Source organism: Cyanistes caeruleus, chromosome Z (assembly GCF_971803275.1).
Source record: "Cyanistes caeruleus chromosome Z, bCyaCae1.hap1.1, whole genome shotgun sequence".
Lineage (NCBI taxonomy): Eukaryota > Metazoa > Chordata > Aves > Passeriformes > Paridae > Cyanistes > Cyanistes caeruleus.
The window spans coordinates 67,295,361-67,583,718 of NC_141732.1; the positions used below are offsets into that span (position 1 = coordinate 67,295,361).

The 288,358-nt window shown below is 38.9% G+C and overlaps 4 protein-coding genes and 2 long non-coding RNA genes across 16 annotated transcripts; 3 read left to right on the top strand and 3 right to left on the bottom strand.

Moving 5' to 3' along the window:
• Nucleotides 1-17,777: 17,777 nt before the first annotated feature.
• On the bottom strand, nucleotides 17,778-38,642 carry ZBTB35 (zinc finger and BTB domain containing 35). Of its 4 annotated transcripts, none has more exons than XM_086869982.1 (8): nucleotides 34,620-34,757; nucleotides 30,896-31,034; nucleotides 28,328-28,429; nucleotides 27,205-27,349; nucleotides 25,060-25,423; nucleotides 24,735-24,957; nucleotides 21,785-21,915; nucleotides 17,778-19,451 (listed from the first exon to the last, which is right to left on the bottom strand). In XM_086869982.1, exons 2-8 carry the CDS (start codon nucleotides 31,017-31,019, stop codon nucleotides 18,789-18,791), a joined length of 1,752 nt encoding a protein of 583 aa, XP_086726108.1. In that variant the 5' UTR covers nucleotides 31,020-31,034; nucleotides 34,620-34,757; the 3' UTR covers nucleotides 17,778-18,788. The 4 variants fall into 4 exon arrangements, with proteins under 4 accessions (XP_086726108.1, XP_023800424.1, XP_086726107.1 ...); XM_023944656.2 differs by lacking the exon at nucleotides 34,620-34,757 and adding an exon at nucleotides 33,791-34,023; XM_086869981.1 differs by having other exon boundaries at nucleotides 24,735-25,423; nucleotides 34,620-38,642.
• Nucleotides 38,643-46,019: 7,377 nt separating this feature from the next.
• Nucleotides 46,020-53,526, top strand: SELENOP (selenoprotein P). Its single transcript, XM_023944632.2, has 5 exons — nucleotides 46,020-46,109; nucleotides 47,577-47,780; nucleotides 48,969-49,181; nucleotides 50,772-50,889; nucleotides 51,758-53,526. Exons 2-5 carry the CDS (start codon nucleotides 47,590-47,592, stop codon nucleotides 52,412-52,414), a joined length of 1,179 nt encoding a protein of 392 aa, XP_023800400.1. The 5' UTR covers nucleotides 46,020-46,109; nucleotides 47,577-47,589; the 3' UTR covers nucleotides 52,415-53,526.
• CCDC152 (coiled-coil domain containing 152) lies at nucleotides 52,818-68,180 on the bottom strand. 4 transcript variants are annotated; one of them, XM_023944635.2, is made up of 9 exons: nucleotides 67,997-68,180; nucleotides 66,038-66,130; nucleotides 64,892-64,997; nucleotides 58,666-58,734; nucleotides 57,625-57,689; nucleotides 56,072-56,174; nucleotides 55,287-55,414; nucleotides 54,273-54,359; nucleotides 52,818-53,709 (listed from the first exon to the last, which is right to left on the bottom strand). In XM_023944635.2, exons 2-9 carry the CDS (start codon nucleotides 66,122-66,124, stop codon nucleotides 53,587-53,589), a joined length of 768 nt encoding a protein of 255 aa, XP_023800403.1. In that variant the 5' UTR covers nucleotides 66,125-66,130; nucleotides 67,997-68,180; the 3' UTR covers nucleotides 52,818-53,586. The 4 variants fall into 4 exon arrangements, with proteins under 4 accessions (XP_023800403.1, XP_086726109.1, XP_023800401.1 ...); XM_086869983.1 differs by having other exon boundaries at nucleotides 66,656-68,135; XM_023944633.2 differs by having other exon boundaries at nucleotides 57,625-57,704; nucleotides 67,997-68,131.
• On the top strand, nucleotides 68,174-72,074 carry LOC111941492 (uncharacterized). The gene is made up of 3 exons (XR_002870048.2): nucleotides 68,174-68,234; nucleotides 68,372-68,514; nucleotides 70,402-72,074. It is a non-coding gene; the product is annotated as an uncharacterized LOC111941492 (long non-coding RNA).
• A 5,697-nt stretch (nucleotides 72,075-77,771) lies between these two features.
• On the bottom strand, nucleotides 77,772-197,355 carry GHR (growth hormone receptor). 5 transcript variants are annotated; one of them, XM_086867049.1, is made up of 11 exons: nucleotides 196,775-196,990; nucleotides 194,373-194,467; nucleotides 155,314-155,398; nucleotides 142,107-142,186; nucleotides 92,050-92,179; nucleotides 90,859-91,019; nucleotides 89,687-89,865; nucleotides 86,116-86,287; nucleotides 83,648-83,738; nucleotides 80,818-80,887; nucleotides 77,772-80,559 (listed from the first exon to the last, which is right to left on the bottom strand). In XM_086867049.1, exons 4-11 carry the CDS (start codon nucleotides 142,174-142,176, stop codon nucleotides 79,597-79,599), a joined length of 1,836 nt encoding a protein of 611 aa, XP_086723175.1. In that variant the 5' UTR covers nucleotides 142,177-142,186; nucleotides 155,314-155,398; nucleotides 194,373-194,467; nucleotides 196,775-196,990; the 3' UTR covers nucleotides 77,772-79,596. The 5 variants fall into 5 exon arrangements, with proteins under 5 accessions (XP_086723175.1, XP_086723176.1, XP_086723174.1 ...); XM_086867050.1 differs by lacking the exon at nucleotides 196,775-196,990 and adding an exon at nucleotides 195,972-196,348; XM_086867048.1 differs by lacking the exon at nucleotides 194,373-194,467 and having other exon boundaries at nucleotides 196,775-197,355.
• A 9,658-nt stretch (nucleotides 197,356-207,013) lies between these two features.
• LOC111941454 (uncharacterized) lies at nucleotides 207,014-224,417 on the top strand. The gene is made up of 5 exons (XR_002870026.2): nucleotides 207,014-209,567; nucleotides 212,341-212,438; nucleotides 218,898-219,056; nucleotides 220,864-221,041; nucleotides 222,956-224,417. It is a non-coding gene; the product is annotated as an uncharacterized LOC111941454 (long non-coding RNA).
• Nucleotides 224,418-288,358: the final 63,941 nt, after the last annotated feature.

The window sequence follows — 288,358 nt, forward strand, 5'->3', positions numbered from 1 at the left end:
CCCATGCTCTGGGACACTGCTCCCTGCCTTTAGACATGTTGAAGAAATTTTGCAAGTCACTTTACCTCTCTGTGCTGCAGCCACTTTGCTGACAGACAAAACTGCCCCAGGGTGAGGCAGAAAACCTGTGTTTCCCTCAGAGTCTGTGTCTCTCTGAACCAGGTATGCTTCTTACTGTGTGTGCAGCAAACTTAATAGCTGATGCAGTTTGTAACTGGAATGGAGGGAGAATTTATTACTTCTATAATGCCTTTGTTACTCATTTTGGCTCACTCATGTTTGAAGAAAAGGGCCATTTTCATGGTTGACAGAAACTTAAAATAATACATAATCGTATTATTCTCTGGATCTAAATAGAATGAAACCCCTGACAAATAAATATATGTGTACATATAGTTAATGGCCAAATCCTGATATTCTTATCAGGAAAGAAACCGAATGACGAATGAGAAAATTCTTCAGTATCCTCCCACCAAACCACTCTTTCTTAGCACCAAATGTTCCCCACAATTTTATTACTTTATTACTTGGAAGAAAATAATCTGTGTGGAAGGACACACCATCTCTGCGCAAACTGAAAAACCCAACCCCACACCTTACATTCTGTTTTTCCTCCATTTGGGAAAAGGATGATTTCTTTCAGGATTGCCTGAATTCTGGCCCACAAGTTTTCTGTTTTAACCCGTTTCACATCACAATCGTAGAAGTATTCTAGGTAATAAAAAACTCTTTATATGAAACTCGGCTGCATTTCATAATTTTAATGGTGCAAGTGGACACCATTAGTCCACTTCTGGATGGCAGAAGCCACTTGTCTGCTGTACAGTGCCACAGCAGTGGCAGAATTCTGGCCCCATTCTGCTCTTTGATCTTGAGAACAGCAGCACAGGTTGTCCATATGAAAAGGATGGAAACCTCCATAAGCAGTGTCAGGCGTGCCATGTACAAACTGTAAACTATCACTTTAACAAGTGTCTTTAGTTGGGCAGTGACATCCTCACCACCAAAGAATATCTGTAACTTATGGCTATAACCTCCAGAGTGCCAATTCTGCTCCTGCAAAAGAAGAAACACAGAACTACCACCATCTTCTCCAAAAATTATCAGTGCCCTTGCAGTTAATTGGCTGTACAGAAAAGGCTGACTGTGTAAGAAGGGTTTCCTTCAAACAGACTTGTGTAGACAAGCCCCTCCTGAACACATTCCATCAAGGCACAGAAGGCAGCTAGCCCAGTCCATGTGGATCACAGAGACAAACCATATGGAAATGCCAGAACCTTGTGGGGACAGAGGAGTCCAGAGAAAGGCAAAACTGCATTGAGGCATCAGCACATGGCTCTTCTTGAATTTGTTCCTGCAGAATTTCTCCTGGGCTCAACATGCTGTTTTCTAGAGCACAGCCTATCGTTAATCTCCCTTTCAGGCTTGACATGTAACTGTCAATCCTGCAAACTCCTGGCACTTGGCCAGCTGGCTAAGTTTTCCCTGGCTTTTGAGATGAGCTATTTCAGTATTCCTGGTGTTAGCACTATATATACCATCTATTTATGGTCTACATTCCTTCCTGTAATCAAACCCAGTAAAATCTATCCTGATATACAAAAGGGCACTGACTGTAAAAGAAAACAATTCTAAGAGAGAAGGGAAAAACAAGGAGATCAGGAATGATCCAAACACAATGAAGGACCAACAACTTTTTTTTCCTCCAGTCTGGCTGACCAGTGACCAAAAGAACTTCACAAGAATTTATATGAGTAAATATTCATTTAAAAAATCAAAATAAGCAAGCAAAAGAAAACCAAAACCAAACCACTGTAAAAAGCAACAGAAGACAGAGTGAAGAATGTATCAATCCTTTAAAACTTGTGCCAGTCTAACACTGCTGTTTAACCTTGTTTTTCAAACTGACATTCTCCTCCTATTCTAAAAAGTGCTAAGTACCCTCAGGCTTCAGCTGCAGGCTCAGTTTAAACCTTGCATCACAACTCTAAGGAAGTTCACAATGATGTGAAAAGAACTAAACCAAGAAAGAGTTCACCAGGTATACAGACTTTGGTTCCTAAAATCCCATCTTGACAGATAGATAAAAAGTGACCTGGTTTTAAGAAGCTTTGAATGGAGCACATGAAAGCACAGAGGCAGCCAGACCAGTGCTCCAAGCACTGTGTTTTGCAGCTTGGTCTCTTTCATTAAACCTGTCTTTCAGAGAGGCAAAAATCCACTCAGCTTTGAGTGCTTAAACTGCTGCAGCTCCTATTAGAGTGAATGTGAAGGGTCTCCTACCACTCAAATTGTCAGAATACCAAGTGGTTTTAATGAGGATGTCACTGGATATTGTAACTCATTCACAAGAGTTCCCTTTTCAGCCCCTCTGCTGTCTAGTCTGAGAACATGAGGATTTTTAAGGCATTTCCCTAGGGTAGGGGATTAGTTCAATTTTTTTAAATTCCCTTGAAGAACAGCATGTCTCCTGCTTAGTAGATTATATGCACCATGCACCAGCTCTGGAACAAAACCGAATTTGAAGTAGAAGGGATTTTTTTTAACTCATCTGCTAGAAAAGTATCAACCCCAGTCTTTTTAATCACAGTTTTGAATATTCAGTTGTTGCAAGAAAATACCAACAACATAGTATACTCCTGTGTATAGAAGACCTATCTTTCACAATAAAGTAAAGCCCAGCAAAACAGTCCTGCAAGACCTGTAGCACAGACCACAGGTGACACAAAATCTCTGCTGTGCAGACAGGCACCACAGGGAAAGGAATAGCTCAGCTTCTGTGTTTATGTTCAAGTAATATTGGGTGCATGACTGCTGTGGCCAAAGGAAGTCAACATTTGCTCAAGGTTTGTCCTGAGCACATTCTTTTTATTTACATGAGATAAAGTCTCAGTCTTATTTCTGTGAATGCCAGAAAACAGAATGGCTATATCAAATACACCCCAGAGCTTCATATGAATTGTTCTAAAACTTCCCAAATCCCAACTCTTCAAAACACAAAATACAGCATGGTTACAGGCTGAACACAGACCTGTATGTTCCCAGCTCAGGTAGGAGGAAATACTAACAGGGCACTGACCATGGAGAACCTCCAGAAACTACTTGCTGTCTCTGTCCAGGCCCACACACCACTCATTTCCACACATCCCAGAATTACCACAGTGAGCTGGCACAGCATTCAGTTTGCCAGTTATTGTTGATGAAAACTAGACATGAAGAACATCATTCTTATCACCTTCCTGCTGTGCCTGGGAATGCTTTGATAATGGACACGGGAATGATCCTGGGCTGGCGGGTGGGCAGAGCACCACTGCCAGTTCTGTGCTGCTGCACTGGACAGGCTGGAGCTACAGTGTGAGCTGGAGCTGAAGGGACTGTGCCCTGTGGATGGTGGGAGCATGTGCCCCTCAAAGCGTCAGTGACTGTGCACAGCAGGTACACCTCTGGAGGGATTATGGCCCTTGCAGGCCACACTGGAGCAGATGCACTTCCAAGGACTACTTGAGTGAATCTGTGCTGCTGCAGCAGGCGCAGCCCTGAGGAGACTGTGGCTCACAGACATGGCTCCACTTGAAGCAGGTACAGCCCTAAGGCACTGCAGACTATGCACTATATTAAATCCAGCCTTGAGCAGGGGCACAGGGAGCATTTCATTGCACTATCAAACCATGACACATTGGACTCGATCATCTTAAGGGTCTTTACCAATATAAATAATTCTATTGTTCTTAGCCTAAGACATGGCATTGTTTTTCAGCACAGGGAACATTAACATATGCAGCAACCCTGGCTGAAACGGAACATAAACTCTTTCAAGGCTTCTGTGCAAAACCTCACTTACTGGCCACAGCACCAAGAATGGAAGCAGGAAGAGACAACGAAGTTGTAATATACTCATGTACAATGAAAAGCCTGGTGTATATGCTGTACAAAAAAAACCAAACCAAAACAAACAAACAAAACCCACGAAAAACCCAAGAAAATCTAGTATAAAAAGGAAAAAAAACAGCCAAAAATACCCTTCTATACTGGAACATACTAACTCTAGCCTGAAACTTAATTCTACAGCTGTAACTCGGAACAAAAGACAGGGAATTCTGCAGCCTATTTAGAAATTTAAGAAGCCTGAGCCCTTCACACCAAAGCAGAAAGAATACAGGTGGATGCTTACCCAAGTGTCCCCTAATCTCAGCAGAAAGACTGAAACCTTCATCTTTTGGAATGACCCCACGGTTAAAGACAGTTACTTAGATCCTGATGGAACATAATCTCTCAAGACTTTTACCTGAGCAGCCCACTGACAGATCTGCTGGCTGAGCACTATTCAGCACATTGTCACTGTAGGACAAAACTACAGATCTAAGCAACTCCCCTCATTTATTTAGTCAGACTTCCTTCTTGCCAAAACCAGAGATGACAGATAGAGGAAAAACACACTGGTGTGCCCTGCTTTGTGTTCCACCCCTAAAAGATCTCTCCATGATGTTCAACAGCTAGCCCTCCTGCATGCAGGATTGTTTCAGCCTGACCCACAGACACCCACCCGGAGGGACGCGCAGGCTGGGCCAGCACAGGCACACACTCACCTGCTCAGGGAGTCCTGCAGGGACACTGGCAGGCACTTCATGTGACACGGCTGTCAGGGCACAGCACAGACTCACCTTCCCACCTCTCCAGGGGTTATCTGCCGACAGGCTGGAATAAGCTCTTGGCGAGATGAAGGAAAGCCGCGCAGAGCCCTCAGCACTCAGAGCTTACATAACCCCGCCAACACAGGTTGGGTGCAGCCCAGCTGGTGGAGTGTCACATCAAATCCACCCTCCACAATGTACAGGGTATACGGAAAAGAAAATCGACATAACACAGACGATACTAAGCGAATACATTAAGACTTGTTAAACTAAAATGGGAGGAGGGGGTGCAGGAGAGTAACTCCTTTCATCCTTTCACAGCACTGCTAATAAAACAGCTAGAAAGAGAATTAAAATCATTGAGTCTTTGAATTGTGAAGAAATTAGCATTAAAAACAAAGACAAAAAAAAGAATTTATTAGTAGAACCCATTGATTTCCCAAGTCTTTGAAATACATGGGAGGAACTGATTTGAAATCTGACTGTATTTTGAAACTAAATTTACCCTTTCAAAACTTTAGCCTGGCCAGTCTATTTTATTTCCTTCTTTGAGGTATAATGCAGATGAGGTAAATTTGCCTTAGAATTGGTCTTCCAAGATAAAATCTGTTTGCATTAAGTATGTATTCTGAGTAAACAGAGATGAAACAAAATCTTTATTAGCCTTTTAAATAACAGAAAAAAATATGCCTAATTCACTAAAAATTAGTTTGACTCCCTTTTTAGTGAGAATAAAATAAATTCTCCAGATAAAGCAAGCTATTATCCAAGAAGTAAGAAACAGGCAATACTTAGAGTCCTGCTGAAATCACTGAAGAAATCAATCTTCACTTACATCAAAAAAATGATTGCATATTTAGGCAGATATGCATTGCTAAGAAGATGGCCTACAGTAAAATCACCCTGTGATTTTCAAGGAACAGAAACCTAAAATGTGTTCCCATACAAGAAAACCAGAAAATGTTCTGGTTTATATTGTCTATTACAGTTTTCTTTCACTACTTCCTATTTATTTACTAGACTTGGGCCTTAGTGAATTTAGTTGCATCACTCTGTATGCACTACTCAAACATACTGAGTACTAAAAGCATTTTAAGGTAATTTTTCAGTGTAACTGGGCAGAAACAGTTGGTATTATTCTCCAGGGACCTACCTGAAAACATATAAATCCTGCCCTGCATTTCCAAATATACTTTATACTGTCTGGAGCTTCCAATTTTTCAGAGCAATCTCCAAGACCCTTGAGATTTGCCCTGAACGAGTATTAAGAAAACACTGCATTACAGTAATTATATTCCTCACTAATAGAAGACAGAGATATAGAAATATAATACCCACATAAAAGTGGCAGGAGAGCAGCATCATGAAGGCTGTCTGCATGGTTTTTAAAATGCTGAAGAATTATTCCCTGAAAGTGTTGCAACTTCTCTGGCCCAGCCAGTTTTAAATGCCTCAAAGTGACAAAGTCCTGCTTTGAGGACTTCTAGAGCTTTTAGAGATAAAAAAAAAAAATCTAGATGGAAAGACAGGTTTTTGTATTTCTTATCTCATTGGCTATTAGACTGGAAATGTCTAGAAAACAGCAGAAAACAACACAGAAACAGAAAACAATCCTAGACATAGTTTTCTAGTAATGTAAAGAGTGTGCCACCTTCTGAAATGGAATGGGTCCCCTTTCCATGCAGACCACATGACCTTCACACCAGCTCTTACCTCTGGAACTCTATTTGGACACCACATGCTGAAAATCCTCTGCAGTGCACTGCTACCAGATTTTCCATCCGTATGACCTCTCCAAGCTTTGCAGGCACAGAGCCACAGAGCCACAGGGGAATCTGCACAAGCTCCCCAGTGTTGCTGAAGCTTTGATTAACCTCTGGAAACTGGTTAATGCATAGCAAATCTTCAAGATGCCACAAGGAGCTTAGCAGGAAAAAATCTGATCTTATTTGGCAACCTACAGGTCATAAATCACTAATCTCTGTGTATCAAAGACATCTTGTCCACTAGGGATTCCTCTTCCACTGGACTGAGAACAGAAGTGAGATTAGGATAGGTATTTTTTAAATTGGGATCTAAAGAAACACAGGCAGCAAGAAACACTCAACACAGCCTACTGCAAATTGAAATCTTCTATCAGCTTCATCATCCCAAGTGAGGGAAATTAACCTAAACAAGATGAAACACAACTAGATTTTACTCTTCTTTTGTAACTTTGGCCTCAGTATTGCAGCTTAGTGCTTCACATGCATCCTAGGCTTCTTTTACAAGCCTTTTTAATTTTTTTAATTTTTTTTTTTTTTCCTTTTAAACTGACCTGGTTTTGGAGCACTGAAAAATTCATAATGCTGAAACTGAATTTCCAAATGCAGCAGTGTGCTGAGAAAGGTGCCAGCACTCTTAGGCAACTGACCTCTCCTGCTGCAAGGATCAGCAGAGCAGACAGTATTTGAGGGCAAGCACAGATCAATACCCTGAGAAACTGCAGAAGAACACTGCAGAGCTCCAAGCAATACAGACCTTGCTACTGATCCACTGAAAGACAGTCATGTGAAAAAAGCTGCTACATCTCAAATCCTAAAACCCATGCTGCTTTTCATATCACATTTAAACAGTAAAACCTTTTCTCAATTGAATTAACATTAAAGTTAATAAATTTTGCTAGCATTTAATTTCATTAGCTAATCTTACAGATATTTGTTGAGTATCTGTCCTAGGACTCAGACTATTGCTATTATTATTATTACTATTATTATTATTACTATTGCTGCTCTCAGTACTATTATTACTGTGAAAATGAAGGGTTATGTGAACTATGTTTCTTTAGAAAGAACAGAGCAAATGTGAATAAAAAAGATCACACTGATCTTTTGATACTGCTGATACTTCGTAAAAATGTACAAGTAACAGATTCAATGTTCAAGCTTACGGAAGAGATTTTGACAAATCTGCAGAAATGGAAATGAAGACTAAGTCCATGGTATTACATGAAACTCTAATATTACATATAACTCTATGGTATTACACAGATGATAATTACATTTCATGATTTCAGGGAGCACAGGTTCACTAAGGAAACAGAAAGCAAATATATGCAGAAGTACAGCATATATAAATTTTAGAACATCTTTAAGCTGTAATCTTTCCTGCAAGCATCCACTCCCATGATGCAGTTCTGTGGACAGCCACCACACATGCAACACAATCCAAAATCCCAAGTTTATTTGAAAGTCTGTAGACTTTCAAATAAGAGACTCCAGTTCCTCACCTTGCCTCTATCTTTTCCTTAAAGAAATCTGCAGGAGAATTTCAGATTAGAATCCAGAAATACATCTGAGACTGGAGGTATGCAGACAACTTTATAAGCTCTTCCTATTAGACTGAAGTTCTGAAATAGCAATCTATTTTTAAAAAGACAACAATTTAATGCTGCTAGAATTTCATTTACTTACTAATCTATCCTGGATTTGCTTAATGCTGCACCCCTTTCCAGCAGCCTTCTTTCAGCTCCAGGAAAAGCAGCTGCCTGAGTGCAGCAGAACTCAATGAAAAGGGAAAACCTCTAGCTTCATTTTACTTTGTAAATGAGGGATGGGGAGGAGGGAAGACAATGGGACAACAATCAGTGGAATTAGTTCATAACTTGTGTTTAAGACAAAAGAGAAAGAAAAGAGAAAGAAAATGGATAGAGTCAAAATATTAGAAGAGTCTATACTACCTTAATGGTGCGAGTTGCTTGAGCATAACATTTTTTTCCATTTATCACTGTAATTAAACTATAAAACCTCTTGAGTGGGCGATTGTTTAGACACTTAAGAATGAAACTGCTGTTTAAGTAGTATGTACATGAAATTATTTGCCAGCAGGAAAACATACTGAGAAAAGAAAAAGGCTTTAAAACCATAATGCTTTCGTTTACTACAAACGACAGCACAGAGTGTCACTAGTGGTTCATGTGATTGTGCATTTAAAAACATAAAGTTATAAGACCTGCTAAGGTTTCTAGGATAGCTTTTGTGAGTCGAGAAAAATGGGAACAAGAGACAGAGAGGAACAGTCTGTTCAGTCTTCCCAAACCCAGCGGGTTAACACCAGGAGGCCAGCAAGATAAAACAAGAAATGCTCATGTAGCTCTGAAATCTGAACAAAGCAATCCAGACAGTCACATTCTCTCAGGACCAGCTCTGACTTGTCAGGTGCTGGCCAGGTTGGACAGGATGTCAACTGCTGTCAGGCAGACAGTCAAAGCCTGTGGCAGTAAAAGGCCAAGCTCTCATGTTCTGGCTGCATCACCCCAAGCTCAAAGGCATGAGAGCAATACTTCTTGAGAAAGTGCGCTCTTCCATCCTCCTGAAAACTAAAAAAATGCATCACAAGGAACTGCAACATCAAGACCAGAATCTTTTTACTCTTCACAGTACTTTACAAATGACATTATATCATTTTAGCACTACAGTGTAATAACAGGAAACAGGTGAGGAAATGACATTGTTGCATGTTGTAATGGCTGTATTTTCAGGTAAAAGGTGATCAATTTGTTTGATCTCCTATATCCTCAATCTAGTAAATCAGTTCCATTAAGAGTCTGCTCAGGAAGCAGGCTCATGATAACTCTGAAGAGGTGTATTTGAAGAAATTCTCCAGCAAACAGAGTAGACACAACACTCTCCTAGTATAATATTACCTGGTGATGTACCAGAGCTAGAATTGCTTTGCTGGCACGAAGATTTTGAGCCTGCAGCTTAAAGATTAACTGATTTTTCTGGTTCCTCCAAAGTCTCTGAGTGAACCTTCATTGACAATGTTTACTCTGATGTTTCTCCACAGGAGCAGCATTTCTCAGTGCCACAGCACTAGCTGTGTTAGAAAAATAAAGAAAATGCACATCTCTTGCATCCTCTTCATATAATTAGTACTTAACCCAGTTAATCACACCATTTAATCTGATGACTCCATGCAGAGCTCAACAGGACTGGAAAGAGATTATTCTCATAGCCTCTAAAGCACAGGGCTGGCATAATTTGGTTAACAGGGCTAAAGTACTTCATACATTTCTCTCATTTTTAAACCTAGGGACACCCCTAACCACTCTACAGGCAAAGATACAGTTATTTACCATTCTACTATTTAACACTGTAGAGTTATTTATTCAACACAAAAAACCAGAAAACCATTAATTTGAAAGCCCACTCCCAAGTCAGAGCCAGCATCAAGCCTATGTCCTGCACCTCTTGCACTCTCGATATAGAATTCCACAATTTTTCATATGTGATACAGAACTGAACATACACACCATTTGTGTACATTGCTGGATTCAAAGCCAAGCAAAAAGACAACCACTCTTTGCCGTGCTCTGTTCTTCTTCAGGAAGAGTAAATTAGATGTGAATATAGATTTACTGTTCACTCTAGACAGTGTGACAGTTCCTGCTTTTAACTCCTGATAATGAAACTCCTAATATTCCTTTAAGATGTTTCATGTATTTTTCCTTTGTAACAAAAAAAAATGCAGAAAAATAATTTTTTTGTACATTTCTTTTATGTACAATTCATTGTACATAAAAGCCAACAGCTTTAGTGAAATTCTTACTGTATACCCAAGACAATCATACACAGATGATCACAAAGTTGAAACTGAGCCTTAAAGACTGCTGGAACACAATTGCTATCCTGATGGATGCAATGGAAACAACGGAATCTCATTTCTGATGAGGAGGGGATCTGTTCACCTTTTCTATTTGAGTATCAACAATGGAATTTCTCATCATTCTCCTCATCAAAGGAGTCTTAACAATATATTTACTAATTTTGGAAGTTCTTATTACAGCACTAAATGTAAGACAGAGTTCTGAGCTTTAAAAGGTTTTGCAATACTACTGAATCAGATGAAAAAGAATTTATACAGGGACTTCTCATATGTCTTGATGAAGCTGAGTTGTCTTCCTTCAGCCCACATGGGAATTCCAATGCTTAAAAGAGTTTTCATACAATTATTGCTTCAAAGTAATTTAGACTGTCTTTTAATTCTGATTTCTAACTTAGTAATTAAAAAAAAAATACTGCTAATAGAAGCATTTTTCATCCTTCCTCAGTGGTTTTACTAGGTGACCTATTGTTTGCACTCCAAGAATCAGCCAAAACACAGACATCTTTTGAGCATGTCTGTATCACTTCTGTACTGAAATGCATTTATCAATCCTTCTATCGGCAGAATGTCTTACAAAGATGAAAACTATAACAGCAGATGCAGACCTTGACTGTACAAATTGTAGACATAGAACATGAGTGCAAATAATCTTTAAAACTCCAGAGGCCTTGGCAGACATGTCCTGTTCAAAGCCCTGAAATCCTTTATTAAAAATGCTATATTTTCTGTTGGGAGGATTAGTGGAGACCAAAACTAAAAGTGAACCCTTCACGCTAAAGCCGCCAAACTTCACAAAGCACTTCTGAATGATAAAATTTCTGGGGAACTGTATTGCAACTAATTGTCATTGCAGTGTCTGAAGCAGGTACATCTGGATAAGAACAAGTTCTGTATGCTTTTAAGCAAAACAAAAACAACAGAACCCAGGTCAAAAGAGCTTCTGAAAAACAGCCTCATGACTGGAGCACTTATGCAGACCTTAACAATGTAATTGAATCCCTGTCCTAAACCCAGAAGAAGGAATTCAGATGCAGTCTTTCAATGTAATGTCACTGCTCAACTATCCTATAAGCATTGAAAACCATTGAAGCAGATTCATAGAACACTGAGGAGAGGGCAATTCTGTGATGCAGATCCATGTAGAAATTTACATATAAAAGTACCACACCCTCACGTGAAGGAAAGTTAAGAAGTAATTTCTCAACATCAGGCTTATAGGCACAACTCTATGTAAGACACTTGAATAAAGTAATGTAATATTTAGCAAGAATTAAGCCTCAGTTTCAATGTGTTTGTTAAGTACACAAGTTTGAGCAACTCCAGTATATATTCCCATAAATATACATAAATATACTTTGCTTAATGTCTATATTTTCATTACGCTTAGGGATACAAGTATTTCTTAACGTCAGTCTTCTATTTTTCTACCAAACATGTTCTCAGATGGTCATTGGATCATGGGTCACCAAAGATCAGCAAAGAGGATGATATAATCCCCATCTGGAAAAAAGGCCAAACGCAGCTCTTACTGATGCTCCTGCTTTTTGATTCTTAAGGGAAACCTGCATTTTATTTTTTTCTACTTAGCAATCAGTTGTCTTAGATACTTAGTTATCAGATGTTTCAAGTGATATCAAGCAGCCAAAAGGGGGTTGTGATACAGAAGCATGAGGGATTAAAAAAAAAAAAAGGCCAAAAGAACAAGAACAAAGACACTGAAATAAAATACTTCTGAAAATCATTACTTCTGCAAAAAGTTGTCAATCTTAATTACAAAGAATTGCTGTCAAGAGAAATCGCCAAATGGAGCTGATTACACTTCAAATTAAGATAAAAATTAGCCATTCATATTCTACAGAAGAGCTGACACATTGCACTGGCACTACTTCTGAACTACTTTCCTCTGATGTTTTTTCAAAATCTGATCCTTGCAGAATGTGAGCATTTTCAAGCTGTCATGGATGTTCCCAGTCTCCAGGTGCAGCCCCAGCCTCTGGGTAACACCTGCAGAAATGCAGTTCCAGTTACAAACACAAGCCCTTAATGATGAGAGTTCAGCTGCCCTCTGCCCTTGCTGCAGCAGCACAGGAAAAGGAAGCCCAGGCTGAAGGTGCTCCCTTCCAAGCAGAGGGATACAACACGTACAGCCACAGAGGTCTGCAATGTCTGCGCTCAGCATGGTGCTGCAGCTGTGCAATGCTGAACATCCCTGGAAAACTGAAATCCTGTGCTCCTTGTATGCTTTTTGGCATCTTAAACAACCCTGCACACTGCTGAGAGTAAGTAAAGCAAGACTTTCCTATTACATGCTGATGGGAATGTGCCACTGGGAATTAAACATGACTACTCAGTGATCAGCTCTCCTTTGGTGCCGTTATGCCATTCTTGGGCAAAGAAGTGGAACTTTTAGGCGCAGAGCCTCAGGCTCAGTCCATCACTATTATTTTTGGACTTGGGCACAAGCTGAAACAACTCTTCAACCTGAGTTCTGGAAAACAAAGCTCCTAAATGAGGATTCTGTGGAAACTGTAACCAAAGAGAAAACCCCAAACTTACATTACTCTGTTGTGTGTAAAAATTAAACAGAATATGAGAAGCACTGTTACATTCTCCTTCTGTAATTATGAGCCTAGTTTCATGCTGTTCCTTTCAGCCCACAATTATCTCAATGGCCTGGCAGGGCAAAGAAGACAACTGGCAGTACAACCAACCCCTGTGGGACAAAGAAAAATGGATTTTTTTCAATAGTGCTATCCAAAAAAAATGCCCTATCTGCAGGCCTGGTTTAGAGGACAGTCCTTTCATTTTACACAAACACAGCCTCTCAAAGAGGCCACCTTGCACATAATGAACTGAGACATCTCACCTTGACTTTGCGAGAACTTTGTCAAACACTGAAGTTAATCAGCACATTTCAGCACGCTACAGGAAATGCAGTGTAAGTAATAATATAATAATAGCAAAATAATAAAATGTAGTAATTGCAAAATAACAAAAGAGGGATCAAGTAACATCAGCAGTAGCTGTCCTAATTGTTCAAAGACAGATGAGTTTTCAAGCACGCTCTAATTGCCTTGCAAATAATATGTTTTCTAAGTTCCTTCCAGATGAAACACACTGTTATTTTGCAATTAGAGCTTTAAAAGTCATGATAGTAATCAGCATGCATTGCTGTACAGTGTAATAACCAGATTATTTTAATGAAGAACTAAAGAGTTCTTATACTTCTGATACAATCTCTAAAACATAAATGACATAATAATTCAGATTGAGAACCATTATTTATTATAAGCACCTGAAAAACATGGGGCTGGGACACTGAGGCAAGTCATACACTGCCCTTACAACACGAAATTGCTCCATGGTATAACACTGTTTTTTTGAGAAGATCAGAGGTGTATTGGCTGGACTCTGGGCATTATTTCCAGAGAAGTGAATGGAGAACATTTAATCCAGCTGTTATCAAGCTGCTCAGAATTGACGACCTAATTTGGAAACTGGATTACACTGCACGCACAGATTAATGCACTGCTGTGCAGCTGCATGGATTTATGACTGCCATGACAACCAGCAGAAAATGTATCCCAGTAATCCTCCCTGCATGAAGCAGACCTGTCTCCATGCAGCATTAACAAGATTTATCACTAGAACAGTCATACTTTCAATGATTTCATTGCAGATATCCAGATGGGTATAATCTCTAGCTCTCTACATCTTAAAATACCAATTCACAACCAGAAGAGATGCTCATATGATGCACTATTGCTGAAAGTAACGGAAAATCCTTAGACACTATCTGAAATATATAATTACTTAGAAAATATTAGTGGTTTCTAAATAATTTTCCAGGGTACTGAGTAAGTTTGTGTTTATTTTACTAACACAAGAAAGTGAGTATTACCCTATACTTTCCACACTAGGCATTGTCATGCTTCAAGCAAGCGATAAACTGATTTCTAATTTGGAGATACCGTCCTCGGTAACTTCTTTTCCTTGCAATGAGAAGGTTGGTTCCTTGGTTTCATGCTTCCAGAGAGAAAGTCAGAAAATTGGACTGTATTTTCAGTTCCATTTCTGCTTGCTTGCAGAATTATTTAGTCTGTGTAACCACAGAAAACACTGGAAAAAGAAAAATTAAAAAGCGGGAAAATATAATCCATTTAGGTACTTCACAGGAAGAGTTAGAGGCTGAGCTAAATAAGATTTGCCAAGTGTCATAAGAGAGAGCTGTCTATGCATGAAGGACTACTTTTTTCCAAACACACAGAAGAGCCATGCTGGAGATTTTCTCAGTGCTAGCCAAGAATTTCAAAGGTTGAAATTTATTTCCCAACTCAATGTAAACCTCAGGAAAAGAAGCAAACATGCCCACTTTCTAAGGCTTTGGAACAACAGTGGAAGCTAAAAGTGGCCATGAACAAATTTTGTGATGTTCCAGCTCTAAGGAGCTAATCCCATTACTTGGTTCAAAATCATGTGCTGTCTTTTGTTGTGTTCTTCCACCCCAGTGTAACTTGGCCTCTAAAAAAGAACAACAACTCCAAATTCTCCCAAAAGGAGCAACTTCTGAACGTATGTCTTACAAGCGTCTCTGCCACATATACAGATAAAGTACTACAGCTGCCACAATGCTGCATTTCCTTGGGTCAGTACCTTGTGGAATGAGAACTTGCAGCGGTCCCACTCCAGAGCATTTTCTCTGTGAAGTCCAGAGAATCTTGCCATGAAGTTCCCTCCAGGAACCAAAGAAAAATCCTTTTTAGCAAAGGGCCAACAAATCAGTTTATTGCAATGTGGCTGCAGTATGAAAAACCCAGTTATCTTCCAGTGCAATTCAAAACAAAATGCCTTCAAAACAGAATCAGTACATTTGAATGTGTTATAATGAATTATTTGTATTTGAAATTATGCAGATCCTGTGTTAGTTCACAAAATAGCTGTTTTTCCATCTGGCAAAGCTAAGGACTCCACAACTGGACATTTTTTTAAACACCCCAGAGCCACAATTTTTAAAACAACACTCTGAAAAGATGCCTAACAGGCAACTGTAAGAACAGGTGAACTGGCATGTTCAGGTATTTTACTTCCTAATTGCCAAATACACTATCTAGGACCAATTGAAATCCTGAAGTTCTCACTTCTATTTGTTGGATAAGGTACTATTTAGAAAACAACCATTACTGAATGAAAGGCACTAGATTATAAAATTAAAATGTTCAGGAAAAATAAATAAACTCAACGAAATTATTTGCTCATTTCCATTCATGAGATTGCTCAGGCCCTGTGACTGCTGCAGATCTGACAAAATATTTTAAAAGAAATTACTTAGTGCAAGAAAAAACATGTAATTTTAGGACCCTTTTTGATAAAATTGTATTTCTTAAATTCAGGTGGTATACACATGAGCAAATACTCTTCCGTCTCTTGTTAACAAGCACCAGTTTTTAATTTTCCTGAACTGGGACCACCTAAACAGGCTGGAACACCTGTGCACCCCTGATGTCAACAAATCTTGGTGTACATGAACTGAGCAGCCAGACTACATCCTTAAAGGAGCAGGCCTCGAAAAGTCAGGTTTGTTCTGACGGGGACTGTTCCTCTTGCTATGAACTTCAAACACCGACTGCACTGTCCAAGGAATTAACAACCCAACCCAGAAAACACTGCAGCATGTCCCTGCTCCTCCCACTGAGTTTGCCGTGTATTTAGTAGGTCAAACACGGGATGAGATTTCTTTGTATCAAAACGTCTTTTGCGTTAGGCTCCAGTTAGCCCCAGGTGTGAGAGGGTCTCAGATAAAACACGCCTGAAGTAATCGGCTTTTAAGTAACAGCTGGAATCCGAGGGGCTCACACCGAGTACTGCCTCGTGTTGCTCCGAGGGGTTTGAAGACGTCTGGGCATTATGAAGATGCGGGATGCTGCATCAGTCATCTCCTGGGGAAAAACCGCAGCTTCCTCAGGGTTGGAGGGGACCTCAGGAGAATATCCAGCCCAAGCCCCTGCCAAGGCAAGATCACCTGGAGCAGGTGACACTGCAAGGCGTTCAGGTGGGTTTGGAGTGCCTCCGCCATTCCCCTTCGCCAGACTCCGTCTCTAGGCAAACCAACACAAAGGGTAGAACGGCAGCGACGGGCTATTACTGAAACTACCAAAACACATCCGGCGGCATTTCGGCAGAGGTCGGCGGGGAGGCTCATCCGTCGGCCCGCAGCCCCCGGCCCTTGTCTGAGCTCCCTGCCCGGCCGCGGCGGGCCGGCCCTCGCCGGGATCCAGCGGCTCCGCGGCTCCTGCCCAGCGCCGCCATTTGCTGCTGGCGGCGGCCGCGCCATTTCCCCGCCTGCCGGCCGGGAGCTCCCGGTGCCCCGCCACCTTCCCTCCGCCTGCACGGCCCGCTGCTCCGGGAACCGGCACGAAGGACGCAACTGGCAGGAGTCCGGACTGCAGTCATTTGGAACGGAAGTTACAAGGGACGGGGAACGGCCCACTGTAGCAGAATTATTTCTTGAGGCGAGCCTTCCTCCATGTCCCTCAGGGTGAGGAGGGGACACCATGCTCCCTCCCAGCCTCACTGGGAATTAGGATAGACTCCGCTGGGCACAACTGCAGAGCATCGTTCCTTTCCTACAAATCCATATGAACTACTGTTGAAAAGGGGAGAGCAAACACAGAACCAAAAAATAGCCCAGCTCTGCTTACCAACCACAGCCTTGCTGCCGATACCATGGAATTACTCAATTTACATTCGACTTAAAATCTACACAAAAACTAGTTGCTCAGATGCACAGTCATATTGTTCCTTTAATTCTACCGAGACAAACGTAGTCCATATGCATTTATACATAAAAAATTTTAGAGCTTGGCTGCTAAAAAAACAGGCCTGTCCTCTACACGTTATCGGAAGACAAGCTGCTTATCAAAAACCAGATATAAATAGCTAAAATTTACTCATGATTAACATTGGGCCACATCCTTTCCCTTGCACAGAATCTCATCAGATTACTTGCATCTCAGAAAACACAAAATATAATTAAAAAAGAATGCAAGTTACATTAATCAAATTTTTTAATTGAGATCCATGTTTCTTTTGGAACAGTATCTCATAGGCGATGGTGAAATAATTTTGCATGTAACTAAATAAAAGCCCAAATCCCAAGAAACAGTTCTGCATTTGAATATTGAATAGAAAAGTCTGATTTTAACAAAGACCTATAGTATTACCAAGAACAGTAGGGACTGTCCTTGTAAAAATTCTTCCCTTCATTTAAGGATTGGAAAATAGTTTCTTCAGGAGTTTGGAGCACCTCTAACCTCCAGCAGTAATTAAGACATCCTTAATATCCTTGACTGTAGACAAGCATTTTCTAAACTAATCTAACTTTACAGTAAAAAGCTATGACTCATATTAAGAGTGAGACTGATCCTTAACACTGGAACTTGGCACTTAATTGCCAGTCACTCAGTTGTTCCTAACATATTGGATGAAACAAATAATGCAACATTTAATGGTTGGTATTGTTTTATTTTCTAATATTGATTAAAGTATTTACACTTCTACTTTTCAATCCACAGTTTAGCACTCATACCTATGGCTTTTACTTTTATGTTTAGCACAGCTTTTTGCCAAGTGTCAGAATTTCATTAAAAAAACCCCCAAGAACCTGATATCATATAGACATGTCTCTATGTTTATGTTTAAACATATTCATTTTCAAAAATGATTATTTATAAAAGAAAAGCCTGCTTGTAGCTTTCTTCCAAATCCTGTTTATCACAGACTCTACCAAGCTTTTTCTATTTTTAAGTGTCCCTTTTAGGGTGTCCTGCTGCCTCCAAGTGAAGTCTTTTCCCTCCCTCAGCCCCCCACCTCTAACTTTAATGCAAAAAGAAAATCAGTAACCGGCAATTTCAAGCGAAAATATAAAGCACTATAACATTACCTACATTGCCTTTTACAGAACTAGGCTCTCAAAAACTCTATAAACTTTGTGGAAATTTAACCACTCAGTGTTGAAAAGGCACAGGACTTTTGTGCTCAGAGACCTCCAGCAACAGTGCTTTTAGCCCAGCCTGAAAGTTAAGATCTGAAAATTCACAGGTATGTAATTGCCACTTACAGCAGAACCCCTCAGATTTTACTGATTCTCCTGCCACAGACATCCTGCAAATTTATACAAGACTTTGCTTCTACTGCAAGAGGAAAAGAGGTGAAATTAATTTTACATATGCCCAGGAATGCTTTAACAATGATACAAGCTATTCATTGCTAAAAATCTCACAAAGTTGTCCGTGTCAGTGGTAGTTTCTGTTCCATGGCACTACATGAATGGGGAAGTATTTTTCACATATGAGAGAAGTTTAATTGTACATGAAGAAAGCTAATTTTGGTCCACTTGTCCAGCTTCCTATGAACAGCATATTGGAAATGTGACCAGTGACAGTTCAAAAACCAATGTAAAAGTTAACAAAAATAATTTGGTATTTCATTCTTAAAACTGCAGTGTCATTTGTCCTAGTCATCCACTTTTGCATTTTGTGTGTCCACTAATTGTTGTGTTTTTAAGTCTTCAGCTTGCTCATGATGTTCCTTATCTGCATCATCTGCTTGATTAGGATCCTTTTCTTCTGTTTCTCCTTGATCAACACTTTGGTATTCTACTTGTTCAAGGTCTGTTCCATCTATAAGTTCTGCCTGTACTTCTTCCATCTGTATTTGATTTACATGCTCAACATGCAACTGCTCCACATGAACTTCAGCACCTTGTTCAGTCTGAATGTGTTCAACTTCCAAGTAACTAATCTGCACCTGTTCCTGTAGTTCCTCCATCTGTGTGCCTTTCACTTGATTGTCCTGTATGAGATCCTGGTGCATCTGTTCCACAGTTACCTGTGCAGGATCCACTTGTACCTGAATTACTGGTAGGACATGCACTTGCTCAACTTGTTCTATTATTGTCATTGATGTTACTGGTTCAGCTTCCATAGCTTCCACTGGAAGAACCTCTTCTGTCACTAACAGTTCTGAAATATTGTGCATTTCTTTGAGATGCCTTCTCAGCTCACTGCCTTGCATAAACCACAAATCACATAAGGTACAGTGGTTGGGTTTGTCACCAGTGTGTATTACCAAGTGGTCTTTGAACTGATCCCAGCTGTTAAACACGCTGTTACAAACCTGAAACAAAAGATACAGCATGTTAAAAAGTTCCAACAGAAATGTCACAAAATACACTGCCTATCTGAGATTATGGCTTCACATTGCAAAGCTTCTTGCTACTTGGATTCAAAAAACATACATGTTAGAGATAAAAGCTGAGATGAAAGCTTCAAATGAACAGCAGACTTGATATTTAATTATTCTTTTTTTAAGAATGGTGAGCTATTTTGAGATGTGCTTACATGAGATACCTGCAAAAACCACAAGTCAGTAGAGCATTGAAAGTTTTCTTATCTGAAATTCATGTACAGTATCATACACCGATCAATTCATGTCTGGCACTAGTGTTTTGGGTGGAAAGATATTTATGCATTAATAAGGTGCAATGAAAGTGTAATACAAACTGTTGTTTTACTGACGTTCTAGATGCAGTACCACTAAAAGTACAACTTCTTCTTAACAGCTTTCACTTGCTCATGACGTTGTGAGGCTTAACAGGCTAGGCTGAACACTTCCATTTTATGATTTTAAAAATACCCCCTTGAGTGATTTCAGGACCTAAAACTTTTAAAACTACATCCCTCTCATTCTTTTCCAGCCAAAAGTACTGCCTCAACAGCAGACATGCTGTTTTCAGAAAGCACAGAGCTCCCTTCAGTTGGCAGTGTAGGTAAATAGCTGGGAAACAACACACAGAGACTGCAGAAATAAATGAGGTGCAGGGTAGAAGAGACAGAAGAGTGGGGTAGAATCAGGCTTGGAGTAAAAAAACACACAGGGCTCAGGAGTCTTTTGTCCATGCAAGTGTGTTTGGCTGTAGAAAGCAACAAGAACACACATTTCAACACCCCTTCATTGTTGGCCAACAGTTTTGAAACAGGACGTTCTGTCTCTTCATAATTTTAAGCAACAGCACAGAAAGATGATGGAGGGAGTATCTGACAGAATTAACTCAAGAGCAGGTCTGTCTAATTGAGACAAACATATCCATTTTGCTGCTGAAGTCTGCTAAAATGGGTTGTAATACTATTGCCACACTCCTCCCCCGCCCCAGGCTCGCACTTCAGAAAGAGATTGCACACACAGTTTTAAAAATACTAATATTTTAAGTAATCAAAATTACTTAGTCATACATACAGGTAATGACTATCAGCAGTGGCCAGGCACATATTTACTTCTTGCCACACAGAATGTAATTCAGTATGCAAGGCATACACTGAAGAGCACCAAAAGGACTAATCAAAAAAGGACATTTTTTTCTCCTCTTTGTTCAGTGAACAAAGATTTATTTGTTCAAATTCAATTCTAAAGAGAAAACCTAAAAATTTATCCAATAATTGCTGCATTTTCTGCAGGCTGAATGGACACAAATCCACATTCACAACATCTCGGGCAGGATAAGGAAGTTTAGAAAACGAGTTATGACTTGAATCAGCTCTTTAAAATTGAAGTGAGATTTATCTCAATAGCTTTTCAAATGTCAGTTACATATATTGACCAAGTACCTTAGCAATCTCTACAGCATTTGTTTGGCTTAAAAAAATACTACAGATTGCCACCATAAATTTGAATTACTTTCCTGACAAAATCCATATGCTTGGTATCAAACAGAAAATAATAAAACAAGAAATTAAATAGTAATTTTTATTTTGGACTTTAATTTGGGCTTCACTTTTAATGAAGCGTGCTTAGAAGTGGGAAAGGCCTAGGTGAGTGTATCAAGAACCTCGAAAAGGAAACAGAAAGACCAGTAAAATGCAGCCTACCTAGAAGAATCTTTATGACTATAAGTAGCATAAGGCTCCACATCAGTAATTCCATATTTTAAATTGAGATACTTAAATGTGAAAATTTATCTGCACATAGTGGTTGAATGTGATCCAAAGACCTCACTACCGTCTACAACTTCCTTATTAGAAGAGGAAGAGCAGGCACTGATCTCTTCTTTGTGGTGAAGATGACAGGACCAGTGATAGGATGCGAGGGAATGGCCTGAAGTTGTGTCAAGGGAGGTTTAGGCTGGATATCAAAAAAAGGTTTTTTTCACCCAGAGGGTGTTTGGGCACTGCAACAGCTCCCCAGGGCTGTGGTCACAGCAGCAGCCTGAGAGAGCTCAAGAAGTGTTTGGACAATGCTCTAAGGGACATGGTGTGACTCTTGGGGTGTCCTGGAGTTGGACTCAATCCTTGTGGGTCCCTTCCAACTCTGTATATTCTGTGATTCAGAATTATTTTACTGAAATAGCTCTTAGAGACATAAGCCCACTCTCATTGCCTCTCCTATTCAGTACTCCCGTGCTCCTTGAAGGAGGGAGGTACCTAAACTCAGACCCACCTACTTCCATTACCCACCTGACATTCATAAAGCTTCTTTCTTCCCTTTTTAGCGCCAGCTCCTGACTGACAGGCTGTCAGGTGACATTTGAGCGTGCTATTCCGAGCAAAACGTTCATGGCAGTTGGGACATTCAAAGGGTTTTTCACCTGTTAAAACAGATACAAGGATTTGTAAGTGTACAAGACCACCCAGTCTTCTTTCAGGTCTCTCTTCTTCCCCTCTTTCTCTTATCTAGGTTGATAAATAGGCTGTAAAGATGTGGCCAACTGGATTATTCTGCAGAAAAAGAGATGAAAATTCGGCATAAAAGGGCAGAAAAATGATGCAGAGTCATAACTCTCATTCAGAAGAAAACGAATGTAACAATTACCAGGAGCTTTTAAAGCATTTGTGGAAATTATATTACTATTCTGGGAAAATATTTTAAAGAAATAGAAGCTATTTCACACTTTTTTCCACACTTAATTAGCTTTTCAAAAGAAATTCACAAGTAGCTTAAGTGTCACACACTCAAAAGTTATAGAAAGATGTTAAATGGTGGGAACTTTCCCCCAATGCTTACAAAATACTACATTTTCAGAGAGTGTTGTCCAGGAAAGGCAGAGGACGCTAAACTGCCTTCAGTCTTGCAGGTCAAAAAACATGGACTTCGCCCAAGCAACCAGTGGGTTTGGAAATAGATGATCTTCAATGTCCCTACCAATGCAAACCATTCTGTGATTTTACAGAGTGTGCATGGATGATGAAAGAGCTCCTGGACAAACTCAAACACAAAAAGGAAGTCCATGGGATCTGATGAGATGCATCTGCTGGTTCTGAGAGAGCTGGTGAAGGAAATTGTTAAGCAACTGTACATAAAATTTGAGGTGAGGCAGTCTGGTGAAGTTCAAGATGACTGGAAAAGCAGAAGCATAACCCTTTCAAAACAAGGACATAAGGAAGACCTCGGAACTACAGGCAAGTCAGTCTCATCTCCATGCCCTAAAAATCACGGAGCAGATTCTCCTGATAGCTATGCTGTGAAGACAGGCTGAGACCATTGGGGTTTTTCAGCCTGGAGAAGAAAAGGCTTCCGGGAGGTCTAAGAGCACCTTCCAGTGCCTAAAGGTGGTCTACAGGAAGGCCAGAGAGGGACTTTTTACAAGGGAATGTAGTGATAATGACAATGAATGGCCTTAAGTTGAAACAGAGTAAGTTTAGGTTAGGTATTGGGAAGAAAATATTTTCTCAAAGGGTAGTGATGCACTGGAACAAGTTTCTCAGAGAAGCTGTGGTTGTCCCATCCTTGACAAGTGTACATGGCCAGGCCGGATGTGGCTTGCAGCAACCTGGTCTAGTGGAAGGTACCCTGTCCATGGTCCCAGAGGGTCAAACTAAATTATGTTTAAGATCTCTTCCAACCCAAGCCATTTTATTATCCTATTACTACACTACTGCTATTTGAATGTACTTGCTGGTATAGAGATTGAACAACAACAGGATAAAATAATTTTAGCACATTTTCTCACATGACTTTCAAGTTCAGTTTAGCATTCAATCAGTGGTATACAGAGCTCAGAATTTAAAAAGCCTATAATAGAACAGGAGCTTTTTCATTCTTTTAGGAGACCACAGTTAAATGATGATATCTGTTCTGATTTTAAGCTTAAATCAGAATTGTAATTTTAACATTCAAAATGCTAAACTGAAAGTAATTAGATTCCATATATTATACTCACTAGATCAATATATATTTAGTATTTTGTACCTCTTGTGGCGTGCTAGCTTTCTTTTAATTGAAAATCCTATTTTGCAAGAGTGACCAACATATTATGTATTTTGGATTACTCTGGTTATCTGCCACAATTTTTTTCTGAATAGATTTTTGTTAACTAGCATTTACTTGAATTGCTTATAATGGAGAAACACTCCTTGCTTTACAAGGGATAAGGACTTCCCAAAGCTTGTTTATAAAAGGAGCTTTTAAGAGGCTATTGGGAATAGACTGGACACTGCCATATATCAGTACTCAGCAGTCCCATACACAGATACATTCTAATTAAATTAAGAAATTCTAATTAAAATCTTTAACAATGATAAGCTGCAAAAGAAATAGAGCTTATACCCTCCATTAAACTTTTACTTGTGACTCATGACTGGCATATTAAACAAAAACATCTGGAAGATCAAGACCACATATATTTTACATTCAGTTCTCAGTGTCCAGTCAGCAGACTTTTCAGCAGGATGAAGAAGTAATCTCCCATACTAAAGAGAAGGAGAAGCACAAATCACTTTGTACTCAAAAGATGTTACCCACATTTCAAAGAGGCAGACTTCACAGTAAAAAAAGTGTACTATAATGACTAGAGATGTTTTGCCAGTTTTAGTAGTTTTGCTTAATTAACCAAGAAAATTCAAATCATAGATGAGATGAGACAAGAGCAAGGATAAAACCTTCCAAACAAGATGGTATAAGACATAAATCTTTGAGGGTATTTTATGTCTAATAGGCACTTGCTCAGAAGTTCTCTTACATAAAGAAACTCTCTAGACTGTATTCCATGAAGAAGATTGTGATCCAAATAATATTTCAACAGAAATATTTACTAGAAAATTTTGAAAATAGAAGTAGTTCCTCAGTTATTTCTGAAGAAGGGAACATGCCTTAAGGAAATAGTTTGAAAAAAAAAATCTTTAATAGACTTGACAGAAAAGTTTCCTTACTACTTTCTGGTTTTAGGTGACTTTTTTTAATTAAATCAATCCCCCAAAGGTTTACATCAATGGAAAAGAAAGAAACATGAACAAACAAAAACACGAACAAAAAGATACACCACCATTTTAGTTATAACTAGAAGCCAAGTATTTCTAGCACTCAGGACTCATTTATTTTCTTCAGCATATGATCTATTTCCCCAAAACATGCAAAGGCCCAAAATACTAGAATGAAGGCCACAAGCACAGGACTGTAGCGTGTTCTTACCTGTGTGCTTCCGAAGGTGCTCTTTAAAATGCCCAAAGTGATCAAACTGCTTGTCACAGTACTGGCATACATGTATTTTCTTGCCAGGTCTTTGCTTCTTGCTGGCACCACCTTCATCAAGGTGGTAACAGGTGAGGTGCTGTTTCAAAGCACTCTCTCGTAGGTATCTTTTATTGCATATGTCACATTTGTAATTCTCAGTAGAGTGTGTTTTCATGTGTTCCTTAAAATGGTAAAACAATTTAAATGAACGGTTACATTTCTCACAGTGGAATAAATTGTTCATGTGTGACAGCTGAAGTTCCACAATTTCAATACCTTCTACCTGTTTGCACGAGGAGTCAGTTGCACTATCACCTTCTTCTTGGATCTGGCATTTTCTCTCTCCCTGACGATACTTGCTGGTGATATCTGCCAAAAGAGCCAAAGCAGATTCATCTGATGTACCTGTTGTCTGTATGTACTTTATGGACTGCTCTGCAGAAGCTACTTCTTCAAGAGTTTCAATGCTGTCATCTTCCACTTTCATCGTCCCTTCAGCAATCTCGACCTCAATTTCAACAGGCTCTGATTCTACAGATGGCAGTGTTTCTGTGATAACATTAGAGGTTTCAGCAATCTTCCTCTTTTTTGGTTTATTTTTACCTTGTGCTTCATTTGATTCTAAGGGTGATGAATTTTCTTTGTTCCTGAAAAACATTTGCATAAATATGGTTAAGATCAATTAACAATGACATAACAGCTCCTGCCTAGTAATGAGGTTCTGCATCCAACACTCCCCTAGCTGTTTCTCAAAGCTGAATGACGACCACATTATCTGTGTGCACATCAGAAGCTAATTTGTCCTTAATCAACACTCCTTAGTGCAGTAAAATAACATTGTTAAAGCTGATAAAATATTTTTAAGTATTTAAAATAAAGAGCTCTGCTTGAATAATACAAAGAATCTATCAAGAAGAAAAGCAAGTTAACTTAATGACTTATCTAAAAATTTGCAAAATTCTTTACTTGGAAGAAAAACTCTTCTAAAATAATTAATTCTTTGGCCTGCCTACTCAGAAATAAGGTTCAAGTCCCTCCTATGCCATTTACCTCTTAAGCTCTGGAGTGTGTGCAACTGCAAGCAGGACTCTGAGCTTGTCAGAAAACACTTTAGCTGTGACTTCACATGATTGTTATACACACAAGGGTTACCATATCCCATAATTCAGGCAGGCACATTGCTAACAGCTGACATAAAAAAGCCACCAGGATATGAAAGGAGTATTCTAGTTTAATTTTCTAGGCTTAAACACTAGCCTCAGCTCTGTGCTGTTCTCCTTGAATAACACACACACAACCCCCCCTCCTCCAAATGTCAGGGCTCACACATCATCTCAAACACAGATACAGCTGAGTGGTTCAATGCTTTCAAGTCATCCACATCACTACTGTGCTGCAAGTTTTACTACTGATCACCAGTTTCAAAAATAAGTGTCTATCTTCCCATCAAACAGACTGACTGGAGTAAGCTGTGCTTTTCACCCTGCTCTGCACCATGATGCATCCTTTCATGTAATGCACTCCCTATCACTTCCAGGCCTTCTAGTAACAAGACACAAGACCTCCAGTGTCTCTAAGTCATTGCCAGATGTGTTACTAATGATGTAATGCAGGCCACAGCTTATAAATGGCACCTTGGTCTGCTCACACACAAGAAAACAGCGTAGCTAAACCCAGTTTCATATAGCTGGGATTTCTGATGTCTACAAGATGAGAGGTACATTGCAAAGGAGCTCCTGGATCATGTACCAAATGCAACCAGTGTAGCACGCAGAAGGAATGAAAACATGAGAGCACTTTATGGAAGTGAAATGGAAGAAAGGGGATAAAAAACAGCATGATGGGACTGACACCCATTTTTTTCAAGTTAGACTTTGGCAATGGATTACAGATCCTGGTACTGGCTGACAGGTGCTGCAGCAACATTTGATTGAGTATTGAACCCAAATAAAACTGACTTTAATAGTTACATTCATTCAAGAAGTTTGAGAGGTTAATTTTGCAGTAAGAGATTTTAAGATCACTGATTATTCTCTCAGAAGCAGAAAGCTGCACGAAATCAAAACACCAGCACAAACTTGCTAATGTTGTGTGATTACCAGAGACCCTGTCACTGTACAGCCAGCTGTCAGTCAGGTGAGGGCCATCAGACAGCACAGAGACTAACTATTAGTTAACACACAGTTCTACAACATCAGCAACATTTACAAGCCATGTCACTTGTCATCGAGTTGAATGTGACATTCTTGTTTTACCCTGTGTAATTCTAACATGTATGTTATAGTAGAAAAATATATGGTTCTATACAAGTTAAGGAGGTTCTGGCATAAGGAACAGCACTGAAGAATACTGGCAGCCACCTCTTGCAAAAGCCTCATTCAGACTCTCACCTTCAGTGTTGGGAAGAAAAAGAGGCTTATGTGCTTACCTGATTTCAAGGGCTTTGATTGCTTCTAGCATCTGTAGATACTCTGCAGCTTTCCAAACATCATTTGCTTCTTCCTCACCTTGTACCATTAGTTTTGCTGTATAGGTGAACTCAATTAGGTGACGAAATGCCATGTTACTTACACCTGCATACAGGCAAGAGAAACAAGTTACCTCCAACAGTTCCACAGCCTCATCTTCCCAGTGAATCTTGCATGCACGTCATTTTGATCACAGTACTGTAGCCACCAGTTTCATACGATTACACCCTTAAATGGCTCCACTGAATGGTCTGGATTGGAAGAGACCTTTATAATCACCTAGTTCCAACCTCACTCATGTTGGAATAAAAAAATCTGCTAGAGAACCGTGTGAGTATGGAACAACTGTGGAGTTTTGCCATGACAAGGATAAAAGGAATTATAAGATGGACAAAAAGCTGTTCCAAAAATATATACATTTGAACAAAAAAATGCTATTCCTGGAGGCTGAAATGCTGCTCCAAGAATTTAATTTCCTCCCTGCCTATCACATAAGTATTGCTCCGTGTCTGCCTTGCTTTTACATCCCAGCCAAGGCATCTGCCATTGGCCATCACTGACAGCCTTTTTAGCTGACCAGAATGGCTTTTCTCTGGGAAAGCTTTTGTCCAGTTCTGCTAGTCCTAAAAACATATACATGTCTGCCTGACCTTCACTAGCCATATATTAGGCGAAAGAAGGGGAAAAAAAATAATGAAAAAGCACCACATAATCTCACATTTTCCCTCCCAATATATTTAATACTGTTCTAATTTTGATTTTTCTTCAGGGAGGTTTTCTTTCCAGTGATGGTAGGTATCTCAGAACAACTCATGAATGAAGATCTAGAAAGTTAACTGCAATGACCAAGCATGTTCAAGTGTTCAAGGCCAGGCTGGATATGGCCTTGATCAACCTGGTCTAGTGGGAGGCATCACTTCCCATGGCAGGTGAGACTGGGCCTAGATGATCTTAACATTCTATTACTCTAACCCTAAACAGTCTATGATTCTATGCACTGGCCTGTCTGTACTAAGGATGCTACAATAATATCCAGCTTGACAACACAACTCTGAATGCTTTTATTTGCACAAGTCAGATTACCTTCAATCTCCACCAAAGGTTCCTGAGTGAAATCTTGGAAGAATTTGTGGAAGAACTGGCTACAGGCAGCAAGAACTGCCTTATGAGCTTTGAAATGGTGACCTGCAAAGGAAGACAAAAAGGTTGGTTTAGGGTGGTACCTTCCCCCCTCCATAGTGCAGAATAAATGCAGAAAAAAAGACCACCCAGCGCAAACACAAACATCTATTCCAGCAGCATATACTGACTGCTGCTTCTTTGTAACTCAGGACTCTACTGCAGCTGGCTCGTCCCTTCTCACACAGAACCTTGCTGACATTGCTGACCTTGCTAAAGCCTCACTCACATGTTTCTCTTTTCAGATGCTTAAGCAATGAATTATGGGAAATTTCTATCCTAACATTTTTCTGTATGTCTTGGGCTCAGCTCTGTATGTTTCAAGTTTTTGTTGCTCCTACAGACTGATGTATGTTATCACCACTGCCAGCATAAACACCACAGAACAAGTATTTCTGCTCTATTCTTTCTTCTATTGTTATAGAATATCTATGTGGAGTTAAGCCTGGCCAGGGACCTGAACTAGCCGACTATTGCCTCTGAAGAGCCACCCATCTATCTGAAGTCATGGGAATCTTTCATTCAAGTTAACAGCAATCTAAAAGTCTTTCCCAAGATACCCCTCTGTTGTTATGTGTCAATTACAGACTGGGTAATGTTGCTTCCTGTGTGGCTAGGCTACTAGAATGTTCATCCCCTAAGGTTATATATTGTTGTGCCTTCCCCTGTTCTTGTCTTTGGTTGGTCACCCCCACAGAGCTCTCTCTCCCTGGTTATTTTTGTTTGGCCTTTTGGGCAAACCCTATTTTCTTTTATTCCTCATTAAAGTGTTCCTGGTGCCAACCATCACTCCTGCTCCTATTTATTTTCTCTCCACCCTCTGCTCTGAAATCAGGGGACCTAAAGGTTTGTTGCAGCCACCCTCACTGCTACATATCTATATTCTATTTTTTTCCAGTGTTTTAGGTTGCAATGTAAGATGTTACCCAAAGTTCCATCTGTTAAAAACAGGTGGGGCAGTGTTCTTTATCTCTTCCATCCTCCCTCCAGAAGGATTTCTTCTGTTAATGGGCCATTGAGTCTCACTGCATGACTGATAAAATTACATCATCCCATTGCCAGATGCTCCACCCAGGGGGAGGAGCCAAGCATTCCTACCTGGATGTAATCTGAAACCTGGAACAACATAGGCAGTTTTTCTCCACTGGCTTCCCAAAGGAAACACTGGATCCATCTACACCACCACTGCATCTTCAGAGGAAAACTACAGCATTTCTACAGGATCACTGCTTCAACAGAACCACGTCTGTCACTCCAGGAGCACTGCAGCCACCATGGTGCTACCAACACCCTGACCAACAGGGTGTCAGGTTGTATTCTGACTCTGTCAGTGTTTTTTTTGTGCTAATGCATTTTTATATTAATTTTCCTAGTAAATAACTGCTATTACTATTCCCATATATCAAGGGGCCTGAGAGCCCCTTAATTTCAAAATTATAATAATTTGGAGGCAGCGAGTTTACATTTTCCATTTCAAGCGAGGCTCCTGCCTTCCTTAGCAGACACCTGTCTTTCAAACCAATACAGAGAATCTGTATTTCTTCTCCCCATTGGAGGCATGAACATTCATAAGGCTTAATGGTATAGGGATAAAAGAAGCAACATGGATTAGAACTACTCAGCTACACACAAAACCAGCTCTGAGCCCAACACATGGATTTGGTAATGACAGAGCAGGAAAAAATATTTCAAGTGCTGTCAGTGAAACTGTGGCTGTGCCTGAAGAATATTTTTTTTCTTCATTTGCTTACCTCCTTCTAATCTAGACTCTCTAGTATCCTTTTTCTTCAAGTGAGTTGCTGCTATCCATTTAAAGATCAGGAGGTACTAATTTAGCTAAGTCTGTCCTAGTGGACACCGCCTATATTCTGTATACCTGTAGTGTTGATCCATTCTAAGAAGTGTTTGGAATATGAAGGAGACTTAACTGATCTATCACATACCACCTTTTCTAAGGAGATAATAAGCACTTGTATGTTCATTATCCTTTTTAAACAGTTCTTATGCCCTTAGAACACATATAAAAAGTGTGTGCTGCTACCCTCTTTAAAGTATACATTAAAATAGTAGACAGATACCAGAGAAGCTGCTGTGAGAAGTAAATATTAATTTAAGGTGTGGGTTTTTTGTATTTAAATACAAAGTATTTGTGAAAGTTCTCTGCATGCAGTCAAAAAGATCAAGTCAGAGAAAAATATTTTAACAATGTTTTGGGAATCCCTAGGACATTAAATATACCACAGGAGTTTTGAAGAGGGCTTCTATCTGAAAATGTTTTAGTCTCTTGGTTTGGGAAGCAGAAGCAAAATTATTAATCACTACAATGAAACTTTGCAAGTAACTTGCACACAGGTACAGAACCACGAATTTGTTCACAGCCCAATTTGACACCTGACCATGAAAAATCCGACAGCATCCCAGCACAGCTTTCAGAATTCTCTGACTATCAACTGGTTGCACGCCTGTACATACCATCGACGATCAGAGTGATATCTGTAAACTGGTCCTGCTCACGTTGTTCATTCAGTCTATCCAAAATAACTTTATAGTGTTCAGGAAATTCCTGGATACATTCCATCGTTTCCTCAGCTTCCATGGCAGAAGCACTGGTCTGCAAAACAAATGGGATATGACAGTAAGAATACTGTGCCACTCAGTAAATACTGTGCTCAGTCAGGAAATTATACAAAAGTGAACTAAATAGCACTTTGCCAGACTATAAAACCAATGGAAAAACTGTCTTGCCAACAGATTTTTTACCCAATGTTAGCTGACAGGTAGGAAATGGTACCATTAATGACATGGAATATTGTCTTATTTGGACACATGAAGAAACACCAAAATGGGTTTCCTTATCCTACAGATTCAGGAAGGACCCACCACCCTCAAAGTAAATACTGCAGGGAAGCAACATCCCCACAGCTATTTATTCAACGCTGCAGCAGCATAATCTCAGAATCTTCATATAGTTACTTCTTGCAATCCCATCAATCCACTTGGTTAACAGACAGTTCTTAAAACGTTTATATTTAAGTGACATTTTGGAGCTCACGAACACAAGATGTTTACTTCCTTTAAATATGGATCTAATAGAGCAGCAGTTTTCCACTTCTGAGTGCATCACAATTGCCAGGGATTTCATTTACTGTCAAGCTTATTCATCCATCCTACTTACAGTTCTTCCTCTGTAAAGTGAAATATTCTCTGCCAGCCTTGTGAGAAAGACATATAGTGGTTGTAATCTGATATCCCTTCCTCCCTTACTAACACAATAAACATAGCTGACTGGGGGTGGATCCTGCAGAGGATCTTGGACCTGGAGAGGTTTAGCACAACTTGGTACCTGTGGATGAGATGCAGACAGTAGTCTGCTGCTTATGCAGAAGAACCTCAGGAGAGCATCCAAGTGCTTCAATTAAAGCACTTTACAAATTACCTCCTGGAAAAATTACTTTAGATCCATGCAGCAACACTCATCTTCAACTCCCACACTAACATGGCTTACACTTAGAATGCTGCAGAAAAAAAAAATTACAGAGTTCCTGTTTACACCAGAAAACACACTCCCTTCTTGTCTTTTCTTCTCAGAAAAAAAGTCACCCATGAAGAAGTCATTTTGCCAAGAGAATGAAATACGTAGAGCAGAAGCACCTACTTAGGGAAATCCAGCCCTGCCTGCTATTGCTACGCTGCCAACCACAGAAATGTTGTCCACAAAAGTTTGATTCGTTACCTAGTGTGCAATAAGCCAGTAACTACACACTCCAGGTGACACTGAATATTTATTTCAGAGTTGTGCAAGCCTGGGTGCCCAGTGGAATTCCACAAATCAAGTACCCAACTATAAAAATTTTTTACAAATTATACATTTTTAGCAAGAAAAAGGATTAGTATTCATTGGTTATAAGTAACCCATTATTATTCTCTCTTCTACTGCTTCATTATTTTCTTGCTTCCCATGCTGATTAGTCCACATTCAGTCTCTCTTATTTTGGATCAGCGGGTTTCTTGGGTTGGTCGTTGCAATCTTCCTCAGCCAGAATTACCTGTTACCCAGCTAGAGCTGATTCCAGCACAATTGCTGACTTTGCTTTATTTGTTTCTTCCTTATGTGGAGTTTCTGCTACATGTCCCTGTGGCCTCTAAATTCTGCATTCTCTGTGTCCACTGTCAGTGGTACACCCCTTTTCCCAGGCTTTGTTAGCCTGCCCTTAGTTCTGAGATCTTAAGTATGCCTTCATAAGCTTAAGAAGGCAATGCTACCAACAAGTAATTTGTTTTTCTAACACCTGGACATTACTTAGAGCTTGCTGGCTACTCTGTTTCATGGATTAAATCCTCCTTGTTTGAAGAGGCTTGACAGTACACAAAGATCAAGCATCAAAGCAAATTATTTCTTAAGAAAATTCTACATATTCCATATTCAGCACCAGAAACAACTGTTAGGGTCTTCAAGTGGGCAGAGGAGCCCAGCCTGCAGGGGAAGATGAGGTGGAAGGGAGTGGATGCTGCTGCTGTATTCTCTTCACCTCATCTGTAATGGTGGGTCTAAGACAGACAACCAGAAGTTCCCACCTTTCTTTCATCATCTGGTATTTCACATAAAGTCTCACATGGGAAGGTGTCAGCTACCTACTTCACAGTTTAATTCTTGCACATTTTTGACACAATTATAAAAGTCATCTCATAAAATTATAGTCATCTTATAGAGTCATCTTATAAAACGGCAGATGACTTGCAATTAAAAGCATAATTCCTAAAAAAAAAAAAAATTAACCTCCAACTTTCATGATTTTCACCTCCCATGACTTCTGCTTTACTTCCAAAACTGACTGTAGGATATCTTAAAAGAAATACCCCAAAACTCAAAATAATAGAGCAACCTTAGCTCAGCAAACACAAGATACTTTAAAAAGCTTTTTCCTTAGAACTCTTAAAAAACATAGTAAGAAACATACAACTTATGTTAGGCCGGTCATTAATTTACACAGAACTAGTAAAAATGTGATTTTACTGTCTAGCTAAATGCAGTTGCAGCGTCACTGAGTATTCTCATTTTAAAAACCCCAGTCATACCGCACAAAACCAGCACATGTTTAATAAGAGCGTGACTGCTTTGGCGGAAGGAGTGAAAAGTACAGTTGGGAAAACAAAGCAGCTGAGCAAGAAAAGACAGAAGTGATCCAAATTCCCACAGATGCGGGACAGACTGCTTCAGCTGCCTGTGCAATTTCCTTGAAAGACTCATTGAAATACTGTCTTAGCCTGATAAGTTTGTAACCCTAGACGCATTTCATGTGATGTTTGTATGATTCTAGCCGAGCTTTTTTTTATAAATCCACCTCAATGAAACCATGTTATTATTACTATTCTCCTGGGCTGCATCTGAACTCCGTGGACTTGAGGCACCAGATGTTTGTTTCCCGCACATGGATCCCAGTGGCAGACGGGGCAGTGCTGGGGCAGGTCGGGTGACCCGGAGGAGCTGACGCGGAGCGCCCACAACACCGCCATCTTGGGAAAGGGGGAGCCGCGGGCTGTGCAGTGCAGAAGCAGGAATTCCTCATGCACAGTGCCGCGTGTTTTCCTCAAAAACAACGCTCAGGCACGGCGCAGGCCTCGATCCCGCCCCACCCCTTGGCCCCGCAGCGCGGACGCAGGGCCGGTGCCGCTCCCCCCGGTACTGCGGGCACAGCGGCCGCCAGGCGGCGCCCCCGCCACCTCCGCCCCACCCGGGACTCCCGCCACCCGCGCGCGCTTCCCTCGGGCTGCGGCCCGCGCGCCCCGCGGCCACCCGCGGCCTCATTGGCGGCCGCCGGTGTCAGTCAGCGCGACCCCCGCCAATCGCGAGGCACGGGCAGCGCTCGCCCCGGGCGCAGAAGCCAATGAGAGGCCGCCGAGTGCCCGGAGCGGGCGAAGGCGGAAGGCCTGGCCCGCGCCCAGGGCTGGCCGCACACGGGGGATCGGAGCGCAGCGCGGGAGGCGCCGGCAGGCGCAGGGGTCCCGCGAGGCGCTCCGAGAGGGGACCTGACCGCTGCCGGCCCGAGCCTGGCGCTCGGCAGCGCCGCCGCCTCGTTAGTCCTTATTACGTCATCAAAGCGCGCATTAAATCGATCCCTTTTCAATTCCCGGCCGGGTCGCGGCCCGACGACGCGGCGCTCCAAGGAGTGGGGAGGCGGTTCCGCCGGGGACTCACCGGGAGCAGCTCCTCGCCGCGCCGCTTGCCTCTCCACCGCCGCCGCTTCCTGCTGCCCGGCACGCTGGAAAGCGGGGCTCACGCGGGCCAATCCCGACTCGCATTCCCGGCCTGCCCCGCGCTCACCTTCCACGCGACAGGGCGCGCGCGCGGTGGGGGCGGGGCCTGGCGGCCCGGGGCATGCTGGGAGTTGTAGTCCATTTGTGCAGTGTGACAGAGTGGGTCACGCTGGAGGTGACCACAGCGTGTCATCTGGTCTAGTCCCCCTGCTCAAACAGGATCATCCAGACCACATGGCACAGGATTGTCTCCAAACAGTTCTTCAGCATCTGTGAAGTTAGACTCCACAGCCCGTCTGGGTCATCTGTTCCAGTACTTGCTCACCCATGCTGTAAAGTTCTTTCCCATGTTCAGAGGAATTTCCTATGCATCAATTTCTGCCCCTTGCCTCTTGTCCTATTGCTCAGCACCACCGAGCAGAGCCTGGTCCCTCCTCTGGCCCCTCCCTGCAGCTGGTCCCCTCTCAGCTGTCTCCTCTCCAGGCTGAACAGCCCCAGCTCCCTCAGCCTTTTCTCAAAACAGAGATACTCCAGTCCCTTGATCATCTTTGTTCAACTCTGCTCTTCTTGCATACAAGGAATGCCTGTGTCTCCCCTTCTAGATGCATTCTGCAGTTGCATTGCAGTGCATTCCTTAGTCTGGCATGCCAGAACATTTTGGAAGGCAGGTGATGTTAGGGTCATATACACCTCCATAGGCAGGACTCATACCCACAGGATTCCCTTCATCCCGTGCCCCTTGACTCTGTAACACAGCCATTCCTCCAAGCAGTTCCATAACACTGTGTTACTTTATAATTCAGACTGAGCTGTGCCCAAAATGGGTATCATGAAGTGGTGTGAATAGCTGAAAAGTCAAAAGTGAAACACTGCCCAGCAAGGGTCACTCTGAGGTGCCCAGCTGTGCCCCTTCAGGTCCAGGTCCCCACAGCTGCAGAAGGACAGGCAGAGGCATCACCTTGCAGCTCTAACAGAGCTCCTGGACTGTTTGGCTAAGGCACCTTAGGATGAGACGACAAAATCATGGCACTGGCTGTAAACAGCCCCTCTGCCATCCTGTCTGAGTGCTGACAACATGAAACTTGCGTTTCTTTTCTACACTGGAGTCTTCAGGGGTCCTTTAGTCACTAGGTTTCATGGTCTGCCACCAGATGAAAATGTATTCATCCAAATAAACCAGTATAAGAATAATTTAACTTGTCAGAACAGACAGCATGATCATCCCTTTGACAGCCTCTGTGTTGAAGCTGACAAGAGAAGAGCAGCATCATGCAGTGGCTTTAATGAGTTTGCCCATGTTAAGTCCTGAAAATCGATTTGTTTATGAACTCTGTTCATTCTCCATGGTGCTTATTGCTCAATGGCCTTGTTAACATAACAGTACTATTGTTCTTGTCAGTAGGTCTGCTCAGTTATTTGCAACCTAGGAGTTGCCTGCCACACCCATTCTTGTTTTCTGGTTCACAGCAATACATAAGTAATGTTGATGCCTCTTGCATTTAAAAATATATAAAGGTTTGTTCTGAAAGTAGCAGAGATCTATTTTTTAGTGGAAGAACTTTATCTCCAATAGTTTATAATTCAAAAGAAATACGGCTAAAGCTACCACTGCAGCAGAGTACAACACAAGAATTAAAATTTTACATTCCAGCACCTTCTGCCTATCCGTGTTGGTGGTTTGCTTGTTTTTGATTAATGTATGGTTTATTCTGACCATTTAATTTTATTTTTTTTTCCATAGCACTTTCTACTTTTTCCCTATGGCTTCCTCCATCTAGTTTTAGTGTGAGGTTAGGCTGAAGGTTTTAAATGAGAAGTTTGTACTTGGTCCTAATAGCTTCTCAAATAAAAAATTACACTGACTAAGCTGTAACTCATGTTCTCCATTCCTCTCTGAGATGGCTGTGTTGTTTCCCAGTACTACCTCTAGGATTTCCAAGTGTTATGTTACAAAACAATGCAATTTAGTTATAGTAAGTCTAAAAACTACCTGGTTTACAGTGCATTTTATTTACATAAGGAAGAATATGTTAAGCAAACATCTAAAGGATCTTTATCAATAGGTCTAGTTCAACCTGTATTAGCCATTTATATGTCTAAAAATTACCTATGCTTTTCTCCTTTTAGAGAATCACCTCAATGACACTGGAGAGTCCTGTATTAATTAATATAACATTCTTCTGGACATAACATTTGTCTGAGTTTGGGAAAGTCACTGAAGTGTAGATGTTCTCATCTAGCTCCAGCCTCTCACAGCAGCTTTGAATAGGGCTGAGAGCATCTCTCCAGGCTGAGCATTGTGAGTCTCTCCCAGGGGGAGCTGTGAAGCAGCAAACAGACAAATACGAGTACTAAACTAATAGTAGAAAATTTTGAATCATATATTTTCCTTCTTTAATAAAGGAAACCCCTCTTTGTCTGAGTAAATCCAGGAATTAGCAAACTGGAAATGTGAAATTAAGAATTCAGAAGGCCTGCTTATGTGCAGCATTGAGTAACTATTGTCCAAAAGCAGGTGATTCAGATAATGAATGAAGGCCAAAAGGGACCATTAGCTCATTTAGTGTGAGGCCATCCACTTGGCAGCCTCTGACCTATATCCAGCTTGCTGGAAACTTCTGACTGGCTCCCAAAATGGTTTTGATAGCTGTTTAGTTTACTCATAGTACACCCAGATCTCCCACATCAAAAACAAATTATTCATCAGGTAGGTATAGAATACAGGCAGCTGCAATATGGCCTTTACTGGTCTCTTCTATTAGAAAAATTCTTACGAAATCAACTGGTCATTCCTGTAGTGTTATCAATCATTTGCAAGAAATCTTCTCTGTATCAGATGAGTCAGTACGTCTCCCTTGCACAGTGACTTGTTCTGTTCATGAGAAGACTTTACCATCACGCCTAGGGCAAGCCAGATGTGTGCTGTTATGCAAGAGGAAAACCTTTCTGTTGAGCCCCTTTGATAGGTATGCCGAGGGCAATAATATTAGTGTCTGTTTAAAAGGTTTTAAAGGAAAATAAACATGGATTGTGCTTCTGATGGAGAGCTGTTCTGTTAATTCTCCTTATTTCCTTATTATTTCCAGAGCAAAGGGAAGATATAAGGAGTTAAAGATAATCAAAATGGTAGTGGAACTATAAAATGCAATGCTTGAAAGCTGTAATGTGTAGAATTGTGGATTGATGTAAAAAAGTATTTAAATGTTACTCCTGTGACACAAATGTATCAGCCTGTTTCTTCGTTATCTTTCTATTTTCAGAGGAAATGTCCAGCTAGGACAGGATGTGCATTTATATCTATTCAGTATTATCTGCTGACGTACAAGCTCCATGCCAAGTCTTATCTACTGTTTACAAGTTCCATATTTTTGTGACCCCAGAAAGACCAGCTGACCAGTGAAATCAGGGAGATCAGTGTCTGCTGAACACTGCAAGCAACAGTAGTTGAATTCTAGTTCTTATCTAAATATTTTCTTCTATATAATTTTAAATATCTGGAGGAAGAAGCAAGTCCAGCAACTTACTGCTTCTCAGTTTCATAAACCATAGTGATTTGGATTCTTCAGGATTACAAGAAGCATGCCTAAAGAAATTAGATGTTAACTACTTAGTTATTTTTTTCTTTTAATTCCATAATATAGAATCATATATATAAATATAAAATGGGTTGTGTTGGAAGATCATTTCCTAGTACAAATTCAGCAGGCTTTGTCTGGAAAACCTCTTACAGAAAACCTCTGTTAAATATTTATCTGTGTTTATTGTTAAAATACATATACACTGTGCAATTTTTGTATGAGTATGCATTGTGCATGATGAGTAGAAATAACACACAGAGACATTATTATTACAGAGTTCATATATTTAGTTGGTACCTCTTCTGGACATGTGAAACCACATGTTTCACAGCCAAATCTTTAACCTCATTTGGAAAAGTATTTTTGTTTTGTGAGGTTTTTTGATGAGCAACAGTGGACACAGTGCATTAGGACTTGAAATACAATGGCTTTTCTCATTATCTTTCACAATCTATGAAAATCTACAGAGTCTGGAAGGGGTTAAAGCTAAATTGTAAGAAAAAGTTTTGACCCAGCCCACAACTGTACTTCCATGTATTATACATGTAGAAACATTTACAGATAATTTTAGATCACTCCTCTATCAGGTCAGATAATCTTCCTACAAAAATGTAGTTCTATGGATCATCCTATTGCTCTGTGAAATTATGTATGGCTGATAGGAGCATAAAATGTTCACTATAAACTTTACTCCAGAACCTGGAGACAATTAAGAGTCATTCCACATGCGATTAAGATAAGATTAAGAGCAATAAAAAGTTGGAAAGCTGGGCAACCTAGAATTCTTCCTGTTATCTAGAGGAATATTGCTTTCCCTTCAAGAATTTTTTTTTTTTCTTTCTGGCATCAAATGCTTCTTTCCTTCCATCAAATGCATCTTCTGTCTGTGCAAGATGATGTGTGCTCTGTGTCACATTGCCTGGGACTGTGCTGATTATGATGAGCACTCTGCAGCCTCACAGGTGGAGCAGCTACCAAAGCACACATGCTTCTGGAAGACCACCCAGCTTCTGTCTATGTTGTCACTTCAGTTCTTAAGGCCAGCCTCACACATGATCCGTGCTGTAATTCTCAAACAGTGCCTGAGCTGCTGATTGCATAATGATTTGCCTGAACAGCAGAGACCGAAGTCCTGTGTTGGCTTCAGGACAACTGAAATTCCTCACTGTCCTTTAGTTTTGTATTTTGTTACTAACGTAGGCAAGCACCTGTGTTAAAGGATTAACAGAAGTTAATAACAACATTTACAAGCAAGAAGCCTCTGCAAAAAGGGGAATACAATTAAAGAGGACTTATTGTTAATTATTAGTGCAGTCATGGGATCACTTCTGCATTTGGTTTTCTGGTCTGTCTGTCCTGAATGCCTGTTAGCTGAAGAGAATGTTCTGCCACTTTACTGCCATGATTCTTAAATCATTACATTTTTTTTTCACTTTGCAATCATACTTTGTTTCCTTTTTTTGAGCTTCTACAGGAAATCTAGCAAGGATTATGATGCAGGATCAGCAGAAAGAAACCCTGCTTTGCTGTGTTTTTTTCCCCTTTTCTGACAAGAAAAAGGTCTGAAAATATCAGCTTGCAGTTTAACAGGCTGGATAAAATGCTGATGGTCAAAAATGGGTGTGGGATGCAGACTCTGGGCTCATTGGGGGATACTACACCTCCTTAAATACAATCCTTATGACTGTCATATGCCTGATATGTAAATAATAATAAGTAAATAATACAAGGCATACATGAATAATATTATGAACGTCCTCCTGCTAAGAGGCAGTCATTAAAAAATTAAACAGAAGTCACGTAAAGATGAGGACTTACCAAAGTAAAATGCCAACGTGGGAGTCATCTCTGCTGTAGTTCTACGTGAGTCCTTACAAATGAGCATCCATGCAAACCCCCACTGGCTGGAGAGCTATTGAGGCATTATGATGACTGTTTCTTGATGGGACCAGGACTTAGTCACCTTTCAAGTTCCACAGGTTTAGCAAATGCTTTTGAAATGGGATGAGGAGACACAAAAGTGGGGGTTGCTGTTGCTGCCTTTAATTAGACATCATGATAAGAAGCCTGTCCAGTGTGAATTCTCAGATGAGCCAAGAAGCCCCTCCAAATTCATGTGAACTTAAGAAATTATGGTAATTTTGAAAAAACAACCAATGCTGCTTGAGTTTTTCAGGGCAGATTTTCCCATGTCTTTGGTATTTGTAGTGATATGTAGTAGTGTGATGGCTTGCGCAGGTGACTTCCAAATGCGTCCTCAGACAAAATGTCATCAAATCTTCTCTCACTTCTCTTTCTTTCAAATACATAGTTATTTCCTTTTCATTGCATTCTGCATCCTTTTTTCTGGAATACAGCTGCTGTTCTGCTACTCTAATTTTGCCTTTTCCAAAGATGGAATCCAAAGCTGTAAGGAGAACAGGAAGACTACCAGTGCCAAAGTACAGCTAATATGTTTGTCAGATATAATGTCTCTGGACTTTGCTGGTCCATTATCTATGTTATACAAAAACTATATTTTGTATTCAAAATTTTACTTCACCTTCATTGTTATTTTCAACAACTACATCTGTGGAAAGTGAAATATAGGACTAGTATCAGAAGATTGAGGACTTTTGTTTTACATATTTCATCCAAAATACATAAAAATAACTTTACATTAGTTAATAATTGTAATTTTCAGCAAAAATGCAAACTTTTCATGACATAGGAAAAGCTTGGAAATCTTCTGGAAGTGCTAAACGCACTAAAAGAGTATATAATAGAGTCACAGAATCATGGAAGGGTTTGGGTTGGAAGGGACCATAAAGATCATCTAGCCCACTTTCATTAAGTCAGGCTACCATCTAATTTAAACCTTCCCTCTTTCAGTTTAAAACCATTGCCCCTTGCCTTGTCACTACCCGCCTATGTAAAAAGTCCCCTTCTCTCTTTTTTCAGCCCCCTTTAGGTACTGAAAGACCTCAGTAAGGTGTCCCTGAGCCTTCTCTTCTTCACCCCAACTCTTTCAGCCTGTCTTTGCTGCTGAGGTGCTCCAGCCTGCTCAGTATCTTTGTGGCCTCCTCTGACCCTGCTACTTGAAAAGAAGGATCATCAGCAATCTACTGTCAATATCATGGATTTGAAGCCATCAGTATTTCAGTTTGTCAGACTCCATTCCGTGTAAGACAACCTCTATCTTACACTTTGATCATCTGAATCTGCCCATAAACGCTCCTAATGTCTCTTGCAGACCATAATGTTCACAGCCACTTCTGCATTATCAGGAAAAGAGAGCAGCACAGAGTCTCAAAAAGAAATTTAACCAAAAACACATAATCCATTTTTTTATCACAGTTCAAAAGTTCTTGAAAGAGAGTTTTTTTATGCACAAACATCTCTTATTCATTAGCTGGGACCAGTTTTCACTTTAGTTTTAATGTATTTCACAACAGATAAGCAAAGGACAGACTTGAACTTCTCGTCAGGTTCACTGTATATGGTCACTGAATCCTGTGTACTGGGCTGTCTTCACCTCCATTCTGCAGATAGGGTTCAGTGCAGTGAACTGTGCCTGCATAACCTGCTGTAAATCATTAACAACAGCTTGCTTGTACAGGTATTTCTGGTGAGAAGCGTTTAAATATAGTCACCTAGAATGAACAACTGCGAATTTAGCTGATGAATCATTTTCCACCACATCTCCTAAGGAGGTTTATTGTGTATGAAGAGTTTAATAGGAATTTTGTGTATTGCTGATGATACTTCTGAGGTTTTGATTAGTTACACTCTCTGGGAGGCCTGATCTTTTAATGTAAAGAGAAATGTCTGAATGCAGTGTAATAGAGAGGCTTGATTACATTTCTGTGTGTTCATTGGTCTAGATCCATTACCATTTTATATTTATAAAAACAGTGAACTGCATTGGAGAGCCTAAAGCTGCCTGCTGAATTCCTGGTGCAGCTCAATCATTCCCATAGAAGGAGGCTCATTGTGTGGGACACGAGATCTGTACAGATACCCTGCTTTGGGCACTGCATGACTACATTTGCTTCTGTGTTTACTATGCCAAGCACTAAGAGCCTCAGCAGAGTCACACCAAACTGAAGGAATTTTCAGTTTTCCTCTATGGATCACAGTATTATTATATTTTCCTCTATGGACACAGACAAGTATTACTTAATACACCAGTAAAAATACAAAAATGTGGAAGATTTCCTACAGCTGTGATCTTCTGAACCACCTCTTGGGTATCATCAGCAAATTTTTTCTTCCTTCAAATGATAAGAGAACTGGTTTTAAGCTCACTGCAGTGACTTGGAGAATTTGTGGACTGATAGAATTATTGCAGGATAAATGCAGAAAGTAAACAAAGCCTGTAAGGAATTCAGAATAGATGTAGGTGTTCAGCAACTAGGGTCTGATTGCATTTGTAATCTGTGTTGTGATTGGGTCTGAGGACATATCTGAAAATATTTCCCTTCCTAATTACAGTGTGCTACACATAGGTTCAAGCAGAGAAAGGTACTTCATTATTGTAATGGAATTTCCAAGCAAAAAACCCAATCATTTTGCAACTAGATCAGGGCTCCTTTAAGTCACATTTTGTTTATAAGTGGACAATTGCATGTATCAGCTATTTCTTTGTTCACTGAAAAAATCTTTAGGCCTGCATCAGAGGATGTTAGTTTTAGCTCCTTCCTTTGAATTCTGAGAAGTAAGCATTTAGTAACCTTATGCTGCAATTTACTTTACTTCAGTGTATCTTTTTGCTCTTCACTTAAGCGACCCATTTATTTTTTTTCCACAGCATTTATTCAAGTTTAAGGCCTCATAAACTAATGGAAATTTCTTTATAGAAGCATTAAGTAACTCTAACAGCCTACGGCTGTTGCAATATTTTCCACTATAAAGTATGAGTAACTACCCTGAGTTGACACAGTGTCAGAGAAGACAGAGAAGAGCCAGTAGAGAATTAAGATTTGCAAGTGGACTTTGAATTCTGTGTTTATGACATCCTTCAGTCACAAGGGCAAAACAGGCACTGAAGTCCTAAGGCCTCACAATAGGGTTCATGCTGAATCTGTGTTCTGCCCCCATCCTCATGTTATTTGCACATTACAAATCTCCTCAGCAGGTGTTACCAGAATTAATTTCTGGCAGCCATGACTCCTTGTCCTTTGGGATTGTGGCATTGTGTTGGGGTTTTGAATATATTTTTGATTTTTTTTCTTTCTCCAAGAAAAAGTTATATTACTAATCTAGATAACAGCAACAACAAATGATATTTCTATGCTGTCATGCTTTGAAAAGTTTGGAACATGTCAGAAAAGCTTATGTTCAATAAGAAAGGATGCTGTTACTTCTACCAGAGCTATTATCCTCCCCCAAAGAAGAAAGAAAGTGAACAGAAACAAGATGATCATTAAAAAAATTATTGTTTGAAACTGAGGGCTTGTCCAAATTAGAGTTCATAACTTGCCTCCTGCCGTGAGATTGGACCAGACTCAATAACTAAGAAAATATTTTCAGTGGAAAACAAAAATTAATATTTAAGGTGATTGTTTCTTTACAAGCTATAAACAAAGGGCTACAGAAGCCTATGAACAGAAAGGGGATTTATGTACAGAAATGGAACAGTCAGATTCTTAGACTGTTAATTTGACAATTATTAACAGCTTTATCCATGTTCATAAAAAAATCCTGTGGAAGTGGATTCTTTTTTTTTCCACTCTGAAACAATAATGCTTCAGATTGAAGTTTAAGCATATTTAGTTTATATATTTCTAAACCAAATTAATTAGATCTATCTTAACCCACAACCATATTATAATATTCCCTACCTTCCTTGCTTTAAGACAGAGGAACTTTTTTCCTCCATAAATATTAAGGCATAACAATGATCTTAGGTAGGGTGAATGTTAAAAAGGAAGATGCTTATGGCTTATCACTGTGAACATAGTTGAAATCATCTTAAGATGCTAAGGGTTAAAATAAATATAATAATTAATAATACTACCTATAGTATTTGTTGTTACAGTGCTTCTTATCTCTCAGTAAGGCAACTGAGGGTCTGCAGGTGTCTCTGCTTACTGTATGGGAGGAAATACTAACTTCTCCATAGTCACCACTGTCCATTTCCATCCTCAGTGTGTGCTTTCCACAGCAAGGAACTTGTTTTATATGATAGCTACTTCAGCTCAATTTACTCTGTCTGAGCTGAGTTCTTCAGTACTTGTGCACTGCATGTCTCAGCAGCACTCAGTGGTATTACATATAGTTTATAGGTTCAGCACTTGTTAATCAAACCTTGTCCACATCCTCTCTACAAAGAAAAGGAAAAGGAAATGAAGATGGAGTGTTGCTCTTCCTTTGAGAGTGTCTCCACCTGTGTTGCTATAATTGGCAAAAGAACAATTTCAGAGAGCAGCAGTCACCAGTGAGCTGCATTACTTTTATTAGCCCTATTAATAGAGCTGTATGTGCTTAATTTTTGTTGGCTGCCTCTGTGCTCATGCAAGAATTGGTGGATGTGGTGCACACCAAATACTTCCAGCCAAACTTACAGGATTTTATCAGTATTGAGAATCAACCCCAACAACTGAAACAGGCGGTGAGCAAATTGTCGATCAATCGGAACAGTAAAGGCCGCTATTGCAGATAGGAGAGTTTGGTACCAAGCCAGCAAAGAATATAAGATGTGTTTCCCCTAACATTATAAGGAATATGAGCACACTCCACTTCTTAAAAAAACTTCAGGTCTAGTATGAACTCTGTCTGTTTTCTGCATTGTGTCTTCCAAGACCACTGACTAGTGGAAAAGAAGTGCATAGGACTTCTACAGCATAAATCCCCAAGGTCAGCAGTTCCCTTTCCTGAATCCAGCCTAAAGCAAAATGCTTATCTGTGCAGAAGATGGCCTCAGGCCATAGATCTAAGCAGTATCAATCTCACCACCTTGAAATATGAGGGCACACCCTCATATTTTAAAACTTTTTAAACATTTATTTCCCCATACACATGTAACATGTACATTGAAGGAAATCAAAGCAAAGCAAGCTGCTGTTGAAGTAAAATGCATGGATAAACAATTCTCTCACCAAGGAAAGAAAGCAGGCAAACAGTTTAACATGGATGTCCACAGATACATCCGTGATCCTGGGGTTAAGAAAACCTAACAGTGAAATACAGAGGCTCAGGTACCTACTGCCAGCAGCTAGAGCTTCATGACTTTCATGTAGCTACATTGATTTAAATGGCTGAAGCTCTGGGCATTAACTTTCAAAAAAGTTGAAGAACTGGAAGGTTCTCCCGAGAAAACTTTGAAAGCAGAGTGATATAATCAAGAGCAGCTGGGCCAAAGGAGCTCAGTATGCACATGCCCTCAGACAGAGCACAACATTCTCTAAGGCAAATATCAGATAAAGCATATGAGACAAAACCTGCTAGCTCAGCGTTTTTGTAAATAGGGAAGTACCTTCCCCCCCTCACTGTGGTTACCACTGTGTTCAGAAAATAATGATTCCTTGGCCCATCCCCCTCCTCTGACTGTACCACTACCACCAGCTGACTGGGGTGACTGATAAACTGCATAAAAAGATATTTGAAGTCATGACAGTAAAAATACTTTGCTATTATGCACAATAAATGGTTTCCACTCGGGATTAGTTAATGGAGAAATATTTTGGGTAGTTTTGCTCAAGAGGTTTCGTTTGCTTGCAGGGACATTCAGAAAAAGTTCCCTGAACTTTGAACCGTATCTGCAAAGTGAGATAAACAAGAGCCATATAAATACCACAGCCCTTTTCCCCACACTGTTTCCTTCTGTGGCAGAGCCAGGTGCAGCTGCCAAGAAGGGGGAGGAGGAGGACAGGGTAAGTGTGCTGGGTTTGCTGTGAAAGAGCTTCATGACTTAAGATTTGGCAGAGTGTTTGCTTGTTTCTTTGGCTGAAAAGTCTGACTGTGGAAATTTCCATTGGAAACTAAGTGGAAAGTTGAAATATGAAGAGAAGTACGAGGCAGGCTCTCCTGCAACTCGCAGGGTGGACAGCTGTTGCGGGGTGCTGCACGCCAGTGCTGCAGAAGGCTGCTGTAAAGGCAAGGAAGGAGATCAGAATGTCATGAGAGTATCATGTGTTTATAATGGATATAAAGGCAGGAAAGAGTGGAAAAAGGCTGTGTTGGTATATACTGGACCACAGTTTAGTCTTCATAGTACTTTACCTAGAATGTAGGAAAGAAATGTCAGGGACAGCTGGCTTTCACGAATGCAGCAACAAATGACTCTTGTTTTAAAAGGTCAATTATTATTAATCTTTTAGGCTATGACAAGGTGGCTGAAATATATATTAACTGTCATAAATCAGAATTTATTATTTCCAAACTATTATGTGGTCACTGTCAGACTTTGATGTAAGTGGTGAAGTTATATAATCCCACAACCTAGGACATGTTGGGGAGCAGCTTTATAATTTTTTACATTTATAATTTTAAATATTTCTTGATAATGGGTGTTTAAGGCAAAATTGAGATGTTAATGGAATAAAATGAAAAGGTAACTATGGAATTTCTTGTATGCTTTGTCATAAACAGTAACTGGACTAAGAATGGATATGAGATTTTGTAAGATCTGAGGAATCCTGAATGAAATTCAGTTTTCATTTCAGGTTCTAGTGCCTGACTTCTTCATAGATTTTTTTTCATTGGGATCCAGATACTCCAGACTGACTTGCAAAAATTTTTAAGTCTTTTTCATTATTTTCTGCTATGTTCTGTAACACTTGCTGGGTACTGAAATCCACTATTGGTGCATGTACTTTTAAGATAGTGGAATTACTTTGGAATCTGGAGTGAACTGATCTAGATTCTTCCTGACATAAATAGGCTTACCACAGTTGATTTCAAAACACAAGAAAAAAGCCACTTTAAAGTCATTGAAGTGTTAAAAATGGTCAAAAAGAAATTACAAAGAGAAAAAAAAAAAAAACTTAGTCTGATTAGTAATGCTAAAAAAATTTCCAGCTATTCTGATTGTTTACTTTGTAGCTGTTCAAACACAATAACAAAAAAAACCCCAAAAACCTTCAAGTAGTACAAAGAAAAAAACCACCTACCTCTATTATAGAGGAACTTCCCTGGATAGCTAAAGAAATTGAGCAGTAAACAAAGTACTCAAATTTATTCTTACAGGGATTTGTGTTTTTTTGGCGTTTTTTTTTTGTTTTCTTTTATTTCTTTTTACACTGAATGGAGTCGATATGCTGCTGTGTTTTCTTACGGGAATTTCAGTCTGAATTTTGTCTAGGCATTGGCCTTACTTTGTTTATTTTCTCTCTTCTCAGGTAAAGCCCAGCCATGTGGGCAGGTGTGGGGCTAGTTCTGGCCCTCTGTGTCCTCCCAGGAGGAGGGACAGAGATCCAGAACTGCCAGGAGCCCCCAGAATGGCGTATTGGGGAGGAGGACCCAATGTGGAACTCCAGAGGCTCGGTGACAGTGGTGGCTCTCCTCCAGGCTAGCTGATCATTGTGCCTGCGGCAGGCTTCCAGGTAAGTGTGTCTCATCCCAGTTTTTGCTCTCCAGCTGAGAATACTATGTGTGCCCTGACACAGATGCACTCCATCAACTCTAGCTGCCCCAAATGCCACCATCACAGCTGGCATGTGTGACCCAGTGACCAGGCTCACTATCAGCAGAAGGGTTCTGTGCCAGTGGGTAAGATTCTTTATCTCTTGACCTATTCCTGACTGACAGATCATCTTCTCCAAATTACGTTTACAACATAATAGTATGATCAACTTTAATGACATTAATGAAACCCAAACCACAAGAACAGCAACAGAACCAACAGAAACAGCAACAGACGATTAATGTAGCAAGAATAGCCAAGGAACATCACGATTCTTTAACATGGTTAGATCATCTTAAATAGAGAGACGTGTAATCACTGATTTCTTATGTAAGATCTATGGGGGAAAAATTAATCAAAACTTGTGCTTTTAATGTGGCCTTTCAGCCTGTGTCCAGAGATCCTACATATATTTAAAAATTCCAGAAGTTAAGGTTAATACTGTCCTTTCAAAAAATTGATGAAGCATTCAAGGAAATCATTAGTGTTAGGTTTTCATCCAAGACCTGGGACAGTGATGCTCTATTTTCTAGAACTTAATCCTTGCAAATAAATAGCTAGCATGACAGTACCAATAGTAATAAAATCATTTTAAGCTGACCCAAATAGGAATTGAATAAAGGTTTTATTTTTGATTCATTTAGGGATTGCAAAATTATTTTGGTTTAAAAGTTCATAGTACCAGTTTTAGATTTGGATTTTAGTCACAGTGAGCACATCTTAGTTTTCCTCTCTAGGCTGCATGACTTACATATCATAATAAGCTTTGCAAGTTTATTAAGAATTGGACTTAAAAACATAGTGGTAAATATGTGCCTCTGTCAAAGTTAAAAGTGGGCTTTGTGTTTGGCTTTCAAGGTCATTGGTTTTGGTTCTTACATTTTAGAAAAAAAATTAAAAGAATCTTCCACATTCTAAACTATTTCCTGTAACTGAAAAATAGTTTTCTAGAGCAATTCCATAGGAAAGATACAAATGAAAAGGAAGAAACTCCACATCATACATCTGTAATAACAGCAAGATGGAGCATATTAACTCTTAGGTCAAATCTGTCAAATTTCATGATTCTCTAATGGTTTATGGTCTTGCTTCTTTACACTCCCATTAGTTTGGAGGACCTGCGGGTAAAGTTAGAGAATGAAGGATTGGTCAACATCTCGTATGTGGTTGTCAACCATCAGGGACCTCAATCCCAGAGGGAATTTCACCTACTTAAAGAACGTGTTTCAGACTACATTACTGTCTACCAGCAAGATGAGCAGCAAGAGGATGTCTGGACTACTTTAAATGGAAACAAGGATGACTTTCTCATCTATGACAGGTGTGTGCTTACAGACAAACATGGGAAAACATTCACATGTATTTTGAGTAATGATTTGTAAATCTCTGTATTATTTCATTGATGTGCAAATAACAAAGACATCATGCTCAGCTTTTAAGTTGAACTAGCACTATAGTGCTAGTATTTACTGGAAAAACAAAGCTACGAAAGCAAAGTTTGCTTTTGCATAAGTAATTTTGGAATATTTTTTTTTTCTTTATAATTAACATGGATTTAGATGATCATTAAATGAGTGTAAAATTTGGTAACATGTTCATGGTTTTAAAGTGTTTTTATTTTCAGATAACTTTATTACATTCATGCATGTCAAAGTTTTATCTTTTATTTCATGGAAACTTTTTGATGAGAGTTGTTGACAATGCCATATAGACATAAGGAAATAAGGAAAATTAGTCTTCCGGTCAAATTTAAAACTTCAGAAGAAAATTGCTTTTCAATATAAGACTTTGCCCCAGGTATATTTTGGAAGCACCAGTAGGTAATTAAAATCCCAGTTTTTCAATTTTGACGTGATGGTAGTGACTCTAATAGTTACTACTACTATTACTACTTGAAAAATCCTGCACTTCAAACATGTCTATCCTTGTTACTTTATATTACTGTTAGGAACATTCCAAGCTCATACTAAACCATAAATAAGCTTAATGAAGAGTTAGAAAGTTATTCTTTTTCTGTAATGTGATGAATTTAAATTAGACAAAGTTTGTGGGATGAAACTAACACTGGAATGAATGATCTTGTATGTTACAGCAGCAAGTATGCCCAAGTAAGGAAGGCTGGTGTCATACAACAGGCAAACAGAGCAAGGCTGTATTCTGTCTGGGAGCATTTGGAAGGTTGACCAGTTCTGTGCTGTCGATGCACAGGACGTGTGTACATGATGAACTGGTTTAATGGCCATGATCCATTATGGTTCTAGGAGTCTGTGTTGTTATTGTGCCTTAGGCATGAAAGCTTTGTCTGCTGCTGGTTCTAAACGTGCAGTCCACAGCGGGGAGCTAAGGCCAGGGGACTGTGTGTTGGCACTGAACTGCCATTGTGTACAGGTTCTGCATTTACTCCAGCTCCTTTGAGCAGATCAGTTGTGTAGTTAAGTGTGTATCAGAACACTCAAGTGCAGACATGGGGCAAGCAGGCACCATAACAATCCCCCCATGCACAATAAATCAGTAATGCTGATTTGCTGATTAACTGCACCACAGTGCCCATCCCAGTCAAAATACCTTAGGTTTCACAGAAACACGTGGTAAGGATGCAGCAATCACTATGCAAACAACCCATCTCATTATCCCAATGGGTCTGCAATGAGTTGCAGTTGCACTCTGCCAGCCTTAAGTGCCACTAAGGGAGAAGCAGTGCAGTTACCACATCAGCTGAAAATCATGCTTCACATACTGGCCAGTGCAGGTGAGCAGGCAAGAATTTGTATGGAAGACACTGGATTTGGCTGTGAACTGGAACAGAAACACTCCCCATGGAACTGGTACAGTGTTGGTGGATTGGTGCAAGTAAAATGAGGTATCATAAGAGGAGAGGTTTAATTGTAGGTATTTGTATTTCTCTCCTTAGATGCGGCCGTCTAGTGTACCATCTCGGTCTGCCCTACTCCTTCCTGCATTTTCAGTATGTGGAAGAATCTATTAAGATTGCATACTGCGAGAACAAGTGTGGAAACTGCTCCTACATGGTATATTTTTGTCTCATTCTGTCTATGGTAGAAAAGAAAACTGGATATGATTGGTATTTAAAAAATTATTTCAGTGATTAATCCAAAAAGATTTCAAATTTACGCATTTCATGTATCTCAGCAGATAGCTTCTAAACATTTTTCTAAGTGAATTAGATTTGATTTCTAATAGACTGACTGATTATCTGAATTCCTGCCCTCGATAGAAATGCAACTAACTGTCAGAAATGTAAATTCAGTCTTGGAGGGTAATTCAATTTGTAGAGCTATATAGAGGTAGTGAGCAGTTAAATACTCTAGTTCTGTAGGATGGGTAAGTACATAAAAACCAGTATTTTTTTAAAACCTGGGAATTAAACTCAAGCTGGTTTGCATTACTATTCAGTGTAGTTTGCATCTGAACACAGTTTACAAGAGTTATTTTAAAAAAGGTGATACAGTACAAGACAAACTATTGTTACTGCTGTAAAAGAAGCTTTTTTCTAATGCATCATTCAAGATCAGAAATGCTTTTAAGGATTATAATGAAATGTAAATACATAATCATAGAAGTTCAATGAGAATAATAATTTTTGATCCCATTGTGCAGTGTTCTGGCTAAATGTAGACCACATACAGGTCAGATGTGGGATCTAGGATAAGAATACTTGTTACTGGCAATTTCTGAAATTTTAATTGCTAAAAAGCCCTGTCTAGTTGACAGTAATGTGACAACAGAAGGCTATTTTTGATATGCTCATACATTCTTCAACAGAATAGAACAAATAATTTAAAAGTGCCTTTCATGCTCTGCAAAAATGTTAGTTATTTTACAGCTAGTTTAATTGAATACAGTGCCCTGTATTTAATGCCAGTGTCTGTTTTGCAGGAACCTGATATTGATGGTGTCTGTGAAAACATCACTAAAAAAGCAGGTGAAGAGCTGTCAGAGATAGAACCCAAGCCAACAGGTCAGCATTCCCATCCCAGCCTGCACAGACATGGACACCACCATCGCCACCACCACCACCACCATCACGTGGGCAGTCGTGATCCCGAACACGAGGACCACCAGGCTGCTTCTCAAACTGAGAGACATCATCCTCACAGCGGCTGGCGTCACAGGCTTTTTGGCCGTCACAGACATGATCAGATAGGTAGTCAGGAGCACGTAGACACTGCCCCTCCAGGAGAAATTGTGGAAATTGCACAAGATAGAAAACTACGAAAGAAGGGGAAAAACAGCTGCAAAAACCAGTTAACTTGAAATTGGGAGACAGGATCAGGCTCAGCCTCTAGTAGCTGATCCTGTCATTGTCGACACCTTTTGTTTGAAGAGCTAGGGAATTCTGTCACTTGACAGTGTCGTGGTACACTACCAAATTCTTGCAGGTGACATGGGCAACTGGCAGCAGAAGACATCACTGAGTCTTGACAGTGACGTCTGCTCTCTGCTGCCTGACATTCACCAGCAGGAGCAAGTGAAACTAGTGACACCTGACAGTGACAGGAAAAAGCGAGAAACTGATCCTGAAAAACAAACTAAGCACCTTCCAGAAACAAGGGAGTCCCACTAACTCAGTTCTTATTGTTGCAAGAGCAGAAAAATGAACAAATTAAGTGTTTTCATTGCCTCAGATTCAAAATTATACAGACAGGTATGGGGATTTAAAATATTGCAAAGTGTAATTTTAGAGCAGTGCTCTTAGAATAATAGAATACCTGTCAAATTCCATCAGAGAAAAGCTTCATGATTTAAAGGAATTTGGTTGACCCCTAGTTTGTTTTTCAGTTCCACTGGGAAGGTGTCTGCATTCTTGATTAATTTGTCTTTCTTGTTTCTCTTCTAATATTCTGCTTGCATTTGTGAGGACAGGAGCATAAACTATGACCTAGGGGCTCCTGTCTGATGTTTTGCAATCAAGAACAGAAGATAACCAAGACAGATATTTTAATCATTTTTTATTAAGATGATATATTCAGAAGTTGAGCTTTTTGGTTTTTTTCTAACCTGGGGATACAAATCATGTACAAGCAAAACTTACTCCTAAGCAATGTGACAGAATAATTCCACAACAAAAATGTAATATACAGACAGTAACTGCTTTATTTTCAAGTAACAGATAGATGTGCTTAACTTTTGTGGCTCTTAGATACAGTAAGAGGGTCCATTAACACATACTGCTACTGCCTGTAAAATCCTACTGAATCAATAAGCAAGAAGTAGTGTTAACAACTCACAGGCGGAATCAAAAAGAGGGTGGGATGAAACAAGTTTAATCTTGGTGTACTGTTGATCTTTGTTTATAACAGTGCTGAATTTGATAAATCTGTATTAATTAGTAACAAAATATACCACTTAAACTTGTATAACTTCTCTGTTTGTAGCCTAGCATTTCTAATGTTTGATTAACTGAATGGAAGTAAATCCAGTTTGAAGGATTCCTGGATGAAGAAAAGAATATTCATGAAAAGAAACCTGCTATGAAAGCATACACCATAATTAATGATGGTTTAATAGGGAAATTACTACTCCTACAAAACCTGAATCTTTTTATTGTGAATGCTGATTAGCAAGAGAGTAGTTCTGAATGTACACAGAATACATGCCTTTGGAATATTTGACAGGAGTGTTTTCAATAAAACATACTTTCTTCACATCTTGTTTTTATTTTGAGATGCACAGTTTGGAACACTGAAATACTTCACGTCATTTACTCAGAATCTCCTCCGTTTTAAGGGCAGGTCTTGGCCTTTATTAAGACGTTGCTCCAAGTCTCTTATGGTGTTTCGGAGAATTTCAATTTCCTTGTTTTTCTCTTCCTGGAGATGCTGCAGTTTCTGTAAAAGTGTAGGCAAAGGCTTCATTCTTAAACATCACATAAAATTACATACTGATAAATTTTGCTACTGTGTATAAGATATATTCTAATAAAAATATTTTCCTTGGTATTTTATATCACAAAATTACCAAAACTATTTCCCCAGAATCCTCTTTTTCTGCCATCCCAAAGTCTTGTGAGCCTACAAAAAGAAAAACCAAACCAAAAAACACCCCCGAAACAAACAAACAAAAAAGCCAACCAAAAAAAGCAGCATATGCAGAGTTTATATCAGTGTCACTGATGGCAACTCTAGTTTAAGTTTCCTGATTAACAATACCGTAGTAAGACCACCTCACGTGTGGCTTTTTGTTGTTGCTTGCCCTCAGCAGTACCCGTATGTCAAGAGCCATGACAGTTGGAGCTGATGATCTTAAAAGCCTTCTCCATCTTAATTAACAATTTTGTGAATCCAGTCCTGTATACGTGGGAGGGGTGTGCGGGAGAGAACAGAGAAACCCCAGGGAATTGGTGCTTCAAACACCCTGAAACAGTATCTGTGTGCTACATAAAAGCACCTACCCTTCGATAGATACTTTGTGGCAAGACTGAAGCATCCGAAAAGGACTTGGTGGTTTTATCCTGAGCTCTTGCCAATTTAGCGTTGAACTGAAAGGATCAGGCAAAGACAAAACGGTAAGAATGAACAGGAAAAAAAGGTAAAAAGCTGTTCTAAGTATGCCAAGTGTCATTTTCACTTTTTATTAGTTGCATTTTTTTACCTGAGAATTAGCAGCAGTAAGCCTTTCTACTAATTCTAGGAAAACAAAGCTACTTATGCTTATTTTAAAAAGAATGCAGCTACAAGCTATGTTTCTTCAAAAAAAGCCACAAAGTTTTGGAAAAGTAGTAGAAATATGATAAACTAAAACCATGTGTATAAAAAAAAAGACACTCCTGAAAAAAGAATAAAATTGAAGGAATCCCAGCAACATATCTACAGCAGGAGAAAATACAGAGAGTGCTAAAGACCTCCAAAACCATCATTCTTTTCTTATGTTCCAAAGATAGCTCAGCCTGAACACTCACATCTTATTTCTTTTTTGATGTGTGAACGATTTGAAGTATTTCCTTAATTCTTTCTGTTATGAGAGCAGTTTAAAACATGAGCAATGAAATACATGTTGAATGCTCTGTCTTAAATCTCTGCAGGATTAGAAATTTTCATTGGAATTTTATTTTAAAACATGTATATTCTCGCCATTCAGAAATTAAAAACAAGAAAGTTAAGCAGAAAACATTGTTGAATTTTTTAGTATCTCAAAATCTAAAAATTTTCTAAGTAATTTAATTTGGAACAAGAACAGAGCAACTTTCAGTCTCCCTATACCATATGTGGATCTTGACTCCTGAGCAGGAATGAGTTACCATTGTAGAAGGAAGCACCTGCCACTGATCCTCGTAAAGACAATAAATAATGAAGTTTTCTATATTCCATCATATTACTTTGTTAAGTACTAATCAACATTTTTTTCACTACATAGTTTTTTCTACCCAATGCCCAGTTCATCTTTAAGTCAGTTTTGTAATGCATACCTCTATCTGCAGTTTAATTATTTCATTCTGCTTCTCTTCATTTTGAATTTTCAGCTGCCTAGTTAGCTCTAATATTTCCAGTTCTTTTTTCTCTCTCTGTTCTCTATACTCCATTTCTTTTACTTCAACTAGCAACAGAGTAACACCAAATAATATGATTATAGAAGATGTTTAGATGAAAAATTAACATAGTTTTCCAAATATTAAAACTTTATTGAATATCATTTCACTGGAAGTCAATTCAAGCAAAAACCATACTGAAACTATATGAAAATCACACTGTCCTATCCCAGTCAGATGGTGTCTTTTTAAAAAGATGTATGGATGACCAAAAAGATCCTGCTTTTTAAGTTTGTCTCTAAAGAAGAAAATGAACACAGAAGTCAGTTTTTCCTCATTGCAGTATTATTTATTTGTGAATAATGTCCTTCTGTGCTGAACACAGATAGGACATTCTAACAGCAGTCTAACTTACAGTTCAAAGCAAAGTTCCAGCTGCCACTTAACCTAAAATTTCATTCCTTCAGATTTTTAGGCCCACATTCCCAGCATTTGTTCTAACTATTTGGGAATTTCTGCTCATCCTGTGTTGCTGTACTATTGCTTCATTACCACTTTCTGCTCTCTTCAGCAAAGATAAAATTCCATTAAACACTGCCCACTTCTAGTGTTCACATGTTTCTGCTAAGAAGTGGAACTGATATTTATCCTAGAAAAAATGTAGCATCTATAGATGACAGCATGTTTTATCCATTGCTAAAGTGTTCAGTCTTCAGAGAACTTACATTTTTTCCTTATATCACAATTCAACTGTGTTATTTCTAATTTGTGGTCTTCCTCTTTGTTTTTAATTTCTATCATGAGTTTCTCAATTTGATCTTTATACTCCTGTGAATGTAAAATATTTTATTAAGATCTTGCAGTTTTTATGCTCCTAACCTTCTGCAAAGCACAACCATCATGTAAAAATATACAGCACTCTATAATTCAGTACTTGTTTTATTCTCAATCTTGTAAATTTAAATTCCCAATTACTTCTTACACTGTCTGGCTGAAGTCCACAGATGAAAATCAGCAGATTTCATTGTATTAAAGCTATCTGTTAATATAAAATTAGAAACTGTAGTCCTTAGGAGGATAGGCAAATGGAGAGGTAATATTACTTTCCTGAGAACAGGATCTGAAAAATGATGCAGTTAGTTAAGGGACTACAGTTTCACCTTTGTGTACTTTTGATCAAGGAGTGCATGATTCAAGTGTGAGTTTTTTTAGTTTTGCTTAAACGAAGGATTCCAGAACTTCATGTTGGCAGCAGTAGACACATCAGTGATACCAGCAATAGCGATGCACTGACACTCAAAGTTTGAAGATGACAGTTATAAATTTACTCCAATAACTACTCCAGAATTATCACTAGCAGCCACTGTCGAGGCGCTCACTCCGAAGTTCTGGTCGCAGCCTTCTGACAAGGTTGCTACTCACCAGGGCAATACCTGAGGGCACTCACAAAGGTGATCATTGACTGGGGATGAGTATATGGAGACATAGTCTGCACCTTCAGAATGACACCAGGAGGTCCCACCATGCTCACATGTGTTTAATGGGTTCAATAATAGTTTACCATATCCTTTGGAAGGCATTTCTTATTTTTCATTCCAACAATCAAGATAAAAGCTCTACTGGTATAAATATTTAATTTTAACTCATAGTACAAAAACAGGCAAAGAAAATCAGCAGTGAGATTTCTGATCTTAAACAGACAATAGATCTGCACTCTTCACACAGAGAACTTTGAAAACAGAGATTATGACTAGCGCTGCTAGTTTTACCTTCTTTCCAAAAATGAGTGCCATAGATAAAAAGTAAAGAGATAATATATGGAATTTATTATGAGGTACAGATAAGAAATAGAGACCTATTATCTTTGGAGTATTCCTGAATAAACTGGACAAAATTCAGACCACCCCTGATTCTCTGTCAGCATAACCAGGCATCTTCAATGTGAAAACTGCATTTCCACACAAAAAATTATTTTAGTGCAAGGGATTAGAATGGTGAAGGTGAAGTTCAGTCTAAAGCTAAATACAGCTAAAAAACCCCCAAGTGCACCTCAGATTGAACCAAAATCCTCAGCACCAAGAAGTTTTAACTTCTCAGTTCTCCTAACACCTCACATGGATATTGTCATGAGAACAACCCTTTTCTTTTTACACAGGAAAATCATTGAGAGAAAAGCAACAATAAGACTATCAATAGCAAACCCTAAACAAAAAGATATGCAACATAATAGAGATACAATATTATTCCTCTACCTAAACAACGATAATTTGTGACATACCTCTTCACAAGTCTTTAATTTATCTTCCAAGATGTGAATGGTTCCCTTCAGTCTATCATTTTCATCTACATAAACAAAAACTATATGGTACACTAAAAAGTACATTTTGACAATTTCTTTAGGATGAAAGCACAATATGGAAATTGCTTGCATTTTTTGACTTGGCTGAACTTTGAGAAATTTTTTTGTGGCATAATCATCATTACAGAACCACATACTGTCATTCTTCATTTTTTAACAAGAAAAATAATAATTTAATCAGAATATTTGCCTGGTATTACTACTTAGAACTTTCTTTAGTCTTCTAATAAGGCAGTCAAGAAAATCTAGATGCAAAGTTCTTTGACTCAGAAAATAAAAGGTTATTATCATGGCCTTGGAACAATAGTTTCAAATTGAAAGATGAAAGTTTTTACGTACTTGTTTCCCAAAAACTAGAGAACAGTATGCAAACACAGAATTTAGAGAAAATAGATGGATTTTTTTTTTTATTATTAATATCAGTTTGAATATTAAAAACATGCATATACTGCCAATGTTAGAATTGGATATGCTAATATGCCTTGAATGCATATGATGGTGTACTGCTGAGCTGTAGTACAAAGATATAGCAAATATTTATATACTTTATTTTCAAGTAAAAAAGGTTAGTTATCAAGTATATGTGGATAACAGCACTGTATACTAAGGATTAAGACACTTTGGTTTAACAAAGTGATAAAAACTGTGCATAAACACTTGAATAGTCAACAGCTGAATGATACTTTCTCACCTTTTGTAAAATTGCCTGTGTTATACTAAAATGAATTTAAAGCCCAACTATTGATTAAAATAACCCTCCTGAGGCAGTTTCTAAGTAAGAAAATGGCAGTAGACATTTATTACTGCACGATTGATTTTAGATAATTTTATTTTTGTTTCTCTTTGCCTGCCAGTAAGTTTGTCTGAAAAAAATCAGTAAATATAAATGAAAAAATTAAATCCCTGCTCATTCAAAATGACAGTACAGCATTTATATAAAATAACATTTTTTGCCTTTACCTTTCACATTACACTGGTTTTCGATGGTTTGTGTTAGACCCTTTATCACATTCTGTAGAGTACTGCATTCTGAAAGAAATGAAACATCCAGTATTTTTGAATAGTGTCTTCACAAATTTTCATTTTGTTTACAAAATTTTCTCAAATATTTTATAATAATTTTGGTTAAATATTACCCTAAATCTTTTTTCTGACTGTAGAAATAAGTCATGCTATTATTACATGGTTACTGCTTAATACTAGCTTTTAGTTTGATGATTGATTAGAATCAATTTTATGAAGCGATACGAACAATTTCATAAAATTATTACATGTTTGTTTCTAGTCAGAAAATAAGCATATTTTTGTTTTCTGGGCAGTACTAGAAGTTTTCTCAATCAGCCTTCCAGCAGTTTGATGTATTTAATGAAACTGAAACTTACTTTCCTTACAGTATTTCCTTTTCAACAAGACCAAGGGTGTCCACTCATTGCAGTCTCTCACCCCTTTTGTACCCCTTTCTTGATGCATGTAACGTTCATCTTGTGGCTCAACAGAAGCTCTGAGAGATTCAGAATATGTGCTATGTCTCCACTATTTAATTTTATACAGGAGAATTACACATGCAAGTGCTTATCGGTTTGTGTACTTTCATAATTTTATTTCATCATTTTATTTCTTAAACTGTATTTTTAATATTCAAACACCGTATGAACTTCCTGTAATACAGGATTTGGTTTTATTAAATACGACTTTTATCCCTTACGTTCATTGTAAATTTATCAGTAAAGTCGCAAAACTGTCAAAGACTGAGAATAGTGGGGGCTCTACAACTGATGTTGATTAATTTTAAAACTTCACTTTCTCTTTCCTGAGTACCACCGCGTTTCTTAGATGGCTTTTAATTTCCATAACTCAGAAGTTTGCTAAATAACAGTTACTTGTCTCATCAGACTACAGCCCTTTTGAAGACTGTCTGTCGTGTAAAGACTACATTACAAATAATGGAGTGAGGAAGATGAGCTAAGATCACAGCTAACAGGTTCAGTTTTCAGCTTAGTCTTTTTGACCGTCAGTCTAATCGTCCATCAAGTTTGCTTTTCACGCAGCCGAGTACGTTAGCCAGATACCTTCTCCCGTTCCGTGCTTCCAAATAAAACAGTAGAGGGAGCACGAGCAGCGCAAATACATCGCCTGTCCCTCAGTTCCTGAGCCGGATCAAAAGCAACTGCGGAAAATTCCTGCTCAAAGTCGGAATGACGAGATCAGCACGCCCGTTTGAACCAGCTAGTTCTACTACAGATTTCGTCCCAGTTGAAAATGCATGGAAATAAACACAGATGCTTGAAATCCATGCAAAATTTGGAAAGACTTCTGAGTCAACACTAGCACAGCAGCTAGTTTTTAAAAAGTATCACAACTCTTCAAGTGTAAACCACTCTTTTGTACAGTCCCAAGAATATCTGCTCATCTTTCTTAGTTTTAAAGGACATATCTCAGCAAATCTCATATGTACTTAAAGTTGTGACTAGAAAAAATTCTTGGGAACCCACAAGTTTTACTAGCCTACATTAAGGAAAAGAAGCAGAATTTTGCTTAATGTTTGCAGCCTTGTGGCCACTGTCATAGCATCTGCTATAGATTCTGTGTAGTTCCTTCCCGTAAGGAATACTGCCTACACGCAGAAACACTGAACAGCTTAAGTGTTCATCTGCATTTATAACTGATTTTTTTATAGGGCAATTACATCAACCACTTCTTCCTTTTAATCCTTAGAAATGCTAAATAAACAAATACACAACCCCGAAGATGCTAAACAGAACCTCCTTAAGCATTTCAAAATGCTTAAAACAAAAATGTGGTTGCTTTCTTTCAGAAAACTATATTAGAATTTAATTCAGAACTGTTGCATCACAAGAGTCTATTTAGCTGCCATAGAAAAGGTTTAGGAGTAGAAAACAAAGATGACAGACTTGTATCTGTCTAAAATGGATCTGCAATTATGTACACAAAACAAAAATTGTTATTTAGAATCTCATCTTTTTTTAGCAAAGAATGTATCAAGAGAAAATAAAGTTAATTTATGACCTCTCAGAGAGTATATACATTGTCCAAGCTATCCACCTTATCTTGGATATAAGTGTTTCACTACCCGCTACCTCAATATTTAGATGTCCTCTTTCTTTCTTTGCATTTCTTCAGAATTTCCAATCCTTTTCTACCTTAAACAATTCTAGGAAAGACTTTTGACCAGGATATCAAGGAGTTCTCAGGTCCTCACCTGGAAATTTTTTGGGGATGTGAAATGCCTTTTTTTTTTTTTTTTCCCCTTAAAGCAAAATGTTCTTCAGTCAGGATAAAATTCTATGTCCTCCACCCCACTACCACTAGTAGCCACAAACCCTTCACAGCGTTTCCTTCCACAGCACTCTTTCTTCCTGTTCCTCTTCTGTAATTGGACCAACCCTTCAAAAGATACTTCAGGAATTGTGGCTGACTTGGGTTCTGGAAAACAGCTTGGGACATAAGGCTGGGAGAAAACTTTTTCCAAGCCACAACTGGCATTATGACTCTATAAAAGCCCTTCTCACAACTACAGTCTGTTCAGATAACGACTGCCAGAGTAAAGATTGAATCAATCAGTCAATTGAAATCAATGCTGTATTTGGTCCCTTGTGCCTCTCCAGAGCTGCACAGGACCCCTCTATAAGCTCATCAGTACTAAAGAGGGTCTAGCATCTCTTTTAATCCCAGAGTGCTTTGACCTTCCAAAAGGTTTTTATAAAAATTGAACTATTAGATGCAAAAGTTTTAGTACTCTGATTCTGAATACCACATATGCTATTACTTCTTTTGAAGGGTCATTGTGGAAGGTCAGTTTAATAAAGGTGCAAAGACTATTTCTATCAATTGCAAAAGGAAGAAGAAAAATGATTTAGAAATTATAGACTTACTAATTTATAATCACTACATCAGCCTTTCACATAATTTTGAAATACTCCTAATATCACCACCACTTTTCACAGGCTCTGCTCATCTCCAGTAACATGTTAACTGTTTACCTGAAGGTTCCTGTGACAGTCTCTGCCACTGATTATGCCAATTTTCTGCCCAAGATGTTTTTTTTTAAGTTCCGATTTATGAGCACCAATAATGAATACAGTTCAAAACCAGAAACTTAGAAGCATTTCATGCTCTGGTATTTGATAGGTTTACCTTCTTGTTAAGTGCATCAATTTAATAGTTTACCTTACTGGTAAGTACAGAATCAGAGAATGGGCCCTTACTGGGTCATCTGGCCCAACCTCCCTGCTCTGGCAGGGCCATCCCAGAGCACACTGCACAGGATGGCAACTAGATGGTTCTTGAATGGTACCAGTGGGGGAGAATCCACAGCCTCTCTGAGCTTAACCTAACAGAGCAGCCATGATAATTGTCCTTTATTTCTAAATACATTGTGTCCCCTTGGCATTTTATTCATATTTTACTTCATTATCATCAAATAGCTTTCAGAATCACCTCTTGGATGTCTTGCATTGTTCCAAGTTCCTGTTTTTCACTTGTTTTTGTCAATGTCACTAATATCTCTGCAATAACTCTTAATCATTGACCAGGACACTTGTCTTCCAGAAATTCTGCCTCCTATTTATATCTGCACTATCCCTGTGACTTCAATATTGTTGAGATTTGTTTTTTCCTGACTATCCCTGTTGCTGAAACATTAGTTCATATTTCAGGCTGATTGCTCTGGTATTTTCACTTGGACTTCCACCACCCACACTTCTTTCTCCATCCTGTGTTTCAAAAGAAGCTCCAGAGGCTGTTCTCTTCAGTTATATCAGCATAACTATCTCATCAAATAATTTCTCTCTTATCTCATGAAAGTGAGGCAATACTGTTTACAAAGCTCAGATCTCTCTTCTGACTTTGATCTGTTTTCAGTCTGTTCCTCTCTCTTCTTGGAATCATCCCAGATGCTCTGGTCTCCTGAGTTTTCTCTCTTACTTTCTCTGCTAGCTTTTATACCATAGATTCTATGGTAAGAATTATTTCTTGGTTTTGCTCACCTTTTCCCTTCCTTTTTTACAAGCTGTTTTATGTAAACCCACTCCTTTCTGGTTTTATCAATAAAGAAGCCTCTTCTGTTTCGGAGTGACTGTACAGCACTTTCTGACTTCTCTGCTTAATAAGGAAACAAGTGTTTCTGACTCAAACCAAAGTTCCATCCAGCTCACTATGCCACCTTCACAATACACACTACAAAATTATTCAGGAAAGATGAAAAAAAGCTATCATTAGTACATCCTTTCAACTTCCCAAACACAGAATGATGGGGGACAGTGAGAGATACTGTCTTTGTGTTTCAAAAATTTGCTGTTTTCTGTGATTTTTTTCCCAGCCTTTTTGGATTAATGTATACTTCTGTTATCCACAGGCTTCTGTGGAATTGATTTAACTTTATTTTGTAATGTGTGGAAAAGTTCCTCCTTTTGTTAGCTTTAAATCAATAAACATGCTTTATTTCCATATGGATTTTTATTACATTAGACAATGAATATTTTATTCTGTAATCACTTTCTCTATTTCATTCACAATTTTACAGCTATGAGTCACATCATCTCTATTCTTTGTCTTTGCTGAAAAGTTCCCAGTCAACTGAAGTATTCCTTCAGGTGTTCTAAAATTGTGAGTGAAGCTGTGAAAGCCCCATGTGCATCTTTCCCCACGCACTTTTCTGGGGGGTTTGGCTGGGCACAAGGCCATCTTAGAAAGAGTGTAGATGATGTAATTGAAGAAAAGCTGGCAGAAGATTCAGAAATAGCTGTCCCTCTTTCCCATGGTAAGGGAGCTGCTTGCAAACTCAGGCTTTAGCCCTTGGCCTATGCTGCAGTTTTGTGTCAGCCACACACTAGATCCTGGTCATGACCTAGGGAGTGATTTTCTGGCTTGATATCAGACCTGCCTCATCACTTGGAACCAAGTGGAGATCCTTGGGCCATGTCTGGCCTTTGTTACCATTTCTGAACTCCATTCTGACTCAGCCTCCTGAGTCACTCCCATCAGTACAGACTTGTTTGGCAATGTAGACTTTCGGCTGACCGTGGCAGTTCTTGCTGGGCCAGCCCTGCATGGGAACAGTGGGAGTGAGCCTTGCATGGTTAAGCCCCCTACGTCCATAGTCTTTGTTACAGGAGTGGTTCCTGATTCCTTATACCTTGCTCCTTACTAGCAATACCAAGCCTTGCCTCCTTCTCTGTTACCTTTTCTAGCTCTTCTATGTCTGTTTTGAGATGTGTGGACCAGAACATCAAACAAAAATCACAGACTTTACAGAGTCACAATGCTTATTTCTCTTTTTTTCTTCCGTAATTATGCTACCACTGTGTTTGATTCTTTGTCTACTAATATTTCAAGAGAATACAAATATTTTAAGAGAACTGCTTAGAGGATACCAAGATCTCTTTCCTGAAAAGCAGCCACCTAACATCAACCACTGTTTATACAAAATGCCTCCCATTTACGCTGCTACTGATCTTCATCACTCCTGTCATTCTGTATCATGATTTTTTTTGGTGTATCTGAAGATACACCAAATGATTATCATCATAAGCAAACTTCACTCAGTCAATAGCTCAATTTCAACACTCAGTTTCTGATTATGCTAAATTATCCAAGTCTAAGTGAATATAAATGAAACCCCACTGGCAATCTCCCTCCTGTGTGAAACTAATGTTGGTCCTACCCCACTTCCTAACTTTCAGCAGGCTGACTTCTCAGAGATGGAAGTCCTACAAAAAGATGCACCTTTCAGCTACTTTACAAACTACAAAAGAATAAGCAACCACAAATCCATGCTAAGCACTAGATACTGTTTCTCATTTCAAATACTCATCTAACACCAGTTCTAGAATAAAACAAATCTTAATTTTATAGTTTTCTCTGTATTTCCTCCTTTGTTTCATAACTTTTTAATTATGATTATAGACTTATAACTTTCATCTATAAATGGTAAATTAAATTTTATTAGCATCCACTGAACAGTCTAAATCCTCATAAAATTAATATGGATATGAATATTTACTATGAGATGGATTTCATTACATGATTCAAAATTAGGCATTACTGCTTTTCCCACAGTTTCCTAGATCCTTGACAGGTTATTTTTTATGGTGGAAAATAATGGAAATACCTCTCAGAACTTCTTGAATATATACAAAAATCATACCTTTCTAACAAAATAACTTACCCTCTTTTACTGATTCTTCCTTTGATTGGCTTAATGTTAGCAATCTGTTACATTTTTCCAGCTGATGAATCAGTAGGTTATTCACTTCATTAATTTCTGATATTTTCTAGAAAATTGGAGAAAGAATAATATTATATTAATATGTTTTCAGTTCTAAGTGAATAAAAAACTTAACAATTCCACAATACTGTAACTGCAGTCCAAGCCTGTACTATTTCCCATTCAGGAAATTCTTTTATAGAGAAGAATGAAGAAGACTTGAGATTCTTTGTATTCCAAGTTTACCCCACAGAACTAAGAATGCTGACTTACATCATGACTTATAAACTATTTTCCTCTCAGTTTTGTAGCCCAGAGTCTGGATCAATCATCTTGGACTGAGTTTCTTTCTACATCTTTGCATATGAGACTGTCAGTGCTCTTGCAGAGCAACAACTTGAACAGTATATAGGGAAATGAACTGGTATAGTAAGTTTATTCCAAGAGAAATGCTAAATTTATTTCAGGTACTTCTTTTATATTACCTCTAGTATGGATTTGCTGACCAGGAAATCAGCAGAAATCTAACCAACATCAATCTAAAAGGAAACACAGTACTGATTTTCCTCAGAGGGTCAATCTTTTAAGAAATGACACACATATAAGATAAAGGAAGCTCAATACATATGAAATGCAGGCAGGCACTCATGTTCCTGATAGGGCAGTGACATTTTTCTAGAACAAGGAACAATTTCTGAGAGGATACCCCAGCACTAGACCACCTGGTCTAGTGAGAGGTGTCCCTTCCTGCAGAAGGAGGTTTGGAACCAGGTGGGCTTGGAGGTCCCTTCCAGCCCAAACCATTCTGTGATTCTATGAAAGCAGTGTAAAATAGTTCATCTTCATCTTCCACACTCTTTCTGAGAAGCCAATTTGACCTCTGGATGATGGAAATTCTATCACAGAAACAAAGGCTTCTCAGACTTCACAGAATCCACTCCCATGACTCTAGGATACAGTCAGTACAAACAGTTTTCCACATGAAACTGGTATTACAAGGCATGACAGATGAGACAACTTAAAGAAATTTTCACTCAAAAAGATTTTGAAAATGTCACCAAATAATTATAGATTGCAGTCTCAACATTTTTTACCTTCTTCACTTACCTCTTCTATCTCTGAGAAGTCATCTAAAAGTTTATCCAGGTTCACTACACTGGTTTTCTTCATAGTTTGTTCATCACTGTGATTCATTTATTTCTGGAATATATAATCAAATGATCACTAGATATAAAAAATAGATCTATAAATGAATATATTTCTCATTCACACCATGTAAATTCTTAGGCAAAAATGTAAGAGGAACAAAGAAGACTCTTTTTTAAAATTAAAACTATTTTTGTGTTGAAGCTAAAATTCAGGCTATTTAAGATCGTACATTTCTAGGAAATACAATGAATGTCAGAAAGCCTAAACAATATCTTCCAAAGTGGTTGAATTTGGAAATTTTCTGCAATTAAAAAGTTAGCCTGGACCTACTTCTATAGAGAGAATAATGCACCAGGCACATATTAAGGCAGCATCTCTTATCTGTGTAAATGCTCTAATACTTGACTACTGAGGTTTAAAGGCACACATTTTCTTATAAACAAAAAGTGTTAAATCAGTAATAGGCACTGCAACACGTCATAAACCTTGCTGCAGAAGAAAAATACAATATTTTGATAGGCACCCATATAGTTCCAGATTTTTAACACAACCCCTAATTTTATAAATTCTACTTACAGAATCTTCAACATATATTTTCAAGATGGATCTGAAATACATGACATGAATGCTTCTAAAAATATTCAAACTGTCTCTCAACATCAAGTTCTGTGAGACAAAAATTCCAATACCAGTAAACCATGTGATCCAAACAAAATCACGACTTCTATGTGGTAATGTGTGAACAGCTTTTTTACAAATAACAAAGGAATTGCAACCAGGGAGATGAACCAGAAGTTAAAATGTGTTCACTAGCCAGAAACTGAATGAGTTTCCAGACAGAAATACTGGCAGTACAGTTAGGCACAAACAGGTAAATGCACAACACTAAGCAAAAACCAAAATTACATAAATGAATAATTTTCTCAGTCATTCAATATTTACAAGCTTTTATGTATAAATTCTTGAACAAAGCAGTAAGATATTGGTTCTGTGTGTTTAATACTTTTTTGCTTGAGCCCACTCTTTCCTCAATGAGACTAAGACTAAATCATAAGCCAAAGCTCAGTTTTTAAAATTAACAATTTTCAGAATATAGTAAACTTTGAAAAATTAATGCTTCTTAGTTAAATTAATGGGGGGTTTGTTATTTTTTAATTTATTAGTAATCTTAATGGCTTGTAACTTACTACAATGCAACGATTTGTTAAATTTGGGTTCAAAATAGTATTCAGGACACTCTAATTTTTAAAACAATTACATATCTTAATCTAAATGTACACTATGGGTGTCAATCCTTTGAGTTTTCCAATCCTTATCATGGGCAGTGTCTTATATTTGTCAATCACCACTTTTTTCATTATACTTTTAAAACTGTGTTGCACTCTCCACATTTTGACAGAGGATAGAATTCAGAGAGCTGCTGTGTTTTGCTGTTTTGTTTGCTTCCTTATTCTATGGCATCACTTGTTTTCTCGGAAGACAGGATGTGCTCAGCACTTGGCAACAGTACCACTGGGTACAAAACTCCTGCTGAACTGGAACAGTAAATTAATTTTGTATTATTAATGTTGTATTTTTTCCAGCAGGAAAACTCATCACTGTTATTTTTGTGCATATTCCTATTACACGTTATGTCTTCCAAAGGCATTTTTGTTAAACCTCCCACTCCTGATTTGAATGACGATATTTATGCCACTGGGAGAAAAATTAAAGATTTAAAATGTGGGTTTGGCTGCTGTAAAAGTGACACCTTCCTTTAATGCCTTTTTGAGCCCCTTGTTATCCATGCTTTCCCAGTATCACTTTTACAACTATTGTAGCTGATGATCCTATTTTGAAAACTAAATTTTCAATTTTTTGCTGCATATGGCAGTGAAACACATGTACAGAGAGAGAGAACGAGAGAGAGATATTAACTGAATGTAGGAATTATTCAGTAGCAGGCACGTCAGGCCTTCCTGTCCTTTCCTGTCCTTTGCCGACCCTCGCTTACGCCGCTGCCCCTCAGGCACTTGAGGGGAACCCGCGCACCCGCCAAGGCGGGAAACCCAATCCCGCCGGCGGAGCGTACCACTACCGGCCCTGAGGGGGGGCGGGCCCTGAGGGGGCGGGCCCCCCTCCCCCTCCCCCGTTGGTGGGCTCGGCCGACCCTCAGGTGCTCACAGCCTCCCCTCAGGTGCGATGAGAGTCCCTCCTAAGACTTGGATGTGTCCTCATTAGACAGGGACACCCGTTAATATATTTTATGGACCTAGGGTTTTATTGTTTTGTTTTGTTTCGTTTCGGAAACAGGCTGTATAATTCCATTCCTGGAGCCCGATCTGCATTTTAGTATGTACATTTTCACCCTTCTGGGAAGGGAGTAGCCAAGATTCACAAATGCTTGTGGTTGAGCAAAACGACAAAATTCAGTGGGTCTACAAAAGTGTGAAGTGGTATGTCAGTTCCTGACGAAGGGAAGGGAAGGTGCGGGAAGGGAAGGGAAGGTGCGGGAAGGGAAGGTTTGGGAAGGGAAGGTTTGGGAAGGTTTGGGAAGGTTTGGGAAGGGAAGGTTTGGGAAGGTTTGGGAAGGTTTGGGAAGGTTTGGGAAGGGAAGGTTTGGGAAGGGAAGGTTTGGGAAGGGAAGGTTTGGGAAGGTTTGGGAAGGGAAGGTTTGGGAAGGTTTGGGAAGGGAAGGTTTGGGAAGGTTTGGGAAGGTTTGGGAAGGTTTGGGAAGGTTTGGGAAGGGAAGGGAAGGGAAGGGAAGGGAAGGGAAGGGAAGGGAAGGGAAGGGAAGGGAAGGGAAGGGAAGGGAAGGGAAGGGAAGGGAAGGGAAGGGAAGGGGCTTCCAGGGTCTTGGATGGTCTTGATATCCCCTGCAGTCCATGCTCACTTCTTGGCTTCACTCCTGCACTTGCACTGTGCTGGGTTGTGCTCCAGAAACTGAAACAACAATGTTTGTCCTGGAAAAGTGCTGTCCTATCTTATTCTTTCTTAGACTGTGTTAGAACTAACAATCCTTGGCTATTACCAACATTTCTGTCTGTTATTACCAGCTTTCTTGGCTCCACAGCCATCCAGCTATCCGTGTTTGAGATGTACATTGAGACATACACCCTTGTCGTCTGAGATCCTAGCGTATAAATGGACTTCATGTCCAAAATGCTAAATACTCCGTAGCTTTCTCAGATGACCTGGTTTTGTCTGTAATGGTGAGGGAAGATGTTAACATCTGGAATACTTTTTGGTACTGTCCCCAGGAGCAGAAACTGTGTGCTGTGCAAATCAGAAGATGTGGGTGCATGCAGGACCCTTTTTACCTGCAAACACCCAGAGAAATAACAACCTACCAGTCATGGTCACAAATGCTGTTTTGCAGGCTGCTCTTTCATCAAAGCAGATGTGGATTTGTTGTGTCCACTGGGACACTGACTAGACAAATCAATGAAAATAATTTTCATGGGTAGAAGGTCTGCAGCTGAGATATGAGTGGGGAAAGGACACAGTGCCAAGTGTGTCATGGACAGATATTAATAGAGAAGGAGGTACCCAGGGAACTCAGTACATGCTACTCATGTTTTCTAGCTCACTTTCCCTGCACCACATACCAATTTTTAAAAAACCTGTTTCGCAGTTTCAGTTGTCCTTGTAAATTGCACAAAAGTTTCAGAAGTTTTTGTAGTTTCAAAAAATTATAATTAAAAATTTGTAATTGAAGTTAATAAAACTGTTGATCACAGCAATTAATTTTACTTTTAGATCTAGAAAAAAGTGCAGTCACTGTTGGTTACTGTAGAGAGAAAAACCCACCAAAATCTTGAGTAGTGAGCATTTTACTGCACAGTAAACCACAATATATTGCACAGACTGTTTTTTGTGTTGCTTAGCTGTAGTTTTATTGTACGGATTACATTCATAGGAAGACAGGACGTAAAGACTGACATCTATTTCTTATGATTAGACAAAAATGTTACCCAGTGTCCACATATTATATATGTAATAATGCTATGCTAAATGACCCATATATAAATACGTCATTTGACCTCTGGGACTCACCTCATAGTGATTACTATGAACATACTGGGTGAAAATGCAGAAAATAAACATTGAGGGAAAAATGTTTAAGATTTTGACACAGGAAGACATGGAATGAAGTCTATAAGCCAGGGATAGAACATTTAGCCTGTAAAAGGTTTAACAGTCAGTAAATATTCTTTTGTTTCAGCTTTTAAAATATTGCTGCTAAATTAAGCAGTTTAACATTGCAAATCACATCTCCGAAAGATGAGATTTTTATCTGTATTTCATTTAGAGTTCATTCTAATCTTTTTGTCCTTTTATAGGGTAGTAACTTCTCATGCAAGACGGTTCAAGAGTCTGGTGGTCACTGAAAAAATGTTTGACATCCCCTGTATTAGGCAGGAAAGCAGCAGGTAGCTGATGATGCACACTGCAACCTACAGAGAGTTTATAACACAAAGGGAAAACACTGATGCCTTTTATTGCCATTGCAAGCATTCCTGTAAAATAAACTGCTGCACCAAAGACTTGTGATAAGACATTGTTTCATATTCTGTTTCTCACAAACAGCATCATCTCTGTACATTTAAAATCTCATGGTTAGGCATGGACTTGAGCAGAGTTTTAATGATCTTTCTGCCATTTTGATGGTCTTCAATAGCCCTCTGTACAACCCAAGCCATCTCAAATGGATGTGTCAGATTCCTTCACAGGGTTAAGCTTTGCAAGATTCAATGCAGTTTACAAAATTATTAGTTTTGTCTTTTTCTGAAGAACACATGGAAGGAAGAGCATACCTGCTCTGGACTGTCAGAACACTCATCCCAGTGTTTAGCAGAGTATCACATTGACTTTAGTGTCAGATTACAGTAGAGCTTAATAAGATGGGAGTATAATTTGTACCCTCATGCATCTTGGACATCAGTGTAGTGTTTGACTGTTTTTTAACATCATCCTTTTGGTGAAAGGGTATGTTCTTCTGGTTTAGGAGATGAAAGCTGTCAGGTGTAGAAACACCCATTTCTGTTGCATTCTCCAAAATGTTTATATTTGTCCAAAGAATGAAAGCAGAAATATACAGAAAATACATAAAAATACATGTTTATTTGTATTTGGCTTGCATGGCCAAGTTGTGGTAACAGGGGAAGAGTGGGGAGAGCTACCTGAGTGGCTTCTTTGAGATACTGCCAGAAGCTTTCCCCATGTCTGGCAGAGCCAGTGCCAGCTGGTTCCAAGACAGACTCAGTGCTGGCCAAGGCAAATCCCATCAGGGACAGTAGAACCACCTCTGTGATACTGTATTTAAAAAAGAGAAAAAGTTACTGTGCAGTTGTAATGGTGCTCAGAGAAGGGAGAAGTGAGAATATGTGAGAGGAACAGCTCTGCAGAAACCAAGGTTAGTGAGAAGGAGGGGCAGGAGGTGCTTCAGGCACTGGAGCAGAGATTCCCCTGCAGCCCATGCTGAGATCCTGGTGAGGCAGCTGTGCCCCTGCAGCCCATGCAGGTCAATGCCAGAGCAGATGGATGCCCAAAGGGAGGCTGCGACCCTCCCTTTGGGTGGGAAATCCATGCTGGAACACGCTTTTGTCATGCTGTGGCAGGTTTGCTAGTAGGATTAGTGACCCTGTGAGGGACCCACGCTGGAGCCAGCTGTTCTTGAAGGACTGCACCCCATGGGAAAAGACCCATGCTGGAGCAGTTCATGAAGAACTGCAGCTCATGAGAAGGACTGACACTGGAGAAGCTGATGGAGAGCTGTCTCCTCAGGAGGGACCCCACACAGAAGCCGGGGAAGGACTCTTCATCCTGAGCAGCAGCAGGAACCTGTGGTAAAGTGACTATAACCCCCATTCCTGTCTCCTTGCATGGCTGGTGGGAAGGAAGTAGGGCTGGGAATGGAGGGAGGTGTGGGTGGAAAGTATTTTTAAGATTTCTTTTATTTCTTGTTATCCAGCCCTGTTTCTGATTTGTAATAAAGTCAATCTATTTGCCCCAAGTCAAGTCTGTTTTGCCTGTGATTATTGATGAGTGACCTCCCTCTGTTTTTATTTCAACTCATTAACCCTTTTTTATACTTTTTTCTCCCCTGTCCAGCTGGAGAGGGGAGTGGTAGAGCAGCTTTGGTAGGTACCTGCCCATCAAGCCAGAGTCAACCCACCACATTATTAAAGTACGGTAATATAGTAGAACACATTTAAATATAGACACATTTAAATATAGAACACAAATAAATATAGAAATAAATATATATATATATATATATGTGAGTGTGTGTGTGTATGTGTGTATGAGCAAATATACCTGCTAAAACAGTATCTGTAGCCATTAAAATCACCTCAGGGAAAAAAGTTGTTCATGTTTGTTACCTAAATATTGGGGTGGGATTCTTAAGGTGAAAAAAAAAAAATTCACTTACTTTCAGCATGTGTTTTAGCTGTTATTCAGAAACAGAACAGAAATTTCTGTTCACAAAGTATTTTTTTCCTCTGTTCTTGTGTCTTTTGCTTGTCAAAGGATGACCTAATCTTTGGTTTATAGCTTCAGTAGTTGAAAAACAAAATTGTTTAGCATTTGTGATTATGGTATGTATCAAAATAAATGTTTAATTTTTTTGTAACAAGAGACTGGTAAAGAGTAAATTTCTAATGTTCCTCATACGAATCCCATACCTTGCAATTTTAATGTTCTGTGTTGCAGTATGAACTAAAAAAACGAACAAAACAGTAAACACTAGGTAAATGGATGGAAAATATCTCCTAAAATGTGTATCATTCAGTGAATCTTTGAAACCCCACACAATCTTCTGTGTGAGCTGTACTACATGCTCACTGTAAAATGGCTTTGTTTTGCCTTGAGAAATAACTTCCCAAGTGGAGCTAGTGGAAAACTATCTCACCGTATCTTGCTGTCTGCAAGTCTTTGTCTGGAATAGCCTGCGTTCTTCTGCAGCGTAACTCATAATAAAATACTTAGCCATATGGAATTAAGGTAGCCTGTTCCACTGCTTTGTTGGGTAGACTGGTATGTACTGCTCACAAAATGGAAAAGCCCCTCTTATTATCATTAGAGTCTGAGACCTCTGCAGTCATTTAGCTGGTCAAAACAACGCTTTTGTTTTAAAAGTTTCAAGCAGGAGGGAAAGCTTTAATTTCTAGCACAGCTTGTTTTTCTTTTTCTGGCACAGATTTTTTTTCATAGGTCACAGAATCATAGAATGGCCTGGGTTGGAAGGGGCCTTAAAGGTTGAGTAGTTCCAGCCCCCTGGTGTAGGCAGTGATGCTTTTTGCTGGGTCAGGTTACTCACAACTCCATCCATCCTGGCCCTAAAGACTTGCAGGGGTGGGACATCCACAGCTTCTCTGGATATGTATATATCTATGGCAGAACAGAAATCAAATACCTAAATAATTTAACTACATTAAAACAAAAGTTTAATCTATGTGACAGGGAACAGACTGTCTATCTATATTCAGTTATTCTTGTGCCCTGAGTTCTTCAGTAGTCAAGTATTCTTCATTAGAGTGTATCAATGGCATCCCTTTGGAACCACTTCCAGAAAGAATGTAATTATGGAAAACCAGATTCTTGATTTGGCTGAAAATCTTGAAGTCATGAGTACAATTTTATTTTCAAAAGATTTTCAGTTTTCAAATTACTGTTTACTATTTATACTGCATGCATGTCAGCATTCCAATCATGTCAAAACTCTGTCCTGCAAGACATGGTGCAAGCTACAAAAACTCCCAGTCTTTTCTTGGAAGAATTTAACAGATATTCTATTAACTTTAAATAGGATATGACAAAGATGACTGATGAATCTAGTCATCAGAGATCAAGAATAATAGAGAAAGGAGAATGAACTCAAGAGAAGTAATTGTGTTGCTTCCTGGCTTTCTAAGTAATCTCACATGTATTCCTGTGGCTTCCCCTCGACATTGGATTTATCTTTCTGTTGAATGCTGATGGGTCAAACCATTATAATTTCAATTTTAAGCACAAATATAACAATTTTAAGCACAAATTATAACAATTATAATCTTACAATTTATTTATAATTCTGGATCTCTTGGATTTTTAAAATAATACTGAAATTTTGACCTAGTTTTCTTGTACACCTAAAAAAACCAGGGTGGTAGCAAATGTTTAAACCATGCAAACATCTGACAAGGAGCATATTATCTGAAATACATTTCTCTGAAGTCACAGAATATTCTGAGCTGGAGGGGACCCAGAAGGATCACCAACTCTAAAGTGAATGCCTGATACAGGGATAAAACCTACAATCTCAGTGTTTTTAGCACCATGCTCTAACAGTACACCATAGGATGTTTTGTTAGTGAATACATTTTCCAGTGATTATCAAATCTTGTCTTATTGATCCAATTGGAAGCTGTCCATTTAGATGATATTTTCTTTGTTTTACTTTTTTCTCCATTGGTTTTTACTCCTTCTCCTATGGATGTTAAACAGCTGCAGGCAGTCTTGTGAGAAAGGAATACTTGTGCCTTGTGGATAATTTACTACATCATTCCCTGTGGAATCAGGAAAACTTGTAAAGACACTTGTCTATTGTATTTCTATTTCTGACAGTGCTCAATTTCAGTGCCAAGCTGAAAGCATGCATTTTGCTTCCAAATAGTCATTTAATACCTTCCTCAATAAAGTAAATTCAGAAGGTTGTTGTAATTCATTGGTGATTGGTAAAAATCAGCTAATTCCAAGCCTGAGCCTTACTATTCAAGGAACATACATTTATCTGGCTCAAAGAATTAGTTCCTGAAGGAGTTTTCCATTCAGAAGGGCAAGGTTGGTATTTCCTCTGTAACCTGAGACTGTAGCACTGTACATGCTACACAGATAGCTGCTGGGAAATAGATCTGAAAAGTTTTAGTATGAGGAAGTTAACTGACACTGCATTCTTGTTCTATAGTTTATGTCTTTCTAGTATAATATTGTAAAGGTTTCATATTCAAGGGAAATAATATATAAAAATATATAAAAAAGTAACAAAAGACAAATCAGTTTCCTGGCATGTCTAAGTCTCAGCTGTCTGTTATGGGAAGATTTCACTTCATTCAGTACAAGCTTAAAAGCAGTCCAGGGACAGTAGTGGAAGCATCATTTGTAGCATTGTGAGGGGAAGCTATAGGAAGCTGTAAAGCAAGCATAAGCTCTTCAACTTTGCTCTTACTCCCACTTAGCCTTGTGCAGACTTTTATTTCATCCAGTGTTTAGAGGGGAGTTCACCTATTCTCTTACAAATTACCACACGATGTGTGATGATCTGCTTACTCAGACTAATTTCAGGAAGCTAATGTATCATTATTCAGCTGATTTTCATATATTAGTATAAAGAAGCTTATATTATGCAAGAGAAATACCAAATACTGTAGTGATAAAAATTAAACCTTTCAAACAGCATGCCAGTTTACTAGATGCATCGATTTTAGTAACTGCATCTGCTTACCATGTGACTGCTGGCAGCTGTTCTGCTATGCCCGTTTCTCTGACACCACTGGTAGTTTCTCTTCTGCTTCTGAATGTTTCCTACTCTAATAGCCCTAATTAGAGAAGATAAGGAAGCACTTGCTCAATACAGTTATGCCATAGTGTCTAAGTAGTATACTAATAACAGAAATGGATTTGGATTACATCTTGCTTCTGTGTGGCCTGAGGGCATGGTTTCCATGGCAGTTAAAGCACTGACTGTGTATGCAATTAATAGTGATTAGTCAGAGAGAAGAATTTGTACTGTTAAATTACATTTAGACAGAGTCAGTTCCATGAGAGAACTACATCCACTCGTACCTCCTCAAAGTCAATTGATGATAAAAGATAGTTAAATTCTTACCAATTTCACCATCTTGGTGAAATAGATATTCTGTGTTAAGCTGAAAAATTGCTATTGCAAAACGAAGATTCTGTAGTGCTTTCATATCTTCCCACCACGCAAGTTTGCATTTCTTCTTTAATAAAAAGAGTATCAGGCTCCAAACATTTTCTCCCTTCTCGTCTCAGATCAGGTAGTGTGCATCAGGCACTCCTGTTTTGTGTCTGGTAATGGGCCCTACAGCTAGCAAATCTCAATGCAGCAAAGAAAGATGCCTGTGGCTAAAGTCATATGGTTTGAAGTTTCTCTTTGAACCAGAGAATTACTTCTCATTCTTATAACTAAGATGATGCATATGTAATTATATATATACTAAACTGTATATGACAGTAAATTGTTCCCAGCAGAGACTATCATCATTAAATTGAAGCATTTCTAAAATCACGGCAGGTCTAAAGAGCACTCAACTGTTCTTTAATACTCCATTTTAAAATAGAAAATATACCTTTGATAATGTTAATTTTCATTCAGACTGAACAGCTCTCATAATCTGCTGATTTCACTTCCTGTATCATAAGTCAGAAAAAAATATTTCACCCTAAGTGGTAAAGAATAGTAGTGTATTCATTATGTTTGACAAAATTATTTATCTTAGTAGAAACTGCTATAGATGCTTTTTTCAGTTTCTTGTTAACACTAAGCCTTGGAAATTTACATTGTCTTTGACGGATAAAAAGAGGCTCAAATTCAAACTTTTCCAAACCAAGGTGGCTTCTTGCTGATTCTGCCAGGTAATCTATGAACAAAGTGTCATTCTAAGGAAGGGAACACATGCAGGCAGTTTACATACAGGCTGGCCAATATGTTTGAGATGGGCTTTAAAGTGAAGGACTTTGGGGTAGGATTCAACATGGCAAAGCTCACACCATTGCATTAGGAAATAGACCAGGCCAACCACAGCAGTGGTGAATGTTCCCTAGATGCCTTCAAAGGTAAGAACCAAAAGGTCAGTCATGGGAGGTGTGTGTGTGTGTTTGTGATAATTCTCCTTCAACCCTCCTGGGAGACTGCCATGCCCACTTACTCCCTGGAATGCTTGTAGGCCAATGCATGCAGCATAGGGAATAAAAAAGCCTTCTATTATGTAATGCTTAGCTGGGTAGATGAGGGGAAAGCAGTGGATGTTGTCTGCCTGGATTTTGGCAAAGCTTTTTAACTGTCTCCTGTAACATCCTCACAGGAAGCTCAGGAAGCACAGGTTGATGAGTGGACAATGGGGTGGGTTGAGAATTGACTGGCAGAGCTCAGAGGGCTGTGATCAGCAGTGCAGAGTGCAGTTGGAGGCCTGTGGTGTTCCCCAGGGGTCAGTACTGGGTCCAGTCTTGTTCAGCTTATTGATCAGTGACCTGGATGAAGGAACAAGCTGGCAGATGGCACAGGACTGAGAGGAGTGGTTGATACACCAGGAGCCTGTGTGATACCTGGACAGGCTGGAGAGTTGAGTGGAGAAGAACCAAATGAAGTTCAACAAAGGCAAATGCAGGGTCCTGCAGCAGGGGAGGAAGAAACCCATGCACCAATACAGGCTGGGGACTAGCCCATCAATCACAGGATGTCCAGGCAGCACATAAATGGGCCGGCTAAACTGGTAACATGTCTTGGCCAGCTCTGGGTACAGTATGTCCTATCTCTCCACACACATGCATTAGTGAAAACACTGATCCATAAGGCATTGTTTCTGTTCTAAGGAAAGTGGCTTTATGCTTTATTCTACAAGAAATATTTGATTTCTCCTAAGAAAATATCTATTTTCCATTAAAAAAATTAATAATCTGCAAAAAAACCACACTGTGTCCAGACAAATGAAAGACAATACATTTATTAAACTTTGAGAAAGACAAACAAACACTAACATAGAGAAAGTTAAATAGAGACTGAAAGACACGTTTTCTGACCGGCATATCATGGCTTGTGTGACCAGTAAGTACCAAAATGACATTCTGAGTTTGACTGAGGTATTTAACTATTTTTGGCAATAGAAACAGAGTAAGAAACTTCTTTCAAACACACACATAGGCATTACTTGCATTAGTGTCTATCATCTATGAAATTTTATATGAAACTAAATAATGTAGCTGTTAGAAAATTATAGCAGCAAATTAGCAGAATATCTAATGCACATTTACCATAAAGTACGTGCTAAACTTAAAAATCCCACCCAGTAGTTGGGCCCAGTTGTGTAGCACTTGGTCACAAATAGAGCATCAGTTCTGTTGGAGACATAAGCAAGACCCGAATTTTGCTGCATATCATACACTTCTGTTCAGGTCAGAGTAAAGAAATGAATGTTCCTATTTGCTTTCTGAGAAGAACCCTGCTGTGATGAAATCATGGCCTAGGAAGGTAACTCCTGAAACAGTTTATAATAACTGTTAATTGCAAAGCTCTATCAGGTTCTTAACATATGCAAGAACAGAGAGCTTCCCCACCTTTCCTTCTGAAAGTCCGCCTAACACAGTCAGAGGAGATGCTGTTAGGCTGCAAAAACAAAAACCACGTTTGAACAATACTGCACTTGATCCCCTTGTTCCACTGAAGTATTTTAATCCTGTTATATCTTTAAAAATTAACTGCTGGCTAACTTCTGAAGTCCTTAATTTTTTTTATAAAGACTTTATGTGGCACAGACTAATAAATGTAGTGATACCTTTGGCTCTGGAAGGGCTTCAGAAGTTGGTCAAATATGAAGCTACTATGCTGCTAAGTTATCAGAGCTTATTCACATGTTCTCAAAAATTTTCAGTGAAAGTTTAGTTGCACAGTGTTTAATACTGTGGTCAACAAGATTTTACATAAAAAAGTGTATTATTATTATTAGCATTAACTAGAATCTGATGAAGAACATAATAATTTGCCCAAGTATGCTGGATATTTTAAAATTTTACACAGAACTTTAAATTGCATGTTTATTTCTATACTAGTTACTGCAAGAAAGTAATAGAATCAGTTGCTTTTAAGTTCCTACAATATTTTCTATTTTTTCTACAGGTTTTTTTTGAGGTATAAAATGGCTCTGTAAAAATCTATTTTTTCTTTTAGCTGTGAACAAAATTTTAAAAACCCAGAAACTCCTTTTTAGGACTGCAGCAATTACATCACTTAAATGGGTCACTATAATTGAACTGTATTTAACTGTATAGTATTTAGTGTAATAGAAAACATTTATGGTTTTATGACCAAAGTATTAAAATATATTTTACCAATTTATGTAAATCAAAATAGACTTAGTCAAGGTATTTTTTGTGTTTTCACCTATATGATCAGTTCCAAATTATTGATATAAAGATCTCTGCCAACAGCAGTTTTTTCTAAATTCTTACACTTTTAACCACCTGATTTTTAACTTTATCAAAATGCACAATTTACTGTACATTAAACAGCAATTTCAAGGCTTAATTTCACAAAAATCAACACCCACAAGAACAAGAACAAAACAGCCTCAAGACAAATTCACAGATAATATTTACAGAACACAATAGGAATATTTTGATGTATATTTTAGGCTGCAACATTTCAGATAAAATTATAAGAACCAGAAAAAACTTTTAGACTTCATTTTGGTTTCAGCATACAAGCCCCAAACTGACTCTCTGCTGTGAAACACTACACACATCAAATCAATGAAGAGCTATGGCATGATTTTGTTCAGCTGGTCTGTGCTCACATAGCCACAAGACACGTTGAATTCCTTGTCTGGCACCGGCAGCGCGGTCGCATTGAGCACAAGGCCTTGTGGAGACTGAACGATGTGGATTGACGTATAGTCTGCGACAGGCAACTCTGAGCTTGGGGGTGCTGCTGTTGAAGCTCCAAGATTGGCAACAGTAGTGGTAAGGCTCTCTGTGGTGAAGTAGCCGTCTTCATTATAGCCTTGTTCTGGAACACGTGGCTCATTCTCTTCATGGGAAGTCACAGCAATGCATTTTTTCACATCTGCCTCACAGAAATAGGTGTTGTCCATGGTGAAATTTTGTTCTGTGCAGCCTTCGTGCTGTGTTCTCCCCAACTTGGATTTCTGCCCTGGTGAGAGTACAACCCTGCCTGCTGGAGTGATATCACTCACTTGAGCATAGAAGTCCGTACTTGTCAGTGAATTCTGGTTGCTTATCTGGGTATGGACTGACGGACGGGGTGACTCAACGCTGTCTCCAAAGGGTGCCCACAGGTGGCTGTTTTCAGACTGAGTATTCCTACGCTGGCGTTGTGGGTCTGTGTTGGCCAGGTTTGGAAGTGACTCATCATTATCTTGTCTGTCAAGGCACAAGAGATCCTCTTCTTTTTCAGTAGCCTTTTTGAACTGATCGCTATCAGAGGTGGCATCACACGTGTCACTTGCACTGAAGTCTGTCTCTGGAATATCCGGTTCACAACAACTGGCCCGTCCAGAATCATCATCCTTTGCTCCCAAGCAACCGTGAGATTTCAGATGATCTTCACTCAGGAGCCTGTCAGTGTCTGAGGCTCTGTTCTTCTCATCAGGGTCTTCTATGTCCAGCTCAATAAACTCAACCCACAAGTCATCGCTGTATAGCTGTGTCTTGTAGTTGTCATGGCAGGCTAAGATGGAATTCACTTCCTCTAGCTTTCCTTTCTACAAAGCAAATAAAAAAGAATTTTATAAAGGCATTAATACAAGTGCTTGTGCTTTTTATGGTATTAACTTACATAAAGATGGCTGTAGTTATGTAATAATTACAAAGGGATTAAAAATTATTTAATGCAAACTAATTCTATGGCAATTTCCCAAATGTCAGAATTTTCTTCTACAAAATTTTTCTGCCTGGGACAACAGTTGTCATCTGCTACTACTGCAGAGATTCTCAGCGTAGATTTTGGAGTTCAATATTACCTTCAGAAGATCTGGGTCAATCCCTTTAATCTTTGGAACTGGCACAGGAGGAAAAATAAGCATTTTTATCCTGGAAAAAAAAAAAAAAAAAAGAGGCTTTTGATTTACAGTTGTCTTTTTCGAGGAATTTAAAAGACAGGCTTACATTGCATTTATGTTTAATTACTTCAAAACCTAAATGTTTGAAATTGACATTTCAAATACTCCTAAGGAAAAGAAGTAATGTTTTCTCTCACGGCAAATTAAGAAATAACTTTCCTGCAAGGTTCCTTTCTGAAATCACTTAAATTTATGTGGAAATCCGTTTTGGAGTCTGGTCTTTGACAAGTCAATGCTGCATAGAAAGAGAATAGACTCCTAGAGCTCTGTCAATAGATTCCCTTTTTACATACTTTTCAATGGAACCTGATACAAACCTCAGTATGTGGTGACTTTTCCAAATTTTTTTCAGGGACACAATAGCCTTGCATGTGCCCAATAAATTTAAATAGGGGAACAAAGAATGGGAATTGGTGGAAAGAGTGAATTACTCTACAACTTTAAATAAAAATGAAAAACATCTGCAAAAATTTAGGCTAGTATTTTGCCATCTCTATGACAGTTCTGCTTTTTGAATTATTGGTGCAGCAAGTAATATATAATTAAGGCAGGCGTTTACACTTGTAGAGAAAGGTCTAGTAACTTGCTTGGGTATTTGCAGGCTGTGGAAATACATATTATTCTAATCCTTCATAAAGTGCATTCCTAATTTTTAAGGGGACCAAAAAACCCTCCAAACCAAACCACCCCCTCTGCCCCCCCAATTCTAATAGAAGGATGATTTTCCCTTGATAATAATCCAACAGTAGCTGGTCATGCCTATCTCTTCCATTTTACCTCCCTGCTTCTTTTGCCAACAGATAAACAAAAGGAAAATTCAAATTTCTCTTTATACTAGGTTAACAGCAGAAATTAAGAAAACAGTAGGTGGTAGATACAAATCCAAATATTAGTTTTTCTTCCTTTTTAGTGACCTTGGTGAGGTCCAGAGAGGGTCATAGAAATCTTAAAGAGTGCTTAGAGAGAAATTTAGGCACCTTTGGCTTAACCATGGCATATCAAAATTCCTCATATGTTTCTGGTTATGAGCAGATCCTCAGTGTTCTGCCCAACAAGCCTAATGAGAGCCAGAAATCCAGTAATTTTCCACCTAATTTTCCATCCCTGGGGAGGCAGTGTGAACTGGTTGGGCTATCAGGGTTAGGACTTGTGCTTTACAGTTGAATCCACAAATCAGGTATTCTGTCAGGACTGGGCATTGCTTCTAATGAAACAGACAAAGAATTTTACCACTCACTGCCTGGAGAAGACATTTGTGAGGGAGAACTATACTCTGCTCTTTTCTTAGCCTAGCATTATTCAAGCTTTCATCTCTCAACTCTAATGACCTAAACCTATGGCATCTGTCCTAGAGAGACTCGTTCAGAGCCTGTGAGATCAGAACTGAGGAAAATATGAATTGGTATCTTTCAGAATCAGGAGGAAACCAAGCCTGGACATTTTGCATTATGGAAAACCTATGCAGGCTGGTTCTCTGCAGAATACATTGCCATTCTGGACCACTACATGGTCCAGTTTGAAGGAAAGGGCGTAAACCCACAGTCCAGAAAGGCTTTCCATCTGGAGGTCCTCAGTGGAGAAAAGCTTCTTCCAGCATTCATGATTAGCATGGAAGGTTATTTATAAACTCTGATCAGAAATATGCTCCAGACCTCAGGATTTTCTGAGACTATGCCACCCCTTGTTTAGTGTGCTGCCCTTAGCTCCTGGTGCCACATGCATATTGCTCCATTCTGACGCATCAGGCTTTTGTCATGAATTTTATCAGGAGCCTTGCTTTTAAATCTGGGATTGGGATGCTATTGCAGAAAATGGCTTCCTGAATTTAAACCCTGTCAAACCATGGAGCTTGCTTAAATAGAAGACTACTGCTTAATGAAAAAATATTTTTTTTTAGATCTGCTCCAAATGTACCATATTGTTTTAATTGCAATATGTGAAATGAAATTTCACCATTTGCTGGTAGGTGCAAAACTACTCAGTGTTCATTTTCAAAGTGTACATACACCACTGACAACATGTGTCTGTGCACCGGGTCTTAACCATGGTGTTACTCCATAGTGTACAGCAGAACTTATATGACATCCAAGTTGAATTCTGTCAAAACTTATTCCTGGAAACACATATTAGGGGATTAATTAATTTTAAGACCTGTCATTTTATGTATGTTTCATTCTTTCATTTTTGTATATGACACAATTTTGTGATTTTTATGAACAAAGCAATTCAAAATTGTTTCATTTCATTCCTGTTGTATACAGGAGCAATTTATTCACAGAGACCAAATATTCCCCTATGACTCAAGCTCTTTCCTTGGCTTCAAGGAAAAGTTTAGTGGGGTAGAGTTTAGTGGAATGGTCTAAGAACAAAATCAAATACATAGACATAGGTTTGTATGAAACTTTTGAACAGCATGTGAATAAAAAATAGTATGTACAAAATTTGAGTGAACTAAAAAACAAGCCCCATTCAAAGCCTAAGTAGATCAATCATGTAAATTCTGCAGAATAAAATGTACTGCAGTCAAAGAGGAAGATAAACATAATCATATTTCCCTTGCTGAAGGCCCCATACATACTAATTCCAGTTATATGTAGTTTACAAGAATGGACAAAAATGTCCAGAATGGTTCCTAGTCCCCCAAATTTGAAATAATTGAAAAATATTTTTTTATTTTTTATTTATTTTTAAGCTACAGGTACATAAAATCCAACAAATAAAAAGTCTCTACCTTGGTTGTTTAGACAGCATGATTGAGATCACTGTTACAGCCAGCCCACACACTCCAAAGACAACAACTAAGAACCATGGAAACTCAACTTCTGAAACAACAAAACATGAACATATAAATTTTTGTTACTTAAATGTGAAAGTTCTGTGTTCAGCAGAAATAAAAATGGGCTATTGTTCTAGTTTTGGACAGCACTTGGAGGTTCTCTGATACCACCTCATGTCACTGCCAGGGGAGGAAAAAGGGACTCCCTGGTTTCCAAGAAGAAGGGTGTGACTTCTGGCTGAAAAAAGTGGTGGCACTGCTGCTTGTTGTCTCTGCAGTGAGCATCTCTCACTCAGAGGGTGTGAACCACCCTCTCTTTTTTATACTTTTGCTATTAATATTGTTGCTTTTACTGTTTGTTTCCTAATCTCATTGCCATTTCCAGTAAACTGTTTGTATCTCAACTTGTGATATTCGCTTTTTGTGTCATCAGTTCTCAACTCCTTCCCACTGGAGCAGAAAGGGGAAGGGGGGAACTGAGTGGGGTGTGGTTTGGGAGAGTCTCAGTCGCAGCACTGAATTGGGAAGCATCATTCCTAATCCATGGCAGCTTTTGGTCTCAGCAGTTTCCATGCATGTACAGGTCCACTGAGACTCCTTGCTATATCAGATTGATTTCATAAATCTAAACAAGATCTTAATAAAGATAATGTCTATAGCAAAACCAGCCATGAGGAACATTCTGCCTGCTTGGAACATGGTATCAGTAGTCCTGAGGGCATAGAATGCCACAGACCATGCTACTACTTGTTCATCCAAGCTGAGAGAACATTACTAATAACACACAAAATCACAACCAAACTATTTTTCTCTCACAAAAACTAAAATATGGCGGTGTCAAAAAACATACTACTTCTCTTTCTAAAGGCTGGACATTAATTATGTTGTGTACCAACTGAATCAACTGAAAAAAGCCTCTTTTATTTACCTTGCATGTGGCTACAAAGAATTTAGAAATTAATTGAGAAATGCAATTTAGTAGAAATGAAGAACCATGCTGATAAATGAGACATTATCTTAAATACTAGCAATTATTCTTAATATGACCTTTTAAATTACAAATCAGAGAGAATTTTTTTCCTAGCTGTAGTCTTAGGTTTTTCTCATTTTTTTTTCATAATTTTAAATTTCCTACAAAGATTTCACTCCTACATTTTTGGGCCAAGGAACATTGGACAGAAAGTGTTAGAACTCTATATATGATCATAAATGACTTTTCAGAGAAAAAACAAGAAGTTCAGGTACAAGTTTGACCCCTGTGTTCCCATTTCAGATTTTGACCAGACATGCTTTCAAGCATCAATAAAATCCTATATGGATATGTCTGTGTTAAACAGGTCTCTATTTTAGTAACTCACTGTCATGTCAGAGAGATGAGCAAATGTCCAGCTCCTTCAAGAAGTTAGAACATTGCATTAGAAGACTTTAAATTATTAATAAATGAAATATCTCTAAAGTTTAATTCTGTGTTCCTTAAAGTGATATATGAAAGAAGCAAAAATAAATTCTCAATCAAATTAGCTCACTGCTGCTGTGTGAGGTTTGTGGATTTTGACCACCTTGGAGAATCTGAGTTGCAGTGACTGAAGAAAACTGGCTGTAGGATGGCCATAGATTTTCCTAGTATTTCAGTTTCATTCATATGAAAACCCTGACCACTTAATGTGAATGGGGTTAATAAAAAAATGCCACATGTACAGAACATTAACTGTTCTTATAAATTAGAAATGAGAATAATAGAAGAGCTAAAAAGGAGAATCTAGCAAGATTTTGAAAGATAAGAGTTACAGGTTGTTTTATGTAACACCTTCATTAATACCCTGGAAAATGATGTGAAGCAGCTTGTTAAAATTACTTTGAAGACTTAATTTAGTAGTTCAGACCTAAGAACACTTCTGAAAAAGGCACTGTCTCATTCCTTCGTAAGAAAAAATGTGATTCTCAATGGCTGCTTCTTCTGTTTTTAACAGCACTTTAAAATGAGTACCAGTCATAAACAAGAATGAGAAAAACACTCACTGCCCTTGAGAGTACACCAGGATGATCAGAAAAGCACAGAATTCTGGAAAAAAACTTAGCCAATAGTATTACAAGAAATCACAATTCTTCCCTTTCCAACTGAAGTGCTCATTTTAGATGATGAGGTATGAGATTTAATTCTGGTTTAGATTCTGAAATGTACAACAGCAGTTATTTTTTTAAGCTATTTGTATTTTTGCTCTCTGATGATCTGTGAAACAGTTTTGCTGAGTTTACTTCTGAACTTGTGTATGGAACTTGAACATTCTCAATCTCCCCAAATGGTTCTCATGTAGTAGGGTGGACTACCTATGTAATCTATCATATAACATGGTTGAAACCTCCCTCCACCCCATCACTGAAAAGACAAGAATCACAGCTATAAAAACACTTTGCTTATTTACCTTCTGTACAGTGATCACATACAATGCCTATTTGAGAAAATGATACATAGAGGATTTCACTAAACTCCCCGAATTTTTCAGAAGTTCGTTGTCTTGATCGGATTCGTATCTCATAATCTCTTGCCATCTTCAGAGAGTACAGTGGAACCACTGTTGAGAGCCTGGGTTTCAGCTGTAAAGACAGAAGGACTGTGATTTATTTGTTTGAGTTGTACTGGAAACTTTACACTGTTGCTTGATTTCAGAAATAAAAACATGAAGGCATTTTTACTCCTGGGAATTTTAAGGATACTACAAGAAGAGTTCAGAGAACATTCACACCATTTACTGTCAGCTTAGTAGTAGTCATCAGGCATTTCTGTGATAAGGGGACTAAAAGCAGAGAATCCAAGCTCTGTAGATACAGCCAGTGAAGTAAGGCAGCTCCCTGCAGTTACATGCCATAAGTAGGTGGTGTGAACATCTTTCACTGATCTTTCAAGTTGTAAATCCTTTTTACTGTTATAACACAACATTACTGACTGCAGAATGCCAAAAATTCTGTTAAAATAACACGGGGCAGTTCTAAAACTACTGCCATCTCCACTAAGGATTTAATGGTTATAACCAAACATATTGCATGTTACAAATGTTTTTATTTGGAGAACAATGTATAGGTCCCCAAATAAAACTGTGTGGGATCTGGCATCAGATTGTTGATCTTTGAAACTTCTGTGTTAGCTGAAACATATTTAGATACTGATGAATATCTAACTGTTTAGGAAATTACACTGGAGGTCTTAATAGGTAAATTTTCTTCCTTTTTCTATTACACCTCTAAGAATATGCATTTTAATTCCAACAGCCCTACAAAAGTATACAAGAAGAAGGAAAATGTGCTCAAAATAGAAATCCATGTGGCAGATATTATATACTACTTTTACTTCAGAATCAAGGATGATACCAGAAAAAACCCATCCTGGCTAGGACTTAAAATATCTGGAAAACCGAAGCCTTTGGAAATTTGAAGGAAGCTTCAACAATACAGTCCTATAATGTCTACAGCTGCATAACCTCAACTTGAGACACTATTTGCTGGTAAGTATGATCTCTGGAGTTGTCTGATCCCTGGTGACTCTACACTCCAGTGTTCCTACAACCAACCACTCTGATTTTGGAGGAGGCAGACTGCTTTTTTTCTGCTAGTAGTTGAGCATAAGATTATGGAGAACCATTGCTGTACATCACCAATGTTTTTAACATGTGAAGAATATCCATTTGGAAAGCATTGGGAAGGACATTCAATATATACCTATCTCATGCTATTAAGCCACAAAGAAACAGTTCACTGAAGTTTTATGGATAAGTTTACATGCATCCCAAATAATGGTGTGACTTGGAAAAAGCCAAGAAGACTAAATAAGAGCCTTTATGGAAGACTCCTGGATGGAGCAGGATATAAGGAGCGGGGAATGTTCAGCATGAAGTGAATAGATGAACAGAATTTGTAAAAGCCATATTAAAGAGACATTATATAAGGTAACTAATAATTTGTTTCTCTCTCATGAACACCCATTATGTCAGGGTGGATTTTATTAGGTTTAAAATGTTTCTCAGAAAATAATTTTGGTCCTCTTATCACTATAACTTACAGTTTTAACACTTTACTAATTAATGTTTAATCTTCTTTCACTTTAGAAGTTACTCATTTTCAATTAGTAAATATACTGAAAAGTAATAAAGGCTATGCATGAAAAAGCAATCCATCATCCAAAAAATTTAAAGAAAAATTGCAAACAAGTCTCAGTAAGGGGGGACTTAGTACAATAATAAGTACAATAAATTAATTTTTTTGTTAGTTATATGTACAAAACATTATGGTATATTTAAGCAGTCAAGCATTATCCTTTGTGTAAAAAATTAGTAAAAACTAGACATGTCTAACTTGACAGCGAATAAATTTCTATCTTAATGTGCTTCAAGACTCATTAGACAAGACATTTGTAGCAAGGAATCCAGAGAGTGAAATTGTCTTGTCCTAGGCCAGACCATGATTTTGATCAGATTTTCTCTTTTGTGCTATCATAGTGTCTCAGTGAATTATGCCATGTTTATGCTCCTAAGATTAAAGGCTTACAAAACCATACAATATACACAGCTTATGTCCAACATAATCTGTAATACTTTGTCTCTTGAGGCAAATATCGCAGTCAGGAATTCCTTATCTGTGTTCTGAAAGAACACTGATCTTCAGATATTTGCTCTCCTGAGAAGAACTATTCTCAAAGCATTCTGGGATTATTGATGGTACTTGAACAAGAACAAAGCTTTATTAGGGTATTTATACAACTGATACCGAAACTCTTACAAAAAGACCCATCAAAATGTGCATTTTTAGAGACATACATCTATTCTTGCTTATGAAAATCTGCAGATTAACAGGTTCTTAAAGATTATTGATTTACTGCCTAAACCTAACACATTTCATAGTCTTTAAAATAGAGGCTAATTTATTAAGTATAGCTTTAACTAGTATAGATAAGAAGACAGAGAACTATTAGGAAAGAAACGCTGCAGACGTTATAGGCCTGTTTGGCTGTAGACTTATTAATAAGGACTGGGCTAAAGATAAAATACTAACACTGAGAAGGACCAGAAGTGAGCAGGGAGACAAGGTCTTTCACAGGTGAAGGCAAGCAAACCTTTGTTTCTACGTTCCAATTGGCAAATTTAACTATGTTCAAATAATGTAAATTCTTCTTTTGTAGTTAAAGACAAATTTGTAACAGCATTATTACAAATTCTTAACAGTATTATCTGGGGTTTTTTTCCTGCCAGTTAACTCCGTGCATATTAATAAGAAAGCAAAAGAAGTATTCTCTCTGACATCATGTTCTTACTGTATAGAAGAAGAGCTCTCCATATGCAAATATGCCATGACACACTGGCATTTCCCCTGTGCATTCAGGTAAGACAGGTAGAATATATTCTCTGTAACAGAGAAACTAACTACATGAGAAGCTAAGTGATTTTCAAAAAGAAAACTTTTGAAAAAGATTTTTTGAAGAGAAAAAATACATTGTAACTCAAAGTCTCCTTCCTGCCTTCCTGCCTGCCTTCCTGCCTCCCTCCCTCCCTCCCCTCCTCTCTCTCTTTCTTTCTTTCTCTCTTTCTCTCCCCCTTTCATTTTTACAGGTACCCTGGAGGATCTGGATTGACATGGGATGTACCAAACAAAATATTCCTCTTCCGACTGCTGTAACACTGTGCACTTTTTGAATAGTTGAAGTTTAAGAAAACAATACATAAATATTTTATTCTTGAAAAAACTTGTATAAACCTGACTCTTCCTATACCTACTAATCTAACACAGGTGTTCTTGGGTTTCCATTATCCTGCTTGTCAACAATCTTGACACATAAAGTTACAGTGTTTGGTAGAAAATGTCAGAAAAAAAAGTAAGAACTAAGAATTAAGATATCATCTAATCAGCAATTACAGACATGCTTTTCATAGTGGTACAAAAGTGTTAGGGAAAAGAACAAGCCTGCACTGCACTATGTCTAATGTATAATAAATATTTGTTTCATACCTCCTTCCATTTTGTCTCATTAACTTCTTTGTACTGCAATTCATACTCCAGAGTAATCCATCCCTTCCGAACATCTGCTGTTGGTGGTGGATCCCATCTTACCTGGATATCCCCATGGATCCCAGTCTGACTAGTATTTAGCAGAGTCCAGTTAAGGTGGACAGGGGGATCAGGTAGTACTGTTTAAACAGAGTATTTGGAATAAACAGCCAGTTTTCAATGTGAAATGACCATTCTCACTACACACTGATACATTATTTCAGGACTTAAAAACTGTATTAACCATGTATTTTCTGATTAAAATCTAATATATTGCAATGGAAAAGTTATTGCAAGTTTGGTAACAAGAAGGCACCCTGCCAACTGGCAGTAGACATGTTCTGCACAAAACTCACCCAAGCAACTAAGAAAGAAGATTAAGAATGTATTCCCTATTGAAGTATATTTCTAAATAGCAGATTAAAAATCACTAGATTAAACAAATTATCCATCAAAATTTAAATCTAGAGCTCTGACCAGAAATAAAAACAATAATTGGAGTAATGGAGATAGACAAGTATTTAGTTGCTAATATAGAAGTACACTGAAAAATTTTGGTATTCGAAAAATTAATCTAAATTTGCTCAGCTGAATAAAAAAGAGCATTGGGTATTCTAATCACCTGTAGCAATACATTATCTGGATATGTAGTTAATGGTGGTACACCATTACCACTATCAACAAGCAATAACATCTGTAAAGTCCTAGGAAGTCACAATTCATATTGCCATAATTACAAATCCCATCCTTTAGATTACAGTTCAGATCCAGGAATGAAATAGTGTTTGGCTTCCACAGCTTTGCAAAATCAAAGTTTTAATGCCAACTTTGCTGTACAAGGAGAGGTAGCATTCATTAGAAAGGACTCAAAGTGACAGCAAAGACAAGCTCACTTCAGCATGCACACATTTGAGAGACCACTGATATTTAGAAAAAGAAATTACATATTTGCTTTTATCTTTTAAGCTTTCTCTCAATCTGGACAATATTTTCTGGTGTGGATCACATTACAGTGTTACAAAATCAAATCCCTTTTTATATATCATATATTTTACGTAATAACTTATAAAAGAGACAATACAGCCTAAGTAAAACAAAAGCTTATAGAGGTAAGATACATTATGGAACCATACCTATTTCATCAACACTGAAACATTTTTTATCATATACTTCATTTTTACTGGCAAGCTGAACACAGTATGGTGTCCACACAGAGGTGTAGGAGGCGTTGAAGTAACAGCTATTTTGTCCTGAAGTGATATAATCAGGGCATTCTTTCCAGTCTTCCTCATTACTAGAATGACAACAAAAATGCAGTATTTGTGAGAGAGAGATTTATAGACCTTACAAAGTACAAATTACAGATGTTATGAGACACAGTGCTGATAAGTTGTAAAACTTATGAAAGGGATCAAAACATGTCAAAATTGATGGTGATTTACAATGAAACCACTATTGAAGAAACGTGCATAACTGAGTTTAGGTACTCACGTGCTCTTAGTGGCCTAGAAGATAGTTAAATTTTAAGGCACCTTCTAACACAAACCATTTTATGATTCTGTTATTCTATGATTCTATGATTTCAGAGACGTCTCAGAGTGACTAAGAATGCCTGCCTTGCCTTTAGGTTTAAGTCTGCTATGCAAATATATCATTACCATCATCAAAAAGCATCTGTAGCTCAAAAAGATCAAAACCCTGTTCATTAGAACAAGAAGTTCACATCCTCCTGTTCCTGTGAACAAAAAGCCTATTTCCCTAACAGCCATTACTGGTAATGTCTATGTCCTTTTTCAGGCTAATCATTGTAGCAACCTGAAAATTAAAAAAGCGTAAAGTGCAGTTGAATCATAATTGACTCAATGAAATATTATCCCAGTATCAGAGCAGCCTTTTCCCCTGGACCTGTACATTCAGACTTTATCACAGCAATTGATCACTGGGGAGATCATAAAACTTTAACAAAAATTTGAAAGAGGCTGTATCCAACCTCCACATCTGTACACACATGTAAGGAATATCAGTGTTGCAGGTTTGATGGATAAAGAATAAACTGAAGCTGCATACTAAAAAATCCTTACTCAAGCCATATAATGTTCAGTTTTAGATTCTGCAACCTGGACCCAAATTATCTATCAAATAATGTTTATTCCTACAAATTACTTAATAATTACCAATAAAGTCTGACATTGGAAAAAATGTACTTAAAACATGGTTTTATACCCTTGAAAACAGTACAGCTCATATCACAGAAAAAAATTAACAACCTAACAAGCATGGCAAATTAAATTACTACTCTCTTTTCCCGTTTCAGCTTTTATTACCTCTTTTTGTACAATAGCTGTAGTATTCTTGGAACAGTGAGGTTATAAAAATTTCCAGCAGTCCAAAAACATGAAAATGTCTCCATTTCAGGTGATCTGCATTTGCTGATTTGTGGCCACTGCAAAAGGTCTGTCAGAAAAAAAAGCAGGGGACAGAAGGATACACATTAAACAAATCCAAACCCCAGGCTAACCTGTCGTTAAAATGAAACTCAGCACCTTTAACGAATAATTAAATTTTATAATAATTTATATTGTCTTAAATTTAATTTAAATTGTCTTCCAATCCCTTATGTACAAAGAGGCAAGATTTAAATTCTTATGTGCATACACGTAGATGACTAGAGAAGCCAAATTTGAAAGATGCATCATACTCTCTTTTGTACCATGTTGAACTGACAGTATCACAGCCTGACACTCGGCATAGCGATTTGCCAGCCCTACAGCTGAAACTGAATAGAAAAGTTTGTTTCAGATGGAAGAGACCTAAAACAATCATCCACTCCGACTGCCTGACCACTTTAGGGCTAACCAAAGCTTAAAACCTGTTATTAAGGGCACTGTCCAAATATCTCTTAAACACTGGCAGACTTGGGGCATCAAACATCTCTCTGGGACACCTCTTCCAGAGTTTGACCACTTGAAGAAAATCATCATAATGTCTAGTCCAAACCTCCCCAGGTGTAGTTTTGAACCATTCCCACATGTCCTGTCACTAGTCCTCTTATCAGCTTTGTTTCCCTCAAGATCCAATCAAGGACATTCAAATCCTCTAAAACTGCAAGGCCCAGCACTGCACACAGGGAGGTTGCACCAAGGCTGAGCACAGAGGGCTCATTGCCTGTGGACCAGCTGGCTGTCCCCAGTTTGGTTAGTTCAGTATAGATACACCTGAATTAGCACTTTACTTGCTTTAAAGAAGGTGTGGTACTGCAGAGCTTCTGTCAGACTCACGACAGCACATACCCAGCTGAGACATTTCACAATGCTTGCTCATGACAGAAGCTGCCTTGAGCTGAGCTCAGGTTTGTGTGCACAATGCTGTGAGCCTATAATCTTGTTCTGAAGGACATAAGGGGACTTCTAAGCATGGCCATGTTATGCCACATGCCACTTCCACATCCGTAATTTCTATTATTTGTCATAACCGAAACAACAAAAGGTCATAAAAAGACTACAATAAAAGCAGCCACATCAACCCTTGTGAGAAATATAAAAGCAGGTATGACTCACTGCTTCCCAAGTAAAGCCTTAACTTTTCCCTGATTTTGAAGGTTCTAATTGCCAGTGTTCTCAACTTGGCCTGGAAAGCTTTCAGAGGATGATCAAATACACATGGAGTGTCTACCTCTCTTCACAGACTATCTGGGAAATATGATCATTTATTTAAGAAAATTTCTCCAAAATGCCCTTAACATGTAGATGTTAGTCAGGTGAAATGAAGTGGTGAAATGATCCCTGAAAAGTGAATAACATGATGCAACTGGACCCTTTGTGCAAAGTTCTTTGCAAATGTTTTGGCAGTATCGCAGCTGTGACTATCAGAATTTCAGACAAGATTTAAGGAAGAAGTGTCAGGGCAGTGAAACCCTGCCCAGAGGGGTGGGGGGTGCCCCACCCAGGAAACATCCAAGATGAGGCTGGACAGGGCTCTGAGCATCCTGGTCTAGTTGAAGCCATCCTGGGTGATTGCAGGAGGGTTGGATGAGAGGATCTTCACAAGTGCCTTCCCACCCAAACCATTCTGTGATTCTGTGCTAATACTTGATACAAGATATTTACCTTCAAAGTCAGAGAAAGTATTAAGATACAGTCATTCACAAGCACTATGCACTTCCTGCTATGCAAGAGGATATTTTGGTATTCATGAACACTGACTCCTTTATTTATGGCTCAGACACAGCCACTCCATGCCTGAGCAATCTGTATTTCTTGGGCTCAGTGGTTTTAAATTGTATACTTTATATTACTGCCAAGCACCCACATCAGGCAGTAACTAATACATGATTATTATGAATTTCTGTTTTGCTCGTCCCATGAAATTGTCTGATTTTACGCTTTGGACAATGAACAAGGCCTGAGCATATGTCAGCAAATAGATTTCACAAGCTGGTTAGATTAAACCTCTCTGCCCTGCCCTTCCCTCCCCTGCCTCCCCAAAGCATTGAGAATTCATCGTGCCACCCTAAAATAACTGAAGTGTGATGGGAAAGATTTTAAAAAGCTGCTTTTTTTCTTAGCTAGCAAGTTCTGTTTCACTCAACTTGGAGTAAGTTTCAGTCTAAAACTGAAACACATTTTGAAATTAACGTTCGCTGAAAATGGAAAAATATTGTAGTGTTCTTTTGACAGAAAATATTTAAACAGAACATTTTTACGATTGTGTCTGGCTTTTTTGGTATGGTATTCAGCTTTGGTATAGTATGGTTTGACAGCTCTGGCAAAACTCCAAAATGCTTCTGGGATTGACCTTGATTTGAGTTTTTACACAGTTTTACATCATTTGTCAAACATTTTTTATGTGGTAGACGTCTTTGTTAGAAACAGCATATGATCACGAAACTGCAAATCATCATAACATAAATCCAAAATAAAACAGGATAAAAGATTCAAGAACAGTATTATATTTCTAACTTTTTAAAAGTGTGAGTGTTCCAGCTTTCAAATTTGAATTCTTATTTAACTGAAAATCAAATTATTATATAAAAGCAAAACAAAGAAAAACAACTGTTTAAAAACAGAACAAGAAAAATGAATTAAATCTTCTGCCTTTACTTCAAAGACATGAATAAAATTGCCTCAATTGCGTAATACCTATAATCAAGAAGACACGTGTCTCTCCCTTCTTCTATAAACAGATAGTGTGCAAGGAAGTACAGGCTACGGCTTTTCCTGTTTCTAACCTCAGCTATATGCAAATATAGTTATTTTTACTGCAACACATTAAGAATTTGAGAAAATGATATATTGGAAAACTCTCCTAAATTAGAGTATTTCTGTTGATGTATTTATAGCTGTATTTACAGCTAGAACATACAATGTTTAAAGAACATGCAGAACATATTCTCATCTGTAGGGGCAAATAAAGTCTCAATGTCACTTTTTAACATTATGAAATGAACTGAACTGAATCAAATGTCAGATTTTGAGAGGTCCAATAGAATCTTAGATAGAGGGTCTACAATGTGTTAATAATAAATTCTCTGGAATTAACCAGCTTTATGCACATCTTCAGATGTACCAGCTCTCTTAGGAAAACAGATCATAACACAACCAGAATGGCATCATTTACAATGGAGAGGATTAGCAATGTAGAATACAGATTAAGACTTGGTCTCTTACATCCTAATTTCAGAGGAATGTGTCCAAGTCTCTCTTTTCCAGTTCATCATTACAGGAGTATTAATTCTTTCTCTCACTGATGTTCTTTTAACAGACACAAGAGTTTTTGAATAGGGAGTATTTTTGTTTGGGATTCAGTATTCCTGGTTAATCAGTTTATATGAATACATATATTTTTATTTTACAACTATTTGAAAGAAATAGTATCTTATGATAAACATTTCCAGTTTCTGTGTCAAGTTGCCAGCCCCTGAAACTGCAGATTTTGTGACTGACTGAAGAAAACTTCAACATACTGACTTCTGTAGGGCTTGGCATACCTGAGGTAGAGCTCATGAATTCCTTGTTTTCCACACAAGTCAATTATCAGCACTGTGCAGAATGCTGTGTGAGCTCCATCTGAACAAACTGTCCCAGAACAAGATAAATGTAAGCAGTAGCTGAGCTGAACACATTTAGGTCCATTTAGACAGCGGGGTACTGAAAATAAAGGCTGTCAAACCAAGATTTTAAACAGACTAGAAGGGCAAAACAAACAAGAGCAAAACAAAGCATGGATGCACACTTGCTCGTTTCCTATCTAATCCAGTAAGTTCCAGTCAAACTGTCATTAATAAAACCACTTGCTTTACTCAAGATAATGGCTTGATCAAGTATGCCATTTCAACAGGAAAAAGCATGGAAGAAAGTGTCAGAAGGCTAAATCTTTTAGGGATTGAATTTCCTTTTTTCTTCCCCCTTCTCCTCGCTTCCTTAAACGTCCCTCTAATAGAATATAACTTTAAAAGGAGCTGTAAGCGTGAAAGAGTAAAGAAATGTGTAACTGGGGTGTTGAAAAACAGTTTGTCACCATCTTGGAGAAAATCTTACTGCCACCAGACCTCTAGCACTTCTGCAGGGACAACAGCAGAGGAATATACAAATTGTACAGAAACGTCCCACTTACTAGTGTGGGACTTTGGTAGGTGAAATAGTAATGAGCATATGACTGATGGATAAAAATCAAGCTAACGAAATGGAAAATGATAGATGGGGCTGCGCTTTTGCTGAACAAAAGGAGGTGCTTCTGGTTGTGAATTTTAGAAGGTTCATGTGGAATTATCCATTATCAGAACTTCCTGTACCAGTCAAACCTACAGCAAATTCAAACTCACAGAAGAATAACATGTCCCATTATGCAAATCAGTGACAGATGAAACATTATGCAACAGCACATCTCTTCATATAATCCATTCTCAAAGCACATACGATGTGTCACTGCTAGAGTGCAGTAGAGAGAGGTGGAAATGGAAACACAAAGAAGGGAATTCATTACATTTAACACTGAAAACAGCTGTTAAGTGCTGGAGTGCTATTTCCTGTAGCTCAAATTTGTACATTGGCAGTAAATGCTCTGTCAATTAGGTCCTGCTCCTGAATCCATCCAAGCTCATCAGAGGTTGGGTTATTTAATAATTGATTTCTATGCTACCAGCAAATTCTAATTTGTTTAAATTGGGCAGAAAAATGAACCACATTTGGTGTCAGTGGATGATATGTTAAATAGCTACAATTTAGTACTAATAAATTGTCAGACATCCTATACAGAGAGTGGGAGATGCAGTACAGGGAGACAACAACCAAGTCACTTCTTCATCAGGCTACTTGCTAACCTGACACAGTTTTTGCCCTAAGTAAAACCACCCATAAAGGAACAGCAAGTTCTGGAAAAATTTTTTTTGTGGAAAACAGTAAAATTTATTTCATATCAGTAATAAATCAGATCCTTTTGTGCAAAATACTTGACAGAAACAAAGCAAAGCTTAGTAACTCTGAATTGCTGTGTCACAGTGAAAAAAGAATGGAAATCCTGTGTAAGAGAATATTATGTCCACGGAGTTAAGTCTAAATATTTTGATACTTCGTGATAAATTCAGGTGTTTTGCTTAGAAGCATGAAAGTGGGATGCTTACCTCTACATTGAAGATTAATTTGGTGACTGCTACCTCAAAATTTATGTAGAAATCCCTGCAAAACAGGTAACTATTCTGGCTGTTCTTTCAGAAAAAAACACCTTCTATCTTTAGTCAGGTGAGGCTGATGTAGTTAAAAGCATAAAAGCCTGGAGAAGTTGGGCTTATTCCACAGCATAGAAGTCCAACAGCTGTGCTGGTTTCCCACACTTTCTATGCTATTAAGCATCCACAGAACAGAAAGCAGCGTGGCTCACACACGTGATCCATAAGGATAGTACAGACAAACTAAGTAAACAAAGCTCAGGACTGAGGGGAAAAACAACCATACAGCATACTCGGTACCACTGCCCATGAGACAGTACAGGGAGGAGAGAGGATGTGCACATGGGCCATGTTCCATGGTACTTGATACTTTCCAAATCATGCCCCCCTCCATGTGCAGTGGTGGAATCAAGTGATTCCTGTTGCAGGTAAGTCCTATCTACTGGCCTGCCTTCATACACAACAAATAAAGAGAAGCAAAGCCAAAGGTCATGGTATTTGTAAACAAAATAATCTGCAGTTAATGTAACAAACCCATTTCCAATTCTCTCTTAATTGCTTACACAGACATAACTTAAATTGAAATGACCTTTTCAAGAAATTATGTACAAAAATAAAATAATGCATAGTGCTTTTATCTGTTACAGCCATAGCTGGAGATGTTCAGCATTGTCTAACATTATGTGGTGGCGCATATGAGGAAATATGGAAGCACAAATTAGGTCCTGTGGGCAAACAGAATGTGCAATTAGCAAACACTACAAAAAGCTTTCCATGCCCTTCTCAGTGCAAATGATAAAAATTTTCAATATCCTTCTATCTCCTGCATAGGTATGACCAATTTCTAATAATTTCTAGTCTGAACCCCAGTTCAGAGTTAGCAGCTATCTAAAATGGGTTGCTCCTCACCATGCAGTGATGAAGGGGTTATCCTTGCTGAGATGTGGTTCCTCCAAAACTATCTGACATTGGTGCTCGGAACCAGCACCAGAAAGACAAGCTTTCCAGAAAGAGAAGATAAAGTTAAACTCGGCATTCCAAATCCAGGCTCCAACATCTTCCCAAACTCTAAGACAAAAGTACTTAGAGGACATGGGGAATATCACAGTCAGGTGTGAACCCAGGTTTAAGAACTGCATCATGACAAAACTTACTGAAAGTCACTCTAGGGCTAAACATTGCAACTTACTTCCCTTGTTTTAGCATTAGCTTCCCTCCAATAAACAAGAAGCTGTGTGGATTGGGGCACTTTGACTGCACTGCAGTGGCTGCTGGCATTGTGTAAGGGTGGCCAGGTCCTGGTCTGACCAGGGAACAAGGGGGGGTCCAAGCCCCAGAGCCTGGTGGAGGTGGCTGGGGCACTGAGCCCATAGTGGTCAGGGTACTGAGGCACACCTTGGAAAACCTGGAAGCAGCAAATGTCTGTGCAGTGGTGTTAGGAAAGCAAACAGCACAAGTGCCAGCCTGAGAATAATACAGACAGTTGTTTTAACTAAGGAAAAGCTACAGCACAACTAACCTTCAGTGGGACTAGACAAGTGGAGCCAAAACAGGGAGAAGAAGAAAGTGGAGGCCAAAGTCACAGGTGAAAAGAAGAATGAGAAAATGACATGTTTGGAAAGAAAAGCACAAGAGGGCATAAGTGGTTATGACAGGAAGGCAGGGAAGGGCAGCAAAAGGCTTGAGGTAAGGCAGAACAAGCATAATATTGACAAACTACAAATTAAACTTGTGAGCTGATGGAAGCCTGCAGTCACTGTTACTCAGTTCAAACAGTGAAGACAGCTTCTGGGTCTGGCACATGCATACCCTGACAGTGTGGAGCAGAAACAGCACGTGCCTGGGATCACCCAAGAGAGATAATAAGGTAACAGACTGGGGAGAAAGCAGGCGGCTGCAAGGACAGTGTGAAAAGAGACAAGCAAGCACTGATGTAGCAAACCTTTTAATGGACTACTGCAGAATAATGACAGCACAACAGAAAGATTGAGGTCTTCCTCACAAATCTAACAAGTGTCAAACATCAGGTCTAACATAATCAGTGCTCCATGAATGCAGGGCCATGGGTTTGCCAGGTTTCATTCACAGCCAAGACGCATCTGTGCATTAACAGTGATATACCCCAAACCCTATGGGTAAGATGACAATGACACTATGTCCAAAATATCATCAAAACAGAGCTGGTTATGCAAAAATGTGTCCTGATGCTTCATGTTGCTCATTTCCCATCCACATCCTTGTTACATTTGAATGAAGTAACTCCCAGAAATACTGGCTCTCAATCTGGCCTTGTTCTTGACATTCAGTCCTTTTAATTCACACTGGTTTTGGGAGACCACAGTCAACCTCTAAATTCTTGTACTTTCCACTGTAACTTTCAAGTTATTTCTGACTTCTGCAGATTTTAACTGTTCTTTAAAACAACAGCTGCCTAGTATATGTTCAGTATCTCTTTCATATATGACAGGAAAATCCTACCTCATACTCTACAGAGATTTTCAACAATCTCCATTTGAAGTAGTAAAATTTGGTTTTTATTCAAGTGTAGTAAAAATTCCAATTCTATCCACAGAACAACTATCTGAATATCTTTGAAGGGCATTCTGAAAAGACAGCAACAATTTCTTTTTCAGTCCAGAGGGAAGTTCCATGTTACAGTCGCCATACAGCAATTTAAAAACTAAGGAGATAAAAACAATACAGAGGCTTTACTAGGAGGGCCATTTGTCACCTTAACCTGGAGTGAGACTCCACAGGATTTGACTGAGCCATTCCCTGAGAAGCACTATGACAAAAACCATCCTAGGCAAGCAAGGCCACAGGCACTCAACAGAAGTAAGAGTCCTCAAAGCAGTCCAAGGATTCCTGTGGCAGTGATGACCGAAAACCCTTTGAAGACTGCAAGTCCTAGTGATTCTGCACAATTCTTCATTGTGACACCCAATTCATTTTTAGATAGACTGTGAGGTATACAGGGACTTACATGGTATTTTCACTCTTTTTGCACCTTCAGACCGTAACACTTTCTTTTGGATTCCAAAGAAAACTGAATTGAGTATTTTAGAATATTCTGTCATGCCAGATTTCTCCTGTGCTTTTTATAAAGTGTCTGTTTTATTACTGTAGCCAGGATGTTTACTCAGTCCATAATTCAGAGCTTTATTATTGCAGTGAATCACAAACTGAGTTTCCAACTTCAAAGTGAAATTTAAAAATCAAACCCAAGAAGAATAAAAGTATTGTTTTCTCCTCCTTTTATCCTCAAACCTAACAAGAACATGAATCTTTGCAGTTTTGCAGTGCTTTTGTAAGAACTTTCTTTTTAGTAGGTTTCAAAAGCAAAATCACTCTGACAACAGTTCTGTCTCCTCTTAAGCAAAGTTCTAGTAGTCCTACTAGGATTCTCCTTTTAATAGCATTTATAAAGCAACAATCTCCACTCCTAATGGTCAGAAATGAAGCCAATACTGTGACAGATCATTTAAAAGTCCTGTTAATTTACAAGCAAGTTTTATTTGAAAAAACCCCAACCAATAAATTAAGAGTACCAAGCAGTTCTCAAAGCCATGACTTGACATATATGCTTTGGATCCCAGCTGGATTCCTGCACATGAAAGGAAATGTATGTGACACAGTTGTAAATTACAAACAGGGAGTATCTGAAGTTCTTCCCAAAATGGGAAAGTTGCTGAGCTAGATACATCTGTATCTGAAAGTGAGGATGATGTAAATACCAAACAAGAGGAAAGATCATGTCAGTGATATGAGACTGATGGAATTAAGTCAACAGTGAAAAAACACACCCCCACCCCTAGAAGTACTGGCAATTCAACACTAGGATGAACAAAACACCAGAGAACACACAAATGGGGGACACACATGACTCAGAAGTGAGTTGGACTCAAGGGAATAATACATATTTTCCTTCAGCTTTTATTTCTGTCATCCGGCTGTGAACCCAAAAGACCTTCTGATCACCTCTATGGCACTGGGTGGCCAGAAGTAAGCCTCCAGACTAATCCTTATTTTACTACTGCAGAGGAGATTTGAACAAAACAGTCATATTCAAAATCACATTGGACAGATTTATAGAGGAAATATTATTTCTTTTTTACAGACTGCCAAAAAGTGATTTATTTACATTATGTATCCTCTGCTGAACTTGACTTTCTCTGACACCTGTTTTGTCTTTGTAACAATCCAGTGCTGTCAGCTCTGAACTTCAGAGCTTACACAGAGAAGGCTCACAGACAGAATACTTGAAGTACTTTACAGTACTTGAAATAAAAGCTCCCAAGTACTCTTGAAATTTGATGGCTATTAAAGAATGAGCTTTTCCCATATGGCTTGTTTTCCATGTACCTCCAAAGACATTTCATAAATTAGTCTTTTCAAATGACTACAGGAGGCATTTATAGGGAAGATGTGACTTTTGAAATTTGAAAATATAGGCATTTCCTGACAGGAAAAAACCAAGCCATTCAAGTTCACTGAAGACCACCTTAGGTCTCGAATTACTGTAGTCTTTAGCATGCCTCAGAAGACTTCATTTCTGACAAAAGCATAGACTTTTCACAATACCATGCCAAGGAGGGGTTCATTCTCCTGAGTGCCATTCATGCAGAATGAATACAGCTTTCATGCTTTATTTAGATTAACGAAAGATAATAAGGTGCTAGCAATAAGGGAAGATCTAATGAGCCTTTAAAACAATCAAAGAAACAGAGGTCAGTCAGGAAACGGTCTTACATACCATTTATATTAACATACTTCCTTCTCCTCTAGCAGCTCTCCAACATGCAGTTAAAGTCAGGAGGTTAAGAACATTTTACACACAATACATGAAGAGTTTTGCAACTGCCCTCATTCAAATTATCATTAGACAATTACACTCATCTCCTGAAAATTACTGCTTTTTGCAGGGGAGAAACAGGAGCAGCAGAGAGGTTTACCTTGTGAGCCTCAACTGAGTTCAGATGGTTTGAAGGAAGAACAGTTGCTAAATCCAAAATGATTGCTCAGAAAATCCTGCCATCAACAACTTGCTTCCGAGTGACGGACACACATTAAAGCCACATTAAGTGCCAGTCAGTCAGAAAGCTCCATCTGCAATCAGTTTTCTAAATGCATGTGGTTAGTCACTGATATATGTGCTATTAATTGACACTAGGTATTACAATGAGAGGCACCATGCCTGCTTTAGAGACTCTGTACTTTTGGAAACCCTGAAGGCAGGTCCTGCAGAGCTCATCTCCTACTGTAACCACGCACCACCTCAATTCTTGCCCAGCTTTCCTCCTGCTCTTGAGTTTTCTCTTAGTATCCCCTGCTACTTTGTAAATATCAACAAACACTTTTGCTCCAGTGCCTTAGTAAGTGCAAATTGATCTTAAAACAAGTCCCAGACCTCTTGTGTGCATTTAGCCAGTTTATCCTGACTACAGTCTCAGAACTGTGATGATTCCATCTACACCCCTGCACAGCAAGAGTTTGCTAATCAGACAGGTCTAAACAATAATGTTATAATCACACCATCCCCTCATCAACACCTGCAAGCTGTAATTACATAAAATGACCAAAACTATATTTTTGGCACACTGGGGAACATGAGATTAAGTGATTAATTCACTCCCACTGCAGGTAAGCAGAAAAACATGGTGAGCTTAAGAGGGTTAGACTTGTCTTTAAAACAATGAATAGAAAAAACTGTGAGGATGAGTCATGTGAGACCCTCCCTGAGTGATGATATGAAGTTTTACTTCAAGAAATTGCTCTCTGTCAGTGAAAAAGTCCTCTCTAGTTAGTGCTGGTTGTACAACTCAACATCAGCAGGTAGAATGGAGTTACACAAGTCTAAGACAGAGACAAAAACAAAATCCAGTTTAGTTTTCAGTAGAAAGTTACTCTCTAATTTCCTGCTACAATTACTGTTGACAGCCTTATTTCATATCCCATGTGGTTTACCGGTCTTGCTCAAAATATTTAATTTTTTTCTAAGAAATTTTTCTCACAACATCTTTAAGGAAGTTTTATAGAGGTTACCATGTTATTGCTCAGTCACAGGTCTTTTGCACTAGTCCCAGCCAGCCCAAATACAGTAAATCACAAAGAAGAACATTATGACTTTTTGTTTCAACAGGAAGACACTGAAAGCAATATTTTCCAAATTTTTGAGGTGTAGAAATTTAGTAATCATCAATAAGCATGTTTGTTCTTAACAGACCATTTCCAAAGGATCTTTGAATTTTCCTGCATTTTTGAGATCCAGGTTTTCAGCATCATGCTAAGACTGGATCTTCCCATGGTACAAGCTGTTAGATCCCCATGCCTATGGACAAATATAAACTGTACATTTTTTTTATTGTTCCAGGAAGTTGGAGAGACTCTCACCAGTAATATAAAATTGTTTGTGAGATTTTGCTATTTGTGATTTTTTTTTAAACAATGCAATATGCTGTCTTACAGGTCTTCTAAATTTGGTATGTTATGGATAGTATTTTTCTTAAGCTTTTCAACTTAATATCTAAGCTATATATCTAAGAAATATCTAAGAGTATACTGATATTGTTTAAGAAAACAGAGACTAAATGATAAGACTAAAATCAGAAAACATCAGGCCAGAAAGTAAGTACAAAAACCTGTTTTAAAGCAAATAATGTGCGATGTTGTTATGTGAAGGAAAATGAAAGGAAAATTACCCAGCTTTGGTTAACTTTCAGTAATGTACTTAAATAAAACATAATCTGTTGAACTAAAAGATGAACTGTATGTTTGATTAGATTTCAATGGTAAAGGAGTATGTGAAGAGGGAAAACTGAAGGTTTATGACAAACTGATGACTAAATTATATCCTAAAGCTGACACATTTCTTGAATGCAATTCAGATTGGCATCAGAAAGTCTCCGTAATTATTCCCATATTTTTTCTGTAAAGATAGCTCCTTCTGTTGTAGCAACAAGAGTGACCTTGTCAAATGTTACCTTTTACTTAAGCACAATTCTTGATTTGATCTCAAATCTTATTGTCTTAGTTTATTTAAATAACTGCTAAGTCTTGATGGTCCTGCAGAGCCAGTGTAAGTTTGGAAAGGTGAGATGGATTATACATTATGGCACGCGTTTCCACAGAATTTGTCAAGAGACAGTTGCAGAATCCTTACCTTGTGACTCACGCTGCTGAACCCCTCACACAACATTTAAATATTCCTGTACTTTCAGTTACTGCAGATATTATTATGCTGCGCTAAAAGAAGCCCACAAAAGTAGATAAAAAAGGACAGCAGTAAATAAAGGAATAAAAGCATGCTGAAAGAAGACAAGAGCCCAAGTATTGAAGTATAAATCCTGTGACGCCTATACCTGGAAGCAGCTTTTTAAATGCACGTTATAGAAAGAAGCTTAAACAGAAGCTACAAATGGACCTAAATGTTGTGATTCTTTCAAAGAGCTGTTTGCTTTTGCCTGAGGAGATGCTGGAGCTGCTCATCCCCACACAAAAAGGTTGTTTGATTGCCCGCACAGGCAGGGAGCTGCCCTGTCCCTGCACTGCTCTGGGAGGGGTTACTGCCATCCTGCACCACACAGAGAAGCCAAGCAGGGTGAAGGGACACTACCAAGCCAGGGAAATGGCTCACTGGTGCCAAGTTGATCTCAGGGGTGGGAGTTTCAAAGCTGTTTCCAGGTCTGGACAGTGAGAGACAGCCTCAAACAAATTTGACTGTGAGGGATGAGAGTGCTCCCTCCTGCCTTTCTTGGTGGAACAAACACCTGGCTGAGTGCTGCCTGAGAGATAGCAGGAGAGACCAAAAACCACAGCAGGATATTAACTGAATTACATAAGCAGGTAAGAAGCTAAGGTATCAGAGAAGTACACTTACCTGAGAACAAAAAGCCAATGGAAAATGTTGCTATTCGACAGAATGAAGTAAGTGACACCAATTAGTCTGCATTACAGCCATAGGTGCATATTTATTCTGGTTTTCCAAAAAGTCACAAGAGACTGCACAAATTGGCATCTGCCTTAAGAAGCCTAGGCTCATTCACAAGCTCTGAGTAACTGACAAAAACTCCATAATTTTAAGCAAGCACTGTTTCTTTCAGAGTATTTTATCTTTGCTATTCTGGGTAGCTACAAAATTATTTTTTAATGAAAACACAGAAAAAGAAAGAGCAAAGTATTTCTGTGGAAAGCTAGCATTCAAGAAACCCAACAGAAAGGCAGAAGTTACAAAAGCTGAAAAAAGCTCAGGACAGAGGAAAATGATTAGATGGCAAAAATAAATGTACAGTCTGTTTGACATGTTGCAACATTTCAGACCTACTTGGACTTACTGGCATGTCTAAGAAGTGAACTCCTCAATAAAAGCCCATAATGTTTGCTCTCTATCATTGATTTTGAGGCCAGAATGATCCTGAACAGTCAGACAGTTTGACATCAAACATTACAGCTGAACTTTGCAAACTGTGAAAACATGGATTTGTTTTCTAAAACACTGCAGTAAAGACTCTACCAAAAGAACAACACTATTTCCATTAAAAAGCCCTTCCTTGGCAGATGTTCATTACTGTTTAACGCTGGTCACAGCTGGATTAAACTCAGGAAAGCTGAGCTCAGCACTTGAAGCTTGGAAGCTTATTTCCATCTCTACAGACAAATTCTTCTTCAGCTTGCAATCCAGCTGAGTATAGCCAGACAAGTGTTACAGGTTTTCTCCCATGGCCCTCAAAGCTGAGTTGGAAGTCTCTGAGAAGGGGCTCCCCTGTGACTTTCATCACCTTCTTTTTATAACTGGGCTAAAAGTAATGTTAAAACAGGGAATGCAGTTAGGCTTTGGAAAAAATAATAATGCCTAGAGAGGCTATCTTGATTGCTTCCACCAACCCTGTACTGCACCACATATAAAGATAGTCCCCAGAGGGAATATTTGAACTGCAGAGGGGACATTCAAAGCTCAAGTCAGCATCAAAATCTGCACAGTTCTGAGGTTATGGAGAACTTCTGGGTTTCTGTCACCTTGTTTCAGTGACCAAGACAACATTATACTGAATGAAATCAGCCATCACATTCTGATGGCTACCCCAGAAATAAAGTGCAAACAATTTCTGCTATATCTGCACAAGATATAGTATTTGTACAGTATACAGTATTCTGCATGTAGGCCTAGCACAGAGACAGGCCTAAGAAAATAAAAACACATATAAATCTACTACTATTACTACTACTACTACTACTACTACCTGTTTTCATTTCAAAATATGAAGAAATGTCAGTAACCTAGGAAATGTGAAGATCATTCTTTCTCCAGATGCTCTCAGTTGTTTCTTTTGAAAAGGTAAGAAAAAAATATGGACCACATCAGACAGTGTCCAGGGATGACAGAGATCGCCTTAACAAATTAATCTTCCACAAAACAGTAGGAAGCTGAAATACATAACAGCTTAGTTTTAAAAAATAAAAATATGTCCAAGCAATTATATCTAGTCATGGACCTCTAAGTTTTAATATCACGCTCACCCTTCTTCCCTGAGATAGAAGAGTAGTACAACAAACAGGAGGGACTGACATGGAGACAGAGGCCTCACTGGTGACACAGAAAATTCCATCTGTATTTTACAATATGTCTCTCTGCTCCTTTTCTCATCAGCCAGCCAAGAGATTTAACTGCTTCAGGACTCAAAGAAAAAGAGATGTGCAGACATGATCTTCATGCATTTTGTCCTGGTGAAAGTGCAAGATGTTACAGCAGAAAGAAAAGGCAACTGTTCAGAGAAGAAAAGACAACTGTGACAGATTATATTCCCCACAACAGCACCACGTTCCTCTGCTGCATCAGATGGGTCAGGATCAGCTCCACAAGGGATCCTGGAGTACACACTGCTGCTCTTGGGCAGTGAAAACATAGAAGTAACAGCACAGTTACAATCCACAGCTCAAAAGCCCTTTTTCACACTTACAGGACCAACAGTGTGTTTTGATGCAACCATTTGACACAGTTTTGCCATTATGTCAGGCTTCCAGAACCTCACTTTGATCAGTGTCACAGCAAATGAAGATAAGCTGAGACATTGCATGAACACATCACACCTCCCTTCTTCCCCCAAGCCCATCCTCCCTGTCCCTCCTATCTTTTTTTCCTTTTCCCTGATGTTCAGTGTGGTTCTTCCTAAGACAGGAACACCAGGTGGGTACTGCAGGAGGAACTGTCTGTATGATTGCCCAATTAAAGCATTCCAGAGATGGGGGAGCTGAGATGTCTGCATTGACTTTGGAGCACATCAGCCATCAAAAGGGAATAAAATGCTGCAGGAGACAGGGACAACTGTGCAAACTGGCCTCCCAAGGTTGCAGGCAGCTTCTTGGGAAGGATGGATGCCTTCTCTCTGCCAGGGATGCCTACAGGATCCATCTAGCTCAAAGATGGAGCACTCCCTTTTGGATATCTGAGTAAAAGTGAGTAAGATTCAACCAAATATGGAGGGAAAAAAATCCTAAAGCATGTCCATAGCTGCTTTGTTGCTTTGTAGTTGTGAAGTCTGCAAGGCTGAAGACTTAAACCTGTACATTTCTAGATGAACCTGCTTATATTATAACCCTTTAGATACTATAACTCATTGCAATAGAAGATAAAATTGTTACTTAGATACTGCACTGGCAATATTTAGATACTGTATTAGCCATCAATCCAATCGTAAACATCCTCACAAACCCTGTGTCCTACTTCTCATGCCTAGCCAAGAACCCTTCCCTCTACAACTCTGCTACGCAGTTTGGTCCCTTCATTGCCCATGAAGTATCCCATACCATCAAAGATTTCCTTCAACATCTCAAGACACATATAAGAAACCTAAACAGTAAATCAAATCACATCCTAAACCAATGTATTTGCCTGAAGCAAGAGACACAGGATATTCAATAAGCACAAGTTGGATAACCTCTCTGTGGGTTTCCTGCTATTATCAAAGCAAGGGAGCACAGGGAAATCTTTCCATGCTGCAATCAGTTGTGTCTGATCTTGACAAACAATCCTGGCATCACTTCTTTAATATCTTTAACACAGTGATGTCAAAACGGCCCCCTGAACATTTCCAGGCTGCTATGGATACATGCCACTACTGTTGCCCTAAAGCTTTCCTTGTTCCGTGTGGGCTCTACCACTTTTCTTCTCCCTGGGCTTCCTGGCATGCTTTCTGGGTGCAACGACATAGAATCTTACCTTCTGACTTCAAAGGGCTTAATTCATGCCCTGAAGAAAGGCGCCGAGGTGCTTTGATCTGCCATATGAAGATATTGATCTGGAGATACGGATCTCTCCTCCCTGACTGCGGTTCCTTGCCAGCTCCCCCAGCAGCCACAGCTGGCTGTGCTACAGGCAGAAGGAGGCTCCAAGGCCACTTGCTCTCCCCTGGCCCAACAGCCGTGACCAGGTGCTATAATGGGCTGGGGAAGGGGAGCAGCTGGCTGCTAACACTGCAGGTGCTGGTGGGGTGGGCTGGGGGCACGGTGGGGGAAAAGAGTATTTTCCAGCCAAATCAGTTTGCCAAACCAGCCTTCCATGTGACTTCAAAAAAATAAGCTTTTTCCAGACATGTGGGAGGCAGCCTTGATTTGGAAACAAGCAGCCAGGCACAGATGAGCCCAGTTCTTTCACTGGCAGCGAAAGCACTTTTTTGGGGGGAATAAAGAAAACGAGAAACCACCCTTGCTCTTCATGAGGTGCCTTAAGGCTGAGTGCCAGTGATTCTGCACAGCTTAAAAATGATTCAGGGGTACATTGGGTGGAGTAAGAGACACAAGCAGAAGTACATTTGGTCCCTTGTCTTGGCCTGTGGTATGGCTCCAGCAACAGGAATGTGCAAGAAAGACAAAAGAAATCAGCTTGTACTGTTTTCACTTGCCACACATGAACCTAATGAGAACAATTTATACTGATTACATGAACCTGAAATTTGGAAGAACATTTCTGTGTTGACTGTATAACCAGCTCCAGCAACTTAGGCTCCAGCTAATCTGAGAACGACATATATTAAAGACAAATAAGCAAGCTGGTTTAGGAAACAACAGCATCTAGTTTTATAAATAGTTTACTGCCCAGCTTTGCTTTGTGTGAAATTTGAAAAACTGAAGGTATTTTTTCACTGTCTTTCAATTTCTCTTAATCTTTAACTGTGTTTTTTAGTTCTACCAGGAAGAATAAAATGAAGTCAAATTATCAGTAAAAACACAATTTTCAAGGTATAAATTATTCCAACAAAACCAGAAACCAAAGAAAATTGGAAATGCTACAGTATACCATGTAAAATTTCCAGGCTCATTTCTAGATGATTAAGCTTGAGGAAAGCGTCCAAATGAAATCACAACATCTCAATGAAGAGAAAAAGGAAAATTATGGTATTGCAGAGACTCCAGTGATAACTGTAAAACAAAACTCAAAAACTTCAGTAGTTTTTGTGACCTTATGTTAGCATAAGAGAGAAAAATTGTTGGAAGATGGGAAGAGTAGTGAAAGTAGATTCAGGGTCCACATGACGAAACAGATACAAGATAACAGAAAAATGTTAAAATAAAATGTATCAGTAGCAGAGCTAACAATGCCATCTGCACAGCCCTCCTTATACATCCCACTATAAAGTCTAGTATTTGAATGTTTTAATCTCTGCTGTAACATATTTCAGGTGACAATCTCAGTGACTGTTTTTTATGGAAATTTTCACCTGAAACAGTTTGGTGATTCCTTAGTGTTTATGTAACACTATACATTTTGCTCATGCTAAGTATTCTGGGTGTTCCTCATTTTAAAAATAGCTTTTGAACTAGGAACACCACATGATTTTGTGGAAATTTGCTCCAATTCCACTATGCACCACAGGCTTCACATTGTGCCTAAATCTGCACTGGTCCCTGGCACAGGGCACAGTTTTATCATGTAAGGCACAGATACACTTTTCTTAAGTGACTGCTTATATAATGCTATTATAGGTCAGTGTAGGTCTCAGTCTGTTGGTGAGATGTTTGTGCTGTTATCTGAGCTGGGAAACCAAACATAGGAGTGATCCCTTTTGAGTCCTGAGGGCATGGAACATGGTGGCACATGTTGGAAATTCCTACGACAGTGGCAAAATGCTGACAGATTAATCTACACCTGGCCCCCAAACATGCCTACGTATGTCTCACTGAACCATAAATCAAATATGTTTTTACAAGTTTTCTTCTTTTAGAAATCACTCAGCAGATATTCTGAGCTCAAAACAGGATCCTTTTTCCCGTAAAAGTGCCAAGTCCTTTTCAAACCATGTTAAGTGAGGAGCAGATTAAAGTATCAGTTGCTTAAGCATCCAGAGAAGCAACATTACAAAGGAGTACCTCCAATGTTGCCTTGTAGAAGGTTAAGTCGAAGAACCATCACCCATTACCACTGCAGAAAGCCTGTAAACTTCTTCCAAACAGCTGCTATTACATTCTACAGCAGCTGATTTGCACAATGGGCGTCTCTGTGCTCACCCAGCTGCAGCGTGCAAGTCCTACCACAGAGTTAAACTCTGAGGATGAAACAAGTGTGGAGCAGAGCAAAGAAGTTTGTGTACCCCTTCATGAACACACAGGTACATCTCCTTCCCCAGCTTCATCAGAGTTGTAAAGGAAACATCCTATCCTAAACTCTTTTCAGACAAGCCTATCAAGAAAGCTAAAGAACAGGTTTTTAAAAACAAATATGCTAGGGTTTTCCTGTCTGGAAAATAGATAACTAAGAAGTGAGATTACAAAATTGTAAAGAAGAGAGATGACCTGATTGATTAGTCACTGTCTGTCTGAATACAAAAATTAAAAAAAAAAAAAAAAAAATTAAAAAAAAATTAAAAAAAAAAGAAAACCCAAACCAAAACCCAACCAACAAACCAAATGCCCCCCAAAAAACAAGCAAACAAACAAACAAACAAACCCCAACCCCTTCCTCCCCTCAAGAAAAACGAAACAAACCAAAAACCTAAACCAAAAAGAAAACTAATGCAACTAGGAAGTAGCAGATTCAAAGGAACAAATGAACACATTTCTCCACTCGGCTTGTAGTTGAGCTGTGAAGATCCTTACTAAATAGCAAGTAGGATCCTAAAACTTTCAACATCTGCATGTTCAAGGGAGAAACTGTAAACTTTAAGGGAAAAAGTATTCAAAGATAATAAATATCAAGGTACCTCGGGCTCCAAAACCCCTAAGACACACAACACCAGAGCAAGGCACATTATTCAGCGATTGCTCCACTCTGCTGTTCTTCACTGTGCATTTGGCAAGCAACCACTGGAGATAGAGGAGATAGGATACAAAGCTAAAGGAATTTTAGGTTTCCACTGGTGCAGCTATCACTATTTCACAATGCTTTTGGAAAGACAGGCCTGCAAGGAAGACAGACATGAGTATCAACTTGTGGTAGTTCAAAATATGTTTTCTACTACAAAGTAAATTACAATTTATTTAATTAGTCAACCTAGTTTTGTTATCCCTTGTCAGTACATCACAAACTTATTAACACTTGCTATGTAATACAAACATGGTATGAGCTCTTTACTTTTAGTACACTGGGCAAGCTCATGTCAGTTCACAGCTCTGTGCCAACAATTGCTATTTTACTGCCAGATGAAAACCCAATTTATGTACAATGTATACACAGAGAGCTCAGAAGGAGGCGTAGGGCAGAGGCAGCATGAAATTCAGAGTTCTGAAAGGTGTAAAGCCCACTACTCTTCTCTTGAACTCTACCCTGTCTTCTGTTCGTAAACGGCACCTCAGGCTCACTTACAAATTACTATATAAGCACCAGTGTGGGAGTGCAGCCAAGCATAGGGAAGTCTGAGCTGCATTCCCTCTTTAGTCCACAGGCAAAGTAGTTTGTTTAGTATCTTTTACAAAAATAGGCATTTTGTTGGAAGGAAAGACAGGCTTAATAAAGTCCCTTAACAAGTAGTCATTTAGGACCAGTAAGACTGATAGGTATCCCCTTGTGAAAAAAATCTTCCTAATAATTTTTCCATTACCAGAATAAATACAGCACTCATGGTGGTTTTTTGACTGCTCTAAACCTACCACTTCCAATAGCCAGTAGCAACTGGAAGTTGCACAGCCAACCTTTCTGAATTCCAGGCAGAGCTGTGACAAGCAGGAGTCATTTGAAGAGCTAAAGGAACAGAGTATTTCCTGAGTTTTTGCCATAGGCTTATCCTGCTGCTGAGATTGTACCAAAGATAGATGGAAAAACATTTATTACAGGTTATGATTTGCCCCGCTCCACACACCAGCATCTCCCTTGAAAATCTTGTGGAGCAGTTCCTGCAGCATTTACTTTCCCTGTGATTGCTGAATTACACCTGAAAATAAGACAGAGGATGCACAGGTGTGGGATCCAGTCACTGATAGACCATGACGAGTTTGAGAGATGAATAGAAGGGATGAAGAAAAGAGAAGGGGGCTATCATGGCCTATAAGTCTGTAAACTCTCAGAAGATCCAAAAAATACTAATTTTCAATCCCTCAAGAATCAAGTCTGTGGCACCATTTCTGAACACTGTGTTAGAGTGTGGTAGGGCATGGGACACAACAGGAAGAAAACCTGCCTAGTGGAATAATCTAATCCAAGTGTACAATTTCAGTGGAAACTGAACACACTTGGTGCCAGTCACTTAGGAAGGTGAGAGTCAAACGAAAGGTAATGCTAGGATTTTTAAGTCCAGTTTGTAAAAAGACAAGAGCTAACATTCTTGTGATGGGAAGAGCAGAGAAAACATTCCCTTTCATGCTGTTTCAAGGGCATGGAGTGTCTCAGGTTTTGTCACTTAACCTAGTGACAGAAATCTTTATGCACTTCTCATTTTCTCCGTTTCTCATCCTGTTCTTCCCTCCTTAAGGTCTTTGTTTCCCCTGATGTATTCCTTGCATTTTTCCTCAAGGTGCTTTCACAGAATCACAGAATGGGTCAGGTTGGAAGAGCTCACAGTGGGTCATTTGGTGCAACCCCACTGCCCAAGCAGGGCCACCCCAGAACACACAGCACAGGACTCTGTCCAGATCACTCTGGGATAGCTCTGTGATGGGAGACTCCGTGGGCAATCTGTTCCATTTCTCCAGAATCTGTTCCAGTCATTGCACATTAAGGAAGTTCTTCTCATGTTCCTGTGCGTAAGTTTTTGCCCCTTCCTTCTTGTTCTACTGCTCAGCAGAGCCTCATCCATCCTCTTGACGTCTTCTTCCCTCTACCCCTATTTGCTTTTATTTTCTCTTTGATATGCCACACTGCTTGATTTCAACCAAACATTGCCTCTGATGGGCACAGAGGGAATGAAATGTGTAATTTCTGAATGGCAGCAGACTGCTTGCTGAGGGACAGACCCATGTGCAGTTGCAGGACACAGTTCTGTTTTCTATTTAGGACCAAGAGTTCCCAGCAAACCTCCTGAAGTGGGATAGTGGAAATGAACTAATTAAGCTGAATCCAAGATTTACGAAAGGATCTATCTTGATATCTTCAATTAGGGTGCATCCAACAGTTGACCTGCCTGCTCCACAGGGAACACCGAGTTTTTGTTATACAGACAATATAACTCACTATTAAAACTCAGAAAATACATTTTGGCAAGCATTAAGGAAGAATATATGAAGAACTAGGAATAATTAGCATTAGGAATAACATATTAGAAGGAAAATCTACATCATGAGGGTAGTGAGGCACCAGAACAAGTCGCCCAGAGAAGTAGTGGAAGTTGTGGATGCCATGGATGATTCATGGAGGTGGCCAAGGCCAGGCTGGATGGGACTCTGAGCATCCTGGTCTACTGAAAGATGTCCCTGCCCTGGCAGTGGGGTTGAAACTAGATGGTCTTTAATGTCCCTTCCAACCTAAGCCATTCTATGACTCTATGATTTGTGTGAATTCTGTTTTGTCATCTGAAGTCCAGAAGGGTCCATGAGAACCACAGCTCTGTGACTGTGAAAACTTACCTAAGCATGTTTAAAGACTGCAACAATAAACAAAAACAAAACATCAAACAAAACTCTCAAGTATTAGAAATGAAAAGGTATCAAGTCCTTGAAATACTGCAAAGCTTTCTCCAGACTGCTGCCACAGAATGCTTGTCATCCTTTCTAAGTTTCTTGTATTATGTGGGTGTTGCAGCATTTAGTCATTTGTTACAGACTATAAATGGATTTACTTTTTGTCACAGGCGCTGGTAAGAAACCTCTTGTTGACACAATGGCAATTTCTTCTATGAAAACAGTATTTTAAGTTCACATCAAAGATACACTGAATAACCATTAACATTTCAACAGCTTTTTAGAAAGCTGGGCTGTAAATTAGGCATGTCAAGATGATAGTGACTACTAAGCAGTTTAAGTCCTATCATTAAAAAGGACACAAATTAATTATGAAATGAACACAGGGTGTGGCCAGCTCTGCCATACTTACTCATGCAGAACAGGGTGTACCTAGACAATTCCCCCATGGGACCCTTCTCCAAAATGTACAACAGGCCTGTTCAGATTAATTTGAGAAGAAAAATGTAATAAAATATTCCCTCTCTAACTTTTTAAAAAGCTAACACGTTACTTCTAAGGAGACCAAACTAGTGTGCTTCTGGTGCAGTGCCCAGGTTTATCTCAGTCACTAGCAGATTCATGTTTTCTTTTTCTGCAGCTCTAGTGCACAGTGAAAAAAAACCCACTTATGAACATAGAAAGAAAATATGTTATAAATATGAGCCAATCTTCCTGAATTCCAAATGCAACAACACTGCCAGGATGTGAAATGTTTAATTGCTGGCACTCCATATGTCCTTTGCTTTGACGTGTGCTTTGCCAGTGAGATTTACATCCCTTTGTCATGAAGCAGCAGACTGATGAGACAGAAATACAGTTCTAGTTCAGGCTCTGGATGAAAGCAGACTGCAGGGATTATGCAGAGTTTCTGTGCATTTCTTTGCCAGTGTGATCTCAAGCCTGAGATTTATCTGAGTGTATCACAAACCTGTAATTTGCTTCCTGCCCTTATCACAGAATCCACTCTTCAAGTTGTGCTCAGCCCCTTTTCCACTCAGACTGTCTTTATCTTTTCTTTGTGTGTCTCCACAGGAAGCTGTGGAGGTGCCTTCTCTTTCACTCTGTTTAGAACAGTCCAGCCTGGCTCTCTGGCTGTGTACCCAGCACTCCATGTCTCAGCCAACACGGACCCTCATCTGCCCTGAAGTTACACAATGCAAGATCACCTCTAGGGAATATATGCATGATGTTAACAGCAGCAGACAACAGGTACAGGGTGTACAGAGAGCTGGTTTCAACTGTGCTTCAGGTAAGCTTATTCTAAAGGACTATCCAAACAAAATTTCAAGAATATTCTCCTCGAATATGGAGACATCACTACAGGAAGGAACCACAAATGCATGGAAGTGCTTCAATAAAGCATCTACAGGGCCACCGAGATGCCTTCAGCTCACATCCACACAGCTGCATAAATACAGCTTGCCTGCATCCCTTCCTCCCAGTTTAGGTTTTGTCCCCACTAAATTTCAACCTATTCCCTCCTCCACACTGCTTTGGCACCAACAAAGGGGTCACAGAACGCACACAAGAGACAGGCTTCCTGCTCTTGCTTCCCAGGCTTGGCCACATCCCAGCCCACAGCAGCTGGCTCTGGCTGCTGCAGAAACTCTGCTTCATCTCTGCAGCCCGGGGACACAGCGTGCTCTGACACCCTCCATCAGGAGCACACACAGGCTCGTCAGTGCTAATTGCTGGGAGAGCCTAAGAAAACTGTGATGTCAGGGTCTTTGGAGATCTTACTTTTTAAGTGCAAGCAAGTTTCTACTGAGCACACACATCCAGAGCTGAGAGTTCTTGCAGGAGCACCAGAATTTGAGCATACACTCTCACATACAGAGTAAAAGAAAATTCCATAGTAAACTACAGGCAACTGTGAATTTTTCAGTAGGAAGACTGAGACAAATTGTAACTGCTTAACATGTTAGCACCTGCCTACACTCATTCTGCCATCAGTGAGCTTAAAAGTGCAGAGGAGGACATAAAGTTGTGTTTATTGTGTTTATTTATGATGCATCTCCTTAGGAGAATGACAACAGTTTTGCTTAGGAGGGACACCTTGTTTAGCCTCACAGCCTAAGTAGGACCTTCTCTGAAGTTAGATCAATATGCTGAAGGCCTCCCACTATCCTGCTTCAAGTATTTCGAAGATGGAGATCCTGTGTCCTCTCTGGCAAAACCTTTTCTGTCTGCAGAAGAATGTTTTTCTTATGCTCATGCAGGTCATCTTCTCTTGCAGTTTTGTGAACCACTTCCCACTTTTTATGTATACCTCTCAGAGGAAACTGGCTCGTCCATGAGAGCTTCTGTAGGTAACAGAAAACAAAGCCAGTTTCTTCCTCTTCCCTTGTTCACCATGTGTTCCCACCCTCTACCCATCCTAGTGTCCCTCCACTGGACTGCCTCCAGCTTGTCAGCAATATTTGCAATTATTTATAAAGCTCTCCAGATTGCTCAATCCCACAAGAACACACTGACTTAACAACAGTAATATAAATATTATGAATTCATTTTACAGATTCTTCATGATTCATTAAAGAAAACGATTGCAAGCAAAGTAGTACATCTGGCCAGTAATTACCACACAGTACAGGACAGTTTCTGTAGGTGTGTTGTACAGTAAGATTAAAACATAAAGCTTATGAAATAATAAAATTATTTTGTTAGAAAACGTCACAATGTATTTGTGTACTTACACCCAACCTGAAAGCATGCTGGGTGTAAGTACTGGGTGACAAATTTTGAGTGGCTCCAACATTTCTTTCAGAATATTCCACATACAGCAAAGCCCCATATTTCTGTGAACTGAGATGAAATTGAAAATATTCTGAAAAATATTTCTGAAAAACCTCATTTATCACTTTCTACACTTAAGAATTGGAAACCTTTCTTGTCACTGAACAACAGTCAGTTTGTTTGAAGTGGTCTACAGAGAAGGTCTCCAAATTATCCAACTCTTGGGGAACAAAAACTGATGAAAACTCCTCCAGCATAGTAAGGGCAGTTACCTTATCCTATGGCACTGTTCTGTAGCCCTCACACAGGATTTTATGGATTTGTCAGGTCACAGTGAGTTCTTGTTGCTACGAAGCCTAACTCCTCTCTTTTCATTGTACAAAGAAACAGTGAGGAAAGCTGGAACCACGTGGCACCAGTTCTGATATTCCCAAAGGACAACAAAAATTATATATTTCTGAGAGTGCTTGCCACTGCAAGCAGGGCTGCCAACCTCATTCCCATATTCCTAATACCAAAACCATTGTTAATGGCTTTGGGTAAATTCAAGTCCAAGCTTCCTGGAAGCATCCTTCCTCCACAGAGTATTCCAGAAGGGGCAGTGGACGGCTGAGATGGATCAATACCACCTGACACTCCTTATCCATGTGACACCAGAGGTGCCACTCTAACCCTTTGGTCATGCAGTTATGGGTCACTGCCTATCAAAGGCTCTGCACTTCAGTGCTCATTCATGATCCTACCTCTCCAATTATATATAAAAATACATTTAAATCTCTTTCACAGAAAATAAATTTTAAAATTAAGTATTTTGGATTAGTCTACAAAGTCTGTTATAAAAATGCACTGAAAACACCAGTATTTATAAATTACAGCCTATCTAGTACATAAAGAACTGTAGCCGTGGTGTTGAGTGAGAGTTGCAGAAACTTTGCAATGTAACACCATATATTTATAAGTGTACTATTCTAACATCATATTAAAACCACAACCACCACAAAAAAACCCCATAATATAACAAAAACAACAACAAAAGACCACTGAACCGAACCAAACCATGCAAAATTAGCATTTTGAATTGAGTGCCTAAGTATGTTGAGATTGGTGCAAGCATACTTAAAGGCCCAATAACAATTTCTATCAAATATATACGGTCAATTACTGTATTCTTATCATCAGAAGTAACAGAACTACCAGCACTATAGTAAAAGCATTGCTAAAAGAGAAGATAGAAAAATATTTTTTGTTTCATTTTGTGTGCTGCTATGTTCTTTATTTCTTCTATGTCTACTGGTACAATCATTAACATCTTTGCACTGGTCTGCCTCCCATACACAACAGTGTGATAGGAAGAGAAAAAGGAGAAAAGGAAATGTGGACATTAAACTGCTGTTAAGCTTCTCCATTTGCAGACAGGAGGAAAATGCTTAAATGTTTTAAGCATAATTTTGAAGACTAATTACAGAGGCATATCTTCTAACTCCTATGCATTTTTGACAAATCTAAATAACGGGTAAAGACTGCCAGTGAAGAGAAGGGGGGGGGTCATGTGCCTGATGTGCAACGTTACCTAAAAATCCACAACAGCTGCCCCATTTCCCTCCCTATCTTTACAAAACAACTGCTGAACTCCCCTAACAACTCCCTGCTTCAGCTTCACATACTCCTTTCCTATCTGGCACAGCACCTTCTGCTATGATTTCCAAATGTCCTCTTGACACAACGCTTGTGCACGTACTGCTGCATCTGTTACTAATTAAGGAGGGATATTTAGGCTGGTTGGAGAATGACGCTCTTTGGCAGGGAAAGGAAGCCTGCAAGTTAGAAACACCTTTTCACTTTATTCCTGTGAATTTTTATAAACAGCAAAACAGAAAGAAAAGAGCCTGTGAACCCTCTACAGAAGGCCAGTGTATCTGTGCAGGTTCAGGTTTCTTCCCAAGATGCTGGAAAACGATTTTTTTTTTCTTTCCTTTGAACTCCCAGTCAGATTGGCATTTTTCCACATACCTGTCCATGACCAACTTTTTCTATCAACAGTTGTAAAAACTCTGTCTAGGCTTTCATAGACTGAACAAAGTGATACTACCTAACTCAGCCAAAAACTATAATGTGGCACTGTGGAACAGAAGCAGCAGAGAAAATTATCAACTTGTCAGGAGATGTGCTGAGCAGACAAGAAAGCATTTATAGCTTACATTAGATAATTTTGCAAACATTTTGGAGCATACTAGCAGGATATTTAGCACCAATAAAAGTGCTACAGTAAATTACTGTATGTTCTTGCCAGTGTTAAATGGTAAAGATGGTGCTGCTAATGCCACAACAACATCCCAGTATAGGACAGGTTCTTCAGAGTACCGCAACTATCGTATTCAGTAAGTTTGTACTTCATCTTGCAGGATTCCAATACCCACAAGTCACAGAGATGTGGTCATTTATGTCAGCAAAGGTGTAACTAATTGAATTCAATTTTAGATACCCATGTTATATATATAGCCCAGTCATCAGCCTTTACAATCAGTGGAGAGAAAGAGGAGACAAGTAAAATCAGTTGGACATCTACTTTATGATGAGTTCAATCATGGTTGAATCATGGTTCAATCATGGTTGAACCAAATGCTAATTCTTGTGTTACTGTCCATCTATCTCCAAAGCATCTCTAGGTACAGGTGTTGAAAATTTCCCTATTTACTTTTGGAACCCAGGTAAAGTAAGTCTATTGGTGACAATTTTTTAATTCAGACACTGGGAAGGACAGCTGAAAGTAATTCTTTGCAGAACCTACAGTTGAAGAAGAGCTGCCAGGGGATGTGAACATCTACAGCAGCTTCAGCTGTGGAGACCATGGAAGTTTTAGAATTGGTGAAGGCAATGAAGATGTTGCTGTAATGGAAATTCTAGCTAGACACAAAAATTTGTTTTTTTGCCCCACAGTCAGGGTGGTCAAGGACAGGAATAGGTCTGCCAGTTTGTGGAACATTCAAGACATAACAAAGCCCTGAGCAACCTGATCTATGTTTGAACTCAGCCTTGCCTTCAGCAGGTGAGTGGACTAGAGACTTAAAGAGTTTTCTTCTGCTTTAAATTATTCCATAACTGAAGGATTCTATGACTCGAAAGGGCCCATACAGAACAGATGAGTAACTGTTAACTAAGAAGGCTGTGGTTCTTCAGTTTAATAAAGTGGGCTTCAGAAGTTCAGCTTTGCATGAAAACAGTAGTATCTGGAGATGTGGTGAGAACTGCTAGGGCTTTACTGAATCAAGGCTTTCTTAAACATAATCACTCCAGACACATTTGAAGACTCAAGATCATTTTTTCCCTGCTGCAAAGGAACAAAGAATGAGTAAACTCTGACAAAAACACTCAAAACAATCTTAAATATTCTGCCAGACTCTGCACTTCTTGATGAGCCAGCATTTTGCAGCTTTCATTTATACAGTATTTTCAGGGTGTCCCTGATTTTCACTTTCCTCATATTGTTATTCTTACCCTTCCCTTCCCTTCCTTCAGCTCTTTCACGCATTTTTAGTCCACTACAGCCATATTCTGCTGTCCAGTTCATTCTTGACTTGAACTGCAATCCTAAAAATAACTTTATTTACTATCTCTCATATGAAGACAGCCGATGAAAACATTCAGTTGAATACACAAAAACCCCCCATGCACATACACACTTGCTGCTTCTGTTTCCACCTAGTGGACAAATGTTTAATTTGTCCTAACCTTCCATATACTGGTCTGTTTGTTTTGTCCCCAAGATCTTTACACAATTCACAACTGAGCTAGGAAATGGCTATTTGTAGAATAATGTATGAAATCTTACTGAAGTCTTTTCATCATAATAACATCTAGAAATAGGCCTCTCAGACATCTGGCAGCAAGACTAGGAAAATGAGACTTGCACATCTCTATAAATGCACCATAAGCATTTCCAACAGTAAATTTTACTGTTTCCTCAGAACCTCTTATTCCAAACAGAAGAAAACAAATCTGAAAACCACTTCTTTAAATACTTGTGCTTCTGTCAGTAAAAAATGGTGCCACTCATTAAGAAGGAAAAACCCTTTTTATGAGAACTGCAAGTCCTATTGACAAATGGAACAGCTTATCAGGTTCAGGACAAATGTTTTAAATCAACAATTAGTGACAGCTGGCAGACATTCAGATGTTACTTGTCAGATGTTGACAAAGAAAAAAAACATCTCCAACTTCCATGACAACACTCCATGCAGGGTCCAGTTGTATCTGCTCATAAGACCAGGCCAAGCCATGATTTGTTTTGAGAGTGGACTGCTATTTAAAGAATCACCTTAATAAGGATGCTTAATTCTTCTTAAAGCAAAACAAGAATGTCCAGCTTGTGATGACAGACAGAAGCATCAAACCAGCATGATGAAAAACTTACTATTTCCTAACCCTGAATAGAATTTGTTTGCTTGTTTCTGGAGGCAGTCTAGCTCAAAGCATTAATGCATTTATGTTTTGTATCCCAGATTTCCAAAACATAGGAATGGGTTCTTATGCTGACTGTGGTATGTACAGAACTCGTGCATAGAGCTCCAGATACTCATCAATAAAAATTTCACCTTTTTGTCATATTGTTTTATGTTCAGAACCCCTAGTTGCTACAAATTCCTATACTCTATTAGAAAATAAAAAGCCTAAAATGCTTTTTTACTTGAACATACTCTGCATTCAAATGCAGAAATCACATTTTAATAGCAGTATCAGCCTTCTTCATTTATCCCTCCTTTTACCAGAAAGTTTCATACTTAATTCAGTTTTTAATTGCTCTGGTCTTCCAATATTTTCTTTGGTTGCAGTTCCATGTTGTACTCAATGAGTGCTCTATACCATGGATCTGGCAGAATTGGTATCCTTCAGCACAGATCACCATTTCCCATGTTTCCTGCTTCGAACCACTTAACAAAGTTGGTATATTTCTCTCATGAAGTAAAATAAATCCCGGAAGTGTCTTTAATTTTGAGTGTTGTTGGGTGCAAAGAGTTTTCAGCTCCTTGTAGAAGGAAATTAGTACCTACAGTCATACTCAATCATCTGAAACATAAATGTTCTGTCAGAAATTAATGAATTACCTGCATAGGACTATAAACTGCAAAACAGAGCAAGAGTGAAGATCTGTTCCTACAAGTATGTAAATAGAAATGCAACTTAAAACCAGCAAACTCTGAATTTGCTGTTCTTTTAGAATACAATGTTGGTTCTACCTTTTAACTTATCAAATATATAATATATCAAATGATGTAATTATCATTACAATTACTAAAAGAGTATTGCTCTTGATAAGAGTGGTCCCCTTTGTGGTTAGCTCTCTATCTCACCCATCACCATTCAACTCTTCTCCTTTTCTGTTTTTCTTCTCTCTTATGTGGCATGGAACAATCTTTCAAGAAGCACCCTGCAGTGAGCATCTGCAGAGAGCATAATCTCTTAAGTTCAGTATTACCAAACAGCACAATCCATACCATAACATTTTCTTCTTTGCACATTTTGCATATATTTTTTAAGCTTCAGGCAACATTTAAACCATTCTACCAGAAAAGTCATTCAGAAAAGTTGAAGTATCCTCAAAAAATACTTTTGGTAAATAAGTGAAACTGTCAATATCTGATAGGAATTTTTGATCTCAGCAGACTGAAAGCTAATAAAATATAAAGAGTGTTACCAGATTTACACACAAAATCTCTCTACTTCATATATTCAGTGAGGGGAATAGCATCTGAAGTTAAGTAAAACACAAAATTAAAAGAAAGACAAAAAACATTTTCTTCCTCCCCAAAACACCAGATCTGACTTCCATACACAATAATCTATTGATCTTCCCTTCCAGTAACTAAAAGTCAGAACCAGATGTTCTCTGTATTACCCAATTATAATCTGTCAGTATAGCAAATGCTTTAAAAACATCACTTTTAATATTTATAAAATAGAAATATGCAAAAATCAGTAGAATGAGAAACTTGCCTCCATTAGGATGTTAGTTATTCCTCTGCCCAGTCTGCACATTTTCAATTATCACAGCTCTGGAAAATCCCTCTTCTTTATATTGCTGTTTCCCTCAGCAGTTAAATGAAACTAATACTCATGAAACCTGTTGTCATTCTATATTAAATCTCTATCAATTATTTTGATATTCTCAAATGTAAGGTCCTCTTTAAGAAGCATATACAGCAGTTGTTTTTGCCTCTATATATGGTTCTGTTACTATGTCTGTGCTGTATACAAAGACACCAAGAGTTTTTGAAGGATCATTTATCACAACACACTGTACTACTACTACTAAAGTGGTCCACTTCTTTTGAATGGAGTTGTAGCACTAGCACAGTTCAGGGACTTGTTTTCAGACGGCATTGTGTCTTGCCTTGAATGGATGACCAGGTCATAATCCTCCCACAGTGGTGGCTGATGAGATTGCTTTAAATTAACATGCACTGCTAACAAGTACTTGACGACAGATAGTCCTGTCAGAAAAAAAGTGATGATCCAAATTCCACAATTTTTTTTTTTCTTTGGTTTTAGTTTTGGCTTTTTTTCTCAACGAACTGCTTAGGTTTTATTGATCTATTTATCCAACACTATTGTTAGCTTTGCTATTAACATAAATGAGAAAACTGGAAAATAAGCCAACTACACTTACAAAACAGCACAAAACAAAGATTAAACATTGATGGCAATGACTGAGTTTTTCCCACATAACTCAAAACTACAGAGTGAAAATTTGGATTTCATATGCAGCAGCAGGTTTGATACAATTCACTACGTTCTGTTTTATCTTTGTGGGTAAACTGCTCAGATGCTTATTTTTGAGGAAAAAGAAAAAAAAAACCAAACAGCACAACCTCCTACTCTTAGTCTCTAATTCACACAAAATAAATGCTCTAAAACCTAACAACCTTAGATAGCCATGCCTTAAGTTTCTCCCTTAGGAAAACTATTTTCAGTTCTCTTGCTACATCAGATGGGACCAGCTCGCCGCCAAGAGCATGTGTTCTTGGATGGGGCTGCAGTTCTTGAGGACGGATAAAGCTTCCTCAGCTGGAAAAAGCTGGCTGCAGAAGGAACTATGAGAAGAAACACTGAGTGCTGCCCATCCTTGTTCTGAAATTTTTCTTCTCCTGTTTTTTTCCTGTGTTTGTTTTTGTTTTGTTGTTTTTTACTCTAACTGGAATGGTACTCATTTCATACCAAGAGCAGAAGAGGAGCCAAGGACTCACTCAAGCTGGCTACAGACTAGACAATTTCCAGTATTTTTTGTGGAAATAGCAGAAATACCAGAATGGAGGAGAAGTTAACAAAACAGGAGCTGCCCTTATACTCTACTACATTTATATTACTCCTGTTCAATAACTGAATTTTCATCTGGGCACAATGTTTTTAAACTCTAGCTTAAGGTTGGCAGACAAACAAAACCACCATGGAAAAGACGTCTGAGACCCTTACTCTTCTATGTCTTTCTTTTAAAAATTGGCTCTGTAGTATTTGTCTCAATCAACTATTTTTGACCGTGTTCCTCCAGAAAGCTTGTCAGATGCAACAATTACCGTAAGAGGGACTAGACCCAATCAGAACTACTTTCACTATTTTGCACACACTGAGACAGAGTGTAAAATTAGCCACGCCAGTGGGCTTCTTCTCTCCAGGGTACGGCTTGATGCAGCCTGAGTGCTGCCATCAGGTAGTGTCTGCACACAGCAACCCAGTGGGTCTCTGTCAGCACAACTGAGACACCTTTGCTGCTGAGGCTCTTGATTCTTCATTTCAGGACACTGACTGCAGGAGCATCTGAGGAGTAACAGCTTGGAAAAACTGAAGGTGAAGGAAGACCTTCAAGGCATCTGTTCCAGAGCTTTGCTCATCCTGACTGGCCTTTTCTGCACTTTTCCAGCTGTGCCGCATGTCTTTGGTGAGGAATGGAGCTGTGACAAGCAGTGAGCTGACCTTCCTGGGGACAGCCTGTCTCAAGAGCAAAATCCCATCTCTGAGTTGTAACATTTGGAGTGCATGAATTCATGTGCCATGTTAGGGCTGTATTTTGCCTACAAGCATCATTTGACATTTATCTACACCAAGTATCATTTGCTAATAATTTATTACCCAGGCATTTGCCTTGTAAGGACTTTCTGCAGCTCTTCAGCTGTTCCTTTGTAGTTTAGTGGGGCAATGACAAACTTCTTGCTTTGCAAACTCCAGCATTTGCCTCCTTTGCTGAACTGTTTATGAATACACAGAAAAGAACAGGTCCCAGCACAAATGTCATCTCACTGACTATTGCTCTCTGTTATCTATTCTGCCTGTCAATGCAAGTACCACCTCCCCTGTACCCCTGAGGGATTAACTTTTCCCAGCACAGATGTGAAATCCTATTAATGGTTGCTTTACATGCACCTACTATTTTGTGTCTGCACACTAATGAAAATTCAAGATGAAAAAAAAAAAAAAGTCAATCAATTGCAATGAACCTGTTAGACTTCCTGCACTTTCCTGAACTGATGTACTCCCCCACTCAGCTTTGCTGTTTTGGCACACTGTGCCTACTGCTTTTAGGGAAGAGCTGTGTCCTGGTTTCAGCTGGAACAGAGCTAGCTTTCTTCCTAGCAGTAGGCACAGTGCTGTGTTTTGGATTCAGTAAGAAAATCACACTGGTGACACACTGATGTTTTAGTTGTCGCTCAGTAGTCAAGGCCATTTCAGACAGGAGGCACTGTATCTGGCCCACAAAATGTAATTTTTGGGGCTTTCTAAGATTTTTGAGCATTTTTATTCATTCATTCTGCACGAAATGTTAAATTAAACTAGCGGTCTCAGAAAATAACAGAAAAAGGAAAAACACTGATTCAGCAGGAAGACTGAATCGTGACTGGGGCAATAGTTGTGATCCAACGCTGTCCTGGAAGTGTGTATTTTAAACTTTCCATACTACTTCATCTTTGAGGATAAAAGGAGGATTTCAGTTTCAACAGCTCTCAACACACACCACTTTAAATACACCAGAAGTAATTAAAAAACAACAACAACAAAAAAACCCCATGCAAATGGAAAATAAAGTCCCTTACAGTAAGAAATCTCCCACAACATTGAACTTAAATGCTCTATATATATTTCTGTCTCCTTCAAAGAGATTTTGTTTGCTGTATTTTGCTGTGTTTTATGAACGACTATTTTAAGCTTCTAAATTGCTGTATGATTCACACTGATGATAAAAGCCAGCAGAACACATTTGAACTTTGCACACATCCATCTCTCCTTGTTTTTAATGGTTTAGAACAGCCCTAATGTATTTACACAGGTTAGGCAGCTTAAAAGCTGGAACATGGGAAACCTTTGGGCTAAGCTCAATATGATTAAAGTTCACAGTAATGGATGAGAAGAAAAATAAGAACACACTGCAACAACAAAAAATTCTAAACAACTGTTTTGCAATCACTCAAAATAGAAGAATTTTGTTGTTCAATAAACAACTAAGTACAGTTTTCTCACTTATTAAAAATACTTTTATTACAAAATTTTTCTTGATTTTTCAAAAGACAGTTTGGCAAAAGGAATAAATCTTACATCTGGAATACATCCTTATGTAGTCGATTTCATGCTTTAAAGTAACCCATACACCTAAGAACCCATCCTCTCCAGTAAGGCACTTTACAAAATGAAAGAAAAATGAAGGCCGTTAGAAACTCTTGTGCTCGTGGTTCTACAACTACAACTATGATATGACAAGCATCTGTAATTGTATTTCAAAGAATTGAAAGAAGAGATTTATCTACTTGGAGATCTATAAAGGTACTTTTAAGTGGTCCAAGTAACACATACAAAATATTATGGTAACTCATAAAAAATACAGATAGCAGTTGGATAAGTTACCTTGAGGGTGGAAAAACAAAAGTCCTCTTCTTTTACAACTTCAATATTGTTATTTCACTAAAAAAGGTTCTTTTCAAGATCATGAGGTCTTTGTAGCTTGAACAGGTTTCTGTCTCATTTATTCAATTCAATTTAAGTAGTTCTTAAAATTCTTTAAGAGCATTTAAAAAGAGTGAAACTTTTATAAAATATGTTTTAAATTCACATTCTTTTTGTAAGGTTTTTTCCTCATTAGTAAATTACTCAAGACTAGGAAAAGGAGGTATTGAGCATCAGCTGGCCCACATACAGAAGTGTTTTGTAGTCTCACTTTCAATATTACAGAATTGATTAAGTTGGAAAAGACTTCTGAGATCACCAACTCCAACCTGTGACTGAACCCCTCCTTGTCAACCAGACCATGGCACTGGGTGCCACTTCCAGTCTTTGCTTAAACACTTCCAGGTGACTCCACCACGTCCCTGGGCAGCCCATTCCAATGTTTAATCATGCCTTCTGTGAAATAATTCTTCCTAATGTCCAAGCTGAACCCCCCCTGGCACAGTTTGAGGCCATGACCTCTTCCTGTCACAGGTTGCCTGGGAGAAGAGACCAACCCCACCTGGCCACAGTCTCCTTTCAGGCAGTTGTGGAGAGCGATAAGGTCACCCCTGAGCCTCCTTTTCTCCAGGATAAACACCCCCAGCTCCCTCAGCTGGGGTTTCCACAGGACTTGTCCTCCCTAGCTGACCCTTCACCAGGTCTACTGCCCTTCTCTGGATTCACTCCAGCACCTCAATGTCCTATTGGAATTTATACTGTCAGGATGTACATTCATTATAGGTAAAAGATTATAGTTTTTGTGAGCTCTCCCCATTTAAAGCAAAATTGTCATTTATAGAAAATGCAAGCATAGCAAGAGTGTGACAATTAGGTACAAATCACCTCTCAAAATCCCACTAAGTACCTCTAGTCACCTTTAGTCATCTGTAGTACCATAATATAATCATAATAAAATAAAATTCATAGTATGTGTAGTCTCTATTTCTTCAGACTTAAAATAACTTTCAAAACAAAAAAAAAGGAGGAAAACAGGGGAACAGCCTAATGAATTATACAAAGTCACACAATTAGGGGATAATTAAGGCTCATCATGCTCCTGTGACAGCTGTGGCTTATCCTTAGGAAAGGACCTGCTGGTGGCTAAAGGTACTCATACACAAGACGAAAGTGCTAGACAGGAACAAGTGCTAGCTTGCTGTCTCAAATGATGCTATAATTAACATTTATATTAATCCAGCCAGTATTTGGGTATGCAGAAGAAATTGGCAGGTTAGACTGTTTTGATGTCAGGGAGGGAGCCAAGCATTGCACTCTACTGCTGGTGTTTCTTTCGTCTCACTAAACAGTGCCAAATTCACAGTCCAAAGAAAATGTAGCTCAGCCAGTGACAATGCAGCCTTTTCCACAACATTTCATCAATATGTTTGAACGTGCTTCACACAGATCTCCTTTGAAAGGACAATGGTACTGTGAGAGAAGTCTTTGTTTCTAGACCTTAGTGACTCTATAATGCTGCTTGCTAGCAAGCCGCTTGGCTTCAGTGGCAGACCTAAAAAAGCTTTTAAAACCTAAGCAGCTTAAAAGTAAGTAGAATTTAACTTATCAAAAAGTGTATCTAGAATTGGTTAGAGCACCTGCTTGTCGAAGTACCTTCCACAAGCAGTTGTTGATTAGCAGAAACCATGTGCCAGTGACATTGCCTTCTCCTGTCCAGCAGACACCTCGGTCACTACCTGCCACCTGGGATGGCTAGGTCACTTCCAGCTTCTCCAAACTTCAGTCATCTGAGCTGGGATTCTCCAAATCAAGTGCACATCTCACAGTGGCAAGTATTTTAGAAAACTTCACACAGGAAAATACAGCCTTGTACAGGAGTACAATAAAAGGGGAAAATGGGTTTGGAATTCAAAACACAATACTTCTTGTAAAAGCTACAGCATTTGCATTTTTATGTTAGCATCATATTTTATTCTGTGGGGAGTAGGGCTGCAGGGTCACACACTGGCAACGATTAAAGCAAAAGTGAAAATTTCCTAGGACTGGCTGTGCCTTCCTGTCAACTCTGAGCACACCAGTGAACTGAAGGAACACCATGGGGTACTGGCACGTACCATGGTGCTGAATACTCTGGGCATGTCAGCACTGGAGCAGCCCCAGGAGACACAGTGTTCCAGGTGGGGCTGATGCTTCCAGAACTTTTAATATGAAAGGCAACCTTTCATAATTCAACTTGACCATGTTACACCAGGGAAGAAACATACATACACACTGATGTGTGTATGCTGACACACAGATGGAACAGTGTATCTGAACACAAGCTCCATTCACATATAAAAGTGTGGGTGGCCATTTCGGAGTTTCCCATGGCAACTATTAGTTATGGGCCCATATTAGCACAAGTCCTTTCCTTTTGGAAGAAAAGCATAGTTTCTGCAAGAATGCAGATTCATGCAGAAAACAAACATGCACTGGAGGACTCGTCAGTGCTCTCTCTGCTTGTGGGTGGTGTCTTTTACCTCCTGACAAGCACAGCTTTCCCTGACTTGGCAGAGGAGGCAGCCTGCCAGCTTCATGATCATTGGAAGAGGAGATACAATTTTCTGTCATTTTGTTCTGCATAATAAATGCAATGCTGTTGACAAAGGATATTGCACAACCTTAACATTTTCACTCACCATAATAGCTGATAAACTCTGATTAAGAAGTTTATCCTTAAAGTGCCTTCAACTTTTCAACTAGGGAGACAGGACACAGATATTAATCAAGTTTCCAAGGACACAGAGGAGTTTCTATGCCACAGCCAGATGCTGAAAGCTTGTTTCAGACCGGTGTCATTATTACAGAACTATTACTCTTCCTGGCATCACAGGGATTTTGCCTTCTTTAGGACAAGTAAATGGCTCTGGAAGCTCATCCATTTCTGCCAACATGCCTCAGCCTTATCTGGACAGCTCAGAGTATTGCCACCTCTTTGCCTTTCTGCTGAAACCAGTGACAGGTATGTCTGTCAGTGACAATTCAGGTAAATGTTTCCCTCCAAGAAACAAAACAAAACAAAATTTGATTTCACACCTATCAGTTGAGAACCACCCACATGAACAATAAAAAAACCCCAACTAACCCCCCATCTCACTTATGCCTTAGCACTGAAATAAACACCTGAGAACTCAGGACAGCCTGAACCTCCTAGGGACATAACTACCTTACAGCCATCTCAAATATGGAACAACTTTTATTCAACTTTTTTTTAGGTATTATTTTATTTAATACCTGAATGTTGCCCAGATTAAAAGGAAAGAATATTCATTTTTATGCACTTTTGTAAAAAATCATGGCTTTCTAAATGCTGCATTTAAATGCTACAGTGCATTAACAACCAGGAAATGCTTTGAGACTTTCCCACATATACAAATCATGACAGTTTTACATCCAGTAGCAGTATGATGGATTCAGGGCTTTTCTAAAAGTAATTTGTTAGAAGACTACAGCATCTTTTCATAAACTACAAATGAATGCATGATGGGACTCCCACAGCAATTACAACAATGTACAGAGGCCACTTCTCTTTAGATCAGCAATTGCTACCAATGTAAGCCATATATTATTTTAATCAGGTCCCACTTGCATTCTTACAGGGTTAAGAGCCAGACACTAAGGCTAACACTCTGTTTCCTTTAGGAATAGCTATGACCTTGGGAAAAACAATGTTGTTTCTAGAAAGCCAGTGCTTATATATAGGTAGCTTGGGATTACTGGAACGGTTAATTGTATTTCACACATCTTTGCAAGTTGCTGAGATGTGAAACGCATGAACTGCAAAGCACTGACATGGTCATAACTCATGTTTCTTGAGAAATTTCCAGGGGGTATAATAAAATTAAATAGCAAGACCTTAACTGTTGACACTTCTCTAAAACAGAAGAAAACACAGCCTTATTCTCTTAAGAAAAAATGCCCTTTTTTGGCTTAAAAAATAGGAACAAAAAAACCGTTGAATTCCAGTGCTAACATGTTCTCATAACTGAAAAACAGCATTTAAAAACAATTTACAATCAAGTCTTCTGTTATAATGCTGGACAACACAGACCAAACACTAACTCTGATAGATGTAATCCTTTCAGTCCTTCCTGTAACTAAAACTGCTTCTTGAGACAATTAGCTAGAAAAACTGGTGTAGTAGAGTATCAGCACTGCAGTATTGAAGGGCTAAGATAACATGTCAGATTGGGAGCTCTGCAAGGAGAATATAATTATTTTGAGATGGCCAGGACTTCTGGAAAGAAACCCTCACGTCCTGCAGAACACCAACTGGAAGCTGTCATTCACTTATCTCAACAAAACATTCACAAGCTTGTACCACATGCAAACGTGCCAGATTCTGTAACACATGTTCCTCCTGGCAAAAAACAAATGTTTCTTGACTCAGAAGCAGGAAAAAAAGGACAAACCAGAGAAAAATCTACTTTAAACTGTGAACAGCGTTCACAGCCTTGGAAAAGTACATAATATCAGCTGCATGTTTTGGGCCACCACATAAAATTCTGACAGCTTTGTCTCTGCTACTTGTCTTAACATGAAGTCTCTGTCAGGAGGGTTCTTGTAATATTATTACAAGTATTTTTGTAGACAAGGATTTAACTCAATTGGCTTGGTCAAGAATGGGAGGTCAAACAGAGTCAGCTGTGACAGCAGGATAGCCTGAAGAGCTCCCAGTGCATCCTTTCAAGAGCAAAGTCTTCCCCTCTACATCTGTAAAGTATGGCATGATCCAGCCAGGACTTTAATTGTGTTCAGAAGGTCCCTAGGTGTGTTGAAAGGCACGTGACAAGAGTACAAGGAGATACCTTGGGTTTTTCTGATAAACTTCTACAGCTTCCTATTGTGCAATAGCTAAGAAATCAGAAAGGAAAGATAATAAATTATTGATCTCACAACTACTTCACTACTTGTGGAGCTGCCCTAGATGCTTCTCTTTTTACTGCAAAGTGGCTTAACAGATCTTCACAGCATGAAGGCTGAGCTCTGGAGCCAGGTGGAGATACCCTTGGGTAACAGGTCAATTTTAGGCAGGACTATTACAGTACAAGCTAAGACAACAAGTTAGCAAGACCAAACATCCTCTACAAAACCAGTATTGAAGAATACACTGGAGAATGATACAGTTTACTTGAAAGTAAATTACACTGTTTATGTATACACACCAGCATTTCTGACATTTTCCCCCATGGTTTTATACCTCTCTCCCTTTTAATAAACCACTCGTATTTCCTTTGGCCCTGTGAAATAAATGGGCTTAATTAAGTGGTGGAGAATAATCAGACCAGTAACTTACACTTCCTGATGCCTCACTGGGACAAACCCCAAATATCACATAGACTATGACAAAAAATTCTCTGTGTTATACTCCACCCTCAACCATTTCTGGTACAGGAGCTCTCTAAAACAGACACCAAAAACTTGAGAAGGCATTTATTTTCCTTGCCAAACCACAAACCACTAATAATTTCCATTCCTTTAATAATTACTTTTAACTTCCAGAAAAACACTTCACTGCAAACAAAGATCAACCCAGGATATATACAAGGATTGAAACAGATGGTTTTAATTAAAACCTATACAACAGTAACTACAGTTGACATCAGCATTTTTACCAAAGTAGTTACATTGACTATTAACTATTTGATAACTAACAGCAAATACTAAATAGATCACATTAATATTTATAGTTATTACCTACATTTGTTTCTTAACACTTGAAGTTTTCCTGTTAAAAGTAAATTATCACATTATTCTTTGTTCTGAACAGACCAGATAGTAACACAGATAATTTTTTGTCATAGTCTATGTGATATTTGGGTTTCAAACAGACCAGACACAAATTCAAAGGGCATAATGACATTATTTTACTTGTACAAGTTTTTTGTTGAAGATTTACTGTTTATCAAATACTATGTTTTTCCTGTTATACAGTAGGCATTAGGTAACAAACACAGGGTGTATTTTAAAAGCAACATGATGCACACAGTGTTTGTCTGCTGGGCACCTAATTGATCTTGTTTTGTCTTTACAAAGTGAAAAACAGAGGAGAGTTGTAGTAGATACGAATTCAATAGTAAATTCTTGATCCAAGTCAGTTTTCAAATTTGCTTCTGAAGTTTCTGTGTCAGCCCTAAAGCCAAGACTACACATCTCTAGGGGAGTAATAAATAAACACAATCCCAGACCAAATAAAAAATAAACACGTTTCCTTTCAGCGTGTTTCTCTGAATAGGCTCAGGGTACAGTGTGGGATAGCCCAAAGAAGACACATTTCTTGGCCTGGGTGAATCTGGCGTTTCCCTGGGCAGCTCCACTCTCCCATTCCAGCAGGGCTGTGCCAAGTGTTTGTGCACATGGCTGGAGGGCTCCAGCGGCCCCTGCTCCATCCTTCTCCATCACTCCCTTGGCGCCTTGCAGAACCGCACTGCTTTCCATCCCGACCTGCCACACAGCTCTACCAGCAGAACACATCTCTATTTAATCCCTTCACAACCTATAGACAGGAGATACCCCTGGGTGTGGGAGCTCATTTGCTCCCTTTTTTCCCCTTTTGATGAATTCTTGAATCCATACAAGTCCTTCCATTTTATCCCTGGTGTTTTTGAAGGAACTTCTGCTCACAGTGCTGGATCAGGGGCTCTCACAAAATCCACATGGCAGGGAGTGAACAACTGTCTGTATCCCTGACCAAACTAATGAGAATGAAACACAGGACTGAACTGGCATTATGGATGGCTCTTTAGACAATACACCAACTTTATCAGCCTACATTATGGCTTTTTGATACCACTTTGCACCAAATGACTTAGTAGAAGACATTTTATTATCTGTAAAAAACCACCCCTGTAGTTCTAAACAATAAAGTCTTCACTGCATTATGCAGGAAGAATTCACAATCCCTAGCAGAGTGACAATCTGTTAGATGTTGTGAAGAAAACTCACCATTGCTGTTACTATTTGATTATGCTTCTACAAAAGGTGAGAATAGCAAGTCAAGTAGAGAAACCTGTGTCGTGTTAAGTAGCATGACTTGCTCAAGGTTCAGAAGCTAGAGAGTCATACTTTGCAGCCCTGCCTCTCACCTACTGCATCATTTTTCCATGGTTCATTTTGGGCACCTCTCCAGTAGTACAGAAGGGAATCAGATTATGATAGTTCTTTTATTCTTCAAGGGAAACCCTGCCAGAAACTTGTTGTAGAGGGTCACACCACAGCCAAGCTCCCCAATGGTATCTCATTCCCATTCACCTTTCCATCCTCAGAAGCTGAGAATCACCTGGGTACCAGTTTAGTGTGCCAGAGTGTAACAAGGAGGACTGGGCCAGTTGCCAGGGTTAGAAACAGGGAAGACTCTGGAGCCAAAGTGACCAAAAATTCCTCAAGGGTGGAATTAAGTACACTTCAGATGGTGGCTCCAGTTCCAAAACTACCCAACTGAACTTAAAGTTCTGCTGCAACCCTGAGAATCGTCTGGTTCTGCTGCAGGTGGTGGTCAGTGCAAAGCTTTCAAAGTCACTTTGTGTGACTCAAGAATGGCATCTTGTGAATTCCTGCTCTAGAATTGTTTCTTGTTCACCTCTGATCCCTTGGGAACAGTTGAGGGGAACACTCAATTGTGCCAAAATATTGCTGAGGTGCATACACTACTCCTTCATTTATACTGATAGAAACCAGGTCTGTTCAATTACACCTCTCCAAATTCCAGTCACACTTTTACTTAGTTTCCAGTACAATCACCACTGTCACAGCATAGGAAGGGAATGCACAACATTGGTCTCTTGTGTTTTAAATCAGGCAGTGTGAATTACTGCGCAATAACTGCATCACTGTTAAAATTAATGAAAAAGTCATCCTTTTCCATGAGCATTTCATTACATACTATGAATATGCAGCAACTAGAGGTTCTTTTTCCTGTTAGAGATAGATGATATTGAAATAAATTTCCTCTGTGTGTACTTTACCGTATGGAATGATTCATTATAACTGATGCAGTCTGCTTTTATAATACACACTAGTGTTTATTTGCTAGAGTTACTTTTCCTTCCCCTGGTGCAGTTAGTTTATTAGCTGCATTAATTTGGCTAGTGCAGTACACACTGTTTCTCTAATTCACATTAAATACACAATTAAATTTAAAATACAAAGTGGAGTTAAAGTAACGACTGTAACTAAGAATTTTCTCACTTGTTAGCTTCTTAGATAGTGGTAACAAACTGCTGTGCAAGGTTTTGCGTAATTTCCATCATCTGATCCTCCTCCATAAATACACAGGCTTCACTGAATGTGTGGGCAGAATTTTGTGTTTCAAACTGGCCTCACTCCTCTGAAAGCAAGCCATAAGTGACAACCATCAGTCAGTGGCTCTGGGTGCAGCTCTGTCCTAGCAGAGAGGAGCAGCTCTGGTTCACAGGAGGACCAGTGTGTGTGCTGGTGGCTAGGCTGCAGTCTGTAAGCCTGCTGGGGAGACTAAAGACCTGCTGGGATCACAAGCCTTGCCTTGGGAAGAAGAAGGACTGACTTCTTCTGACTACACCAGGCACTAACCACCGATGAGCTGCTAATTCTTGCAAGTTGCCTCAAAACACAGCAATCAGAGGACAGCAGATTGGCAAGTCTGTGTTTAACACAGAAGAAAATATGATAGCAACAAAAGAGCAATGAAGGAAATACACACAATAGCAGGAATACTAAGGATTATAATGATAACTGGATAGGAAAACTTTGGCATTTATGTTATTTTTTTACAGGGTGCCTGACTGAAGCTGATTGTCCATGAAGTGTTTTTGTCAGGCTTGCAGGTGAAGATATTCAAAGGCTTGAAAATCTTGTAAATGCTGGAGTCACAGATGTGGTTTGGAGGACAGGACAAAGGAGACAAGTTTCTGCATCCCAGGTTAGCATTTAAAACATTGGATCTACTCAGATACAATCCTAAAAACAGACATTTAGGGACACAATTTCAGGCTTCAAATACCTTAAAATGCTTTTTATTTTCTGAGTTTTCTTATAAAATATAGTCCTGTCTGCAATTAATTTTCAGCATGTGTTTTCCACATTTAGAAATCCCAAATCGATTTCTGTTGAAGACAGGCAAAGTGAAATACTTTCTTCTCCATGAGATACTGTCACAGGCCCAGACAAATGGTTTACCTGAAATATATACTACTGGGTAGGAAGCAAGAGCAGTAAAAGTAACTCAGAAGTGCATTTCCTTGGCCTTCCCTCAGATTTTTCTGCTAGTCTTCAAAGTCATCCTTAATCCCAATGGAAAGTGATGATAGAAATACTATTTTTCTCTGTGCCAAAATTAATCTTCTCTTCAGCCAAAATGGCTTAACCAGATCGCAGAGGTATAACTTATGCTTCTCTGAGCCAGGGTTTCTGATTCTGGCTTTTGGAATGTGTCTGTAGCAATTTCTTCTACATAATGGAACACATTTCTTGCTCAGAAACACTTAAAATAGACAAATAGGGCAACTATTCTAAAGGCTTTGTTTTCAGGTGGAAGTTTTAAACCTGCCTGCTCAACAGTTCTGCCCCCACCCACCAGGATGCACCACACTTGATCACGGTTTTCAGCTTCTCAGATTTTACTGCCAGCTCTGCTTGGACTCACGTTCTAGATGCATTTAACTGAGAAAACAGGCAAAATAGAGAAAGGCTGTAATAAAGATGAACCAAACTAAAGAACTAAGAAGAGAAAATGACCACTATGAATGAATGATCACCAACTGTAATATGGCACTACTATTTACCGAGGGAAGGCAAGAATTTTTACAGCTTAATCTAAGCAAGATGCTGTCCTTTTGTCCCCTCCTAACAAGATCAGGATTGTAATACATGCAAATATGTCTAGTCTTCATGATTATGAAAGAAGCTATTAAAAAAAACACAAAACAAATACCTGAGAAATGGTTTGTCACTGACTGCACCTATAAAATTTGAATTCACCTAAATCACAAAACATGTCTACAGACAAGACCATTTTTCTGAATGGTTCAGGCCAGGTACCTCCTGACTCCATGAACTGATGGATGAATTTCCCTGTCCCAGAAGATAATGCATTGCCATTCAAAGGCACTTTTCTGCTTATTCTAATTCTAATAATTCCTTAATGTGTTACAAAAGTCTTTATACAACATGTGCCTGCTACTAAACCTCATGGTGACAGCAAGACCCCAAGTACTTTCCAGTCAATCCAGTGAGAAGACCTCTCATCTTGGCAGTAGCAGAAAACCTGCAGTGTGTGGCTGAGCAACTGTGACACCATCCAGAAGAAAGAAAGCAGAATTATGCACACTGAAACAAGGCAGCTGCAAAGCTGAGGCTCAGTTCAAAATAAAGACAATTTAATTAAAAAAATTTAATTAAAAAAATTTAGCTCCCTTTATGCCACATAGGGCAAAATCTAGTTGCCTAAACATCTGTAGCTATCTCAGACTGCCCACGATACTCTGCCTGCCTTCCAGCTTCTGCTTAAAAGGCACAGGTGTGCTATCTAAAAATTCTATGCAGACTTCCTGAGTACCTAGAGGATATCTCCATGATGTATCTCATCCTTAGGTGTCCAAGCTCCCAAGAGTCAATAGTTAAGCCAAAAAAGGCCATTGAACAACAGCAGCCGATAGAGTTGCTTTAATTTCCTGTAAAGAGATGGTAATTATGTATCAGATACCTGGCTTTAAGGTGTTTAATAGAGCTCTGTTGGGTTCTGACCATCCCAGAAACATACAATTGTCCTGCAGGTGCCCTGGTATAACTGGGAGCGCTGCACAAAGCCTTGGCTGCTCAGCCTAGGACTTTTACTGACACTAAAGTCCTGTGCATGGGTCATGGACTCAATCTCCAGCTCTGCAACTGGAGCACTGATACCCCATGCACACACATAGTTAGATGGTGTATCATCAATATGTAATAATGCACACAATGCAACAAAGTACAACAACAGACACAGTAAAACAAAAGGACATCCTGATGGAAATAAAAATTGGATTGGATTTGCTTCAGGAAGGGAAATAATTAAGTCTATTTCTTACATAAAAGTTATGGAAATAGAATATTTGAGCATAGCAGATTCATAAAATGATTTTAAAAGTTGTGATGAAAAAAGATAAATACATTTTTCAAATCCAATTAGATAAAATGAACAATAATTTAAGGCTTGTTGCTCTTAAACTTGTAATTGTAAAAAAACAGTTCACTCCAAATTATTTTTCTTGTGCTATCATTAAATATGAATGCCTTTCTAAACCTGTTTCAGAGGATGAATTAACATAACTGTAATAGTCTGAAAGGAGCTTTGACCTAGCATAAAAATATGGTAAAAGACATTTCCCACTTTTTTCACTGAGAAGAAATTAATTTTGAAACTGCTTGAGCTTATGTATTGTTTTATTAACTGGGACTAATTCCCAGTTTATTTCCCTATGTCCTTACTTGACTTACACTCATCATCGTAGAGAAGGAACAAGCAAACGATATCAGAACTTTCATTTTCCTTCTAAAACATATTTCAGGCTATGTCTGGAACAGTTCCCCTCAACTGCTTCTGATGTCAGCAGGTACAATAAACCAAAGCACCTTTGTGAATTCTGGATACGGTTTTGAAACACCACAGTTACATTAATGTAAAATCTCAAATACAAACTGTGTATTTGTACAGTTTTTTTTCTGAATTACAATTAATGTTGCACAGATGTACATCTGCTTATGAGGCAGTACTCTTTCTTGTTTATGTACCTAATTAAATAAACTAAAATGTCAAAATCATACAATTCCCCATCTTCAAAGCAACCTAGAGGCCTAATTCTGCTGACAAAAATGTCTTAATCAGCTGTGAAAATGGGCCATGTGCTTTCCAATCCTGAAGGCACAAAACCCAGTTACCGATGGGTAATTATGTGACTATTAGAAATTACTTTCCTGTTATCGTGGCCTTTCTTTCTACCACTGCCGCTGTTCTGCCCTTGCCATTGTGCATCAGGCAGCTCAAGGGCATGGACAGCACGTGGGTCAGCAACCCTGGCGAGAGGCTGCAAGTCCCAGACCTGCTCAGCCCTGAATTACTGTCGAAGACTGGGGACAGTGGCCATGCTTGGTTACTTTGAGCATCACCCTCTCAGAGACAGTGGGCACCCCTCTCACTTCATGCTAGCTGCAGTCTCAGTTTAGGGAGCTGGAAGCCAGCTTCTTTGCAAGAGGAGAGCATTAAGAAGGAGCTAAACCAATAGAAAGCCTCCAGCAGAACTGGATACCAGCCTGGAGACAGCAAATAGGTGACTAAATGTCCAATATCTGGTCTCAAATGTTGTGCAGTTGCCTGGCCAACTGCTGGCCTCACACCCTTGATCCTGCCAGAAGGAAACTTGTATGGGATTTCAGTCTGTCTAGGGTAGATCTGACCCCATGGCACAAAGCCAGCCCCAAGCACTCTTTTAAGTCCGAGCTTAAACTTTGTTTATTTTCAAAACATAAAAGCATCACATGTACAAGTCTATATTACACTGGTTCAGTACTGGGCTTTGGTACAAGACTACCAAGCATATGTAATTTTTATTTCTTCTGCTGCCAGAAGAAATAGAACTACTGAAGTGAATTTTTTAGGGAACCATGACACCATAGATCCCATTCCCAGGCAACATATCAGCTATGGTACAAGTATAGAGCACATTTAATTAAGTTTATATGAAGATCTCAGCAAGACCGTGCTGGGCAGAGCACTGTAGGATTGTCAGGATTCATGACCTGAGTGGCGCTGGATCCTCATGAGAACTTTTGTAGATATGAGCACATTCACATGGGAGAAAAACAAACAAACAAACATGTAATAAACAGATCTTGTCTAATACTCTGTCCTAAATCACTAAAGAACAGCAAATACCCCTGTTCAGTTTATACTTCCTTCTCTGACATTCTCAACTGAGCATGTGCCCAATTCAGAATGAATCTGTCAAAGAATTAGAAGCAATTTAGTCATTAGCAATCACTAACAAAGTGATTCCCTTCACATACACAATCTTTAATAGTACAACAAATCAGGACATAAATATTTAGTACTGTGTCTTGTATTTAAGCGCAGAACAAAAATATTTTTTTATTTTTTTTTTTGTTCTGAAGGTCATAAGATGGAAGTTAATATTTCATCAACAAAATCACACAAAGATGATGCTGTGGTCAAGTTTTATTTATAAGACAGATTTTTACTGTAGTTAGGACATCTGGACCACAGCTCATCTGCCAAGGATCATATAATCCTCATGTGCTCTTAAAACTCAAGAGAGAAATCAGTTGGTCCAGTAGACTGCCCTGGGGATTATTTCTGACTGTTGAATGAGTCTACTGTAAAATGCAGACATGGCAGGGGAAAGGATCAAGTCAGGACACATTAATTTTTGCTCTACTGGCCATTCTGTGGTGGCAATGAATAGAAGTTGGTACATATATATATTTGGTAAATGTTAAAGAAAAAGCCTTAACTAGCAGTCTTACATATTCTCTTTCTGATAACACAGAGGACAAGCATTTGAGCCACACACAGAAGTAAATAAACAGAAAAACAGAAACTCATGTTTTCTCTATCCAAACCTGTTTGTTAATAATGAGAATGAACTTTATAGAAAAATTGTCTAAGAACTGATCACCTGAGTTTTCATTTCTTATTTTAGCTTAATGTCTCCATTAACATCCAAGTAACACCCTGTATGCCCTGTAAGTGCTTCAGCATATACGAGGTACCTAGAAATTCGAAGTATGCAACTCCAAGAAAATACAGAACTGTATCAGGACAAAGAGCTATGGTTATATCTTTAAAATGTAAGCCAGTTGTGACTACAGGCAAGTATGTCATAGCCTTCTGGCTTACTACCATAGTCTAAAACTAGCACTGGAAAGGCTGATGAAACATGGCTTGCAAGTTTATAGATGTTTAATTTTCACTCACTAAAACTAAAAGTAAAGTATGAACCTAAAGAAAAAAAAAATAAATTGAGAGATGTCAGATATTTTCACTGAAAATTGTACTGTTTTATTCAGTTTGCTGTGGAAGCTGTTTTGATCGCACTTTTAATAAAATTTCTTCACAAACTGCCCTTTCTGACTTGCTCTGCTAACACAGATTTTGATTAGGAAATCAGGAAGGGCACCTGTTTACAGAACTGCAGCTGCTCTGTAGCTTTGGAAGAAGCAGTGACACGTCTGCAGAAAATTAGTTATTATGGAAAACTGTTACTGCTGTCTGTTCTGAAGACCAGAACAGCACAGAGCTGACCAGGTTGAGCTGCACTTCTTCACATAATTAGATCACAGCAAGCATAAGCAGATCAATCTGATACAACCTGCAAGTCCCACTGGAGTTCATGGGTTCTGTTAAATGAGTTAAAGCCAGTCCCAGCTGGCTGGTTGGGTACATGTTCTTCTGAAATCCCATAATCTTTACCCAAGAATTACTTAATTTATTTCTTATGAAACTTGTGCATATTTGCCTGAGCTTCAAAGCATATGGTCTTTAAACGCTTACTCTGTATGTCCAAACAGTCCTATACTTAAGATATGAATATATTAAAATATTAATATACTAGAAGACTTGTTTAGGAAAAAAGCACTAGTTCACCTTAAAAAAAAAATGAACCCCGTACAATTCTTTTATAACTTCAATACCCCTGCAAATAAAATCCAGATGTGTAACACCAACGTTAATACATCTCACTTACACATCAAAAACTGTCAATGAAATTCACCTTCATTGTGCAACATATCCCAGCCTCATCCACTATATTTACAAAAAGATTAACTGATGCATTTGTCTTATTAAGTATCTGGGTTACTGCAATCATGAAAGTTACACAGTCATCAAAAATTCAATATAAAAGTACTGTTTATATAAAGCTACATATGTATATATATATATACACACACAAAGGCATGGAAAGGTGTAAGACTTACCATCACTTGCAGAAAGTGAGTCATTTGCACAGATCAGTGCCAAAATAAACAGCAGATGCTGAAGATCCATACTTCTAACTCTGTAATAACAAAAGACAGTAAGAGAGTTTCTTTATAAGCTAATATTTCTAATACGATACGACATTTAAGCTATTATCTACTTTTATTGAATTTTTGATTGGACTTAAACCAAAAGTACGTTTAGTTTATTGTTTATTGCCTCATAAAGCAATACATAATCTTGCAGTCTTGGACAGATAGTAAATACTGTATTTACAAGAGAAGTAGCTTATGCATCTCTAGTCCAGTAAATACAGAGGGAGGAAAAATCTAGTATTGTCAATTGATAGACTGCATCTGCAAATGACTTTAGAACTTCCAAGAATGCAAACACTAACAATCCTAGCATAAACCAGAAAGCCTTTAAAACTTGCCCAAAAAAGCACACTCCTTGTTTTCCTTAATTCAGTTGTGCCACACACACACCCACACACACACCCACACACACACCCACACACAACACACAGACACACAACACAACACACACACACCACGCACACCACACACACACACACCACACACACACACAACACACACCCCCACACCCTCACACAATCCTGTTTCAAGGCACTACTTTGCCCCTGCCATTATCACCAGCATCTGTTAACAATGGTGAAGGGCAGCAGCTGCTCTGTGCTACACTTGCAGACTGTGCAGACTTCTGCACAAATGTGAGAAACCTTGCTCGCAAAAACCCCATCAGGTGTCCATAGGAAGTATGGGGAAAGCATCATATATTATGACCTGACCATTTATTGCTATGGAGGTTACCAGAGACCTTCAAAACTAAAGCTACAACACACAAGCCAAAATAAGCATGGATGTTGAAAGAAATCAGGCAGCACTTTTTTGTTCTGTGGCACAAACTAGCACAATATGCTGACACCTCACTCAGAGAGGCAGCAGAGAGAATTCCACTTCCACATCTGACTGTAAATTGGCAGGACAGACCTTGATTCTACACTGGACTGTTTCATTTAGAGATCTTCTTCCTTTATCTAACAGGAGATTAAATCACAAGTGTCCAAACAACCAAGCCAACTAATGAGTAAAAATCTCTAAGTAGGTGTTATCAAGTAACAATTTATGCTATCAAATCTGGGTGTCAAAAACTAGTCAGTTTCTTAGTACAGTTATCAAAGTTTGAATTAGGTTAAAGACCATAAAACACAAGAAAGCCAAATATGTAAAGCTATAGTAATGCTGAATTTAAAAATAATACCCTCAGTTTTCTTACACTAAAAGAACAGAATGAATCACACTACAAAAAAACCTGAAACTATTACCAACTCCAAATTTGTCATCCATGCTATTCAGTACAAAACTTGAAAATCAGAAGGTATTTCCTCACATCCTCCTTACACTGCTCAATATTTCTCAGGTTTAAGGCCCAACGTAAGTGGCATTTACTGCTCCAGACTAGCAGAACCTAAGCCAGACCTGCAAAGGCAAGCCAGGAAATGATCCCCACCACATACACATCAGGACAAGGATGGCCAGCAGCACCACCCAGACAAGCTTGGGCCAGCCTGAGTGGGCATGGGACTGCTACATGGAGAGAATGGCTGTAGGGGCACTTTGGACTGGCCAGGCACCAGCAGGACTTTTCTCTGGCCAAGCAGACATGGGGCACTGCAAAGAGTGGGAGAGAGGGAGGGACAGAGGGAGGGAGGAAGAAAGGAATAAAGGGAGAAAACTGCTTTAGTGAGGATTTGGGGCAGTGTGGGAGTGAGACAACTTGAGGAGCAGGACCAGGAGAAGTGACAACTGCAGCTGTTGGAATGCACAGACCTGGGACAAAGGTAATAAAGCAAATCGCAGGCCAACAATCCTCCTAACTCTTAGAAGAGAAGCTACACTGCCACAGTACAAGGTTCATCCAAGATCAGGTACATTTTCAGGTAGTTCAATTGGTTCCCCTGCTTCATCTGTACTCTTGTTAAAAGGATTCTTATTACCTGTTATTTAAATCTACTACAAAAAGGTGCCTCTGTGTTTGTAAAATCCTCTGCTGTTACACAACTTTACCCCATCAGTATCTTCTCCCCTCCAGCTCTTCCACTTTCTCCCTAAAGTTTTATTTTCTCTTTCACAGGCCTGAGCACAATGCCACTTTATTTACAATTCTTCTTCCCCAGTTCCCAGGCATCCTGTGCTGCCTTCCTATTCACACTTTCCTGTTCTCCCAAATCCACTAGCCTCTGCTAATCTTCTAACAACTCTTTTCCAAGGCTTTCTACTTCTTCCTGCCACAAGAGAAGGCCAAACCCTCACAGGGTTGTTTGTTTTTTTTTTTCCTGTGAGAACAAATGATGATCAGAATTCATCATTCAGAGCACACTGTTTCATTTTTCATAACCACACCAAACAAATGTGATGGGACCAGGGTTGGTCCCCATGTGCAGCTGTCACAGCATGACCATCCCCTCCATCCCTGCACACCTGACTGGTGGGCATCTCAGCTTCCTTCTAAGAAGAGTGGTTAGACAGCTGAAGCACCAACCCAGGAGCTTGGAAACACATCACAAGGTCAACAACCACACTGCACTTCAGTAAGGTCTTGCAGTTACTGCAAGAGGAGAACAGTCCTCTTCCAGCATTGCTGTTCCCTCTTGCAGTGGCAGGCTTGTTTACATACCTGCAACACAGTGAACTCCATTAGGAGATTGTTCCAGTTAAAATTATTCCATAAACATTTATTGTAATGAGCCTGTTTGCAGACTGGTTTTATCAGGACTCCCCATAGACACATCTCAGGAGTGTAGCTGGTGCAGCACAGGCATGGGAATGAGCAGTCAGGGTGGAGGGCAGGGCACAGCCACCCTCCAGCAGCAGCTATTACTTGTTTAAGAGCAATTCTGCAAGTATTGGGAAATTTCCTGCTCAGCCAGAGACATTGACTAAAACCACCAGCTCGCCGATATGGGCACAGGATTAAATTGTGTTCCTAAACCTCAGAGACAAACAAAATTTCTGCTTCATCCCTTGCCCTTTTGCTAGTAAAATGCAGTATAGAAACAATTGATGCTTCTTTACTGGACTCTCACAAATCCAGAATCTCAGCAAGACAAAACACTGTCTTGGCACTGCCTAAAACCACATGGGATATCCACAGTTATCCATTTAGACAAGTTGTGAAAAATATCCAACCGCTATACTCCGAACGTCCCCAATATGGACAGGACTGAGCTCAAAAACAGGAACTGCTCTCATTGGAAAATATGGATGCATCATGCTCCACTCTTTGTGCAAGAGCCTCTGTAAAAGGCCAAGTTGTGCTATTTCCTTGAAGCTGCAACCCAGAGCTTTTGGGATAGGGTTTGTACTCAAGGCCTCATGCAGGCACATGGAGCTCTGCATGGGATGTGAAGCACGAGGGACGTGACCTCTGCATGTAGCACAAACACCAAAAGCTTGCCTGGGCTGCAGTCATGATGGCCAGTCCTAGTACTATTTCAGATCAAGTGAGAGCTACACTGCCATGGCTCCAGTCTCATTGGAGAAAATCTAGTGGAAATCAGGAGTCTCCAAATCGTGATACCACTTTTAGTGTTACAGAATAAAAATTCCGAGAGAAGGGTCCTCTGAGTGCCACCTGCATCGCCATCAGACAACTACTGCCCTGCAGAAAGTTCTCAAAGACCTGTTCCATAATGACCCATTCCCCTTCCTCTAAGACACCCTTGTGTGCTTGCTGTCAATAGGAACAGTATTGTCCAGAGGCTGCAGTGTTAACCTCGCAAGAGACAGCTTCTGTGTAGGCATTAGGACAAAACTGACCTTTTACAACCCAGTAGGTATCTACCTCCCAACACCTAACCCTATGTGTCTATGAAAGACAAACTGCACTAATAAAGTGCCTCTTATTCAACAGCTGACAATCCCCTTCAAGTGTCTGTAAAATACACTATTCCAAAGAATAACATTCTATGTCTTACTCAACTCCAGAAGTTTATAAGAATGAACAGAGTTAAAATCAGGAAAAAAAAAAAAAATACAGCAGCTGACTGTCCTCAAGCCAGCTGAAACTTGACCACAGAAACATTTGGCTAGAGGTCAGCTCAGGCTAATTACTTCAGTACAGAAAGGGAGCCAGGAGTTATAAAAAGGATAAAAAAAAATCTTGGCCCTTTTCTATAGCAATGTTGGAGTAAGGTCAGTCATAAGTGAATTTAAACACAACATCTCTACAGTGGGATGTGAACAGTCAGCATAAACAGGCAAAACTGGGCTAAGAAGCTCCCTGAGAAAAGAAAGTTTAGTCACAGCAGACTGAGTTGTTTGCACCTACTTTGATCAGGTAAAAAATTTAACTCTCAAAAAACACTAACACTCAAAAAAACCACCCAGGAGTCTTGCTTATAAAAAAAAACTTGTTTGAAGTGGGATCTTGACCTTTACATTGTTTCTAAACCTGAAAGGACCAGAAGGAAGGAGAAGGACAAAGACACTGAACTGCACCTATTATGGCACTTCTGCTTTTGCCATCACCTTTAACTCAGAATACTCCATACATGTGAGTTTTTCCACAGTAACCTCCTTCAGTTCAGCATTGTTTGCTACAGCAGCATCTCTGCAGCTAGTACAAAACAAAGGGTAGCCTCTCTGCTGCAAATCAAACCACAAAATTACTGAGTGAAGGATTAATCTGAAGAGTTTTCTGTACACTGTAGTTTCATCACTCTATTAGATCACAAAGAGGCAAGAGCACAAGAGCATGCTATGCATGTGAATATACACCAGCAGTTCCACCACCAAATGAGAACAAGTGCTGAGAAGGGAATATAACTCCAGGCTCTCCAGGTCTGTTCCTGAATCTTCTTTATTGCAACTACCAAATACATGTGCAGAAATTTTCTGGGTGAAAGGCCTTTATTTTTCACAGTGTAGACATTTCTTAAAAGTTATTTCAGGGCATGACCAGTGACACCAAGATGTAATCTTTCTGTGCTTGCCTAAAAACATTCACATCACTTTGGCTGATCATGCATAGCTGAAATCACTTTGCTGTGTACCCTCATTCCCAAGTGCCAACAGGATGGAGTCATGCTGCAACTGAAATTCGTTTTAGCCCTTCCGATCAACACAATCTAAAACTGCAATGGACTTACAGCCTTCTTCCCTTGCTTGCTGATATTACAGCTTGATTAAGTCATCAGCAGCCCTTGGACGAGTGCCTGTTTTCATAGAGCCCTAGTCAGGGCTCTGTACTCAGACACAGTAAGAAACAGAAATAACAAATTGTCTGAGCCGATATGAGTAACACGCCATTCACCTATTGTGTACTGTTATCCTGCATATAAAGAGAAAAGGAATGATACCACAGAAGCAGAAGTTACATACTCCAAATTAAAAAAAAAACAACCAACTAAAAACCTCATAAAGGGCACATTTCACTTAAAAAAAAAAAAAAGTCAAAACCTAAATAACAAAAGAAACATGAAGTTGCACTTGCTATGCATGAGGACTTTGAGGACTATGAAAAAGTACACTATAAGTACATGCTAAACCTATGGAACAGAGGCAACTTTATATTATTAATTAGGTCTTTATGTCAACTAAACAATGAATACTGATTACAAGTGCTAAAATGTTAAAATTGCAAATGGAATCTATTGAATTAATTGTTCACTTTGGGTTGAAGAAAATTTTTTTTCCCACATCATTTTTAGTTTTGAAATAGAGAGTATATGAAATTTCAAGACCCAGTTTATCCCTCTCTCTATTGTAAGAGATACCTTTAGTGCTTTTAGTTGGTTTCTTTTTCCTATGGATTAATGTGTCTGTTAGTTACTCTGATGTAAACTGGTAATAGGCCAAATGATTATCAGTTCTGTGATGTGATCAAGGAGCCCTTCAGTGAATCCACTTCTGGACATTGCTCTGGGCTTGTACTGAAAGCTCTTGAAAGTCATTCTCCAAAAATGTGGCTAAGAAGTCTAAGGATGGATGTGGCACATGATGTGTCACTTCTTTATTTACAGGAAAATGTGCTGTACTTTGACAGCAGTAACCCAATGGACTAGGTACACAGAAGGAGGATTTCAGCTCTAAGACTAGTAAACACTCCATCAGAAAACTATGCCTAAAAGAGGGTTGCAGTTACAGTCTTAAGTTTCTATTACACAGATAGAAAAATTTGAACTTGGAAAAAACTTAATTGCTCTGTTTGCCTTTCAGCCCCCAAAACAGATCAAAGTAGTGAAATAGATGCATCTCAGATGAAAGTGCAAACATTTAGCTGCATAACATGCACATGAGAATTGCTGAGCAGATACTGAGCTTTACATATAGTTGTATCACTAAAGAAGATTCAGGCCTATTTATGAGAATGATAATTATTTCAGGCTAGAAACACTTTCTCAACTATAGTACTAATTCTTCCAAGGCTTCTCTGTGGTTTTGTTTGGGTTTTTTGCTTGTTTGTTTTTATTTTTTTATTTTTAGTTATTATTAGTATTTAGATAGCAGTCATCCAAAAGACAAAATTCTGCTCTTTGCTTTGTTATTTGTACAATGAATTGCAAATAAAAGTGCTAGAATTTATTTATATAAGCAAATGTATATCCCAGTCTGTTTGAAAAAATATAATCCATCCATTTAATGTCCAATATCATGTCAAGAAAGCAAAGAGAAATATCTAAGTCTGTATCTAGAACACCCTAGTAATCTGTACTAAAAAAATGTTGTTTTACTCAAAAAGCCTTCACTGAGATAATTACTCACACTTTACATAAAGAGATTAAATTCTATTTCCAGATCTGTAAAAAAATTTTGTGCACGTGTGAATAAAACTCCAAACCATAAAGCAAAAGCTCTTCAGGAGCTTGCCAGCACTGAAGTTTAAATCCTGTCAGGACTACAGCCATGTGGATCCAATGCAGCAAAGCAGTAAAAAACATCTGATTCCAAGTAGGCAAGATTATATATTTAACACGAGAATGTGGCTAAGTAATTCTCCTAGCACTGTGAGAGCTTAGCACCTCACAGAAATTAGGAAAAAATAATGAAGCACAGGAATCACAGTGCAAAGCAACCAGTGTGACACCACTGGGACTTCAGGCTGGAACATGAGGGGAAACAAACAGGATTAATTTTATGCTTGATAATAAATAACCATTTTATATGTGCAGGATCATCACTATGCAGTGGGTCAGTTCCACTGTTCAGTCAGCATTGTCTCTGCAAGCTTTCTCCTGTGTACCAGTACCTGCATTATCGAATTAAAAAACATATTACCTGGTACTTGGGCAAAATATAGTCAGTTAGGTTGCAGCACACATCATAAATAAATCCACACCTGATCTCTTGGAGCTTTTCCGAAGCATAAAAACTCTGCTCCCTCTGATTTTCCTAAATTGCTCTTTGAAGTCTGTAAGGCAGGTTTGAGCAAAATGTAATTGGAAGAAATTGAAGATGCTTTCTTCAAAAATGCTTGGCTATAACCCAATTCTGTTTCACTGGAGAGCACCAGGAGTTTCATAATTTTGGAACAGTTTGGTAATAGCCAGTCATTTTGCTCAAAGAGCAATTTCAGGAAATCAGATGAAGCAGGTTTTAATTTTAAATAGTATTTACATAAAAAACCCCCATTTCTTCCAGGAAAAAAACATCTTCAAGAAGTTGTAAAATCTAAGTTCAAGGCCTGGTATTTACCCGAGACTAATGAAATTACTTAACAGTTCATTACCATTGGAGAAATTAATTATATGGTTTAATCGCACGCTAAATCATTTGTGCGCTCCTAATCAGATTAAAGACTACATAACAGAGCCTGTATGGCATTTAGGAAGTCTTTAACTTAAATAGCACGGTAAGTGAAAGCTAGTAAATGACAGACAAAGCATTTCTGAGTACATTTCTGGATGGCCACTCAGGACCCCAAGCACTCACGTATTTACTATCAGCTGGTCTGCAGGAAAAGAGCAATCTTCTTGACAGAAGGCTTAACAGTAATCAGTGCATTTTAGTTTAGTGAAGTTTTGCATATCCTGTAGCTCATGTAAGTTTAAGATATGGCATATATTAATTTATCTTGAATCTGTAATGTGCAGACTGAAGCCAACTTTGAATTTCAGTTAAACTGACAGAGTTAGTACATGGGCACACCTATACAGTGCAACTGTTTTTCACAATAACTGCAAGCAAAATGATCTGTTTAAGAAGTTCTTTGTTAATAAGAAGCCGTACTATTTGCTTTACATGTGTCCTAAGATCATACCAGCACTGTTACCCCCCCTATTTGCTGCTGTCTTCGTGCTTTAAGTCTACACAAATCTGAATATATAAATGGTGGGCACCTACCAAAAACCAGCTTACTGTATTTAACAACTGCTTAAACCACTTCATAGAGACACATAGAGAGATTTTGAGCTACATCTTTAATTGCAAAAATCAGCATAAAGTTAAAAGAAGTACTGAATGAAACTAGCAAGTGGAGATCACTCTGTATTTTTAAATGCAGTGTTGCCAAAATAAGTTTTCATGAGGAAAGGAATAACTTGTGAAGAAAAGCTGATGTCTGTTCAAACCTTTCATAAAATTCTTTAAAAGTCTCTTAACTTCTGCCTCCACTTGCACTGGTAAGACCTGGAATACAAAATACCTGACTTTTAAATTTAAAGCATGTTTTGACGAAGCATCTCGCATACAGAGAAAGACTATTTACATTTACTGAAGTGGCTTAAAAATATGTGAGCATTTTTAGATACCAACCAAACAGAATCACTAAAATCTTTATAATGAAACAATCACTTCTGATAAACATTTTTATGATACAGCTGTTGATGACACCTTTTAGGCCAAGAGCTGTAGGAGGAATGCTGCGAATTTTTAATCAGAGATTTTTTCAAGGCTAGAGTGTCTAGTATTTCCAAATATAGGGAGACTAAGTTATTTTCCTGACAGAATTTACTGAAAGCCAATCTAATGTACAAATGTTTTTTCATGGGCTCCAAGTAACTTCTTCCAGTTCATGTCCTGTAACATACCATGGTATTATTTTAGCTGTTTCAGTTACCACAGAAGGAGCTAAACTGAGAATTCTTCCCAGGGAAGCGCTGGAAGTGGGGCCTTGTGTCCATATGTTTGCATGCACTTTACACACATATGCACACAGTTATATTGGTGTTTTGATGAAACCTGAAGGTGTACCTCTCTCTCTCTCTCTATTATATTTATATATAATGAATATTTATATATGAGAGGGGGAGATTCCATCCTGTGAGGCAGATGATCATGGGTTAGAAGACAAAGGACCTGATGAGCAAGAAATGTGGGAAGGCTAACAGCTTATTTTCCTGTGTGGAGAGGTAGAAGGGTATGTGACATGGGATCCAGAAAAGCTTTGAAATGTGACTGATTATTAAGGAAGTGGAGACAAGTTTGGATTGCTCATTGGGCAATGAAGCCAGCCTGCCTTTAAGGGGAATAATCCAAAGAGACATGCCTGGTAATCTCTAGAGTTAATGACCTACTGAACAGTTTCTAGTTTAGAGAGTTTACCTCCTAGAAAAACTGGGTGGGCACCTGCAGCTACCATAGCACTACAATGATGACTTTGTCTACAACAGAGATAAAGAGAAATCCCAGGCTGTAGTTAGAAATGTGAATTGGAAACTGACAGAGCTTTGTCCTGATGCCCATCATTTCCCGTAAGAAAACTTTACCAATGAAGAAATTAAGAAGTATCTGTAAAATAAGCCATAGAAACAACCATATAAAAGTTAATTTGACAGATCTATTTCTAAAGAGGTATTTTAATGATGCCAGATAATATTTTCCATCAGCAAATCCTGCAGCAGTCTGCAGCAGGAGACAATGACAATTACCCATTTAACAGACAGAGAAAGGGACATACTGGGAAGCGGAACAGCTTGCCTGCACTTACACTGCAGCAGAGTAAAGCATGGACTGCAACCCCCCTTACTTAACACAGAATTATTACAGTCTGTGGATACACTGCCCACCATCTCAACAACACAAAATAAAGCTGCAGCAAATTAAAAAAATCCCAAACCCAAAACTAAACCCAAACTCAACAAACTGACCGTTTGCATTAAGACAGGAAGGACTGCAATTAAGAGGAATAGAAGTTCATCTGAAACACTCAAGAAACTAGAAAAACCTTCTTAATAAGTGTACTTCTTAGTAAGTATATAGTTCTTCCACAAACAATAGGAATGAACTGTGCTCTTTAGCTGTGGAAACACCACTGTAGTGGATGTAAGCCTATCATACCACATATACCACTTTTCAAATATAAGAGACAAAAGCAATCATAGTTCAGCACTGCAACATTTGATTTTAGACATCACACACAAAGACACAAACTTTGTATTCATCAGCTTAAAATGGGATACTATTCAACAAACAGGTGCTACAAACAACAGAGCTGCCCAGTGCAGAGCTGGCTGGCTGATGGAGTGATTTTATGACTTCCTTCTCTGCAGGAACTCCATCACAATACCAACTCATTAAAAAAGTGAAACTTGGAGCACATTCAACTGTTCATTAAAACCGAGTAGCGCATTCGCGTTTTTTCATTGCTGTTATTTTACACAGGACCGTGAGGAAATAGATATTTACAGATAAAATTCACAAGGTACCAGAGGCTCGGGCCTTGACCCACAACCACCCTAAGTATTTCTCAGACACAAACCCACTCTGTGCTGTCTATCACAAATATAAATCCCATACCAAGCTAGATCTCAGACATAGGATTCAAAAAAAGGAGCAGACCAAAGGGTAGGGCATTGGAGGGAGTTTTGGAAATCCCTGCTGGGGGTTCTTCTCATCTAGCACATTACCCATCTCCTCTGAAGTTTAACCAGCAGGCTTGCCTCAGTACGTATTTTTATACTGAAGCAGGGATCAAGGCTGCTTGCACAGATGCCTGTCAGCAAAAGCATTAGGAATTGGCTCTCTCCCTTTAATCAGGACACCACTAACCACCCTCACATCACTCAGCCCTGGGCTGTGAATGGCAGTCTCACCCACATTGCCATGTGGACACTGTCAGCATGGAAAGGAAGAGCTGGACTGTTCCTTTATGTAGTTCTTGTACTGAATAAATTTAATATCACAGAAAGCTGTATTTCTGGAGAGATCAAATGCTTCCGTCTTAAGAAAGACTTTTAAAAAATGTAATATAAAAAATACATATACATTTTATACATAAAAATCTTTTATCTTTTTTTTAGGATGTCATTAGCAGTGATACCATCTACTCCTAAAATATGTATGACACTTACCAATCACACCAATCTTGTGAAAGCAGCCATGTTCACATAAGCATTATGAGACTGACTGCTCTTAGGTTCAACACAAATTGTACCGAAATATTCAATAAACCACTTCCTCATAGCATATATTTTTCCCAGTTATTATTAAAACTTTGAAATATCACAGCAGACAGAGTTTTGAATTGCCCTGATGCATAAATCAGTACTTATTTTCAGTTCCCTTGTTGCATACAAGTTTTTCTTCAGTAATCACACTTGATAGCAGGTGACTAGATTAATCTACTTAAAAGGAAAAAAACCAAACCAGTCACACTTAGATACAAAAGGTTTAAATTCTCCTCTGGTAACACCATGTCAGCATCGCATCAAATATGACAAGCACTGTGCAAGCAACAGCATTTCCTAAGGATTGGGATCTTTTGCTCCCTTCTGAGAGTTTGTAATTATTGGCCTTTATTTACAAACAGGAAACTGAAACACAGCAAGGTTACAGAGGGTGACAGAATCCGAATGAGTCTGTGGTGGAGCTCAGAAGCAAGGCCAGACCCAATGTCCAAGCTGTGTCCCTCCAGTGCTAGGCTGCTCGGAGAGGAAACAGGAATGGGCAGTTTAGCTATGGATCAAATGGCTCCCTGGGCACGGAAAGACAGAAAAACAGAGCACAGAAGCAGTTTTCTGTATGGTTGTTTGGCCATGTTTCATCTATAAAATAAGAGAAGTCATTCATAAACTGTTTTCCAAGTGTGCTGAACTCTGTATGAAAAGGCATGGCGACCACAGATTAGGACAGCTTTGATTAAGGACTTCATTAATGACTAATTTATGCATACTTTACAAGCATTTTTACAAGTAACTTTTCACTATTCTGACCTTCTAATTTTTTAAGTGAAATTGGTACAGACAAATATCCCAAGCAGAGATCCATGGCACAGTGAATGAATCCAGAGTTCTATCATCTGGTTTCAGTAACATTAAGAACACAGATATAGGATTGCAAGTTTTATCTACCGCTATTGTAACCAAAGCTAGAAGTATATAGAATTTCTATTTACTGACAGTACAACTGTGTACACTAAGACAGGAATAGCCAGTTCAAGTCTCATAAAACTACTACAGAACACGGATAGCAGCTGTAAAGTCTCATGTAGCAATTTAACACCAGGTAACAGCTTTTCAGCTTCTCACCATGAGTAATCACAGGTCTGAATCCCTTACACAATAGCATATTTCTGTGATGTTCAATTCAAATTCACCCCACTGTATTCTGATTAGGCTTTCAGTAATACATGAAAGAAATAATGAATTAGATATGAATTAGACATGAATTAGAACAAATATGTACATTCGAACTCAATGACACTTGTGTCATTTAAACCATGATTTGTTATCCACAATATTCTGATAGGCATTTTCACATTCTCCCTGACTCATAAAATACAATTTTATTTTTTTTTCTCTATTTGTTTCAATAGCATGCATTTAAAGTCAGGCAATTAATATCCTAAATAACACTCTGTGTGGGAAATGGCTCGGTAAAATGCAGTATAATTTTTCTCTGACAAGGAAAAATGGCTTTTAACCACTTTTAAGAGTCACCCATTCCTCTGTCTGAAATGCTGGCTACTAGAGACTGACAGGAGGGCTTGAAGTCATCAATTTAATCAGGACTGAATCTGTCAGCCTCAATTCATATATATCCCTATTGTTTTGGGTATTGAAAAATGATAATTAGATCCAAATCAGAATTTTGTATAATGTATAATTATCACCTCCTGCAGGAATGAATCCTAGGATCTGTATGGAAAATAATATCTGTGGGGCGTTACAGGATACTGTTGATCAATCTGCTTAGCCAACTCCAGTAATAAAGTCACTTGCAGGTAAGATAAAAATGATCACACTACCTCAAATTTCAGCAGGGGATGGACGATGCTTCACGCCTCCCTCAGCTCGACTGCAAATCACAACCTTCTCCAGCCATCCCAGCACCTACACGAAAACAGAAGGAACAGACAAGAGATGAGTTCTGGGACAGCAAAGGTCACCTGCAGTGGGAGGGCAACATGACAAAATCCAGATATGTGTCCTGGTCCTGCTGTCTGTCAGGGAAGGCCACCAGCAGGGCAGTCTGCTTGGCGGCCCTGAGAGCAGCACCTGGGCTTCTCACTCAAACTGCAGCAGTGGCCTGAAACCCCGTGTCACTGAGGCCTGCCAAGCCACAGCACCCCGTGCTAACCTTGGCACTAAAATGAACACACATTTAAAAGGCAAAGAGAGGTCAAGGTGACTGATTCTTAACGCACACTCCTGGTGAAAATCAGCTGCCCTGGATGTAATCTCTGGACCATCAAGAGGATGAGTAGTATCTCAGTACCACTACAACAACAACAACAACTACTACTACCATTACTACTTAAGACAATAAGTTACAGCACAGTAACTTATAAACTGGTGAAATTAAGAAAATAACATTTCATTCTCCTCTAAAAGGACAGTGCCTAAGTCTCAGGAAGATGGCATGCTGATAAAAAAAAGTAGTATGTTATGTTCTGAATTCCTAAGCACATTTTTGCTGCCACGGTATTTTGGCACAGCAGCAGCATCCAAAACAGTTCTGAACTACTAGCATTTCTATGTTAAAGAAAAATAACAGAACTACAACATGGAAAGTTCCTTCTTCCCAAGGATGCGAGTCAGCTTTTAAAAGCATTTTAAGAAGTCAGACATGAAGCTCACATTATTTAAATAATTCATAATAATCTGGTTTCTAGTGGGTGGGACTACAAAAAGAAGACCAGATTTCACACTATCAAGGTCTTTAAAAAAACAGGGAAAAAAAAAATCAGTCTACAAGTAACATCTAAAGAACTTCTGTGTTCATGCAAACTGAATGCTTAGGGTCACACTGTCCTAGCCTGAACAAGAAAAAAAATTTAAATTTTTAAACATTTCAAAAGAGAATTTTCCTTTATTGAGTTAGCACTAGCTAAAAAAAGAGTAGCAATAATCTTTTTTGTAGCCCCAGAATTTTCTCCCTGTTATGTGTATAATTTTAACGTACAGACAGATCACTAAGCAGTGGAAAGAAAAATTTGCTTGTGAATGAAAGTTTCATCAGTATTTCTCTGGAATCCTTCTACAGCACAATGTGTAAAAGGCTGTTACCTCTGTATTTATACTGGAAACCCCCAAAAAAATACCCTCCCCAATTGCCAAATGAGAAAATCCTTCAACATTTTCAACAGAGAAAAATTAAACAGACATTTGAAATAAACAGAAAACCCCTTGCATACAAAAGCATGACTAATATGCAGTATTACTATAAAATAAATCGTCCTATGTGTGGTTATCCAAAGTAAAGCCTATAAGCAGAGTTCCCTCCTGGTTCACATCATGAAACAAGTGGATTAGACAAGTCCCTACATAGCCAGTCTTTAGGTTAGTCTACCTCATAATATGCACAGCCAAATACTATTATCACACCTTTTACAAAGCGCCTGCTCACATTTCAGCAGGCTGAGAATGTAACTGATTGTGTCCCCCATTCATATGTAATTCTACAAGAAGTCTTGTGTTAATTTCTTTTCTGACTTTTGAAAGAACTCTAAATTCTGAGAATAACTGAGCAGTGAGCCTCCTGCTCTCTTTTCCAAAAATAAAACGACAGCTTAGTGTGGAACAAAGTTATAAAGTCTGAGCCAGCTGTTGACTGAAGTGAGCTACTAAGGACTACTGACAAATTCTTTTTCAAAACACTCTCTATGGCATTAACAAGGGGAAATGACCTTTATATGACAAAGTCAGAATCCTATTACAATGGGACAGAAAAAATTATTCCAGTAGTCCTTCCAAAATATTTTGAAATCCTGCTCAGCAGCAAAAAAGATCTCTCAGCTACTTTATGGGCAACAAAGGGAAATGTCCTAACTTCTGATTACCTGATTGTACTCAGAACATTTTGTTTCACTCTTGGCAGCTGTGGTGATGTGCTCCAACCCCTGCTGTTTTCTGCCTGTGCAACAGCCACCCGGGGTGGTTGTGACGGCTACATCTGGCTCGCAGATATCAACACTACAGTTAAGGGCCATAAATCTTGCTTGACACCTAAGGGCCGTGAGTCTTGTTCAACAGCTAGGGCTAGTTGAGCATGCGCCAAATGAAATAGGGCTGCTGTGCAAATACAACCATAAGTCAATCATCTTACTCCATAAACAGGGGACAGCCTGAGGCTTGTTCAGATCTCCTGCACAGAAGGGGCTGTGTGCCAGGAGCTCCCCTTCACCACAGTGACCTCTCTACATTACTCCATGGGACTGAGAGATTCCTTGTCTTAGAAGATTCTTGGTGATTAGTAATATGCTAAACTTCGATATCTTACCTAAGTGAGATAAAATATTGATTGTGCATATACAATCCTTTGGTCATAAAGTATTGACCAAACCTGGCACTAAACTAAGTCTGGATCCAGCCACAACTTAACTCCAATCAGAAAATCTAGAACACAGGCGAGTCCTTTCTGATGTTCTTATGACTCAACAGGATGGTCTCCTGGGCAGTTTTGTCTGACCACATCCTCTGTGCTGTAAATAATCAAGTATACCATGCCATCGAGTATTGTTAAACTGCTGACGCATTTACCACCAAACTTCGTTAAATCACTGTTTTACATCAATAAAGATATTGCTACTTCTCTCTCGCAGGTGAAGTGCGTCATTGTCTGTGGCAGCAGCGAGGGGTGATAGCACAAAAAATGCCGGCAGCAACAGCTTAGAACAGCCATACGAGCACATCAGCTGTATTTGCACTTGGCTCTGGCAGTTCCTTATGTGTGAAAAACAGGCATTACTGTACACAAGGAAATAAGCTAGATGTTAAAATGATTAGCAGTCTTCTTTTAAAATGACTCTTGGAAAAACTTCAGCTTCACGAAAGGGTAACATAGATTCACATGATTAAGTGATACAGGTCAAGCTCTTTATTTTCAGAGACACATATTTTGTCAGAAGCACATTTGATCACTGTAATCCACATGGCAAACAAAAGAATTACAGCACTGAGTTGATAGGGCCCATCCAAACTAGTTTGCTTCCCAAAATAAGAAACAGACTCAGACTCATCCCTACCTTGACTGGGATGTGAGGATCTTTGCCCATCATTATCTTCTCATTATGTCCTAAACTGACCTACCAAAAAATAATCTGGACAAGATGAAATGGAGTCAAATGTGCCAAAAGTTATTTTGGTCTCCAAAAAAGCAAGGAAAGGTCCAGTGCTGAAAAAAAGCTGGAAAGGCTTTTGAACATGTCCCATGTAAAATCCTAATGACAAAGTACAAACTTATTAAATGTACTGAACACTGGCTGAAATGCCTGGCTCAAAGAATTTCAACCAGTGGCAAAAAGTCCAGCTGAGGAACAGCCACTAAAGAAGCAGCCCAAGTGTAAATGCTGTTTAAATCTTTACTAATGGCCTTTTTCATTGAAGAGGAGACAGAACAGTGGAAGAGACTGCTTAGAGGTTGTGGAGTCTGGGGGTACTTAAAACTCCAGCAGACACAAAGCACAGTTGCATTAATGAAAGCTCACTCTGAGGACAAGGGTTGGAATAGATGATATCCAGGCATCCTTTCCAACCTCAGTAATTCCATGATTCCACAATTCTCTGTAACTAACTGAAAAGTTGCAGGCAGCAGACAAAAGCTTTGGAAGAAAGATTGCAAACTTGTGATTGCATGGAACATTGAAAAGGAGTGGACTATTTCTAAGCAGACACATGATACGGATTCACAAATCCTACAAGATTGTCTAGGAGTTCCTGCTTCTCAATTATGCTGGATGACCAACAGATGCATCAGAGGATTCCTGGCACCTGTGAAATCTGGCACCTATTTCCAGAGCATTTTTGCTTCGAATATTTGACCTAAGGAATCCTCATTGTCTCTTTATTCTATTTCTCCTGTTGCTATTATAACTCTGCTAACTGCATTACAACATCCTGTATTTTATTTCTTTCAATTTCCAGTTAAACCACTACTCTACATCTTCACTCAAAGGAAAACAAAGCCATTTTTCTGAGATGTACCCCAATTTTATCTGAAAAGCACTTTATTTCCCCAGATTGCATCATCTGTGATGTATGACACTTGCTGAGAGTCTTGAACGACTTCTTCCTAAACCTTTTGAAAGCATTTATCTCAGTATTTCCCTCAGAAGGGAAAATGGACTCTTCACATGCATTTTTAAGCCGTTCCAACACATTCCATTGCAAGGTGAACACGAGCCAGCAGTGCCCTGGCAGTCAGGAGGGCCAACCCTGTCCTAGGGGCATCAGGGACACCATCACCAGCTGGGCAAGGATTGTCCCACTCTGCTCTGCTCTGGGGCAGCCTCACCTCCAGTCCTGGGGACAGTTCTGGATGCCACAATATGAGAATGACATCAGATTGTTTAAGTGTGTCGAGAGAAGGGTGACCCAAATGGTGAAACCCCTTGAGGGCAAGACTTATGAGGACCTTTTGAGGTCAGCTGGCTTGCTCAGCTTGGAGAACAGAAGACTGAGGAGGGACCTGACAGCAAGGTACACTTTCCTCTGGGAGGTAGAGAAGGGGAGGTGCTGATCTCCTCTCCCTGGTGACCAGCAGCAGGACACAAGTGGATTGAAGCACTGGGGAAATTCAGGTTTGACATCAGGATAAGGTTCCTCACTGAGAGGGTGGTTGGTCCCTCCAACAGGTTCCCCTTGTCATGACACCAAACCTGTAAGGATAGTCTGGACAATGCTCTTGGTTATATGGCTTAGTTCTATATGGTCCTGAGAGGGGCAGAATTTGACTTGATGATCCTTATAGCTGCCTTTAAACTTGAGATATACTGTGATTCCATGTTCTTAGTTCAAACTTCGTACCTTCAAACTTGTAATGGGGTTTCACATCCTCAGCTGAAATAATGTTCTACAATTGTGAACTCACTCCTTAAATTCTCTCATCAACTTTCTCCTCTGCATAAAAATTCCCTACATTCCTTCAAGGAAACACATCAGAACCTCCCATCATTTTTCTTCTATTCAGATAGCAAAAACTTGGAATCTGTTTAACCTTTACACTTGTCTCACCAATCTAATCTGGACAAGGGATCACATTCTAGTTCCAATTCAGAGTCTTTTTTTCCCCCTGTCTCAATCTATTCATATCCTTAGGAGTCCAACAATAAATCTTGCCCTTCATGCTTTAAATACTTCACTGAACCACATTTATGTTCTTACAGACTTGGCAGTCTTTGCCTCTTTGACATAACAATAACTGGAACATTTTCTTAGCAGCACTAAGCGGAGTAACAACTGATTATTTTTTTGGCACTCATGGTAGGATAAAAGATGAATTTATGTTTTCCATTGCATTATGGTTACAAGTGTATATGTAGACAGGGTAGTTCAGGTCGACGCTGCATTGCACTGCCAAATTTAGGAATTAATACACTTCTTTGGCCTTTAAAAAAAACCTATTAGTATTGTAAAGGATGCAAACAGAAACCCAAGAAATTTCACTTGACAAACAAGACAGCTGTTGTGGTATTCAGAAATTCAGACTGCCTTCCTTAAGTGAAATATGTCATATTCCCAGCTACAGTTACTTATCTTCTTGTGCTGTAGGAATGTTATGAAGAATAGTTTAGTCAATGTTTATAGAAAGTATTTTGAGATCTGGGCAGCTGGAAACCCAGAACTCTATTAGCTGAAACTGCTGCTGACATATCAGTAACTTAAAGGAAAAGTCTTTTGATAAATGAAGAGGAAAATGCCAAGGAAAAGATTAGAAGAAAGATCTGTTACTGGATTGTTGCAGACAGTTCTTATGTCCACACTTAAGAGACCAATAAATTTTAAAAGAACATGGACATAAAAATGTTTTTTGAAGTCTGGAGCACCTTTTCATAATCAAGGTAATAGCCAGTTAATTGAGAAAAACACAAAATGGATATCTGATCATAATTCATATGTGGAGGAAACAATAAGCACTAGATTGATCTTTAATGAAATGTAAGAGATACTGAGGAATCAAAAATAGAAATAAGGAACAAAAAATCTTTTACAAAGCTGAAACAAAATGAAAACTGGAATTTACTAAAAGATTAATAATATTAATTAAAAAAAATCTCCATCACTTCAACTTGCTTTTCAAGTAAACACATTACTAGGTAGAAGGAACTGGTAACCTGTGTAACAGAACTGGGGAAAATCAGGCTGTGCAACACTGTCAGACATTATCTGGTCCAATCCCATTCTTCACAGACAGATCAATTAATGCAAATAATACAAACCAATTAATCTCCTTTTTGATTAAATATTTCTCAGTAGGGACATAAAATGTCAGTTGATATGGAAAAGCATATCTATTAATACTAACTAAAGCAAGAATAAAAATTGTGGTTCACGGAACTAAGACTGTAAAAATGGAAAAGAAAGAAAATACAGAATTTTTGAGAAGCAAATACAACATATTAAGAAAATCACCTGATAAATGTATGTTGCCAAAATTGTCACTGCTCTAAGGAAAGACATAGTGTATAGAATGACTTGGCAAACTGTTAATACAGAAACACATACACAGTATTTATTGGATCAAAAAAGCTCACGACTAACCAGCACAGCGGGTAAACAATTTAGGCTTCGAAGTACAGGGTTTATAATTCAGAAATACAAATGTTATTTTAGGCTTACTGGTGCCTTAGTATGTAACTCAGGCAAAGATGAAACCTCCACGGCTCCCACTTCCCCTCTACTTTTTGAAATGGTGCAACCTCAGCACACTGTTCTTGAGAACAAAGGAGGGAGATTTAAGGGATAGCAGCAAATTTAACTTATCCTGTCACTGCTAAGTTTGAGTTTAGTTCGGTTGTTAAGCCTTGCAGCTGCTACCTTAAGCATTCCTAATTTTTAAATGACTGGTTTTACAAGTTTTACAAATCGGTAACATTCAAACAAAGCATTACCTATGAGCCATCACTTTCTTCAACCTTCAGCCAGCAGCAAATACAAAAAGCCTACTTTGTTGTCATATCACAAAACAGCTACTCCATTTCCTGCCTCACTGTCACTTCTTTTTCCTCAAAAAAGCTAACATTTTCCATTTCAGTTTAGCAGGGTTCAGATTTCACTGACACGAGAAATGTAACTCTTCATGAGTTACCAAGTATTTTCAGTTTCACTCAAAATTATGTAGCATAATGGGCTGATCTTTCTACACTTCTTGAAGTATGTTCTCAGCTTTTCAGTCCTGAACTGCACTTCCTCAGAGTTTCTGCAGAGCCAGGGGAATCTGGACATCACTTGGCTATACAGAGCAATGCCTGAAACCTACACCGCTGAGCATACAGCTCCATGCTGGTTTTCATGTTCATGCAAGGACTGTGTGATTGGTGCTATCAAGAAGGAGCCCCTGTAAAGAGATTAAGCATTAATGAAAGGGGTTTACAGAATTTTGCTATAAAAGGTGTTGAAGTCAGCCAGGGGTAAAAAGTGTGGCTGGGAAGTGCACAGGCATGTAGGGCTGAAGGGCTAAAATGCAGCCCAACCATCAACTCTAGATCCCCAGCCACAGGCTGAGCCAGACATCCAGACCTCACCAGCTGTTCCTGCAATACGCTGAGGTACTTGTGGCTTCAAATACTGCTGGAATATGAGTGAATGTACTAATCATGTTCAAAATAAGTATTTTGTTAATATGAAATACTGGTCGTAATTCTGTTTATCAACCATCACCACTGAGGTATAATATAACAGGCAAAAAGAGTCACTAAGAATTACATCTTAGTTGTGGCTTTTCTATTGCCCTCTGTTCCGAGCTACATATGTACTATATTCTAAATATATTTCTATTGTGGTAATACTCCACAATTTTGGAAAACAAATATTCATAATGCTAGAGAGATATCCATTTAACGAAGCCACAGGAGCCATATATGCTATGGCTTTTAATAGCTGTTTTCCAAATGCCAAAAATTGCTGAAGAACAAACATTTTTTGTTGGTTTTAATCTTTCTTCATACTTTCAAAATTTTTAGTTTCTAAAATCTAATTCTGAAGAATGATCCTACAACAAAGAAGCTAATAGATAAGGAGAAAAAAAATCTTTTAAAGGTCTCAAGCAAGACACTCAAGGTTTTATTTCAGAGCCAAATGTTTCATCTAGAGAGATCTCCAATCCAGCTCCTTAACTGATCTTTAAGATTATACATGGCATTACTGTCCTGTATCACCATGGAAAGAGAGACCCAGAAGAGATATTCTATGTCACAAATTCTGAAGCCTATACGGCAAGGACACTTTAGAGTAGATTTTGTATTTTAATTCCATTCTGTTTTAAATATTCTATTATTCTGTTATTTTATTACTCAGATCAATAGGAGGAAACACAGCTCCAGAATTCCTCCCGGGAAGTCAGTCATAATGAGGCACCTGGGAAGTCTGAGCATTTAATTCATACCTTTCCATTCATCTGTCCTAAGACTGTGTGTATATATATATATATATATATATATATATACATACACATACACACATTTAAATTAAAAGATTTATGCATACAATAGGAGTTTCTGTTTCATGTCAGAAATTCTGGTCATAGCCATCATTAATTTTCTCTTAAATTCTGCTTCTAATTTTCATGTACATTTGCATCCACACTGCCTCTACAGCTTGAAGTCTTTTTCATACATCTCAAAAAAAGTGCAAGACATCATGTTACCAGCCAATGAAAAACAGTTCAACTAAAAGACCATCAGTATCAAAAATTAATGTTTCTTTACCTGTGGCTAACTAAGGAACAGAAAGTACCTCTGGCAGGAGTTTTTTTTTGGGATGGAGTCAGAATTTACATAGAAATGGGATGGAGATTTCATGCAGAGTCTGTTTTACCTGAAGTGTCAAGTGAGAACGCATGTCTTGTGCAATTCACAACTCCAGCCAAGCACTTCTCCATTGATTTAGGCTTGTTTTTCCTTCTAAAAATATTGAATCAACAATCTTAAATCAGACACAGGAATTCAAAGAGGCCTATTTTCAGGGGCTGGCAGGAACACCACTGATGGCAGGACTCAGCTTCCAGCCTCTGGCCAATACTACACTGAGTTAGGAATATAAATTTACTTATGTGTTCACATAACTATACTATTATACTAATATTATATTATTTCATATATTTATTAGCAATTCTGTCATGTTTGTTAATACAGTACACAAGAGAAATACTGAATAATTGCAAAACACAATCAAGTAAAGTCACTTAACACTTTCAATTAAAAGGGAGAGGGCTTCCCCTTCCCATTTCAGTATACAGACATCAAAAAGGTTTACTGAAGAGATTCCTATATGCCTAATCAGATAATCTCTAATAGCCTCCTTATGAAACACTTACACCTTGATGGTAAATGATGTCATTAAAAACAAAGGGATTTGCAGTTATCTTGCATTTCTAAGGTATGTTTACTAATGTGTTTGTAAATTTAATTGCCTCAGTATAGAAGTGACTTGAAAGTTTTCAAGGACTCCCAAATATTTACAACAGAAGAAGAACCTAAAGCAAAGAGATGTATGTCTTTTAGTTCTCCTCAATCTCAGATTATTTCAGGAGATTCATCATAGTGGACTAATTGATTCTGACAGCAACTGAGTAGATGTTATAAAGAATGCTTCTGGGTTTAACAACTACTGATTCCTACAGTTCATGTGCATTTACACAGATGCAAATTATGTTTCCTTGTTCTTTCACTTAATGGTAGATTTAATGCAGAGTTCAATTGCACTTCACCCATTGTTATAAACCATTACTGAATCATTAATTTAATGGAGCTCTAATTTCTCGTCAGTTTTTAAGAACCTAGACCAAGGGATCATGGGTTTAATTTTTCACAATGTGAGTCTTTGAAAAGATTATTTACAAGCAGCTATTTCTGTAAGCAGTTGTGTACTGGGCACAAAGAAAAATGAAGTCAACTTTCTGGAAATAAAACTTGAACATGATTTAAGAAAAATAATATACCAAACTCAGAATGAAAAAAGTGACCTATATAGATAAACAAGTAAGTTTTTATTGAAAAGAAACCCTGTGTTAAAAAAAAAAAAAATGAAAGGCAGCATATTTCAAACAACTTTCAATTCAACTTGTTCCTCATAACTCTAGTACATGCTGGACAGCAGTTAGATTACCAGGGCAGCATGAATTATAGACTAATCACTGTCAGACTGAAAATTCACAATAATGGTTATAAACATAAAAGTAGCATTTCATAATTTGGTCACAGATCTGAAAAAAATGTGTAGATATGGTAAATGTGTTATAGGGTTATAATGGATACAATTTTCAGAATCCTTTGTTTCCTTCTAAAGTAGCACTAAGTCCTCAGACCACATGCTGATATCAGAACATTTCAGTAATTTTATGACTTAGAACTTTGGATCAATAAATCATTCAAAGTTTTTTATGTAATATAGTTTACTTGGTAGCTGACTGTTCAAAGACCTACAAAAGAAAGCAATTGTTTCCAGCAATTCAAGTTGCAATAGCAGTGTGAGAAACTGAAAGTGCTTCTCACCACAGTGACTACTCTTCTCCAAACTCATGAATCTTTTATAAAAATTATCACATAAAATCACATGCAAAATGCAAGATGCAGTTCCCATGCATCTGTTGTTTCTGAGCATCAGCCTGCTTGAGATCCCAGCAGACAGAATCAGCTATATTCATTCACCTGTGAAAGCTGGTGCACAGAATACAGAAGCAGGAAGAGATTTATCCTGTGAGAGCATTTCTTACCAGCCGCAATCCATTCCTGTAACCAGAGCTGAAGTGAGGTCCATCAAGAGAAATAACCCCAACAATTCATTGATTTACTTAAATAATTTACACAGGAAAGCCAGTTTGAAGACAACAGTACATCCTTTTTTTTCCATAAGCATACCACAGACCCACTCCTTCGGAATGTCTCAGCTGCCAGTGAGTGACTACAGCAAGTATCAAGACTGGTGGGAAGAATGCATGTCATGCCCCTCAGTCCCATCCTTCAAAGGGAGCTCATACTCTTGATTAATTACTCCTTTCAGCTTTTTAGGATACGGTGGGTCATATCACATCTCTGAGAACTAGACTTGTCTATAGGGAAGTGTGAATAAGGACATATCTGAATGAGCACAGATGAATTCAACTCTGAAGGTGCAAGAAAGAACTCAAATGACATTCCCTATGCACTAGAAAAAATAAGTGAGAAGAATTAAGAGTGTGAAAAAGCCGTAGAAGAGACTGGAATTAAACGTGTAGAGAAATTAACAGAGTAATAAAATAGTCACAATTTACACTTAGTTCAAAGGGACAAGGATGACTGCACAGGCAGGGCAAAACAGAGGACAAGAAAAGCCTGGTAGGATAGATATGCTGGTGAGGTGGCTGGATGTCAAGTACCAAAATTTGGATTTCTCATTCACCAGAAGTCAAAAGCCAGTCTATGGCAAAATTTTCCAAGTAACCAAGAAAGATTCAAAACAGAACAACAAAACTCACAGTTTTGTACAGCACAGTCTGTACTGATCAACAGCCCATCTCCAGGCTGGCCCACAGATCAGCTCTTCCCACATGGGCAATGACTCAAGGATAGCATCATTCAGACAGCATGGGTGGTGTCGCTCTGCTACAGAGGCCCAGCTTCTTTTCTACGTATCCAAAAAGTGCTTCCGGGGCATTGCGGAGAACACGGAACAAACTTTGTGTTCCCTTTATAAATCAACATTCAAGCAATTCCAAGGCAGAGCCCAGGAAAGAGATGGTAATTACAGGTCACATCAATGTCCTGGTTACTGAAAGATCTCTGAACAGTACAAGTAAAATACACCAGGGAGCTGCCACACAGCTACTCCAGATGGGACATTGTTCCAGTGCTGCCACAAGGTCACCAGCCAGCAAAACTCACCTACAACTTTTCCCCTCTGGTATCTCTTCTTTTGGAGGAAAGAAGAAAAGAGTGGATTAGTGCTGAAACAGTCTGAAGATTTCTCTCAAGCATTACGTAGATTAAATTGTTTTTTTGTCTGCTCTAAGTCCTTCATCTCCCTCCTCTTGCTCTCTCTGCCCTATTACTCCTCTCTTCTCCCTCATGCTGTCTTCTGACTATTCACTCTAGGGCTCTACTTTTCCATTATAAATGTGTTCAGTATTTCTCATCTTACAAAATTCTCTGTTCTACCAGCTCAGAACTGTCATAAATCTTTCTACAGTTCTCACCTCAAACTCAACAAACCAAACGCATCCACTCAGTGAAGGTCTAACTATCCAAATTGTGGGCCTGGCTTTAAAATATAGATCTTTTGCACCTCAAGAAAGTTCCTGAAGATCTGTTTTTGGAAAACAAATCCGAATCTTAATTCTACTCTCAGTCTCCTTTGCTCACTATTCTGTTTGAACTCCACAAATCTGTGTTTTTTGTGATGGCTTCCATTTGGGCTCTTTACTTGCACACCCGCAGTGCTCCCTCCTTCCTTCTTATCTTTTAGAAGTCTCACCCAGAAATGCCAGTTTTGCATATATGTAAAATCCCTCGACTGAGCAGACTCTTCCTACCTTTTATTCCAAATCAATTTCTCTTGTCACACTGAAAATACTGTTGGGAATAAGTTGAAAATAACTTTTAATAACTTAATAACTTAAGTTGAATTTTAGAGAAGTGAGATGCAATAAAAGTCTGCAAAAATTTTATTTTCTTCCACTTGAACTTAGTACCCACTGCAGTATTATACAATAAAGTAATGATTTGTTTGAAGACACGACTTAAAATTTCACTTAAATCTTACTTTAAAAGGTTAAAGGGCAGCTGAAATGAAATATAATATTTAAAGGCCAAAGCAAATTTGAATTAATTACCCCCTCGAATAATTAAAAAAAAATTAAAAGAAATTCTTTTTAGAAAATAAATTATTTGGACAGCTTAAAGCTGAAGAAGAAAATCTTCATGTTAAGGATTCATAAGCCACTGATCTCATTTTTACAACGAGTTCTTCACTGAAGATTACTTTGTTTCTTTTATTTGACGCCAAAATAATAGTAATCAAGGCAATCAGGAGGCATTTCACCACCACTGCTTATACTTTGGTAAGCATGAACAGCTAATGCTTTTAAATGACAGCAGCCTTCTCCACACTAAGAACAAAATCACACTAGCTTCTGATTAATCAAAACATATCAGTTACTCTACTGTTAACTGAATTGAGATACAGATGGCTTCTGTCTATATTACTTCATAAATATGCATTTATTAAAATAAGATGGCAATTGCCTACCTTTCATAATAATTTGTGCTTGTTATTAGAATGACTTGTATTTTCTCCTCTGAGATGAACATGTTTCCATGCCATGCGTACTAATGCAGACAGAAATTTCTGCAGAGAAACCTTTTAATATGGACTTTCTTTTAAAAATATGTTTGGTTTTTTTTTGTTTTTTAAGAGAAGAAGAGCAAGTATAAAACAACATAGAATCAGTGAAATGTGGTAGGTAGAAACAATATCGGGAATCCCAGAACATGTGATATATTTGTGACAGATGTAGGCACCAGCATCCTGGAAATCTCAACTCCCACACGCACACATTGCAGCCATATGATGAGCTCAAGTGGTACAAATGTCACAGGAAGGATCAGGGCAGAGTTAAGCATTAGGAATGCCTTATAATGGCAAGAGACACTAACCCAAATACTACTTACTTCAACTGCAGAATAGCGATTTTGCCATTACTCACACAGCTTCCTTCATTTTTAGACAGCAAAAACAAAACTAGTAGGGCTATATATACATTGAACCAGCAGTTCAGTTGCTAACCAACTAAACTCTTCCATTGTCCTAACTCAGAACTCATTAAACAAAGTCTAATTATCTTTAAGTGCCATTTTATTAAACACCCCAGAAAGAAACAAGCCCCCACAGGCAGTGTGAACTACTTTCCCCTCTCCACCATAGGGCAAATAGAGATTATCTACAACAGGAGTAGGTCTTCCTGGGAATAGCCTGCACCTCAGTCCAATGCCAACAACATGGGTAACATGAATATGTGAAATAAAAAGTTTGAAAATGGGAGATATTAGGACTTCATTTTAAAACTGACACTTATTTCCCCCTACACACTACCTAAAATCTTTAGAGTGTGGTATTTTCCTCTGATTCTCCAGAATGTTTCTACAGGTTGCTCCCAGGTCCTCTGATACATTAGTGAAACCACAAAACGGCAGAGAATGTATGAGTTCAGGTATGCTGGAGTTGGATTCTGTTTTCTAAAGGTAAAAAGGAGAAGCATCTCTTATACAGCAAAGAAGAGGGCATATAAAACGCTCTTTTCTTTTCGTTTTCAGTGCTAACGAGCTAATTATGCATACATGCAACATATGCATAGTTCCTAACAGTGTAAAACTGCCAGTGCCTGCTTTTGCATCATTTACATCGAGAAGTGGACTCAGTTCTTAGCCAAAAACCTGTGTAGTTAAGATTTAAAGACAGTGCAATACTCAGGGATGTTCCCTCACTCCACTGTTACTGCCGTGGGTTGCTGAGGGAATGGTCTGTGAAACACCACTGCCGTCTATTAGACAGATGGCTGAGTGATCCTGGGCAGAAAATGGGGCATTTTAATGAAAAGCTGAAAGTTCTGTTTCCCACAATTCCTTTGCATGATTTACAACCATCGTGGTAATTTAAAACTGGCAACCACAGACCAGAATGCTTGACTCCTATTGTTTCAGTAGCACAATCAAATTACCCCTTTTGGGCTTTTACAATTAACTTGTTACATGCATATGTTATCACTTCCTAAACAGTAATATTATCAGATGAAGAAATTCAGCAGGGAATAGCAACAGGAAAAATATTGTGAATATAAATCCTAATCTGAGCCATGGTGAGAAATCCTTTATCATAATACTCATTCTTTTTGCATAAATATAATTTTAGAAACTTTTATGGTAATCTGTTCTTTTCCATTCCAGTCCTAGAAAAGGAATGAAGGAACATCTTTAAAAATAAACATATAAAATTCCTGAACACTAAGATAATTGCATGTATGTTTAAGTAATCCCTTGGGCTCTCAGAGGTTTAATTAAGACTCTAAGCTACAAAGAAATCAACTGCCAAAGCTAACACCAGCCAGATATCTGCTTCTCTGCCATGCTGGGATTCTGAATTTTGGCAAGATCCTTCTATAAGCATGCATGATGAAACAGCCAGAAGTGTAAAAGGTCATTCTTTTCTTACACTCACTTTTTGGATGAGATTTCTAGTCAACATTAATAAGCTAATTCCACATGACTGACATGAAGCTGTATAACACTCTGAACATTACAATAAACGTCACTGCACTCTTGTCACTGTGGCATTACATGGAGTGAGAGGGATGCAAATAAAGCCTTCTTTATGCATTCCCTTGAGGAAAAAATGATGAATCACACCAGGTAAGCAGCCTAGCAGTACTTGCTCTGTATTACTGTAAAGTAACTGTACAGGAAAAAATCTGGGGTAACTTGGCACTTCTACTAAGGAATCTGGATGTTTAAGAAACCACAGATCTAAGAATCACCGTGAAGGAAGGTGATGGCTCATACTAATCAGATCCTTTTCTATCCAAGCAAGGGCATAGCATGGCAACACTGGCAGACACCAGTCCGTGTTCACACACTGTCCTGCCCAGCTGTGGGTGAAAAATGACCTGAATGTTATGTGTAGCTCATCTGTTGCTGCTTAAATCCTCTCTTCACAATCAGGTTTGTTTTACTGTGGTTCTGACCCTGGGGAATCAGAAATCCCCCAGAGGTATATTTCCCACTTGTTTACTCTATGTTTGGGATTTCATCCAGCAATCTTGTGGCTTGCTCCTGTTAAGCCCAAGTTACATCTGCCTAAAGCATTAAGGGAACAGCCCAGAACACCAAACCTTCCCCAACTGTAGTTGCAGAAATGGCTTGTAGTAAAACAAAGATTTTGCAAACAGTACCACCGTTAGCTACCCTTAAAAGCAGCAACAACTTGAAAATCTGCCTTCAACTAAACAGATATGATGACTCTAGAAAAGTTGCTGTACTGCTGTGAGAAGAGGTGAGCAGTACCAGCCTCTTCAAAAACCTCCCTGGTGCTGGCAGCTGTGTGGGCATGAGGGTCTGCTGTGCTGTAAGAATCAAATAGATGCTTCAACCACCAAACGAGTGAATGGTGCTCATTTAAAGAGCATTGTTATCTTCGGAAGCATCAAGAGTTACTGATTTGGCTTTAACTGCAAAAGAAAACTGAAACAGTTAGGTTTATACCAGAGAGCAAACATGCTGTGACCAGATCCCTACTCAGTTGAAATTATAGATATAAAACATCATAGAAACTCAGCTGGCTGTGTTGGAGCAGTCTTCAAATGAAGAATGAAGAACTCAAATGAATTTCCCTTATTTTCTCTAAAGTTCAAATGCTTAAATGCTTAAGATGATTACATGAATGTCAAGTTTAAATAAACCAAGTCAACATGGGAAAAGAATATTTTCACCTTTCAGAAAAAGTTGTAAGGGTGATGAGAAGTCTTTGTCTTTTCTTAATAAGAGATGAACAGAGCCCTTACACTTTTTGCTTCAGGGTCTTCTTCTGCTGTTCTCTACCTGTCATATACTTATTTTATTCTTAACTGAGAACATCAGGGATTAATGATCTCCTTAACAGTGTTTAGCAAAAATGTGTCTGTAATACTGTAATACTGTGTCTGTAAAAAGGAGAACATCTCACAATGGTACACACCTTATACAGCTTAGACATAGCTCAAGAGCCTGACAAATAATAGACAAATACTCTTTTCTGAAGATAAAGGTTTCATGCCCAAAGAACTATCAATATTTTACAGAGTAACACTTGCAATTCTTGGGCTTGTTATTTCTAGCTCAAATCTTGAAGAATCTCATGTGTTTGTTATTTGTGGAGAACATGTATTTAAGGTACTTCAAAAGCATATGAAAAACATGGCACAGAGGTACAAATTACTACCCTTTTGTTTAATATTAGCCACAGATATTTTCAGGTGTATTCTCTTAGCCCCCAAAAAATCCTGGTATTTCTATGCTGTATTCATGCAAGTCAGTTTCTTTTACTTATATTCCTTTCTATTTAGACCCTGCTTTGAAAGCAAATTACTTTCCAGCTGCCAGCTTTAGAAAGAAAACACATAAAGATGCAAATTAATTTGTTATTCAACAGAGCCAAGATGAATTGCTCATTAACTATGGGTCAACAACAGGAATACACTCAAAAACCTCCACAACCCATATTTACCTTCTGTGCAACACAAACTTTCTTATTGAAAGGCAGAGATCTATCACTGTCTACAGAGACTGGATTTGTGGCAAACCAAATGGCTCCAACAAGAACTATGTGACTTCTTCATTATTGTTCCACCCTCTAAATTATTTACAAGCAACAGTCAGTAGGTGCACCACCTGCACTGGGGCTCTGTCCCCTCTCTGGACTGCACAGGGGGACAGGAGCTGGCAGCCCTGACAGCATGGGAAGATGGCACTTGCATCAGGTACCAGAGGAGGCATCAAGAGCCACTCAGCTTCCATAGAAGCAGCCTACACACAGTACATAAGAATTCGGCATATTATTCCAGGGGGTTTTGATAGATATTCTGGGAAAAAATGGATGGTAAAATGATAAAAATGCTATGTTCACACTGCAGACTCATGCTGAACACATCTCACACTTATTGCAGCCATCGCATTTTAAGAAGCCCAGTGACACAGTGGTGGCCATCAAAAGCTGAGGTGATGCAAGCACTACGTATTATGATTAAAATACTGCACTGACTGCCAAAACTACAGGACAGCACCAGAACATGCACACACAATTCAAAGTGTCTTGCTGTAAAGTATGAGGTTCTGGGAAAACAGACCTTGCTAAGACTAAATTGTAACATTTAGAGATTAATTATGTTATTGAGAGAGATTTCCTAGTGTTTTGATAATACCAGGAACCAATTATACAATATAATAAGCACAAGAAAAACCTTGTGTGATGTCTCTGTTGGAAAGCCATTAAAAACGATTTTATGTGATTATGATATTGAAACTAAAATGCTATTCTCTCCTTTTGAATTAGATCTTCACCAAACCAAGGCTTTCCTGCTGTTCAAAATCCTTGGTCAGTTTGGCCTTAGCATCCATCAGGACATTCCTTCCTCCATCACAGAAACTGACCATGGTTGCTGCTTTTTACTCAAAAATATCAGAAGTGTCCAGGTCTTCACCACCAGACTGTTGAAGCCATCATGACTTCAATATGGAATGGCAGAAGAGGAGCAAAAGGACAAGTATCACATGACCCCACTCGGGCTGGGTGTCAACTAAACACAGGAATGTTCCCAAGCACACTGTTCCTGAAAGAACAATTATCCCTTTCCCATGAAAGCTGGTTATCTCACCACGGTCCTTAGCAGATCCCTGGCTTGGGTCAAGTCCCACAGTTGAAAACAATTCTTAAACATGTTTTAAGAACAAAACACTTTAACAGTAAAGAGGTGGACATTCTGCAGGTCCCAGTTCCAGGTACGCTGAAAGTATCAATCCACAGCTCCCAGGCAGCCATTTCCACTTGCTGCAGACACCAATCTCAGAGGGATGCTGCAAGGCCATTTTTACATGTGTGATACCACACCAGGAACTCTACAGCCATGCCTTGTCACTCCCTGACCTTAGCCCAAATATCCCTGTGATTCCCCCAAAATATGCCATCCAAGGTGTCTCTCCTGCAGAAAGGACGGAAGGATGAAAGAACTTCAGCACACAGGTGCTGGTGTTCAGCAAAAGCACTTGTTCAGAGTATTCCTGGCATGGTAGGATGCACAACTGGGCAGTACTGGCTGGGCCTTTTTTACACCAGCACAATCCCATGGTGCTGTCAGAAGCGTATCACAGTGAAGTGATGGGCAACTGCCATGTGAAAGAGCCAAAAATAATTTTTAACATCCTGAAATGAAGTGCAAATATCTCTACTAGTTTTAAATACTGCCAATCACACCAGTTGTCAAGCCACTTTCAGCAGAAGCACAGTCTTATCAACAAACAGAAGCTATTAACAAAGACCAAAACCGTGGAGGTTCATAAGAGGACATGCTGGGAATGACGGACAACAGAATATGCAGAGTGCAAAATTCTGAGAAAATTAAAAAACAAACCAACAAAAAACACACCCAAAAACCCCCACCAAAAACAAACCCCACAAACAAACAAAAAAATTAAACCAACCAACCAATCAAAAATAAAAAAACCCAAAACCCCAAAAAACCCCAAAAACCAAAAAAACAAAAAAAACACCCAGGTCTTTTAACAGTCCGCAATATCCCTCAGCTCAAAACTATGTTTGCCTTGCTGTTGGATGTTCAAAAGAGCTACAAACCACTTAAAATTTTCTATTCCATTTGAAGTATTTTTCTGTAAAGGAGGGGATTTTTAACTAACTACGTTTCTCATTAATTACAAGTATATTATACACCAATATGTTTAGCTGTAATCAGCTGGGGAAAAATGCTTAGTAATGGTTATTATTTGTACAGAGTAATGGTAAAATAAAAGTGTGTTGTTAATTTGTTTTGCTGCTTTTATGACTACATATGTCAGAATAAGACACCTATACTATACTGATGTTTAATTATTAATGGCCTGGTTATGCCTTGAACTATTTTGTTGCACTTCTTGTGCCTTAGGACATTTACAACTGCACCATCTCTCCACTGGTTGGAGTAGTCACTTGTAAAACACCCACTGAGCTGCAAATTATGAATCACTATGATCCCATGTCAATTTTGCCAGAGGACTGACAGATTATACCAAATGGCTTGATAAACTTGTAACAAAAGATTCAGGGTACAACTGCCCAGCCAAAATACCCCTGAGATGCACTGGGTGAATAAGGGTATAAATCAGACTCCAAGGAGCCATGGACCCCTAAAGGGACACATCAAAATCAGAACCTAGTTCTCAACAAAATGCCACTTAAATTTAAGTTACCCCAAATAAAATAAGCTGCTAGATTTTATAGATTTTTTTTTCTAATTTTACGTAGTGTATTTGTCTTCTGTGTTGGTGGAGTGCTGGATAAAACTGTGACCTGTGACATACATACTAAAAGTCAGTCTAAAATGCAATGAAAAGCTGAGAGCAAAACCACACAGAAATAAAGACAGAATAATTATTATTTTTTAATGAAACCCTTACAAAAATCGGCAATTAATTCTTTTTCATGTATTATTTTATGGACTACTTTTTTTCAGGTCATTTGAAGCAAGTCTTGCCTCCCACTAGGCATTTCTACATCAGTTAGTGCAAGTCATAAAATATGATAACTAAATCACTTTTGAAGTAAAAATACATAAAGGGAAAACAAATACAGCTATCCCTTCATAAACTGATGACTTTGCAACCATTAAAAAATTCAGCACTAAGAATTTAACTACTAAAATGTACACAAAGGGAGACTGGAAAGAGGAAAACATGATGTGAATGTCACCACTGGATGATTTATGTCAATCATTATCCAGTTCTCTGATAATGGTAATCAAATGAAAACCTGTAAGGAAACAGTAAAGATGAGAAGGGTGAAAGCACACCTTCACCAGATGAAAGCACAATTCCCATCCCTTTTGTAGACAGCAGCATAGTCTGTACTGCGGGACAAGGGTTCAAAACTTGATGTCTGTGCAGTGTGTGCAAATAGAAAGCAGTAGTAACCCTGAGGACAGGGAGGAGAATTTCATCTCAGCCATGTGACTAAACCTCACTTTCTGCAGAGGTAAATAAATAATAACTAGTTTATAAAAACCTCAGGATACAGAGAGTAGGCAAATTTGGGGTGATCTTTTGTGAACTGGACAGAAAATTACATTTATTCAATATCCATTCCTGAGATCATAATCAAAACCACCAAATGCTTTACAAGTAAAAAGGCAGACTAGGGTTTTGAAACTTTAATATCACTAGCTCTATCAAGTAAGAAAAACAATTATCAGAAAACTGAGACCAAATTAATGTCTGGGGTTTTTTTGGTACTTTTTTTCCCCTTATTTTCTTAAACTAAACTGATTGTAGCAATCAATAAATAAGTTTCAAAGAGCTCTTTCAGTAAAGACCAGACCTAGCCAGCAGGTATTACATTAACAGTCATTATCAATTAGGGCTCACTGGGAACAGACATTATTTACAAAGCAAGAGTTCTGGGAATCCACTCATGTGTTAAAAGAACTTCTGTACTGCTCCAGAGTGATGTTAGCAAAGCTAAGTGCTGCTTCATTAAGCACAGTACACACACTTCTTAATGGAGAGTAACTTTAATTGTCAGAGAGAGTCCATCTTTACCATCTAGTGTGGGATAAACACACTCATGTTAGGAATTTCAGGGACAAGGGAAAACACTGTCCATTTTTTTTCATTTTTCTTCCCACAGAAAAAGGTATCATAAGTAAATTAGACAAACATTCTTCAGAGCTATTAAACTCTTTCAGCCTTTAGCACATATAAACATAGTGAAGGAAAGTTGAAAATTACAAAATATTTAATCTTCTGAGAGCTATTTCTTCAATTCCATTCAGGCAGACATTGATCACTCCAGTTTATAATGGCAATAGCCACACACGGTAAAGAAGACAAGTATTTCTGGTGAGTCATTTTGTTATTTCTCAATAAATCCTTCTCCTCCCTTCTCTAAATGCCTCTTATAGTAGATACAAACATCAGTACACATTTATTAAGTCATATGTACTTTTGAAAAGGCTGCTCTTTTCATATTTTGATGATTACAAAACATGCAAGTTATACAAACACAAATATCACTTAGTTATATTTGACTTGAAGACACAAAAGGAACTATTAGTTAACAATGCTGATGGTCAGCACAGAAACAAAACAAACTTCTGCTCTGGGTAATTAAGATTTGAAGATTTAGGTTTGGGTGCAATAGTATGAGCCATAGACGACAAGGAGATTAACAGCAACATTTCCTGCAAGAGGAGAAGGCTATGGAGTGCTGTTAGTATTTGCAGTAAGACAATGAAACAAATATACAGATGAACGTATCAGTTTATTTTGAGAGGAAAACATCTTAAGTAGTACAATTTTAAAAAGAGTTTTAAATTCTCCATTGCAATCAATTAAACATAATTGTCTCTCCTTTAATTAAAGGCCACTTGTCACCACCCTGAAGTGACAACTAAATTGCACAGGGCTAAACTGTTTCCCAGTTCAGTATTCATCTATCTCCCAATGATAAGTGGCACTGAGTGTCATTGAGATGGTTTAACTGTTGCTTAAAGAAAAAGCACAGAGAGGGCAGGATGTGTCTTCACTTCTAAAAGCAGCTTTTTTTGTGAAACATGCTGAAATTCCTGTACTTTGGTAAAGTTTGGGTAACATCCTATTAACTGGGAGCACACACTCTTGAGATAACAATTTAACTACATTAATTCCAGCAAGCAAACACAACTGCTGGTTATTTTACAATGGAAAGTAAATTATTATGTGTTTTAAACAAGTATGACTCATTCCTATACAGTACTTTTACTCCTGTCCTTCCTTGCACTTGAAACAGTCTGTCCAACATTTCCATGATAAAATGTGCCTTGTTCCTCTCCCTCAACACTGTCCAGACACGAAATGAGCCCTTTTCACAGAGATGCACGTGTTCTCATCCTGCACCAATGATTTCTACAGTAGCTTATGCTTAGAAATTGCACTGCAGAATCAGGACTTTCATTCAATCATTCCATCAAGATGGAATTTCTAATACACAACATATACACCTGTACATCAGTTTGGTCACAGGCTGAGAAAGAAGATGTAGAAAAAAATGCTGTTTCTACTCTCTTTGTTTTAAATAGCTGAGGAATTCATACAGCAAAGACAGTGAATGGGATTGTTTGAAGAAGTTACTTAACTTGCCAAGCTTACCACAGGCATTCAACATTCAAGACACTAGCTTAAAGCTGTGCTTAAAAATGAACTTTCTTATTTCTCTGGGGACTTCAGCCTTCAGGATTTACATTTGTAAAATCCTGTAGGTGACACTGAAGGCTGTAAAATTTCATTAAAAGCAAGAGAAAGGCATATTGCATCTCTTTAAAAATTCAATGCTTTTGGGCATTTTATAGCACTATGTGTAAGATCAAATCTCAAGCAAGGTGCTAATGGACGTGGAGTAAATAGGGTATAAACCAAACAGAATGAACCTTGTTACACGTATTCACATCTTTTCAGCACCCAAACCCCTCCAAACATGACAGTATCAATAAATAAACAGGACTAATGACAAGAGAGGCCATACCCCCCCATAAGGCATTTAACATTACTTACTGTCACAGTATTGAAGTGGACGGTGCCCTTTTTTCTAAAAAAACTTTTTTACAGTCAATTTGCTTTAGCAGAAGCTCATATCCATAATCTCTCAAAAAGCCACCAGCCTCCCTCAAGCAGTTGAACATAAATGGTAACATGATACACAAAAACACTCTTCCCTCCTGCCTCATTTGCAAATTTTTATTTAAATATAAATACTATTAACTTTCTTCATGTGATTAATTTAGCAGGTTAAAAGGTTCACAGGAATATACAGTACTCATTTAAGTGGCCCATGGTGAGCAGTAATTACATCTGAGCTGTCATAGTGGAAATGGAATGCAAAGTGATTAATGCTGTACAGGGAAAATAAAAATATTCTTCAATATGGAACATCCTCAAAGCCTCTGTAAACCAGTCCTTATAACCCAGCACTGCCTTTCATCCTCCTTACCCCCTAAATGCATGAATATAACAATTAAAAGATAAAATAATTTAGCATCTGGATTAAGATGAACATTAAGATGAACAAATGGGTTGCTAAATGGGAGATCAGCTTTTGACACACATGCAGTCACAGTCAGCCACAAAGGCAAAAAGAAGCTGTGATGTCCAAGAGAAGCTGATAAGCTGGAGAACAAGGTGGCAATTCAAGGCAAGTGGATGAAGGTCAATCAATAGGTGGCCCTCAGCAATTCTTACCTGCTGCAGCCTCTCCCAGACACCACCCCTTCCCACTTGCCCAACAGTCAGAACTCCCAGCTAAACATCACACCCATCACACCTGCCCATCTCCATCTCTAGATATGCACCCCATCCATTCATTGTCTCTGGTAATGTGCATATTCCTATCCATAGTGCTAAAAACATCAGTAACATGGAAAATGTTCATTATTCATCCCACCAAGTGCTTTCACAGCAAGAGAAAACAATCACCCTCAGCACAATTTGGAAACTGTGCTCATATTAAGTTTTCCAGGAATAAGGCTTCTGACAGAATAAACAAGAAAATGTGTAAAGGGATGAGATGAAATTTTAAAGGCAAAACTATTCTTTGTGAGAGCAACAGCCCCAGTACCCAAAAATCAACAACCAAATTCCAAGTATTTTGGAATATGAACTTAGTATTTCTTTTGTTATCAAAGTTTACAAACCTGAGTTGATGCCAAAGAGAAAGGGAACATTATCATTTTGCAATAGACCTCAGGGAGAGCAAATGCCTTTATGAAGGCTCTCCCTGTAGCTGAAGACAAGCAGCTTGCCAGCTTAGGAGCTGTGTTTGCAAAGTTTTGTAAGCAGCAGTTAGGATCCAAAGGGAAGCTGTACTGTCAGATGCTTAGCTTGGCCACTGTGGTTACCACCTCAGTCCATGAAGCAAGGAGAGCCAAGACCTTTACATACTGAAAACCAAACAGGACTTTGGTGTTGGCTCTGACAAAGGACATCAGCAGGGCATCAGTGTCATGCTAATACAGCATGGGACTTGTCCAAGATCCACAGCAAATCCTGTCATGCCCACACCTAACCCAGAAATAAAGATAGATGTTGTGTGTTTCACTAAACTGATTTTCAGTCTGAACCTTCCTCTAGCACACATTTTCTTCTGGGACAGCATCTGAAGAAAAAAACAAAACAAAACAAAACAAAAAAAAAAACAGAAAAGAACAAACGAAAAACTGATCAAATCTAGGGATTTTTCATGTTTCAATGTTTCAATACACTTTTCTCATTTCTGTGAGAAAGTTTCTCTTGCTATTACAAGATTAAATGTGTCATATTGTACCACTGACCAATGCAGTGTAAAGAGTTACAGGCTAGGCAGCAGTTTTGCAAAGAGAAGAGGGGAAAAAGCCAAACCAATTGAAATTGAAAGGGGAAAAAAGTTGATGAGAAAATGCCATTGTCTCACAGGCACCTGGAATTCTGTAGCACATTAATGGGAGCAGCACATATTACAGGGTTTCTCCTTTCCAATACTGCTGCCAGATGAAAGAGGGCAATGAAGATAAAATGTTCAGAAAACCTCATCTGTGGAGAAAGCTTTAGAGAGTGACAGTTTGTTTGCAGAAGAGATGCAAGACTTGTGAGGGAGCAAGGAAAAGGGAGGCGAGCCCAAAGCATTGCAGCCTGGAAACCCTGCTGTTGGTGGTGAAGTAGCTCTTTTCCAGCTAGGTAATAAAAGCAAAATGACTGTGTAGCAGACCCTGTGGAGCTCACTCGAAGGTGCTGGGGGGCTCTGCTGACCCACCCACATGAGAGGAGACAGCCTCCTATGGACACTTTATGAAGGACAGAGGTCACCTTGAGCACCTGAGCTCTCACCTCAGCAGCAGCAGGATGTCTACTACAATCCTTGCCCTAGAGTAGTATCTTGCTTGATCAATACCTTGCATCAGTAAGTAATAATTTAAAAAAATTCTGCCTTTTTCAAGGCATTTCAATATGTTCATGAACATTGTAAGAACATTTGCTTCTCTATTAAAAAAAAACTGACAGCAGTCAGGCAGCAAAAAACAGTTCAGTACCAGACCCTTCTGGTGACATGAAAGAAATTCAGTTGGCTTCATTCATGTTGATGTATAATTCTATAGAAGGACTGAAAATTTTACTTATAGTGAATTTGTATCATTTTATATAGTTCAAAATATTTTTTATATTTGTATGAATGCACTTGAAATTATTTGAACTTTTTGGATTTATTTTATATTACCTTTGTTTAGCTGGTTTTTAACTCACAAAAATAATTCTTCAGACTGAAAAAGCTTTTATTTTAAATGCATTTATCCAGTCCAACATTTATGAGTTATACAGTCATAGCTACTTCTGAGAGATGAAACTATTACTCTAATTCAAGCCAAAAGTTGGAACTGGCTTGGTCTCTTAAAAAATTTTGTTTTTCCAGAAAATTACTATTTATTTCATCCAGTCAGAGGCAAGCTTATAGTGAAAAGTTTATACATGTCATTGCACAGAAAGGACTAATTATCTTCTCTGTAAATTAAAAATTCCAGGAATCCTGTGCTGTCATATTTCATCAGGCTATATTGAAAATTCCTTTAAAATCTCACATTTCAGAAAATATTTTCCTACAGCTATTTTAGCAAGGTATAAAGAAGCAACTAATATTAGGAATCATGAGATTAGGATTACAGTCTACAAAAGCACAAGTATTCACCATGCAGCACAGCCATAGGCAACTGTTTTGCTCAGCACCATAAATTATCCTGCTATTCCTGAATGCTGCCAGTTCTCCAGGGCAGGTATCTCTGCATTTGTTTAGCATAGCTGACTGAATTGTAAACTATGGCTGTGGCACTGCATAAGTAATAAATGACTGTCACCAGAGGCAAGAGTCTTTGCTCCTGTTTATCACAGCAGACAGCACATTACCATCAAAATTCAGCAGGTAACACTAAAAATCAGGCACTTAACTGAGGTGGTCTTCTCTTAGTCTGTTGAGTCTTTATGGAAGGCAAATAACAATTCAGGTATCTTGTGGAGACAATGCTACATCAAGTGAGTACTCTTCTGCATCTTCAACAAAGTTTTGAGACCACCCACACAGAAAAGCTACCATTAGGTCACATTTCCCATGTGCTGGCTGGTACATAGGGCTGGCAAAAAGCAGCTTTGTGCCTGGCCAAAACCAACCTTGCTGTGGGCTGCTGCCAAAAGGACTAGACTAGCCCTTCTTGGTGACAAGGCAGGCTCCTGACACAGGCTCCCAGTCTCTCCTGGTACCAGGCAGCTGTAGAACAAGCTGCACAAACTCAGTGAAAACCGAGCTCCCAGCCAGGGGTGCAGCTCATGCAACCTACACTACAGCCCCCATGGCAGAGAGATGAGAGCCACCCCAAATAATCAGTCTGGGCTTTAATTTGCGGCCACAGCCTTTGAATGTAATTTCAAATCTGAATCTATTCTATGCAGCCTGCACACCCCACAAAACTGCATGACTGTTAATTTCAGTGACTGAAGATTTACATTCTGTCTGAGGGACAACAGCTATTTTAGGAGATAGACAGGCTTCTGATACTTCAGCACATTTCTAGGGGAGTCAAGCTGTCAAGTGACTGTCAAGAAAGAACAAAATCTAAAGCAGCAAAAGAAATGCTGGCTGGGAAACTCTTTTATTAATTGGTGCAGTTTCCATTTACCACTAGCCTCAGGTGAGTTTTTGTGGCTCACTTGGTAGCCTCTCAGACGGGTGAGATCTGCAATCTGCTTCTCTGGACAAATTTACAAATTTGTACATATAAAATCTCATATGCAAACACAATGCCACAGTTTCAGATTAAATGCAGGGAAAAACCACATACTTAACATGCTTTGAAAATAATGATGTGCTTGGTGATTTATTTCTAGTTATGAAATGCAATAGTCTTACTCCTTCAAGACAAAATGCTTACTTAAGAGATGAAGTAAGATACTCTTTCCGAAAGGAAGAAGTTATTATGTCCACACATTTCTTTCTCCCAATAGTTTTCTACCTCATAGAATGACAGAATGGTTTAGGCTGCAAGGAACCTTAAAGGTCATCTAGTTCCAACCCCACTGCCATGGGGAGGGACACTTTTCACTACACCAGGTTTCTCAAAGCCCTATCCAACCCTGTCTTGGATATCTTCAGAGATGGGACATCTACCACCTCTTTGGGCAACCTATTTCAGTGCCTCACCACCTTCACAGTAAAGAATTTCTTCCAAATATTGAATTTAAATACATTTTCTTTCATGTCAAATACATTCTCCATTCTGCCTGCCCTTGTAAAAAGTCCCTCTCAGGCTTTTGGCTTTCTTGTAGAAGACCTTTTTTTTTTTTGCTAACCTAGCTTAAAAAAAATAATCAAATGCATTTTCCTGTCTACAAAACACCCAGGAACATGCCAGAAAGTAATTAGGAATGACAAGCATATAATTACATACAAGCTGCAAGTATTCAGTTTTTAGTCTGGAAAATAAAACACTTAACGGATATGGAATGCTTTTGCTCCAGCCCTTTTATGCATAGCTGGCATGACTGATCTGAAAAATAAGAGAACATGTGCCAGTCTACTTTTCAGGCAGAGTTCAAACAACAGAGAAATTTAGACAGAGGAAAGAAAAAATCAGACTAACCATACCAGGTGACTCAATTAACTTTGCAGAGCAAAAACGAGTGTAATTGAGGACCTGCAGTAAGTCTCCACAAAGGGACTGATTTTTACTTGAAGCTTGCCAGATTCCTATTTTTGCTAAAGAGCAAGATTTTAGCCATTCTGAGACTGGTGAAGAAGTTTCCTGCAGATCAGTCATCACGTAGAAGAAACAAAGAGTTGCAAAATAAGATTAACTTAAAGGATACCTACTAGCGGTGTTTAAGTTTTTCTGAATATATTTAGATAACTTTCAAAAAAGTTTGACAGCCCAATATGAATTTTTTGAAACTATGCTGAATTTTGAGCAAATGCTTAGAGATCTAGTACACTATGAAGCAGATTTGCTAGTGAGCAACAGGACGGAGCTGTCTAGAAACCTTGTCTAGAAACTTTCCCTTAAATCTCAACAGAAGCAGAACTCCTCGGGCTCAGACTGCTGATGAACAATGGATGAAAGTTTTATGACGGAAAAAAAGTTGTTTTTTTTATTGTGCAACTTGGCAGCAACAGGTTATCAAAGATGTATCTGTCCCAAATAATGCTGGCACTGTATTTCTTCGCAACTACTTAGCAAAATAGCTGTGCAGCATATTATTATCCTGTGCCTCATAGGACAGGCTTGCTGCCAACTGGGTCATACAATAATCAACAAACCAGACTCCAGAAAGGATGCTAGATTCCTCCCAGCAGCACCTACCATTGAAGCAATCAAATACACTTAGTGAGTATAGTGCTGTATTGTCACTTTATTAACAAATTGCACAAAGTTATCAGCAGATAACTTCATACTCAGCTGTGAATCTTTAATTCATGAAAACCTTTGAATTCATGCTACTGCCAGAAAGAATGGCTGAAAGAAGACGAATAGCCTGTTTGTAGGTTCCCTGGACTCTTGGGTTGGATACACTATCCATGGAACACAATCAACACCTGGTTTATTACTAATTCCAAGACTGCATAAAAACTAAGAGCACAATAAATTCAAAACAGCAACAAAACACACAAGAATTCCCCTCTTCCAAGAGGAAGAAAAAAAAAAGTATGAGTTTCTGCTATGGTTTGGAAAGCAGTGATATGAGCAGAGGCTTCGAAGGCTCACATCTGGCTGAGGTCTTTCCGAATTCACTGCAGAGCCTCCCATGCAGTCACGGACAGGGTTATGGCTCCATTCCTAGCCACAAGCGCCGTATCGCTTCCAGGAGCTACTGCTTGGGAAATACAGACCAAATCTTTCACTCTGATCCCACAGTCTGTGCTACAATCCCTTTTTCACAGCTACACTGACATCTCAAATAGAAGATGCTGAGTGCATTCCCACAGCTAACAGAATAAAGGTGAGAAACATTTATCTCATAAATATAAATTCTACCCGCTTGTCTGTCATTCAAACTGTAGAACAGTCCACAGAGTATTAATAATCCCCTAAAACAACTGGACTGATAATTGGCTTTGAGCAATTTCGGAAAACTAATTTCCACCACAGTGGTTGCTGTTCTCTTTCATACAGTGTGAACATCTGGCAGCAAGTGATCTAACTGTCACTAACTAATCTTGGCAAAACTTGGACACGCTGCTCTAAATTTCCTTCACAACTTCTTAATGTCCAGCTATATTAAAAGCTGAAGAAAAGCTACTCTTGTGAATCTTCCTGACCCCATGATAAATATTTCTAGTGGTCTGTGGGGCTCTTTTCTACCATTTCAACATTTGCTTAAATTTATAACAATTAAGTGATCAGGCTTTACACAGTGATTTGCTGGTAACCCAGGGAAGAGCAGCTAGTAGTTAACACCCATAAATACGTCTTTTGAGCCAAATAATATCAAGAAGTACTAACACTACATAAACTACACCTAAAATCAGTAATATTATCTTCAGGCAGTTCCCTAGGTAGGGCCTTATGTCATTTCTCAGAAAGGAGTTACAATAAGAGTTTTGAAAGCATCATTCCGCACCCACCCCACACACCATAAGCCCGCAAAGCAAACATCAAAGGAATATGAGCATTTGTTTTGACTTTTTCAAATGACAAAACAATGTAATGAATGGCATTGTTTCTTTTCTGTAGTAACTGAAGTGCTCTGCCAAGACAAAGACATAGAAATGAATGGTAAGAGCAGGAGGGATCAAAAGTCAATGCAAAAAGCCAGAGCTGCCGACAAGCAATTATTTATAATGTAGAACACACGAAAGGTCAGTGCTGTTGGAGCAGAAGTATGTACCCCCCATCCTTGATCTACACTGATAGAATTACTTGATATTTCAGTCCCTTCATGCATCCCAGAAAACTTACACAAGGTAAAGTATCGATACTAGCCTGTTAAATGTCCTTTTGGTACTACTTCTTGCTATCTTTCTAATACCCAAATTCCTTCAGTACTGTTTCTGTGACTATAGCACCCATAAATGACTACCAGTCACTTGGGTATGAACTGCACCAATGGAACAAAACACAGATTGACATTCATCTTACCCCAGAAAATGCCTCATTTCTGTCCAGTAATTGCCTCAATGAATATAGTTGTTTGTTCAGCCTTCCTGCTTTTGTCTATTAGTAAGTTTCCACCTCCACTGGTGCCACAGTTCTGGCTTCTACAGCTCTGCCCACCTCTTAGGAATGAGCTAGGTCATCGTCTGCTTCTCTGGTATTAGAGGCCACCAATTGCTGAGTTCATATACATTAGTCCAGACTCAGAGAGACTTCAATTTCTGCTCAGCAGAAGCAAAGGAAGAGGGGCTGGTGAGGAACAGGGGATGGCAGCTGTGTTCACAGGCTACTGGAAGCTCAGCTGAAGCTGCAGCTGCCATCTCTGGCTGAGCATATGCAGCACTTTCCCCAAGCTGGTTTCAGCCTGTGCTGTCTGAAAGGCTCCACAAGACACAACTTGTAAACAAGTACATTGCTTCTGATCAGGTATTTTAATAACATTTTGTAAGAGTACCTATCTGTATTCTTAGGACAGTGAGTGATCAGAGCATCTGGAAAACACCAATCTACTGGGGTATGAAGCAACAATAAAAAGTCTCAAGAAGACAGAGCTGCATGACCTGCAGGCCACGAAGCCACAGCTGAGGCTGTTGCTCTGTAGTACTGCTCAATCTTAATGGGAATGAATGTACTTCTCTAATTTTCAAGGTATTTGGTCAGAGCAGGTGTCCAAGATGTAGAAAACAGAAGGGATAATTCTTATTTTGCCCAGAAAGCCACAGTTCTGCTTCTTACAAATGGGACTATATATATGAACAGTTCACACAAGCCGTCACAGCCTCTTGTAAGAAAAGGTTCCTGTTGCTGAAGGACACGAAGTATTGCGAGTGTTCCCTAGATAATCATCCACACTGCAGCTACTTTTTGTGAGGCAAAAGCCTCTATTTTGGGGTTTTCTTAACCCCTTTTATTAGGTGTTTCAATCTAGGTTACATGATTGAACAATAAACTAACACCCCTTTGGTCCCATTGGTGGGACCAGAGAAAACACACCAAGAACATCTGTTCAGTATTGTTTTGAGAAATACATTTAAAATAAAACAATCTTTGAGAGAAAACTATTCCCAGGAACTTTCCCCCTGGGAAACAGACGAGATCCTCACAGGCTGAAACTCACTCAGGCTCCTAAAATCATGCTCGCAGGTTCCCTGGCAGGAACTTTTAGAAGTTTACAAACTCCAGACAAAATAATAACTAGTAAGAGATAGCTCTTTTATTTCAGCCGTAACAACAAATGGTGCCAGTCCTTTTTTATTGACAGCTTATATTTTGTTTTCACAGTCCAGCATTAGTAAATAAAACACAAGCTGCAATACAAACAAACAGAATGTGTACCAACTGCTCACATATAAAATGAGTAGGTGAATGACATCAGCTGTTTGATACAAAAATACCATCTTTCTGTTCCCTCTATTTTTACATGCTGTTGCACTGACAGGCTGCTAAAAAATACTGCAACCAGTATGCAGTAAGCATAGCAAGCCACGGACAAAATCAGTCCTACACTACCAAAAATATTTATACTCCTAGCATAGCTCTATCCATGAGACACCATAATCTTTACCATAAAAATTTTTTAAAAATTTAAATCAGTATGAAAATATACTTCTGGGTGCAATTCAAATTACATTAGAATTTTTTAATCATCTTGAGAAAGCTAAGTTTTTTACTGTGCTTTAGTTCAGCCACTTCAAACATCCTTAAACAAATCATTACTCGTGGTCTTAAACATGTTCTTTTGATTACTGGCCACCTAATGTCCAGTTATGTATTCACATAAATTTCCACTTAAGACAATGGAACCAAATGTTTCAGAGCCTATAACTTCAGTCTATCCAACAACCATTAGCTCCCCAGGCTTTCACGTCCTGATCTTCCTACTCGCACATATTCCATTTTGTTTCATCTGTATGCAGTCCCTGGCTCTTGATCCTTCAACCTCTTCTTTTCTGCACGATTTAATAAACAGAAACACCGAACACATTCTGACACTGTGAAACACTTCTTCCCTCTTCTAACTGAAGATCTCCTGTGATTAACTTGGCTCCCCATTTCCTTGGGATTGAAAAAATTGGCCAAAATTATTTTAAAATGTATTTTAAAAAATCTGCAACTTGCACCTCAGCAAAAAAAACAGGAGCACAACTATAGAAGTTTCTGCATGAAGATTCCCATTATATCATTCAGTCTGATCATGAACATCTAGTCATGGGAAGTCTCTCTTTCTAAATCCTATGTTCTTTCCTTTCAGTGGATGGATTTTTTTATTCATGCTGGCTCCACAAAGCTCGCTTGGGCTCTAACGGAGAGAGCTCTTCACCTTCACCTGCAGTAGTAGAACAGGAGAGGAAAAGGGACCTGAAACAATTTTCACAATGTAGTTGATTACCTTAATAAAAGGTTAATTTTTTTTATTTGAAAAAAAAGCAATAGAGGAGACCACAACAAATACATGGGTACAACACTAAACAACATTACTTATTCCATCATAGCATTAAGTGCACTCATCTATGCCACAAGCTGGATAAAAGATACAAGAACCAAATGTATTGCTTAATTCCCTTGTATGCTGGATATAGGTTTTAAATCATTATACACCATAAGCCTGAAAAATCATGCAATCATAGAAATATTAAGGGTTGGGATGCACTGTAATGATCATCCAGCCCCAATCTCCCCTGTCATGCACAGGTACACCTTCCACTAGACCAGGCTTCTCAAGGTTTATCCAACCTCGCCCTAAACACCGCCAGGGCTGGGGCATCTCCAGCTACGCTGGGCAAACTGCTACAGCACACTCAAAGCAAAGAATTTATTCCTTATATCTAACCTAAATTTCCCCACTTTCAGTTTGTACCCATTACTCCTTGCTTTGTCTCTACAGTCCCTCTCCAGCTTCCCTGTAGTTCCCCTTCAGATACTGGCAGATTGCCATGAGGTCTTCACACAACCTTCTCTTCTCCAGGCTGAACAGCCCCAACCTTCTCAGCCCATCTTCACAGGGGAGGTGCTCCATTCCTCTTACCAGCTTTGTGGCCTCCTCTGGACTTGCTCCAGCAGTTCCATGTCCCTCGTAAGTTAAGGACATCAGGGCTGGACACAGTGCTCCTGGTGGGTTTCACAGGAACAGAATAGAAGGTGGAATCCCCTCCCTTGACCTGTTGGCCCCTCTCCTTTGGATGCAGCCCAGGATTCCTTTGGCTTTCTGGGCTGTCATCACTCACTGTGGGCTCATGGTGAGTTTTTCACTAGCCACCACCCCCAGGTCCTTCCCCACAGGGCTGCTCTCAATCACTTCTCTGCCCAGCCTGTGGGTGTGGCTGGGATTGCTGCAATGCAGGTGTAGGACCTTGCACTCAGCCTTGCTGAACTCCCTGAGGTTTGCATGGTCCCACCTCTCAAGCCAGTCCAGGTCCCTGGGGATGCCATCCCTTCCCTCCTGTGTCGATTGCCCCACCCAGCTCAGTGTCATCAGCAAACTTGCTGAGGGTGCCCTTGATCCCACTGTCCACATCACTGACAAAGGTGTGCAACAGTATCAGCCCCAGGACTGACCCCTGAGGGACACCACTCATCACTGGTCTCCATGTGGACAACGAGCTGCTGACCACAACTCTGAGTGTGGCCATCCAGACAGATCTTTATCCACTGAGTGGTTGATCCATCAGTCCGTATCTCTCTAATTTACAGACAAGGACGGCCTGCAGGACAGTGTCAAACAGTGTAAGCCCATGTAGACAGTATCAGTTGCTCTGCCCCTGTCCACCAAACTGTAGCTCCATCACAGAAGGTCACCAAACTTGTGAGGCAAGACTTCCCCTTTGTATAAAGCCATGCTAACTTTACAATGATGTATAAACCAAATATTCTTGTTCCTCTTGCTTCAATGCAAGTTAGGCAGGCCCCACACACCACTTAAGGTGGTGAATACCATGCTTCCCTAATGTCTCTGTGCTAAAGAAAGCTAAAAGCTAGGGCTCAGCTAGAGCCCTGAAAACCATCAACTAGAATCCACCGTAGTTAACTCACTTGAGTGTGCCTTTTGGTGGATGAAACAACACGCCACTGAAAAAATACGCACCTAGTACAACTGAGGAAATTAATCTTCCCAAAGCTAGCCAGTATTTCTAGGAAATTAGCTATTCAAACTAAATACTTACCTAAGAACCAGCCATAATGAGGCACAGGCTTCTTTACAATGGTGACTTCTTTTTTTCTGAAATGTTTTCTCAACTGATATGGCCATCCTAATTAAAGCACCTCAGAGCTGAAAGATACCAGAGCTCATCACACAGTTCCACAAAAATAGCCTTTCTCACAGGGAAGTGGAGGGCCGTTTCTCCCCCTCTCAGGCTGCAGTCTCTCCGTGCTGTACACGCTGTCCTGCAGCGGCAGAACTGGCTGGTGTACAGCCGGCCAGCAGTGACTGTATCACGTAACAAGCACCTCTCCCGTGCAGTGTTTGTTAGCAACACCCAGCACGAGCAGACCCAGAGGCTCACTGCCACTCTCCAAAGGTCAGAAATCACAGCTGAAAAGTGTAAAGCACTGTCTCACACACTCCTTCTGATCCTACCGCAAAAACTCTGCAGCTGTAAGATAAGTTCATTCACACATGCTGGACAAGTAGGCTGGCACTGTTTGGAACAAGCACCAGCCCGTAACATTTCAGCTGCATGTGCTGTAGTTACATGTGTGCCTCAGCCAAAACCTGCAGACAGATTCTAAAAGAAGAGCAGGTTTTCCCGCTGCACCCTGCAAATCATTCCTTCAGGTGGCTCAACTCACCTGTTTTATGCCCTAAACCAGCCAGGACTCAACCTACAAGACCAAAGCCCCAGTGTAAGCACAGCTCACCGCACATGATCTATGTGTCCCGTGAAAGATGGCCTAGCAGAGTCCTGACCATGTTGTATTCTACTCTGTTTACCTGACATCTTAGTCCTTAGAGCTACTCTGTCTGACTGCAAACTATCACATCACTTACGAAAGTTATGGTTTTCTTAGAGGTTTTATTTTTAAATAAAAGTTGCACAGTGCTCCCCTGATATACTGTAACAGGCTCAGCCATAAAACGCAATCAAAACCCAAAGATACAGCAGCTTTTAATTGCTCTTCTCTCAGTCTTCCTATCAGATCTTCCTTATTCTTGGCAGAACAAAAAGTAAAGTTTGGTCCCAAAGTAACCGCAACCAGTCTTCTTCAACCCATGCAAAGCAAGGGACAAGAACCACCATCTACAAGGAATTCTACTTTGTTTTCACTCACATTTTATAGCATCACATAAAGCCATTAGCAATGCCACAAACCATTGAAACACCAAACAGTTCAAGCTCTTCTGGATGAAAACAGTAAACAAGGCATTGCTCAGAACAATTATAAAGTAGGCTCATAACATGGCTCTTGAGTAAACACAGTATAATAAGCATTCCAGAACAAATTCAAACAATATTTTCAGTCATGCAATGAAGGAGAGCCCAACTCATTCTCAAGGTAGCACTAATTTGAATGAAAAAGGCAGGCAAAAAAAAAAAAAAAAAAAGAAACACGAAATATAGCAGACTGCTTGCTGCAGCTGGGAAACAGGCATGTAAGGCAGAAACCCACTGCATGCATGCTCATTTAACTGAGATAGCTGAAATAAAATGTCATGGTTCTTTCAGTCTGTTTCTTCTGTCCTACAGGCTGTACTTCATGGTCAGACTATCCCCAAACACCAACAGGCACAAAGGAAGTTGTTTGGCTCTACCAGTAAGATTGTAGAGATAGACTGTGTGTAGATTAAAACCCCAGACTTTTGCATAGTGGTCAGGCACAAAGATATCTGTTCACAGAACTAACACAGACAGGTCCTACCAACCACCAATGCATCCTAGAGATTTACTACAATATGGAGTTTTACTGATATTGTTTTCTCTTGAGGCAGTAAAAACTCAAATTCTATTTAAATGCTATTGAATGTTGTAAAATTATAATTGCTATTAATAACCCCTTTCCAACTATCCCTTAGAGCTGTTGCCTGTTAACTACTGACTTTTTTTTTTTTTTTGTATGAAATTACTCTTGTGCATCCAAAAGAATATTTCATGTTTGGACTGATCACTTATAAACGAAGTTTGAAGACCATAATAGATTTGTGACAGTATTTAAACAGCTTTCAAAGTTCTAAGTACTAATTATCTCCATCTCTGCTAATGTCCTGTTTAAATACAACTGATTATTTGTATTTATGTTTTCATAAATCACCTTTGTTCTAGGATTACAAGCAATAAGCTTATTAAGTGATCAGAGGCAGCAATTTGCTGCCTTAATGAGCAAAAAGCCAACAAAAACCATCTTTGCTTTGCACATTCTGAGTTGTTTCACACATTATGAACCCATCCTTAGCAGTCACTCTGTGCCTGATGTGGAGGACAAGCAGGTCTAGCACTGTGATACAATAATGCTCTCGCTGAGTCTTGCTAAATGGCCCAAGAAAAGGAGAAACTGGGAAGCATAAATCATTCCAAACCAACAAAATGCGTGCTGTGTTTATTCTCTTAATGCAGGGAGGTTAAGATTTTGTGCTACATTTACCAGAGTTTCATATCCTCTCACCAGCAGTCACTGTGCAGTTTTTTTGTCTCCATCGCATCTCCAGTGCTCTCCACGCAGCCCTGTCTCACCTTTCCCATAGCACCATGATCTCACACAGTGGATCCCTTCCACAAAACCTAACCAATAGCACTGGCACAGCAGGACAAAAGACAGTGTTGCAGACTGTGTCACTGCGAACAGGAGTACTTTTGTAAATTTAATTTATAAAGCTGAACATGATTTAGTAGGTATGGGTGTTGGCTTTGCAGTCTGGATCTCTTGGCAAGTCAAAAGACAAACATAAATGGTTTAAATTAGCAAGGTAAGTATGAATAGCATAGCAGATGGAGTTCTAAAACTCAGAAATGCTTGATTACTCATGTAGTCCTTCAGCTATTCAGTACATGCTAACAAAGTCAGGCAATATTACATCTGAAAAGTTACTCCAACCCAAGCATCGGCGCACATGCATCCACCACCACTTGCATTTTTCAGCAGCTATTCCTTCAGGAAGAGTAACATTAATTATCTTTTACATCCTCACAACACAGTACATATGAAATGCTCAGCAAATAGCAAGGTATTGGTCAAGTGAGACATTAAGTTCCCTACTGTTGCAAGCCCCTCTGCTACTGTGAAGCATTTCTGAAGATTATATTACCTCATTAATAATGAAGAACTAACCTCAGTGATCAAGGCATTTTCAACAGAATACATGCTTTCTAAAGGTCAATAAAACATGTGCTTAAATGTATTTTCAATTCATAATCTGCAGTACACATGATATGGACAACATTCACCTTTGTCAGAAAACAGAAGCCTTTACAATTTTTACAACAAAATTGTTTCTCACACACTGAAAACCAGCTCTTTGGTAAGAGGATGCTTGTTCCATCTCTCATAAACTACAATGATGTATAAACAAACACCCACCTCATACAGAGATTTAAACTAGGATTCATATATGGTAAAGGAAGATTTCCCTTGTGATAAACAATTTGAGCACAAAGTGTTCCTTCAAGTCCTGACATAAATCTGTTCCTGCCAAGCTAGTATCTCATTGCATCAGCCTTTCACCTTCACCACACCAAACTAGCAGCCCTACTACCTCTCTCCCTGTTTTCCTCATACTGCCCTCTCCCCAGAATTACTACCTCAACTCCACTGGGCCAAAGAATTGTCCTTCCATCAGAAAAATATTTGGTAACAAGGAAAACCCTTTATTTAAAATAAACCTGACCTTCTACCCAACCTATCATTGAGGACTCCCATGTGGAGTGAGTAGACTCGTTATTACATTGCTGCTAATCTTGCCCTTTCTTACCCCACCAGCTTTGTTATTTCTATAATTTTTATTCATTTGTAATGCTTTTGAAACATTTTGACACGTACCTTAAGACTGCAAGATCTTCAACCGTGTTGAGTTCAACTGGATTGAACTGGGTTGAACTGGGTTGACAGCAAGTTCTGTAGCATCTAATAAAGCACTTATTTTTCAGTAAGAGAAAAAAAAAAAAAGATCAAAGCATTCTGCCTACACTGCTTTCTCAATAACAAATATTCACAGCTTCTATTTTATTCATGAAAATCTAGTATTTCAAGTAAGATACATGGTGCTATATTTATTCAGTTCAACACTCCTTCCGATAGCGCAAGATAAAACACAATTTCTGCAGCCAAAGTTTAATTTAACAGGAGCAAGGCCTAGCTCCAGTTAATATAAGCAATTAGACATGTACATACAGTCAGGCAAAAGAAACCCTGCAAGTGGAAGTTATACCCCAAAAGGACCACTATATACTCATACTTCCTCAGTCTCCAGTTCATGAAAAGGAGGAGTATCAATCTGTAAACGGGAGATTTGCCTTCAGAGGTTTTGATCATTCCTTACTGGAAGAGGATACAAGAGATCATATACAGAACTACATGCTACTTCCGTTTGTAAAGATGCTTAAAACAGAGCTCTACAGATTTCTTGGAACTGAGCTCTACAGATCTCCCCAACACAGCCAGTGTGGCACACACACCCACATACTCTCTGGGAACAGTGCTGTGGGCTGCCTCGACAGAGCCCTTGATTTTTCACACTTGATTGGTGCTACACTGTGCTGTGCAAATACATCTAGACCAGGAGAGGAAACAGCCCATGGTAATGAAAACTGTGATTACCATACTCAGAGAATTTCAAACTATCTGGTGGGTGTCTATAACTTCTCTATGTATTAGTGTAAGTTTCAGCAGTTATAGTCATATACTTGATAAAAGTACCACTACCACTTACTGGCAATGTTAAAAATTACTCCTCAGAACGACTGCAAACTGTCTTTTGTGTCAATCCTTTATAACTATTATAACATGCTAACATCATGAATTAACACGGCAAATAGCAATTCTAGTAATGCGAGACTGAGATGTGGTGGAGATGAAAGACACCACATTCCCATTCAAACAGCTCAAGCTGTCTGAATTATTACTGAATAACTTTCAGTAATACAAACATTTATCACTCAGAGCCACAAGACATCTCAATTGCAACGTACTTTAATCTCAATATTTAAAATAGCATATTTTAAATAAACACCAGCATTTAAATACATCTTACCAGATCTCCTTAAAATGATTCTATACCCAACTCTATTTTCATTGCTGATGTGAGCAACCAAGTCTGTGCAATACTTAAGAGTCTTACGGATTTAAGCTAAAAATAACAATTTGTCAATTTAGCTTGACAAATAAGTTCAATTTTTGTACCGGTAAATATTTGCTTAAAGCATTAATAAAACAGGATCCAACTCAAGTGGTAGTCTACAGTTTTTTAATTGCTTCATTCTTACTTCTGACTTAATCACGACCAGAAAAATGACCAGGTGTGGGTCTTCCGTAGCTGCTACACAAAAAGAAAAGTTAAACTGTGACTAAACACCCTGAAGTTAATATTACACTATAAACAAAATATACTGTACTGAGAAGATTAGTAACTTATCCACTCACTTGATCACTAGCATTAATCCTGTGAGAGTTTGCAACAAGTTTTACTGAAGACACTACTAAGATAAAGCATTAGTTACTCCTCTGCTGTATAACCCCTCTGTTTGCACACTTCTGCTCAGGACGATTGCAGCATTTGTTTTTCAAAACATTCTCTGCTTTTTTATCCTATGCAATACTTAAAGCATGCCACGCAATAAGAAACAAATTTATGGACAAACGGCATTTAAAAAAAAAGAAAAAAAAAGAAAAAAAAAAAAGAGGGCAGAATTGCAGAGATTGTATAAACTGGAATAAACCATAAAGAAGAAAAATTCTGATTAGGTCTATTACAGCGGGGAAGACTGCGACGCTGGCAGCTAAACGAGCATTCTTGCTCTGCTTTTTAAATCCAAGTCCACACAGAAAAGAGGATTTCTCTGAAGAAAACTGTTTCTCCAGATCTCTGAGGCCAGGCTTGTCTTCTCCGGCACTCCCTCCATCACCCACAGCACAGGACGTGACAGGAATTCTCGCCCCCCGCCCGCCGTCCCAGCCCCGGCCAGAGCTGAGGCCGCGGTGCCGGGCCGGCTCGGGCGCCGCGCTGCCCACAGCAGCGGGACACGGGCGGCCCCGCGCCCGGAGCGGCTCCGACGCCGGCCGGGACCGAGGGGCAAGTTCGCAGAGCGTCCGCAAACGGCGGGCGAGGGGAGGTGAAGCCGGACAGGAGCCGGACCCCGGCCCGTCGCCCCCGGGGGCGGGAAAGCCGCTGCGCGGCCGCGGAGGCGGGCGGCGGGAGCGGCGCGGAGCCGCCGCCCGGTACTCACCGACTCGCTCTGAAACTTCCCCCAAGTTTCGGCGGCGCGGCGGGCGGCAGCGGGCGTGCCCCCCCCCGGCGGGCACCGGCACCATGGGAGCGCCTCAGCGAGCGGCCGCCGCGGCCGGCCCCAACTTCTGGGGCGGCAGCGACCGGCAAAAAACGCGAACGAGAGCTGCGGGGCGGCGGGCTGAGCCCGCACTCCTCCCGCGGGGCGGGGCGGGGCAGGCGGAGAGCGGAGCGGAGCGAGGGAGGGAGGGAGGGAAGGAAGGAGGGGAGGTCAGCACGGGGCGGGGGGCGGCGGGCACCGCTCCCCAACACCCCTCCCCACACACCGTCCCCCGGCGGCAGCAGCGGCGGCGTTGGCGCTCGCTTGCTTTGCCGCAGCCCGCTCCGCGCTTGTCCTGCCCTGCCGGGGCGCGGGGCACTCAGCGGCCATCGCCGCGTACTTCTCCTCCTCCTTCCCCCCGGCAGCTGCCGGCCCTGCCGCCGCGGGGAGGGGATCAGAGCGGCTAGGGGGAGCCTGTCTGGTGGGGCGGCTCAGCTGGTCCCGGGGATCGCCGCCGCCCGGCCCCAGCCCCGGCCGGTGCCGGCCCCTGGGCTGTGCCGCGGGGCTCCGTCTGCAGGGGGACGGCGGCTACTGCAGCACAGCCCGGCCGGCCGGACGGGGGGAGCGCGGCCTCGGCCTCGGCGCCGGCTCCGCGCTGCCAGCGCAGTCCCAGCGGCGATGGCTGTCGGGGGCGAGCCGCGGGCTCCTGGCCTGGCCTGAAGCAGGGGCTCAGCAGGGATAGCATTTGTGTTTAGGAGAGCGACGAACACGATCTTAGGGCGGAGGGGGTGCCGGCGTGCCGCGGCTGGCCGGTGGAAGGAAAGGGGTCTTGGACGGCTGAAAGGATGATGGCACCTTGCGCGACCAGGTGTGTGGCAGTGCACGCACAGGGCCGAGTAGTGTGAGTGCAGAAGGGGAGCGATAGCAAAACGGAGGGCGTCTGCTAGGGTTTGTCCTAATATAATAAAAGGTTTATCTTCTGAAAAACAGTTTAGGAAAGAAAACATTAAAAAGGAGCATAGTGTCATCGGTTTATTTAGGTATCATTTTCATTGACAGAGTAGCAGAGGCAGACCCACGTGGGGTCATCAAAGGTGACCTCAGCAGTGGCACATTGACCTTTAGGGCCCTTGCGGGCCCCCTGTCGTGTGTGTGTCCTCCACTTTCAAAACGGGTCAGCATCTGGGCTCCTTGTAGAACAAAGGTGGAACGAGAGCCCTGCAGATCAGTATTGTAAGAGTTTCACAATCATTCAGTAAGTCACAAAGCCCGCTCTGAAATTAACTGGGAATAGAGTTGTATCTCACCCAAGCTTGCTTTGTTTGGCATACAGAAATAGCAGTGCCAGCATATGGAAGTTGTTTGACAATAATGACTGGGAACAGTGCAGTTCCTGCCACCTCAGACCGCCCTTCCCTTGCTCCCAGACTGGGAGCAGCTTGTCTCAGGAAGCTGGTGTTCCTCAAAGACTGACCTGCAAGCGGCAAGTGATCTGTCTTCAACTGGGCTGTTGATCCAGGCTTGCTCTGCCCAGAATAAACAGAGTGATTCCAGGGGGCTGAACACATGTACCAGGGATGAGATGGACCATGAGATGTGACCTCACCAGTTTCCAATTGATTTAAGGGAATTAAAATCTGACATGTTGATAAGTACATGACAAAAGTATCGCTGAGGTTTTAAACTAAGGGCACACAGATTCATATTGCTTACTCTTCCACCGGAACCATCTTTTCATTCAAAATCACATTTTACTTATTCAAATTCACAGGAACAGATTTTTTTTTAGCGGTATCAGTCAATACCATAGTCTTTGCATTAATATATGTGCAAAGGGCATTATGTCTAATTTCTTACCACTGGTCTGGGAATTCATAGCCACATCTCCCAGGAGATGCCTGTTCTACCAAACTGGTGGTTGTTACTCAGGCCTTTCATTCTTACCTCTTGAGCTGAAGCTATGGCAAAGCATGATTAATAACTCATTGTATTAGAAATTGCAACCACAGATCTGGTCCTGGCACTACAGCTTTGTGGTTGAAGCACTGTGATAGAAAGGGGCAGGTTCCAGGTCCAGAGGTGTTTTTGGGGTTTGTTTAATACAACTTTCTTATAACATAATAACATCTGAGACTATGACAAACTGTTTTTCATTAACCAAGTGGGAGTGAGAGCTGAATATGTGAAATACTGCGTGGATAAACCAGAGAAAATAATTTATTTCTCACTCATTATATGTACAAATAAACTTGGATAACAATAAATCCATAGATTTATTATATATTCCAGGTTTACAGCTGCTTGGACTTTCTCTATCATAGATAAAGTTTTTTATTTCTTCACATGATAGGTATTTTAGTTTCCCGGGGGACTAATGTCAAACAGAGTACACACCAACAAGACCAAAAGCAGCCAAAGTAATTTTTAATCAGAAAGCTTGTGAGAGTGTGGGGGAACTGGAAAAAGACAGGAGACAGGTAAGGTGGAGTTTACACATTGTCTACAGCTGGTCTTGGATCTGTCGAAGTAGAAGGCTGTGTGTCACTTGCATGTAGGATAAATAGTTTGAATTTTCTCAATCACCCCAATACAAATAAATAGCAATATAAATGGCCAGTGTTCTTTTGGCTTGTCTCTTATTAAAATAAAAAAAAAAAAGTCTGTCTTTCAATACCTTATTCTCAGTTTCTTTGGAGGATTTCAGGGGATATTAAACTGTTTTAGTACTTGATGCTAAATTCTGGTAGTAGTTTAATCACCCAAAGAAATTAGCAGTAAAGTATCCAAGATCAGTATCTTAGGAAGCATGAATCTTAGCTTGGCAACAATATAGAAATTGGTTGTATTTTTTTATACATCTGTTAGGAAACATCTACTTTTAAAACTATGTATAATTTCATCCATGCCTATGTCTTTCACTTTTTGGTTTATGCTGTATTATCACTCTTCCAGATTCCATCCAATCTTCTTAAAAAGCCTGGAAAAGCAAGTCTGGCTTGAGGACATTCAGTAAAGATACCTGAATTCTGACCATTTGTTCTGATACAGTATCCAGGGATGCCTACACCTACCCTTTTCTCTGTACATGCAGTTGCTGCATCACTCCTTTCCAAAGAGTGTATGGAAAGTTCAGTCTTTTCTGTGCATGATGATCTGGAACCAAGTGCAAAAGACAAAGTGATGTCTGAATCTGGTTTTGCTCTCTGTCTACAACAGTGTATAATGCAGTGTTTATCAACAGAGTGTCAAATAGGATTCCAACAGCTCAGTTCATGATAATTCATCTCAAAGAGTTTCCTTCACTGTTAAGTGTCTAAAGCAAGCGCTGCTTGTAATTTCTGCCAGACTTGCTTGCCAGTGAGTGCCTACTGTAAGCACTGGCTAAAATCTGAGCTTTTACAATGTGAAGGTAGCTGTATTGGCTAAGACTGTCAGCCAAACTCCTGTGGCTTGATTTTGCAGGAAGTAATTGCCTATAGTCAGCAAAAGCAATGTTAATTTATATATTTCTGGATCAATATAATGGGGTACACATGCAAGGTCCATCCTAGAAAAAAAGGGTTTATTTTTCTAGAAGTTCTTACTGAAAGAAAATAAAGTGACTTTTTGCTGTTGGGATTTTTGCTATTACAATAGTGCAAAATGCACTCTTAATTGATACTGCTTTTCCTGCAGAGCTTTTACATGAGGTCTGAAAAAAGGTAGTTTAGTCTGAGTAGTTTAAAATTCTCTATGGTTTGACGTTAAAGTGAGCATGGATATGTTTCTCTTGAGTGAAAAACTACTTATACTAATTACAAAAAGAGATTTTATTTTTCAAAACTGAATGAAAAAATGCAGAAGACAGATTAAATCAAGATATTGTTGGCATTCTGCATTCATAACTGCAGTTTAAATCTATCATCTTATTTTCTTGGCTTCTTGTTTAACACAAGTATAACCACAGAAACTGCAGAGCTAGAAAGGGGTCTCAGGGGCTCCCCAGTCCAACCTCCAGCTCAATGCAGGGTCAGTGAAGAGGGCAAATCTTACTGGGCTTTACTCAGTTGGGTGTCAAAAACTTTCATGTCTGGAGGCTGCACAGCATCTTGGGGCAACCTGTTCCACTGCTGCACTGTCCTCTGGAGAAAGAGGTTTCCTTTCTTCTCCTCTCTGAACTTCTCAGTTCTCATTATGCCCACTGTCTCTCCTTTGTCCACCATGCATGCCTGTGGAGAGCCTGGCTCTGTTTTCTCAATGTCCTACTTGTAGCAAGGGAAGGCTGCTTTGAGGTGCTGCAAAGCCTTCCCTTCTCATTGCTGAATGATTGCTTCTCATTGCTGAGCCCAGTCCCTCAACATTCTTTTGAGGGGCTGATGCTCCAGCATCCTGGTAGCACTTCTCTGGGTCACTCTCTGTACCACTCTGAACCACTTCATGGGCTTCTTTCCCTTCAGGGCAGGATTTTGCATTTGTCCTGGCAGAATTTTTCACAGTTCCCATCAGCCCACTCATCCAGCTTGTCTAGGTCCTGCTGTGAGACAGCCCTGCCCTTGAGCATATTGACCAATCCCTCCAGGCTGATGTTATCTGCAAACTTGTCAAGCATACACAATACCTCCTCCAGGTCATTGATGCAAATATTAAACAGTACAGGTATGAGTTACTGTCCCCAAGCACAGGGACTATGAATCCATAGCTTTTAGTAATACAACACACCTTTCCCCAATTATTCTTCACTGATCTTATCTAGATAAAAATGGGGCATGTAAAAGGAACATGCTGGTCTTTTGGAAATGAGCTAGAGAATGATTCAGATGAATATGTGTTTCCCCCTTTATGTCATGGTTTTAGAAAACTTAAGGGGAAAGAAAATTCACTGGTGGTGTGTGAAACTTAGGTGATAACCTGTAAAGGGAGTAAATCAATCTTTTAGGCTTTTACTGGGTTTTCCATCAAAATATTTGTTTTTAGGATAACAGCAAGTCAAAATTCTGTGCAGGGGGAAGTTAATTTTTATTCTTTCCTCCCTTCACCTTCTTATTCATGTAAGGAATAAGGAATAGCTGAAAGAAGAGAAACTGTCTTTTAATCTAAATTTCCATCATAAGTAGAATTGCAGAAAAAAAGTACCATGACACACGATTGCTTGCCACAAAAAGAAACCACACTAATAAAATGCATATTCCAACCATGATCAGACTTGTACCAAGAGCTGGGAATGCACAGTGCTTGCTGTATGTAAAAGTAAAAACAATATTTAATAGCAGCTCTGTTCTCAGCCTATGAATATGTGGAAAAATTTAGTTTGTGGGTTGTCTGGGTTACTTCCTTTAAAGCTACAGAGCAAAGCTCCCCCAAATACTTTATATGAAAGCAGAATAATTACCTAACCAATAAATATCTGTGGAAACAGAGAATTTTCTCTAAGGAACTAATCTCCAAGGAATCAATGTGAACATGCATGCAGGATAAGAAGGCAAAGCAAGAAGGGAAAAAATGAATGTGACTCTGCCACAGCCTGGGGTCTCTTCCTCTCTGTTGTTTCCAAGACATCCATCGTGTCATTATCTATGGTAAATATAATAAAACAAAGACTTATCTGGCCATGTAATGTATACACTGACTCTTTGGTTCTCTGGGAAAAGTGTATATTGTGGTACTTTGCTCCCTTTTTTTCTGAAGAAGGGCATCGGAGGAGTGTAGAAATGAAGGCTTTGGTTCAACTGATATATTCACTGCTCTTTTTTTTAATGCCAGAAATATCAAAGCTGGTGTCCTGGCCTGTTTCCTGCACTACACAGGTTGTTCTGCATCCTAGATATTACATTACCCAGAAGAACTTCTTCAAATGAACAGTGAAAAACATCAATCAATTTAATATTATGTATATGTATATGTATATGTATATGTATATGTATATGTATATGTATATGTATTACTTTGTGAATGTGCTATTGTTGCTCTCTGGATCTTAACTGAATCCCATCCTTAGTCTGTTTATTGTTTATTTAGTGTTTATTGAAGGCTGTGCCTAGGCACATATTCAAAGCTCGACTCCAGAGCCTGAGATCACTTCCTACACCTATTTGTCCACATTGTCCTTCATTTCCCTCTGCCAATGAACAAGTTTAGAGGTCTGATAAAGCTTCTGCCCAAAGTGCTTCCGTCTAAGTGTCCCAAAGGTTGAGACACTTCAAATGAGTGCTTTCTTTGTTGCTTTCCTGTGTTTGAATTCCTAAATTCTAACATGTTAGACTCCTAACCAGTTCACTTCTCTAAGTATTTTACATTTTATTGCTCAGAGCATGTATTCATTGTCTACCTGTGTTTCATGAGCAACTTTTTATCTGCAACATTTGCTACATGTTCCTGCCCTCCACCTTGTTCTTTTGTCTCTCAGATTAAGGTGAAAAGGAGAGCACAGAAGGAGCAAACACCATGCTTGATTATATGTGTACTTAAATTAACTTTACGCTAAAACAGTAGTGCTACCATGTAAAAGACAACAGACAATAATTTGGTCAAGGTCACAGTGTATAAAAGATGATTCTTAAATTTCTTGGTCTAGTCGAAGAATGTGAACAAAGCCAGACAGTAACTTTGTTGTTTTCATAAGTCTGGTAGCTCCAGGAACAGCAGCATCCTTTAATTTATGATTCATGTTAAGGTGTCTAGTTGACAGATCTTAAGCGTTTGTGACAATAAGGAATTTGAGATGGACAGACTGATCAAATATGTGCTGTTGCCATCTCTAGATAATGGGTATTCTTCTGTTCAGGACAACATTAACCATTATCTGCAGAGCTTGGGTTTTTACAACCAGTTACCATCTTGAGAAAATTGTAATATCAGTACAGAAAAATCCTAACTTGCATTATTTTGTCAATCAAATACTCACAGGGCAGTTTCTCACAAAGCAGAATAATTTTATGTATGTGGAAGTTCCTAAGATGACGGAAGGTAGTACTTTGACTTCAGAAAGACTGTGTATGTTCCTGTTTCTCCATTCTACTCTGTATCATCCATCTAATCAGGTGTAAAAATCAGACCCACAAGTCTGTAGTTCCCTGGTTTCCCTATTTTAGAGCCTTTTTTGCAGATGCAAGTACACTGATATTTCTCCTGTCAGTAACCTTAATGGAGCTATAACCACCTTACCATCAAAATACATATCTCTGGACCCTTTTGCTCTCATATGAGAAGTCCTTTTCCTCTGTGAGGTCCTCCCATGGACTTTCCATTCCATTTACAGAATGTGTTTTGGCTGTCCATCCACACAATCTGTGGTCCTCTAGGTCTCAGTCACTGTCTGGGTGAAATTTCTGCCTATGATTATTTCAAATGCTTCATTCTGCATGCTTGTACTTGGATGATTCTTAGTGCTCATAACTTTACTGATGGCAGTGGGGACTCAAGTCAGCTGACACAGAAATGGCCTCAAGAGTCATCCAGTTTGGGGAGTCTCCAGCCTTTCTGGTTAAGTCACATAACAATATTTTACCTCGGCTGAAAGCTGTATGATGGGTACCATATATCTTGGGGAGGCCAAAGAGCAGGGGTCCTGTGAACAACAGTGTTCTTACACAACTCCTGAGCTCCATCATGGGATCTGGGACAAACTAAATATAAAGCAGGGTTCCAGGAAAATAGGTGACTTCACTCTAAACAGGATCTGATGACTACTACTTTTCATCAGTGGAGTCTCAAACTGAGCCAAAGCTCCTACACCAGAGCAGCCCACCTGCTCATTATAGGCTTGACATATTTGACATGTCATTTTTTTAACAATAATTTTTATATTTTTATTAATTTTTTATTTTTTTTGTTTATTTCTTTTATTTGTTAGATTATTTTTATTTTTATTTTTTATTTTATTTTATATATATATATATATATTAATTTTTATAATTTTTATAATTACTGAGAAGCCAAATACAGCTGAAAGCTATGAGTTAGCTACTCATGGTGTGGTTCATTCATGTATCTCAAAGCAGGATTTACTTTCCTTTCCTAGTTCTTGGTATTTTCTTGACTAGCTTTCTAACTATCCCAGTGGAAAAGACCCCCTTACCTAAAGCTACCTATGTCAGATATTCACAAGTTTATTATTAGAATGCTTTCCATAATGTCTAACTCTTATTTATTTGCTAAAATTTAAATTTAAGAATTCTTCTATCCACATTGAAAATGGTGATCAGATTATTCTCTTCTGTGTTTGAAAATAATTGCCATGTACTCTAAAGTTTTTCCTTTGTCCTAGGCCAAAGGCTCTCTATTTTTAAAATCTTTCATCATGGATCACATTCTCTTTGCTGCTAATCACATGCACTGTTTTGGGCTTTCTCCAGTTGCCCCATGTTTCTTCCGAAGCATAATGCCCCAAAGGGACCAAGTTCTCTACATGACGTTCTAATAGTGCTCAGAAGAGAAAGGCATGAAGGCTATACTGCTATTTATAAATCAGAGCATTAAAATTAATCATTTCCACCTAAGTGCAGTACATCATGTAGAATTTCATCCATTCTTCATTCCACCACTGCAATTTCTCAAGATAATTCTGAATCGGAATTGTGTCTTTGAATACATTCATGTTTGCACTTCTTTTCAACTTTGTCTCATCTGCCAACTTATTAAGGCTGCTATCCAGATTGTTAATAAGAGGTTGAATAAAGTCAACCTTTACAACTCTTTACAACCTGAACAAAGAAAGGTCCTGTAATTTTGTTATATAATAGTATAAAAATAAAGAAAATGGGTTTAAAATTATATCCATTAGTAAATTAGTTTTTATGCTATTACTTTTCATTTAAAGCATTTGCAGTGTTTACTTAATTCTAGACATGCTATGTATTTGTTTCTGGGTTTTTTTTTCTGTGAGTTGAAGTTAGATTGATTAGTTTAATATTTCTACCCTCCTCTTCCTCTGCCTTCTCCCTTTTCATTATACAAGGCAGCTGTTATTTTTTGTCCTTTCCCTGACTTATATCTTTTAGCCATTTTTGACAGATTCTCAAGTAATTGCTAATCTGAATAATTCACCCCATTCTTAATATATTCCAGGCCAAAGTCTGGTCTGGCTGACTTGAGAACATTCCATAATGCTCTCCTGACCTATTTCTTCCCTGTTTTACATTGGGTGCTTAATTTTTTCATTAATGTTAATTATGCTAGTGAGGTGTCTGCAGCTTTTTTTTTTTGGTCACATGCAAAAACGTATTTTAAATATTCCAATCTTCTTGGGATCATGAGTTATGTCATTTCCTTGCCTCCAGTCTCACAGTTAGGCAGGAAAAGCAATAATAATTTTATTTTCACCTTGTTATTTTTAATTCTTGTCTCCTTTTCAAGTGTTTCCTAGCTTTCCTAGCTCTGTGTTTGATTTATGCCATAGTCTTCTGATTGGACCATACACATGCCGCTATTTTTTTTTTGTTTTAGAATTTGATCTGATGTCCACTTTTCAGATGGAACTTTGTGGGTTTAAGATCAAGTAAACGTTTCTGGCTTACCTAAGCTAATCTCTCTTTTGATACTTTCCCTTCTGATAAGGTTATGCTTATGTTTTCTGCAACAACTTAATTACTTTTCCTTATTGGCTTGAATTGTGAACGTTGCCTACTTCAAGTCCATGACTGTGCCTTTTTTCTCTATTATCTTCCACAAGAATGTATACTCTATAATTTCAGTCACTGTCTCCAAGTCACCTTTCATCATTCTTTTCTCAAACAGCTGCTTTTCCCTGGTACAGAAACACATCCAGAAGAGCCTCTCTTCTCTCTGTTTTCAACACAGAAATAGAAGTAGCCACCAGTACTTTCAGTATAGAGCTTGTTAATTGATCTGTGTCTTGATGTTTCCTTTCCTACCCATTCTTGGGATAGTTATCTTTCTTGTGACTCTCTGCTTCTGTGCATTGGGTGTTAAATGATTTGTCATTTATTCATAATGAAGGATCACACTATATAGCCTCTGTTCATGTGGTTTGGTTTACTGACAGCAGCATCTGAGTGCTCCTTTCACCATCATCCACAGGGTTTTGATAAGCCTAACTTTCTCCTTTGTCTGGAGTTCAGCACCAGTGCAGGGCTGTGTCCTTTAATGTTAGATTGTCCTACTACGTAGTCATCTTACTCATAACTCTATTTACCAGTAATGTCTTTTTTGTGGTCATGCTTTAGGTATCCTTACTCTTCTTGTTGATTTCTTCTATCTCCTCATGATTTCAACTTGGCTTATCCTATTCCTCCCCAATGCACACAATTATTTTAATTAAATTTGTTCAAAATGGATTTCTGTATCTACAATGTTCACATACAAGCAGCCATACAGAGTGAACACATGATATTTAAAACTAAATCTAAGCATGTAGCTTTTCCCCTGTTATTTTTTTTTTTTAGAAGACTTTTTACAGGATTTTTACATTACTGACTAACAGAAAGAACAAACAGACAAACAGGGAGAAGAGGTCTTTTATCAAAATTCTAAATTATATTGTGCTTTTATTTTTCATTGTTTTCTAGAGTCTAGTGGAGTTTAGATAGCAGCCTTGAAGTAATTTTCAATTTCAATATTTAAATGGCAGTAACAGTTACCTAATGTTGTTTCGTTATTTTATTTTTAATCACAGTTGTATCCCCGAAGTGGAGCACCAACAGATGTGTCAGTTCCTGTTGCCTTTGACTGTACATGATAACATTCCATCCATCCTGATGTTTGTAAACAGATACTTGGATATCCAGCCAGCCTAAATCTCTGCCACAGCCCACAGAAATAGCCTATGCAGAAGTAATCCCATAAAATAGCTGACACAGCCAAGAGGAGGTCCCTGTTGTGAGTTGTGCTACTTGCTGTTTAACAGGGACACTAATGACTTTGGCCCCAGAAGTTGTTCTCTAGTAAGAAACTGTCACTAAACTGCTGTTTCCCATTTTCATAAATTCAATCTTCCACTTTTATAATTTTGAATTAGTAGTTTTCAGCTATAATTCCTAGTGCAGACATTGCCTGACATGATGAGGAGGCGAGCAGCCAGGGTTGTGGACTCAGGGTTAAAGGTCTGTTTGCCTCTGGCCTCACTCTCAGATCAATCCATGCCTGGTCAAAGCCTCTCCATAAGAGAGGCACTGGAGTATTCCTGCTGCTCCTAGAAATTTAATTTAATATATGAAACAAGTCATTAACTTACCCAAGGACCGGGAAATATGAGGGAAGTTTGTAACTCTGGAGACATATCTGATAAGAAAGTATAGCTGCTCTTACTTGTGCAGCACAGACACTGTTTATATTACCCTGCAGAAGAAGTGGCAGCTCATAGCTGCCTACAGGACTGAAGCCATCAAGCCCCATCCATTTATCTGCAATGGAGAAATAGCTGGAAAGGATAGGCTGGGTCAGGTAGGCAAGGATTACAATAGTAAGATTATTGTCTTTGATGTGTACATATTTCAGTGGTTTCAACAAAATATTGTCATGACTGTTTACCTACTCATATGTTGGGACTGCCTCATTTATTTTTCTCACACCTGATAATTTTAATGAAGCTTAGAGGCAGGAAAACCAGAACAGTGTGGGAAGTTTTGAGTATCTCCTGAAAAGTGTAAGAGAGACTCCAACGCCTAGTATTATATAAAGAGCCTACATACATCCTGACATCTAGGAATCACGAGATACAGGTGAACTCCAAACTTCTTAATCACATGGGAAGAGAGGGAAGATAGATGCTCTTCAACATATCCCCTCATGCAGTTTATGTACAGGGATCCACAATTTCCAGCTCTTGTATCATCTAAACATCCCAAATTCTCTCAGAACCCATTTTAAGCAATGCATTTTGAAATAGGAGCATCAAAACTCAGCTTTCCTTGTGGTTATCAGTATTCATTGTATTTCATGCTTAAATATATTCATGGCCAGCAAAAATCCTTTTCTTCATGAGTCAAAACTGTCCTTCACCTGAAATTACTTCCTTCCCAATTCTTTCCCTAGGTATATTGATAGTTACATTATTGACTCTTTGTTTTGACTTTGACTTTAGCAAGCTGCTTTAGTTGCCACTCAGGTCAGAGACTGATAAAATCAACAGTCAAGTCTAATAGGAATGGAGATTCACCTGGTGCTTTGCACTTTATTTTCCTAATAATCCTGCTGCCGAGTTGTCCTAAAAGGAGAATTTCCAATTCAATGCAAATATTTCTCTTTTTTTGCTCCTTTTTTGTTTTGATTTGGACCAAAACATGAACATTTCAAAATTTCCTGTGAAATGTGAACTTCTAAGAATGTAATTCAAAAGCTGCCCACTTGAAGATCAGTTGTCACATTATTCCTGCTACCCAAGGTCCTAAGCCTCTGACTTTGGTTGGAGCAATGAAATACAGGTAATTGGCTGCCATATATTAGATCTGGCTGCTCTGGAGTCACAAAACCTGAATCAGTGTCCTGGCATGGTCCTTTTGCTGAACCTAGTGTGAGCAAAGTGCTTGGTTTCTGGGAAGCCCCCAGAAATCCAGCCACACCTTGGGTTCTGCTGAGGTTTCTCAGAGACTTCAAGGTCCAGATCACATGTTTTAGTGGCTGAAACACACTGTTCTGTGAATTGCCTTTTTAGTGTCATTAATACTGCCTTATCTCAAAGTCCCTTGCCTCATTGGTCTTTCTGCCTGTGGTCCCTTCTTTAGAGCAAGCCACTGTCACTGCTGCTGCTGGAGCTGGTGACTGCTGTCAGAAGAGGAGCTGCTGCTGCAGGGGTGGATGAGAAGCCTTGCTACCCTGAGAGGTAGGACAGGCAGGGCCAGGAGGAGTACATGTACATATGTACCTTGATTCCCTAAGCATTGCTGACAAAGCTGCTTTCAGTCATCCCTTGTACTCCTCTTGTACTAAATCCCATCTTCTCTCTATGGTGAAAGTAATTTCAGTGTAACAAAAAAAAAAAAAATAAAACAGGACCTGGCAATCTCACAGGGCCATGTATCACCCCATCATGTAACACACTCTTTGGCATAGTTTTGACCTGAGTCAGCAAGTCCTGAATAATGCCAGGGGGATAGCACTGGCTGGGAACTCTTTCCAGTAGAAAGTACAGAGTTGACTAAACCACTGGAGCTGGCTCCTTGCTCTTAGACTGTCTCAGCACTGTCCCAGCAGTGTCTGAATCCCTGGGTATGCAACATGGTACATGTCAGGGCTGTGCAGCACATTCATGCAGTTTCACGCTATGGAAGCACTGCTCTGGCAGACTGAAACCTAAGCCTTCACACAGTTTTAGCCACATAAATAATAATTATACTATACAAGTGCTGGATGGGGCCCAGAGGAAACCGTGGCCAAGAAGTGTGGGCATTGCCCATCAGTGACTGCTTCTGTTTCACTCAGTAGTACAGATGCAGACATGGTCATCTGCCTACTTGAGCTGTCTCTAATTAATTTCCATAACTTAAAACCTAATAGTGTGAAAACAAAGGGTTTTTGTCATACTCCATCCAAACATCTACCAGTTTTCTGTCTGTATAACCCAACCAAGGCCCCTCTTTGAGTCAATGCACTTAGCTTTAAAATGGTGCTTTGTATAAACTCCTGGGAGTTTTCCTCCCAGCTAGCGATCTGCAACCACAACCTTCCCTCCCCCCACCCAGACACAGCTGTTGGAGATCACAGTTCAGGAATACAGAGCTGGAATAAAAATTACTAAAGCAGCAATGCTCATTGTCTCAATTCCTCCTTTCAGGTGCTGCTTCATAAATCCAGACTTTCTGTAGTTTATTCTATGTAAAAGAAAAACATTAATATTAATATTATTTCCAAATTTTTGCCAACCTTTTCAGATCCCACCTTTCTCCTTTCCTGCTTTCGGCTGCACAGCTCTGCTTCAGTTCAGGTTAATGTTTTCAGAGGCTGAGGCTCCTTATGATCATTCCCAGCACACTTTTGTAACTGAGCTATAAATTTCTAAGATTTTCTGGAGGAAGGCTGTGTTATCTCGTAACTGATCCTGTTATTTGCCTCTGCATCCATGATTGCAGTTCCTTGGACTTGCAGGCTTTTCTGTTATAGGAAATCAGTTAACTCTTCCCTTCTTCCCCCTTAGGATTTATTTATTGTCTTGAAAGGTGTTTTTTGTATATATAGAATACACCCGATTGAAAGATCCACCTGAATAAGTATATTAGAGGAAAGGAGACAGGGAAGATACTTGTTACAAACAGAAGTTTAATGCTATTCTGAATTGACTTGTTCTTTTACATCATTAAAATAAAATCTGTAAATCCTTAATGTTAGAAGATGGTTACTGTTCTCAACTCTGCAGCTTAAAATATTGTCTGTTCCTTATCTGCCAAGTTCAAGTAAGGGCCAGGTCCTTCATGTACTCATGAGAGCTTTGCTGCAGCAACAAATGCAGCACCTGAACTGAGCAAATGCAGCACCTGAATTCGGGCACTACACAGAGGTTTTGCACTGTGCAGTGAGACATTTACCTAATGAGATAAATAATTAGATGGGTTCTTACTTGCCAATATTTGAACTCTCTTTCCACAAACTAAAGGGTCTGGTCTGAGAGAACCAGCTCCAAGAATGTGCCTGGTGTATGATAATCAAAGCAGGGCTGATAGCTGCAGTGAGCTCTGAAATCACAGGGCTGTGGAACTGGATGGAAAACAAACAAAACTTTGTGCCAGTTTCATTTGCATAATATCTATCAAGTCTTCAAGTCAATTTGTTAATGAATTTTTCAAACAAAAGGACTAAATTTACAAATACACACAATATTTTGTATAGCAGTCTAATCCCCATCTGTCCCCATTGGGTGGTAATCATCACATATTTTTTCCCAGCAAAATGAAGACCATGATTATTACCATGATAATTGTTACAAAAGTAAAATTTGAGTCCAGTGAGAAAGTTTGTCATTAAACTAGACAAAAAAGCAACATTGGTGTTAAACTCTGCTTTCATTAATAGCAGAACAAGCTAATGAATGCTATTAGCTACAGTTCAGTTACTTATTTTCTTTTGCCATTTTAGTCCTAGACCTTGTGGTTTTGTTAAAATAGGAACGATAAACATCTGTAGTGTCCTGGGTCACAGACTGAAATGGCCTCTTTCAGAGCATGTAAAGCCAATAAAACTGCAAAAACAGGACTAAAACAAAATCCAGTACTGACAGAATAAGCCTGAAGTGTGCTCACTTACTAATTTTTTACCTAATTACAATTGATCACAACAAATGAGAATTACTTGGTTTTTACTGATAGCAGTAGAGTAGATGCACCGAATCTCTTAGTCCTTTCTCCTGCTATAATGTCATGGATATCTCCTGTTGTCTCAAAATGGAGAAAAGGATCAGTTTTCCCCTCAGTAGTAAGAGAGAGATCACTTTTCCTTCATATTTCCTAGACTCTTTGCAGCATTCAGACCACTTTATCCTGTGAGTGTTGCATCACTGTACTCCAAAGTTCAAATTGGATATGATTGTTGTCTTTCTTACCATTTTTAATATTTAAGCTCTCCTTTTCCTTCTCTAACTCAGCCTTTTGCTGTTTCTCCCTCAGAAGGCTGCCAGCTTAGTCCATGCTTACTACCTCTTCATGTCTTCTCTAGAGAAAATGGAAGTTCCTCAGGATGTTAGACATGGAGATTTCCTTTGCTGGTAAGTCTCTCACTGTATTTTAACTCTCTTTTAGAATACCCAGCTATCCTTCTCCCCATCTCAAAATTGCCTCATATTTCCTTATAATTAAAAAAAAATTCCTCCATGTTCCCATAATGTAGCCTAACAACCCATTTTGTAGTGCCTTGAGCTCTTAAGAGTAATGTTTCTATTATTTGTGCACTCTAACTATTTATTTATCAGTGTCCTGGCCATTTATAGACACCAGAACAGCTGACTTCCATCTATTACAGTTGGGGTTTCATTCATTTTTTAAATCAAACTGTCATCCTTGAGATGGATGAGGCTCCCCTCTTTTCTTTCAAAGGCAGAATCCATGAAATTTTTATTGAATGTGGAATACAGCTTGCAAGTCCAGAAACAAATTGCTGCTGTTATCATCACAATACTCATTCTTCTCCTCACTGTTTCATAAGCATCAAAAATTGGCCCTAAAGGTAGGACTCAAGCAAATCAGGGACCCAAAACTAGTTAAACAAGGCAATTAGGGCAGATATATACCTATACATGTTGGAAGCAGCAAGACTTACTAAAGGTGTGCCTTTACCTGGTAATCCTGCCTGCAGGGACAAAGGGGATGTTGGTCCTGTGTATCCTCTGCTGATCTTCTGTGCTATTCCAAAATTCTGCTGATTTCACAATAAGTTAATGAGCCTACTGTGTTGCAACTCCACCCCAGAGCTACTTAATTCATTGGGCTGGCAAGTGTACTGTTTGCTGGGATGATAAATACCAGCAGAGCTCGCAGGTCACCAGGGTTTGTGAAATGACCCATGATTCTAGTCTGGGCAGAGTCTGTGACTAGCATGAGTGCATCCCTGCCAGACTCACCTCAAGGGCATTTAAATAAAGGCCTTGTCCCTCCAGCTAGTCACTTGTTGATCCCTCTTTTTCCCTACCAGCAGCTGTTCCACATGATGATCCTGTAGCATCTCTGCCACTAACTGTGACAAAATAGTTAATACAGTGATTTCCCCTGGAAAAGGAAAAGGCCTCAGAAGGTACATGTGTTTATGTTGTCTGTTTAACTCCGACAATGATCATCTTTGGATTTGACTCTTCTAGGCTGAGTGATTCAGTTCACCCTTCCTCCTTTCCCAAGGGTTGGGTAGCCTGGGGAGTGAGTCCTATCACACTGCCCTGCACCAGCAGGAACAGAATTTTTTTCTGGACATCAGCATCTGAGGTCTAGGAGAACAGAAGATTTCACTATAAGATGCTCTATGCAGAGTGTCATTGCTCTGCCAGTGCAAGAGAACTTTTCATCCTCCCTGACCAGACTGGTCAAGATTCAGGAAGTAAAGTGGAATGGGTAGCAGAAATTAACATGGTAGTCCATAACACACATCCCATCGTCAGCTAGAAGATGGCCAAACCAAACAAATCACAGAACCCACCAAGAAAACCAACACTAGCATAAAAGTGAGAAAAATGGCTTTCTGATGGTAATTTTCTTATAAAATCTCTCATCACTAACAAAATCATAGGAAAAAAGAGTCCTTTTCTGTGCAGAAAGGAGATACAAAGCACTTGGGATGTGAAGGAGGTCTTAATGGATGACTTGCTTTGATTAAGTCAGCCTGTGAACTTTGAGCATTTATTTCTTAGGCAATCTTCAAAGACTACATTCCCTCCAGATTCCTCAGAGTCAGGCCTTTACAAGAAATGTGCTTGTCTTTGTATTGAAGAGTTGTTTGCACTACTGTAATTCTTGCTTTCTCAGCTTACTGAAACCTCATTACTGCCTGTGATCAGTTGATACCACCATTCATTTTCCATTTTTTGGGTTCTGCTTGATTTCATGTGGCTTTCAGAGCTACGTTCATCTGTGCTCACAAATAGGCTCTCAGTTCTTCACTATCTGAAAGAATTACTGTGCTCACAGCTCCTCAGCCATCACTAATGCCTAAGGAAATTTCAGAAGCATGGGCCAAGAAAAACTCTATTCCCTATCACACAGTTACCCCAACACAGTTAGGTTTTCTGACGTTTTTGTTGCAAAGCCTCCGTAACGTGGTCCGGCACTGACACAGCTGTAGTGTCAAAGTGCAAATGCCTAACATTCTTCAGTGCACTTATCCTCCTGAGGAATACATTTCCGATGAAGTGAAGTCCCTTCTCCCTGCTTGTAGATAGGAAGTGAGGTCTCCAGCGGGTGAGATTTAAGAAGTTTCATCCCCATACACATTTATCTATCCCTCCTGCATGCAGAGAGACCCTTAATAACTTCAGGAACTAGAACATCTAAATATAAGTTAGATCCCATCCTAAATTTCCTACTGAAAGCTGCAGAGGAAGTAGTTGATGTTTCAGGGGACTGGGCATGAATGTTTTGCCATTCAAAATATTACTGAAGGTGGATCATATTTCCACCTAATACTTGGTTTCAAGAGGCAGCTGATATATTCTGTACTCAGAAGAAAGATTTCATTTCCCTTGCACTCATTGATAAAAGACCAAGAAGATTCATCTGATTCCAAAAAGAAGTTAGAAAGACAATCAGTCCATCATTTGAGAAATGACCAAAAATAATAATTGTGATTTTTTTGGGTTGTTTCCTCTTATGATTGGTTTGACTTCAGGTCCAAAGATGATACACTTGGCAGTGAGAGACAGTTACTCCCACTGTACTGTCATAATTATAAGTCAATGATTAACTGAAAATGCATAAACAAATATACAGACAAGACTGGTAAAGACAAGCTGACCCTAAAGAAGCAGCTGAAGACTGTATGTTAAAGTCACAGGCAGACTCTACACCTTGAAAACTGGTCACTGAATATTTATAATATTTGCATTCAAATTGAACCACACTGTAACCTGAAACTATGCCATAAACCTGTTTTGGCTACAACAGTAATTTTTGAGATTAAACCACTTTGCTGCTTTGTCCCCTTTAGAGGTAGATTTTAAGAGCAGAAGCGAGACAGACATTTCTGGGCTCCAGCATGAGTACCTCCACAGGACACCAACCTCAAGGTGCAGCAACACTATTGAAATCTAGGACTCTAGTAATTTACAAGGTAGAAATAGCATCAGTTTCATGACTGTACTTCCTGAATAAAGAGAGATGGATAAACTGATTTATCACTAATAAGATCAACGTTGGGCAAACGGGGATTTTTTGGAGAGTTATCAGAGATTCTAGGCATTTTCTATTGTAAATGTTATTCATCAAAAATACAGCATCATGGTAACACTTCTCCTTTACAGGTGCCCATGCTAAATATGGCTTTTCATGTGAACAGTAAAGTTCAGACCACAAAATGCAAATATCTTTAATTTAATAAATTTAGTAAATAAACCTGTAAGTTCTCAGCTGGAAGGACAGAAAGTTGTATGAGAAAAAAAACACTTGACTGGCTGTTGAATGGGGGCTGTTGCATTAGGGATTCTGTTGGATGTCACATATGTGAGATGTCTTTAAATTGATTAAAATAATAGAGAGAATGTTTAGCTTATTTTAAGACATGACTCAAAACAGCCTTTGACAGAAAAGAAAAATTTCAAACAAACAAACAAAAATCCCTAAGTCCAAAACACTCCAGAGAAATTAGAAGTTCTTTCTTAGGAAGAAAGAAGTTCTTTCTGCTTTAGAAGTCAGATAAAGCTCCGATGTCATACATATGTCAGCTGCAGGGAAAAAACAATTGACAGAACCTGTGAATTGAGGCTTCTGTAGTTCTGAGTGTCTAGTCTTGCAAGTCAATGAAATTAATTTTCAGAAATCAACTACTGGATTAATATAGCAATAATCTTATAGCTTTCTGAGGGAAGACCTTCAAATGAAGTGTATAAACATTATGTTAAGAAATTGGCTTGCAACCCATTGCTAGAGAGATCCTCTTGAAACTGATTCTTCATACAGATTTAAGAGGTACAGTTTTATGTGGGTGTTTTTTTTGTTCTGAGGAAGGGTGGTGAGAATATCAGCCTTGATGTCTTGCTAGTGAAAGAAAAACAAACAAGAAAAAATCCCTCTTGTTTGTATTTCTTGGCAGTAAAAGGCATGGAAACAGAAAAACCCTTATTCCTCTGTTATTCTTTTCACTGATATCCTCCTAGTCTCAATTTGTCCGTGCATTCCCCTCCTGTTTCTTATTCAGAATATGCATGCTCTCACTAGCCTACAACTTAATTATAAATTGTCACTGTTCATTTCTTTTCTCAGTGCTCTTACCCATCTACATTTCTTCCCCTTTGAACACCATAAAATCTAGATTTCCCTTTTTTTTTTCACGGTTCCCATAATCTTGAATTCTCCCTCATTCATGCAGCCTCATAATTCCCTGGAATCTCTATATCCATCCTTTTGGGTTCTGGGTTCTTGGTAGTCCTAGGTTCAATTTTACAATTTTATTATAATTTTACAATAAGCCTTCTTCCCCACAAGAAAAACACAGCTTTGCAAGAACAGAATCTTCTCTTTCCTTAGGGATAACAGGCAGCGAGCCTTTTTTGTTATTTTCATATACAAATCTAAATCTGTCTGCTTCAGAACCTAGAAGTCAGCACAAAAGAAGGCAATGAAAAATCCTACATGTGAGATTTGAAAGGCACTTACAAATGTCCACGTTCAGTGACTTATCTCCCCTTTTACTGGTGCTTCTTAGGATACTTCAGTGGAAGTCAGATGCTAGAAGAGCATGTACAGACGAATCTATTAATTTCCACAAGATTAACATGCTCTCTTACCTTAACCTGAGCTAAAGCAGGTTTTATCCTGGCAAATTTTCATAGCCTCTGTCAACACTATTGAGAGGAGATGGGTAAGCTACACCCTGTAATAATGTTAATAGCAGAGACTTAATCTGAAATGAAGAGATGAACAGTTCTTCTTGATGCTGTCTTTTGGTATCATCATGTGCATTCTTTGAATCAAGTTAAACATGCTCACTACATTTGTATTAATTTTAATCAATTTCAGTCCTGGCCAACAATATTACTTCCCCTATATTGTTCCTTTATTTCAGCACTATATTTCCTCCATTTATTACTGTTTCTGTTTGGTTGCATATTCAAACGTGGCACGTTTTCCTTTAACCACATCCATGGTAGAGGTTATGTAAATGGTGATTAAGTGTGCCAGGGAAACTTGTATAGGTGTGATACAAAGCATCACCATAAAAGGCCATGAAGTAGTATTGCAAAAGGATTACTTAACCCTTTCATTAGAAAGAAATCTTTCTTATGTCAGATTAATTCATCTTAATTTAGTAGGCATTATGCAGGCATTCTGTGATTTTTCATGTATATTTGACTAACTAGTTTCCAGCCTGAAATATAAGACCCAGATCCCATCAGTCATAAAACCTTTATACTGATTTCAGTGGGTTTGGATACAGCCACAAACTCACACAGCCAGGAAAGCAGTTACAAATGCAGGGGAAAGTACTACAATGACAAATACAGCTCAGACTGACACTACATGCTGCAACTGCACAGTTCTTCTCTGAGAAGTGCAAAGTCTGTGCAGTAAGAGTTTCTAAAAGCATAAAGAAATAATTCAGCAAGCATGGAAGGTATTGAACTCAACTCCAGGTCTTTTCATGGAAGATAAAGATGAATTGGCTGGCTAAGCAGTGTGAATCATAAACTGTCTGTGCTCATTAACACTGACAAGAAGCCAGTACAAGCTCTCTCAGTTCCTTCTGAAAGCTTAAGAAACTGTGCTTTAAGGTTCTCTCTGAGAAACCTGAGAAATAAGGCATAAAAGAGTAAGGAGTACCTGTACCAGTCAAAGTGATTTAAATAAACATAACTTTAATAAAGGATAAAGAAACAATAAAACAATAAACTAGTCAGAGATAAAAAATTAATCTACAAAATAAGTTACATCAATAATAATAACCTTCTCACATGTCCATGGCAGCAGTCTGAATGTAGACTAACATCCTTATCCAAGCTAAGAAGTATCTTAGAAGTAAGAAATAGCCAGTCTCTGCAGTATGTGGAACTGCAGGGCATATATTGCCGGGTAAAAGGCAGCTTTTGTTATTTGTGCTCAACTCTACCACCACTCCTGCTGCCTTCCTACCCACATCTGTCATCATTGCCAGAGAACTTTCCCAGCTGCTGTTGGTCTTTAGCCTGTGAGTTCTTCTGGGCTTTCTGGGAGACTATTTCAGTGCCTCGCTCGTATAAGAAATATAAATTTATCCTTCAAAAATTGACAGTATTGGCCATGATTTTTACTTGTCTCAAGATCTTTACCTTCCCATTTTTTGCTGCAGCCACTGTCAGAGCTACATTTCTCTATGGGAATATTTGTCAAAGATATCACTGCTGGAAGTTTCCAGACATGGCTTGCAGTCCTACAATCACTTCAACTTCATAATTATTTTTTTTTTCTCTAATATAAGTATTCTAAGGTATTGCACATATTTTGCATGTAAATGATGTCTTTTTCAGCTGTTCATTTTCCCTCCTTCTCAACAGGTGCCAAGAGAGGACTCTTCTTTCAGAAAAGTCCCTGCCCACACTGAGTACTTTGGTAGCTATAAAGTATTTCTACTTCCATTTACTTTGAACTAAAGAACATCTTCAGTAAGGAGAACAGTGAACTGAAATTTCCTTTCAACACTTCTTTTTTTTCTAGTAAGTTTCAGATAATTATTTCTGAAGTGATGTTCTGGGTGATAGAATACAAGGAAATAGTGTGATTTTAACCCCATTCTGCTAAACACATATACCATCTACTTTCAATTACTTTGATTGCTTGATATCCAACACCTAAATTCAGGAGTCTAAATTCTCTATAGCAGCCTGTGGAGGAATATAGGTACCTTTGAATGGTGATTCTTAGCGTGTAAATTTGATACATAAATTCAAAATATGTGGCCACACCTTCCATAATTACAGATCAAAGAGAAAACTCTGCTGGAGTGCACTGCATGAAGGATGTATAGCTCAGAGAGAATGTGGTTCAAAGCACCACCAGTGTCTCCACCAGGCAACAAATACTCTTTATTAGCTCTAGTTGAATGGGTTTTGACCTCATCTGCCTTGTACAGAGCAACTACCGTGCACTTCTGTGCTACCCTTGGTGCTTTGGATGCATGTTTTGCCTCTAGCATAGCACAGCACAGTGCAAATGCAAACCCTAGCATGTGCCCTGGTGCTGTGGGCACCTCCTAGAAGCCAGAAAGTGCTGAGACTCAGGTACAGTAAATAGAAGCACAGACTGTGTCTTCAGAGGGAAAAAACACGTGGTAGATAATGTTTTCTTTAGGGGCCAGGCTTGTCCCTTGGCATCAGCATTGCTCTCCCAGCTCGTTGCCAGACTCAGCACTGTGCTGGAGCCCAGCCAGGTCCAGGTGTTCACACGGGTTTGCACTGAGCCCAGCAAGCTTCTGGGACCCAGAGGTCTGTGGGGTGAGGTGTATTTGTACTCCCCAGCAGCCCTGGTCTTCAAAATGAGATCAGGAGCTACCTGACCTGGATGGGCTTGCTGGAAATAAGGTCACATCTGCCAGGGTGGGTTTTTTTGTGTTTTGCTGCAGAACAAGAGCAACAGTGGCAACACTGGTCCCAGAGGTATACTGGTGTGAGAAACAGTGGAACTGAGCTTGTGCCAAACCTCAACAGTCTTTCCATAACTCACATAAGTAATCTGAAATCCAGATAACTGATATTTTACTCTTGTAAGAAATACAGATTCTAGAAGTTTTCAGGATACTAGACAAAAAACAAACTGTGAGGGTAGACAGAGTATTAATTTTTAAAAATTACTTTTGTAAAAACAAAAGCAAAAACCAGGAAAAAAACCCTTTAAATACTACCATTATCAAAGGTGAGAAACTAAAAAGATTAATTAATGAATCTTCAAATAAAAGAGTATATGAAACAAAGTTCTGACAGACCTATTCTATGAAAAAACATTTTCTTTCTAATCAAGCATTTATAATCTTTTATAAGCAAGTGCATTTTTTATGGAAGTGAAAAGTACCGAAACCTAGATGCAACCATAATTCCTCCAATGAAAATGAAAATATTTTGATTCTTCACATTAGTTTAATGCAAAAAAAAATGTAAACAAATTATGTTTGTTGACCTCTGCTTGTATAATAAGTAAATAGCCATTAATCACAGCAACTCCCTTAAGTTTTCTGAATGTCTTTTGGTGTCATACATGAGAAGACTGACATACTGACATTTGTAGGGCACTTAAGTAAAGATTTCAACTTGACTGGCACACCCTGTCCCTTGGAAGGAATTGCACTACTGTTTTCCCATGAAGCTTGTGTACATATAAAGGAAAGAACTACATGCATTATTTCAAGGAATGAAGTTTACAATAGGAATTTAAAGAGATAGCTATAAACTTAGTTAAGTGAGGATTAGTACAGACTGTGGTGCACATTGAATCCAGACTGCAGATTTGTGGATTTTCATTTTATACTAGGTAAACAACCACACTGCACCACTAATGATATGCTGCCTGCTTTCTGGGTCCCCATCCCAAGACAGCCACAGTCTGCATTTCGTAGATGCTGACAAGTCAGTGCAGCTGAAGCCAGCATATGCCATGAGTGACTGGTGGACATCAGACAAGTTCCAGTCATCTCCAGTGAAGAATGCAGGTAAGGAAACACTTCGTTTGGAGGCTGCTTCTGCAAATTCTGGGACAAATATTTATGAATTTTACAAAACACAATATCTGGGAGCTGAGACATGAACTGGCCAACTCTTTTGTGTTTGTAGGCTGCCCTGATCCTATGGTAACAAGCATAAAACAGGATAACTCTTTTAAGTGTTGACATAAGGTTGGGATTACATACAATAAACAAGATAAAGTTACACAATGACTGAGAGGAACCAAAACAAACATTATAACATTATGTTACCTATTCAGCACTTTACATTTACAACACAGAAGCATCTTCTCTGGGGGACTAAGGAAGAGATCCAAGTGGCTTCCTCTGAGCATCTAAGTGATTTTTTCAGCTGAATAACACTGCTTGTGTTTTGCCAAACCACATTCTGTATCACTATAATACACTGGATGACATAAAGTTTAAACAGACTTAATTTTGGCATTTCTGCTGTTTCTTAATTTTTACCATTCAGAGTAAGTAACCAGTATTATATAGACAAAAGAGCTACACCCTTACATATAATCTCTTACCTGAAATGCTATGCACTTAACAGCAACTGCCTAATTAATGTACCTTTACATCATATAGCCATTTAAATGAATTGTAATTTTATTGCTATGTAGTTAATAAACAGCTCATAATATATATAATATGCAATATTAATACACTGAATATTTAATGTTATTTTAATCTTTATAGAAACACATGATATAATTTATAGTTATAACTCAATATAAAACATTATTTTGAATGTTGCACTTTCCTTAAAAACCACTTTCCAACTGGAATACACACTTCACAGCACTGGAGACATTTATGTTTTTTTAACTTTGTTGTTCTGCTTACACCAATGACCATTTGAGGGCATTAAAGGGATCTTAATTTAAAGACAGAAAAAGCATGCAGAGAACTATTAGGGATAATAGTTAACAGGACTTGTGATGAAAGGACTTATCCTCTGAGATTCAAAAATTGCACAGAATTGGGTGCAACCAGCTAGATAAAAATAATAGTGTTACAGAGACCAAAGAATACATAGTCCAAGCCTATCAGACTCTCCTGAGTCCATTCAGACATAAAGTTGATATACTAAAATCAGCTCATCTTGTCTACTTGACTACTGCTTCAGTGAGAGTGTAGTGCACTGAGATGGGGGACAAAGTAGGTTTTTATTCTGAACAAATTAGGTAAAGATCCTAAAATGGGGGGGTGATTTACCACTGAACATTTGGAAAATGTTCCCCATACACACATTCACAGCATGTGCAAGCCTATTTACAGCTATTTCATCTAGAACAGTCTTAGCATTGCCAGGACTCAAAAACTGCCTGTCCAGGCCTTTCCTTGCTCTCTAGCCTCCTCTTTGAACACAATCTGCATAACTCTTAATTACGTCTCATGCAAGATTCAACTGACAAGGCTTTTAAAATGAAGTGTATTCAAATGAATAGTTCTTAACATGTCTATATATGTCAGTTTCATACTATGAACCAGTACTGCCCATTCAAACCTAAACCTCAAATACTGCCCAAACTTTGCAATCATTATGATGAAGCCAAATTCTTGTCTTGTAATGTCCAGATGAGGCTGTATATGAATATTCAGTAACAGTATGCCTATAACCACACAAAATATTAGTCCCTGGGGAAACCAGAAGAGGGAATTTTAAGATAGCTAATTTTTTTTAAAAAGTACTTTGGTTTCAAAGACTATATTTAAAACTTTTTTTCCAATTTTCCAAGGTTCAGAAGAAAAGCTAGTCTATGTATGCCAATTATACTACTGTTATAATTATTAAAGTAACATTATTGATTGTGTTGTTCCATAAAAAATACTCATTGGTGGTTTTTTTTTTTCCCCAAGCATGTGTAACAGAAAGGACTTGTATTTCTTTTCCAGAAATCATTTTGAGACAACTTCAAAGTCAACTGGCATATATGTGGCACCAAACTGCACCCTTCAGATGACTGAGATTTTTTACATATGAGCACATTCTTTCTTACAAGAGTTTGCAAATGCTTGAGTGATACTTGTATTAATGTAATAAAAGAAGTGCAAGTCCAACCAAGACATGAGTATTTCTCTGCTAATGCTCTCTAGTCAACTGCAGCCAGAACTATTGTCATAACAATTCTCAAAGCACTGGAACAACTGCAGCACCAATTAAAAGAGGAATCCTAAAGTGTTCTTGCAGTCAATAGAGATGATTGCCATAGTCTTATTTAAACTCACATTTGTCAATCCTTTGACATTACACCTGCTGCATGGCAAAACACTTGAATTCTGACAAATTAATATTTTTATGTGGTGTTTGAAAAAGGAACTTTTCAGGCTGATAGCAGGACAAAAGATTTTGTGTGCTTATAATCAAGGGTATCACTAGGATTTTATGAATAAATTAGAATGCACACCTTGTCATCTCCCTTTCTATCATTTTGAGAATATTGCAGAAAAGTCTCCTTGTCTAGGAGGTTAAATGACTATAAGCTGTAAAACAAGCCATAGAGAAAGAGATGAGGGCTGCTATCACTGTCTTCTTTGCATAACCTACACTGTGCATAGCATAGCTCTGTGCAGTAAATATTTGGTGAAATATATGCAATAGGCATCAGCAAAGTGATTTTTTTTTTCCACACATAAATATTTATAAGCCAAGAAGATTTGCATACAGTGTTTAAAGACAGATTTTTTTGTAAGGTGTACTGTGGTGACTTGGTGACTCTTTTGGTGACATGTGTGTTTCATTCTCTTGCCACATGTGCCATGGTGAGTGCTGTGCAATGCATGTAAGGGCCTGACTCTTCACAGGAGCAGCAGGAGAGCTGAGCTGCCCAAAGGACAATAACTGCTGACAGTGCGAGTAAACAAACTGTTTCTTTCCTTCTGGCTGGAAATTTATCAGTAGAGAGAATACAAAAGTTGAACTGTGGTTAGCACCATGATAGCAGTAAGTCAGAATAAAGCCTAGGGCTTAGGTTCCTGCCTATGCAGGCAGGCCTAATGCATTCATCACTGCAGATTCCCCAAGTTCAAAGGCACTCCTTTGGCTCTCAGTGAAGAAATGAGGATGTCAGCTTTGGGTGAAAGAGTTCAGCTCTCCAAAGAGGCAGAAGCTTCATGAAGAGTTAAGCAGAACAATCCATCACTGCTATGAAACCCTAACATACCTTATGTTTTTTTAAGTACTTAAGGTATTGCCTGGACATGTTTTGGAGCTGTCTTATATTCTCACACAACACAAAGAGCTTCAGATTGTATACTTGATATTTCAAAAAGTTTTAAAAATTAATGTTTGTGTTTCTGCAATATTCATGTTCATATTTATGTGTGTTAGAATAAATCCAAGGAAACTTGCAAATTATTTTAAGCGGCATGATTTTCTTTTACTGTGCATATTGCTTGAAATATTCATGTTATTTTGTGACATGAATTGGATACAGAGAAGAGGCATTCTTGATCCTATTATATACATTTTTTTTGTGCGACCCTTCTCAAATATGCGGCCACGCTGGAGCCAATTACTCCAATTATCTGAGATTACAAGATTAAATTTTGCATATTCATAGTCTTGGGAAGAGGAGGAGGTCATCAGAAGGATGCCAAATATTGCTTATTATGAGAACAGGTAACATTTAACCTCATGACAGTACAAATACAAATAAACAATTGTGCAGAAATACAAATTAACTAAGCCATATTTCTAAGTGAAAGCTTCAGCTGCAGGTGGAGACACTTTTTAATTAGATAAAGCAAAAACCCCAGTGTTTTGAAGATGAGGCATGGGTTAGTATAACATGATTTCCTGAAAATTCAGGCAAAATTAAAATATTATTTCCTCTAAAATTAGGAAATGTTAATATATTTAAATATTTTTGACTAATACATGTTATTTCTATGCAAAGCTAACAGAAAAGGAATTGTAGGTACCTTTGTCTAGCCTAAAAATAAACCTAAAAAATTAAATGATACTGAAATATCCCGGATGAGATTTAGGCAGAAAAACGGCTTAGTAATCAGTGACTATTTTTTCCTCACTGGAAGCTAATATGTAATATTTCTCTACTATCTATACTAACTTCCTATTCCAAAATGGAAGGAAATATTCAATTTTAGCTTCGACTGAAATGTTTGTTCTTTGCTAAATTTCTGCTACCCACTTGTCTCACTGCATTTCATTGCATACATTCAGTTTTAAATTATATCTCAATTTTAGTATTTAACAAGTAAAATAGGATTAAAAACCTTAACAAAGGACTTAAGAGAAGTCTAAGCACTGTGGTTTTCCATTTGACTGGTGCTCCTGTTTCAGAACAGGAATGACTTTTAATAGCAAAAATAGAGGAAGATATTGAGGAAAAAAAGTAGTTTATATAGCAAATAGGAAACTCCTGATTTTTCCAGTAGTTGTTTATGTGACTTTGGATCAATCACTGCTCACTGTGCACCCCTTCCTTTGCTTATTACACAAGATCTGTAGGGCAGGGACTGCTTTCTGCTCCCTGGTTTTATGGCTACAATCCTTCTGTGCCACATTGGATGCAGGTGGTCACTAATGATAGATCTTACAGTTTGGAATGTTTGAGTTTTCTGAGCCCAAGCACCACAGAGCAGTCAGAACCAAGGATTTACTGGATACCAGTTTTTCTAACTTGCTAAGGTAACTGAAGAAGCCCATACAAGTACATCAAAGGCACTGGCTATTTTAGTCATGAGATAAAATAATGTCACCACTTAGTAACAAATGCCATATAAGCTTGCTGAACACTGCAAATGTATTTATAATAGTGCATTCTGTAGACTTGTAGTTAAAATAAACTGGGATTTTCAATTTTGAAGCAAATTATTTTGCTCTGGAAAAATTAACATTTTTTCTGTTATGAGGCAATAGCCAAATTATCATGGGTGTTTAAGCTCTTATTTTAGGCACTAAGTACCTGATTTTTGATTCATAAAGTAACCTGAATACCATAATCTGATACAACTATGTTGTTGTTCAAGTAGTTGGTAAGCTCTGGGCTAATTCTCAGTATCCTTTCCAAACCTCAGCTAAAGAAAACTGTGTGGTAATATAAGGATAAAGAGCTGAGTCTCTCAGATTCTGGCTTAAACAAAGCATATTCCATTTGCTATGATTTGTGACAAAATTTTCAGGCCATGTGCCTAGAGCCTCGGGAAATGCAGGGTTTTCCGGAATTCCAATAGGAGATGTACAGATACAGTACTGGGTCTACAGAAGCTACACAGATTTTTTTTTTCATCAGTTTAGCCTCACCATAGACAAGAATATAAATAAGGTCAACATACACCACTGAAGTCAGAAATAACTAGAGAAATAACTAGAGCTTATGGAGTTTTCAAAGGGTTTTGTGATTAGAAAACCATGACAGTGCTCCTCTGTAAATTTTAGTATACTCGTGTAATGTGTAAAATCTCCCAAGGAGTTCATGTTTGTTTTTAAAACAATTGCCTTACAAAAATATTTGATAGTATAATGAGAGAAAACATAAATAAAGCTACAATTAGAGCTCTGGTAGAATGTAGCTCTTCAGGAATGAGGAATCCTAAATATTCCAGACTTTTTGACTCTTGTGAAAATTAACAATACTGTGTTAAAGTGGCTTAAACTACATGCCACCAAAACCAGTGGATCAGTTTCAATTTGTGCAGAGCACATCAATTGTTTGTAATTATAGATAAATAATTCTAATGTTTTAACAGTAAATTATTTAAATATAGGTTTGAAATATTAATTAAAATAGGATTATTTCAATAAACAATTTTAATTAGAAAAAGAAACATGCAAGAAATTTTGAAATTGCTTCTAATCAAATATATAATTTTAACATGCCTAAACCAAGCTTTTATTTGTTTTTTAATTTGAAATTGTGTATGTTTATGAGACGATTCTCATTTCTTAAAAAGAAGAAAACTGCCCCAGGATATTTTATAAAAAGGACTTAGTTCAGAGGAGAGAAAACAAAATTATTAAGTTTGTAGATACAGATTTTGAAACATTTGGTGTTGATTCAAAATGAAATGTTTGTGTCTTATTTTGTAAGACATCAGAAAATCTTTTATAATTCTACACAAGTAACATCTTCCATTCTACACCTCAAAAATTTCTTTCTTATATGGAAAGAAACATTAACAGATTAAACAAGTTGAAATCTAAGTGTCAAAGAAATTCATTGTCAAGATGGGAAACACTAGGTCTGAAAAGATTTAAAGGACACACTTGAAATATTGGGTTGAACAGACACACTACAAGACCTTCATGAAGCCCAGGTACTCCTGCTTTCATTGTGCAGGGAAACTACATCTTCTGTATACTTCAGATGACCTCTAAATACTCTACCAATGTTTAAAAATATCTGGATATGCAGCAGAGGAATCAGGGGTTTTGCACGGAGCCAAGAAAATCATAGCATTCCCGCACGTATGTTTCAACAGTGACCACTCCTGGAAGGACAGGATTTACCCTATGACAAGTGTGCCACATCTGTTAAGCCCCACTGTGGACCTTAGCACAGGACATGAGATCTCCAGTGGATTACTGCATTAGCTCAAGATTAGTTAAGTCTTGGAACTAACACTGACAGGATCCCCAGAAACTGATTTAGAGAAAATAATTTTAAGATTATGTGATTAGCAGGCAAGTTGCTAAATCTATTTCCTCAAATGCAACATCATCACACCATGTATTTAACTGCTGTTGTCTCTGTGTAAATTGGAATGCAACTATGAGATAACTAAGAGATTGCTTGTGCTTGTTCATAACATTGTGAAATGTTATTTCAAATGGTATACACTTAAATTAGTTTTCTTCTCAAAGTTATACCACACATCACATTTGTATTTTCATTTTTTTGCTGCTGATCCTATAATAAATTGTTATGCAGAAACATAAAACTGGAATTATTTTCCCAAAAGAAAACTTGAAAAAATAGGAAAAAGAAACTGTAAAAATTAAATTTCAAATTTCAGGGCATGTCACAGAATTGTCATGAGAAAAATGGAGTTCAAAGGCCTGGTTTTTAAGCTTCCTGTTTTGCTCTGAAAACTGAAAGTATATTTTGATCTGCAGAGATCCTTTGCATCTTGTAAATTTGTTAAAACCTCCTCCCCCATCCATATTTTCTCTTCTCACCATGCTCAGAGTAAATGAGAAGGGAAAAAGAGCATGTGAGAAGAGAGAAACAGATACAGGCAGTCACAACCTGAGTGCTAACCTCAGCCCAGTCAGCAGCTCAGACTGGACACCGTGGTTTATCTGAATCAACTGTGGGAACAGAGCCTCTCCTGTCTCACTGGACGAGCCATGGAGGCAAGGCAGAACTTTTCTGACAGGTCCTTTGCTTTAGACATGCTGTTTCTATATTTCCCATGCTTTCTCCTGCAGCCTCCAGGGAACAGCACCTGGATTAGGTAGAGGTTTGGTCACCTGAGGCCCTGTAGAAATCCCCATGCTCCTACCTGGACTGCACAGCACCGTGCCAGGCTGACAGCGTGTGTCCTGTGTGTCGGTCCTGCCGCCTGTTCAGAGCCTGCACAGCAACGCTGCAGTGCGGCTGGGCCTAAAATAAAAGTGTTCAGAGGGGTAAAGTATGGGCTCGTGCTGTGTTTACATGAGTTCAAGGGTTCCTGGCCAAAGCTGGTTTGCACCTGCCTGGCCAGAGCAGGAGTGAGAGAGATATGCCCTATCTGCATCCGCCTATGTCAACATGTCCCCTGCATGGCCTTGGAGTGGGGATTGATTACACAGTGTGACACGAAGCAATTATTTCATCTAAGAGGCCCTTTCTTTGCTTGCTTCTATTTTGTTATGAGGATTTAGAAAAATAAATTATTTTTCTCCCAAGATTTGTGAACCTCATCGTCTTTGCAATCTGTGCTTGTATACTCTCTGAATGACATGTGGATTTTATCTCTCACAAGCAGAGGGGTTGTCTATCTGCTTTGTTGCTTTGAAACAAAATATGTCTTTTTCAGAAGCTGAACTCTTCTGATGTACCTTAAATGCTGCTTAACTGACTGGAAAAGTAATTTTGAAGTAAACGGTATACACATATATTAAGCACTTGTTCTGACAAGAGAAGGCTCATTCTTTGATTGAAGTCAAATCATTTTGTACCTGTGCTCCTCCATCACAAAAATTTGCTATTTTGAAAGAACTAGGACTGTGTATCTCCCTAATGCTTGGATCAGAAAGGAAAAAGAAAAGCCAAATTGATCTTCTGCAGATGCAAAGTACATCGGGCATGAAAATTTCCAGGTGTTTTCTCGAGTTCTGACTGTATACAGACCAGAGGTGCAGGTAATGCAAACCTCCATGAAGCCATATCTGTGAGTGGCAGAGGAGAATTTGATCCTGATCCAAGTTGCTGTCAGAACACTGTTAATTCACACTCAGTTTTTTGTCTTCTGGGTAATGACAAATGGCCTGTATCAGGAATGGTGTGGTCAGCAGGAGCAGGGAGGTCTTTCTTCCCCTGTACTCAGCACTGGTGAGGCCACACCTGGAGTGCTGTGTCCAGTTCTGGCCCCTCAGTTCAGGAAGGATGTTGAGACACTTGAGCACGTCCAGAGGAGGCAACGAGGCTGGTGAGGGGCCTGGAACACAAACCCTGTGAGGAACAACTGAGAGAGCTGGGGGTGTTTAGCCTGGAGAAAAGGAGACTCAGGGATGACCTTATCACTCTCTACAACTCCTGAAAGGTGGGTGTAGGCAGGAGGGGGTTGGTCTCTTTCTCCAGGCACAGCCAACAGAACAAGAGGACACAGTCTCAAGCTGTGCCAAGGGAAATACAGGTCGGATATTAGGAAAGAGTTTTTTATGGAAAGGGTGATAAAGTACTAGAACAGTCTGCCTGGGGAGGTGGTGGAGTCACCATCCCTAGATGTGTTTAAAAAAAGACTGGATGTGGCACTTGGTGCCATGGTTTAGTTGAGGTGTTAGGGCTGGGTTGGACTCGATGGTCTTAAGGTCTCTTCCAACCTAATAATTCTGTGATTCTGTGACTATAGAGTAATAGGATTATAAAAATATTAAAATAGGATATCAAAGTATTTGTAATAATCTCTAATATTCCGTGTTCCTTGTCTTTTTTCTGTTCTTATTATTTGATTAAATTCTTTCCCCTCTAGTTGCTGAAATTTTAAAAATTAAAAATTCATGACGAATTTTAAGAGAAATGGGGTTAGGGCATATCTTAGATGATGTATCTTGAACATGGGGAAAAGAACTCCCACTTTTTTCTTCCTTGAAGTGTTGCTTTACACATATACACATTCAAGACTCAAGGGTTCATCTCAAGACTCTTACTCCAGAGAGAGCTCATGAGCTGAAAGACAGTCTTCCTGATAGGACAGACAATCTTCCTTTACAACAATGAGAAGAGAAGTATTTTGAAATGGGTTTTAGTTTTGGTTTACTGAACACTGTCACAGCTGAGATATATGCAGAGTTTTAAAAACAAAACAACCCAGTGATTCATGTTTTCAACCTAGAGCAGCAAGGTTCTTATAACATCCACAGTTATTCAGAGAAAAACCTGAAGCATAAACATTCATTGAAAATATTCTCCTGATGCAATATTACTTCATTTGAGCATGGCCTCCACTGAATGTTACTGGGTTGTTGCTAAGAAACACTGATATATGACACCAAATTATATTACTGACATTGAATTTTACTCCTTTTCATGTTATAGCTTGCTTGAAAACAGCTGCAATTTTACCATAAATGGAAGGAAAGCTACCAACAGTCTATTCAGTGCCTTTTGTATTTTAGTTACAGGCTGAAGTTCTTATCTTTTACTATATGCCTATAATGGTTCTATGGTATTTCAGTTAAAAATAATACCAACATTATTGATGATCTGCATCTGCATCTCCTACACAGTCATCTCAACAATAAAACAAATGTTCTCTTTGATTTTCGCTCAATATATGCTAAATTGCAGAATTGGTCTTAGGGTTTCTCTATTTTCTATGTTAATGTGACAATCCATTTTGTCCTGCAGGTAATAAGAAACATTCAAACTCATAGCTAATGTTTTCAGGGTACTTCACTTTTCGCTTGTTTTGATCTTTGCAATTGACCAGTTGAAAGCTGAAAATGAATGGATGTTTTTTAATATGTATTTTAAACCCTTTTCTTTTGTATAGTATATGGATGTTTTTCTTCTTAAAGAGCCACTCATCCAATCATTGATGTATGCCAAGCATAGACAGCTTGTACTAGGGAAAGTGTATCTTCATTTATACAAACAAAGCTGTTTGATCATTTTTTTAAATATAAAAACAGGGCTCAGAACACCCATATCTGAAAATGGCATCTCAGCACTGCAGAAACACACAAATGGAGAGGGAAGTTCTTCCTGCAGTGTTTAAACCCCTAATAGTCAAAATGGACAAACTCTGAGAAAAGTGTTGCTACAGTCATAAAGATTTTGTGAAAGGTCTAATGATTTAAACCACATATATTTTCACATATAACCTATAAGCAGCGTGTCCATCATTTCTGTTCCAGGCTGGTGGGGGTCCATTTTTTTGAGGAGAACAGCATCTTCAGTCTCAGGCTTGATAAACTGATCAAGAGGGCTTTCAACTATAGTTGTAAGGGGAGGGAACACTCAATTTGTTCCATTCTTACCACTCTCCATTTTGATATCAGGATCAACAAGGGAAGCCCAGAGCCTGGAGAAGGATCACAGGTCAGCAGGAGAACAGCACATAGTAATTCCAGCCCCCCCAGAAAGCAAGCTGGCTTCACTGAGGGCAGCTTCTGTAGGAATGCTCTCAGCATCGGAAATAAACAAGAGTGAGAGACAGCTCATGTCTGCTAGAGCTGTGATCTTACAAGATGATCTAATCAGGGCTACGATCTTTTCAGCTTCATGGAGATGTGATGGAATAGCTCCTATGACTGACTACAGATTCTTTAGGAAGGACAGGAGGCAAAGACGAGGAGGATGTGTCACTCTCCATGTCAGTGACCATCAGGAGGACACTGGATCTCTGCCCGGGGGTAGGTGACAACCTATGTCGTACCTCACTTTAGTAACTACTAAAACACATGGAGGATAGAAAATGTCATCACATCTCTCTACCAGGAAAAAAACTTGTAATTTGCAGGACAGAAAAACCACAGAAATGTGTACATGTGTAAAGATTAAAAAAAAATCAGTGCATCAGAAATAAATACATGGAACTACATGTTTGTTCGCAAAAAATAAGAAAAAAATACTGAAGGATGGTTGGCATCTGAAGAAAAATGCAAGAAGTGCAGAGGACTGTCTCACATTTCAGGAAAGTGGTCAGAACTTTCTGTGGGCTACGAAGACCAAGACAATGATGCAGATCCACCTACTCATTTAATCTGAGGGAGGAAAAGGGACACCTTTCAGTGGATGATCAGGATGAAAGCTATCAGTAGATTAACAAAAGAAGGGATCTATAAACATGCCTGAGGAAAGGCTGTAGAAGTTGTAAAAGAAAAAAGGAAAATTCACTTTACAGTGACAAACTGAACTTTTCTTAAAAGTACAGCTAAACAACAAAAAGGAAAAAAGGAACAGTAAAGGCTGAAAATCTATACTTCTCAAGCCTAATGAATACCAAACAGAAGAGTTTCAGGATATCTTCTGAAGACTAGGGAAACATCCAGCAGAGCAGAGAATAAAACTAAAGGAATTTAATTCTTCCACCACGACTTCTGGAAATTTTCTAGAAGTCTGACTGTAGCAGATAAATTCATTGTGTTTGCAATCATAAAGCAATAAACCCAAAATATGCTAATGAAATAAAAGACTGGGCCATTATAAGAGCCAAGTATCAGATTACCAGACCACATACCATGCTATGTGATACATCCATTCAGTTTTTAGACAATATTATATCACTGTATTTTCAATCTGATGTTTACTTATCTCCTCTTTCTTGAAATCTTGTTTCCCTTCCCTCTTCTACTTCCTATTGCAAAGATTTCTGCATACCACCTTTGTTCCTATCTCCCCATTTCTTTGTCTGAGTACTGAAAGGCAACGTAGACTTTTAAGCCTTTGTCACAGCCTTAAATATGCCGTGTTCCCCTGAGATATATGTTTTAGAGACTATTCCTATCTCCTGGTTTGCAACATCATTGTTGGGTCCATGTGTGCCTTCTGGCAAGGAATTGCTTGTATTGTGATTGCCAGCTGCACAGTGGGGAGGTAAGAGCCTTCGGAAGTTTATTGTGTCTGTTTTGACTAGAAAATTACAAAAGAAAGGTATTAAGACAATCTACACAGGTATATGCCATTTGTTTTTTGTCACGTTTCAGTGACAGTCACCCTGACTTTGATTACTCATTCCCAAAAGTTTCTTCCAATTGTATGCATTGTATGTATTTTTTTTTTCTTCCCCAGACATAAGCACTACAGTATTCAAACAACCTTGGGTTTAAATTATTTATTTCCCACTGGGACTAGGGGTTTCACTTGATATGTAAGTTCTAGTAACTTGAAATATGCATAAAAACACAGAGTAATAGAGCTATAGAAGAATTTTAACATCCTCCCACACAGGGAAGGTATTACAGACTGGCAGTCCTTAAATAGACCTACTATTTGTCCAGAGCTTGGACAGGAAAATTCTTATCCCATTCACACCTAACCTGAGATGTCCTGATTTGTAGTGCATCCTTCATTTCAGTCAACTTGCTTTTAATATGCACTAAACAATATTTCTTCCATCTGAGAAAAAAGGGACTTATGGCTTCAGTCCAAAAATACAACTGTGGTAAAAGAACCAAGTTATATTTACTTACAGCTCCTCTTCCACATCTGTGTGCTAATCCTTGTATTTTCTAATGAAATAAAAAGAGGGTATGTCTGTAGCTTATCACAGAAAAATCTGCAACAGTTACCTTATATATTGAAAGATCTGTTGTTTCTTATATAACTGTAAAGAAATGCTGCACTACAACATTGCAAGGACACTACAATAATAAACTGAAGGGAGGCAGTATTTTCTCTGTAACAACATTTTTCATGAATAATATTTTTGTTTTCCTCCTTGCCTACAAATAATGTTTACTGATTGTTTCACTCTCAGCAATGGGAATATCACAATTTATTTTAATATTTGCTATCACAGCAGATAGTAGAAGCTCTGATTTGTTTTCTTAATAGTCTGAATGTTTTTCTAATTCTTGTTAAAATATTTATATGTATTTAACTGTTAACCTTTCTTGGGATGAAATCCAGAAACCTTGTAAGTTAATGGCAAAACTGTGATCAACTGGAATAAATTTTAGCCTCGTTCTTCACAGCTTTGAAACATGTAGGCAGCTGTTACACAGTCAGTTGTTCCTGCTTGATTACAAGGAGAGGGAAAAAAGTCTCAGAACTTGTTACATTCTTCTGTTCATTCTGGATTTCTCTTGAAAGATCTGCACTTGCTTAGTATTTAAGAAACTTGATTTGCCTATGGACAGCTTCAATATTGTTTTGTGATTTCATGTTTTGATACTACTGAATATTTATATAAGGAATACATTCTTAGTGCTTCTTGAGTTCATAAGAAACAAAAGGAAAAAAACAATCATGAAAAGCAAACACAAAAAAGAAACACACACACATACAAATGCCCCACTCCAAAGCCAGTATTTGTGATCTATTAGCCTCAGATTTCTCAAATCTACACAAATGAATAAACACCATGATATAAACATGAAGAAAAATCTTGAGACATCAGAAATTAGGAAACCTTAGCCTTAAGCATGAAGTATTTCTCAATATAACACAAATACAACCACAAAAAGAGGATAAACAAAAGACAACTGGCAGTAAATTATATAAATCTTGTTTCAGTAAAAACAGTGTAGATGGAAATACTGGCAAGACACTTTTTATTCTCAGAGTGGAACTGATGGTAGGAGTCTACTGCAGCGATTTCAACAAGGTCTACATTAACTCAGAAAAATTTGATCTATAAAAACATTTTTATCTTGATTCTCTTAGTCCTTATACTAGACATCTATCATTGATGCAAGTATCATCTTTCAGTTTGCAAGGACACTACAGAAATAAATCCAAGGAACAGCAGGAACAATTCAATTTATTTCCTATTATTTAAGTTTTCTGTTTAGAGGCTAGTGAACCCACTGTCCTTGCGATTTCTACAGAACACAGTTTAAGAGGCAGCTCATTCAGAAAACACTACTCCTCTCAGCCAATGTCTTGTCTGAACATTAAGCATATTAAAGTTTCATTCAGAACATGCCTGGATGTATTTCGTTTTCCACTCATTGTCCACAGACTTTCCCTGCAATTAGTCCTATGATTCTTGAGAATGTTGGTGTTTTCCCAGGTTTCAATAATGTGTGTCTCTTAGACTAAGTTCCAAGTAAAAAGCAGCTTAAAAACCCCTTGTTTGCCCTTTTCACTTGTCTCAAAGATTGGATCAACACTGAGAAGCAGGAGCTAGAGATTTAGCTCCTTGTCTTCCAGGACGGATCTAAATACACATGTTTTCCTGAAAGAAAAACACATATTGTAAGTGCTGGAATGGAAGTCGGTTCTGTTCTCCCAGTGCTTTTCACTTTGTGTGGAGAAGATGAATATTCATGGAAACTGATAATACTTTTTATAACTTCATGCTCTAGTGACTATAGCAGTTTCCTAGGAGAAGGGAGAACTGGTGTTCTATTCTTGTTCTAATTAATATTTCATTATCACTATTAAATGGAGGGTGTGGGGGGGAAGAAATTAAAAAAGAGAAATCAAAACTCTCTCACTCCTGATCCACTCAGCTCCAGGACAGCTCAAAGTCCAAAAGCACAAAAGTCAATGTGGTCTGCTTGCAGTCAAGAAAAAAATCATCACCATCCATTTCTGGAGTAAAAGACTATTTCTTTCTCACTTAGCAGAACTGTGGGTCTATGACCTTCCCTTGCCTTCCCTTGCCTTGCCTTGCCTTGCCTTCCCTTCCCTGTCCTTTTTCTCTCTCTTTCTTGTCTTTCTTGTCTGTCTGTGTGTCTTTCCTCAGCTGTTATTACATCATTTGGGTGCCTGCTGTAAGCATCTCTTCACACTTTGTTTACTCAGTCTAAATGCCACACACAGAAACACGGGCTATGTTTTGAGACCAGATATCTTGCTGTGCCCTGCACTGGGGTGACTGGATTTCTTTTAATAATAGATCTTTAAAAAGTCACAGATAATTGAAAAATGAGCAGATAGGTTAAAAAAAAAAAAAAAAATTAAAAAAAAATTAAAAAAAATAAATTGAACATAGTATGTCAAGAAATTTGGTTTGCTCTTCAGTTGAGGGTTACAACTGGGAAGGGAAAAGTCATCTTAGGAAAACCTTATTTTTTTTTTTTTTTTTAAGAGAATATGGAAACAAAGATCTTGGAGGCAGAATGAGAAAAGAATACATCATTACTCTAAAATGCTGAGGTAAGAATGAGAAATTAAGAAATCAAAGCCCAAATTCTTTTATTACTTTTAGTGTTAATTTGTTGTCATTTGAACTACCATTCCTGCCCTGACAAAATGCCAGGAATCTGCCCTCTAACTCTGATTTTCCACTTTATTTGATATTTTACTCTATAGGTAATTTTCTGTGCTAAATAAGGCAGAAATGAAGCATGAAAGAGAATACTTTAAAAAGAATTCTTCATTCTGAGTTCTGACTTGTGGAGTATCAAAGTTAGTCTGCCACACAAGGTGGAACTTTAAAGCAAAGAGCCCAAATATTGACACACAGAAGCAAGCAAACAAATCAGGCTAAATAAAGTATAAACAAACCTTTAAAAATTTGGCTAGGATGTATGTGATTGTTGAAAAAATGCATAGTATTATGAAAAAATAGTGTGTGGATGTTCATGCAAAAGGAAAAAGCTGAAATATTTCAGATACATATATTTTGCATATGAAAATGACACTTGACATAGCAGGTGTCAGACCAACTAAGATAGCATAATACACCCAGAAAGTTACATAGGCTTTCTAGGATAAGGTGAAACACTCAATTGGTTTTGTGAAGGTGTTAACCTCATCACTCATTCCATTTATGCTACGTTTGAAACAACATGAATTTATCATCCCCAGTTAATATCTTGATGTCATCCATTGGTTTGTATGACCAGTTTCAGTGCCTCATTATTATTATTATTTTTATTTCCCTCTCCTAGTCATCTAATATAAAAGTTGTGGTTTCCCCCCAACCTTTCAGCAAAGCTTTTGAGTTGTTATTTCCAAATCAAAAGCTGGTGTGCAGATCTCTAGTAATGATGATCCTGTGTTCACAGGTATAATATAAGGTAGTTACAGAGCAAGTGATCTCCCTTGAATGATAAGGAACAGAATTTAAATCTTTGACCCTCTCTGTATTTCCTGTCATTCAACAACTTAGATCAAGCTTTTGGGATCATACATCTACTTATCAACAGTGCTGTCCACCAGGTCCTGTGATGTGATGTGTTGTCAAACACTTTTCTCCTGGATCTTGTGACAATAGAAAGAACAAGGGCACACATTCTTTTGTGATTCTACAGCTATCAGACAAAGGCAGTGACTGTGTTTCTTCTTAGGCATCAAGGCAATTTCCACCAAACCACCAATTTTCAAGGAACAGAGCAAGTGATGGAATTTTCTCCGTCTACAAGTAGTTATGGCTTCCATGCCTGGTACTCAAGCACAATGCAGTCCTGTTCAATATGCATTCTCTAGCATAAGAACACATCAGTTTATTAGAAGCCCTTCTAGAACGCTGTATTGACAGTATACTCAGCCTAATCTTTTCCTAGGAGAAAAGGAGAACTTGGCACTGGTTATAAGCCCTTAAAAAACACATCTTTAACACCTCATAGTCACAATGGCCTAAGAGCAGCAAATAAAGAAGAGGTTTCTTCAGTGTTGCTGTTAAGCTGGATAAATTGAACAGTTTCAAAAATGTGTCACAGCGGAAAAGTACTGAGGGTAAGTCCAAAGGACTGATGTGTTCCTAGCTGAGCTGGGGAATGTGCATATTCCTCTGTGTCACATGCAGTTGGAAAGGCAATTGCATTTGACCTTGGTGGTCAGTATGGAACTGGTTTCTGGAAGTTCCAGCTCCTCAGGAACCACCAGCTCCCTGGCTACCTGTACCAAATCTGACACACAAGATTTCCTAGGAGCCCAGGTTATACTTCTGCAACAGTTATTAAAAGAGGAACATAGTGTGGAGTACTTAGCTTTTAATGGAGTGTTTTTCCAAGACACTTGGTTTTCAACAGGAAGGAGGTCTAATTAAGACAAAAACAAAACAAAAATACATCAAACCAAACCAACCAACCAACCAACCAACCAACTAAAGACTGGAATAAAAAAGAAAGGAAAAAAAGTAAGGGAAAAAAAAGGGAAAAAGCAAAGGAAAATAACTGACTCTCCCTGAGCTGACCTGTGATCTTTAAGCTGGTTTAGTCCCTGTTGGGGGAGCACCTGTTGGCATGTTCTAAAAGTCTGTATATTTCTGATATTTTGTCCCATGACAGGAAAATTAATTCCAGAGAGACAAGCTGGGAGATTACTGCTTTCGCCTCAAGCAGCCTACTGTCTTTATGAGTTGATAACAAGTTAGATACAAAAATAGAGAATGGCTCAGCGAAAGAACAAAGTAATGAGCCAGACATTACTCTACTCTGAAACTCACATTTTCAACTATTTTTTCAAACCTGGCCTGATTTCTAAGGGAACTATATCTTTTCAGGTAACCCCATAAAGTGAAAGTTGCAAGAAAGCTTAGCACTGTGGGTGTCACCAAGGAAATAAAATACTCCTGTGTTTGTGGGTGGTAAACTCTTGTGCAAAGCTGTGCTGTAAAGCCACAAAGTCAAAATCAGCACTTCTGAAGTTTAAAATGAAAGCAACAATGGTCTATTCACAATCTTTTAAAATATCTGTGCATTGACTGTGTACACTGAAAATACCCATTGTTGTGGTTAAAAAGACATAGAAGAACAAGTTCTCTCTTACTCCACTCTTACAGATTTGGAGAAGTCACCAAATTGTATGATGATGTCTCCAACATTTTAAAATATTTTAAGTGGATTTAAATCTTTTGGAATATTAAAACACCACATGAAAATACAATAGTGTTCATTACTGGTCTGAGGCATGTACAGCATCATAGCACTCATGCAGAAATCACAAATAATAGCTGAAATTGAAAGACTTGATTTAAACTTCCCTTTATGTTCTCATTGGAGGGTGAAAATTTATCATGAATATTTAGGCATATTAGCTACACAGCACTGACATTCAAGATCCCATGTGTCCAAGCTATACATATGCTAGACATCTCCAAATTCTTTCTTAACTGGAAAAGTATGGGTAGATATTAACTATTGCATCCTGCTGGAACCCACAGACAAGTGGGGTATAGGCCAGCCTTTGTGTCTGGACTCAGCCTAGACCCCTGCTTGAAGCACTGCTATGCCTTTTATTCAGCCATTTTCCATGTAAATTATAGATGGCCTCAGTGGGAAATGGAGACCCCTTCATGCCTCTGCCACCTGAAAAATAGATCATTGGACAAGCAAGTCACATTGATATCCTATCTACCATTCAGTTTCATCTAATTGTTTTAGACCTCTTCAGGAAAAGACGAACAGTTTCAACAGGAAGAATGTGCAACCCTCTCCTGCTCAGGGGCTGGAGTAATTTCTAGAGCTGTTGAGTGTGTGTTTCTTCAGGCTGAAGTGGTCATGGAGAAGAGACATATTTTCACCAAGCAGTGTTTGACTGTATTCAGTGTATTATGGGCAATTATGCCTGTGGCAAGGAGTTTGTGTGCCATATAGCTCATGGTACTTTGAGCTAATTCTTTTGAAGTTACAATTAGTACAAGGTATTTGCTTAGGGACCTATTTATCACCTTGTGGACTTTGAAGTTCTTTTTCCCACTGTTCACTAGTGAATTCACTTTCAGTTTTGATCTTTCTTAATATAATGTTGAATGATCTCATTAGTATATTTTAAAAAAAAACCAAAAAAACATCCATATGGGTATATTCAGGATATATAATTATTTTGATGAAGTACTACATTCCCAGCTTGAAGGGCATGTATTAATTCTAACATCATAGGTTTGATGAAATTCCAAATGTCTGTTTCATAAGTCTATCAAATTTCAAAAACTATTTTAATGAACGAAGGCATTTCAAATTTACATAGTCAATTACATTGCAGGTAAAATACAGAACAAAATATTTAATTGTTCTTATAATAACAGCCTGTGCACATTTTTCTTTTAAAAATTACAATTTAGTGCCTTATGGATAAGAAAAATATGCAGTTTTTCAACAACTTCATATATAATTTTTTTTTAAAAATCAACTACTGACAATTATAAGCGATATGATGTTGAAATTTATGATAAAGTCAGAAATGCTGTGGTTTGGAAAATCATGCCTTCTTATGTAAACAAAAGAATACTGGGATTTAGCTTTCTTTCAAACACCAATTTCAATGATTCTGTCATCATATTTTTCTTCTCTATTTTGACTAAATGTCTTGGGAGCAGGAACCCTCTCAACATATGTTTGAACATCAGCCACCAAAATGAAGTACACAATTCACATTATATGCCTAGATACGTCTAGAGCTAATACAGTTAGAAAGGCAGCATTATTTTTTAATACTATTTAATAACTGATATCTTATTCACTTGTTCAACCAAGTGTTCTCTGGACCAGAATTCTGTTATCTGGTCATGTCTTAAAACAGGAAATATTTTTTTCAGATAAGCTCTCCCACACAAGCCAGCAGAAGCCAGCATAAGAAGGCAGCTGTAGTCTCACAGAAGTCATGTAGAACACAGGCAGCTTGGAAAATCCTAGCTATGTAAACTTAGAGGTTGGGGTCAGACTGCATCTGTAAATATATCCAAGTGTTCCCAATTAAATCACTCCTTTAGATGTCAGAGTACTTTACTAATTTACAGAATTATTGTTTTTTGGTAGGCTCTGCTTGGGGATTTGGGGAGAGAATCTTAATAGTATTTCCACTCTGTGGTATTTAGATCCTTACAGTAAACATGCATTCCTTCCAAAGCAAAACTCTAAACAGCCACAACTACCTAAAAATCTCTTTAAAATATAGAGAGATGAGGTTTTTTCTGTCATTCTTTAAACAATCTCCACAGTAACAGCAATATTCTTCCATGACAAATATGGCCAGCCAATGGAACAATATGATATCTATATCATAGGTCAAAAAATGAAACTCACAGATGACATACTAAATCTATTCCACTTTATTTTCCTCTAAAATTCTTAGTAGTGTCAGGGCTTTACCAAGACAAAAATATTTAGATGTGGTTAAACAACCATCACTGGCTGACAGGATAGAAATCTTAGCAATCATAGAATATTATTCACACTTGGCAATTAAATAATTTATTGTTATATTTATCTGATGCATAACATAAGCATAAAATGCTGTACTGCCTACTTCCCAATGTAAAAAGTGCAGGTCAAACAAAATATAACAAAACAAAGAGCACAGGCCTCCTGAGAAGAGTGAGGCATGGAAAATATATATTGCATATTACATTTAGTGTTTTGGTTTGCTTGTCATATTTAAACTTCTCTGGAATATGTTTTTTACTCTCTATTTTTCTCTGTCTCAAACAAATCAGTAACTATATTAAAGCATAATATTATTCTTAGATATGAATTCTCAGTATTTTCTACTCTGCTTTGGTGACACCCCAGCAGGAGCACTGTGTCCAGCCCAGGTGCCCCCAACTTAAGAGGGACATGGAATTGATGGAGCAAGTCCAGAGGAGGCCACAAAGCCGGTAAGAGGACTGGAGCACCTCCCCTGCAAGGCTGAGGAAGTTGGGTCTGTTCAGCCTGGAGAAGAGAAGGTTGTGTGGAGACCTCATGGCAATCTGCCAGTATCTGAAGAGGAACTACAGGGAAGCTGGAGAGGGACTCTTTGTCAGGGACTGTAGTGACAGGACAAGGAATAATGGGTACAAACTAAAATGGGGGAAAATTAGGTTAGATATAAGGAATCAATTCTTCACTATCAGGATGCTGAGACATTGGAACAGTTTGCCCAGGGAGATTGTGGATAACCCGGCCTTGGCAGTGTTCAAAGCCAGGTTAGATAAGGCCTTGAGCCACCTGGTCAAGTGGAGGGTGTCCCTGTGCATGGCAGGGGGATTGTGACTAGATGATCTTTAAGGTTCCTTCTGACACTTAAGATTCTATGATTCTATGACTGCTAAGAATATTGTGAAAATTAATATGTTATTCAAGCCATTTGGAGGATGCTTCTTTTCCTTCTTGCCTTTTTTCTCCAGTGCTTCTTATTATTAATTTTCCCTGCCAAGCTCCAAATCAGCTGTATCCTCGAATCTTCTCACCAGATCAAATCCTGTACACACTGTGGTCTACTGCAGTTGTCCCCCCCCGCAGTAAACCTCCATTGATTTTGCTCCTGGACTAGGTCTGACCTTCAGGTCTCTTCTGGTTTACCTGCAGCCCCTGGACTCCTGCTCCATTCTCCCCTATTCCTGCAATGAGCACAGAACAATAAGGACAAGAGCAGTCTTCTTGATCTCAAATTGCATATGAGTATTACCAGCATGTTACACAGATTATCACAAAATCAAAACAGGTTTTGACCTCTGCTCAGTCATGGTGATGCCTCATGTGGAGTCTGTGTCCAGTTCTGGGCTCCTCAGCACAACAGAGACATGGAACTCCTGGAGCAGGTCCAGTAGAGGGTTACAAAGATGATCAAGGGACTGGAGTATCTCTGTTTTGAGAAAAGGCTGAGGGAGCTGGGGCTGCTCAGCCTGGAGAGGAGACAGCTGAGAGGGGACCTCAGCAGTGTCTGTCAGTGCCTGCAGGGAGGGGCCAGAGGAGGGACCAGGCTCTGCTCGGTGGTGCTGAGCAATAGGACAAGAGGCAAGGGGCAGAAACTGATGCACAGGAAATTCTACCTGCATATGAGGAAGAAATTTACTGTGTAGGTGACCACACACTGGAACAGGTTGCCCAGAAAGGTTGTGGACTCCCCCTCAGCAGAGATATTCAAGCACCATTGAGATGCAATCCCATGCTGTGTTCTCTGCGATGGCCCTGCTTGAGCAGGGAGGTTGGATCAGATGACCCACTGTGGGTCCTTTCAACCTGACCCATTCTGTCATTCTGTGAATATTATGTTTCATAATGTAAGAATCTTATTATTTGCTTTTGTGCTAATATGCATTCTTTCAATAACAGAATAATCTGAACCACATGCACCGAAGAGAGAATTAATTAATTAATTAATTAAGAAAATTTATCCCAGACGTAATAAATTTCTAAAGATCTTCTGTGGGTCAACATATGATTTTTTGAAGCTCGTAATCTTCAGAGGTTCGACATAGGCATTTTTAAACTCCTAGTTTTGGAAATACTGGATGCATACAGCTGATACGAAACAATTTATTTTTGGTGCAACATGTTTCCATTGGAAATATTCATTCATCTGAAACAAAATATTTTGTGGAAAAAGGTGATTTTCAAAAAGCTTCTTGAACATTATTGAACGTTTTGTGTTAACACTTTCAAACTCAAGCATTTCTGAATTTCAGAACATTGCTAGAAGTTCACAAATTGATGCATAGGCACACAGACAAGTACTCATTTCATGTGGGAGAACCATGACAGATTTACCAAAACTACATTTTCCAACAGCATTCCATTAGAAAAGGTAACTTTACAGGTCTACCTTATGAAGTATGAATCCACTTGGGAGGAAAACAAAAAAAGTTGTCAGTTTACTGGTCATTTCATAATGTGTGTATAATATTGGTGTAGAGAAAAAGAAACAAGCAGACCCCTGAATTTCTCAGAGTTTCACACAGAACATGTAATTTTGGAAGGAACCACAGTGGGTCACCTGATCCAGCCTCCCTGCTCAAGCAAGGCCATCCTAGAGCTCATGGCACAGGATTGTCTCCAGGTGGTTCTGGAGTATTTCCAGTGAGGGAGACTCCTCAACCTCTCTGGGGAACCTGTTCCAGTGTAGGGTCACCCACACAGTAATGAAGTTCTTCCTCGTGTTAAGGTGGAAGTTCCTGTGCATCAGTTTCTGCCCTTATTTATAATTCTAAAGTCAGAAGAAAATGTTTTTTGAGTATTTTCTAATAGTCGAGTGGAAACCTATGATCCTTCCTCCCTGCAGCCTTTATTAAGATATGCTTAAAGAATAAGTACAAGGCACTAAAAGTAAAACATTAACAGGGGCAGGTGGGTGAAGTGGATGAACAGAGTTTCATATCCTGGAAATACTTGGATTTGGAATACATATTTTCAGTAATGGAACTTCTTACTCAATCAAAGATTTAAGAGCTTGTGTTTTTTGGGGTTATTTTACTGGGGAAAAAACACAGGGACTGAAAATATCACATTATGAGCACAGTAATGAACCAGATCTGCAGTTAAGAATGAGAAAATAAGAAATTTGGAGGAAAAGCAGAGCAGTAAAATTAATTTGGAATTTCCTGTTTAGTAGATAGCTTTCAAACAGGGAAATTTTGTCTTGAAAATTTTCCTCAGATTCCAAATACAGGTTTCTTTTATCTGAAGATTGAGGTGATACTTTGTGACTGTATTTTTAAAACTCTAGAAACAGTTTTTTAAAAGGGGGCATAACTCATTCTCTGCTGTCAGTTCCATTTCTCTTTCCACATCTTAAGCTCTGTATCTTTGTCCTAAAAACAGCCATCATTAATGTATGTTCTGATGTTACTTTTATCCAGGTGATGCTAAAGTGACCTCATGGAGAGACATCTCTATGTTCTAGCCAAGTATTAGAATGAATCATAGCATTCTTTCTAATGCACATGTCTATTTGTTACAAATAGACATATGGAATCAAAACAGCCTCAAACACATAAATTAGCTGAGATTTATGTTAGCAAATAGAGCTTATGCAATCATCTGACATTTTCTACGGCAGGAATACGTTAACTCTGCCATTCTTGTAAGTGCGGCAGTGAGTGAGAGCCAAGACTACATGGAAAAAGAGGGCAACCAATCTTTTCCAAAAGTCTGGCCCTTGAATGTTAGACAGCAGCTTAACTTTCTGAAGTTTTTGGGGGTTTTTGTTTTGGTTTGTTTTTTTGTTATTTTATTTTTTTGGTTAGGTAAAGTGATTGAAATGTCCAGCTGGACAAGAACAAGAAATAACATAAGAAATAACATAAGAATGACAGAATTCAAGAGACAGTAGGAATTTAATGTTTGGGAATCATGCTGCAAGTATTTCTTCTATACTTGCAGACATACACAATAGCATGTGGATAAAAAAGATATCTCAGTGAAAGGAAGAAAGATGACATTTCAACCAAGAGCAGCTATGGTGTTTTTTCAAGGGGAACTCTTCAAGCCAGTGCAGTTTCACCCCCGGCTCCCATTCCTGGAAGCAGAGGCTCATATTGGAATACTGAAAAATTACTGAAGATGGCTTTCTCTGTGACCCAGATTGTGCTGTTACCTAGTTGCTAGATTTCCCAACAAAGAAGCAAGCAAACTGGAAATGAGGCTCCAAAGATCCGTGGGATGAAAAAGGGCGATGATGAAGAGCTGTCTTAAATAGATGTATGGGAACAGAGTGTGACATGAAGTTCTACTCCAGCTCATCTCAGCATTCCTAAATTTAATGAGTATATCAGGTAGGAAAGTTGGGCAGGAGGAAAGAGGGCAAGGGCAAGAGAAAAACTTCACAGCTGTGACTGAACATATCCAGGCTAGTTGTGAATGAGGCATCTGCTACCGTAGCAGTGAATCCATGGCAAGGTGAAGTTTAGCACACTCCAGTTTGCTTCATTCTCGGGTAAATGTTCAGTGAAAACAGCTTTCCAACTCTGCTGCCTCAGCTGCATTGCTGGCAGTGTTTCCCCTGGCAATTTTAAAGATAGTTCAATTACACTAAAAAAATATCTGGAATATGAGTTAAAAATATCAGGATTTGTCTCCACTGTGGTTTCTTCCATGACCAACTTTAGTCTCTGACTAGCTTTTTGAAATTCCTTTAAGGCTATATCTCAGATGGCAGGGGTGAGTATGTGAGGAGTAGGAAGGACAGCACTAATACTTTCATAATATGATCTTGCGTTTATGCTTTGATCTAAAAGATCACAGGTGATAGCAGCTGATCCTCTTCTGCTCTATCCCATTCAAACATTCATCTTCAGATGGCACGACAATCTCTGTCCAGATTTATCTGTATTCATCTGCTGCCATCAGTCATAATTCTGTAAAGGTATTCATAGACAAATTGGACTTTCAGAACTTTTCTTGTACTTGGTATTCCCCAGCTCGACTTTTCGGACATAAATATTTTTTGGAATTGTGTGATCTTATGTTTTTTTCTTCCTTTTTTCTACTTAAATGTTTTTGTCTTGGAGTTACACACTAGATTTAAAACTGGCTTTCATTTACTAGAACATCTTGTTAACTTGCATTCCTATCAGGATCTTTCATCTTTAAAGCAGATTGCTTCATTTAAACTATTTATCAATAGAATTTTCAAACACACTTAAATCAGGGTGACAACTTAGAATTCCTTAAGCCCCACAGAAAGCATAATAATGTTGCTATCCTTTCTAATTTTGTGTTCAAAACTTTTTTTCTACTTAATAGAGCAGCTATTAACAGAGCAGAAGAGAAGCAATCAGAAAAACATAGCTCCTATAGCAGAGCCAAAAGGAATGAAACAAGCTGTTCTTAAGTCTGAAAACAGTAATTACAGCCAGGGTGGATTTTCAACACATGTATGTCAACCCTTGTACAGAAAGGGGAAAAAACAAATTGGTGAGTCTAGATCAATAGGAACATTGCTTACATGTTTAACTGGGGGGTGATACATGTAAGGACTAGTAGTGCAGATCTGTGGCAAAATCAACAATTTAAAAGCTCAGAGTTTCTGAAATAAGGACTACCATGTATGCGTCTCTAAACAATAAAATCCACCCATGCTTAACTGGTGTACAGTGTGAGCATAATAAATACAAACCACATCTTCATATTAGTTGGGATGGAAGAAATGCTTATCCAGATTTTTGAGGCAAAGTCTTCCAGAATCTAGCGTATTGTACTTCTAATTGTGTAATAGTGATTTTATTCCATGTGTTTTTGGCTCTATTTGATACTCAGGTTTTCAAGGGGTTAATTAAAACATTAACAGTGACAAGAATGCCACACTTTGATATATAGTTTAATGTTTTTTTAGAACTGCAAATAGGACTTTAAGTTCTGGTATCTTGGTGTATGATTCAATATGCCCTGGCCATGGCACTCACAGCCCAGAGAGCCAAACGTGTCCTGGGCTGCATCCAGAGCCCCGTGGGCAGCAGGGGAGGGAGGGGATTCTGCCCCTCTGCTCTGCTCTGCTGAGACCCAGCTGGAGCATCCAGAGCTGGGGTCCCAGCACAGGAGGGACAGGGACCTGCTGGAGCCAGTCCAGAGGAGGCCATGATCAGAGACAGCTGGAGCACCTTTCCAACAAGAACAGGCTGAGAGAGTGGAGGCTGTTCAGCCTGGAGAAATGAAGGCTCCATGGAGATCCTATAGTACCTTCCAGCACCCAAAGGGATCTTCAGAAAAAATGGGAAGGACTCTATCAGGAAGTGTAGTGATGGGATGAGAAGGAGCTGGTTTAGATAGAAAGACAGTAGATTCAGATTTGATTTTAGAAAGAAATTATATGTTGTGAGGGTGGTGAGGCATGTTAACAAGTTGCTTGGAGAATCTATGGATGCCTCACCCCTGCAAGTGTTCAAGGCCAGGCTGAATGTGGCCCAGAGCAGCCTGATCTAGTGGGAGGTGTCCCTGCCCATGGAAGGGAGTTTAGAAGATGATCTTTAAGGCCACTTCCAACCCAAACCAGTCTATGATTCTGTGATAAATGTCTGGGTAAATGAGACTAAACTTTTGTTTAGCAACTTTGTGTGAAAACTGCAAATGACTTATTTACACTGTGTTGTAGAAGATGGAAATACCTCATGGTGAATCCATTGTGCCAGAAGAAAAAATGGATATACTTTACAGTTTTAAGTCAGCTTTTTTATGTCTTTATGTTTTTTATGGCCATGATTCTGGCTATAACTCCCATTTACATTTTGTATTTTAAGAAGAATTGATTTTAACTTTTCATGAAGTCTTGAGGAATGCAGTAATTATAAAGGAGGCACTGTATTTATAAAAGAAGAAATAAAATAAAAAAATACATATAATAATATGCCATTACTACATTACCACAAAAAAAACCCAAAAAAACCCCAAAAAGACAAAAAAAAAACAAAAAACCCCCCAAAAACAAAAAAACCACAACCAAACAAAAAACAAAAACCAAAAAAACCCAAGAACAAATAGGTAATTTTTGGGAAATATCAACTCAGGTTTGTGTAACAGGATATTGAAAAAATTAAAAAAGGTAACCCCATTTTTCTACTGAACTTTTGTTTTATTGCAATTAAAATAATTCTGAATTTGCTATGCACATGTGATCTGCCTCTCCATTTCATGAATGAATTTGTATTCATTCAGAGGAGATGCTTCTTCATGGAGGATTATCCTTGTCTCCCAATATGATACTGAAAGAAATGCCTTGAGATGTTGCACATGAAGTTTCAACAAACAGTCATGCTACCTGTGATAAATTGTTTTATTGTATGATAAAAAACATTAAGTAATTTGATGTTGCTTACCCTTCAGTGAAAAAAGTTGACAAGAAACTGAGGAACATACCAGCATGTGGTTTGTAACACACGTCAGAGGGTAATTTATCATGCAGGTACTTGTTCAAGATTCTAAGCCCTGACACTTCCAGAGGGGATAATGGGTTCTCATATCTTTTGGACTGTGTCAGAGGAAAGTGGGCTGGGTGAGATGGTGCAACAGACTGTTCCAACAGCTTTTTACAACCTTTGTCATGCCACTATCCCTTGATCTGAATACTGCTAAAATTAATCAGGGTTCTCTATTCATAATTCACTGTCATTGGCAGTCCTGCCTTTCTTAATTCTACAAAACAAAGCAAATGAAATTAAGAAATACAGAGTAAAACTACCTCAGAGAGCAGACATAACTTTATGAGCCTGAGAATTGATATCCAGCAGTAAAACTTCCAGTTACCACCAGAAAGTAAAAAAAAAAAAAAAATCTGCAAAAGCTATGTCAGGTAATAGAAGTCAATGTTTGGTGCATTATTGAAAAGAGTTTTATTTTTGCCTAGGAAACTCCCTCATGTTTATTCTCCCTGAAATTTAACTTCTTTCAGTTAAGGAAAAGCTTAAATCTCACACTATTTTCTACAGCAAACAAAGTTTGTCAATATGTCAAGCTTTGAAAGTGAAAAAATATTAGTATTTATTTAGTCTTTCCTGAAACTACTAAGAAGATTTTTCCCTGTCTGTAGATTTTGTTTTTGTCTGAAACATTACAGGTCTGTCTGCAACTCAGACATTCCTATTTATTGGTACAGTATGTTCTCTACTTCTACTACTGTGTCAGAGGTGTAGGGCATTGGCTTGGTGCCTTAAGCAAACAAAAGAGTAAAAGAATAATCAGATAGTCGATAAAAAGATTTTCAGTTAGAGTAGACTTTGACTTTTGTAGTTCTTTGCAAATATCAGTTCATTTAAGGTTACCTTATTTGTACAAAGTGAGAATTTTTTGTGATGAGGCTTCAGACCTCACCTGTTCATTGATAGGGTGGATCTCATTAGCAATCTAATGATATGAATGAAATGATAAGAACTTTCAATGCTACAGTGCTTTTCAGTATTACATGTCTTAACCAGCTTACCTCTTGGTATTCAAAGGAGTCCAAACAGTGCTAAATGAATCACTTCTATCATGGTTGCTGTAACAGCACATCCCCATCAAAATAAATATGAAAATAAACTCATGGAGATAAGCAGATGCAAAGACATCCCTTTCATATCAGTTGACCTTTAAGTGCTTGAGGCATATCCAAGTTTACTCTAATCAGTTACAGATCCTACTCTTGTTTCAAAATCATTACTAGTCTGAGATATCTTTATCCTGAAACATCATGAAAGAACTTTGGGTGACCTCCCTCAAGTAATCAATACTACTTCACTAGTAGTATTCAGTCGGCCTGACAAAAGCAATTTTCTTGGTAAAATAACAGCTTAATCAAAGCTTTTGTCCTCCAGGTGGAGTCAGTCAAGAAATCAGAACTGACATATCCTTCTCTTCTCAAATGCTGAGAGAAATACAAATTCATGTGAACATTAAAAAAACAGCAGTGATAAAAAATATCATTTGGAGGGTTCCTCATTCTCAGCAGTGGAGACAGGGAACAGGTATTTTCATCAGGCAGAAGAGGAATCAGAAAAGCTCCAAGAGACGCGTTAGACAACGTGGCTAGCCAAACCAAGATCAAGAGGAAGACATACCCAAAGACAAACACCTGGACAGGTACAAGGGGCAGGAGGGTATCCAACAGGACTATGAAACAAACAGATTTTAGCAAGCAGGTGACAGGAACAGAGTGAACAACCGAGTACAACAGCAGAGAGGGGAAATGGGTCAGGCACCAGGAATGAGGAAACCAAGGGAGCAGCAGGGTCAAGACTGAAGCGGAGGTGGTCAAAGGAGTAGCACACGGACGAGTGGACATCAGGCACCCCAGGACATGAGACTTGCCCACACCCAAGGTCACCCTGAGCAGGAACAAACAAGTTGTACAATCCCAGCACATACCCTGTATTTGCAACAAACCTTCAGACAGCCTCCTGGGGCCACCTGCAGCTGCAGCAACATTACACAACTGTTCAGTAACAGGTTGTGGACAAATGCAGATCTCACATCTTTGGTAAACATAGGAGAGGCTTCCAAGAATCAGAGGACTGGTTGAAAATCACTGTATTCTTATAACATGCACAGGAGTTCAGATTGTCCCCATCCACTTCCCCATGACCATTAATGGACAAAGAGATCCAGCATTTAAAGCACACGCTATGAAAAACTTGGGTCTCCAAGGATAGTTTTATTCCAATCACAGATTTAACCATGGTGATCATGAGAAGGGTTAACAGTCACAAATTAAATAATACTATTTAATTAAAGAAAACCAAACCCATAAACGAACAAACACCTCCCCACTCCCCCAAAACAAAAACAAAACCAAAACAAACAAAAAAAACACCCACAAAAAACCCCCAAAACACCCCCTAAAAAACAAAACCCAAGAAAACCCCAAAAAAAACTAACAAAAAAACCCACCAAAAATCTGTAAGTCAAAGTGGACATTTTAAAATGCTATATATTGTACCCAGAACTGCACAGGGTTCCAGAAGGTTGTCCAACTAATTTTAGAGAACTCTCTATCACTAGTGTCTGTTTTGCAGAACTCTCTATCACAAGACACTATTGATATATTCCAATATTAGAGATTTTTTCATTTAACTCTGCTGTATTCAAAATCCCTTATGGTTCAGAGTTGCATAAATTTATGTGATGAAAACTATGGAAAATAGAAAATATAAGAAGCAACAGAAAAATTCTTTATTATGTCCTTAGTGTAGTGAAATTCTGATGGAATTAATTATGAATGAGGGGGTGAAAGACTTCATTCTCTGAAGAAATACCTGGGCTTACTCATTTACAGACACCAATTAAAATTTTGGATGTCAGCTCCTTGAGCTGCTGGTAAATGTTGAACTGTAAGCGAACTGACAAATAGATACACATTTTTCAGGTGCAAATTCTATTCTTGGATAGATTTTGAAAATTATGCTAAAGTATACCAGCTTGATACTTAGTTATGGAGGCAATATTTCTTAATAATTAGAGTTTATTATTTAATACCCAAAGAATACGCAGTATTTCAGAAGTTCACATAGTCCCCTGTTCAACTGACTGTTCAGAGTGTTTCTGAATTTTCTCACTAAGTATTTATGTACTCTACTGTGTTTGTACAATCCAGTTCTCCAGAGGACATGGCCTACATATGCTTATTTTACATCTTTGTCCCTGTTCATGTAAAGAACATCCTGCCTGGTATTACTGACATGCACAAAATTATCTCAATATTATGATAGTCTAAAAATAGACCATATTTCAACATTTCAATTCTTAAAGCAGGCTTTAACAGCAAGGTAGATACAGACCTTCTAAAAGGTCTGCAGTGACAGGACAAGGGGTAAAGGTTTTAAACTAAAAGAGGACAGTTTCAGGCTGGGTATAAGGAAGAATTTTTTTGACAGTCAGGATGGTAAAACAGTGGAAGAGGCTACCCAGAGATGTGGTGAATGACTCATTCCTGAAAACATTCAAGGCCAGTTTGGACAGGGCTCTGAGCAACCTGGTCTAGTTGAAGATGTCTGGGCTGATTGCCAGGGGGGTTGGACTAGAGGACCTTTTCAAGTCCTTTTCAACCCATACTATATAATTCTGTGATTCTGTAACTCATCAACAACTGTTTTTATTAAAAAATAAAGATAAGAACAATGTTTTTGCACAACACAGAAATACCTGAGTTATCTGAATGAGATGAAAATAGCCTAAGAAAATTAACAGAGCTTTGTTCCTAAGCATATTGCCCACAGTACATGGCACTGCATTGTGAGATGAAGATATACCTGAACAGTTTTAGATTCAGGCATCTTAAATGATTGTATGAGGGAATTCTAATTTTATCCCAAATAGGTACCTGTGGAGCTATCTAATACTAAAGTAAACAAATCTACATACATTTTTATACATTAAGTAGAGGTGTTATGTAGAAGTAACCTGGGGGTCCTGGTCAATGGCAAGTTGAACAGGAGCCAGCAGTGCCCTGGCAGCCAGGAGGGCCAACCCTGTCCTGGGGGCATCAGGGGCAGCATCACCAGCCAGGCAAGGATTGTCCCACTCTGCTCTGCACTGGGGCGGCCTCAGCTCGAGTGCTGGGGGCAGTTCGGGGTGCCAGAAAAAAGACATTTCACTATTAGAGTGCCCAAAAGATCAGTGAAAATTGCCAGCTTGAGAATAATACAGATTTTGTTCTTCCCATTTGAAACCATGGCTATCATCAGAGCAATATTCCATATTTTTATGAAGTCAATTCAGAATTTTTTTCTGTAGGAAACAAACACTCTTGGAAATAAAAATATCTGGATAACTTGAAGGCAGCAAGGCTCACAAAACCAATGGAAAACCAGAAAGAATCATTCTCCCAGGAACTACAGGAGTAAAAATGTTCAGTTTAAAAGGTTAAGTCTAATGTGCCTCTCAGTTTCAGACTGTTGAGCTGGCACTCTGAAAACAACTAGCCTTCCAAGAATACTAAAACACACATTTAGAAATGCTCAGAAGGGCAAAAAAATTGCCATTCTAGGAAAAAGGCCTCGAAACTCAGTTTTGTGCATCTTGATTCATCCACTTCATGGCACTGAGTTCTGCGCAGCTGAAGTGATAGACGAAGTGACAACAGAGCTGAGGAGTCAAGAAGATAATCTCAAATCCCTCTGGAAAGAAAGACCTGAGATGTCTCTTTGAACACGCACAGAGACAGTTCCCTGTGTGCTCAGCCTGCAACAGAAAAAAAATCTTCTGTTGACATTCAATAGAAATGAAAAATTATCTAAAGCGCAAATCACCATTCATTTGTACCTGTGATACAACTACATGACAGGACCTTTGTTAGTCCCTTGCTCAAGAACTTCAAAGATTATGTTAGTATACAGACCTCCTGTTCCTTTTAGAAGTGGATTTCTCAATGACCTTTCAGAAAGATGGGACTGTAGTATGGAGATTCTTCATAAATTTATCCTGAGTGACAGTAACTGGTGAAAAAGAAATAGTTCACTGACTTCACATGAAGCAAGACCCATCAGATTTATTCATTTGATGTACTTAATTAAATTTATGTGCCAAAAAACTCCCTGGAGAAATAAAATAGTTAACTCCTGGTATTTGCTGGTATATAATTTTAATTTAAATGGCATTTCTTTCTTCTTGTCTTGTGAATATTTTCAACTTATTCATCCATAATTTATGCCAATACTTTTGTCTTCTAATTCATATTCCTTTTGTTCCCTTGTAGATAATCAGAGATTTCCAACAGACTGAGGGAGTAGGTGACCCAAGAAAAATATCAGTTTATTTATAGGAATGCTATGAACTGCTTTTTACAAAAACTTTCATGTTACTTGACATATTTTCTTATTTGCAAAGGAAGGAGAGCAATGTAGAACAGCCAGGGAATGCAAGTGACTCCTGCTGGCATGAAATGGGGCACTTAGACAGCAACACTTTTCTCCCTGATTCTCCAGCAAAAACAACACATTTTTGTACCTGAACCAAAAGGTTTTCTATGCATTTTGGGAAGAAATATCATCTTCGCACTCCTGCCACTATCCTTCATGAAACAGTTAGCTACTGTTAGCAGCTACTTCTTAAATGTCCTTTAAACTTTTACTACACCATTTAGTCTACACCATTTGTTTTGAAGCACACAGGCTCTAAAACTGGGATTGTAAACATCAAGCTATTGAAGTGTAGCTGCTAACAGCAAAAATTAATTATCATCACCAAAACTTGGCTTTACTATTAAATGGTCCCTTTATAAAATGTGTCCCTCTACAAAGAGTTCTGATACCGAAGTCTAGGGAACCTGTTGCTCTTTGACAGATAATGTTTTCCCAAAAAGTAAGTTACAGTTACAGCTAAAATCATGGTATTGATTTTCCTCTCTGGTATCATGGTACAGCTAAAATCATGGTATTGAAAAATCATTTTCCTCTCTGTTAATATACTTTGCAGTGAAATCCTGGAAATAATAGACATGTGCTTCACACAAATCTCTTGACTACACTTCTTTTTCCTAGGAAAATAGTTAGAAGGATTTTAGGATCTTTTTTAGAAGTTATTCCATATTATACATATTACAATAATTTGAATAAAATAGCCAAAAACCAGCAACAACAAACCCCCACAATAAAACACTTCAAACAGATCTGAATAAAGCAATCCATGGAAAAATAAATAATCAGGAGAACTATTCAAATATCTAATGTAATGGAATAATTTATAAACTGAACAAATGAAAAAAGAGTAGAGGAAGAAATGTGTTATTTAGGTGCTGAGGAATTGAAATCCAGAGATAGCACAATGCCATCATCCTGAAGCTAGAGTGGTAATCTCATAATGAATTGCAGGAAGCTCCTTGAAAGCTGGTCAACATAAATTATAATAGCAATACACTAATTAGGCTGAATTTCTAAAATGTCTGCTGCAGTACTAACTATATATTCTCAGGGCTTAAAACTAGAGGTTCACACAAATATCCTTAGAGGCAAATATCTGAATTAATTTAAATTCTGTAAATCTTCCTTGAATTGACAGGATGGCCATTCCTGTCACAGCAGAGACTTTATCTTATTTGAAGAAAGGAAAAGTGATTCATTAACTTCATCAGGCTTTGTAAAAGGTGACATGAAAACAATGACTCCCTGAAGGCAAATCTGGTTTATTTTCCTGATCGGGAAACGGCAATAGCTGGGAAGCTCAATAACCTGCATGCAGCATGGGATACTAGGCAAAAGTGCTGCTGATACAATTAACCTATCTGATGTGGGCAAGTGAAAAATAACTTTGAGAGTGGCATTGCAGAAATAATCAACAAATCTTGTCCTCAAGCATGTGGGCAGAAATTTATTTCCATGATATTCTAGAAGGCAACAGCACAATGCCCACACCTTATTTCTGTTCATTATGACCAGTGTATCATTGATGGTATTATATTTATGGTATGAATCACTTCTGCTGTTGCTTTGTTGGCGGCACTGGCAGAAATTCAAATTAGCACTGTTGAGCTTGAACAGATTTAATACATACTAATATTTGGAATGTTTCAACCAGCAACAGAGAAAAGGAAAAAAGATTCTTAGAGAAAAGTGATCTTACAAAGTACTGTATTACTTCCTTTCTATGTCTGTTTTCTTTATTTCTGTACACCCCCAGAACAGAACTTGAAAAGAAAAACAGGTAGGCACCCCTGATATCCCAGGGCCAGGGAGGCCTCCTCCTTTTTGACCTTTTGCACAGCCTGCTTGGACATTGCTCCCAGATGGGATGGTTTCAGTGTCTGAGTCTCGGCGCACTTGGAAGCGTCTCTGTGACTGTGTTCTGTGTGCTCTGTGTAAGCTCCACCCGGGAACAGAACTCTTGATGCTGTTGATCTCTCTGGTGAGCTCAGACTAGCAAACAAAACAGGATTTCAGGGTCTTTTTTGTTTCTTCCTCATTAAGCCTCCGAGTTTGTTTCATTTCAGATATATACCCTATGGCAGAAAACCAAGCAAATCAGATTTCAACAGGAGGAAGCACACAACACAACTGTGACAATTTACAATTGAGTGGGTTAGGATTTGTTGCTAGTGTATGGCTTAATTAAATAGAACCCAATTTGAAAAGGTTACCCTGTGTGCAGCTGTTAATATGTAAGCACTCAGTACTGAAGGTGGAGGAAAGCTTCAAGGCAATTTATTCATTTAAACAACATCAAAAAAAGCACCTAAAGAGAAAATTGGAATTGATTTTTTTTTTTTTTAATTCTAGTTTTATTAGTTAGAACCAGGTCCTTAGGTAGCAGATTTGAAATCTGTAGGCAGAAAAGTGCACTGTGAAGTCAACAAACTCTTAGACCCATATTCAACAGCAGAAGGAAACAGAATAGGACAGAAAATATTTTTACACAACAAGTATAAGCTGAGCCTGCCAAAGATGACTACAGTTGCAGCTATGTTACTGCCAACAGTGCATATGTTTCATATGGGCAGCTGAATGCTTTCTATTCAGTGTTTAAGAATCCTGTTCTCCTGACCTATATTAACTGGAAATCCTCTAAAATTTTCTGGAAAAGAAACCTCTCAAATAAAATTACTCCCTGCTCTATGAAACTTCTGAAGGTTTCTTTACACATGTATATACGAGCTATTGTTCTTAGTGTTCCAATTAAAAGATAGCTGCCTTCACTTCAAATTCAAAGAAAACAGCCAAACCCCAGTAATTCCAAATATGACTAGATTGCATCCTAAGCGGGCTTCTTGGCAAGCCCAGAGAGCACAGATGAGATAAATTGTGAGAATATGTTAGGTCTCCCTGCTGGTCTCCATGCCCAGATTTTCTGCTTAGAAACAGTGTCGGTATATGTGCGTGTGTGAATGGAAAACAGCACAGACTTTGTCCTACAGGGAATCAACGTGCTCAGGGAAAGTGTCCAGGTCTGGAAACTGGGAAAGTTTCCCAGATCCCAAAGTACAGACTTAGACACTGAGAGACAGGGTCTGGCTCCTCAGTTCTCTGGTTTTCATAATCCAGTTGTCCAAAAGGGTCTGAAAACTGGCCTAGAAATCTTCACTGTCCTCTGGATTTTGAAAAATGCTGTCTTCAGGAAAGAAAGAATTGTGAATTCTGATGGGAAAAGCTTTAGATCCCAGCTCTGAGGTCCTTCTGAATCAGTCTGTTCAGAAATCAAAAGGACCCAAATAAGGTGCTTGATTGACACAGCGGAGAAAACATCCACCGACAAAGCAAAGCACATGAGAAAATGTAATTCTGAGGAAATTGGTACAGCTGTTGAACAGCATCCTTTAAGCAGAACAAACAATATAATCCCCATAGCCATCTCTTCTGTAGGCTTAGGAGAGAGCATTAAAAAAAAAAAACAACATGGAAGAGAGATAGCTACACCTAAATATGCCACCAAGACTGTGGAAAATCTGTGTATTTGCTGGAAATCTATAGCCAGTACAGTATTTCCTCTTGTCCAATGGATTTGTGACCTGTGTAGTCTATGGAAAAATTATTAGTCTTACAGATCATCATTTCTGAATTTCAGAGGTTTTTCCAGACACTTCTCACAACAAATATCAAATCACACCAGAACTCAAATGCAGTAGTTTTACATCAAATACTCAACAGGGTGTACTATTTATATATAAAAAATAAACCCTTTCACATCTCACTGAAACTCTAGCTAGCATTATTCTTCTTAAGAGGTTTTTCACACAAAAAGCTGACTAAACTACTTTGCTTGCTGTCTGTATCAGTCAACAAAACAATAAATAAAACTGTTGTAGTAATATAACAAAATATTTACCCATTTCCTCCCCAGAAAATATTCAAATAAATAATTAGGTCAGAGTAGCTACATTTGGAGTGGTAGTGATCTAATCCCTGCACTAAAGTTGCACTTTCCTCTCCATGCTTCTGACCATCACAAGAGAGTCAATGTGGAAATCTTGTATGTTGATCTCCTTCAGGCTACTAGTAACTTCATCTACTTCAGTGTCAGTTGCCAAGGGAACCAACAAATTGAGTCTGTGATAAACAGGGTAATCAATTTCAGTTATTTCTTCCGCCTTTCTCTACTAAGCCAAAATGTCCTTTTATCTCATTAAGCTGATCAAGCACGGGTTTGGTCTCTTGTTCACTTAACACAGCTCTCAGGAAAAACAATCCTGCTGCATCACAACAGTAGAGCTTGACAGCTGGGTGAACTGAGAACTAGCCATATTCACAAGTTGCAAGCCAAAGTTTGTAAAATTGGCACAGGTCTTAGTAACTGGCTTAAGAAATGTCCAGTCCTTGAAAGGCAGATGGACAGCATGGAACATATTCACTGGAATTAATTTGTTCTTAGTTTTTGGTTTTTTTCATTTACAGCTAGATAGAACTAGCTGAACTGAAATGAAACAAACCAGAAGGAAGCAACTTGTGGGCTCATACTTCAGACACACATTAAAAAAAGACACCTAAGAAAAGTGTGATGGAGTAGAATAACAATGAGATGATAATCTAGAAAAACATTTTGGAGCAAATTTTTAGTGGAGGAAGTGTAGCTATTACAATCTCAGCATAGAAAGCTAATGTGGTTACCATTTAAAGTCCCTAAATCATTGTCTGAATATCTTTGAATGTTTTCATCCCCCTCTTCTGCTGGTAAAGTCCGTCTGAAAGGACTGTTTGGAAACTGCTGCCAATGAAAAAGGTTGGTTTCTAAGGTTTTGTTCCTAAATCACTAGATTTAAAGTTAGCACTGAAGAGGTAAATACAGCCCTTCCTTGGCTTTGATATCTTCCCAGAAGATTAGCTTTTGAATCAGATTTCAATTTCACTGGAGATTTCCTGGAATATCTTTTTGATATGCATAACCAGTATTTGGACTGACTAATTTAGGAAAGAATAAGAATCCTTCCTAAGGTACTAACTCAGGCCTGTGTCTAAACACTGATACCCATTAATTCTATTTTTATAATGCTATCAGATATTTATTTTATTTTTATGTCACATACAGAAATATTCCAGATAAAGAGATAATAAACTTTTGGAAAGGTTCATGCAGAAGTTGCCTGGGATAAATATGTAGTTAGAAGGTTTAGAATTGGCAGATCCTACCCTACTAGTTCTGGCTTCTTAAACTGTTATTCTTGCCAAGATGTTACCATAGGGATTGGCTTTGAACAGTTCTAAAACCAGATCTCTCTGCAGTAGCTCTGCCAACCATCATCAGGCTGGGATATCACACCAATGAAACCAAAAACCTGGAGAGTGTTTGACAATTTGCTTGGAATCCAAATCACTCAGTGATGAAAAATGTATCTCCTCACTGTTTAGAATACAGACAGTTCAGAGATTTGTTTTAACAGACTAGCCTCATATTCAAAGGTCAAAAGGTCTTCTGAGATGTTCCATTACTAGATTACCTTTTGAGACATTTCACCTGGCTCTTACCCGAGAACACAAATTATTACCAGAAGCCGTGCACACTCCCTGTTGACAACAATTCTACAAGTTCTGTAAATATTCCAACCAACAATAAGACATTCCACTTGTTATTTGCAATAATAATATATGTCTTTTATTGTATTTTGTGATAAATCATGAAACAAGTGATTATCTTCTGTGAAAACCATAGGACATCTTTACTCTCTTTATGCTGATATTTTTGTGCAGTTTTTGTCAGATCTACTTTTTAAGAGAGAGGGAAATAATTTCTCATGCTGTAGTTTACTTACAGGACTATTATTAAAGCATCATAACATTTATGAAGCATGCCCAGCATTTAACACTGCCCTCAGTTGCTTTGTTAATATTTCTTAAATGGCAACATAACTAACACAAATTAAAGCCATTAAAAAGCAACAGATATTTAAATGTAAAGCATTGCTTTAGCACTCTATCTAATCTCTTCTTTTGTAGATGGCAGAAAAGGAAGATAATTTACATATATGCTTTGATTTAGCAATTCAGGTTGAGCAGATAAAGGAGAGCTCTGAAGAATAGATAATTAAAAGCTGTAATAATTGGTGGGTTTGGAGGACAGCCGCAGTAGATGACCCAACCTTTTAGTATTCATCAGGTTTGGTTAAACTGTAGCAGTATTAGAAATGTGCAAAATAAATTTAAATATATGACAGATGTTAATATGCGAAGCTGTTAACACCTTCAAATGCTGTAGCATCTCCTGGATTTATTTTATTCTGATTCTCTGGTAGCATTGAAAGACTGTTGCTACTACTTTACTTTCTTTTCTGCATGGCAAAATGTGTGCAGTGTAGAGCAACAAACTGTGATTCTAAGGACTGAAGAGGGGTTTTTATTCTCCATGGCCTTTGAGAAGCTTTAGCTGTCTGAAGTCCTGGTGATGGTGACAGAGTGAGAGAAATTCAAGACTCCTCAGTGATTTCTAAGTGGTACATCAGAGAATGTGTTGACTGCAAGCAACACATGGCTATGAGAAATATGGTACTTTGGTTCCAGAGAGCCCTTTTAATTGTCACAATTTACTCTGCCTTAGCTCAACATGTGGGGAGAACTGAGAGCATCCACTCTTGTTTCATTTCTGACAATGTCAGTCTGGAAGGGCTTTTCTTCTTTTTCCTATGCAAGTTTCTCTCACAGGCACTGCTACTGGCAGAATCTCTTTAAAGCTTGTTCTTTAAAGAACAAGCAGAACTGGTTCCAGAACTGGGGACCTGACCAACAGATGCAGGAAGATTCATGCTCAGAACAAGATTTATCTGCTGTTCTGGGCTATAACCTCTCTTTCTGTATGCAGGCTTCACAGGTAAGAGGGGATGGGAGGGCTGTGAAAGACAATCTGATGAGCATACAGAGGAGCAAGGTCCTGTACAAAAGAGATGGCAGTAGCAAACATATCAGCGGGAAGAAATGTGACTCATAATCACGGCTTTTGTTTCAGTCAACTGCAGTTTGATTTCACTCTTTCTTCTGGGTATAATCATTTTTCTTGTCCCTCTCCGTATCTCCTTCTCTCTTTCTATTTGTATTTGCTTATTCATGAGGAGGAATTGGTCCTTACAGAAATTGTTATCTCATCTGCTCTGTAGTTCAGCTAAGGCATATCTAACTAAAGAACAATGCAACAAAGGAAGCTCTAGGTATGTGCTTAAAAGCTTGCAAGTCCAATCCACAGTGGGATAAATGAGTGGCCTCAGGAATTTTTTAGAAAAGATTTGCACCAAAAGAAATCTGGATCCACACAAGACTTTTGTTTGGAACTAATTTTGATGCTGACAAGTCAGTTTATTTGCTTCATCTACTATGGAGCCAAAATTAACTCATGTATTACATTTTCTAATATCTTCACCATAATATATTTTTATATCTTTATGTCATTATCCTTATATCTTTATTTTATATCTTCACCATTACTCTCCGTCCTCACCCCCAACTTCCTCTCTTAAATGGCTACTGATAAGTAGTTAGACTAAAATACAGTAGTAAAATATTTAGCTGTAAATAACAGCAGATTATGAAAGGCCCCAGACATGCTTGTCCCTTCTTTACTGTGGATTAGATTGAAAATACATTTGTGATAATAACCCTAGTCATTATGAATTCTGGTTAGACTTTAAATTACTGATTTTATCTTTCAATCATAAGCATGAAATTGAAGGTATTCCCTTAATCATTTATGTTGCTGTGACTTTAGTATTTTTCAGCTGATATAAATTAAAATAGAGTTCACATCATCAATTTTAAAACAATATTTTAGAGAATTCCACTTCTTATCCCTATACAAATAATTAGTTTTCAATTTTGAATTTAATATATGCAGTGTAATTATTTGATCTGTCAGACTTACCTATATTGCTTGTAACAGAAATACCAGATGCCACAACAGAAATCTCCACCACAAAAACTTTCTAATTAATTGAGAAACTGAGTGTTTATTTCCTACCTGCTTGTAGAGTCCACAAAGTCCAGAGTTTGCCCTGTGCTAAACAAACTGTGCTCCCTTCAATGATGTCCATTTAATTATGAATGAAACTATGATATCATAGGCTAACAGATATAGAGTATTTTTTTACAAAAAACCTAAAAGAACGCCACCAAAAAAATCAGGTCTGCCATATTTCTTTCCAATTACTACTGGCCCTCAAATGTACAGGGTGCAGACATGATTTTTCAGACTTGTTCACTAGATTCTAAGTTTGCCTTAAGCTCCACATTTTCTTATGCTGTCTTGATCTGGTTTTTTGGTAATATATATAGGTTTATGAGATGCAATTTGAAATCTGCCTCGGTTAGAGGACCATGTCATCTGGGGGGGATCAGTATTTGCATCCTGATTTACGCTTGTCTGGGAAATATTAGCTAGAGAATACAGAATACCCATGAAACACTGATATCTCATCCCAGACCAACAAAACTTACAAAATATTGAGGATTAAAAAAAATCACACTAGCTGTGATAGCATTAATTATGTGCTAAAATGTGTGTCAGGGTAAGACCTGACAGCAGCAGAAGGCCTAATAACAGATTTATCTGTGAAAAGAACACAGATAATTCTCACAACCATCAAAGAAGTTATTCATAAAGCCATAATACTCATCATGTGCAAAGACTGTGGAATCTAGCCTCATCTAACTACTATTTTTCTCAGATTTGAAAGCACTGAAAACTATTAAATGGCCACTTAGTCCATTTTGTGCCAATGTACACTACGAGACATTCTATTATGTGATGGGAAAGAAAATTTAATGACATCTTACAGCATTCACTGGGGGTTAGGGTGTGTGGCTGGTGAAGGGGGAAGCAGAAAAATAAAGAGCAGGCAATTTTTGTGGGCTTAGCTTGGTCATCTATTTAATCTCAAATATCCAGTGCAATAGGTTGAAATAAAACAGTGAAGACATTTTTATCTCCTTTTCAGGATTAGTCAGTATACCCTGTTGTTAGCTGCCTGGTTTAGGATTCAAGTTAATATTTCAAAGTAACTCCTGCAGGCAAATTGTTTTCACTATCTGATGAGAGACAGTGAGCTCATTTGCATGGTGATATTTAGCTTGTGATACTTTTACAGCACTCTGACAGTCTGCAAAATAGAGTGGGCTCTGCACCTTTTTGAGAATGATAATTACATAGCTCCATTTCATTTATCTAGGATGCACAGTTATCTTTAAATGGCTGAAATTGCCTCATGCTGAAAAATAATTCCATCCTGCTTTACTTGTAATTGATCTAGCTGGAATAATCCTGTATTTCATACCTATATCATCCTTTCATGTAAGTAATCAGTCTGAATGATGTAAACTAATACAATACAATAAATGAGAAATAAACTCTAAATGTTTCCACCATAGGAAACATTGTTCTTTGTGTTCAGTTTGACAGATCTTACTCATTGAAGTGACAATCAAATGGCAAACAGAGGTTGGTGCTGACAGGCAACCGTTAAACTACGCAGCATGAGAGCTGTCAGCTTCCCCATGGCATGGTCAGAGATAAACCTTCCTGCCTCTTCACAGTAATGCCCAGATCTTATCTGAGAAGCAAGTCCTGATAATGATTTCCATTAGGCAAACATGCACTTCCAGCCACTTGGAAGTGTCGTCAAGTTACCACTTTCATTCTTTAATTGTCAGTTAACGATCCAGCAATGAATTCTCCTCTGGATCTGTCTGAAGGATGAAGATCCACTGCCAACGCTGCCTCTCAAAGCACTTAGTTGGAGAACCCCAGAAGCCAAGGAAATTCAGCTTGGTCTTGACAGATATTTCTGAAAGAGCAAGAGAGCCCAGAGCACCTGCTATTTCTAAAATAAAAATAAAAAAATAAAAAAAAAGGAAAACATTAGGAAAGTATAAAATTCAGATAATTTACGGACAACTTGACCTTCACTGTTATGCTTATTTCTCCAGATCATTGACAAAAACACGGAATAAAACCTGTCCCTCACTGGCACTGTAGGCTTGGTTTCTATTATGAAAAGACCTACACTTCACTTCCTACACCTCATCCAGTTTTCAGTCCTCAAAAGGACCTGCCCCCCCAAACCCATGGAAATTTACAAAAGAGAAAACACTCCGAAATTCAACCCAATTATGATCAAAAATTGGACCCTTTCAAAATTGTACACATTATGTTCACACATGCAGACACAGAACGCAGTATTAGTAAGGTATGTCAGTGGGAAATGGGGGAAGAGAGAGAGGGAAAGAACCTCTACATTTATTTATTGCTTCTTTTATTTTTGGTCAGGGAGTGCTAGGGAAACTCTACTTGCGATCAAGAATATTAAATAGTGCAAGAACTGTACAGATGGTCCAGTGCTGTAAAGAACACACACACAATTAGAGACACCCTTGAATTAATAAACCATACTGTAAATGGAGTTCCATAAGTAGCCTAAGAATTATTTTTTTTTGCAGCATTCTTAACCATAAAGAATGCCAGAAAGACAGCTATAATGAAAGAGCTCAAAAAGTAAAACAATTAAGATGCTATAGGAAATGTGATGTTGGGAAAATGAATGGCTAGCACAAATTAGTGGTATCTAAGAAACTTGAAAAAAATGAAATGGCAAGGTAAAGTATTTATTTTCTCCAGCTGTAATAATAAATCAGGGAAGCTTCTGGTAAATACAAGTGAGTAAGCCCTACTAATATGCAAAATATGATTGAGAAAACCACAGTTACATCAGAGGGGAAAAAACCTTCCTAACAGAAGTACCCAAATGACAGGCATAGCTTTGTTTGTCCAAAGGCTATTCCAAAACAGGTAGGGATGATGACACTCATAAAATATCTGCATAAATAGAACATGAAAGCACATCGCAAGGATCCCTCAGAGAACAATCATCTGTCTCTGGTCAACTGATTTTTTAAGCATGACCACAAAATGCTGGATTATATAATTAGTCAATATATTATTTGGCTTCCAAAAAAAGGGACAAAATATATATATTAGAATGTAGCCATCAGAAAACAACAACAACAAAAAGAAGAACAAAACCAAAACAGAACAACCATAAGCAAAGCCCCAAAGAGTGAAAAAAAGGGACTACGAGACTGGAAATTCATGTTGAAAGATGGCACTTGATGGGCCATAGACATAGAGGACATGAGGAAGCCTATGTTTTTTTCTCAGAAACATGACTTCCAAATTATATTGTCACTTCAAGAGTATTTTATACTTTTGTGCCATGCACAAATGCTGCAGGTCAGTTGACTACAGCAGTTTTAGTTGTTATGCAAGACTGGCCGAAACTAAGTATTTCTTCATATTGAGTGGACCACTGTAACGAAGAGCATAAGATCAGCACACTTGGAAAGTTACACGATCTTTAAAGTGTATATATACTTACAAAAGGAATCTTTGACTGGAATGTATTATAAGAGGACTTGAGAGTAAGTATTTTAAATAAAGCCCATTTGCTTTTAGCCATCTGTCATGTTGAGCTCATGTCATGTTCTAGTCTTGTTCAAGTTATCTAAAACCCACAGATTTAGTAAAAATATTTCAAAGAAACATGTTTGGAAAAAAGTTAAGAATACAACTTGATGCTGCAGAGATTAATTGAACTACCATGTTCCAAGGTAGTCTGTAATGAAATTACTAAAAGCTGCCCTGGAGTTTTCATTAGCACTAATACATTTGTGTTTAAGACAGAAATGATTGTGTTTCTCCTAATACAGGATAATTTGGTTAGGAAGCAAATTTGATTATTCTTATAATCTTTCTGCACACTAATGATTTGAAAGCAGTATCCAATATATTCAACATACCTCACTGAGCAGCGTAGCAAGGTTGGCATGGCATTGCCTGAGAGAAATAAGGGTATGTTTTGAGTAGGGAGCTCTCACCCTTCCTTGTTTATCATATTTCAGCATGGAGGTTCTGTGGGCCATGCAAATGGCCTGGCAACACTGTTTACTCTTCCCAGTGAATACACATGCCAGTCACCCCTTGCAGAACCCGTGGAGCAAGTGCAGCAGTGCTGTGGTTTATCCCCAGCTGGCAGCTCAGCCCGCTAAGCTGCTTGCTAACTCCCTGGGGCTACTCTGAGGAAAATCAGCTCCACCCCAGCCAAAACCTTCACAGTTGTACCTCTGCAGGTCTGTTAGCCAGCTACGAACAGCTTCAATAATAGGTCTGCTGCTGGAAGACGAAAGTGAAAAAAGAGATGAAGACCTGGAAATTTTTCAGATAAGAAGTCTAAGAATGATCCTGAAAATCCATTCCTTAACCCCACCTGGACAAGATGAATGATCTGTAACTGCATACAAGAGGAAATTTCTAATGCCAGACAGTTCCTTTATCAACCCCAAAAGGCATAATAGAATCAGCAATTACAAACTGACACTAAAAGATGTTATGGTTTTCAGGTGCTACAACAATTGGTGTGTATACACTGTTAGCAGAACAATGTAGTTTAAATCATTGATTGGATATTTGTTATTCTGGTACAAAAACTATTGTCTTATGAACATTTGTTTTTCAGCATGTCAGGATGATGTATTGCAAGTTTGGCTTCTGCTCTTAAAATCCATGGGTACACCCATTTCATGGAAGGGTATCATTTATTATGAAGACCATCTTCTGGCATCCCACGGGGCTTTGAATATACTTTTTCCTCCTGGTCATTCTTACTGAAAAAGTTTGACACTCTAAGTGGATTCCCAGACACAGTGATGTCAGAAAGTCAATAAGTAAGTGAAATGAGAATAAAAAATGAGTGGGACAGCATCTGGAGAGTTCTACCTACCATTTATAGAGTGTTTTTGCCTCAACGTACTTTCCAAAGATTTATTACATGATTATTATAATAATTTGAAGACTGGAGAGATTTAGAAACAAACAAATAAAAAGCTGTGCAAGAAAACTTTAAAATGGAGCCCAGCTGTTTTTCCAGTCCCCAACTGTGAGCAAAGGGGACAACGGTGCCTCCTTAAGAAACATTAGATAAATTTTAACCATTGACTAAGATCCTGATCTGACAGAGGAATTAATAGAACATTTGCTCAAAAACATTATTTGTACATTTTCAGAATGCCAAGCTTTAAAGTGCAAAGCACAGGACAAACCCAGACTGGAAAATAAATACTAAACAGGAAATTTTAAAAAGGTATTAAATGGAGGTAGCACCCATACATCAGAATTTTTCTTCATACTATTCATACTAGACAAACAAGAAGGAAACTACCATATTTGCTCTAAACCCTCATCAAAATAAAAGTAATTTAGCTCAACTGAACTGTGAAACTGTTTTCAAATGAGTTCTCACTGTGTGGGATTTTTGGGTTTTTTTTAACAAAATATTTTAAGGCTGAATAAGCCTGTTTTAAGAATGAGTAACATATACCTGGGCAGTAATGTCACACAAGGAAGACAGACAAAACTCAGCCATGACACACAGCTTGGTAAGCCACTTCACATGGGGAATGGGATCCCCAAAGTGCAGCACACTGGCGAGCCCACTAAGTGACAAGACAGAAGTTAGTGACACAAGGCTTAGGATCCCTGTTTCATATCCAGTCCAAAGGGGCAGCAGAAGCAAGAAGGCCATGTGCAGCTCCTATGGAATCAATCACTGGCAATCCCCATACATACAGCAATGCATGTCCTGGCATTGCTTCTGGGAACTGGCTTTAAACACTGGGGATGTGTCTATCACAAAAAATCCCAACTGCCCTGGGGTTGGCACACAACTGCAGGTGTGCCTTGCAACTGTATATTCTATTCTTGAACTGTGACTTCATTACTTAACTTATTTCAATACTTAAATAAGTATAATATTTAATATAAATATAAGTATAATACTTAATTACTTAAATAAGTACAATAAACAATGTATTTACTGAATCTGGTCCAGTAACTAGATATAATACAAAATGGCAATGTTGATTGTTATAACTGGGAGCGGGTGGCAGGAGTGTCTGGATATAGAATATGTTATATTTGAATTGGCATAAATTAGAAAAAAGAAACAAAGAACTAATGGTTGGATTAACAAAAGCATTAAAAGACATTGTCATCACTGTAGGTACCTAAATTACAAAAAAAAAATCCTGTTCTACTGCCATCTAGACATAAAGACGTGTACTTGTCTTTGGTGATCAAAATTCCAAGATTAATGTTTATTAGGATATGAGGGATATTACCATGGTACAAGTTTTTGGAGAGTTTTGAAAATATAAGACAGTTTATTGTCTTCCTCATACTTTGAAAATACCACGCAGGTACTTTATTTCTCTTCCATTCTTGGAACTACATTTGCACAAGTTTTTGAAGGCACACCTAAAAGATATCTAAGTGGAAAAATCCTGGTCTCATTTGTCTAGAAGCTGTGTGTGATGAAATCTATTTAAATGAACTAGCGCCTGATAAAACTTCAAAACCCACCTTTGCCTCTCATAAACATAAATTAATTAGCAGGTGATTAAATGCTCTCCAAACCCTTCACATGGAAAGATGTTAGCACAAAATTGCATTTTCAGATATGTGGACAAAACTACTGTTGCTCCTTGCTCATAGCAGTTTCTCTAAGTACACTAACCCAGTTCTTAAGTAGTTACTCACCTTTAACAGTTTTATCTGAGGTTTTTAGACTTCGACTTAAATATGAAGCATATTTGTGCATTTTTTTTTGTAAATGGTTAACTGAAAACACTCCCCCACTGAAAAAACCAGAAAAGCCAGACTTGATGCTGAGTACACTGTTCGTGTGAGGTTTACATTACTAAATTTAAGTGCTGAACTGTGATAAGAGAAGAATTTTCTTCATGATGTCTGAAGATAAATAATTACATTCACCTGGTTTACCTCCAGCACCTGGCAATCAAAGTGCACCCTGATACACTTGCTCCCACTCCTTCCCTGTCAGAGAAGCAGAAGCAAATTGCAAGGGCATTGAATATAAATCAGACACAAAGGATAAGGCTCTTGAGTATTTATTCAGAGTAAATTAAAGCTGTTGCCCTGGAGTGTGTAGCATTCTCACTCTTATGCACTTGGTGTGCAGCATGTTGAAAAATTAGATACTGTAGATTTCACCTAATGCCACTAGGAAGCTTTCCTTTTTTCTTTCCTCAATGCTAAGTCAATGTCTTCAGCCATTTTGTCTAAATCTTTTACTTGTTATAGTACAAAACTACAAGTAGCATGGTTACAGTCTTTAAACTTTGTTACTGCTAGTAAGAAAATGGGTGGCAATCATCCCCTCAATGTCATCAGAATATCAGAAAAGCTCTGATATTCTTCACTGAAGTAGCACTTCAGGCATAGTTCCTTTTTCTTTTTTTTTTTTCTTCAAATCTAAGCCACCAATGTCTGTGTCTGGTGTCTCTTACCTGTCTGCTCATTCATCCAAAGAAAAATTAACTTTCTTTAAAGAAATATCGTCTTTGTTTTCAACAGTGATGACATTCTACACATGGACACCCTAGCTCTATTTGTTTGTTATGTGAAAGATTTTAACAGCTTCTTACTGTTTCAGTGAGCCAAAAGAAGTGTTTACATTTTCCCAGGATATTACATGTCATGTTAATGCTGAATTTTCCATTTGAATGCATTTTAGCTTTTACAGAGAAGACATTCTTCATGTCTAATACCTAGCACACAGTCTGAAGAACTTATATAGATGAAAGACTACTTTACTAGGTGTACAAGCATACAGTCCTTATTGACCAGGTATTTAACTTTCAATGAACAGATCAGAATTTATTGAGTAATTGTGAAATTATTTTCTCTCTTTATGGCATTCCCACACGGTGTATTTTTGGTTATTGGTTAGTACCTTCCCACTGAGAAGAACAGGACAAATGGTTTTGACTTTTCATTTATTCAAAGTTTTTAACCAGAGATATATTAATACCTACTTGGATGAAAACATAAATTAGGTTAATCAATGTTCTGAAAAATATGTATTGATCAAAGAACCTATTCTGCAAATTAAATACAGTATCTCATTCCTACAATTAGAGGTGGACAGTAAGACCTGTGATAGCATACAATAATTTCTGTAATACCTATATTGTCTAAATACAAAACATCAGAAATTTTCCCTCTTTTTAACAGAACTGTTGCCTTCACACTCATCTGTGAAAGAAAACTTCAATGGAAAATCTAAACCAAGACCAACCTCCCTTTTTTTTTGTATATAAATTTCAGTTAACAGCTTGGAAACATTGCACTTCACAGTCTGAAGAAAAAATGCAGGGGAATTAGCGTTTTAAAATTAAGCATCTCAGATTCCAGGATTTTTGTGCTTTCTGTCTGCACAGACAAAGTACACTAATCTTTTTTATTAAAGCAGGTGCTACCCACACAACAGAGAAGTTAGTTATATGAAGCAAGTAACTTGAAAGTAAAGAGACATGAGTGAAGCTCTGAAGATGACAATTTGTTAAAGAAACTTCCCAGCCTGACCGTTCCCAAGGCCCCTCACAGCACTCCCAAGGTCAGAGACTTTCACTGCTGGGACTGAAGCCCCTCCACCGTGGGCTCATTGCCCTGAGGGGTCCCTGCATGCCCCACTCAGTCAGAGCAGGTTTCCTCACCTGACATTTCCCGTGGCAGAGTCTCAGATGTCTCATTCCATACAGACATTTATTCACAGCTCAGTAACACAGAAACAGCTCAGTTTCTGGTGCCGCCTAGGAGGACCCCAGAGGAACCCCTGGGTTTTTGCACCCTCCCAATCTTCTCAAGTGCAAGTCTTACTCTTCTCTTGAAGCTTTGACTCCTCTCCATGTCCATCTCCTTGCTGGCAGCACCCATCTTCATCTCCTTGGTTATCCACCAGGTCAGCAGCTCCCAGCTCCTGCTGTGTCTCAGTGTCCACTCACCTGGCTGGCCTCATCCACCTTCATGCCCTTTGTTATCCCAGAGGCTGGCAATTCACGGACTCTTGTTTTGGGCTCCCACCCAGACTTCAGTCTGCATTTTACCCTTCTTCCACAGTGGAAAAAATAAACGTTTCACCTATAAACATCCTGTTGCAACCCTGTTGCATCCTAATTTAGGTAACAATGGAAAGGACATAAACATTACAATCCCTGCAGGAAGATCTAAACTTCGAAGGAAAAAGAAATTTATCCCAGTTGTATTTCTGTGAGGTTTTTCCACATTTCTGAAAAAAAACACACTGAAAGAAGCATCTTCTGTGGGGAGCTAGGGCCTGGCGGTCAGAAGATATTGCGATGTACGGAAAGACAGAATCATCCCCCCTCAATAGTTTATGGTAATTACCCCCGTAATTAGCCAATGGCACCTAGCTGTGATGAAAGCAGATGGGAGTGACATTGTAAACTTAGGTTATAAAGTGTCAAATTCTTCACCAATAAACGCCATTTTACTGTCTACCACATTGGTGTCAGCGTGCAGATGGACTGAGTGACCTGGAGTTAGTCACCGTGCCGTCCCTGAACCAGGCCACCACGCCTTTTGAAGGCAACAATCTTCCTTCCTTATGAAAATGCAGATTTCTTCAACAATCTTGACTTTGGCAATAAAAAGTCGTTCTTCAGGTGGGGTTTTCTAGAGGACAGATATTAGCAGTAACATCCGCTTCCTGCCTGTTCTAGCTGGAAAGTCAGTTTATATACCCAATTCTATTCCCAACAGTTTGGGTTTTTTTTAATGGCACATTAATCTAAGTGTTTGAAAAAGCTAAATTTCATATGACTCAGACCTCTTCCTGTCAGAAGAGATTAACAGTCATCCACACAGCACATGCAGCCTCATTAGTAGGAGATGGGCTTTCCTGGACTGAAATACTTAACACTAGACTGCCATCAGCCTTTTTGAGTTATCCTTTCAGTAGGAAAACACAAGAATGAGCAGCCTGGAAGATGCAGGTCTTCCGGTCCACCACTTCTGCAGCCCTCAACTAGCTCACTCTGTTTCTCTCAAGATCCAGATAAGGTCAGATGATTCAAATCATATAATCATAGAATCACAGAATTATTTGGGTTGGAAGGCATCTTAAAGAATATCAGCTCCTTCCACTAGACCAGGTTCCTCATCCAGCCTGGCCTTGAACACTTTCAGGGATGGGGCATTCACAGCTTCTCTGGGCAACCTGTGCCACTGCCTCACCACCCTCACAGTAAAGAATTTCCCCCTAATATCTAATGTGAACCTAGTCTCTGTCAGTTGGAAGCTGTTTCTTCTTGTCCTGTCACTACATGATCCTGTAAAGAGAGTTCTCTATCTTTCTTGTAGGCTGTCTTCAAGCACTGCATGGCCACAGTCAGGTCACCCTGGAGCCGTCTCTTCTGCATGCTGAACAATCCAAATAATCTCAGCCTTTCCTCACAGGAGAGGTTCTCCAAACCTCTGATCATGTTGGTGGTCTCCTCTGGACTTGCTCCAACAGTTCCATGTCCCTTTTATGCTGGGACCCCAGCTCTGGATGCAGTGCTGCAGGTGGGTCTCAGCAGAGCAGAGCAGAGGGGCAGAATCCCCTCCCTCCCCTGCTGCCCACGGGGCTCTGGATGCAGCCCAGGACACATTTGGCTCTCTGGGCTGTGAGTGCCATGGCCAGGGCATGTCCAGCCTCTCACCCACAGCACCCCCAGGTCCTTCTGGGCAGGGCTGCTCTGGGTCTGTTCATGCCCAGCCTGTGCTGACACCAGGGGTTGTCCCAGGCCAGGCACAACATCAGCACTTGGCCTTATTAAACCTCAGGAGATTCCCAAAATGATGAATATTGACCTGATAGCAAATGATTAATATTTCTTCTGATAGCAAACAAAACAGTAGATTAGAGTTGAAATAAGGCATTTCTTTAGATTGATTCTGTCACCTTTAGTTGAACTACATGTAATATTTCATACATATAGTTCAACTAAAGGTGACAGGACATACTTCTCAAGCTTGTCCAGGTCCCTCTGGATGGCATCCCATCCTTCAGGAGTGTCAACAGCACCACCCAGCTTGGTGTTATCTGCTAATTTGCTGAGGGTGCACTCGACTCCTTCATTGATGTCACTAATGAATATATCAAATAACACTGGTCCTAGTACAGACCCCTGAGGGACACCACTTGTCACTGATGTCCACTGGGACACTGAGACATTGACCATTAACCTCTGGATGTCCAACTGCTTTCTCATCCATCTAACAGTCCACCCATCAAATCTATGTCTCCCCAGTTTAGACAGAAGAATGTTGTGTGGGACACTGTCAAAGACTTTACAGAAGTGCAGATGAATCTGTAGCCCTTCCTTGCCCACCAATGTAGTCAGTCTATCATGAATGGCCTCTGGGTTGGTCAAACAGGACTTGGTGACACTATGCTGGCTGTCTCAGATCCCCTAACTGTCCTCCAAAGGATAGCACAGCTTCTAGGAGGATCTGTAATATGGTTTTCCCAGGCACAAACAAGAGGCTGGAAGGTCAGTCACTCCCAGGGTTGCATTTCAAGGCTTTATAAAGATGGGCCCAATGTTTGGGACTTCACCCGACTGCCCTGACTTCACCAATATCATGGTAAGTGGCTTGGCAACTACATCAGCCAACTCTCTCAAGACATCAGGTGCCTGGGACTTACAAATATTCAGGATATTCAGGTGGTCACAAACCTGATCTTTATTGATGTTGTGGTTACAAGCCCAACCAGAAATTAAACAATATGTAGTCACTAATTCAAACCCTCTCTCTCCCTTGCCAACTTGATGGAATATGGAGAAGAATCTAAGTAAAACTTGTGGGTCAAGTTAAGAACATTTTAAGAATTGAAAATAAAGTGAAAAATACAGTAATAGTGAAAATAATAATTATCATAACAAGGAAATAACAAGTGATTCCCAATGTAATTTCTCACCATCCACTGACAGATGCAAGATCCTCCTTCCTAAGACTTGTCCCTCTTCAGGGTAATTGGCCCCAGTTAATACACCAGGCATGAAATTCTGTAGTGTGGAATATCCTTTTGGTCAGTTCAGATCACCAATTCCAGCTATGCTTCCTCCCAGTTTCTTTTGTGCACCTCCTCACGGGCAGAGAAAAAAAGTCCTTGACTTAGCATAAACACAATTAGCAAAACCGCAAAACATCAGTGTGTTATCAGCACCATTCTCATTCCAAATCCAAAACACAGCACTGGAACAGCTACTGAGAATAAATTAACTCTATCCTAGCCTGAAACCAAGATAAGTGGGAAGCACTTTGCCTGCCCCATCCCCATAAGGGTCAGCAGCCCTCTAAAAGACAACTGGCGAAGTTTGATCTATGCAACAGGTCCTGGCCATATGCAGGCATACAAGGGAAAAGCAGTTCAGTTCATGAAGCTTGTTCTTATCTTTGGGAAAAGGGGTTTGAATCTGGGCATTTCTCCAAGAAGCCTTTGGAGGGTCTTAAATCTCTGGTGGGTGGGAAAACAGAGCGTTTGAAAAGAGCAATCCCTGTCCTACTGGGAGAAAAGGGGTTTTAAACTTCTGCTTTTAGAATAATACTCTGAATTTCACATCTTAAATAGAGATGGTAGAGTAATACCTGTCTAACTATGCCATACAAAAAATTCTGAACAGAGATGTATGCACAAAATTAGCACAGATCTCCATTATATTGGACTCTGGATCCAAGTTAACTGTATAAAAAACACATACTACAACACTTAAGCTTCTTTTTTGGAAATCTAGCCCCAGATTTATACATTTAATTGTTTTTAATATGTTTTACTGTGTTTACAAAATAAATTGTCCCACAGAAATTTCTTCAGCACATTTTAGATGCGGTTAGCCCTCTCGGGACAGAAGTAGCCAGCAGCTAAAGCACTTAATTGTCCTTGTCCTTATTAAGCAGAAAGACTCAACATTTAAACACATACACAACACTAAAATATTGCGTAACTGTTAGGTAGCTATGACTAGAGCCTGGCATTTTCAGGCTGTTTCTGTTCCCAGTAACATGGACCTCTACCTCCCCAGGCAGAAAGAACTCTCCCTTGCAGTTATAACCCACCTTCTCCCTTAATAGAACCTGCTGCACTGGCACAGTGTATATATACATTAGAAAAGAGATGGAAAACAGCATCCTAACACAGTCTGAGGACGGGACACAAATTCCCCAACTTCTGATTATTAAAAGTCATGGGAACCTTGACACAGAATTTATCCCATGTACTAGACTGAAATCCAAACCCCAAGACAGTCATGACTGAGACCTGAAGGAGTCTCCTTACAGGATCAGTGGTGCTTAGAATGTACACATCTACCAGTTCTGCAGAAAATGCTCTTATTTTTGGTAACATGTGGGCACTATTTAGCAAAGCATCTTTGTTTCTTAATATGCATGCTCTGGAAAGAGAGTGCTGAAGGGGCTTAGGCAAGTATAATGAAAGAAATGGAAATAAACATAAGGAACAACAAAATTTGTTGGTTGTCATAGAATGATGGAATTGTTTGAGTTGGATAGCACCTCAAAGATCATTTAGTTCCAACTACCCTGCCATGCACAAAGACACTTTCCATGAGACAAGGCTGCTCAAAGACGGTCATGACCCTGATCTTCACTTACTGTCACAGCAGCTTTGAGATGTGACTGTTTTTGATTTAATTCTTGAGTTTGTAGTAGTTGTATCTGCCAAAGTGGTACAGTTCATACCTGCAGCCCACTCACAGATTTCCCAGACAGACCAATGGGTGTGTGAATACTCAAGGTTTGTTAGTTACTAAAACCAGTCACAGGTACCACATGATTGAAAGCAGAAATTTTCTAGGTAAGTTTTGAATATTCTTGGTGTTGCCACTAAAATCACAATTCTTACCTGTTTTCCTTCTGTGATACAATTTGGCCTACATTCATATCTTCAACTACATAATTTTACTATGCTCAGCATTTTCTTTATTTATCCCATGCTTCTGAATACATGCCAGTTAATAGGAACCATACACTGAACTTTCAGAATTATTCTGGGAGATGCATCTATTTCCATTTCCTGTATGCATCATAAAAAAACAGTCTGCAGACACATGCAAAACCCAAAAAAATCCCTCCAAACAACCACTACAATCACACACACACACCCCATCCCCTCCTATAAAATTTATACACATAAAAACAGAGAGATCAAACCAGATTGGTTTTAGGCAAGTTTCACAATACCCCAATACCACAAAACCCAATACAGGACAACAAGGAAAAAAATTACTTAATGTTCACAAAGAACTCTCTTTTCAACATATTTGTGAAATGGAGAATTTTGCAGCACTGAGAGCAAGAAAATGTTCCACTTGAACACATCAGTTAAGAGACATCCAACTGAGAAAGGCTGAAAAATGGAAGAAATAGAGAGACTGATGAATGGTCTGCACAGTCCCACAAAGGGAGTGGGATTTGCATAGACTCTTGAAAACAGTAGACCACCAGAGTTCGGGGTGGTAGAACACAGAACACAGAAGCAGAGGCAGAGTGGCCTTGAAACAGTCACTTGTCCTGGGAAACGCAAAAGAACACCTGAGACACAGAAACAAAGTGATGATCTAAAAGAAAAGTATCAGAAATTTGCTTTGAAATGAAAAGCTGTTCTGAAAATGAAAATGTATGCACAGCTAATGTATTTGTAGCAACGAAGATAATAGCTATGGATGTGCATTATTCCTCTGCAAAACCATAGCCAGTGGTGATGTCAAATGATTATGCTATAGATGAAATAGCATGAACAAAAACTGAGCTGCACAAAAAACACATTCATTAATACCTTAACTCAAATCTTAGCCACACTATGGTGGACAAGACATCTTCAGGATAAGCCTCAGCTACATGCTCCCCCCACAAAAGCTTTGAAAATTCTTTGTGGGGACACAGCAGAGATCAATTAAAACAGTGCATATGAATGGGGAACTGCTATTGAATATTTCTTAAAATAGAAGAAATAAATAATGATTTTCTCTGAAGTTTCACTTCAGGATGTTTGATACAAGCTACAGAAATACATTCTAATTACACTGAATCAGCTGATAAAAGTCACCCTTCCAGCTCATCAAAGGAGGCCAAAGGGTTCAAAATAATTGAAGGAATACAGACTATCTACCCCTGCTAGCCTCCCATTTAGTGTGTCCCTAAGCCACTGACTGCATAAAGCCAGGGAACATGATAGGGGAAAGACCATGTTTGCTCTTATGCTCTCTAATAACTTGCTACTAATGGAGACCAGGATACTTTGATCTGATACAATACAATTGCTCCTTCCGGATCAAAATGAGATGATATAGTAATGAAAATTCAAACTGGAACAACACATAAAATCCAGAAATTCAATACAGAGCAAACTATCTGTCTGCTAACACTCCATTAGCAGAACAGCTTTCTTGAAATTTTACTTTCAAGGTTTACTGGCATTTCCCAATTCATAGACTCAAAACTAGACTGAGAAAACCAAATGAGCACAAGTCTTTCTACAGACTGAAACTCCCTGTTTGCTTTCAGTGTTTGGGATTTAAAATTGTAAAGCAGAAACTTAATCACTACACATGAAAATTAGAATACATTATGTTCATTAAATGTCAATGGAAAAAAATTCTGCAGCCTTTTTGCACTTTGCTTAGCTTGAGTTAACATCTTATAAATCCTTTGAGCCTCTCCAACTGAGACTGAACCAAGGTCCAACGTAATTTTGCAATGACCACAGGTTGGCTGAAGAAGCACATTCCAATCCAGCTATTCAAAGATCGTATTTTTATTTTTTCACAGTTTAACTACAGGAAGTGTGCAGTGGCTTCCACACTTTTAGCCACATAGAGCTCATCTTGCCTGCAGTAGTAAGGAGTATATCCCATCTGATTGTCACTCTCTAAAAAGACAAAGTAATGTGACTACTATTAAGTTCTCAGTGTAAAAAGGTATTGTTTAATTACTTATGGAAAGGAAGTTGAGCCAAATAGTCTTGAAATTACTTTAAGTATATGTGATTTTGCTATAGAAATATCTGGGAATATTTCCTCTGAAATTAATAACCAGAAATATACAACACTTTATATGCGTTCCAAATAGACAGTGAACTAACAGCTCTGCAAAGAGTAGAGTTCAGAGATGTCAAGTAATATCTTGGTAGTATCTTTTCATATATTGGTAATATCTTTTTTCTATTATCCAATCAAGGAGTAGAAAAATCTCCTCTTCACCGTATTGAATACCATGCTCATTTTAAAGCTGCACATTATGCTGCAAACAAAACATCATCTCCCTTGCCCTCAGCTTCCTGCCTGCTCAAAAAACAAAACCAGAGCAACCAGATAACCCAAACTTTATGTAATATGAAAGAAAAGGGCAGTTACTGAGATGTTTTTGCCTTTGTCACCGCCAGCTTGATTCAGATATCCTGGGCTGATGAGAAAAATCAGACTTTGAAGTTACAAACTGCAAAGAGATCCTCAGAAATTAACATAGCCTACAAGTTGCAACACCCAGGTTTTCAGAATTTTTTCTTCATGTCTCATTCATATCTTTAACAGTGGTCATTTCACTATACTATAAGATTTTTAAAAAATGATTAATTATTGATTTCAAGGTGTATTTAATATTACAAACTTCAGTAAAACTAAGAGACTTGGGCCACACACTTCCCATGCTTCATATGCAGAGTAATAACTGGTACATCTGAAAAAAAGACAGGTAAGGGTCTAAGAAGCAACTACAGAGCAGCTGGGACTAGTTTAGGAAGCCCACAGAAATCTCTGCATAACTGAAATGTAGTTTTGAACTTTAATCTTTTCCACATGGAATTCCAAAAGCCTGTTAATATTTTATTTTAAAAGTATGACATATGTTTGCTCAGAACATGAATAAGCTCAATTACAAAAGCCACAAAAAATGCAGCAGAAATCGTATATTCATGATATGCTACAAACCTTGTTTAACTGGATCTGAGTAGGTTTCTGCCAAACAGGCACATTTCTTTTCCAGGAAGAATTTCTTCACTGAAAGGGTTGTTGAGTATTTGAACCAGCTCCCAGGTAGGTAGTAGAGTCTCCATCCTTGTAAGTGTTCAGGAAATGACTGGATGTCGTGTTTAGCGCTATAGATTAGTTGACCAGGTGGTGTTTGGTAAAAGGCTGGACTTGATGACTTGGAGGTCTTCTCCAACCTTAATTCTGTGATTCTTTTTCTATTGTTATATATATTCACTTGGACTGAAAACAGTGCACAGGTGCTGCTAAACAGTCCACAATCAGCTGCTAAAAAAGCTTAATTTTAAATTGATTCTGAAACTGTATCCCTACAAGCATTTATTCAAGAACAGATTCAAAATGCCAATTTTTTTAATCAACAAAAATGGGCATAATTTTACTTTTGAAAGTGTAAATATAAAAATGGTTCCCAGTTGACCATATGCATTTTACTGGAAATAGGAATCTACAGAAAGTGGTTCATGTGTGTCCTGGTTTCAGTTAGGATAGACTTGATTTCCTCTCAGTAGCTGTTACAATGCTGTGTTTTGGATTTGGAAGGATAATAGTGTTGATAGCACACTGATGTTTTGATTTTTTTTAACTCATATTTTCCCTAAGTCAAGGACTTTTTTCTTGTCTCATGCTCTGCCACTGAGGAGGTACACGAAAGAAACTGGAAGAGAGCTTTAAACTATCTAAATTTTGAATTTAGTATAGTGTTCCATAGTGATTCAATCCCATGACAATGATTTGGTATACATGAGGTTGACAATAAACATTGCATATTGTCAGAAAAAAATCCCTTGGCTTTAGTGACAGTAGGTTCACTGGTGAATTTCACTAAATTTCACACTCTACCAAGATTGGAATTCCCTTTCAAATTTAGTTTCACTACCCCAGAATACTGTTCAAATTTCAGTAGGCCAAGTACCCTCATTACCTATCCTTCTAATTACTGGGGCAGTCAACTGTATCTACAACTGAGAGCATAAGAGATACTGATTTGTGCTGCACCTAGAGCACTCACCACTGTTGTCAGGTAATTCTTTTCATCAGTCCTTCCCCACTGAGCTAATATATCTGATAACTGCCACTGATTGGTTCCTAATGCTGATATGGAAGATCTAAATGGATGTTCCAATTGGTGTAAATCACCTGTTAGTGAATTTATTTTATTTTCTAGGAGTTCAGCATTCATCTTATTTAATACTCCTAACCCTTCCCCAGGGTGCCTGTCACATCTCCCCTTGGTAAATTTTGGAGAGGTGAGGCTCAATCCATGCAACTGTGCTGGCCATCCTGTGTAAGATGTACTCAGGACTGGTGAGTAGGCAGCTTCAATTGCAGATATTGATCTGCACTGATATTGAGAGACCACAAAGGATAAAATAGCACTTGTTGCTGGCCTGTATAATTGATGGCATGGGGTCCAATTTTAGAAATTTGTGGAAATAAAGTTTCAATACTCTCACTGGGGGTGAGAGGAATGATGAGCTTGTCTTTACAAACAAGCTGTGGGTCAGTTGATAAGATGTAGCTATCAGTGAGAGACGACAGAAACAATGGGATGGATTCCAGTAGAAGATCAAAGAGGCACTGAAAAAACACTATGAATTCCATAAAAGTTAAGAAGGGATTATGCATTGGGGTTGGGGGGGGAAAAGGTACCCCAGGTGTCAGGCGTTCCGGGAAGCCTGTACCTCTCAAGTACCTCAGCCTATGGGGAAAGAGAGAAGGGACAAGCGACCGGGAATTAGGATAAAAAGGAGGCTGCGCCCTCCAAAAAATTGAGAGACCCCAGGGGAATGCCCCATGGTCTCTCCCTTTATTCGAATAAAGAAAAAGGACTCCTCTGTCTCCTTTTTGGACATAAACCTCTGGTGTTCGTGGATTAATTTTCCTGACAATTTTTGGGGGCTCGTCCGGGATATTTCCACCATCCGGGGCGGCGGGCAGCGAGCGGAGCTGAAGGCGCGCCTCACCCAGTTTCGGTGATCAGCTCCCCTTGGTGGTGGCCGGCACTGGGCGATCGATTGGGTTCCCGAGACTGTCCAGGAGACAGACGAGAGGCGGACCGGGGGGGTCCGTGAAGAGTCCACAGGGAAGGACCACTGAAAACCTCACCGGTGAGTAAAATGGGATCTTCGGGGAGCAAGCCTGGGAGGGCACCCAGGGAGGGTAGCACAGGTCTAACAGGGCACCCATGGAGGGACTTAGAGTGTCTGAAAAGAAAGCACAGTTGGTAGAGAAACAGGTCAAATATTTGGGGCATATTTTAACTGGACAGTTACGGTGTATTGATCCAGAAAGAATACAAGGAATTCTACAAGTACCATTACCCCAAACAAAAAGGGAATTACGACAGTTTTTAGGGTTGGTGGGATACTGCCGAGTGTGGATAGAAGACTTTTCTGTAGTGGCCAAACCTTTATATGGCTTTTTAACACAAGACAGTCCTAATGTTGTGGTATGGACACCAGAAGGAGAACAAAGTTTTAAAAAATTAAAAGACAAATTGGTTAAGGCCCCAGTCCTAGCTCTTCCAGATATAGAAAAAGAATTTGAATTATATGTAGATGTTACACAGGGTCATGCAAAAGGAATTTTGGTTCAGGAGCATGGGGGAACACAAAGACCAGTTGCCTATTTTTCGAAACTGTTAGACCCGGTGGCCAGAGGCTGGCCCCATTGTCTGCAGAACTGTGCAGCCACAGCTCTGATGGTGGCTGAGGCCCGAAAGCTGACAAGGGGGGGGTTATCTGATTGTTAAAGTTTCACACCAGATTAAAGCGTTGTTAACTGAGAGAGTCTCTAAGTGGATGACCAGCTCTCGGTTGCTACAATATGAATCTTGTCTATTAGAACAGGAGGATTTAGAATTTAAAAGCAAGGAAAGTTTTAACCCAGCCTCCTGTTTGAATGGCCCTGAGGAAGGGAGCCAAGGAAAATTCCATGATTGTATTCAAGTAATAGATCTACAAACCAGGGCAAGGAATGATCTGAGAGACATCCCGTGGCCTGAGGGGGAAAACGTGTTTATTGATGGGTCTTCAAAGGTGATAGAAGGAAGACATTTTACAGGATACTCTGTCGTGAATGGAAAGCAATTAAAGGAAGGGGGGAGGTTACCACCCACCTGGTCAGCCCAGACAGGCGAGCTGTATGCCCTCGTGAGAGCTTGTGAGTTATACCAAGACAAGACAGTAAATATTTTTACTGATTCTAAATATGCATATGGTGTGATACACGCATTTGGAAAACTGTGGGAAGAGAGAGGTTTATTAACCTGCAGAGGAAAAACGTTGGCTCATGAGAACTTAATCTCCCGCCTATTGGAGGTGGTGAATTTACCAAAAAAGGTAGCAATAATACACATCAAGGGACACCAGGCAGGGTGCTCGGAAGAGGCAGTAGGAAATAGACTGGCTGATGAAGAAGCTCGGAAAGCTGCATTGTTGCCAGAAATCTCTAAGTTACTTCCCTTGCTCCCAGTAACTGCCCCCTTGCCAGAGAAGCTGTCTTTTCCACCAGAAGAACTTGACATAGTTAAAAAGAGTGGGGCAGAAGAAAGAGGGGGTAATTGGTTTACAAGAGATGGTAAGCAGTGGATACCGAAAGCTTTAGCCTCCCAACTGCTAAAACAGCCCCACGAAGGGAGTCATTGGGGCTCCCGAGGGATAGCAGAAGCCTTCCTCAAAATGTATGCTGCTGTGGGTCTTTTTGTTCTGGCAAAACGAGCTGTTGATGGTTGTTTGATTTGTGCTAAGACAAAGAACAAAGTTACAAAGAAACTGGCCAGGGGCGGGAGGCCTTGGGCTGTACGTCCCTTCCAGAGGTGCCAAGTGGATTTTACTGAGATGCCCCAGGTGGGGAGATTTAAATACCTTTTGGTAATAGTATGTCAGTTAACAGGGCGGCCAGAAGTGTTCCCAGCTGTTTCAGCAACTACAGGGTCAGTTATTGAAGTATTTTTAGAACAAATAATCCCAAGATATGGGATGGTGGAAGCGATAGACTCAGATAGAGGAACTCATTTTACTGGAAAAGTTCTTAAAGGAATAATGACTGCTTTAGGGATACAATGGAACCTCCACACTCCCTGGCATTCCCAAAGCTCAGGCCAGGTTGAAAGGATGAATGGAGAAATAAAAAAACATCTTCTGAAGCTTGTGATAGAAACGAAAATGCCATGGCTGCGGCTCTTACCACTGGCTTTAGCAAGAATAACGGCCAGACCCAGGGAAGATATTCAACTGTCTCCTTTTGAATTGATGTTTGGAATTCCTTATCCTTGTAATTCTCAGCCTGGGGCAGGGGTAGAGATAAGTGATGTATATCTAAAACAGTATGTGGCTCGGATACTGTCTCTTGTGAAATCTCTTTGACAGGAAGCTCAGCTGGCATAGACCCTGCCTTTGGACTTTGCTGTGCATAATATCCAACCAGGAGACTGGGTCCTAGTTAAGGAGTGGAAAGAAGCACCCCTGCTGGCTAAGTGGCATGGACCTTTCCAGGTGTTGCTGACCACAGAAACAGCCGTCAAGACAGCTGAACACGGGTGGACACATCACACTCGAGTCAAGGTCTCTAAAGCTCCAGAGGTTTGGACATCTCAGCTGGAGGAGAAGGATGGGAAGCCGCGACTGACACTCTGTAGGAGTGGACTGGAGCAGTAGCTGGTGCGTCGACATCGGGGGAAGCCCTGAGTGCCTACCCACAGACTGCCTGCTGAAATAGTCTGCATGGGCATCCCTACTCTCAAATCTCCAGCCACTGGGGGCCAATCCATGCTGTCATTGCTTTCTTTATGCTAAGCTGTTTCTGTGCTTTCACTTGCCACAGGTGGTGTAGAATACAACGTGAAATTGAAAATTAGAAATTAGATTATAACACTATTAGAATGTGTCTCTTAATAATTTTACCTTTATATTTTCAGTTAAGTTGGGGTCTAAAGTGGGAAAATAATTTTTTTACTTTAGGAGAACAAGTAGCAAAGACCTTTAACCTTAGAAACTGTTGGGTCTGCGGAGGACCAGGGGGATCTGAAAGCTGGCCATGGGTGGCCAGCCCAGTCGAGCCTAAATGGTGGGTTAGCACCCTGAGTCAAGTCCATAATGGAACTGGATTTTGGGACAAAGAAGGAAGTCCATGGCAGCTTCATTCTTCTGAAAGAGGCATTTATTGCTTAAACAGAAGAGGAAGCACATATGTGGGAAAGAGCGTTTGTGACTGGACTTTATCTTTAAGTTTAGATTGTTGGACCCCCAACTGCCCTCCTTATGACTGTTCCAGATATAGAGGCAGATGGAATCAAAAGCATGTTAAGCTCACTAATGGTAGCTGGGTAAGGTGTTCCTTCCATAATTACCAAAAAGATTTTGAAGGCTGTAAAGCAGTGGGGAAGATAAGTTTTTTGACCCTTTATTTTTAAGCTGCCCCCGGGATAATTCCACAAGTCAGACACATGTTGTCCGAGACTATCAGTGGAAATGACAACACCGGAATGGAACTCGAACCCTTTTTAACAGGTTCTGGTCCAGATCTAATAAAACAGATCTGGGATGTGATTGCAAGTGGAAACCTCATGTAGGAGCTTGGAAATGTAAATATTGTGATTCTTATGGCGAAGCAACTATTGTTGGTGGACCCCTAGGCCCTGGAAGCAAGCTGTATTTTGACCCACCAATTGATGATGAAAATTGGAAAGGTCCCTTCACTAATGGGACCTGGGCTCTAAAGGGGCATTGCTGGATTTGTGGCCAAAATGCTTACCGCAGGCAACCTCCAAACTAGTCAGGAACATGTTATGTGGGGTACATTAGACCATTGTTCTTTCTGCTACCACAAGTTCAAGGAAATCAGTTAGGAATCAAAATATTTGATGATCTAATTAGAGAGAAGCGGTCCATTGATACATCCCTGGTTGGAAGGAGCACCCGAAAGTGGGGAAAAGATGAATGGCCACCTGAACAAATCATACAACACTATGGACCAGCTACCTGGAACCCAAATGAATTAATATCAGGTGCCAGAGAACCCATTTATAATCTAAATCGGATAATTAGGTTGCAAGCTGTCTTTGAAATAATAATCAACCAGACAGCTACAGCTCTTGACCTTCTTGCTGACCAGTCTACTCAGATGAGAAATGCAATATTTCAACATCGGATGGTATTAGACTATTTATTAGCAGAAGAAGGGGGGGTGTGTGGAAAATTGAATGACTCAAACTGCTGTTTGCAAATAGATGACAATGGAAAAGTGGTAAAACAAAAAACAAAAGGAGTAAGAAAGTTAGCCCATGTACTGGTCCAAACATGGAAAGGATGGACATGGAACATGTTTTCATGGTTACCTGGTGGCCTATGGGTCAAACAAATGCTTTTTTTCCTCTTATGTGTTGTAGCAACTCTAATCTTTTTACCATGCATGATCCCTTGCTTAATACAACTCATTCAACATGTGATCAAAAGAATGCAGGTAGTAGCTGTGCCTACTGATCCAGAGATAGCTACAAAAGGGCAGAAAGTAATGCCACCGCAAATAATTGCAAAGCCAAAAAGGACCCAAGAACAAGAAATTAGGTCAATGATAACTAAGGTTTGTAAAGACAATTATTAACAAAAATTAAAAGAGGAGGGATTGAGAGGAATGATGAGCTTGTCTTTACAAACAAGCTGTGGGTCAGTTGATAAGATGTAGCTATCAGTGAGAGACGACAGAAACAATGGGATGGATTCCAGTAGAAGATCAAAGAGGCACTGAAAGAACACTATGAATTCCATAAAAGTTAAGAAGGGATTATGCATTGGGGTTGGGGGGGGAAAAGGTACCCCAGGTATCAGGCGTTCCGGGCAGTCTGTACCTCTCAAGTACCTCAGCCTATGGGGAAAGGGAGAAGGGACAAGCGACCGGGAATTAGGATAAAAAGGAGGCTGCGCCCTCCAAAAATTTGAGAGACCCCAGGGGAATGCCCCATGGCCTCTCCCTTTATTCTAATAAAGAAAAAGGACTCCTCTGTCTCCTTTTTGGACATAAACTTCTGGTGTTCGTGGATTAATTTTCCTGACAGGGGTCTTAGATGTAGTGAAAGGCATTGTGTAGACTATGTTAGTCTCTGTTGTGTTGATACATAGTATGTCAATATACATTTAATCCAGTAGCAGTTCTGAGTATATTTTCATGCGTATACTACTTGCTGTCTTATACTTTGTTTTAATGCAACACTTATTAAACAGCAGCTAGGCCTACAAGTCTTTGGGATATTTTTCCTCTAATTGCTACCTTCATTTCTCTGAACTGGGGGTCCTCTCAGAATCATTACTTACAAACATTAATTAGATCCTTGATAGTGCTGCTAGACTGTCTCTGAATTACAGCTCTTGGAATGTCTAATGCTGAGACTTGATTACACAGATCTTTCTACCTCCAGGTCTTGGGTGGATGATCAGGGAGTTCTGGTTCCAGGGAATTTTTTGTCTGATTTTTTGACTTGCATTTTTGGTATCACTAGATGTATTATCCCTCTCCATCTTTCACCCATGACCTATGATAGCGTGCTTTAAGGCTGTCATTATAGGGATATCTCTGCATGATGTACAACAATCTCTGTTACAACCTACAGAGAGCACTGAAGCCAGTGTCTATCTCAATTTAGTCTTGTTTTACAATGAGATAACTTTTGAGGATGGCAGGGGCTCCCTTAATTAATGGGTTTAGTAGGACATAGGTTCACAGGCTGAAATAGGAACATTAATAGGGTTATGCTTGTGCATGGCCTGGATACAAGCAGCTTTTGTAATAGCTGTGGAGAGCCCATTCGAGGATCTAATGGTTATTAACAGAGGCCCTTCTCTCATCAATTCTCTCTTCAACCCCTCCACTCAGCCCAATATGTCACTTTGCTTGTTATCAAGTGGGGAGCATCTGGGCATTTGGGTTCAGAATTTCGACACTATTCACCAAAATCCATTGGATTCATCACTGTTCAGTAAAACTGTATTTCCTGTGGTTAGACACACTTGCCATAAATATTCAGTTTCATTTTTGCCTGGCTTGCAGCCACAGTGTTCTTACCACCTGAATAAAAATCAATGGGATAATTTTCCAGGTGTGATTTCCTGTTCCACCCAGTTGCCCAATTGGTACCTCTGTTTTTATAATTGGTCTGCTTCATATTCAGGGAGACCTGGAATAAAATGTATTCCATGCTATACCATCTGGGCTCTGGGAACCATCATCATCATAATCATTGTCATCGTCATACGAACATTTAGTCTTCGGGACCCATATGGAAACAAAAGAACAATGCCACACAACAATGAGACACTTATGCTGACAAAGCTTAAATGCCACAGGATGAGTGGCACAGTACAACTGATAAGCACAAGCACATGTGTAAGAGATTACTCCTTACAAATCTAAGATTAGCCTTTACTGACAAATGAGAAGTAGATAGTTTCAAATGTCTGTACCATTTTTGACTTTTAGGGAAAAAATTCCATTTTAGCCCCAGCAAACATTCTTGTAAATATGTTCTCAACTTTCTGTTACCTGCAAATTTTAGCTGGAAATTAAATACTCTTAAATTTAAGGTTTTTAGATAATAGTCTATACAGATTGCTTCATAGAAGTGCATCTCCCCATTGAAAATACATAGGCAACGAAGATTACTAAAGTCATATTACAAAAACTGCACTGAAGCCAGGTACTTAAAGAATGCAAACAGAAGACTCCTAATACTGCAGTATTTTTATTTATTTACTTCTGTGTCTTGAACCCTCTGGACTACTGCAATACTCAGCTGGGGCCTAGGCAGGGAGAGCAATTTTTAGTCAATTGTAGAGATTCCAGGGGAGCAGTACAGGCTTATATTGCAGAGGTGACCTCTTAACACTGCGCTGCAGAGAGGTTTGTGTCAGGGAAGTCAGCAATTGCCAAACTCACACAAGTCTGACAGTGTACGGTCAGGATACGACCAAAAAGGAGCCATATTCTGACCCTGTCATAGGAGGTGTATCCAGTCCCTACAGTTCTTTGAAGACATATATGCTACCCTGAGATATTAGTATAATGTTATTTTCAATTCAAAGTGCCCAAAGGAATGAG

Bases quoted from the DNA above. Each gene is read 5' to 3' on its own strand.
- CCDC152 (XM_023944633.2), bottom strand. From the start codon at position 66,124: ATGAATCACAGTGATGAACAAACTATGAAGAAAACCAGTGTAGTGAAC. The intron at 58,735-64,891 runs GTAAGTTATTTT...CATTTCTTTCAG, and splicing joins GGAAGAATCAGTAAAAGAGG to AATGCAGTACTCTACAGAAT. The intron at 55,415-56,071 runs GTAAGTTCTCTG...CTCTGTTGCTAG, and splicing joins TTGTGATATAAGGAAAAAAT to TTGAAGTAAAAGAAATGGAG.
- ZBTB35 (XM_023944655.2), bottom strand. From the start codon at position 33,937: ATGGCGGTGTTGTGGGCGCTCCGCGTCAGCTCCTCCGGGTCACCCGAC. The intron at 27,350-28,327 runs GTAATCTGACTT...GCCTGTATGCAG, and splicing joins ACCTTTGGTGGAGATTGAAG to GTGTAAGTAACATGGCATTT. The intron at 19,452-21,784 runs GTGGGTAATGGA...CTTTTGTTTCAG, and splicing joins AGAAGCTTTATGAATGTCAG to GTTTGTAACAGCGTGTTTAA.
- GHR (XM_086867048.1), bottom strand. From the start codon at position 142,176: ATGGATCTTCAGCATCTGCTGTTTATTTTGGCACTGATCTGTGCAAAT. The intron at 92,180-142,106 runs GTAAGTCTTACA...TTTTTCTGACAG, and splicing joins CTCACTTTCTGCAAGTGATG to ACCTTTTGCAGTGGCCACAA. The intron at 80,560-80,817 runs GTAATATTGAAC...TTTGCTTTGTAG, and splicing joins TTGACCCAGATCTTCTGAAG to AAAGGAAAGCTAGAGGAAGT.